The 262,664-nt window shown below is 36.7% G+C and overlaps 9 protein-coding genes and 1 long non-coding RNA gene across 19 annotated transcripts; 5 read left to right on the top strand and 5 right to left on the bottom strand.

The window, feature by feature from the left end:
- The first annotated feature begins 21,242 nt into the window (after nt 1-21,242).
- LOC127876834 (glycine dehydrogenase (decarboxylating), mitochondrial-like) lies at nt 21,243-90,262 on the top strand. Of its 10 annotated transcripts, none has more exons than XR_008048096.1 (25): nt 21,243-21,703; nt 24,606-24,684; nt 24,901-25,036; nt 26,683-26,847; nt 31,459-31,536; nt 32,476-32,623; nt 39,252-39,448; nt 39,812-39,908; nt 42,982-43,087; nt 43,657-43,796; nt 45,937-46,017; nt 46,920-47,020; nt 47,543-47,669; nt 51,875-52,017; nt 52,858-52,933; nt 54,912-55,041; nt 56,958-57,033; nt 63,522-63,704; nt 64,246-64,505; nt 64,969-65,064; nt 72,879-72,986; nt 84,750-84,814; nt 85,742-85,826; nt 87,280-87,360; nt 87,919-87,982. XR_008048096.1 is itself a non-coding variant. In XM_052422315.1 (25 exons), the coding sequence occupies exons 3-25, from the start codon at nt 24,609-24,611 to the stop codon at nt 88,075-88,077; spliced, it is 2,829 nt and encodes a 942-aa protein (XP_052278275.1). In that variant the 5' UTR covers nt 21,556-21,703; nt 21,810-21,944; nt 24,606-24,608; the 3' UTR covers nt 88,078-90,262. The 10 variants fall into 10 exon arrangements, 8 of the variants coding, with proteins under 8 accessions (XP_052278274.1, XP_052278275.1, XP_052278281.1 ...); XR_008048097.1 differs by having other exon boundaries at nt 85,742-85,848; nt 87,919-87,968; XM_052422315.1 differs by lacking the exon at nt 85,742-85,826 and adding an exon at nt 21,810-21,944 and having other exon boundaries at nt 21,556-21,703; nt 87,919-90,262.
- LOC127876835 (uncharacterized) lies at nt 83,241-84,274 on the bottom strand. Its single transcript, XR_008048099.1, has 2 exons — nt 84,028-84,274; nt 83,241-83,882 (listed from the first exon to the last, which is right to left on the bottom strand). It is a non-coding gene; the product is annotated as an uncharacterized LOC127876835 (long non-coding RNA).
- Nucleotides 90,263-95,639: 5,377 nt separating the features above from the next.
- Nucleotides 95,640-105,934, bottom strand: LOC127878018 (uncharacterized). The gene is made up of 4 exons (XM_052424393.1): nt 105,730-105,934; nt 100,929-101,087; nt 100,152-100,378; nt 95,640-99,729 (listed from the first exon to the last, which is right to left on the bottom strand). The coding sequence occupies exons 1-4, from the start codon at nt 105,884-105,886 to the stop codon at nt 98,626-98,628; spliced, it is 1,647 nt and encodes a 548-aa protein (XP_052280353.1). The 5' UTR covers nt 105,887-105,934; the 3' UTR covers nt 95,640-98,625.
- Nucleotides 105,935-106,272: 338 nt separating this feature from the next.
- On the bottom strand, nt 106,273-107,558 carry LOC127878272 (uncharacterized). The gene is made up of 3 exons (XM_052424791.1): nt 107,369-107,558; nt 106,743-106,888; nt 106,273-106,428 (listed from the first exon to the last, which is right to left on the bottom strand). Exons 1-3 carry the CDS (start codon nt 107,475-107,477, stop codon nt 106,273-106,275), a joined length of 411 nt encoding a protein of 136 aa, XP_052280751.1. The 5' UTR covers nt 107,478-107,558.
- Nucleotides 107,559-113,451: 5,893 nt separating this feature from the next.
- Nucleotides 113,452-123,217, bottom strand: LOC127877951 (radial spoke head protein 6 homolog A-like). The gene is made up of 14 exons (XM_052424280.1): nt 123,178-123,217; nt 122,159-122,336; nt 119,888-120,077; nt 119,277-119,477; nt 118,808-118,952; nt 118,628-118,648; nt 118,194-118,304; nt 117,538-117,635; nt 116,994-117,144; nt 116,165-116,280; nt 115,260-115,410; nt 114,842-114,965; nt 114,043-114,239; nt 113,452-113,711 (listed from the first exon to the last, which is right to left on the bottom strand). The coding sequence occupies exons 2-14, from the start codon at nt 122,320-122,322 to the stop codon at nt 113,650-113,652; spliced, it is 1,731 nt and encodes a 576-aa protein (XP_052280240.1). The 5' UTR covers nt 122,323-122,336; nt 123,178-123,217; the 3' UTR covers nt 113,452-113,649.
- A 15,398-nt stretch (nt 123,218-138,615) lies between these two features.
- Nucleotides 138,616-151,313, bottom strand: LOC127877756 (conserved oligomeric Golgi complex subunit 8-like). Its single transcript, XM_052423964.1, has 13 exons — nt 151,183-151,313; nt 149,150-149,221; nt 148,450-148,574; nt 147,318-147,421; nt 145,851-146,022; nt 145,023-145,184; nt 144,521-144,572; nt 143,819-143,982; nt 143,214-143,413; nt 142,843-142,924; nt 141,593-141,777; nt 140,426-140,594; nt 138,616-139,691 (listed from the first exon to the last, which is right to left on the bottom strand). The coding sequence occupies exons 1-13, from the start codon at nt 151,244-151,246 to the stop codon at nt 139,083-139,085; spliced, it is 2,160 nt and encodes a 719-aa protein (XP_052279924.1). The 5' UTR covers nt 151,247-151,313; the 3' UTR covers nt 138,616-139,082.
- A 26-nt stretch (nt 151,314-151,339) lies between these two features.
- Nucleotides 151,340-168,945, top strand: LOC127877757 (sterol carrier protein 2-like). The gene is made up of 17 exons (XM_052423965.1): nt 151,340-151,506; nt 153,782-153,839; nt 155,091-155,162; nt 156,223-156,287; nt 156,620-156,683; nt 157,161-157,225; nt 157,663-157,789; nt 158,143-158,206; nt 158,514-158,600; nt 161,817-162,019; nt 162,283-162,378; nt 162,763-162,870; nt 163,474-163,627; nt 165,337-165,430; nt 165,724-165,853; nt 166,069-166,145; nt 167,604-168,945. The coding sequence occupies exons 1-17, from the start codon at nt 151,465-151,467 to the stop codon at nt 167,694-167,696; spliced, it is 1,599 nt and encodes a 532-aa protein (XP_052279925.1). The 5' UTR covers nt 151,340-151,464; the 3' UTR covers nt 167,697-168,945.
- Nucleotides 168,946-175,142: 6,197 nt separating this feature from the next.
- On the top strand, nt 175,143-194,313 carry LOC127877759 (AP-1 complex subunit mu-1). The gene is made up of 11 exons (XM_052423969.1): nt 175,143-175,228; nt 184,088-184,166; nt 184,750-184,974; nt 185,566-185,696; nt 186,069-186,213; nt 188,184-188,310; nt 189,246-189,388; nt 190,463-190,534; nt 190,917-191,075; nt 192,045-192,170; nt 192,521-194,313. The coding sequence occupies exons 2-11, from the start codon at nt 184,125-184,127 to the stop codon at nt 192,617-192,619; spliced, it is 1,269 nt and encodes a 422-aa protein (XP_052279929.1). The 5' UTR covers nt 175,143-175,228; nt 184,088-184,124; the 3' UTR covers nt 192,620-194,313.
- A 1,998-nt stretch (nt 194,314-196,311) lies between these two features.
- Nucleotides 196,312-238,378, top strand: LOC127877753 (uncharacterized). The gene is made up of 23 exons (XM_052423961.1): nt 196,312-196,447; nt 201,280-201,336; nt 201,936-202,096; nt 202,819-203,058; nt 203,569-203,721; nt 204,458-204,665; nt 209,987-210,242; nt 210,651-210,816; nt 211,685-211,867; nt 212,302-212,451; nt 212,915-213,058; nt 213,564-213,746; nt 216,891-217,130; nt 220,166-220,509; nt 221,080-221,262; nt 223,302-223,411; nt 226,498-226,649; nt 227,699-227,846; nt 229,115-229,375; nt 230,463-230,732; nt 233,434-233,680; nt 234,966-235,188; nt 235,793-238,378. The coding sequence occupies exons 1-23, from the start codon at nt 196,390-196,392 to the stop codon at nt 238,376-238,378; spliced, it is 6,723 nt and encodes a 2,240-aa protein (XP_052279921.1). The 5' UTR covers nt 196,312-196,389.
- Nucleotides 238,379-238,565: 187 nt separating this feature from the next.
- Nucleotides 238,566-258,215, top strand: LOC127877754 (apolipophorins-like). Its single transcript, XM_052423962.1, has 21 exons — nt 238,566-240,788; nt 243,111-243,250; nt 243,898-244,081; nt 244,595-244,754; nt 245,996-246,177; nt 246,561-246,844; nt 247,533-247,680; nt 248,129-248,261; nt 249,794-249,927; nt 250,499-250,654; nt 251,055-251,427; nt 252,101-252,315; nt 252,572-252,739; nt 253,068-253,298; nt 253,900-254,023; nt 254,261-254,440; nt 254,781-255,006; nt 255,768-255,910; nt 256,467-256,765; nt 257,305-257,367; nt 257,657-258,215. The coding sequence occupies exons 1-21, from the start codon at nt 238,566-238,568 to the stop codon at nt 257,669-257,671; spliced, it is 5,781 nt and encodes a 1,926-aa protein (XP_052279922.1). The 3' UTR covers nt 257,672-258,215.
- The last annotated feature ends 4,449 nt before the right edge of the window (nt 258,216-262,664 follow it).

The raw sequence follows: 262,664 nt of genomic DNA, 5'->3' as shown, positions 1-262,664 counted from the left end.
ACAGAACAAATAAATTGTGACTATCGGCAAAAATGGCAAATAACGATCAAATAAACGATGGAGATCATACATTTAGAAGGGATTACTGAAATGCAAATTAAAACATGTGATAAAGAACGATGCTAAAAACGTTTTCGATGCCGACAACATATTTATTAGTAATCTACTCAGTTATATATTTAACGGAAACGAGTGTTTGCATTCAGTTTACTCGCAAAGTTAAAACATCTGGCAGGATTATCGTTAACAAATTGGATAAGGCAAACATGGTTTCATTTATATGTTAGTGGATCTGTTTATAATCAGATTCATATGCATATATTGCTTTATTATGTTTGTCATGCTCTACAGTTTACTGAAACAACATGGAACTTTAATGGAATACAAAGCAAGATAAATATATTAATATTAAATAAAGTTAGTTAAATACATCAATTACCATTAAATGTGCTTGTTGATATTTTTTATGTTTTTCCCTTAACTTCCTCTAATGTGATTAAATGTTTCTCTCAAAACCAGATATCCAGAGAACTTTTTTTTGCCCTTTTTGCATAAACTGTGCGTTAAAATGCCTTTTTAAAAGTAATACACCATGCCCTTTTGCCCTGCTGGGAAAAACATAAATATGGTGTTATACTGTTAAGCGTTCCTCAGATTATAACAGTCTAGTCAGAAACATACATAAGTATAGTTTTTTTGGGTTCTTTTCAATTTGACAGTTTAAAGTTGTCTTGTGTTGGACTCTTTTTTTTCATGAATGCTACTAGTATTCATCATTGATTTCTACTCAAGAAAGGTTTATTAAGCAGGACATTAAACAATAAAACAAAAAAGTGCCAGATTCCACTTTATTTGATAAAAAAACAAACACTAAGTGATTTATTTTATTAATGTTTTAATGTACAAATTGTTATTCAATAGCAGACAATGAAGACATTCCACAAGAATTACGATTAAAAAGAAATGGTCTTGAAAAATGCATTAATTACACTATTTCTATTGCTTTTAGTGACTAACTGTTTTCATAAATAAGATATATAGTTAAAAAGTAACGTAAAAATTCGTTTATAAAAATAAAATAAAATTGACAAGTTTAAACTTGTATTTTCATTTTTGGTCGACTCTGTGATTTTTTTTTTAATTTTTTTTTCGACCCCCGATCCTATTTTAATAAAAAAAAATCCCGTAAATCAATTTATTAAAAAATGTTGGCCTTAATGTTTATTACTTGATGCATTGGTAACAAGATCTTGCAGCCCCCTTTCATAACCGCAGCGAATGAATATTTTCATTAAACATCTTTAACTATTTTCAGTTATTCAGATTTTATTTGAAATTGAGTTCATGAAGTATTAATATAATTCAATATGTTTGTTGGTATAATACACCCCCCCCCCCCAAGTCAAGACATTTTGGCGATGATCATGTGTTAGGTGTTAATTGGATATAGGTTTGTATGGCAAAATTTGCAAATTCATACATTTATTTATTACAATTACTTTGTGAATACTGATGTACTTCTTTATGTATTTGGTGCTTCAATTTCTATTGTAACATGTGCATGCTAGTTATAAAGAAATGTTATTATTAATGAAGTGTTTATTTTGATATACTTAAGATATTCATATGGGGATGATATTGGAAACTAAATAAACTTAATAGACCACAAACCAGCATCATTGGGTTTATATTTTTATTTTTTATGAACAACTGTTTTATTAACATACATAATCAGATTTTATATTCATCTAATCAATTTCAATAATAACATAGATACAAAACCCATAAATATACACAAATAGCAATACATACACTTTGTTTTGATTATGCCAAAATACATATTAAATGGTATGTTTACATAGTTAGTTGATATAGCTTTCCGTACACATCACAGAATAAAGCTGGGTCCATGTCTCTGTCACTGTGGTTTTGATAATTAACTTGCTGCATAACACCTTCCGTGTGGTTTGATGGTGTTCATGTAATTCTAACACAACTTCGCACCTTAAACGCGTTACAAATCCTTCGACTAATCCTTGTCAAGTCTAAAAAACAACAGAAGTAAAACTCATTTTAAAGCAAGTGCTTTTACTTTCTTTGGCATTCATTTATAAAAATGGACCAAATTTAATAATCAGGCAGAAATATAAATCATGATATTTATTTTAAAAAGGTCAAAAAAAAAGAGAAATATTATATTTCAACAGAACATGTTTGTTAAAAAAACAATTGATTGGATACAAATTATACAGTGTGTTTTATTTAAAATAAATGTTCAGTTAAACATAAATTGTTTAAACATTAAACAATTACTTCAGTATTCCATCATGTTACATTTGGTTAATTTGATATGTTTTCAGTTCAGACTGAAGTATTTGTTCTTGATTCTTACAAGATAAGTATTGATGCAAAGCATCAAAGGGCGTCGGGAATTTCAGTGTAAAAGGCACTCAATGAAGTTACATGGAACGATTGTTTTCTACTGTAAATATTAATATATTGGCCGATTATTTTAAGCAAAATAGAAAAAGATACTGGTATAACCATTATCTAGGATTTTGTGCTATAACCCCCAAATAACCATTATTTATGATGTTGTGTTATAAGCCCCAAATAACCATTATCTATGATTTTGTGTTGTAACTCCCAAATAGTTCATAGTTCATTTTATTTACATTGGTTTCCTTTTTTCTGGTATCCTTGTGCAGTTTTCATTAATGGAACAGAACTGTGTAGGTTTTAAAAAATCTGCTTCATCTTGTCAACTTCAAGGGGAGATGATTCTGAACTTATTCTTACGTTGCTCATTTACGATAGGGGTTGAGTACTCATTGAAAACACTGTAAAAGTTGGGAAAAAAATTGAATGACAACTGTAAATTGTATAAAGAAGCTGCATTTCACAATATTTTGAAATTTAGTAAAAGATCATAATATATTTATTGCTCCGATATTCAGCATTTTCAAAAGGGTTCGAGTAATACTGATATAAAAACACTTAACTAGTTTGGAAAGATTCAGACGAAAGTTGTGAAATTTAAAGAAGTGGAAATTATTGGGGGGTTTTTGTCAAATTTAATAGAAAGAAAATCTGGACTTACTGTCCCGATGTTTCTCATTTTAAATGAGGTAAAAATGCTTATAGATATGAAGACACTGTAAGTTTGGAAATAATCTGATGAAAAATGTTGACATAATCACCTAACCAAGCAGTTTTTCACTTTTATTTTTAAATTCAAAGAGACATAATTCTGTACTTATGGTCCGATATTGATCATATAGAGTTTGGGTTGGGTCCTCATTTATAAAAAAAAACCTGTGAAAGTTTGGGAACAATCGGATGAAAATTTTGGACTTCGAACAAGGATTTCAAAATTTCTAAAATTCTAAGGAAGATAACTATGGACGTAATGGTCGGATAATGCTAAAGGGCCCATACCACCTGGATAGAAATACGTGTCGCGCTTCGCGCTCTATATGTGGTTCTTAAAAAAACCTCCGATGAGTGCTTGGCTCTAGGGAAACGAGTTGCTGGGACACAGCTCCTCCTTGATAAGCGGCTGCTTTCTTTATCGCAATTCATTGTTACAATCAATAATACGTGTCGCGCTTCACGCTCTATATGTGGTAGGGATAGGCCTATGATAGACAACCATAAACATACATGGATAATAGATGTGTTGTTTGCATTTATTGGTTAATATAAAAACACGTGTATTTTTTATAAGATATTTAAGTGATGTAAGAAATTTTAATTAACGTTGTCACCACGTTGCATCCATTAATTTTAATAAAAATGTCCAATTGTAGTAAAATGGATTTAAAAATGTCTACATAAAATAAAGCTTTATTATATTTATTAACTTGACTGAAAGAATTGTCAGTCGCCGAACTGTTCCGTTCGTGCCGGAATCCGGGATTGAACCGGGGACCTTTAACTGACTGTTGCGTAAACAACTTCAATCTAACGCTCTCCCAACTGAGCTTTTCCGGCTGAAATTCACTTATGTACTGCTATTTGGTGAAGTTGTGTATTGCAATCTTTATTATATTATATTATATAAACTAATACATTGTACGTTTTCGTACCACTACGCCTTCCAATAAACTTGCTTGCGCGATATTTCGTCAAATATCGTACTAAATTGATTCTCCACTAAATAAGCAAATTAGAAAAACCACAAAATAAATATATTTTGATAATGTTTTGTTTTTATACAAAACATAATTTGTTTTTATACAAAACCAGAAAGTTTCGCGTATTTTCCCAGTCCCTGTGATCTTTCCCCTGTGATCAGTTTTGGATCAGTTATTAATTAAAACAATTAGCTTTGTATTTTTGGCAATAAATGTTGTAATAAATGTAATAGGCACAAATGCAGTACTTTTTTACACTAATTTACACAAAAAATCACCACTATGCAAGATATTCTTAAAACAAAAATATATACATTGATCCGTAAAATAACTTTTCCTCCCATAAGCGAACAAAAAAGCATTGCATACTAGTCGCCGCCCTCCAGGGCGACGCCAACAAATATTGTGTTCAGATTAAATGCAGAACTGACGGGCAAATTCTTGTATAACACATATAGCATTTCAAAAATGTGTCCCACACATAGCATTATTACATTTGTATACACACACTCCGAATCAGATGTATTTGCGCAAACATACAATGTATGTTGCTTCTCTATGAAGAATTACAATATCTGCCCTATTTTTTAAACCTTCGACAATATTTTAATGAACGTTTTGTTGATTGAATAAAAAATATACCACACATAGCATTTCACGTCGTGTGTTTTCAAACACGCGGTTGCACTTTCTGAAAAACAGTTGTGTATTTGACAATGACCGGGCACTCGTCTTTGTTTTTTTTGTAAATGTTTTTGAATTAATGAAGTAATTATCAAAAAAAAAACGTTACCTGAAGCGATGTTTTGTTGATTACCGATTGTCCAACACAAAGCCGAAAAAGTCACGTGGTACAGGCACCTTGTATAAACGCTTATTGTGATGTATAGTCACGTATACGTGATGAATTTAGTAGGCACGTGACTAATATGGTATAAGGTGTTTGTGTATACGCATTTGTTAGTTGAAAGTCCGGGAAAACTATTATTTGTCCCTTTTGGGTTCTCAAACATTTTCGCGATAGGTTACACTTTTATAAAGCTGTGCTTGTGAATAAAATAAGTGTTAGTCCCTAGTCCGTGAAAATTTTTGTTTAGGACATTCGGACGCTGAAACATGGCACTGTACGTTATAAGTTAGTAAACCGCTGAAACACACCAACAAAGGTAAAGTCGAATGAATAAAGACTCACATGTGCTGCATTAAGACAGCACGTGAATATTCCAACTGTGTATGGGGCTCGTGTAATATAAAAACACTTGCTAGTTTTAATCTAGGAAATCTCAGACACATGGGTACTATGTTCATTAAACATTAGATGAAAAGACATAACTGGAAGAATGTTCACGTACCGTGACTTTGTTTCAGTAACCAAAAGATCCGCACAAGACCACTTGTATACGACAATCAGCTATCATTCTGAAAAAAAATCACGTGGCTATTGTGTGCTATACAACTTACAAGCACGTAATTTATTAGTGCTCAATGGGTCATTGTCTACCTGAAATGGACCACAAGTCACCCGGGGTTGACTAGAAGCCAACTCTTGTCACCCGGGGGTAACGTCAAGCCGATTCTAGTCACAGTCGAAATCAGCATAAAGTCAACCTCGGCAACCATTTTACTTTTTCAAAACAAACATTACATGATTTGTTTGTTCATATGCGAGGAATGTGTGTAAAAATACTACAAAACGAAAGAAAAGCTGCATTTCTACAAGCAACTGAGCCACAATAACCTATATTATATACCTGGATGCGGCGCCATTTGATAAAAAATTACACGGGTGACTAGAAGCCGACTCTTGTCACCAGGGGGTGACTAGAAGCCGATTCATGTCACCCTGGAGTGCCATGAAGCCGATTCTACTCGCCCGGGGGTGACTAGCGTCGGCTTGAAATCACCCTAGGGTGACATGAATCGACTTCTAGTCACCCCGGGTGACTTGTGGGCCATTTCAGGTCGACAATGACCCAATGAGCCGTATTAATCTATGGTTGGACAATTTGTGTTTTGATACTTTTGGCCACTTAAAAATGGGCACTCTTAGTTAAAAATCAATTTAAAGTATATATAAATTGCATAAAGGTCATGTGCACAGGACGAATTGAAACGGCACGTCCCTATATCAGCATAGTGGTTGTTTCAAATTAAATTAAATCAAATCAATATTTATTTATTTATTGTCGGTATGATATACAAATATTATAACCATAAGCTTTGAATAGCTTTTGACCGACTTAATTAAGAAACACAAACATAACAATATAACAAATAAGCATAGGAACATAAAGTTAACAAATTAAATGGAAATGCAGATTATAAATTAATTTATGAATCACATTGTAGAATCACAGTGAGAAACATATATACTAGATTATACTAAACAAGAGTGCCAAGCTGTCACAAGATACGCCCGTTTGAATGTTTTGGACAACTTGATAGCTTTACCATGACCCATATTTGAACTTGACCTACTTATCATCTAGACACAACTTCTGATCATATTTGGTGAAGAACAGATGAAAACTACTTCAATTAGAGAGCGGACACCATGCTAAATGCTTAAAATGCACTAAGTGACCTCATGGCCTAGTTTTTAACCCGGCATGACCCATATTTGAGCTTGACCTAGATATTGTCAAGATACAACTTCTACCAATTTGGTGAAGATCGGATGAAAACTACTTCAATTAGAGAGCAGACACCATGCCTCATGCTTGAAATGCACTAAATAATCCTGTGACCAAGTTTCTGACCCGGCATGACCCATATTCGAACTTGACCTATATATTGTCTAGATACAACTTCTGACCAAGTTTGGTGATTATCGGATGAAAACTACTTCTATTAGAGAGCAGACACCATGCTAAATGCTTGAAATGCACTAAGTGACACAGTGACCTAGTTTTTGACCCGGCATGACCCATATTCTAACTTGACCTAGATATTGTCTAGATACAACTTTTAACCATGTTTGTTGAAGATCGGATGAAAACTACTTCAATTAGAGAGCGGACACCATGCTAAGTGCTTGAAATGCACTTAGTGACCCTGTGACCTAGCTTTTGCCCCGGCATGACCCATATTCGAACTTGACCTAGATAATGTCTAGATACAACTTCTGACCAAGTTTGGTGAAGATCGGATGAAAACTATTTGAATTAGAGAGCGGAAATTGCTGTGAACGCCGCCCGACCGCCCGCCCACCCGCACCCCCGCCCACCCGCCCGCCCGCCCGCCGCCAAGGTGAAACTATAATCCGTCCCTTTTTTTAAAACGGGCGTTTAAAAATCAGATGCCATATCTGGGAGGCGTCCGACACAGAGAAGCCGCGTCCAAACCCGCCAAGGCTGAAGGAGTCAACCAACAGCACCTCCCCGGTCAGCCATGTTGCCAAAGCCTTCCAGGGCACCCAGGGATCTCCACCCCACCGACTCTACATGAGGGTTTGTGACCCGGATCACCCCTGACCTTGAAAATCGCTTTTAATCCTAGAGTTAAAGATGGGAGACCATCGGCTTCTCTGGTTCGGACAAAGCTCCCAGATGTTACTGGCATAACCTCAAGTCAATTGAAGCCTAAAAGGGAGTAATAAATTAGTATATTTAAAAGCTGTGTGAAAGATGCTGATCTTGAACCTTACAGGGTCTAAATACTACCATAAAAGGAGAAAGGGTAAAAAACTGACATAGAAAAAAAGAACACAAAAGTGCCACACGTAAAATAAGTTAAAAGAACGTATTACCTCAAATCAAATTTACAGGGAACTGATCAGCAGCTTTCACACAATAAAAAACAACATTGCATCATACATGTCACAAAAAAGGCAACATGGTATGAACAAATATAGCAAATTATATGAAATAAGGATAACTCCATGCAAATACAAAGGATTTTGAACTAATGTTGACATAAACTCATGCAAAGACTAGCAACTGCAGGAATAAATGCAAATTAAATACATAAAAAATACATTATACATGCAAGATATGCATCAGAAAAAGTCCAGCACTAGAACGAGCCACAGAGCTTTATTGGCAAAAAGTACATGAGCAAATCTCTCCGCTCCATGACCAATCAGACTTTTAAAGCGGTCGTAGTTATACCTCTTCTTTCAGATGTTGAGGTAGGGCGTTCCAGAGTTTGGGTGCATAGGAACGAAAAGAGTTGCTGCCATAACTAGTAGTTCTTACCTGTGGGATGGTTGCTACATGTTTATACCTAAAATTGAAAGAATGGGGTTTTAGAGTAACTAAGTCATGTACATAAGTTGGTCCTTGTTTATGAATAATTTTGTTAATTTCTAGTGTAATTGTTCTAATTCTTCTTAGTTTTAGATTAGGTAATTTAGATTTAGTTAAGAGAGTTTCATAATCTGAATTGTAGTCATCATATATAAACCTTTATGCTCTTTCCTCAATTTTCTCAAGTATTTTAGTATATACTTCCCTGCAGAAATGCCAAGTAAGTAAGCAGTAGTTGCAATTTGATAGAATGAAAGAGTAATATATATTTAACTTTCCTGCTTACATAGATTTTTCCTATCCTTTTGAGTACGTTAAGCTTCCTTGGTGCCTTCTTACAGATTCTGGATATATGTTTATCAAATTTAAGTTTAAAGTCAAAAGTGACCCCCAAAAGTTTAACATATTCATCACATCGGATTGTACTGCCATTCAAATTAAAATTAATATTTTGATCTTTTGTCTTTTTGCCAATGGCAATTACCTGAAACTTGTCAGGATTGGCTTGCATGTGATTGTCCGAGAACCAGTTTATAAGTGATTGACTATCAGACTCCAAAGGTTCAACAATATTATCAATATTTGCATCACTACAGGATAAAGTGTTGTCGTGGGCATGGTTATAAAGTTCACATTTATGTACATAGTCAAAAATATCAATGATGAAAATGTTGAACTTTACCGAGCCGGAAATAGAACCTTGGGGAACTCCTTCATAAATATCTTTGAAAGAACTCAAATTGGAAGCAAGTTTGACACACTGTTTCCTATTGGACAAATAATTTGAGAAAAGATCTAAGGCTTGATCAGAGACCCCATAACATCCAAGTTTCATGATAAGAAGGTCATGGGGGATGCTGTCAAAGGCTTTTGACAAATTCATAAGTATAGCTGCCACATATTTATTTTCATCCAGAGATTTTTTTCCAATCCTGAGTTATCTTAAGAAGAGTGCTTTGACAGCAGTAACTTGGCCTAAAGGCTGATAGAAAAGTATTAAAGTGATTATTGAAAAGTCAGTAAGCTGAGTATTAATTGATCTTTCACAAAATTTGGACACAATTGGCAGTATACTAACGGGTCTATAATTTCCTTTATCAAGAGTACTGTTTTTCTTGTGGACGTGGACTACCTAGGCTATTTTTAAGCTATCAGGGAAAGTTGATGACTGAAAACTCAAATAACCATATCTGTAATATGTTCTACTACTGAGGGTTTAGAAAATTTAAGGAGTTAAGCAGATATTCCATCATGACCTGTTGCCTTTTTAGACGATAATTTATCAATATGTTTACAAATGAAGGACTGATCTACAGATGTAAAATTGAGCTTTTTGTCATACTTCAAATTCGTACGTTTAGAGTTTAAACTAGGGTGGTTTTCGTTAGTTGGAATAGAACCTGACCCAATGCCCATAGCGACATGTACAAAAAAGTCATTGAAAATATCACAAACTTCGGACTGATCACTAATAAGATTATCCTATTCACATAATATTGTATTCTTTTTACAAGTGTCCCTTTGTTTTTTTTAAATGGTTAAACTGTAGGCCAAAAAGATTTATTTTTACATCCTCCAACACTTCTTTCTATAAATATTTATTTGCTGATTTTCTTTTTAAGCTGGTAACCAAATTTCTTTGTTTGCGAAATTTTTCCCAGTTTTTGGAAGTTTTATACTTATTATATGTATTTTGTAACATGCGTTTTTTTACATATTGCTTGTCTAAGAGTATAATTTATGTATGGGACTGCTGACTGTTTACGCTTTAAAGGAGCATATTTGAGGAGCATATTTGTATGCGACCTCAATAAAAGTTTTGCTAAAACTTGTAAATGCGGAGTTTACATCGACAGATTGAGAATTTTGTTTTATGTTACATAAATTTGCCTGCAAGTCTAGATTGAAATTTACACTGTCAAAATTGTTAAATGCCCTATACTAGAACCAGTCTGATTTTTTTTCCGTGAAGCTTCATCTTTCACTGAAAAGCAATCATATTATGTACATCACTTAGTCCACAATTAAAATTACAAGTTTTGCCAAATGCTGATTGGTTGTTTGTTAAAATAGCATCCGCTAATTGCACGTGATAGTCAAATGTTCGAGAATAATCTTGATTTGGACTTGTGGTCACCGCAACACCGGACATTGAAACATGTAATATAAGCGACGAATTGGATGTTTGGCCACATACGTTGGATGTGTGATCTGTATCTAAGTCTTCAAAAGTGCTAAGTGAGGCAAAAGGGTGAAAGGTCCGAATCAGTTGTACAATTAATTCGATTTAAACAGCTTCGAATCAGCTTTAATCGGGTCCATTTGTAACTTCACACAAATACGAGCATCAAGCTTTCATACCAGGCTAATATTGGAACATCAAAACATTAAAACCATATTATATAGTGTGATGGTATAACTATAATGGTTAGCCTAGATTAATGACATCCTCAATCAAGGGGACCTCCTTATGATACATTTCTGCAATAAAAAGATAAAATGCATAAGCGAAAAAAAAACGTTTTAGAGCAATCAAACGACATCAAACATAGCTTTTAAAAACACATTTTCTCAAACTTAATGATCGCAGTCCAGGTATATATAACGATTAAAGCAAGAAAAGTGAACTTTTTGAATTCGTCTCAGTCGTTTCGATTCACGGAGTTTGTACTTAAAAAAACTGCTGAATTTTCAGCGTGTTTGTATGTACTTTTATTACTGATATTTATAGACAGTAATTTATCCATATTCGCTAAAACTCAACAGAAAACAACAAAACTGTTTGTTTTGATCAATTTTGATATTATTGTGAATGATATATGTTTAAATAATACTTCGCATTTTGACTCGTTACTCAGTTACTTAATCGTCCGGTGAAGACGTAATGGACTATCGATAATCGTTGATAAAACAGTATTGCTTTCAAGATGAGGAAACAAAAACTACCGAAATAATATAGTATCATGACAAGACGGAAATCATTTCATCATTTAATCACAAATGTTTGCCGTACTCGGTGAGTCGGTAATTTGGCATGTTGCTATAAATACGGTAGCACAGTTTGAATTCAATTTTCTATCGAACAGTATTGTGCTTAGATGTTCCATTTATAAGAAACGCGTCATGCGAAAATGGGTCTTTTGCCATAAGCGGCTAGCGTAGCTATACCCAAGCCTGCACATCTCGCAGTCTGTTCAGGAGATACCTAATGATACCACGAAACCTTCATTTAAATTGTGCAGACTGGGCATGAGCTACGCTAGCCGAAGCGCCATTAGAGAGATTAAAAAGCAATATCATTTTCCTACTTGATTTTTTGTGTGCAAAATCTCACCACAGTACATAATTTAAAGTAAATGACCTTGGTGTTTGCATTATTCGTGGCTGTTTGATTGGCTTTCGCTAAAAAGTCTAACTTCATGTCGTGTGACTGTAATAATAAATACATTCAAAGAGCGAATACTTGGAGCGCTTCAGCGCTTTGATATACACTTCAACACCGTTATTCCGAACACCGATAATCCGAAGTCACCGTTATTTCGAAGTATTTTTCCGGTCCCGATTTTGGTTCTTCTTTGTTTAATGTAAAATTTCATTGTTAATCCGAACTTCGTTAAACCGAAGAAATCGTTAATTCGAAGTGATTCTGTCGGTCCCAACACTATAATTCGCACCTAATTATCAATCTTTAATCCGAAGTCAAAACTGCAAAATACTGAGCGTAAATTCACACCTTTGTCGTGGCGCGTCAAAAGCCGATAATTACACCTTTGTCGTCTGCGCGAACGCCGGTGTTCAGAGAGACATTGCGTATTATTAAAAAAAAAGGTTAATTAATTTCCGAAAATGTATTCATATGTATGTATGTCTGATAATTTGTGCTATTCGTTTTATTTAATATGTTCTGTAAATAGAGAAAAATAAAAACAAGAATAAGAATCGTTATATTCCCCCGTTTGTTACTTTCTTTTACCGTTTGTTACGGTTCTTTAATCCGTTAATTCATTTCCAAAAAATGTATTCGTCTGTATTTACATGTATGACAATTTGTGCTATTCCTTATATTTTATATGGTCTGATAATTTGAGATATTCGTTATATTTTATATGTTCAGATAATTAGCGCATATCCATTATATTTAATATGTTCTGTACTTAGAGAAAACATAAAAAGAAGAACAAGAATCGTTTTATTCCTTCGTTTGTTACAAGTAGAAATCTATTGCAATCTGACTAGTTTACTTTTTTCAAGTAAACAACTATTAATAGTAGCGTTTAACTGAACCATGCGAGTTCCACAACGTTTTATTATTACAGAATCCTCAGAAGTCGTCTGTCAAATGTTTATTTCGAATTATCGTTAAACCGAAGTTTTTTTAACGGTCCCGACGACTTCGAAATAACGGTGTTGAAGTGTAAATAGCTGATGACTAGACTGCGCACATGCTGATCAAGGTCATTTTAGGTAAAAAGTTGGGTTAAACAGCTAGCCAAATAATCATCAACCGAAATCGGTAAAATAATAGAGCTGTATACCTCTTAACTTCGATAATTTGGAAAATACGTTTAGTGCTAAGATATCGTTTATGTTTCCCTTCAGGATATTTCAGCTGCACTCATAACGCATCGGTTTTTGCTTCCAGATGTCCCGGGTTCGAACCCCGAGTATGGCAAAATTGTTTAATCAAACTTTGATCTTGCTATTAATATTTCTGAAGACTATTAAAAGCATTTGCATTATTATAATTGTTTATATTTTGTTAATTTTTGGAAATGGTTAAAAACATATACAAATGTAAATCATTCATTATCATACATTAATACAAGGAATATATAGTGTTCAATGAAAATAAAAACAAAATAAAGCATGAGTATTAGCATGAGTATATCACATTTGCTTTCCACTAAAAAGCAATGATCTGAATAGCAAACAATAAGTATCTTATTCTCATAGTATCGGCCCTCCTCATTGTATCGTGCCTTTGACGAAAACCCCTCAGGAAGTGCTGGACAGTAACAAAAATCTCCATCTTTAGCAGTTTTAATTTGTTTGCTACATTTATTAATGACTATTACGACGAATTTTCTCATTATTTCCGGTTTTCATTTGAAAGACTATTCATTTCAATATGTATTAGATTAACTGTTCTTTAAAATTATGTGTGTTTTATGTGTACTTCAACGCATGCTGTTATTTATAAGTATGTTAACGACCATGAGCTTCCCATGCGTTAGTCAAAAATAAACTATTCTGTTCTGTTCTGTCCAATAATGGTGTTGTGTATCTCTTATGTGATTGTGTTACTTAAAGCGTCTACACGTATCTACGAAACTTGAGCGGCCTTGACATATAACGCGACACACCTTCAGAAATCTGGATCGGCCTTGACATATAATGCGACACACCTTTCAAAAAGATGCAGACTAAACTATTAATTGTAAAATGAAGATTATAATCCAGTGTTTACTACGTCATCATACTTTGTGTAGTATTTGCAGGTGTATTCTCCGGTACAGAAAAATTATTTTGTGATATGCATTTCTATTCATTTATTTCCTTACAATCTTTACTAAATATGTTTTAAATAACGATGAAGAAATAAGGAAACCCATATTAAAATGCACCCCGTTTAAATTGACATATGCTGAACTGATCTATACATTAAAGAATAATTAAATCCATATCAATCTGCGTCAAATTAACATAAAGAAGGTATACTACAGTCTGTAAATATTGCATTAAATAAGTAGTGAACCTCCTAACCATCTGCGTCCAAACAATTTTAATAATAAGGTTCTTACGTGGGTTTAAATGCGAAGGAGAATCAAACAAGCCCTACTAAGCTGCATGCATTCGGTCAACCTTCACAATACACTTCTAACTTATCTATGGAATTATTTACGATGGTGACTAATGAAACCATATAAACCCAAATGCGTTCTATAATCATAACCGGGCATTACTTTGGTCCTTGTATGGGTGTTATTGCGATGAAAAACTAATGAAGCCAATTCCCAGTGAAGCTTAAACCATACCGATGTCTCCATCCGAATTGTCCCAGACCCAAAGTCCGTCCATACTTATGACAGAGGAAGAGGAGTGCGCAGTCTGAAAGCAGGAAAATGTTTTAAAATTGGAAAATATGCCTTCCGATCTTATTAAGCACGGATGAGAGGCAACGACTGTAGAGAGAAAGGAATTATGCAAGAAGATCTTTGGAAAGAAGAAATGGCCAAATAAGTTGACCTAGTCAAAAGTTTTCTAGCTACCGTTGAAGGGCAATCTTAAGCTGTGCAAGAATGTCCAGCCTCATCAGCCATCCTAGCAAAGTCATGATACGCATCAACCTCAACCGATTGAGGCAGAGGAACGTACGGAAGAATACTGTATTCAAAGCTGTGCTCCAGAGCTGTGCGGAGCACAGTGGAACATATCTTTAATTGCATAGTCATCATTGAGAAACAACTGCTACACCAATGATAGCACTTCGACAACTTCATCGAATGGAAAAAATCTTAAGACCGCGTATGGAATGATGGCCTATGACAGGTGATGTCGGGGATGTCTTTGTTCCCTCGCTCTGCTTTACAGTTTCCTTGAGAAGATGATGCTGGCGATCCTCATAGACCACCACACATGTATCTTCATCGGTGGCAGATCCATTTCCAAATAGAGATTCGCTTAGGCATTAATCGTATTGGTGGCAGCCGAAATGAACATCAAGACCTCACCAACATACTCTATGAAAGAGCAGGAGCATACGAAATCGAGTTCTATACTGAGAAGTCGAAGATCATGGTAAACAGCACAAACAAGACAACCTCAGACATCACCAGGAACGAGAAGCTGGAAGAAGGGACCAGCTTCAAAAACTTTCGAACAACCCTGTCCAATTCAAGGATGGTACCAGTACCGAAAACGGAATAAGAATTGCCACGACGATCGTAGTGATTCCCAGACTGAACAGAATATGGATAATCAGCACCATCAGCCCCCTCCCAAACCGATGCATCTGACTGTATGACTGCCAGACCTGAACATTTAACACGCGGGCACAGAACGCAGAATACAGGCCTTTTAACACATGCGTCTCCGAAGACTTCTCCGCATCATATACATGGAACACAAGACCAACGAGTACTTTCATAACTTGGCAGCAACACGTGTTGGCCCACAAGAATCCCTTCAGGCGACCGTCAAACGACGGGAGCAGGCTTGGTTTGGACACGTCACCAGGCACAACTATCTGTGCAAGACTTTCTGCATGACATGCTAGAGGGAGGTCGCCGTCGAAGCCGCCAGAAGAAAAGCTGGATGGACAATGTGAGAAAGTGTACGTCCCTCCCCATGTATAAGTTACTCTCATCAGCCCACAACAAACCTGACTGTCGGAGGATCTCTGTGTCGTCGTCCCTTATTCCCTCCTGCAACGGCTAAACCGGTTTAAGGGAATGATGATAATGATCCAACATTGAAAGGGCGTTCATGCAGTTAAAATTTGGTGTTGCGTCTGACTGACCCTTTTAAATCTTCGCCCACGTACTTATCACGTCTTAATTGCTTAATAGACGTTGTGGACCCGTGTTAATCTGCAGCGAATGAAGGTGCTTATATTTGTTTTTATTTCATTTAACACGTAATGAACCCCAATTAGTCTGCGTCGGAACAATCATACAAGGTTCCGATATGGGTGTTATTGCTACAGATAACTAATAATTTCCTATCAATCTGCATGCGTCCCGACAACCTGCATACGTCATTCCTCAGGTTCTTACATGGGAAGTAAAGAAGCCCTGTTAATCTGCACGCGTTCCGATAACCTCATTGTATAGTTTTTACTGTTAAAATATGGTTTTATTTGTGACTGGCCCGTATTGATCTGAGCTCAGTTAATATTAATTTGTGCTTTTACGTTCATTATCCTGTTTAGAAGTAATGGACCCACGTGTCATTTTTAATTGAGCATACCCGGTTTGTTTTATATAAATTGGCCCTATTACTTATAAAATCCGAGTTTGGCAGATTAATGGAGGTCGAATAGTTCTCCAATGCGATTCACCTTTAATGTTTTATATGTATCTGAGAAGAGTGTTTGAGTGCAGATGAATAGAAATTCTAAGTCACAAGATGCAATTAGAGGGTGGATTAGGACTCTCAATATGTTGACGAAGATTGACTAACTAATGGGGTTGTCCGCTCAACAAGTCCGGATAGTTCTCTTTTCAAACATGAGGCCAGTTGAAAAATTGTAAAAAGAGACATGATAGGGCTTACACTCCCAACTGACTGGAGGAGGCACTTAAAGGGCATGGTATTGTGGGACAGGTGGTGGCTATCCAACCCTGAAAGTGCCTCCCCTAGTAAAGGAGTCAGGTTTTGACTCTGCCCCTTGGATGGTTTGTTATTAGAGACCATTGTAGTGGATTGGAGAAAGTTGGTAATCAAAAAGGAATAATAATGATATAGATAGTAATCCTAGGTAAAGTGTGCAGTGTGTCAACCAATATAGTGTCGATTATCACAGTAATTTTATCAAAGTACAAAGTACAGCATTAAATGTGAGCACCGCACCGGTAAACAACCAAATAAAGTATATATGTTAATGGAGATAGTTAATTAGGTAATTTGGTAATTTATTTGTTACAATGAAAGAGCCAAAAAATAATAATTTCCGAATACCAAATGACGTCCGAAATACTGTAAGTTTTGGATAATTACGAAAAAAGAAAAAAAGGATCAATGGACGGGCAAGGAACAATAATGAAGCGGTGGCTTGATGGTAATGGTATAGAAGTGAAAGGTTCTTCTTCTCTATACGTCAGTTTTCACTTTTCTTTTTCTACGGCGGTATACGCTCTGATTGTAAACAACCTCTCTACAAGATGGCGACCGGAAGATGAATGTAGATGGGATATAAATGCAATACTCATGGTTACGCATGCGCAATTAATTTCCTTCTTTATTACATATAAAATAGTTGAAGTTCGATATCAATTTTTACCATGATCAAGCGCATACCCACTTTATCATCATACATCATTGGAAAGATAAATGCATAATCTTTTGAAAACAATGCATGTCATTAAATTCTATTCGCGCTAACTCAAAATATTTACCTTAGAATAGGCAAACCGGTTTTGACAGCTGTGCAGACAACCATTTTGGGCTCAAATAGTATGACCTACTTTCTAAGCCGGGAACCATCAACACAAAAAGTAGAGCACAACAAGATGTGTTTGTGAAACACTATATGTCCCCGAATATGACGTTTGACCTTGAAGGATGACCTTGACCCATCACCACTCAAAATGTGCAGCTCTATGAGATACACATGCATGTCAAATATAAAATTGCTAGCTTCAATATTGCAGAAGTGACATTACATGAGCAATTTTGACCAATATTTTTTACCTTGAAGGATGACCTTGACCTTGACCTTTCACCACTCAAAATGTGCAGCTCCATGAGATACACATGCATGCCAAATATCAAGTTGCTATCTTCAATATTGCAAAAGTACTCATAAAATGAGCGATTTCGGCCACATATATTTGACCTCTGACCTTGAAGGATGACATTGACCATTCACCACTCAAAATGTGCAGCTCCATGAGATACACATGCATGCCAAATATCAAGTTGCTATCTTGAATATTGAAATATTGCAAAAGTGTACATTAAATGAGCGATTTTGATCCATATATTTGACCTTTGACCTTGAAGGATGACCTTGACCTTTCACCACTCAAAATGTGCAGCTCCATGAGATACATATGAATGCCAAATATCAAGTTGCTATCTTCAATATTGCAAAAGTTATTGCAAATGTTAAAGTTGGCGCAAACCAACAGACCAACCAACAGACCAACAGACAGGGCAAAAACAATATGTCCCCCACTACTATAGTGGGGGACATAAAATGGCTTATTTTCTTATTGCTTACAAATATACCTTCAAGTTGATACCAAAACTAACCATTTGCAATGTATTTTACAAATCCTAGGCAGCATGCACTCAACAATGTGTGCTAAGTATCAAACTGACTGAATGTAACCATAAAAACAGGAGTTCCGGTTTGGGGTAATTTGACCTCATTATATTATAAACTGCACATTGGCTGAGCCTAACGCTGTTAAAAAGCGGCGTTTGTATTGGTTAATAAGCTTTTATAACGATGGCGCTGATTGGTCGAAATTTCTTATTAAAAATTACAAATAGGTCAATCCGCGAGTCAACCGGGTTTGAGTATAAAGGTTGATGCAATTGATAACAAATGAAGCCCTATAATCTGCACCCAGTTGACATTCCCGTATTCTTATACGGTCTCTATGCTGTATTAAAAGATATTATTAAACTAATGCTTATACGGGCTTTATTCAATTAAATGCGATATAAATACCTTATTTACGTCTAAACAATCTAAGAAGATTCTTTGAATAATGTGTGCTTGATTTCGACGGAAAACTATTGCAGCCCTATCAATCTGCATGTGTTCCGACAGCATTGAAGATTTATAAGTTCTTCTTCTTCATTATTTTTATCGAGTGCACCGGGATTGTCTCCCATATGGCCATCGCCCCCAGAAAGACGTGTTAGTTGATTACGGGGGATAGTGCAAGATACAGGAGACACCCCGTTCCAGAGGTGACGCTGGGTCTTTTAGTGCCCGGTGTATAGCACCTAGTACACTGCACCTCGGTTTAACGTCTCATGCGAAAGACGAGTTAGTAGGTTAGGTGCAGCGGGGGATCGAACCAGCGATCTCTGGATTGTGAAGCCAGTGTGTTACCACTAGACCACGGATCCGCTACAGATTTATAAGTGTTTTATCCTGTGTGCTATAATCTCTTTGCATTTAAAACGTAGTGAGTCCCTAATCATCTGTGTCCAGGTCCAAAGTCTGAGCAGGTTCCGATTTGGGTTTCATGCGACGGATTACTACTGAAGCCCGAACAATCTGCATGCGTCCGATAAACTTTACAAGGCATACCTCAGGTTGTTATATGTGATTAATTTGCGAAAGAAAAATAATAAAGCCCTATAAATCTGCTGGCGTTTCGACAATATTCACATGGCATTTCTAAGATTCTTATAAAGTTTACTTGCGACGGACAACCAATGAAACCCTATAAATCTGCATGCGTTTCAACGCATCCTATCAGATTCTTATATGGATCTAATTTCAACGGGGAACTTGTGATACCCTATTAATCCGTATGCATGCCAACAACCTTCACAGTGTATTTTACAGGTTTTTATATGGATTTTAAATTCGACGGAAAACTAATAGGTCCTATTAATCTGCATGCGTTACGACAGCACTCACAGGGCGCGTGTACGGTTACAATCGGGGATTGTATGGGATTTTTCCATATACATTTGCGCTCAGTCTATACGCAGATTAATAGACGTTCATAAGTTCCACAACGCTTTTAAATACGTCTCAAGCCATGCGAAAATTGTATGGACGCAGATAAATATAATGTCATTAGTTATTTAATACAATTACTAGCGAATAAGCCACCTTAATATGTCGACTCGATGCACATTGATAGGGTTCCTATAGCTCTGTAATGCAAGTAAGACCGTATAATTATATGCGCATGTGCATGTTAACTGGGTGCAGATCAACAGATACTCATCATTATTAAACCTGAATGTGGCAGAGTCCCGGTCAACCCCGAACAAGCTACGGTTTATCCCAAATGAAGCCCCGGCAGAGCCCAGGTTGTCGCCGGTAATGCCCAGGTGGAGCCCCGGTTAAAGCCGGCAGCGTTCCGTCAAAGCCCCGGTCTACCGTAACTCCGCCGAGACTCACCGGGGCTATCCTGGCAACAGACCCCGGCAGAGCTACGGCAACGCCCCGGTTTAATCGCGGTCGTCGCCGGTAATGACCAGGCGGAGCCCCGATGTGCCGGTGGCGTCCCGGCAGAGCGCCGGTTTACCAATGAACTTGGCTATACCGGGACTCTGCCGGCATTCACCAGGGCTCCACCTGGGCACCACCGGCGACAACCGGGGCGTTGCTGTAGCTCTGCCGGGGTCTGTATGGGCCCCGGTGGAGCAACGGTGCCGTCCGGGTTGTTCCCGGTGCCGTCCCGGTTGTTCCCGGTGCCGCGCCGGTCGATACCGGTCCTTTGCGGTAACTACCGGTTTATCCCGCAGGTATTAAACATTTTAATACTTACCCGGTGGAGCGTGGAGCGCCAGTTGTCCCCGGTCGTCCCCGGTTCATCCCTGTCGTCCCCTTTTTATCCCGGTAGAGCCCCGGTGCATCCCGGTATATCCCGGATCACGCACCGGGGCTCCACCGGCATCATAGTGAGAGTGGGCCTTAAGACCGTATACGCGCATTTCAATGTACACAGATCAATAGGCAACAATCTCGTATAATCCAGAATTAAATCGTATAAGCACGATGTGAAAGTTATCTGGATACAGATTTATAGGTGCTCATTTGTTCCCCAACGCTATACCACGCGTATAAAACTTGCGAAGATCGTATAGAAGCATGTAAATAGAAGTTACACAATCTGCACTATAAATCTGTAGTATTCAGAACTCAATCTGTTGTGCACGTGTACATCTAACGCTTACATGCAAATAGAAGTTACACAACCTGCACTATAAATCTGTATTCAGAACTCAATTATTTTTTTTTTAACGCTATTATAAACCACAACAAATTCTACGACAAATTATTGACGCAGACGAATAGGGTTTCATCATAATCTGCACTAAAAATCTGCATTACAAATTCTAATAGTGCCGCAAAATATACACCTCCCACTGTTCATCACGTGATACACAATCTGCATAAAAAATCTGTTTTCTGTGCGCGTCTGCATATAACACTAACCGAGTGTAAATGACGTCCAAAAGCGGTTTTGTTGTGCAACAAAACTGGTTTCGTCTGGCATGAACCTCTTCTAATGTTCACCGACATTTAAATCGAGCTCTTATTGTTGGACGGTGTTTGTTTGTTGACAGTGTAAACTTTTAATTAACAAAGTGACAGTGTAATTTGCAGCTGTCACTTCATTTTCTTGATATAGTATTACTTCGTTTTAGTGATTTATCATGAATAATTTAATTCGGTACAGCGATAAATCGAAATGCATACGTATCGTTCGAGGTTCATGCCAGACGAAACAAGTTTTGTTGCGCAACAACACCGCTGTTGGACGTCATTTATTGGCACCGTCAAGGAATATTTCGACATTGGATAAACTCTACCCAAGTCACCATGTCTTTGCCAACAGGCACATTGGACCAAATAAGGATGAAAAGCTTGCCATGTTACAATACATTGGTGTTGAGGTTAGTCAATATAAATTGCAGCCTGATAGTTGCGTCATCCCATAGTTCATCAATCTTTTTTAAAGTTCTTCTAAAATGCTTGTCGAATTTATTTATATTAATTTAGGAACCTAGATGTTCTGTATCGAGATCCTACGATGTTTTAACAAGGCGGACAGTCGCTACTACGATGTTTTGACAGGGCGGACAGTCGCTCCTACATTATTTTGCCAACCCGGACAATCGCTCCTACATTATTTTGGTATCCCGGAATTTCATGACTTCAACGCCTAAAATGCTTTATATTTCATTATTTAAATTAAATAATGCCCATCGTCGCGAAACATTGACCTAATTTGTTTTCCTTCTTTATATGTATCGGCTGCTCCAAAAGCTGCGTATTCTTTAATGAGTTCAACACGTATACTGCTTTTATATTTCATTATGTAAAACAAATATAGATCACCATCGCACTTAATTTAAAGTAGAACTTCAAATTATTTATATTAGCTGCAAGCAATAAAATGTGTATATGCATTCATTAAATATTTTTACATACAACTTTATTTTATTTTTTTATTTATAGATCTTATACATTTTTTGTGCAATAAACCTCCCAGTATAAAGATTCAATCAAAATTGTTTGATATTATGTTTTAAAATGTTCTAAGTTCCTAAATTCCTTATTTCAACTTAATGCAATAAACATTACAGGTCTTTAATTAGTTCAATGTAGCATATAAGCTATATTGGCTGCGTATTCCTTCTATTTCTATATTGTCTGCGTTTTCCGACGATATCTATATTGTATGCAACGATGTCTATATTGTCTGCGTTTTATGGCCCGATAACGCAGTCTGCAATTTGCAGTCTTTGCTAAATTCCGCGTTTTATACACACACGTCACATAATCAAATATGAAGAAACCTTATCACTCTAGAGGCTACATTACAACTGAATCTTCATTTAACATGGTCAGAATATTTATCAAGGTGAAGTTCAAATCATAGTCACGTGTCCAAAAACTAGGTCACTAGGTCAGACAAACTTTGTTACCTGTAGAGGTCACATTAATGATACAGTCTTAATGAAAAGTGGTCAGAATGTTTGTCTTTAAAATAAAAAAGCAACTTAAGGGCTAACAAATTTACGACTAATTCTTTATGAAATTTGGCCAGCATTTTTTTTTTTTTTTTTTGGCAAAGTATAAATGATAAATCCATGTCTGGTACTTCAGAAAAATAGGTCATCAGACAAATCTTTGGAAAAAAGCTTCTTACCACTCCAGAGGTTACATGTATGACTCAAACTTCATGAAACTGTCTCAGAGTGTTTATGTTTACAATATTAAGGCTATAATTGAATCTGTAACTGGGTCAAATGGGGTCATAAAGTAGACCAAGTCTTGAAAAATTGGTGTCCTTTAACTCAAGTGAGTTCCTTAAAGGGCTTGAATCTATAAGGGCCATCATTGTGACAGGACGTCTTATTTGTATAAATAAAGGGCATTAATTCTGTGGTGCCTTGTTCAAATGGACTGTTTATAGAACTCGGCCTCTGTTAAATGTCAACAAAACTCTCCAGAAAATTGATTGAGAGTCAATGAAATCTTTAAGACTTAGAGGGTTGAAAGAATAAATGTGCTGCCCAACCAGACACGCATTCATCCTCTAAGGGTGTTCTCATAATACTGGCAGGAGTATAACAATATAAAAGATAATAAAGGCAAAATACACATACATATTGTTGTCTATTGGTTTAAACAAGTTAACATGCAAACAGGTTTTTCATTAAATTCTGTAAAACAAATACTTCTGAAAACAGAACCAGGTTTTTTTTGGCCCGATTTTATAGCCGAAATTGGGCATGTTCCCAATCCCTAAAAGTATACTTTTTTCCCAAAATGTGGCAAAAAATTCCCAATTTCAAAAAAAATAAAAAATTGTTTTTTTTTTGTTTTTTTTTTTTAGAAAGAAGTCTTATTTGTATTTTATCTAAATTTTAATTCAATTACATATAACAAAGTATTATATGATTTTTTTCTTTTAATTTGAATGATTATAAAGAGTTATATCAAAATTAGTATTTTCCTTCTCAGTGGACTTCTCGTGTGGAAAAAAAGGCTAATGAATTTATTTTCCCAATTTCATGAAAATGCCGATAAAATTCCCAATTCCAAAGCCATGGGCTATCTTCCCAAAAAGTGGGAAAAAACCCCTGAGAACAATCAGACCAGTCGAAACATTGTTCAGTTTACAGGTTTTATTGTACAAACAGAGTTAGTGTTTAAAAACAAATTCCATGGATATTGACAGGGCCCTCAATCTGTCAAATCCACGGCCGAAATTCGGCCGCATTCCCCCCCCCCTGAAAAGTATACTTTTTTCCCCTTTTTGGGGGAAAAATTCCCCCTAACAAAAATAAAAACAAACATTTTTTTATAGATAGATGTCTCATGATTACTATATCTCAATTCTAAGTTAATTTAATCTTGTCAAACATACTAAATTATGAAATAAGCAATAAATATAGTGCAAACATGTACAAATGTAATAATTAGAGAGTAAGTTAAAAATCTCCCAAAAAGGGAAACGCAGCCAAAATTCCCCCTGCTATGGGTAGCGACCCGCTTCCCCTAAAATGGATTGAGGGCCCTGATTGACTGAAAAAAGTTTTGATAGTTACAATGTCAAGGTTTGTCAGCCAAACACAAAATAATTCTGTTTAAAAATGCAAGACGATTTGAGTTGACACATATCGCCTGGTAAATATTCTAGACTCTGAATAAATGTAAAATAGCAAATAGTAACTTGGATCAAAATATTTATTTTGTTGTGAAATAACACACACAATCAGTTATTCCTGTTGTTGTTTTTAGATTAACCTATTTTTTTAAATAAATAAATATCATGGTTGTATTCAGAACATGGAGGATTTGGTGTCCAATGCAGTCCCAAGCAACATCAGACTTGGCAGAGAGTTGAAAATTGAAGAAGCCAGAGGTATAGTCTCCCTTTCATACCGATTTTTCAAATACTATTTATTTCATACTGCGAAATCACCAACCCTAAATATATTTTGCTTCTATTGTCAGTAAGTGATTTTGTCTTGTCTAATAAAAACTGTTAACGCTTAATATCATTATTCTATTTCAAAATTACATGCTGTTACATCAGGGAGTAAGTATCAGAATGAATTTACGAAAATCAACTGTCTAGGTGAGCATGAAGTGCTCGAAAGGCTGAATGAACTGGCAATCGAAAACAAGATGTACCGCAGCTATATTGGCATCGGCTACTACAACACCTACACTCCCAACACAATCATGAGGAACATATTGGAAAACCCAGGATGGTAAAAGTTCTCTTGGGTCAATCTCTCAATTAACCTGTTACCACTAATCTTAGATACTTATTTTTACGCATTTGTAGTCCCTTAGAAGGTTAAATTTAGTTACAGACCTTAATTACTAAATTCAAGTTTTTAAGGCTTCATTTCCAAGCCTTAGATACTGATGAGCAGCAAAAAGCATAAAACCTGAACAGACTGCGAGTTACTATCAGGCTGTTCTGGTTTTATGCTGTTTGCATATAGCCATTTCCACTTCGCTTCTGAGTGGGAAAGGGTTAAATGATGTGTTTTTTGGAAAGACTTACAAGTCTTATATACATTTTCAGTGGCTGAACACTTTGTTATTCAAGTTTTATCGCATGTTCAGAATGGAAAATGCAGCGTAATTAAATGCATATGAAGTATGTATGGGGCAGAGTTAATTTAATCATGAGCAAATGTGAATCTGAATAATTTACCTTTTGACTCCGAAGATATTATGTAAGTTAAATTTTCATAAGATAAAGTATTCAACCAATGGAAATGAATCTTGTTAATAACAAGCTTGATTTTAGGTAAATAATTCAAGTTGAGGTAATTATCAAGTTGATAATTTTCCTGCATTTTGAAATATAATTTTTTCAAGTCACTGGTACAACCAAAAATGGTTTGAAATAGAAAAGTTAGAAATGTGATTTATTTTAAAAAATTTAATAAAAAATTGTTAAAAATGTCTTTTTAATATTTTATACTGTATGTATATATGATACATACATGTATATGAAGGTTAGTGAATAACAAAATATGTATTGTAAAATTTAAAGGGACTTGTTCACAGATTGTATTTTAGAAAAATGTCATTAAATTTGTTTACTAACAAATCTATAATATTTTTAATAGTTGTAACTAATTATAATGTCAAGATAAAAAAGGCCTTTCCCCGAGGTTCAGACCTGGGTCATCTGGAAGCAATTGCAAACACATTACGGTAATTTACCACTGGGCCACCCAGGCATTAAACTTATTGTCCAAAAGATAACCGCTATAATCATATACTTTTGGTATTTTCCAAATGAGCGAGGAAAAGCATTACAAACGCTTGATTATTTTTACCATTTTTTATGATGATAACAGTTAATGAATCTATATTTTCTACATTTTTACTAGTCAAAAGCGTTATATCACTTGTTAAAACATGACTTGTCAAAACATAATGCATGCATTCTTTTTTTTATAATATCGGACAATTTGTTTGAAAATTTTCATTTTACCAAATTGTGAACAAGTCCCTTTCATAATACATGTATTTTGCTTTTTTATGTAAATAATTGTTAACATGCCAAAGAAAATAGTGAATAAGGACTCAGCATTTTAATGCAAAACACTGATTATTGGCTTTAAAAAACCATGATGGGAACCAAATGCTAGTTTCAACTAGAATTGAGCTTAAATATGGCATTCATATTAATCATTTATATTTTGGCTCAATAAAGAAGGAACAACATTGGCATTGAAAACAAAATCTGATGGGAAGTTTTTGTTGTTTCAAATAGCGGTGTTAAAATGAAATGTAGGGCTTTTTTGGGGATCCTTATTTGAACAACGCTTATGTCCGATGATCTTAGGAGAAGAATAATTCCAGAAAGTTAAGTAACTGTCTTTGTCTGCAGGACTACCCAGTACACGCCATACCAGGCGGAGGTGGCTCAGGGGAGACTCAACAGCCTCTTGAACTACCAGACCATGGTGGCTGACTTGACAATGCTGCAAGTAGCCAACGCCTCCCTTCTAGATGAGGCCACTGCAGCGGCTGAAGCCATGGGCATGTGTCACAGGTGAGTGAAGCCATGGACATGTGTCACGGGTGAGTGAAGCCATGGGCATGTGTCACAGGTGAGGGAAGCCATGGGCATGTGTCACAGGTGAGTGAAGCCATGGGCATGTGTCACGGGTGAGTGAAGCCATGGGCATGTGTCACAGGTGAATGAAGCCATGGGCATGTGTCACAGGTGAGTGAAGCCATGGGCATGTGTCACAGGTGAGGGAAGCCATGGGCATGTGTCACAGGTGAGTGAAGCAATGGGCATGTGTCAAAGGTGAGTGAAGCCATGGGCATGTGTCAAGGTGGGTGAAGCCATGGGCATGTGTCACAGGTGAGTGAAGCCATGGGCATGTGTCACAGGTGAGTGAAGCCATGGGCCTGTGTCACATGTGAGTGAAGCCATGGACATGTGTCACAGGTGATTCACAATGTTTGAGCTCAACTAATCAGAAGATATTTAAGTCATGAGAATGGCACAAACCATCTCAAATATAAAATATAAGATTAAGAATATACACATATTCCTCCTAAAAGTCGGGGTTGAGTCAGACTCAAAACCCTAAAAAAAACTTATGTGAACACCTAATTAAGCTTTATAATCAAACTAATCACAAAAATTGAAAAAAACTCAAAGTTTAGTAGGAATATTGAATATAGAAGCTATCTTTGTGATACTAGGTTGTTTGATATAATTGTTGCTCTTAATTTAATACAATTTTGAAAAAAAACACTAATCAATATTATCAGTTAAAAAAAGCGAGTCTAATATTTTAAATCTTTGCAAGTCCAGTGAAAATTTTACAAGTTTTGCGCATGATGTTAGCTAATTTATCCTTTGATGTGTTTGACAGTTTCAGAATGGAGTTTATCTCCTTTAAGGATAGCTGTTAGTTTACCAACAGTTGCTATTTGTACATGTATATTTTAGCCAGGAAAAAAAACTGCAAATCTGTTAATGTTAATTATCAAATTTGAGTCTATTTGTGAATAGTTTTGGTAGATCAAAATGTAATTGTAAAAGCAATTGGTGTCACTATTTTATTATTGATCAAACAGGTTGTATTCATGTATTGCCTTATTATATAACTTTAATTTGTGGTTTGCGCTCTGTGTGTCAGTCAGTCTGTGAGTCCAAGGCTTTCCTTAGACCTCAAATCTCAAGAGTCAAGGACTCTTGGGACCATATTTTCAAGAGTCAAAATCAAACTTTTTAGAGTCCTAATAATAACGCAGGAGAGTCAATGATTTTTTGCAATTTAAGCAAATTACTGAGATATAATATATAAAAAGCAACAAATTAAAAGATATGTTAACATTTATTTCTTACATTGTACTGTCACTTAAACACTATGCATTTAAACACAATATCTCAATGATTAATAAATACAAAACATGTATTCTAATACAACATTTACTTCATGTATACAGCAGAGTAATATGTCATATGTTCTAAACAACTTCTCAAAGAGTAATACGTCATATCATGTCTTACACAACATCTCAGAGAGCAATATGTCATATGTCCTACAAAACATATCAAAGATTACATACAAAATATGTATTCTAATACAACATTTACTTCATGTATACAGCAAAACAATATGTCATATGTCCTACAAACTAACAATCATTTGAGCAAATAAATAAATCACTCATGCATTTAAAGAGTGATCTCAAATGGGTGCCCTAGTAAAAAAAAGGTAATAAAACAACACTATGACTACACACACACACAACTAGCATAAAACAAGCAAACTATCACTTTCTTCTCATGCACATGTCCTGAAACCTGCGCAGCACATTCTGGGATGGAATAACAGATTCTGGGATCCAATAACTTTGTTTGACCGTTTCGCTTGGCTATTAAATTAAGAATGAAATACAAAATATTTATAAAAAAAATACATTTCCGCTGGCTATCACAAAAAAACATACGGGTGGCACCTTAACGCAATAGCCTATATAAATCGGTAAACTATAAAAGGAAATTATTTCTACTCACTGATAAAGGTGCCTCTGTATTTAATCCCATTAAAAATTCCGACACCCTTTAATTATTTCATGTGCCATCTTCACTGAAGACGTGCGACAAACATGCCGTTTTCTATGCCTTCTCAAACGGTCAATTATTACGCCTACATGTATTTTGTAATCAATTAGCACATGCGAAAATTGTCACTTTGCCACAAGGTCAGTTATATCGGTTCTATAGTTATTTTTAGCAACTTTGATGCAAAGCGTGTAATTTGACATTGTAGACAGTACATATGACAGCATAACTTTCGTGCGCCTTTGAATTGAGCAAACATGAAGTAAAACAATGATGGGTGCATTGAGCTTTGGAAATACATTCTGACATACTCTGGAAATATCTCAAAATATGCTTTACAGTGTTCTGTGGATATGGATGTTATTATTTTATATTGAATATTATATGATGAGTCCATTCTGTTTTGGGGGGTTTATATTTCTTCTTAAATACTCTGAGCTTTTATGAGTACATACATACAGCTCAGAGGGTCAATACCTGGGAGTTGGATTATTACAACTAGATGGGTTTAATACACGTCTTTTCCTCAAACAGCTGATAACAAACGCTATGATAAATAATGGAAAGTTAATACACGCGTCATCGAACCAGCAGTGTTTTAATTGGTCAATACTAGATTTCTCAATTAACCAAACTCCGCCTACTGGGTGGACTTATGCTTCGATGATTGGAAGCGGGCGTTAAAGATTAGCGTCTACTAAATGAGATACTCTGCCCTGAGCCAATTATCGCTTAGTCTTAACAACTTTTGATCTCGTTGACGCAAGTCGGTATATTCCCCCCGGGTCAAATGTGACGCATGACATAATTTTCTCAAGAGTCAAAAAGGGGTCTTCTGTAATTTTCAAGCGTCAAAACCCGGGAGCTCGGATCAAAGGAAAGCCCTGGAGTCTGTCACACTTTTCTGGATCCTGCGATAACTACAAGTTCTTAATATTTTTTCATGAAACTTGAAACATGGATAGATGGCAATATGGACATTATGCATGTCATTTTATTTTGTTCCTACGTCAAAAATTCTGGTTGTTATGACAACAAATAGATTAGAATTACTGCTGAAAATGGTGGTTTTCTGGATCCTGTGATAACTTTAAAAGTTCTTCATATTTATGCCCCCCTTCGAAGAAGAGGGGGTATATTGCTTTGCTCATGTCGGTCGGTCCGTCCACCAGGTGGTTGTCAGACAATAACTCAAGAACGCTTGGGCCTAGGATCATGAAACTTCATAGGTACATTGATCATGACTCGCAGATGACCCCTATTAATTTTGAGGTCACTAGGTCAAAGGTCACTGTGACCAGAAATAGTAAAATGGTTGTTGAATGATAACTCAAGAACGCATACGCCTAGGATCATGAAACTTCATGGGTAGATTGATCATGACTTGCAGATGACCCCTATTGATTTTGAGGTCACTAGGTCAAAGGTCAAGGTCACAGTGACCCAAAATAGTAAAATGGTTTCAGGATGATAACTCAAGAACGCAAACGCCTAGGATCATGAAACTTCATGGGTAGATTGATCATGACTCGCAGATGACCCCTATTGATTTTGAGGTCACTAGGTCAAAGGTCAAGGTCACGGTGACCCGAAATAGTAAAATGGTTTTTGAATGATAACTCAAAAACGCATACGCCTAGGATCATGAAACTTCACAGGTAGATTGATCATGACTTGCAGATTACCCCTATTGATTTTGAGGTAACAAGGTCAAAGGTCAAGGTCACGGTGACCCGAAATAGTAAAATGATTTTTGGATGATAACTCAAGAACGCTTTTGCCTAGGATCATGACACTTCATAGGTACATTGATCGTGACCCGCAGATGACCCCTATTGATTTTCAGGTCACTAGGTCAAAGGTCAAGGTCACAGTGACAAAAATCGTATTCACACAATGGCTGCCACTACAACGGACAGCCCATATGGGGGGCATGCATGTTTTACAAACAGCCCTTGTTTTTCATGAAACTTGAAACATGGATAGATGGCAATATAGAGATTATGCACGTCATTTCATTTTGTTCCTACGTCAAAAAAATACTGGTTGCTATGGCAACAAATAAAAAAATTATTTAAAAAAATTCTGACAATGCTGGAATTTCTGACAATGGTGGAGCTGGTAGGGGACATATATTGCTTGGCAATTGTCTTGTTACATTTAACATTTTGAAATAACTCTATGTGGAAAATCATCATCAAACCTCATGATATTGCATTTTTATTAGCTCGGCGTTTTCGGAGAAAACCGGAGGTATTGTCATAGCAAGCTCGTAGTCCAATGTCGGCGTCCTGCTAAAACCTTTACATTGGCTTTAAAATCACAGTGCTTGCACCTACAACTATGAAACTTCATATGTAGATGCACCTTGATAAGTTCTACATGCCACACCTATTTTGGGGTCATTAGGTAAAAGGTCAAGGTCATTGTGACCTCTAAAAAAAAAAATCTTAAAAAAATTCTGACAACTTTCATTTATTCAAAACTGCACCCGTAGCCGAGCGTGGCACCCGTTATGTGGTGCTCTTGTTTATTTTGCTTGTCACATGATTTGTGCCATGTTTGTTTTTGCAGACTCAACAAGAGGAAAAAGTTCTTTATAGACCACCGTTGTCACCCACAGAATATTGGAGTTGTAGAAACAAGGGCAAGGTACACAGTTTTTGCTTCCTAATTAAATTACATTATTAATTCTCAATCCTCAGGAATACTGTAAAGAGAAAGTGTTTTTCCCCTAGGCATTTTTATTCAAATACTAGTATGTTAAATATAGGTTTAAAGACTGAAGTTTGTAAATAAAGTGTGCTCTTTGAACCTTCTAGTTATCAGCATAATGCATTTAATACAAATTAGTTTATGGGTTTTATCAGACACATCTTTTTATGCCCCCGGATCGATAGATCGGGGGTATATTGTTTTTGGCTGTCATTCTGTCCCAAAACTTTAAGGTTACAGTAAAGTTTTGCAATAACTTTTGAAATATTGAACATAGCAACTTGATATTTGGCATGCATGTGTATCTCATGGAGCTGCACATTTTGAGTGGTAAAAGGTCAAGGTCATCCTTCGATCAAAGGTCAATTTAAAACTGTAATATATATTAAAGTTTTGCAATAACTTTTGAAATATTGAACATAGCAACTTGATATTTGGCATGCATGTGTATCTCATGGAGCTGCACATTGTGAGTGGTGAAAGGTCAAGGTCATCCTTCAAGGTCAAAGGTCGAAAATTTAAAATTTAATATAGTAAAGTTTTTCAATAACTTTTGAAATATTGAACATAGCAACTTGATATTTGGCATGCATGTGTATCTCATGGAGCTGCACATTTTGAGTGGTGAAAGGTCAAGGTCATCCTTCAAGGTCAAAGGTATAAAAAAAAAGCGGTGCATTAGGGGGCGTTGTGTTTCTGACAAACACATATCTTGTTTAATGTTATTTTACTGGAATTAAAATATTAAATTAAAATTATTTATTATGCATTGCAGTAACCATTTGTTTTCTTCATTAATATATTTAATTTATCATAGCAAAACAATTAAACGTACATCAGTTCACATATTTGTGACGAGCAGTTGTGCTTGTTCAGTGCACTAGGTATTGAGATAGAGAGAGGTGACTGGAGGAAGATGAACCTGAAGAACAAAGATGTCTCTGGCATCCTGGTACAGTATCCAGACACAGAGGGAAACATTGAGGACTTCACGTCCCTCGTGGACGAGGCACACGCACATGGAGTAAGAACCTAGCAATGATCTATTGTCTGAGATAAATAGTGAAAACTTTGATGTGCTGAGAAAGATCAGCTGTGGACCTGTCAACTGTGAAATATTTCCTGTTATAAAACTTTCTTAAATACTGTATAGTATTTGATGAAAGAGATATTAATAGAGAAAACATGTAAGTATGGTGACAGACATGTTATGGTCTGTAAATTATTTTTCTATAACCAATCTGTGATAAATTACACTTGCTTGCTGATTCAGCACATAGTCTTATTTTTAAACTTAGGCAAAATGTATTTGTGATACCTTCTTTTCGCTGCAGAATTCATGCATTAACGGATCAGTTGTAGCCATAACGGATCATGTGACTGAAACCACTCAGGCAGAGCTCCAGATAAGGGTCGTATTTTCGTAATTAAGAATTATTTCCAAGTCCGTTACGTATTTATTTTAAAATCTTGTCGTACCATTAAGAATTACAAAATCAAGTTACGAATATTATTTTTACATCGGTTCGTATCGATTTTTAGCTCATCTATTTTTTGAAAAAAAATTATGAGCTATTGTCATAACCTTGGCGTCGGCGTCTGCGTTGGCGTCGGCGTCCGGTTAAGTTTTGCGTTTAGGTCCACTTTTCTCAGAAAGTATCAATGCTATTGCATGCAAACTTGGTACACTTACTTACTATCATGAGAGGACTGGGCAGGCAAAGTTAGATAACTCTGGCGTGCATTTTGACTGAATTATGTGCCCTTTTTATACTTAAAAAATTGAAAATTTTGGTTAAGTTTTGCGTTTAGGTCCACTTTTTTCAGAAAGTATCAATGCTATTGCATTCAAACTTGGTACACTTACTTACTATCATGAGGGGACTGGGCAGGCAAAGTTAGATAACTCTGGCGTGCATTTTGACAGAATTATGTGCCCTTTTTATACTTAGAAAATTGAAATTTTTTGTTAAGTTTTGTGTTTAGGTTCATTTTATTCCCTAAGTATCAAAGCTATTGCTTTCATACTTGCAACACTTACTAACTATCATAAGGGGACTGTGCAGGCAAAGTAATGTAACTCTGACTGGCATTTTGACAGAATTATGTGCCCTTTTTATACTTAGAAAATTGAAAATTTGGTTAAGTTTTGTGTTTAGGTCCACTTTATTCCTACAGTATCAAAGCTATTGCTTTCATACTTGCAACACTTATTAACTATCATAAGGGGACTGTGCAGGCAAAGGTATGTTACTCTGACTGGCATTTGGACGGAATTATGGGCCCTTTATACTTAGAAAATCGAAAATTTGGTTAAGTTTTGTGTTTTGGTCCACTTTACCCCTAAATTATCATAGATATTGCTTTCATACTTGGAACACTCGCAAACTATCATAAGGGTACAGTAAAAGGACAAGTTACATAACTCTGGATGTCATTTTTATGGAATAATGGCCCTTTTTTGACTTGGTAACTTTGAATATATGGTTAAATTTTGTGTTTCGATCCACTTTACTTCTTAAGTATCAAGGCTATTGCTTTCAAACTTCAAATACTTTCATGCTATCATAAGGTTACTGTACCTGGCAAGTTGAATTTTACCTTGACCTTTGAATGACCTTGACTCTCAAGGTCAAATTAATAAATTTTGCTAAAATTGCCATAACTTCTTTATGTATGATTAGATTTGATTGATACTTTGACAAAACTACTCTTACCTGACATACCACAATAGACTCCACCCAAACCATCTCCCGTGCCCCCTGCCCCCCCCCCCTCCCCCCCGAATCCCACCCCCCTATTTTTTTTTTTTTTTTTTTTTAAGATCATCTCACAAATGACCACCCCACCCTCACACTATACCCCCCCACCCCCCACCCAAATTTTTTTTAGACGGTTAAAAAACACAACTACTTATTTTTATTATTTTATGTTTGAAATTTTTAAGATCATCTCACAAATGACCACCACACCCTCACACTATACCCCCCCCCCCCCCCCCCCACCTCATCCCCCCCCCCCCCCAATTTTTTTTTTTTTTTTTTTTTAAATCATCTCACAAATGACCACCACACCCTCACACTATGTCTCCTCCCCCCCCCCCCCCCCCCACCTCACCCCCAAATTTATTTTTATTTGAAACGGTTAAAAAACACAAATATTTATTTTTAATATTTTATGTTTGAAATACCGTCCAACCATCACACCAAAGAATCCCCCCCCCCCCCCCCCACCCCCCCATCCCCCCCCCCCCCTCCCTGAATTTTTTTTTTTCGCATTTTGGAAGATAATGTAATAAATGTCCACACCCCCACACTATACACCCCTCTTCACTCCACCCCTCCCTCCTTTGTGATTAAAAATGAGAGTCCCTTTACCTTTAAAAAGAAAATAGTCTCCCCCCCCCCCCCCCCCACCTCACCCCCAAATTTATTTTATTTGAAACGGTTAAAAAACACAAATATTTATTTTTAATATTTTATGTTTGAAATACCGTCCAACCATCACACCAAAGAATCCCCCCCCCCCCCCCCCCTACCCCCCCCCCTCCCCGAATTTTTTTTTTTTTGCATTTTTTTCGCATTTTTGGAAGATAATGTAATAAATGTCCACACCCCCACACTATACACCCCTCTTCACTCCACCCCTCCCTCCTTTGTGATTAAAAATGAGAGTCCCTTTACCTTTAAAAAGAAAATAGATGAGCGGTCTGCACCCGCAAGGCGGTGCTCTTGTTATTGAGTTCTTTTCGCGTATTAAAGATCTTTGCGGTGCTATTATAGAATGGTTATCGGGTTTGCATAACAAAGAGCATTTTTTCCAATAAAAGCGGCGTATACAGTCTATCTGTCAAAAAACAATGGCGGCGCCCAGAGAAAAACCTGCAAAGCGTCCAAAAACACGCTTTTAACATATTGTACGCAAAGTGAGCCGAAGTTAAATGTTTAGAAAGACATTATAGAAAAGAGCTTATACAATGTTGTATGTTCAGTTGCCGACACAGTCGGAAAAGCTAAACAAAAACGCGACACGACGGGTCCAAACTTAAGCACAAAAAAAACATTGAACGAGTGGAAGGGACAAGTCCCGTGGCTAATCGTTGAAAAGATTGAAGGAGAGACCCGTTTTAATTGTGAAATATGTAAAAATTCATCTAAGGCATGCAATCTAAGCACAGTTTGGGCATATGAAGGTATTTGAAAAATAAAATTGTATAATACTAAAAAGACACTGTTGAACTCGTATAAATAAAGTTGCTAGTATGTTGATATTGTTTTTTTTTGCATGAAAATAACCATTATTATTTATTTTTAGGTCATTTAGAAAAAATAAGAATTATTTTCCAAAACTTAGTAGTAACGTTAAGAATAAAATTCCAGAGTAAAGAATTCTTTTTGAAAATCTGGTAGTAATTTAAGAATTTCACAAAACCTTATCTGGAGCTCTGACTCAGGGGCATCTAACACCCTATTTGAACTGTCGAAACATGAAATGTGTTGTTTACAATTACCAAGTTACATTGCCAGTTATAAATTATATTCATTTTTTTGTTATTAATTGTTTTCTATATGTGATCTTGTATCCACACTTTACGCATAGTGTTCTTGTGTGAATTATCTGTTGAAAATCCTAAAAAGATCGACAAGATATGGGCATCTTATAAATAGGGCTGTCACGATACGCCGTGAGCGTATCGCGGTATATCGTGGTACGGCAACACTGTATCGCGGTACGTACCGCGTTATTTTACAGAATATGTATCTGTGAAGAAAACAGCAGAATAACAAGTTTTACAAACTTTATTAAACTCAATAATCAGAAAGCACGGGTATCATAGTATGACTAGAAACTGTAAAAGAAACTGTAATAAACTTGATAGAAGTAGTCATTGTTATTCTTATTGTTCGCGTCTTTTTCTAAAATGTCCGCCATGTTGTTTACAATAGCTCTGACTACGATCTGTGTAAATCGAACGCTTCAAGGGCATGTTTAAAATGCGGAGTCAGCGGGCCCAGTATTGAAAATCCGTAGCGTTCTGACTCTTCCTCGACTTATTCAGAGTCTTAAGATAACATGATTAGGAAGTGCCATGCTTTGAACGATCGATATACTAAAGAAAGAAAATAAGAAATAGAATAAACACCTTTTGGATAATTATGAACTTATTTGCAAAGGAAATCCGTCCCAAATTCCAAAAAAGGTACGGACCCATACATCGCCGTATTTTAAACGTGAAAGTTAAACATCTACAAGTGGAAGCGCTTGCTTGACCTGGATATTAACGGATTATTTATTTAGCCCTTTTGAATCGTTTCTACATTTTTCAAAACGATATCTATATCAAAATAATTATTTAATGTATTTATATCTGTGCTAATATAATAATATTAAAAAACCGGTGCGGCAACGACGTACCGCGGTGCGGCAACGACGTACCGCGGTGCGATTTTTTTCACGACATGCACCGCGATATACCGATATACCGGTGAATCGTGACAGCCCTACTTATAAACCATGTAAATGGTTTGAATCATATCTAATCATCGGTATTGAACATGGATCATACATAAAACATTAAGATTGAGATCATTTTTTGTAAGAATCAACAAGATTTGCATGTATTTAAATATAGTATTTTATCAATACGCATATTTTTTTTCCACGTTTGATCCGTTATTGCCCTAATTCTTGATTTCATTTAAGATGTTGCCAAATCTTAAACACAAATCAAAACTGCAGGCGGAAAGACTACTAAATTGCCTTTAAATTAATGCGTAAACTTCCAACTTTCCAACAGAGTTATAGCATGTGACCGTGAAAAATGTTCAACCTCAATTTGGAAACGAGACGGAAGTCAACAAAGTCGTATATACATGTCAGCAAAACATACTGAAATTTTTTACAAAAGAGTAGCTCCGATTACGAAATAATCAATGCGTTTAGAAGAACAGGCCTTGAAGATGCTTTAGGCAGAATATCATCTAAAAATCTAAACTATTTATCGTCTTGAACATCAAAGTGATCAACTATTGGTAATGATCTGGTAATGGTAACTTGACTGTTCTTGATACAAGTACCGTAAATCCACGAATATAATACGCCCTCGTGCATAATACGCACCCCCGAGTTTGGTCAAAATTTATCGGTAAAAATTGAAAATCCAAGTAAAATACTCACTAAAAAAATCAGTGTCCGAAATCGGCCATTTCTAAAAAAAATGTGTCAATATATTTTTGTGTTGTGAAAATAGCAAATCAATTTGGTGTTGTCAACTATCTGTTTCACAGTAATACCCCGGTATATTGATCGGAATGTGTTATAGAGCTGTTGTTATGACAGTTGCATAATAAATATCTCTTTCTGTTGTTTATGTTACCATTGATTGTTACCGATAACACACGGGCCCCTTGCTGACATCCGGGTCAAGCAGTCATAGTTACAAAAGAAAAAAGCAGAGACGCTGTTGTTTTTTTTTCACATTTAATTCAATTTGACAATATTCGGGACGATAATAATTATAATAATAATAAAGAAATAAGAAGACAAAATGGTTACTTCCGTTTTTATAGTTGTCTAGATGAATTACTTTTCCGAAGTGTTACACACTCGATACTTTAATATAACTTAAAATACAATTAAACCGCTCGTGTTTTTCATGATCTCTTTAATTAAAATACGCTGCTGTCATTAAGGCTAGTTTGGGAGTAAAACATACATTAATTAATTATCACCTTTCAATTTAATTCGGCAATCGGCAGACAGGTGTAATAGACTCTATTAGCATCATAAAACTAATTATTTAATTACCACTCTTTACTTCAGATATGGTAAATATGCGGTAGAAAGATAAATAGTGGTCAGCTAAGAAATATTTATATGCGGGTATTGTCAGGTTGTTTTTTTTCATTTGCTAATCTCTTTATATGATTTAGCGTCCAGTCGCTATTTTGTAGGCAGACGACGATATTAACTGTGTATTCAAATTATATACTGTGTCTGCGCATGAATTACCCAATATTATCCGATAGCTCCTCCCATTCTCATGTTTCATTCGACAACATCATTTCATGTGTAAGCGAGCTCAATGTTGATTGGCCAGCTACCATGCGCACTTCAATAACAATAAGGTCAAGCGATGTCTCATAATTGGGTACAGACCGGGTTTTGTTTACTGTTCGAATTGCGAACACTTTCATTAAAACAAAGAGACAAATATAGAAAACCAGTCCGATATAAATGGAGGATGTTTTCAATGAAATTTAACTAGATATTCGCATCTCACAAATAAGATTTTTATTGAGCCAAATTCTCAATATTTTCGCAAATGACTCAAATGGCGAACAACAGCGCGAGCCCTGTTGCACCCCTTTGATGTAATGGTGTAGTTCAAAATGGCTGCCGCAAAGCTAATAACAGCAATTAAGTTGAAAATTTGCACAGGAAAAAATTTGTTCTGCTCTAAACTCGTATATTTTACGCACCCCCTACTTGAAGAAAAAATCGGCAGGTAAAAAAGTGCGTATTATATTCGTATATTTACGGTAAGATAAGCATTTGATTAAAGAAAAAAAGTTAACCGAAGATTAAATATAATCTTTCTAGATAAAATACCTAGAAAACTGGAGCTGCCAACAAATTATATTCTACTTCAGACCCTGGCAGTCTGCGCCACAGACCTCCTAGCGCTCACAATCCTTCAACCTCCCGGAGCGGTTGGCTTTGACATCGCAGTGGGGTCCAGTCAGAGGTTCGGGATTCCCCTCGGCTATGGAGGCCCACATGCGGGGTTCTTCTCCACTAAGGAAAGCTTCGCCCGTCTCATGCCTGGCCGAGTTGTTGGAGTCACTCGGTAGCAGAAATTCTAATTACTAATTTTTTGTTTCACAATTTGTCTCTGCTTGCAATGGTCGGTAGCTTTTACTTTAACTTATCAACATACAGGGGTCTAGCTGGGTTCAACATTTTGGGAAAAGTGGCTTCTCTTTAAAGCCAAATAAGTGAGATTTTGTAACATTAAGGGAGAAATCAGTTTTCTGATACAAAGCTGATTTGAAGGATTACTGGTAATTATCTGTTTCAGGGGAACAAATACATTTTTTGTGCATGTTATTTAATTCATATGCTAGCTACAGCTAAAGATAGTTCAGCATAAAGGTATTATAGTATTGATGTCCTGCAAAGTAATAAAATAAACATTGACCTATTTATGCAGGGATGCTGCAGGTCGTGAGGCGTATAGACTGGCCCTGCAGACACGAGAACAGCATATCAGGAGAGACAAGGCAACCAGTAACATTTGTACTGCACAGGTAATATGTCCTTGTAACATCTGTACTGCACAGGTAATATGTCCTTGTAATATCTGCACTGGTAATATGTCCTTGTAACATCTGTACTGCACAGGTAATATGTCCTTGTAATATCTGTTCTGCACAGGTAATATGTCCTTGTAATATCTGTACTGCACAGGTAATGTCTCCTTGTAATATCTGTACTGCACTGGTAAAATGTCCTTGTAACATCTGTACTGCACAGGTAATATGTCCTTGTAGTATCTGTTCTGCACAGGTAATATGTCCTTGTAACATCTGTACTGCACAGGTAATGTCTCCTTGTAACATCTGTAATGCACAGGTAATGTCTTCTTGTAACATCTGTACTGCACAGGTAATATGTTCTTGTAACATCTATACTGCACAGGTATATATGTTCTTGTTACATTAGTACAGTACATGTAATATGTTCTTGTTACATTAGTACAGTACAGGTAATATGTTCTTGTTACATTAGTACAGTACAGGTAATATGTTCTTGTTACATAAGTACAGTACAGGTAATATGTTCTTGTTACATTAGTACAGTACAGGTAATATGTTCTTGTTACATTAGTACAGTACAGGTAATATGTTCTTGTTACATAAGTACAGTACAGGTAATATGTTCTTGTTACATTAGTACAGTACAGGTAATATGTTCTTGTTACATTAGTACAGTACAGGTAATATGTTCTTGTTACATTAGTACAGTACAGGTAATATGTTCTTATTACATGAGTACAGTACAGGTATGGTCTGCTTGCTTTATCTGCACAGCACTTGTAATGTTCCATTGATATATCTTTGCAGTATTGATATTGTCTCCTTGCAAACTCTTTACCACTGTGATTTTGTCTGTACTACATAGATAATACCTCCTTGCAATATATTTACAGTTGAGGTTATGTTCTCGGTATATAAATGTATGTACAGCCCTAGTACAATCTTTGAAAGTCTGCACTGTTTAATAGCTTTTGCCCTTTAAAGATTGTTCATTGTAAAAAGCACACTTCCCGTTGATGAAAATTTATTAACTTCACCACTTGATTCCAAATGTTGTTGTAAGACGTTTATATTTAAGATTGGACGATGCCTTTGTGTACAGATATTATTATGTGAATGATCACTTAGATGTGGCACATTGCTTTACATATGAGCCTTGCTCTAGGAAAAAGGGGCTTAATACATGTGTGTAGTGTTGTCCCGGATTAGCCCGTGCCAATGAGGGACGACACTTTCCACTATTCATCCCCCGAAGGGTGGCATATAGTTTTTAGCGAGGCTGTTTTCGGAGAAAACCCAAGTTATTGTCATAGCCAGCTCGTCGTCCGACATCCACTGTAGGCGTTGTGCTTAAACCTTAACATTGGCCATAACTTTTTAAATATTGAAGATAGCACCTTGATATTTGGCATGCATGTGTATCTCATGGAGCTGCACATTTTGAGTGTTAAATTTCAAGGTGAACATCATCCTTCAAGGTCTAGGGTCAAATAAACAAAGTCAAGGGAAGTAATAAGCTTTAAATGGACATAGTTATCTGACCTGCCCAGGTATATATTTTTGTTAAATAAATCAAAGCGGCGCAGTAGGTGGCATTGTGTGTCTGACAAATACATTGTGGTAAAAGGTCAAGGTCATCTTTTACGGTCTATGGTAAAAAAAACAGATTTAAGGGAAGTAATAAGCTTTAAAAAGGGAGAAAATTATTTAATATTGAACATAGTCACTTTATATATTTGGCATGCATGTGTATCTCATGGAGCTGCACATTTTGAGTGTTGAATCTACAGTCACAGTAGTGGCTTTTAATTATTTGCTACTAAAAATAGAGATTTGTTACAGGCAATTATTTTCAAGGGAAGTAATTGTTATGTATTTATCATGAATCTGATTGGTTAATGTTCAATCATGTGTATCATAGCCACGCCCTTTATGTACTTCTGCATGCTCACCACTGGTCATACGATGTAGTATTAAAATAGCCACCAAACGTACTGCATTGTTCTCTGTTTATGTTAACCCACATACACAACAGTAATTTATATAATTATAAATCTCATATTATATATTTCCTTACCAAGAATTGAAGTTTTTTTCACAGTTACTGTACAGATTAATTATTTTGATTATTTATAACCCAAATGATTGATTTGTCAAAGTTTTTTTTTTAATGATATAATTATAATTTCTTTGATGTTCATTACATACCTGTGGACTTACGTCCATAGATACATGATCAACTCTGGTTATGATCTCTTTTAAACCACAGGCCTTGGTTGTCAGTGATGTCTGACATGGTCATAATTGACGGTGCTCTTGTTGAATTGTCCGTCAGTCAGTCAGTATGTCTGTCCGTCCAAAAAACTCTAACATTGGTCATAACTTTTGCATGATTGAAGATATCAACTTGATATTTGGCATGCATGTGTATCTCATGGAGCTGCAGATTTTTAGTGGTGAAAGGTCAAGATCATCCTTCAAGGTCAAATATATGGCTTCAAAGCGGGGCAGAAGGGGGCATTGTGTTTCTGACATACACATCTCTTGTTTAATATATATTTTTAGTTTAAATGAAGTCTCTTTTGTCGAAAATCCAGTTAAGGGGGAAAGTTTTGTCCCTGATCAGCCATTTAGACTACACTGGCAAATCTAGGAACACATTTTAAGCACATGCCTTAAGCCCCGTATCCCCAGAGCAAGGAGTGTCTGTGTTGTAGGCCCTCCTGGCTAACATGGCAGCCATGTGTCTAATAGTACATGTGTCTGTGTTGTATGCCCTCCTGGCTAACATGGCAGCCATGTGTCTAATAGTAATGTGTCTGTGTTGTAGGCCCTCCTGGCTAACATGGCAGCCATGTGTCTAATAGTACATGTGTCTGTGTTGTAGGCCCTCCTGGCTAACATGGCAGCCATGTGTCTAATACCGGTAGTACATGTGTCTGTGTTGTATGCCCTCCTGGCTAACATGGCAGCCATGTGTCTAATAGTAAATGTGTCTGTGTTGTAGGCCCTCCTGGCTAACATGGCAGCCATGTGTCTAATAGTACATGTGTCTGTGTTGTAGGCCCTCCTGGCTAACATGGCAGCCATGTTTGCCATCTACCATGGCCCTGATGGCTTGAAACACATTGGGAGACGAGTTCATAACGGGACACTGATGCTGGCAGAAGGTGAATGCAGAGTGCATTTCTCTCTTATATTATTTTGCAGTTTCTCAATAGTTTATATTAAGTGATGTTTTTGCGTGTTTCTGTGATAAGAACATAACCATTTATAACATTTTAATTTGTTTAATATGTGTGTTCTTTAAGTTGTTTTTATGTTACACACAATGCCTTGTATTGTGAAGCAGGTTCTTTTTGAAATGGTTGAATGATTTTGCCATTTCGAAAACTGGTGAATGTCAAGTGAGCATGTTATAGTTAAACACAGTTTCTGCCCAATGGTTTTATATTAATTGCACTCCCTTTTGGTTTGATTTGATTGTACCATTGTACAATTTAAACTTGCCGTCTTTTCTAACACCTGTTCAGTCTTTTAAGACTCGTCTATAATTTAATGTGTGATTCTCATTAAATAAAGTAAACAGTAAAAGAGTTAATTTGGTATAATGTTCATGTTGATAAATGAATATATAATGTTTTTTATGTTAATACCTATCACATATATGTTTTTATAAATAACACCTTTTGATGGAAATCCTTATCTCTAATATTTCTATTCCTCCCATTATTGTCAGGTGTCAGACGGGCAGGTCACAAGGTGAACAACAAGCTGTACTTTGATACTCTGAAGATCACACCCCACTGCAAGCAGGCTGACATTCAGGACAAGGCACTCCACAAACACATCAACCTGCGTTACTATGCCGATGGTGATGTTAGTACCTGCAAACTACTTATTCGAAATGGTCATTCTTTTGGAATTAAAGTTGTGGTGCCTAATAACAAATTGCATTTTTACTCTTCGTAAAAGTCAGGGCTTTTTTTTATTAGCTCATCTATTTTTTGAAAAAAAATTATGAGCTATTGTCATCACCTTGGCGTCGGCGTCGGCGTCCGGTTAAGTTTTGCGTTTAGGTCCACTTTTCTCAGAAAGTATCAATGCTATTGCATTCAAACTTGGTACACTTACTTACTATCATGAGGGGACTGGGCAGGCAAAGTTAGATAACTCTGGCGTGCATTTTGACAGAATTATGTGCCCTTTTTATACTTAAAAAATTGAAAATTTTGGTTAAGTTTTGCGTTTAGTTCCACTTTTCTCAGTAAGTATCAATGCTATTGCATTCAAACTTGGTACACTTACTTACTATCATGAGGGGACTGGGCAGGCAAGGTTAGATAACTCTGGCATGCATTTTGACAGAATTATGTGCCCTTTTTATACTTAGAAAATTGACAATTTTGGTTAAGTTTTGTGTTTAGGTCCATTTTATTCCTTAAGCATCAAAGCTATTGCTTTCATACTTGCAACACTTACTAACTATCATAAGGGGACTGTGCAGGCAAAGTAATGTAACTCTGACTGGCATTTTGACAGAATTATGTGCCCTTTTTATACTTAGAAAATTGAAAATTTGATTAAGTTTTGTGTTTAGGTCCACTTTATTCCTACAGTATCAAAGCTATTGCTTTCATACTTGCAAGATTTATGAACTATCATAAGGGGACGGTGCAGGCAAAGTTATGTAACTCTGACTGGCATTTGGACGGAATTATGGGCCCTTTATACTTAGAAAATTGAAAATTTGGTTAAGATTTATGTTTTGGTCCACTTAACCCCTAAAGTATCATAGATATTGCTTTCATACTTGGAACACTCACAAACTATCATAAGGGTACAGTAAAAGGACAAGTTGCATAACTCTGGTTGTCATTGTTACGGAATTATGGCCCTTTTTGACTTAGTAACTTTTAATATATGGTTAAATTTTGTGTTTCGATCCACTCGAAGTATCAAGGCTATTGCTTTCAAACTTCAAATACTTACATGCTATCATGAGGTTACTGTACCTGGCAACTTGAATTTTACTTTGACCTTTGAATGACCTTGACTCTCAAGGTCAAATTATTAAATTTTGCTAAAATTGCCATAACTTCTTTATTTATGATTAGATTTGATTGATACTTTGATGAAACTACTCTTACCTGACATACCACAATAGACTTCACCCAAACCATCCCCGTGCCCTCCCCCCCCCCTCCCCCCTCCCCTATTTTTTTTTTTTTTTTTTTTTTTTTTTTTTTTTTTTTAAGATCATCTCACAAATGACCACCACACCCTCACACTATACCCCCCCCCCCCCCCCCATTTTTTTTTAAAACGGTTATGTTTGAAATACCGTCCAACCATCGCACCCAAACCCCCTCCCCCCCCCCCCCCCCCCCCCCCGATTTTTTTTTTTTTTTTTTTTTACGCTTTTTTGGAAGATAATGTAATAAATGTCCACAACCCCACACTATACACCCCTCTTCACTCCACTCCTCCCTCCTTTGTGATTGAAAATGAGAGTCCCTTCACCTTTAAAAAGAAAATAGATGAGCGGTCTGCACCCGCAAGGCGGTGCTCTTGTTGATTTGTGGAATGGCCTCGCTTTCCATTTTGGGGGAAAATTAATTAAACTGAAAAAAGGGAAGACATTTCTCAAAGTAAGCTTGAAATTTGGGAAAAATTGCATCATTACAAAAAAATGCTTTAAGGGTAAGGGGCCTTTATCTTTGGGGAAGCAGCAGTCCCTTGCCTAAGAAGGAAAAAACTCCTGAAAGTGGTGTATAGTTCATAAAGTCATAACATTTAATTCATAATATTCGAACTATATGGAAGTAATAAAAATTAAACATCTATTATTTCCTATGAATGTTTTTATACATCTTAATGCATTTATAACAAACAATTTATTACAAACTTTCCCCAATCTCCAAAGTACTAGACTGTTATTTTGCATTCACAAATGTTGGCTTGATGCTATTAATTACTCATTTAGCCTGCAGTCAGTGATGGAGCCTGCTGTTTTCAGGTTGGTGTTTCCCTTGATGAGACAGTGGAGCGGCATGACATCGAGGATCTACTTGACATCTTTGGATCACCTGATTCCTTGGTAAGTATATGAAGAGTCATGTTTGTAAAACTGTTCTTTCAGGGATGTAAATGAACTTTGGTTGCAGAATTACGTTGATTTGCTAATTTGTTAAAGTACATAGGACATATAGATTTCTTTGGAAACTGAGGGTCTGACTAGAAATGGCTCTTAGCTAGAGGTTCAGCACTTAAGTATCCAATATAGAAGTATTGAGCGCATACAACAGTTGTAAGGTAACCCAGCAACTGTTCACATATTTGGTTCTTAATGAAGAGTTCTATTTATAGACATTGTTGTATTATTCAGTGAAAACCCTTTAAAGCAGATCTTTGTTTTTCTCCTTTTGTAAGCACACATAAAATGACTCTTGAAAACTGGAGTAACCTCAATTCAGACTACCGTATTTCTTCAATTATAAGATGGGAAAATTTACCTCAGAATTTGATTAAAAAGTTGGGGACTCTTCTAATAAGAGCATCCTAAAAATTATTTAAAATGATTTCATAGATTTCTGATTGTAAATATTGATTTAAACAGTCATAATAAGACAGCTGAAGATAACAACCTGTATATTTTGTGTACAAATTGTTTATTAAATATGTAAATTCAACTTACCCCAATATATTTATATCCAAATATATAATTAACATGTGCATTTTATGATAACAGACGGGAAAAAAACGCTATTTTCTGCATGGGCCATGTGTTTCAAAGGGAGACTACTCAATTGTTCTTTATTATACTGTACAAGATCCTCTAAATTACTTCCCTTTAATTTAACAGGAGCGAGACAATTCACCCCCAAGACAATTCACCCCCTGGAGACTATTCACCCCTGCTCCCTGGACAATTGTTTATAATTGTTCATTTTAAACTTGTTTATAATGTTTTATTTTTTTACTTTTTATCATTTTGAATAGGCCAAGATTGCAGAAGACTTGGGAGAGAAACCCCAACACAGCATTGAGAACACCAAGTTCCGTCGCACCAGCGATTTTCTTACCCATGCAGTGTTTAACACGTAAGTAGCTATGTGGAGGAGTTTTATGTTAAAAAAACACCTTAGGTCCTTCACACGGATGTTTCTTTTTCACACACAATCTTTGCAGATGTGTAGCTGAGAGTTAGGAAATATTTTACGATAAAATGTTGGTTAGTGACTTTTAAAGTGAGTTGATAACTGTCGGTTTTGATTTTTTGTAGGAATTTAACTATATGGCAATAGCCCAAAACATATTAAAACTGGAAATTTTTTGTCTCCAGTGTGCTTTGTGCATCGTAGAATGAGCATTTGCACTAAAACCGTCCAGATTGTTGTTGTTTTTAAACATTATTTGGCAAGCATGATTTTTTGCAGAATAGTCAAAAGTTGATTTCTTCCTTCATTGCTAATTCTATAAACAAGCTGCATAGTGTTTGGGAGTTCATTTTAAGAAATGACACTTGCCACATTCTACCGTTACCATGTAGATACATTCATGTGTATGTAAATATGATTGCTGAATACGACCAGTAACAAGCTGTTTCCACGGTGATGTTCCAGGTACCACTCTGAGACGGACATTGTACGCTACATGAAGCAGCTGGAGAACAAGGACCTCTCCCTTGTACACTCTATGATCCCACTGGGCTCTTGTACCATGAAACTCAACAGCACCACTGAAATGATGGTATGCACGTTGTTGTTTTATGCATAGAAAATAACACATCTTTGTTTTTTCTTATATATATCATCATCTCATCTCATCTTCGCCTGTGGTTCCATCCGCCAACCAGCTTCCTCCAGGCGTCTCGGTTCTGGGCGAGTCTCTCAAGCTTCCCCCATGTTTGGCCCATCTGCTTAGCATCTGCATCCAGGTCACGGCGCCAGGTGTTTCTAGGCCGCCATCTCTTCCTTTTCCCTTAGGGGTTCCATGTGAGGGATTGCCTTGTCGTATTGGATGCAGGCTTGGGAAGGGTGTGGCCTATCCATCTCCAACGTCTCTGAAGGATGTCTTCTTCAACTGGCTGCTGGTTAGTTCTTCTCCATAATTCTTCATTGGAGTTCTTGTCTGGCCAGCGGATCTTGAGGATCTTCCTGAGGCAGGTGTTGATGAAGACTTGTATTTTCTTTATGGTGGTGACAGTGGTTCTCCAGGTTTCTGCTCCATAGAGGAGTAGCGGCTTCACAATGGTATTGAAGAGCCTAATCTTGGTGGTGATGCCAATTACGCTGGATCCCTAGATGTTCTTCAGCTGATGGTAGGCTGTTCGTGCATTACCAATGCAGTTTCTGACATCAGCATCCTTTCCTCCCTGGTTGTCCAGAATGCTGCTGAGTTAGGTGAAGCTGTCCTCCTCCTCCAGCGCCTCGCCTTGGACTGTGGTGGGTGTGTTGTTTGATGCATTGGTCCTGCACATCTTGCTCTTCCCTTTGTTGATGGTGAGGCCCAGTCTAGCTGAGTTGTCCGCTACCATGTTTGTCTTGTCCTGCATCTTTTGTTGGGTGTGGGAGAGAAGAGCCAAATCATCTGCAAAGTCGAGGTCTTGCAACTGTTCCCAGAGAGTCCACTGAATTCCATTCCGCTTCTGCTCCGTTGATGTCTTCATTACCCAGTCTATGGCCAGCAGGAACAGGAAAGGTGAGAGTAAACAGCCTTGCCTCACACCAGTTCTCACTTCAAAGGCATCCATGAGCTGTCTGCCATGAACAATTCTGCAGGTCATTCTTCATAAGTCTTCATGATGATGTTGGTGATCTTTTTTGGCACTCCGTAGTGTCTCAGAAGTCTCCAGAGGGACTCCCGGTCAACGCTGTCAAACGCCTTTTCATAGTCAATAAAGTTGACATACAACAGCAAATTCCACTCCAGGGATTGTCCCAGAATGATGCGCAGGGTTGCGATCTGATCCGTGCACGATCTCTCCTTTCGGAAGCCTGCTTGTTGGTCACGGAGATACAGGTCTACTGCGTCTTTCATTCGGTTCAGTAGGATTCGATTAAACACCTTCCCTGGGATGGACAACAGCGTGATTCCTCGGTAGTTGGAGCAGGAACTGAGGTCACCTTTTTTTTGGAAGCTTGATGAGGTAACCCTCTTTCCACTCTGTTGGGATTTTTCTTCTTCCCATATCTTGCTGAAGAGCGGGTGTAGTAGGTCCACACTGGTCTCCACGTCAGCCTTAAGCGCTTCTGCCGGTATGCTGTCAGGTCCTGCAGATTTGCCATTCTTCAATTGTTTGATGGCACTGCTGATCTCTTCCTTTGTGGGAGTGCAGCATTTGATTGGCAGATCGCTTATAGCTGGCAGAATCTGCGGTGGGTTCACAGGGGCTGGCCTGTTGAGTAGCTCTTGGAAGTGCTCAATCCACCTCTTCTTCTGCCCTTCATCATCTGGTATTACTCCTCCATTTTTGTCCCTTACTGGCCTTTCTGGCTTGGCAAACTTTCCTGCTAATCTCTTGGTGATGGAGTACAGATCTTTCGTTCTGTTCTGATAGGCTGCCTCTTCCGCCTCTGTTGCAAGCGTCTCTAGGTAGTTCCTCTTGTCTTCTCTGATACTTCGCTTGACGCTCCTATTTGCTTCTGTGTACTCTTCTTGTGCTTTCACTTTTGCGGCTCGTGTTCTGCTGTTGTTTACACTTGCCTTCTTTTCTCGTCTTTCCTCAACTTTCTGAAGCGCCTCTGCTGACATCCACTCCTTGTTGGTGTAAGACTTGGGGCCAAGTACTTCTTGGCAGTTGAAGTCACTGCTTCTTTCACGTTCTGCCACTTCTGCTCTATCATCCCTTCTTCAAGCAGCTCCTCTAGGACCTGGAACTTGTTGGAGAGAGTGACCTTGAACTCTTCTTGCTTCCAGGTGTCTTTCAGAGTGGCAGTGTTGTACCGTTGGCGTTGGTTGGGCCCCCCTGTCCAACTCTTCTTCAGCTTTAGTTTTGGGCGACAAGGAGATGATGGTCCGAAGCCACGTCTGCTCTTTGCTTGACACGTACATCCTGAAGAGAGCGACAAAAACTCCTTGCGATGCACAAGTGGTCAATCTGATTCTCCGTTGACAGGTCTGGTGACACCCAAGTTGCCTTTTGTATCCTTGTGTGGTGGAAAACACTTCCCCCCGATGACCAGGTTACTTGTGGCGCACAGGTCGGCGAATCTCTCCCCGTTGTTGTTCGTCTTGCCTAACCCTTGCTTTCCCATGATCTCCTCAAAACCTAGTTGTCACTGCCGATCTTGGCGTTGAATTCACCCATTAGAATAATGATGTTTCTCTTTGGTCTGTCTTGTATGATGGTTGACAGTATATTGTAGAAGTTGTTCTTCTCATCCTCTGTACTGTCATTTGTTTGGGCGTAGCACTGGATTATATCCATGTTGATCCCCGTCTTCTTTGTAAGGAAAGAGGTCGTCATGATCCGAGGTCCATGTGCCTCCCATCCGATTAGCGCTCTCTGTGCCGACTTAGAAAGCATTAGGACTACGCCCTGAGTGTGTGCTGCATCCTCCTGCTCATGCCCCGAGAACAACAGTAACTCACCGGAAGTCAGTCGCTTCTGCCCAGAGCCAGTCCATCTTGATTCGCTGATCCCTAGGATGATTCCTCATCTCTGTGGCCACTTGTGCTGTCTTCCCGGTCTCATACATGGTTTGGACAGTCCATGTACCGATGGTGGTAGTGGTCCTTGTGGAGATGATGGTCTTTGGCCTGATGGCTTCCAGTTGACACTGGCTTTCACCATCAGGCATCATACGTCCTCCAGATGGAGGTCCACCTTCTCCCAGGTCCGTGATGTCTGATGTTACTCTGTTTAGCGTTTCTGTAGCAATTAGGTTTCAACAGGTTAGGGTAGCTAGCCCTACGCCCAACCCTCCTCCTTTTTCAGCGCGGGCTTGGGACGTCCTTGGCGGAGTTCTTATATATTTATGGATCATATATATAGAGGATATTTGTTGGATTCGGTGGAATATCAATAGACATTGATTTTATTCCACAAGTGATCATAAAAATACTATTTTCACAAGTATATTTGTTATGATCATGAGTGAATTAAATTCGGTATTCTGCCGAATTCAACCAATTTTCTTTTTATTGTATGCTTTTTTTTCACCGTTTATTTACATTGTAAAAGAGGTAAACTGGACAATTTCGCTGGAATGATGACATCATTTCGTTGAAAAAATGACATTTCACAATAAAACTGTGAAAAATATAGATATTTTTATGCCCCCGGATAGAATGATAGGGGGTTTATTGTTTTTGGCCTGTCTGTCTGTAGTTCTGTGTGTGTGTGTGTGTGTGTCTGTGACAAATCTTTAACCTTGGTTAAAGTTTTGCAATATTGAAGATATCAATTTGATATTTGGCATGCATTTGGCACACATTTTGAGTGGTGAAAGGTCAAGGTCATCCTATGGCTTCAAAGCGGCGCAGTAGGGGGCATTGTGTTTCTGACAAAAACATCTCTTGTTCACTGTTATTTTTCACTGTTTGAAACAGTGAGATATCAGTTTTATTTCACTGATATTTCTCCATAATCCATCGTAAAGCATAAAATAAAAAGGCATATATTAGTTGTGTCCTGTTCTTCATCTTCATTGAAAAAAAAGACATCAAGTTCTTTTTGTGGCATCTTTTCCTGGAACTAGCTGCATATTTGTCCCAATACAATATAAGTGAAATAATGGATGAGCTTTGTTTGTCATTAGCATAGGATAAGTTCAAAATTATGTAACTTCATGTAACAACAACAAAAACAATAGTTTCACAGTCCAGGCTGGTCAACCTCAAAGCCCTTACTAGAAAGCATGCTATAACTTAATCTTAAAAACTGTTTTAAATGTACCCACATAAAATCATGTTAAAAACATCACTGACAGACTTCTATGTGCTATTTTCAGCCTGTGACCTGGAAGGAGTTCGCCAGTCTGCATCCATTCATCCCCAATAACCAGGCTCTTGGTTACCTGCGGATGTTCCATGAGTTGGAGAAAGACCTCTGTGAGATTACTGGATTTGATAAGATATCCTTCCAGCCAAACAGGTCTGTGGAACCATTTTAAAGTTAAAATATTCGGGCCTCACTCTGAAAACACTGGGTTAAATGCATATGCGTAAAGTGTCGTCTCAGATTGGTCTATGCTGTCCACACAGTCCAATCAGGGACAGCACTTTTTGACTTCACTGGATCTAAGAAGACACTTCCTTTAAATGATAAATAGATTCAAGCAGAAAATGTCGTCCCTGATAAGCCTGTGCAGACTACACAGGCCAATCTGGGACAACATTTGATGGGCATGCATTAAGCCCTGTTTTCTCAGATTGCGGCTCATTTTTGGTATCTTCTCACTATGAAGGTAGAGAAGGTATACTTGAAAAATATTTGATGCATTGTTTCTTCTGCCATGAAGTTGTGATTGTGCATCCCTTCTGTTTTCATCTTTTCAATGTCTGGGTTTTGGTACAATCAACTTTGGTGTTTCCATTTTCATGATTGCATACAAATTGTAGCAAGAAATCATGCTCATGACATACTGACCCCACTTTCAATCGCACATGCAACCATGCATTGATGGAAATGAAGTATTTTTTCTTGAAATTCAAGTCATGTACATGTTTCATTTAAAAAAAACATGACAGGAGTAATGTTTGGTCTAATCCCAGAAGATTGTGATACTAGATCAACAGGAATGAAATTTCTAAGTTGCCGAGTGTTGGTGAATATTGCCTAGCAACTATGAGGTCTATGTGAGGCTCTTAATTTCAGAGGGTTCTTCATTCTCCCTCAAGGACACCTTAATGGAGGAAAGCGGCTTTAACACTCTTATAAGGGATGACACTTTACACACGTGCCTTAAGCCCTGTTTTCTATTTGTGCTTCCAGTGGTGCCCAGGGGGAGTATGCAGGTCTGCGAGTCATCATGGCCTATCTTCAGGCCATGGGGGAAACACACAGAAAGGTATACATACAATACAGCATGTAGATTGGTAGCAGCTACACTGCTAGTTATGAATATTGTGTAGAAGTCTGAAAAACAGGTTTATTGCTTTGCTTAATGAACAAGTTTATTACAAGATCTAAGAAGAAGTGTGTGTGGAATGTACATTTGTTAGAAATAAATCACTAGAAACACAGGGTAAATACAAACTTGTGTTTGAATACTAGGAATTGAACTGTAACTCAAATCAGTCACATATGCAACCTCTTTCCAGCTCACAAACATTTGGTACATATAATTCTTAGCATATGAGCTGATGGGTTGCTTATCGGTGGAACTCTCCATGAATCTTCCTGCTTCTTTCTGTTCTAGTACTGTCCAAATATCATGTATACATTCAATGTGCAGACCTGTGTAATGCCCACCATATTCAATATTGCTTATTGGGTATCAGATGTTAACTCTTTTATTGCTGGTACCGAATTTTGAAGGCCTTTGCAAACAGTTTGGAAGCAGATGAGACGCCACAAAATGTGGCGTCTCATCAGGATCCAAACTGTTTGCTATTCTGATAGTATTCTTTGGAGAAAAAAATCGAAGAAAATGCTCATTTTAAAAATTCAGCAGACGACATTTTAGCAGACGACAAATTTCCCAGCATGCAAAAGGTTAACCACTCATTGCACAGCTTCATTAGCTTCCATCCAAACAATAGCCAACATTGTACCCCCCTACCCCCCCCCCCCCCCCCCCCCCCCCCCCTACCCTTCCCCATTTTTTTTTATTTTTTGCTTTTTTTATTTTTGAAAGATTGTCTAATAAATGACCACACCCCACATTATACCCCCTCTCAACCCCCCTACCCCCCCCCCCCCAAAAAAAATTAATAAATGTTTTTTTCCTTTTTTTATTTTTGAAAGATCGTCTAATAAATTATTGAATATGAACAATTTCCCCATGATGGCTAACGTTATACTGTCAAGCACTCGAATAGAAGAGCGCGCTGTCCTCTGACAGCTCTTGTTAATCAGGTTTTCCGAAGAAAAAAACTGGTTATTAGATTGGCGAATGTCGGCTGTTGTGTTGGCGGGCGGGCGGAACAAGCTTGTCCGGGCCATAACTTTGTCGTTCATTGTGAGATTTTCACCATCATTGGACGGTGTGTCGCAAAAAAAAATACGTCAATATCTCCAAGGTCAAGGTCACACTTTGAGTTCAAAGGTCAAAAATGGCCATAAATGAGCTTGTCCGGGCCATAACTATGTTGTTCATTGTGAGATTTTAAAATCATTTTGCACATTTGTTCACCATTATTGGACAAGCTGTCATGCGAAAGAATTACGCCGATATCTCCAAGGTCAAGGTTGCCACGACTAAAAATAGATTGATTTTGAAATAAACAATGAACATTTTGAATTGTCTCCCTTTATCAGACTTTTTTTTAAAATTGAAAACCTGGATTTGTGACAATTTTGTCCCTTGTTAATGGGACATATTTGTTTATGGTTCACAAATGGTAACTAAATGTTTTATATTTGATAACACATGTGTAAGTCCCCTATAGGTATACCCTTATCTGGTCATATTTCTTATATTGCTTAATGCAGAATCGATTTCATGTTGAAATATTACAGGTTTTATACAGATACAAGGCAATATGTATGCAATGCACATTTTAAAGGGGTGTACATCCATCCTGGACTCCTTTATTCTGTGCAATGCTGTCAAAGCCTTTTTTCCTTTTCCCGCTCAGAAGCAAGGGAAACAATAGCTAAATTCAACCAGCATAAAACCAGAACAGCCTGCGAGTAACTTATAGTCTGTTCAGGTTTATGCTGTTTGCTGCTCATCAGTATCTTAAAGTTGGACATAAATCCTCTTAAACTGGAATTTAGTAAGATTTTAATAGATTTTCTCAGGGTAATGCAAATGTGTGAAAATGCGTATCTGTGTAGGAAAGTGTGTTTACTGACAGTGTGTGCTCTGTATGTGATGCTAGGTGTGTCTGATCCCCACCTCTGCCCATGGAACCAACCCAGCCAGTGCGCAGTTGTGTGGCATGAAGATACAAGGCATCGACGTGGACAAGAATGGAGCTGTTTGCATGAAACAACTCAAGGAAAATGTAGGTGCTTAATGAAATCTCAAAATGTAAGTTGTAGTGAAATATGCATGAAACAAATCCAGGAAAATATAGATGCATAATAAACACCTCCAAATGTGTATGCATGAAACAACTCCAGCAAAATGTGGGTCTAAAACAGACACTTCAAATAGTTAGTAATAAAAAACACCCCAAGGAATATTTAATTTACAGAAATCACTTTAAAGTCACATAAATACTCACAATCAACGAATATTTCGCAAAATAAAGTTAACCCATAAAAAAATCAGTGTTCCATATAGTAATTGCCAAAATTTCAACGCAGATGTGGTATGGTAACAATGATTTAAAGAGATGCAAACGCTTTTTTTTTTTTGTGTGTGCTACAATACATTTCATGTGAATTTCCGGCGACATTATCCAACATTTACGAGCGAACTTGGCTTCAGGCAGTGTGGAAGAATAGCGTATCCATGAGAATGGTGTGTTGCTTCCGAAGCTGCCCAAAGCCAATCTTGCTATAAAGAAAACTGATTTTTATGCCCCTGAAGGAGGGCATATAGTGATCGCACTGTCCGTGTGTCTGTCTGTCACACTTTGTGTTTATGTTTAAAAAAATGCTCATAACTTCTATGTCGCTTCAGATGTAACATTCATATTTGGTATGCATGTGTATATGAACAAGGCCTTTCCATGCGCACACAAATTTTGACCCCTTTGACCTTGACCTTGAACTTCCGTGTTTAGGTTTCGAAAAATGCGTTGAGGTTTCGAAAAATGCTCATAATTTCTATCAAAGCGTTTATCGGGCGCATATGTCATCTTATGGAGAAAGAGTTTGTTTATGTGTTGTTGTTTTTTTCAGAATTACTGTACGAAATATTGGTTGATTTTGAGTCTTTATGGGCTTTTAAGGATTATAAATTATAGTGTCCACTGCAAGAAATATGTAAGTGACATAGTAAACATCTTAAGGAAAATGTAAGGTATAGCTATCACCTGAAATAAATATATGTTATAGTTACCACATCAAGGAGAATATTAGTTATAGGGAACACCATATGGGAAATGTAAACAACTCAAGGACAAATTAACAGGAAAAAAAACTCACATAAAATATAAGTTACAATAAATATTTACTTGGAAAAACTCAAGGTAAGTGATGGTAAACACCTAAAGGAGAATGAATGTAAGTCATAATGAAAACCTTATAAAAAATGTATGTTTTAGTTCCTACCTCAATGAAGATTAAAGTTATTTTAAACACATCACTGACAATTTAAGTAATTCAGTAATTATACCCCCACAAACGAAGTTTAAGGGGGTATGTAGGAGTGAACTTGTCTGTCGGTCGGTCAGTCTGTCGGTCTGTCTGTCGGTCGGTATTAAGTGTCCGCACTCTAATTCAAGTAGTTTTCATCCGATCTTCACCAAACTTGGTCAGAAGTTGTATCTACATGATGTCTAGGCCAAGTTCGAGCATGGGCCTTGCCGGGTCAAAAACTAGGTCACGGGGTCACTTAGTGCGTTTTAAACATTCAGCATGTTGTCCGCTCTCTAATTCAAGTAGTTTACATCCGATCTTCACCAAACTTGGTCAGAAGTTTTATGGAGATGATCTTAAGGCCAAGTTAGAACATGGGCCTTTCTGGGTCAAAAACTAGGTCAAGGGGTCACTTAGTGCGTTTTAAAAATTGAGCATTGTGTCCGCTGTTTTTTGTGAAGACAACATGCAAAATATTATGTGTCAATGCGGCATGTGGGGGTATTCGTCACTTCTGTGACAAAGCTCTAGTTACCTTGTGCGTTTTCTTGCATGTTAAATTTTGCTGATTCTTTTAAGGATTAGTCTCATTTTTCAGCAAACCAATAAACTAAGCCAGAAGGTTGACATTTTTATAGCTACCTATCGATTATACATGTGGCTATTCTTGCAGGTAGAGAAACACAAAGATACCCTTGCCTGCCTGATGATCACATACCCTTCAACCTATGGTGTCTTTGACAGTACCATCAGGTAAGTCCGGCTGTAGTCACATTATGTTATTGCATTTAGACGTATATACTATTTTCATGAAATGTGCATAATGAATAGTGTAAAAGACGTAAAATATAATCTTGCAGGTAGTGAGTGTTATAAAATTATTCTTGTAAAAGTAACCATTTTTTATAACAAAAATGTATGTAAGTAATTATAGATTTTCCTTATGCGTATCAAGGAAATCTGGGAGGCAAATCTCTGCAAATCTGTTTTAATATCATAAATACATACCTGTTATCTCTAGCTAATCCCTGTCCAGGGAGTTAATTATCAGAACTTTAAGCGCTGGGAATCATCCACCTCTAATAAAGAAAACCAAGTCAGGTTATACATAGTACAATGTAACCTAACCAGAAATCAAGAACAACAACTCATCTTTCCTTTCCGGACAACCACGAGTGCACGCCTATTTTGGCTCAGGACTTTTTCGTTGTTTTAATCGTGTTTATTGTCGGAGTTTGAAGGATAAATTTTATTTATCTTTTCTGTATATTATTTGGTTTATTTTTAAGCTCATCTATTTTTTGAAAAAAAATTATGAGCTATTGTCATCACCTTGGCGTTGGCGTCCGGTTAAGTTTTGCGTTTAGGTCCACTTTTCTCAGAAAGTATCAATGCGATTGCATTCAAACTTGGTACACTGACTCATTATCATGAGGGGACTGGTGCAGGCAAAGTTTGATAACTCTGGCGTGCATTTTGACAGAATTATGTGCCCTTTTTATACTTAGAAAATTTTTAATTTTGGTTAAGTTTTGTGTATAGGTCCATTTTATTCCTTAAGTATCAAAGCTATTGCTTTCATACTTGCAACACTTACTAACTATCATAAGGGGACTGTGCAGGCAAAGTTATGTAACTCTGACTGGCATTTTGACAGAATTATGTGCCCTTTTTATACTTAGAAAATTGAAAATTTGGTAAAGTTTAGTGTTTAGGTCCACTTTATTCCTACAGTATCAAAGCTATTGCTTTCATACTTGCAACACTTATTAACTATCATAAGGGGACTGTGCAGGCAAAGTTATGTAACTCTGACTGGCATTTGGACGGAATTATGGGCCATTTATACTTAGAAAATTGAAAATTTGGTTAAGATGTGTGTTTTGGTCCACTTTACCCCTAAAGTATCATAGATATTGCTTTCATACTTGGAACACTCGCAAACTATCATAAGGGTACAGTTAAAGGACAAGTTGCATTACTCTGGTTGTCATTTTTACGGAATTATGGCCCTTTTTTGACTTAGTAACTTTGAATATATGGTTAAATTTTGTGTTTCGATCCACTTTACTTCTAAAGTATCAAGGCTATTGCTTTCAAACTTCAAATAATTTCATGCTATCATGAGGTTACTGTACCTGGCAAGTTGAATTTTACCTTGACCTTCGAATGACCTTGACTCTGAAGGTCAAATTATTAAATTTTGCTAAAATTTCCATAACTTCTTTATTTATGATTAGATTTGATTGATACTTTGACAAAACTACTCTTACCTGACATACCACAAAAGACTCCACCCAAACCATCCCCCGTGCCCCCCCGACTCCCCCCTTTTTTAAGATCATCTCACAAATGACCACCACACCCTGACACTATACCCCCCACCCCACCCCCACCCACCCCAAATTATTTTTTTTTAACGGTTAAAAAACACAGATATTTATTTTTATTATTTTATTTTTGAAATACCATCCAACCATCGCACCCAAGAATCCCCTCCCCTCCCCCACACCCCCCCCCCCAATTTTTTGTTTTCGCATTTTTGGAAGATAATGTAATAAATGTCCACACCCCCACACTATACCCCTCTTCACTCCACCCCTCCCTCCTTTGTGATTGAAATTGAGAGTCCCTTCACCTTTAAAAAGAAAATAGATGAGCGGTCTGCACCCGCAAGGCGGTGCTCTTGTTTATACTTTTTATTGCAGTTTTTGTTATAATTCTGCTTTTGCTGGGTATCTTTGTTTATAGTTCTCGTGTACATGAGCACGTGCACCACGAGGTTTTCGTTCCATTTCCTTCTATAGGTATTCCACGAGGACTTCGTGTCTTTTTCCTCAATAATAATTGAGGGCATTTGTACAGCGTTTGTTTATTTACATTGTGGTTTAAATTTAACAATTGGTTTTGTCTGTTGTAGGATTTTTCTGTTTCATTTATTTTCAGAAATGAACTTACAAAAGAGAGGTTCGTTTGGTCTCGTCAAGGCAAGGTGAGATTCTCACGACACTTTCCTGGCATGTACCGGTTGTACTCTGCTTTAAAATGTGCGGTGTGCGATTTATGGTCGTACGACACATGGAAACAAGCTGGTCGCCGTCGGACATCGATCAGCCGCAAACGCCACGAATCTTTAACGGACGTTGATGATCCGGTGACTTCACTGGTCACGGATGACCAGCTGACATTTCAGTCACCTGATATCTGGCACAATAATGGTGTTGTCTGTCTGTCGTCATCTGACTGTATGACTCCCACCATACATACCGACAACATTGATCGTGGACCTTAGGATCGATCAATGTCTGACCAAATGGCAGCCGCCATTCTACGGTCTTTGGCCAGTGACGTAACCGGTCATGATATGACCGGCCGGTCACTGGTCCGGTCATGATATGACCGGCTGGTCACCGGTCCGGTCACGATATGACCGGTCCGGTCATGACATGACTGTCCGGCCCGGTCATGAAAAACAGGCGGTAGAAAGGGTTCAAGATAATGGCTGCAGTCGGAGCTCACCTCCGAGTTCACGGGATTGTTTTTCTTCAGTATTTTGACGACTGGCCCTTACACCAGCTCGATCGTCATTTACTTCTGACCAACCTAAAATTCTCTTGGAATGAACTCCTCTCTTTAGGATTCCTTCTCAATGCAGACAAATCAGACCTCTTTCCATCTCAGGACTTCATTTTCGTGGGAATTAATTTCTTGACACACATCAATCGGGTCAGAGTGTCATGTCAACAAATATCAGACCTTCTGGTAAAGGTCAACTGGGTTTTGTCCCAATCTTATATAACAGCTCTGTGTGCAGTTGGGACGTCTATTCCTACGTCCTCTAAAGCATTATCTCTCAGCTTGTTGGAAATGGTCTCCGGGCAATCTGTTAAAACAGATTCCAATCCATCCTTCCCTAGTGTCTCATCTTCAGTGGTGGCTAGACGAGGAGACTCTCTTAGCAGGAGTACCACTTCTTCCTCAGCAACCGTCATTACATCTAATCACGGATGCGAGCAAGGAAGGATGGGGTGCTCACCTGGAACCTCTCAGTCTAATAGTTTAAGGGTTGTGGTCTCATCAGGAATCTCACCTTCATATCAACAATCTAGAAATGCGAGCAGTATTTCTAGCTGTATCTCATTTCCAGTCACATCTTCGAGACTCTTGTGTGATGGTGTCAACAGACAACACATCGGTGGTGGCTTACATCCAGGCACAGGGGGGAACACATTCTCAATCCCTGTATCTGGAAACCAGGAAATTACTTGTTTTTTTGCAAAACACTCAACATTTATATTCTGGCCAAATACATACCAGGTCGCCTCAACGCCCTTGCAGATGGGTTGTCTCGCAAACATCAGATTCTTCCATCAGAATGGACACTTCATCAAGAAGTGACCAACCAGATCTTTTTTCAAGTTCGGTTATCCCCTGGTCAATCTATTTGCAACCAGACACAACTACAGACTACGTCTGTATGTGAGTCCAGTTTATTATCCAGCAGCGTGGGCAATAGACGCGCTTTCGTTCGCTTGGGACCAACTGGAACCTTACGCCTATCCCCCACCCATTCTAATTCCCCAAATATTGGCGAAAATCAGGGTGAGCTCATGCCGGATACTCCTGATTGCCGCTTGGTGGCCCAAGAGATCTTGGTTCAATGATCTTCTCAGTCTCCTGTACGATTATCCCAGGAAACTTCCTCACAGGTCAGATCTTCTACTGTAAAACCATTAAATTTCATGTGGTATGAATCTTCGTGGAATTCGTTGGTCCACGGAACCACAAATTCAAGTACCAACGATTATTTATACATTTTTAATCTGAAATCGGTCATTTCCGAATGTCATTTCCGAATCTGAAATCGGTCATTTCCGAATGTCATTTCCGACATTTTCTTGTGTTGTCAGTTATCCGAGATATTTGTTTTTGTAATAGTTACTTCACTTCAGTAGGTCACATTACACTATATATATCAGTTTTTCTTTTTTTATTCTTCATCGTTTTTGTACGTTTTATTAAACATGGTAAATAAACATAATAAATAGCATTACCCATTGTGGAGAAAAATATTCTTCTTTTATGTGACGTCGTAAAATTAACAGTTTGCAGATTTATTATATATGTCAATATGCACAAATTATATTTAAAAGAGACAACGGTTTTCACACATGTATTTTGGGGACCTTATTACTAAAGTGTTAATAATATGGGACCATTTGCGCTGAGAAGTGCAAATATTGTCAAAACAACATCGATGGCAATTAGCGAGCAGGGACCCACAAGTGCGCCGCTTTATCGCTCTTATCGACAATTATCGGCAACACTTTAATGCTTCAGTGCACATTAACCTCAAGTCTTGCGGTCAACACAGATTAGCAGATTATGCTTCGTTATTACTCTGGTTGTTTTAATAAATGTTTAATTATTATGACGGTCAGTCTTCCCCGAATATTTGAAATCCACGAAATTACGTGTCAACGAATAAGTTGTTTTTCATTAAACCAGGAAATTTCATACCGACAAATTTCTATACGTTTACAGTATCTCAAAGCGGCAGACTACATGCGGATCCAGTAATGTTCCACTTACACGTCTGGCCGTTATCAGGCAATCTCTGCAGAAGAAACGTTTTTCTGTCAGGGCTTCAACCCTCGTTGCTTCTGCAGGGAGAAAATCCACCAGAGCAGTCTATGATGCTCGCTGGAAACTCTTCTCTAATTGGTGTATTTGAGGGTAAATTGATCCCTTCAAACCCTCTGCTAGACGCATAGAGGATTTTCTCATCTATCTTTTTGATGATAAGAAACTTTCTCTTAGCTCTATCAAAGGATACAGATCTATGATTTCGCATACATTGGCTTTTACTAAGTCATCACAAATCTGTGCTGATCCAGCGATTTCGGAACTGATTAGAGCTATGGAACTTAAATGTCCTGTATCTCGAACACTGGCTCCTAAATGGGATTTAACTTATGTGCTTGGTTCGCTTACTAAGGCTCCCTATGAACCTCTTGATCAGGCTTCTTTACAGTTCCTAACCTGGAAGACCGTTTTTCTTCTTACTATGGCTTCATCCAAACAGAGAAGTGAAATTCATGCTCTTTTTATAGGAGATAACCATCTTAGTTTTGATGCTATCAATGGATCTGTTACATTATTATGTCAGCCAGGATTTCTTGCTAAAAATCAACTTCCCTCTATGGCTTCCAAACCCTTCAAAGTTCCAAGTCTTTCTAGAACTTGTGGACATGAAGATGATGACAGACTCCTTTACCCGGTAAGGGCTTTGAAGTTCTACATTAAGAGAGTAAAGTTTATTCGAGGTTCTTGTAAAAGACTTTTCATTCCATTAAAAAGGGGGGGGGCAATCTGTCTGCCACTTCTATTTCCTGTTGGATAGCCTCGACAATTAAGAAGGCTTATTCTTCTCTTTCATCCAGTGATTTATCCCTGTTTAAGATAAGACCGCATGAATTAAGAGCTCTTTCGGCTTCGTGGGCTTATATTAATTATACCCCACTGTCTGAAGTGCTTCAAGCTGCTTTCTGGAGGAATCCTACCACCTTCTCCTTTTTTTATCTTCGTTCTCTTGAGTACCAACCAGACAATTTGTATATGTTGGGTCCTCTTGTTGTGGCTCAAACTGTAATTTCTTCTATGGCGTAAGTACTCTAGGCCATCCGAGAATTAAGTACTTACAATATGGTACTAACGAAGATAATCTGCGGACATGATCTACTATCTCTGGCTGAAAACCCTAAATATAGGTACAGCTGTGATGGGAAAAAATATGCGAACCTTCCCTCTGCAGCTGCAAAATCAGCTAGAGATAACAGGTATGTTTTTATGATATTAAAACAAATTTTTCAAGTAAAATTCCTTTTAATTATTAAATACTTACCTGTTATCGGTAAGTCCCACCTCCCACCCTGCTCATCGACATTTTATGTTTTTGTAAAGGAAAGATGAGTTGTTATTCTTGATTTACGGTTAGGTTACATTGTACTTTGTTTAACCTGACTTGGTTTTCTTTATTAGAGGTGGATTTTTCCCAGCGTTTAAAGTTTTCCGGATTATTAACTCCCTGGACAGGGATTAGCTAGAGATAACAGGTAAGTATTTAATAATTAAAATGAATTTTACTTTAAAAATTTGTGTCAAGGAAAGCCATGATGTTATTCTCCAATTTTATGTATTTCACAGAATTCTGTGATTGGACACTGCTTTATATATTCCAGGGAAATCTGTGATATGATCCACCACTTTGGTGGCCAGGTGTATATGGATGGTGCCAACATGAATGCCCAGGTGGGAATCTGTCGCCCAGGGGACTTCGGGGCGGACGTGTCTCATCTCAATCTCCACAAGACGTTCTGTATACCTCACGGTGGTGGGGGTCCAGGCATGGGACCCATTGGAGTGTAAGTTGCGTGGTGTAAGATTCATGACTTTTTGTAAAACCCTCTTAGGGAAAGCTCCATATAGCTGTCACATTGGTCAAGTGTGTGTGCTGCATTCAAGCTTGTCATCAATGTAACTGTTTATTTCATTGCGCAATTTTAAAGTATCTTAACCACTAATGGCATCAAAGGTGAACTTTACATTGAAAGATCAATGGTGAATTATTTGCATGTGTGGTTTGTCCAGATTATGACTTCATCATTCATATTATGAAATTTAAATAAACTTACCATATATTACCATGGAGAGGAGATGGGGTTTTCCATGTAACACAAGTCTCTCCTCCTATAAGGTCAGGTTCTTCAGCATGTCAAAGGTCAAAGCAGTGTCTACAAGATGGTCTATTAATCAATTAGGAAATTACAAACTAGTCATAGGAAAATATACACATTTCATTTAAAACATAATGTCAGTTGTAAAATGACAAAAACAACATAGTCACCCATTTTACCATAGTCTTTACCATTGTTGTAACAATAAAAAGCTTAATTACAATTGCAGTAAAGCTCATTTGGCCCCCTACCTCCCAAGTCACCCAGTAATCCAACCCTATGGTATGGAAAGTCCAGATTCGAAGTCCTTTGGCGTGATATCAGCGTCCCCCTACGGCTCCAGTGCAATCCTGCCCATCTCATGGTCATACATCAAGATGATGGGGCCTGCCGGCCTCAGGCAGGCCTCGGAGATGGCCATTCTTAACGCCAACTACATGAGTCGAAGGCTTGATGGGTACTACAAAACACTCTACAAGAATGATCATGGTATAAAGATATTATTTGATTTTATGAACTCAATAGTTGATTTAATGAACATGGTATTAACACTTCTGTTCACTTAATTAACAAGGTTGAAACGGTCAAATGTTTTAAAACCGTTGATCGTACAAGCATGGAATAGAAAGAAGAATTTTCCTGAGGGTCCATTCTGATACTTAACGATAATGCACTGTAAAGCCCATGCTATGGTTACATGTTTCATTGTTGCAATATTGTTAATGATATAAAAATGTAAAAGCTTATATTATGATGTGGTCAAATTATTTTTTTCCCTGGACACGTCTTCCTTTTTTCTCTTCATTTGTGTCAATTTATGATTAAACATATTAGCATTTTACACATTGTATGTAAAATTTGGTGTATAAATGTTAAAAGAAGTCAAAAATTTGGTGTATAAACGTTAAAAGAAGTCCTGTCTTGCTCAAACTTGTATTTTGTTTATTTTCAGGTTTTGTTGCCCACGAGTTTATAATTGATTGCAGAGAGTTTAAGAAGACAGCGAATGTTGAGGTTGTGGACATTGCTAAGAGACTTCAGGACTATGGTAGGGTTTTGACCAGGTTTTCAACAAATTTTAAAATCCTGGTTATTAGATTTTGGTGTGGTGGGCTGGCTCCATGAAATAGGTGGTTTGTGGTCAATAACTTGTTTTGCATGGACTAATCTTGCTGGAACTATGGATTTAGCAAGTTTCTTTGGCTTATTTTTGGAATGCTCGTGTAGATGCCTTATTTGGTAAATGTCTCATTAATATTTCTATATAAGTAGGTAGTTTCATGTGTTTTCGTCCCCTACTGGTTTCACTGGCGGAGGGGACTTATGTCTGTCTGTCAGTCAGTCACACTTTTCTGGATCCTGCGATAGCTTTAAAAGTTCTTCATATTTTTTTATGAACCTTGAAACATGGATAGATGGCAATATGGACATTATGCACGTCATTTCGTTTTGTTCCGTGTAAAAAATTATGGTTGCTATGGCAACAGAAAGACTAGAAATATTGGTGAAAATGGCTAAAATTTTCTGGATCCTGCGAAAACTTATTTTTATGGCCCCCTTCGAAGAAGAGGGGGTATATTGCTTTGCTCATGTCGGTCTGTCGGTCCGTCCACCAGGTGGTTGTCAGATGATAACTCAAGAACGCTTGGGCCTAGGATCATGAAACTTCATAGGTACATTGATCATGACTCGCAGATGACCCCTATTGATTTTGAGGTCACTAGGTCAAAGGTCAAGGTCACGGTGACCCGAAATAGTAAAATGGTTTCCGGATGATAACTCAAGAACGCATACACCTAGGATCATGAAACTTCATGGGTAGATTGATCATGACTTGCAGATGACCCCAATTGATTTTGAGGTCACTAGGTCAAAGGTCAAGGTCACTGTGACCCGAAACAGTAAAATGGTTTCCGGATGATAACTCAAGAACGCATACGCCTAGGATCATGACACTGCATGTGTAGATTGATCATGACTCGCAGATGACCCCTATTGATTTTAATATCATAAATACGTTACCTGTTATCTCTAGCTTACCCCTTTCCAAGGGAGTTATTTCATCCGGAAAATATTCAAGCGCTGGGAATCGTCCACCTCTATAAGAATCCAAATCAGGTTAAACATAGTACAATGCAACCTAACAGGAAATCAAGAACCACAACTCATCTTTCCTTTCCGGATAAAACCATGTGCACACCTATTTTAGGCTCAGGACTTATGTGTTCTTTTCACTGTGTTTTTGGCGGAGTTTAAAAGGATAAAGTTTATTTATCTTTTATTTGTATCATTCGGTTTATATTTCTATACTTTTTGTTGCAGTAATTGTCATATTTCTGCTTTTGCTGGGTTTCTTTGTTTGCATCGTCGCTCATGTACATGACGTCATGAGCACGTGAACCACGAGGAATTTGTGCCTATTCCCCAATAAGTAATTGAGGTCAATTGGACAGCGTTCTTTGTGTTTACATTTTGTGGTTTAACTTTTTATTTGAATTTATAATCATTAATTTGTCTTTTGTAGGTTCTTTCTGTTTCTTTTATTTCAGAATGAACTTACAGGATAGAGGTTCTTGTGGTCATATCAAAGCAAGGTGGGATTCCCACGATACTTGCTTGGCATGTACCGGTTGCACATTTAATAACAAATGTGCGGTTTGCGATTTGTGGGCTTACGACGTATGGACAAAAGCAGGTCGCCGGAGGACGTCGATCAGCCGCAAACGCAACGAACCTCCATCCGACGTTGATTACCCGGTGACTCCACTGGTCAAGGATGACCAGCGGTTTTGTCAGTCACTGGGTACCGGGCAAGATGGTGTTGTTGTCAGTCGATCGTCATCAGATCTTATGACTCACACCGTGCATACCGGCGACATTGATCATGGAACGACTGGATCAATGTCAGACCACATGGCAGCCGCCATTCTACGGTCTTTGTCCGGTGACGTAACCGGTCATAATATGACCGGCCGGTCACCGGTCATGTCACCGGTCCGGTCCGGTCATGTCACCGGTCCGGTCATTGATCACCGGTCCGGTCCTGTCACTGGTCAACAGTCATCAGTTGGGCCTGCCACCGATAACACCAATCGCCGGTCAAGAAGAACTCTGTCTTCATCATCGGCGTATTCTTCTACATCCAATTCGTCGTCGAATACATCGTCTTCATCAAGGAGTGGATATCGGACACGCTCTTCTTCGTCGAGCAGTTATCATCGTCGCGGCGCTCATAAGCGATCACGTCGTCACTCACGGAGACGGTATTCCAAAAAATCTCGATCTCATCGCAGCCGATCCACATCTCGACAGCGCAGCCGATCCAGATCTCGACATTGCAGGAAACGAGGACGTCGGCAACGTTCACGTAGACAGCATCGGACTTACCATACGTATAGTCGTTCACCATCGTGTTCCGTTATGGAATCGCATGTTTCCATGCCAAATGTGTCGGTTCCAACGTTGACTGCCACACGTATTGCATCTTCAGGAGCTCATCTCACTACTACGGCGTCAGTGTCAACACCACGGGTATCATCTACAGTATCTAGTCGTGTACCCCCTACAGCTACCCTGTCGAATCCTGATACACTATGGATACAGAATTCGGCGGGACATTTTGTACCGGTCAATGCTGATAATTTACCTTCTTCCGGTTTACATTATCAGTTTACTGACGTCGGGGATGATCATTCGCTGTTACCAGACAATTACAATCCGGTACAAGATATTCTCACTAATGTTCCTGCTGATTCTATACAAACCGCTGGTGTTGTAGAGAGTGAGGCTGATTCAGATGCAGAATCTAATGTTGAGACGGATCAATATTTAGCTCCGATTGGTCAGATCTATGAACTGATGTTTCGTACTCTTGGTGAAGATTACTGTCTAAGACCTGCTGAACTGTCTTCAAATGCGACGATTTCTGTGACAGAACAACTTTTTCGTACATTTGATCCCAACAGGGTTATTAAGTCGACGGCTCGTCCTGACCCACGACTTCCCATTGGTTCTACTGTTCTATCTGTTCTTCAATCATTGGAATCAGCTAATAAGACTATTCCAAAACAAGGAGAAACATGGAAAATTCCTAAGGAACTAGCTGATCCAAAACACCAGGAAGGTAGTAAAAGTTACAAACCTCCTGTACCACATGCAACATCTGGGTTGGATTTTTCAAAACTTCCGGTTCCAGATCCGGACATAAGCAAGGTATCTCTTGTAATGCCAAGTGGTTCCAATTCAGTTTCTGTTCCGTTTTCAATGTTGGAAACTTGGGAAATGAGGGAACGTAGATCATTAGGTTTGACTAACCAAATTGACGTCATGCTAGCGACAATTTTACAAATGGTGTGTGATTGGTCGGAATCTGTTCCGGAGGAACTCCGTGATTTGTTAATTCATCTCTCACGGACCACACTGGCCTTATCTCACACTTCTGCTTCTTCAATGTCCGAGATGCTAAGGATTCGTAGAGATCTTATCCTTACTTCTTTACCTAAAGATTTTCTATTGGAACCTGGTATGAACTCGCTCAGAACAGCTCCTCTCACATCAGGGTTTCTTTTTGGTGGAAGGATACAAGAAGCAATCACAGCTGACAAGGATGACCAACTTCATGCTTCTTTAGCTAGAAACAACTCTGGACAACGCCAAGGGGTCTTTAAGCATCCTGCTTCTAGGCCACCAGCAGTTCCAGCATTCAAGACGGCTAAGAGAAATAACCTTTTCTCTAAAAAGTCTTCTTTTAATCCACGGTCAGGTCCTAATAGGCAGTCTTCCTATAACAGACCTTCTTTGTCACACAAGTCTTCTAATAAAGATTCTGGGAAAAAGGGCAAACCCAAGCCGGGACAGAGGAATTTCAAACCTTCTACCGGCAGGGGCGCACCTCCTGCTTATCAGCCCTAGGTCCCTTCCCTTTCTACCTCCACAACCTCCGATGCCGGAAATACCAGTCGGGGCCAGACTTTTCCACTTCTCAAATCGATGGCTTCAAATTACTTCAGACGCATGGGTTCATTCTCTTGTGACAAAGGCCTGACTTTTCAATTCGAAAAAAGGCCCCCACTTTCTCGCGTCCCTATAGAGCTGGTATCTCGGCATCCACATATTCCAGAGTCCATTCTCGGGCTCTTGGAAAAACAGGCAGTAGAAAGGGTTCAAGATCCTTATTCTCCAGGATTTTACAGTCGTCTTTTTCTTGTTCAAAAGAAAAATGGTTCCTGGAGACCAGTAATAGATTTAAAAGTGTTCACCATGTATCTCCTCAAACCAACTTTCAAAATGGAGACTCCTTCTTTCATACGGGAATCCATCAAACCCCTGCACTGGGGGGTGTCTTTGGATCTGGAAGATGCTTACTTCCATGTTCCTATACATCCCAACTACCGAAAGTACTTGCGATTCGCCTTTCAAGGCCAAGTCTACCAGTTCCGGTCTATGCCTTTCGGGCTGGCTACAGCCCCACAAATTTTTACCAAACTAATGTCGGCAGTCGGATCACACCTCAGAGTTCACGGGATTATTCTTCTTCAGTATTTCGACGACTGGCTCTTACACCAGCTCGATCGTCAATTGCTTCTGTACAACCTAGAATTCTCTTGGAAGGAGCTTCTCTCGTTAGGGCTCCTTCTCAATGCAGACAAATCAGACCTCATTCCTTCACAGGACTTTACGTTTGTGGGAATGAATTTCTTGACCCACATCAATCGGGTCAGAGTGTCTATTCAACGTATATCAGACCTTCTGATGAAGGTCAACTGGGTTTTGTCCCAATCTCATATAACAGCTCAAGAATTCCTCTCTCTCAACGGTATCCTGAGCTCAGTAGCAGACTTTGTGCAGTTGGGACGTCTCTTCCTACGTCCTCTTCAGCACTATCTCTCAGCTTGTTGGAAATGGTCTCCAGGCAATCTATTAACACAGATTCCAATCCTTCCCTCCTTAAGGTCTCATCTTCAGTGGTGGCTAGACGAGGAGACTCTGTTGGCAGGAGTACCCCTTCTTCCCCCGCAACCGTCATTATATCTAATAACGGATGCGAGCAAGGAAGGGTGGGGTGCTCACCTGGAACCTCTCAGTCTGATAATTTCAGGGTTGTGGTCTCATCAGGAATCTCACCTTCATATCAACAATCTAGAAATGCGAGCAGTATTTCTAGCTGTATCTCATTTCCAATCACATCTTCGAGACTCTTGTGTGATGGTGTCAACAGACAACACATCTGTGGTGGCTTACATCCAGGCACAGGGGGGAACACATTCTCAATCCCTGTATCTGGAAACCAGAAAATTACTTGTTCTTTGCAAAACACTCAACATTCATCTGCTGGCAAAATATATACCAGGTCGCCTCAACGCCCTGGCGGATGGTTTGTCTCGCAAACACCAGTTACTTCCATCGGAGTGGACACTTCATCAAGAAGTTACCAACCAGATCTTTTTCAAGTTCGGTTATCCCCTGGTCGATCTATTTGCAACCAGACACAATCACAGACTTCCTCTGTATGTGAGTCCAGTTTACGATCCAGCAGCGTGGGCTATCGACGCGCTTTCGTTCGCATGGGACCAACTGGACGCTTACGCCTATCCCCCACCCATTCTAATTCCCCAAATATTGGGGAAAATCAGGGTGAGCTCTTGCAGGATACTCCTGATTGCCCCTTGGTGGCCCAGAAGATCTTGGTTCAACGATCTTCTCAGTCTCCTGTATGATTATCCCAGGAATCTTCCTCACAGGTCAGATCTTCTGTCTCAAAGCGGCAGACTACATGCGGACCCAAAAATGTTCCACTTACACGTCTGGCGGTTATCAGGCAATCTTTGCAGAAGAAATGTTTTTCTGTCAGGGCTTCAACCCTCGTTGCTTCGGCAAGGAGAAAATCCACCAGAGCAGTCTATGATGCTCGTTGGAAACTCTTCTCCAATTGGTGTTTTCGAGGGAAAATTAATCCCCTCAATCCCTCTGCTAGACGAATAGCGGATTTTCTCATTTATCTTTTTGATGATAAGAAACTTTCTCTTAGTTCCATCAAAGGATACAGATCTATGATTTCGCATACATTGGCTTTCACTAAGTCTTCACAAGTCTGTGCTGATCCAGCTATTTCAGAACTTGTTCGAGCTATGGAACTTAGTCGTCCTGTATCTCGTACACTTGCTCCTAAATGGGATTTAGATTGTGTGCTTGGTTCCCTTATTAAGGCTCCCTATGAACCTCTTGATCAGGCTTCATTACAGTTCCTAACCTGGAAGACCGTTTTCCTTCTTACTATGGCTGTAGCCAAACGGAGAAGTGAAATTCATGCTCTTTCTATCGAGGATAGTCATTTTCGTTTTGACTCTTCTGATGGTTCTGTTACATTGTTGTGTCAGTCAGGATTCCTTGCTAAAAATCAACTTCCCTCTATGGCTTCCAAACCCTTCAAAGTTCCAAGTCTATCTAGAACTTGTGGACATGAAGATGATGATAGACTCCTTTGCCCGGTCAGGGCTTTGAAGTTCTACCTTAAAAAGGTAAAGTCTATTCGAGGTTCTCGCAAGAGACTTTTCATTCCATTAAAAGGGGGGGGGCGATGTGTCTGCGGCTTCTATTTCTCGTTGGATAGCCTCGACTATAAGGAAAGCTTATTCTTCTCTTTCATCGAGGGATTTATCCCTGTTTAAGATAAGACCGCATGAATTAAGAGCTCTTTCGGCTTCGTGGGCTTATATTAATCAGACCCCACTATCTGAAGTGCTTCAAGCTGCTTTCTGGAGGAATCCGACCACCTTCTCCTCTTTTTATCTTCGTTCTCTTGAGTGCCAACGAGACAATTTGTATAAGTTTGGTCCTCTTGTAGTGGCTCAAACTGTAGTTTCTTCTATGGCGTAAGTACACTGGTGCCATCCGAGAATTAAGTACTATACTGTACTAACAAAGATTATAAGAGGACTTGATTCTACTATCTCTGGCTGTAAACCCTCTATATGGGTTTTGCTGTGATGGGAAAAAATATGCGAACCTTCCCGCCGCAGCTGCAAAATCAGCTAGAGATAACAGGTAACGTATTTATGATATTAAAACAAATTTTCTTAAGTAAAATTCATTTTAATTATTAAATACTTACCTGTTATCGGTAAGTCCCACCTCCCACCCCGCTCATCGCCTTTTTATGTTTGCGTAAAGGAAAGATGAGTTGTGGTTCTTGATTTCCTGTTAGGTTGCATTGTACTATGTTTAACCTGATTTGGATTCTTATAGAGGTGGACGATTCCCAGCGCTCGAATATTTTCCGGATGAAATAACTCCCTTGGAAAGGGGTAAGCTAGAGATAACAGGAAAGTATTTAATAATTAAAATGAATTTTACTTAAGAAAATTTGTTTTGAGGTCAAAGGTCAAGGTCATGGTGACCCGAAGTAGTAAAATGGTTTTTGAATGATAACTCAAGAACGCATGCGCCTAGGATCATGAAACTTCATATGTAGATTGATCATGACTCGCAGATGACCCCTATTGATTTTGAGGTCACAAGGTCAAAGGTCAAGGTCACGGTGACCCGAAATAGTAAAATGATTTTTGGATGATAACTCAAGAACGCTTTTGCCTAGGATCATGACACTTCATAGGTACATTGATCGTGACTCGCAGATGACCCCTATTGATTTTCAGGTCACTAGGTCAATGGTCAAGGTCACAGTGACAAAAATCGTATTCACACAATGGCTGCCACTACAACGGACAGCCCTTGTTTCATGAAACTTGAAACATGGATAGATGGCAATATGGACATTATGGGCGTCAGTTGTTGTTATGTACTCCCAAATATGTTCTTGATAATAACATACCTGTTGTACAGAAATCTCTTGTCTGTTGTCAGGTTTCCATGCGCCCACAACCTCCTGGCCTGTGGTGGGAACACTGATGGTTGAGCCGACAGAGTCAGAACACAAGGATGAGCTCGACCGCTTCTGTGATGCACTCATTGGTAAACAATAATTGGGTGTTATCATTAGCAACCAATTATGTGTTGCTCATAAGTGACCAGTAATATTTTCCTTAAAGTCAATCATGTTTTCTTTAAAATTAATCAATTATATGTTTGGCATATGAAAGCAGCAATATGTTCTGCATATATAACCAATGATGTGCTTTTCATAGATAAACAATTAAATGTTTAATTATTACATCAGGCAACCGGATCTGCTTTGCTTCATTACCCATTCTAATCTACTTTAGAATAATAATAAAGATTAACATTTTCAAAAACAAGCTAAATATAAGAATCTGCAATTTTGTGGCATTTTTAGCTCACCTGAGCACAACGTGCTCATGGTGAGCTTTTGTGATCGCCTTTTGTCCGTCGTTCGTTGTGCGACTTCAACATTTGCCTTGTTCACTCTCTAGAGGCCACATTTATTGTCCAATTTTCATGAAATTTGGTCAGAAGATTGGTTTTAATGATATCTTGGATGAGTTCGAAAATTGTTACTTTAGCTTGAAAAAACATGGCTGCCAAGGGGTGGGGCATTTTTCCTTATATGGCTATTGTAAAATCTTGTTAACACTAGAGACCACATTTATTGCCCAATCTTCATGAAATTTGGTCAGAAGATTAATCCCAATAATATCTTGGACGAGTTCGAAAATGATGCTGGTGGGTTGAAAAACATGGCCGCCAGGGGGCGGGGCATTTTTCCTTATGTGGCTATAGTAAAACATTGTTAACACTCTAGAGGCCACATTTATTGTCCAATCTTCTTGAAATTTGCTCAGATGATTTGTCCCAATGATATATTGGATGAGTTCAAAAATGGTAGCCTTTGCTTGAAAAACATGGCTGCCAAGGGGCTGGGCATTTTTCCTTATATGGCTATATATGGCTACAGTCAATATTGTGGATGCGACCACTTGTATTAAGCGACCTTTGTCTTATGCAACCATTTTGAAATCCCATGGAGCTTTTTCGCTATATAATGATATTGTATTCAGGGACTTTTTTCTTACGCGACCAGCGACCGCTGATTTCTATGTATTTTGATGTCCAAATCTGGAATTAAGCGACCACTAGGAGGTAAAAGTGGTTAATGTATTGATCTTTCAGGGACAAATCCGTGTTAATTGTTTATCTAAGCCGATAAGATGCACTGTTACACCGCTGCTTTGTTTTCACACCAACCATTATGATTATGCTTTGCCTCGTTGACCGGTTCTGACCGGTATTGTTGTAGACTGCATATCAATTTATTGAGTTCAATAATAGAGGAACGTTTTGGGCACAGTCTACAGCTTAAAACGTTTACTATGTGGTACGTTAAGAGACAACGCCGATTTTTCTTGAGTATAGATAACAGGTGCAGAAACAATGCACTGTACGAGAAACATTTCCTGAGAAGTGCGGAAAATAAACTATTAATCGGCAACATCTGTCGAAATCCGTACATTACCAATTTGTAATTATGCTAATTAGTAGATTCTTGTTAGCCTATCACATTGTTATTTACTAAATAAATTTTCCAATCAAGTCTGTTTGTTTGTTTTCAATTGACGTGTTTTAATTTTTTCAGCTCATTATGTATCATAATCGAGTAAGATTTCCTTAAGTGTACATGCAGAAATTAAGGAAAAGTGTTAACGTTGAACGAGAAAATTCGGGTTTTGGAATTGTCAAAGAGTAAAAGTGCACGTAAAATTGCAGATGAGTTTGGAGTCGGTAAATCTCAAATTCAGAACATTCTTAAGCGTAAAGCCGAGGTGCTTGAAGACGTGGAAAATTATGTGTCAGGTGAAAAAAACGCGAAAAATATTTCGTTGAGTCATGTTTTCCAATCTTTTTTTACTTCTGCTCTAGAATTGTTAGACCCCTTGGTTTCAAAACACTTAAAGGGTAAAAACTTCAAAATGCTTATTTTATATTTTCTCTCTCCAAATTTCCTAGTTCATTTGTTGGACATGAAAACACTACAACAAATGAGTGGATTAAAAAGGGCTGGCTCAGAAGCGCCAACCGGCATTTATTTATTGCTAAATAAGAAAGCAATAATGGAATTAAAACCATCAAAAATTTGCAAATGTCCCATAAAGTTGGACGAACATTAAAGTCCACAAACCAGTCCAACCAAGGAAATGGAGAGCGCAAGTCATAAAGAATGTTTCATAAAAGGAAATTGCAAACAAGCAATGAATGCATAAATATTGACTTTGAACAGATACGGTTATACAAGAACAGTCTGACATCACTCCAAAATGGAATACAGAATCAAAACACTGAACAAGTCTGCAATTAAAAATTAAAATAAACTGTTGACTAGTAAAAAAGTATAAAACATTCAAATAATGCAGTAGAACTGACTGGATTAAATCAAGTAATAAATAGGTTAAATAAAGTGAAAAATAAAACAGGATGAAAAGGTGTCATGGCACATCACATGACAATTGCAGTACGTGCAAAACATAATTTCCAGTGAGAATTATGTTATCTGTGATTTAAACATAGCATAGGTGTCATGGCACATCACAAGCTGACAATGACAGTATATTCGGAACAAAGGTCCATAGAGAATACAGATAAATTGTCATCGAAAAAATAAAATAATAAAATATTGATACAATATCTAGTAATGATATACTAGTACATATTTACAAGCAAATATACATAGTTCAGAATAAAATTTGACAAGGTGCCGCAATGATGGACAATAATAATCCAGACAAATACGGAGGTAAAAAACAAACGAGTTTACGTGCATATACAAGAAGCAATAAGCTGTTGAAAAGTGAACATAAACAATAAACACAACAGAAAATTAAGTTGACACTAAGAGAGCCTGAAGGGCCCAAAGTCGCTCACCTGAGAGGAAAGGAACTGACCTGTTCTGTGCGGCACGAGATGTCATTAGAACAAAATGTTCTTACCAACTTTCATGACTAGTGAACACCCTGGCAGTCACGAATTAAAATAAATTCAGTGTTAATAAGAACTGCACAACATAATTGTCAACAAAAGTGACTTAGACAGACTATAAGTAAATCATTGGAGCTGCCACCCTAAGCAGTCGGACAGAAAACAATAAACAAATATTTGTATCATGTACAAGCACTAGTAAAAAAGGTTAAAGACTACCTGCAGCCTTAAACTGTCAGGGTAACATAACTTGTACAGCAAAACAACAAAAGTAAAATAAGAAAATGAACACTTAAAGGAGTAAGCAATCATGTAGTAAAAACCATGTATCTACGGCGTCAAACTGTCATACAACATAGGACATATAACCAACAAATACTGGCCTTAAGAACCAGCCTTGTTAATAGGTGAAACGTTTGCCTGCATCCTAAAACTGTCAGGTAAACCTAAATTGACCAGTCGCCAAATTATCGATCGCTCTGCCCACAAAGTCACGTGGTCTAGTGATTAGAAAACTCCGACAAGCAGATCGCAATTATAGCGGATTACGTGAGGGAAATTCTATATTTGTAATGATGTATTATGCTCTTTTCTATAAAATAAATTATTAAAGCCGCACACTAAACTAAACTGCTTTGTAAAACGTTTATACAATCATAAAAACTTTAGAGAGAAATGAGGTAATCAAAATAAATGAGTTAACGGCAGACTGACTATCAGAAACGTTTCTTATACATATTATATAGGGAGGTGATGAAAAATCCGTTGTAAAAATGAGCATTTATTTCATATTGATTTTGAACTTGTATTCAACCGTCTGACAGTGAACCCGGTGGCTATTCATATATAATTTTGAAAATATTTTTATTAAATTCAAATGACATATCCATAACATGATGGGTTTTTTGTTTATTAAAAATGTTTAGATCTTTGTTTTATTGTGTTATTTTTAAAAAGACACCAATTTTTTTTATTTAGATATAAATTAAATTTTGATTGTAACCATAATTTAATACAGGCCTGATTGCGTGGTTTCATTAACAGATAGTCTAATATGCATTTTATTACATTTATGTTTAATGCGAACCTGTTACATTTCACTATCGAAAAATGAAATGTTGGTATTACGGTGCTGTTCACGAACATTCGAATTGAATACATTTAGCATATTATGCATTTGCTTATTTATAACAAGATGGCCCTTATATGTTAATTGCAATTTTCACATTTCTCCCCGTATCAATATATGTTGTATAAGAAATTTTGTTGTTGTAATATAAGCCGTACATTTTACACTTGAAGTCGCTTTAAGCTGGCTAAGCCGCGTTGAAATCACCTTTTTGTTGTTTTTACTTTAGTTAAAACAATATTTAAGTTAACAATTTATAATGATTTCCCTTGTTTATGATCCACAGAAAATAAATATATAATTGGAAATCATTTAAGTAATTAAATAGTTTTCTTTTCTTGTGTACAGTACCTAACAATGCCTTAATGTTCCTTCATTCTGAGATCCACGCAACATACTGTTATTTATTAATCATCGACAATTACGCTGAGATTAATAAGCACGTGTGGCAATTATTATGTTGCCCAAACTTCTTAATAATATTGTGCATCAAACGGTATAACACGTTTTATAGAACACACACCTGGTGTGGTTAAACTATTTATTGTGTTTGTTTTCTCATTACTCGTTCATATGTTCAAGAAATAAAGATAAAATAATAACCTTTTATAAAGTATGTATAGCACCTACAATTTTGAATAATGATCGAACAGTAATGATCATGCATTTGATATAAAATCTGTGTAAACTCTTAAAAATTACGTCCATTCCATATGTACAACATGCTTTGTTTGTCGGACAAAATGGCAGCCAGATAAGCGTTGCTGAGGGGTGTGTGAAAAATCGATATCTGATTGGCTGATCGACAAAATGTGGGCGGAGTTGGGGACTGGTCAATTGTAAAGCAAAGCAACACACAATACTCTAAGACAATGTACCGGTAAAAGAGTAGGCAATAAATAATATAGTATGATCCCCGATCTGCGGCACTAAACTGCCAGACAACATAGCAGATATAAGCACCAGATATTGGCCTTTTAACGCAGCCTTGTTAATAGATGAAAAATTACCTGCAGCATTAAACTGTCAGGTAAACATAAATTGTACAACAAAGCAACAAAAGTAAAATATAAAACAGATGTACCGGTAAAAAAGTAAGCATAATACAGTAAAACAACGGACCTGTGTCCCTAAACCGTCAGACATAGGAGATATATACAACAGATATGGCCCTAATGATAAAAGGCCTTTGTTAAACGGTTCGGTAAAAATAAGTTGAACAGAAAAGCAACTAGAGTAAGATAGGAAAATGTATCAATAAGAAAATAAACAATGTAGCTGCGGCCTTAAACCAACAAGATGACCGAAGTGAAGTATACAACAAATTTTGGAATTAAGACTTTAAGTACAGGTACCTTTTAAGATGTGAAAATGAACATGCAGCTTAAAACTTAAATTTACAAGAACCCGACAAAGCAAAATATTAAAATGTATTGGTAAAGTAGTAAGGTATCATGAACCCAGTAGTTAAACAATGTAGGTGCTGCCTTATACCATCAGACAACATATGAAAAGTATACAACAAATATTGGCCGTAATAAAGGGTATTGGTAAAATTTTGAAGACAACCTGCAGCAATCACCTAGCAGGTAAACATAGTTTATACAGCAGAACAACAAAAGTAAAATAATAAAATGTAACCATACAGGAGTAAGCAATCATATAGTAAAACAATGGAACTGCAGCCTTAAACTTTCAGACAACATATGAGATAAAAAAGATAAATATTGTCCTTAATAACAGACATTGGTAATAGGTGAAAGGTTACCTGCAGCTTTAAACTGTTAGGTAAACATAAAAAGTCAAGCAACACACAAAAAGCAAAATAATAATTCTAACATATAAACAGGGAAAGCAATCATGTACAGTGTAGTACAACTATGGAGCTGTGGCTTGGAACCGACAGACAACCAGTGAGATAACTAAAACAAGCATTGGCATGAAGTACAGGTACCAGTAAATAAGTGAAAGACACCTGGAACCATAACCTGTCAGTTGTCATAAATACATAATATGAACAACCTTGACAAAAGTAAGATATTCTGAATGTACCTGAAAAAGAGCAACCAATCAAAAAGTATAAACAATTGGGCTGCAGATTTAAACTTTCAGACAGTGAAAGAGACATATACAACAAATTCTGTCTCGGTGGCTCTGTTTAGGTCCTGGCTCCTCCGATTCATTGAGGTGGGCTTTTTGTGACCTTTCGCTTGCAACTTTTTGCTGTGTTAGGATTTGCTTTGCCCGTGGCACCGAATCAACAATCAACATGTAAGGGAAAAATAAATAATTAAAAATCATATTAAGAGTTTACTACTTGCTATTTCATGTTTCAAATAGCTTGAAAAACCACATACCTGAAAGGTATGTCTTGAAAAACAATAGTGTGCCAATTCCCAAATTAATTGTTATAGGTATATCATTATTATATGCCAAATACCCAGTAAAACCATACTTAATGTAAACATTGGTATAACTGAAGTGGGCAAACAACAAATACTCATGAATAAATATGGGAACACAAACCCTTTATAGATAATTAGTACTGGGTACAACAAATACCCAGTAATATTTAATTAGTACACAAACAATACCCGATAGTATATAATGGGTACACAACAAATACCTGATTTTTGTAAAATTGTAGTGGGCACACTACTAAACTAAAGCCCAAGATATGTTATTATTGTAAAATTGTAGTGGGCACTCCACACTACTAAACTAAAGCCCAAGATATGTAATGGGTAACAACCACATACCGGATAATTGTAAAATTGTAGTGGGCACACTACTAAACTAAAGCCCTTGTAAAAGTGTAGTGGGTACACTGCTAAATTAAAGCCCTTGTAAAATTGTATTAAGCACACTACTAAACTAAAGCCCTTGTAAAATTGTAGTGGACACGCTACTAAACTAAAGCCTTTGTAAAATTGTAGTGCACACTACTAAATTAAAGCCCTTGTAAAATTGTAGTGGGCACACTACTAAAGCCCTTTTAAAATTGTAGTGGGAACACTACTAAATTAAAGCCCTTGTAAAATTGTAGTGGGCACACTACTTAAGCCCTTGTAAAATTGTAGTGGGCACACTACTAAACTAAAGCCCTTGTAAAATTGTAGAGTGGCACACTACTAAACTAAAGCCCAAGATATGTAATGGGTACACAACCAATACCCAATAAATGTAATGGGTACACAACCAATAGTAATACCCGATAAATGAAATGGGTACTCAACCAATAGTAATACCCGATAAATGTAATGGGTACACAACCAATACCCGATAAATGTAATGGGTACACAACCAATAGTAATACCCGATAAATGTAATGGGTACACAACCAATACCTGATAAATGTAATGGGTACACAACCAATACCAGATAATATGAAATGGGTACACAACCAATACCTGGATATATATAATGGGTACACAACCAATACCCGATAATTGTAATGGGCACACAATAAAAGCCAAGATATGTAATGGGTACACAACCAATACCCGATGAAATATAATGGTTACACAACCAATACCCAAGAAAAGTAGTGGGTAAACAGCCAATACCTGATGATATAAATTTGGTTCATTACCAGCACCCAAATAAAGTTGATGATTCGACACACACCTGCATATAAGCAAGAGGAAAATGAAATAAAAAGGTTACATTTGGTGATCCATCATGTAATAGTGAATTGAAAAAGCTTGTTCTTGTGTAATCCTTCTGCTGAGGTTACAGTGGAAATACTTGAGGTAAAAGCTGATGAACACCTGATGTACACACTTCAACACTGATGCTGCCAATGAATCAAGATGATGCCCACCAAGGTTTATGGCTATAAATGTAGGTCAACGACGCTATGAAACATCCAATGACACTGAGTAAACAACATGCACGTCGTATATCAAACTTTAAGATTTAAAACAAAAACTCAGCTGTCAAGTAAAAAACAATATTGAAAATCATTAATTACGATCACGAACGTGTCTGGAAATATAGCAGTAACTGTAAATGGTTAACACGTTACTCTACAGAACTTTTGAATCTAAAGTAGGTCAGAACAACAAAAAGACGCTATCTAAATTCTAATTATCGAGATGATTTGAACCGTCTGAGCTCAAGAAAACTTGTTGACAGATCAATGTCTACAATGATACGACAATACTCGGAACCCGATGTTCGTCCAAAATAATCGAAATAATACAATTAAAATTGCGCTTTAGAAACAATGAAAACTGCCTTGTTCTGAATCATGTTGGAGAATGATGCAATTTCTGGTATAAATTAGTAGGTTACAAAGCAGTAAATAAATCTGTAATCAAATGCTGCAAACCAGCCACGGTGTTAACAGCGAGTGAGTACGCTTTAAATATAAATCAATTTATAACTCCTGCGTCTTATAAATTATATTTTTTCTAGTATAATGACATTTTTGGCTAAGTTGTAATTTCTTGTGTAAATCTGTACTTATTGTTTTGTCACATTTGTTATCAGTTTGTAGCAAATTAATCTATAATGGGAACTATAACTGATCAGCCATCTTTGAGAAATTCCCTGCAGATATTGATCATTGCAGTGTGTAACTTTTTACCACTCAGCTTTCTTAGCCAGGTAGTGTCTGATACAGTTAGAAAAAAACCAGCATAAGTTGCCCTGAACAAATTGATAATGACCACAGACTGACAAAATCATGATTCCTAGGTACTTTATTACCCTCTCACTGTGCTCTATGCCAGATGTTAATATCAGTGGTCAGTAATACAAGCTAGTTGAAGTGTTTGATATATTTTATTTCACAGAAGGAGTATTAAATGCATGTTTTTAACAGTTAACAAAAAAATATGTGATTTAAATGGGAACTTCATATCAAAACAAGATTCCATAATAATTCACTTTATATAATCATATTTAAGATATGTTAACACATATCAAATGGATACTCTATGAAAACAATAAAGAAATAATTTAGATTATAACTTTCTGGAGATAGAATTTAGAATCAGAATAACCTTCAAAGTCAAGATTTACCTTTCTTATTTGCAGAGTTCATTTATCAAGATTTAATCATTTTCAGGCTTTATGTATTAAAACGATGTCAGAAAATTGAAAATAAAACGGTAATGAATGATACACAATATTAATGAAATGAAATTTAAAATTGACACATTTTCATATTTCTAAATTGTTTAGTGTAAAACAGCCTACTGTTGAATAATATGTTTATAAAATTATATTTAAGTAAACGGCAAGACCTTTAGTTAATTGAATTACAACCAATCAGCGGTGTCATCCTGACCGGAAATAAGTGTTTGTCGAATAAATATTTCCGCATTACATAAGTGATCACAAAGTAACATAACCCGTTACCATCCCATGACCGGTTCACTTGCGTAAGCAAACGAGACCGCAATACCACACCTGGATACGACAGTTGAGTTCGAAAATGGTTTGGATCAGTAAAAAAAACATGGCCGCCCGGGGGGGAGGGGGGGTCTTTTTCCTTATATTTACATAGTAAAAAAGCTTGTGAACACTCTAGAAGTCACATTTTTTGCCTAATCATCATGAAATTTTGTCAAAACATTAGCTATGTGGATGTCTCGGACGAGTTTGAAAATGGTCGTGATAAGTGGAAAAACATGGGCACCAGGTGATGGGGCAGTTTTCTTTAAATGTTTAAAGTGAAAACATGTGAACAGTGTGAAGACACATTATCTTCATGAAATTTGGACATATCTTGGAAGAGTTCAAAATGGTTCAGGTCTGTTAAAAAAAACAGGGCCGCCAGGGGGCCATTTGATGTTCATTCTTCATGAAACTTGGTTAGAACATTATCGTGTTTCATTGATATCTTGGGCTGCAAAGAACAGGTTATTTCTTTTTATCTCAGGTGAGCGACTTTGGGCCTTTCAGGCCCTCTTGTTTTTATATTTTTCATTAAAAGAAAAGTTGGTACAACTTAAAAGTGGCATTAAATTTTCTGCAGACGTGTATAAGTCAATAATTTCATACCAGCTTATATCAATTACCAAGATAATTGTTTGAATCATGGGCATGAGGGTAACGGTGTATTAGGCTCGTAAAGTGTCAGTTTGAGTCCTGCCAAGATGCAGTTTGTGTCATTCAATGAATGAAATTGATGAAATTAACAGTAATTCAACAATTTCACAATATTTATCCTTTTATTAGCCGGATTTTTTTCGAAAAAATCTCGGCTTATAGATTGATGTTGTCGGGCGGGCGGGGTGGCGGCGTGCTCGAAAATGTTAAAGTTCTTATTTCATGGTATAACTTTGGTATGCTTGGACCTAGAGTCTTCAAACTTGACATGAAGGTTGGCCAGGATTAACAGATGACCACTGGTCATTTCAAGGTCATTCATTTGAAGGTCAAGGTCACTGTGACCTTCAATATAAAAAATGTTAAAGTTCTTATAACTTTGGTATGCTTGGACCTAGAGTCTTGAAACTTGACATGAAGGTTGGCCATAACTAGTTAGTAACCACTGGTCATTTCAAGGTAATTCATTTGAAGGTCAAGGTCACTGTGACCTTGAATGTAAAAATGTTAAAGTTCTTATTTCATGGTATAACTTTGGTATGCTTGGACCTAGAGTCTTCAAACTTGACATGAAGGTTGGCCAGGATTAACAGATGACCACTGGTCATTTCAAGGTCATTCATTTGAAGGTGAAGGTCACTGTGACCTTCAATATAAAAATGTTAAAGTTGTTATAACTTTGGTATGCTTGGACCTAGAGTCTTGAAACTTGACATGAAGGTTGGCCAGAACTAGTAAGTAACCACTGGACATTTCAAGGTCATTCATTTGAAGGTCAAGGTCACTGTGACCTTGAATGTAAAAATGTTAAAGTTGTTATAACTTTGGTATGCTTGGACCTAGAGTCTTGAAACTTGACATGAAGGTTGGCCAGAACTAGTAAGTAACCACTGGACATTTCAATGCCATTCATTTGAAGGGTAAGGTCACTGTGACCTTGAATGTAAAAATGTTAAAGTTCTTATTTCATGTTATAACTTTAGTATGCTTGTACCTAGAGTCTTCAAACTTGAAATAAAGATTGGCCAGTACTAGAAGATGACCACTGGTCATTTCAATGTCATTCATTTGAAGGTCAAGGTCACTGTGACCTTCAATGTTAAAATGTTAAAATTGTTATAACTTTGGTATGCTTGGACCTAGAATCTCAAACTTGACGTAAAGGTTTGCAAGCACACTTAGATGACCACTGGTCATTTCAAGGTCATTCATTTCAATGTCATTCATTTGAAGGTCAAGGTCACTGTGAACTTAAATGTTAAAATGTTAAAATTGTTGTAACTTTGGTATGCTTGGACCTAGAATCTCAAACTTTGCTCATGCCTTGAAAAGTACTTACATTTCATTTTGACCTTTGAACAATATTTCAGTAATTTAAGTATTGCATTGACAAAAACACGAAAGGTACTTTCCTGTCATTTAAATCAAAAATCCGGCTTCAATGCGGTCATCTCCGACCGCGGAACTCTTGTTGACTTTTATGACAACATGCACTTCTAAATAACTTGTACCTTGCATTCAAATGAATCCGTTTACTTTTTGATTTTGTGTAAGTACGTAAGCAATCTCATGATGTGAGGATTATCATGTAGTTTATTACACATAGTTGCAATATAGTACTTTTTCTGATTGTTAAATAAACATTTTATGTTTTGCAGCAATCAGATATGAAATCAAACAAATAGAGGAGGGAAAAATTGATAAAAAGATCAACCCTTTGAAGGTAATTTTTCATTTTGTCCCTTTTTTTACATTCCTATTTTCCATGCATGGTTGCCTGTGGTGTTATCATGCCCCTACCATTTAAATGGCAGAAGGGTATATAGTGTTATTCTTCAGGTGTGTTTGTGTGGGACATTTGTGACAGACTCGTAAATTTATTGTGAATAAATTATTGCAAGGGAATGTTGGATGTACAACAACCATGAGGCTTGCTTTAAGGTCAAGGTTGAAGGTGACTATTGCAATGTGTGCATATTCCTAATATTTCATAATGGGATTTCGAAATAAATTATCAAAAGTAATCATAATATCTGCATGTGTGTTGCATAAAACATTAAACAAACATTTTAGTAGCACAAGGTACATGTGATAGTGTACTCTTGAAGTTTTCTATTGTGTCCTTACATAGTATTAGAGATAGTAAATGTTCATGTTACTGTCAATGCTATTTCTTTTATTGCATTTACAAAAAAAATCATCATTTTAAGACAACATGTTGTATGGGCCAACTATTTGGCTTGCTTAATAGGTAAAAAATATCCATGAGAAAGAGACTTTGTGTGCAGCAACATTTAAAAAGGAGCTTAACGTATATGCTGTATTATCTGTTCACATTATGTGTAGCAAACAACACTCGTTTCTGTGTCCAGTGGAAAACATTGAGGACATCTGTGTCATTTAGAAACATTTCTAGTTTTAATTATACATTTATTGCAAAGGCATCATATAATGTTAATTGATATAACATGTTTTCTGTTTTGAAAAATGTTCTTATTGGAATGTTATTTAATTTATTATAAAAAATTGCTACTCTGATCAACATCCAAGGTAGTGAAACCATAATTTTCACATATCAAGGCTATGGAAAATTACCCAGTTTGTTTTACACTTGATGTTTTATCATAGATGCTCCATTGTTGCTTTTCAGAAACATGTAACAGGATAGTAACATATATATTGAACTACCATTACAAGTCGTAAACAGTACCTGATTTTGGATTAGGTTAAATGAGGTGAAATTATAGGTTTCACAACGTAAGCTAAGTATGGTAAAGTATATGCAGTTCAGTACATTTCCCAATGTGATTTCCCTTGCACTTTCAATAATGCTTTCTCTATTACTTTATAAAGTTTTGTTAGTACTGGTAGTTTTGTTTTGATTGGCTAATTATTATAGTCATCCACATTGTGGATATTTATGTCAGAAGTAGTCCGGATGGTCTGGATATCGACTTTAGATGCCAAGTACTGGTTCTACCCAGGAAATTGACTCTAGGAAAGTATCCTAATAAGTGTAGGGCTATTCTTAAGCTTGTACCTGAGACTGGCTGACATGATAATTATGTATTGAGTGGCTATATAATGCAGAATAATATTTTAATTGAACTGTAACAAAAATATCGCTCCTGAGATATTGAGACAATTCTAGCACACTTTGACACAAAAATGTAATTTTTTAAAAGAGCATTCAGTTCCATATTTAATTATAGCATAGTGAGGTCAAATATTTCTTAATCACATTTGCCAATCTCAACACATTTTTTCTATGATGCTAACCCAATGAACAAATCCTTACATAATGTCAATTTATTTTAGCACTGTCTGAATGTGGCCTCCAGTGCTTTAAGAAGCTTACATATACATAATAGCTATTTTTTAGTATACTGCACACTACCTATTGCTTGTTTATTAAGATCCACGTACAATTTTCTGGCCAGATGTCACAATTGAACACAAAAAAGATAATCAAAACTAACTGAAAATATTAAATTTCTTTTTTCAATCAGAAAATATATCTTAGTATAACCCCGATATTAAATGAATTTCATTAATGTATTTTAACCATATATGCTTTCTGGCTTAGTTACACACCATGAAGATTCAGTTAAACAGAAATTGCTTTTACTGTCCTGATGTGTAAAATTGCTTCTACTGTCCTGATGTATGAATTTGCTTTAACTGTCCTGATATATGAATTAGCTTTTACTGTTCTGATGTACGAATTAGCTTTTGCTGTCCTGATATATGAATTAGCTTTTACTGTCCTGATATAGCTTTTACTGTCCTGATATATGAATTAGCTTTTACTGTCCTGATATATTAATTTGCTTTTACTGCCCTGATATATATATAAAAAATTCTACAATAAGTAAATATGTAAACAGAATTAACCATGACTTATGTCTTTGCAAGCATCACGTCTCTGATGATGTTAACAAGAAATTTTAAAGTTCAACATTGTTGTTTGGTAAATAATCAGAACATATTATAGAGAAGTGAGCAAACTCATACAGATAAAACAGAGCACAAAATTAATTTCTAAAAAAATCTATAAAAAATTATTAATTTCTGTAACAACATATTTTCAATAAACTTAAGGTATGTTTTGGCTTGCAATTTTCCTTTCTAAGATATTAAACATGACTTGTGTATACAGCCCTCTTTATGCCTGTTGGTTTGTTGCAGATGGCTCCCCACTGTCAGCAGGACGTCATTGTTGGCAACTGGGACCGACCATATGACAAAGTCACAGCAGTGTACCCTGCAGTAAGTTATAGAGGCTGCAGTGTCTGTAGTTTGGCATGAATTTTCCAAGTTTCATTATGCAATTAGTGCTTTGTTGGTCTAATTTGTTTAACAAACTATATAACTTGACGCAAGAAGTAAAGTTTTGAATGGCATAGTCTAGTCATTATAACTGGAACTATTAGATCAACTTTGACAGAACAGAAAAAGCGAGTAGTTTAACCCATTTATACCTAGCGTCTAGAAAAAAGGCCTTGGCAAACGCTGTTTGCTTAAAGGAATTTCAGAAATATTCTAAATATAGAAATAAATATACTAGACATCTCTAATTTTGGAAATAAATTGATCCAATTTAGAAGGATGGGAGAGTCGACTAGGCATAAATGGGTTAACTCTACAAAGTTAAAATTGAAGTACTAATCAATGCGATGGAAAATCTGTGCCAACAAACTTCTGATTGCTTCATGTTAAATCTTTTTTTAAAGCAGATCATGCTTAATATAAATTCTATCACTAAGAAAAACAGATTGTTATGCATAAATCTATTAATCTTACAAGCGCATGTTGTCAAACTTTCAGGCTTTCGTGATTCCATCCACAAAGTTTTGGCCGACCGTTGGCCGCATTGATGACATTTACGGTGATCAGAACCTGGTGTGCTCGTGTCCCCCAATGTCCACATACGAGTCTCCATTCATAGAGGAGCCTGTGGTCGAGGAGAGGTCAATAGCTGTGTAAGAAGGTGAAGGTCGGGGAAGAAAGATTGGCTTGAGGTTGAGGTTAGTTTTTGCCAGAAAACTGGGAAAATTATCAACAAACTTTCAAAGTGTTACAAGTGCTGAAATGTATGAAGTAAATTATGCACACCGTTTTATAAGTATTCGAAATTGAATGTTTTCATGTATGCTCTGACAATAACATGTATGTAATAATGTTAACATTTATACTAACTTAATGCCGAGTTTGTATGCCCCCGGATTGAATGATCGGGGGTATATTGTTTTTGGCCTGTCTGTCATTCTGTCCCAATACTTTAACCTTGGTTAAAGTTTTGCGATAACTTTTGAAATATTGAACATAGCAACTTGATATTTGGCATGCATGTGTATCTCATGGAGCTGCACATTTTGAGTGGTGAAAGATCAATGTCATCCTTCAAGGTCAAAGGTAAAAAAAAATCAAAGCGGCGCAATAGGGGGCATTGTGTTTCTGACAAACACATCTCTTGTTCCCTTTGCAACTGTTGTTTTTTTGTAAACACATGTTTAATATTGTTCAATATGAAAGACTTTTTGAAATTGTATAGTTATCATTAAAACAATATGCATGAACTCAATGTGAGATAATCATATCATTGTTGAACTATTAATGTGCTGTGTTTTAAAAGTATCTCTGGCTCCATGGTTTATAGGCCAGTAAAGTGTTGTTGTTTTTAAAAGCGTACTTTAAAGTGCCTTATATTTTGTTATTTTCATGTCATGTGTAAATAAAAAATTTGTGTATGTTGTTTTGATCTATTTGGATATTCTATTTAGGTACACATTTAACTATGAACTTGTCATGGATCAATATTGTGATGGTAACAAGGCAACGCTAACAATTTAACTGTCATTAAAAACAAGTCAGAATCTTCATTAGAAAACAACCTTTATTTTATGGAATACATATTACATAATAAATTCTAAAATGTAATTACTGCAAAATGTTGTGTTTGATGCAGAGTCATTTATAATGTGAACCTAATTTCTGTAGTGGAAAATGAGGAAACAATATTTAGCAGTCAAAATTACTTTCTGGTCAAAAGTATGTGCTATGTAGCTTTGAAGTTGTTTGTAAACAAAAAGACACAATACATATCATATCTTATGTTGTTATTTACACATTATTGTTATATGAACAGTTGCTTAGTAAGTGATTTCCATATTATGTTAAATTATGTTCACAACTGTATAAGAAACCAAACTTGATCCAAAGGACATTGCTATGCAGCTCTTGGGATAACTGTGTATATCTATGATACATGTATTCTGTTGAAAGGTAGCAATTCTTCAAGGGATGACCATGAACCTTTTGTGCACGATGTAAAAATGTCAAGTATGTACAACAGTTTCATGGTCAGCACTCTGCTTGAATTTCTTTTGCATGATGGTTGTATTAAATCATGTAAAACTATAAGCTACATTTTATTGATATGTTTTGATTTATGTGCATGAAATATATATTATTTCCATCTCGAAACCGCTTAAAATATGTAGTCATTACTTTGTTAAATCATAATATATGATTTATGAAATTGTATCACATATTTTTCACATTTGATGACTTTAAAATGTTTATTTCACAATTTTCAAAGGATCACAGTATTAATATTATATGGCTTATTACTGACACCAGTAGCTCACAATGTTTTGTTGCTTTTATTGTCTTTCGTTTATGTCATCAACTCATTTAAATATGAACTGCTCAAAAAGTTTTCTCATTGCCATTTCTTAACATCTCCAATAATTAAACTGTATATTGGTTTGTGATAAATGCAATTGTAAACTTAAAGTATGTTGAATGGATTAACCATGTTTGATATTATTATCGGCACACAGCCGGCCTTGTTGGCACATTTTGCCATGTGAAACATTGTCAAAAGAACTGCAGTATTGGACTGAAAATGGAAGCTCTATGAAGCTTTCTATCTGAACATAATTCAAATATTAATCATGGATCAGTTATTGTTTACCATTATTTAATGATATAATACATGTATTTTTAAACAGATATGCTTGTTGACTATCATTGCGGTTGTTATTACTTGTTGAAGCTATCATCAGCTTTCTTGTTAAAAATAATATGTTGTAGGACATATTATATTTTTCTATATTTTGCATATTTGACGGAGGGTTAATTAATTAAACTTCCAAAGAAAGACAAACGTTTGTTGTTGTTTATTGTCTATAATTTTAATGCAAGTCTGCAATGTCCGAAGTAAGTTATCCTAAGTAAGTATAAGTCCTTTTGCAGACAACATAAACTATAAAAAGTATTTAAGTAGATTTGGTTTGAAACCAGACTTTAGAAAAAGTATCTGTGATAAGGACTTGAAAAGAAACAGGACAGTCTCAAAGCATTGATTTCTTACATTTGACTTACCTTTGCTTGTGCCTTTTCTTTAACCAAGGATCTTGTTTGTATACCTCTGTCTCATTATGACTTGATACTCGTTAAAAGTACTTATTCACAGTTTGGCAATGTGAAATTTAACCCTTTCAGTGCGGGAACCGAATTTTAAAGGCAGAACGTGGCGTCTCATCAGGATCCAAACTGTTTGCTATTCTGATAGTATTCTTTGAAAAAAATCAAAGAAAATGCTAATTTTAGCAATTCAGCAGACGACATTTTAGCAGACGACAAATTTCCCAGCATGCAAAGGGTTAACAAAGATTGCATTATAATCAAACAAGCAAATTAAACTCCTACAAAATGTTTTGTCTCCCTACAGCAGAGGGCAGGGCACCTAGAGGTTAAATGTGGCCATAAAACAGTTTTTGTTTTTGACATAATTTAGTTTTGAGACAAAAGTGGAATGTGGGGGCACCTGTGCATTTGTCCGTGCAACAAAGTTATGCTCTGTGCAATCAAATGATATGTAACCTTGAGTGAGGCACCTGGTTACTTCGCATGACACTGTCACAAATCTAATATCCTACAACAGATTTCAACATGAAACTTATTGGGTGTACAGATATCAATGACGTGAAGTGCCATGCACAAGAGCAATTACCCTGAACATTCTTTCATAAGACATATTGTCCTATGTTGTTTTGTATGTTGCAACTTTTCAGGGCTGTATCTAAGATCCTATGCAAGATTTAAACATGAAACTTCATGAGTATATAGATCATCAATTAGTGTAATTCTAATGCATAAGCATAATGTTATTTTATAGTTATTGCACTGTTCATCCATCTGAATGTAGGCCTATCAAAAAAGAAAAACAGGCTTATATGCCCTTTGTTACTCCCCTACCGGTTTCACCCAAGGGGACTTGTGGTGTTCGCTCTGTGTGTCTGTCTGTCACACTTTTCTGGATCCTGCGATAACTTTAAAAGTTCTTAATATTTTTTCATGAAACTTGATACATGGATAGATGGCAATATGGACATTATGCACGTCATTTCATTTGGTTCCTATGTCCAAAATTATGGTTGCTATGGCAACAAATAGACTAGAAATATTGCTGAAAATAATGGTTTTCTGGATCCTAAATAACTTAAAGTTCTTCATATTTTTTCATGAAACTTGAAACATGGATAGATGGCAAAATGGACATATTTCATGTCATTTCATTTTGTTTCTACGTAAAAAATTCTGGTTGCTATGGCAACAACAAAAAATATCTGACAATGATGGAATTTCTGACAATGGTGGAGCCGGTAGTGGACATATATTACTTGGCAAAAGTCTTGTTCCTTTTGTTTCATACAATCTATTTTGGTCTCCTATGCAGGAAAATCAGTTCAAGGAATTTGCTTGTTTGAAAATAAACCATGCTTGACAAAAACCTCATTGTCTTTTTAGCTCAACTGTGCTCATCATGACCTTTTGTGATCACCATAGGTCCGTTGTGCATCCTCAACATTTGCCTTGTTAACACTCTAGGGGCCACATTTATTATCTGAGCTGCATGAAACTTGATCATAACATTTGTTCTATTGATACATTGGATGAGTTGGAACATAGTTCTAGTCTGTTGAAAAACACCATGGTGGGGCATTTTTCCTTAAATGGCTAAAAAAAGCATTGTTAACATTCTATGTCACATTTATAGTTCAATCTTCATGAAACTTGGTCAGAACATTTGTTCATTTAAAAATGGTTCATGTATGTTGAAAAACATGGCCACCAGGGGGTAGGGCATTTTTCCTTGTTAACCCTAGAAGTAACATTTATAGGCCAATCTTCATGAAACTTGGTCAAAACATTTTCTCTAATATTTGTCTTAAATTTTGACTGGAGCATATCCCAAACTTTATCAGAGGTATCAACTTTAAAACTTTAAAGGTATGTCATACGTATGTATCTCATTAAGGAGATGTGCAGTGCACAAGAACAACTAGAGCTTTGTCACAGACGTGACGAATACCCCCACATGCCGCATTGACACCTAATATTTTGCATGTTGTCTTCACAAAAAACAGTGGACACCATGCTCAATTTTTAAAATGCACTAAGTAACCCTTTTACCTAGTTTTTGACCCAGAAAGGCCCATGTTCTAACTTGGCCTTAAGATCATCTTCATAAAACTTCTGACCAAGTTTGGTGAAGACCGGATGTAAACTACTTGAATTAGAGAGCGGACACCATGCTGAATGTTAAAAAACGCACTAAGTGACCTCGTGACTTAGTTTAAGGCCCGGAATGGCCCATGTTCAAACTTGTCTTAGAGATCATTTAGATAAAACTTAAGACCAAGTTTGGTGAGGATTGAATACAAACTACTTGAATGAGAGAGCGGACAACATGGTGAGGTTTAAAACGCACGAAGATACCCCCTGACCTAGTTTTTGACCCGGCATGACTCATGTTCAAACTTGACCTAGACATCATCTAGATACAACTTCTGACCAAGTTTGGTGAAGATTGGATGAAAACTACTTGAATTAGAGAGCGGACAAAATTGTGATGTTTAAAATGCACTAAGTGACCCCGTGACCTTGTTTTTGACCCGGCATGACCCATATTCAAACTTGCCCTAGACATTATCAAGATACAACTTCTGACCAATTTTGGTGAAGATTGGATAAAAACTACTTGAATTATAGAGCGGACAAAATGGTGAGGTTTAAAAAAAAGTGACCCCGTGACCTAGTTTTTGACCCGGCATGACCCATATTCAAACTTGCCCTAGACATTATCAAGATACAACTTCTGACCGATTTTGGTGAAGATTGAGTAAAAACTACTTGAATTAGAGAGCGGACAAAATGGTGAGGTTAAAAAAAAAAAGGGGACCCCATGACCTAGTTTTTCACCCGGCATGGCCCATGTTCGAACTTGACCTACACATCATCTAGTTACAACTTCTGACCAAGTGTGGTGAAGATCGGATTTAAACTACTTGAAATAGAGAGCGGACACCATGCTCAATGTGTAAAACGTACAAAGTGACCCTGTGACCTAGTTTTTGATCTGGCATGGCCCATGTTCGAACTTGGCCTTCAGATCATCTAGATAAAACTTCTGACCAAGTTTGGTGAAGATCAGATGAAAACTACTTGAATAAGCAAGAGGACACCATGCTTAATGTTAAAAAAACACACTAAGTGACCCCGTGACCTAGTTTTTGACCTGGCAAGGCCCATGTTCGAAGTTGGCCTTAAGATCATCTAGATACAACTTCTGACCAAGTTTGGTGAAGATCAGATGAAAACTACTTGAATTAGAGAGCGGACAACATGCTGAATGTTTAAAACGCACTAAGTGACACCGTGACCTAGTTTTTGACCCGGCAAGGCCCATGTTAGAACTTAGCCTAGACATCATGTAGATACAACTTCTGACCAAGTTTGGTGAAGATCTGATGAAAACTTCTTGAATTAGAGAGCGGTCACTTAATACGGACCAACAGACAGACAGACTGACCGACAGACAAGTTCACCCCCCTAAACTTGATTTGTGGGGGTATAATAACTCTTGCTCCCCTATGTTTGGTTATCTCCGATTGTCAACTTTTCAGGAACATATCTCCAAAAGTAAATAAGTATCAACTTGAAAGCGGATAGTTTGGCAGAACTCATTTAGGCATGTGCAGTGCACAAGAGCCACTACTTTTTCTCTTTCCTTGTTTTGACTTGTTATTTGTTAATATTTGAACTTATAATTTCTCGAAAACTTGTAGTATAGCAATAACTAGAAACTATGTAAGTAGCTTATGCATGCACAAGAACTATTTAAATGTTTACTGCACATATCTTGAAACCTCATACGTAGGAACATCTCATTGATGGGATGTGCAGGATGTGAGTTACTGCCTTTTATTAATTTATTGTCCCCTACCGGTGAAACCGGAGGGGACTGACCGTTTGCGCTCTGTGTGTCCGTCACACGTTTCTGTATCCTGCGATAATTTTAAAAGTTCTTCATATTTTTTCATGAAACTTGAAACATGGACAGATGGCAATATGGAGATTATGCATGTCATTTCATTTTGTTCCTACGTCAAGAATTCTGGTTGCTATGGCAACAAATAGACTACAAAAATTGCTGAAAATAGCGGATCCTGCAATAACTTTAAAAGTTCTTAATATTTTTTCATGAAACTTGAAACATGGATAGATGGCAATATGGAGATTATGCACATCATTTCATTTTGTTCCTACGTCAAGAATTCTGGTTGCTACTGCAACAAATAGATCAGAACTATTGCTGAAAATGGTGGAGCTTCACTGGTAGGGGGCAATACTGCTTGACAAGTCTTGTTATATTAAATTTTGAACAGAATTCATCTTTTAAAGTACATGATGTTTCAACTTGACATTTTATAGGTATGTAGAATTATTTTATGGAAATTCAGTGTGCATGAGGCATTAATCCTTTTTTCATAATTTTGAGTATATGCCCTTGTGTAGAACTTTTTATGGGGAAGATATCTTCTTTAATGAGAGGTATCAAGATAAACTTCATAGGTAAGGCTATTTCATTATTATAGGTTTAAGCATACATAAATGGAAAACCAGTTTTTAAAAACTTAACCGCCTTTGCTAACAAAGTTGCGTATTTCAGGTCCAACAATGACTGTTCAGAACAGTGTTCTTATTGTATATATATATATATGCTTCTCACCCAAGTCATGTACACCTGCCAACAAATTTCAATTGGACATTACTCTTTAAGAATAACAAAATTGGTATTTTAACATATCGCATCAAAGGTAAAGGTATTTTACAAGGTCCAAATGAGAAACTTGAATTGCAAAAAAAACACTAAAATGATTTTTAAGTTAAGACTTTAAAATTTAATTTCCTACCAAATTCCAACATGGATGCAAGAGCTAGTAGAAATGCTTAATTATTGTATTTAATGTCTAGAGATTATAATTTTCTCACTTAGTGTACCGGTAATACATTTTGTTGCAAAACCCTATACTTGTGCAATTTGATAAATGTATGTTGGCAAATTAGACTGGTGCTGATATGGATGCTGACATTTGACGGATCTGCATTTCCCATAAAAAATAAACAATTATTCATATAACATCAAGTTCACATAAAGCTGCCAGTAATTAAAAAAAACGAGCCAACTAACTAAACTGTATTTCAATATATGTTTATTATAATGAAAAAGTAAATTGTTCAATTATAGTCATTATAAGATACCTATTAATATCAAGCAATCAGCTGCAATCATTTGTAACATTTTAATGCATTGGACAGTCCAAGTGTAACCAAAGATGTTAAAAGTCTACTCCAAACATAATCTTTAATAAAATAATATATAATATACATCACATTGAAGCTAGACCTAGCAGATCTGCTTTGAATGCTGTTAAATAATAAGTCCCAAATTTAAAACATACAAATATTATTTTCTAAATAGCGGGGCTCTTCTCAAGAAACAAAAATGTTTACAACCAACATCTCACATTATTATTAAAGAAAAATGTACACTCTCAATTTTTCTGCTGACTTAATGTTGTTGTGTATATCAAATGTGCATTACAGAAATAATATAATAAGTATATAATAAAAAGACTGTATAATAGCTGGCATATTTGCATTGTACTCTCCTCTTTGTTTGTGCAATATGGTAAGTGAAGTCAACTGTGAACTCGAACAAATATCTCACTGTATTGTGCACAATGTTGGTATATAACTTAATAATATCAATAAAGTACATATAAAAATACCATTGATATGTTTGTTAACAAAGGTACATCTGTATAAAAAAAAGGTAAAAAAAGAGACACAACACATACATTTTTCCTGTCTTGAATATTTGTATACACATGTTTTGTAAAATTGTGACATAATCTAGAAAATAAGACGCTACAAAGAAACATTTTTAATCTAAGAAAAATAATTATGATACTACTATGTATTTAAAATGTGTTGCAACCATAAATGTTTTTTCATTTAAAATTAACAATTTCTACAAAAACATCATGGAATGTTTGAAAGTATCTTTTATACAAAACAACAATATAATAAATATAATGAAAAAACACAGCCATGCCTTTGGAAGCAATTATTGCATTAAAAGATGACATGTCAGGTACAGGAAATGACTGAGAAGGGTAACTTGCAGGCTTAAAAACTAACTGTGTACTAGTATACATATCTGAGTACAGAATGTCAAAATACAATGAGCTGCTTTCTGAGAAAACTGGGCTTCATGCATGTGCATAAAGTGTCGACCCAGATTAGCCTGTGCTAATCAGGGACGACACTTTCCGCTTTTATGGTATTTTTAGTTTCACGGAAGTCCCTCTTTACCTATCATCAAGTTCAGGCGGAAAGTGTCGTCCCTGATTAGCCTGTGCAGACTGCACAGGCTAATCAGGGATGACACTTTACGCACATGCATTAAGCCCAGTTTTCTCAGAACAAGGCTCCAATAACTGCAGGCATGATCAATTTAATACACTAAACGATCTGACCAAGCAACTATTCCATACAAATATTGGTCATGATTAAATCTTGCATAGTATCTCATCACATTTTGTATTATATTATCTTTCCAAAAATAAATAACATGTGAAAACACATGCAATAACGCAAACCATTCATATCCGTATATGTACAATATTTTACTGCAACTCCATGATATGTATCAAATGGGGACGCAACATGCAGTAAGCTGAAAAGGTCACTTCAAGGTCATGAATGTGATTTATTTTGTTTTCTATATTTGAACACAAAATGCAAAGTACACATGTGAACACATTTTCAATAGATTAATCATTATGCTTAAGCCTCAGAAACAGTTAATATTATTGATAAGGAAAGTGAAGATATGAATGCATAACTATTGCATCCGAATCATAAATGGGTGAGCAGATACAGCACTTTTGCAATCCATCAATTATGCAGCAGTGATATCTGATTTGTGTCTATTCTATAGCTTATGAAAATTAACCATAATGTTCAATAAATGATTGGGCTGCATTGTACATCAATAGTATACATGTACAACATTATTTACTCTATGATTTTACAGAACATAAACAAACTCAACAAAATTTACTATAAATTAAAAATAAAACCAGTCTCTATTAAGGATCTTACAAGGTTTTGCAAGCTTTTTTATAATAGGTTCTCCAGAGGCCAAATGTTTGAAAGTTGTAAATAATATGGGAAACACAAGCAAATTCATTGAATTGATATCCCCCGCCAATATGCTTCTGGACACAAAAGTGTTATATTTGACACTCAAAAAAGCATTTTTTAAGGTACAAAGGGCCATAACTCTGTTACTAACAGATGGTGTACAATGCCATTTGGCGTGCATCATCCTCATATCCATATATATACTCATACCAAGTTTCAATGAAATCCGCCAAAGCACTTCCAAGATATGGCTCTGGACGGACGGACAACGCCAAAACAATATCCCTCCGCCTATGGCGGGGGATAACAAGCGATAACTGTTACCATGGGTTTCTTCATTCTAAAATATGCAAAAATTGCAGTATCTCAAAAGATTATAGGAAAAATTGGGCCTTTTGAAGATTATGATATGGAATGTCAAATAAAAATCTCCTGGGATGGCAAAATCATAAGTCCGATTTAACAAGTCATGTTGTATATTGTCCGTCTTATTGTTATTTTGCCACCCATGATCTTCTCATCTATGTGAGTCAATTAATACTGAACAGCAAATTTTACATTTCAAAATTGTATTGACTGATTTTGCAAAGTCAACTATTGCAACGTAACAGTTACCTCATGAACTTGCACATCAATGACTTAATACAATAAGCATAAAATAAAATACCGGTAAAAGTACATCAAAAAATTCTTTGGAAGAAGATTGCCTCCCTATCAAAGAATTTTTTTACACAACCAGAGTGTTTATCATGTGTGATTTCAAATTACAACCTATGTCTTCTCATTCTTTTCTTGACAGTTACACTAACAGGGTCCTACTTATTGTAAAGAATTTCTTTAAATCAAATTTTAAACACCAAAATATTTAAACAAACCCATCTTTTAAAGTAAAAAGACTTCAAAGGACTTCTTACATAACGTGGAGGAATGTGGATTTTGTTCTGAATGAACACAGCCCAAAACAAAAGTTTACTGAAGAAATTTTACTGTCAATTCATCTAACACTGCAGTTCTTCTGCTATCCTCCAGCTTCACTATGAAAGGATGTTCGGCGGTCTCAGTCTGTGCTGGAAGTCTCACATTGATTTCAGCAGGAATTCTGTCAATGGGCTTGGCACTCTCTAGAGTATGGCACTCTGGCAGTACTGTGACAACAAACATCAACCTGGGACCTTCGTCTACCACAGAAAACCTGTAGCAGTCAGCCGAGCCAGGCGTTACCTTGTGAGATTCCTTAATTTTCAAATCAGGCATGTTGACACTTTCAACCACTATTTCACCGTCAATGCCGATGAAACACTTGATGCCTTTGATATCCTCAAAATGCATGTACTGGCTTGAACGTACAAAAATACTCAGACCGGTACGGCCGTGTTCCTCTTGCAAGTTTCTGCGATTGAAAAACTGTACCCGCCCTTGAAGTCTTACATTTGGATTGGGAGTATACTTGGACTTTGTCACCATGTACACAGCTCTGCTCTGCAGAACCACTGCTTCAGTGCTGCCCAGAATGGAATGTGCCTCCATGTGGAAGCCCATCTTGACCCAGGCTTCTGGTCTGAACATGAGGGAGTCCCGCATTTCCACCCTAGCATCCAAGTCTTTGTTGCTAGTGATACGCCTGTTGGTCTGGACCATAGTTTCAAGTTCGTCATTGCTCAGATCAAAGAACACACTCTTGGGTGGAAATCTATAGCACAAGTACCTCAAGATGTTACTGTACTGGACCCCATGGTCACTAGGGTGCTGCCAAACGTACAGGGACCCGCCTGTGTTATCCAAGAGCCACTTCAACTGGGGGATGGAGTTTTCTAAAAATGAGGCTCTTACAGAGAAAACCAATGGAGGCTTTACCTCCGCATTGTGAACAACGTAATACATGTCAAGAATCATGTTCCAGGTGTAGCTGATCTGACTGACATCTGTGTGAAATCCAGTTGTCCAGCCTAGTGAAAGAGTGCTTTCAGGAAACATTTTCTTGACAATTTTGATGAAGCGGGTTGATTCGATTCTTGGATTGTTGCCCAGTGGACCTTGTAGAACGTCTGCATGCAGCCATACTGGTACAGTTATCTGAAATTTGAATATGGTGGCATCTTCTGAATATTTCCTTTTCAGACTATACATTAAAAAATCTGTGACTCATGCGAATTTGTTGGTTACTTACATGCTCCTGTGTAGACTATAATACATGTACATGGCTCCACAAAACATGTGACAGTATCCTGTTTAAAAAAGTATTGGTTGTTTTGAAAAACAAGAGCCGTCCAAAGACAAGGTGCTCAAGTACCAGTATTCTCCTGCTTTAAAAACTTTAACATATATATATTATCTGTCAGTGACCTTAGATAAGGCCCCAAATGACATGTTTGAAAATTCAGTTTTATATTAATATTGTAATATTACAGTTCAGGAAAACAGACAGATGTATTCACAAAATAATCAGAACCTTATGAACAATAATAAAACTTTGAAGCCCTAAAACTTCCCCGTACCTGCGACTTCTTATCTTGGAGTTCTTGCAGTGTTATTTCCACAGCATCAAAGGCCTGGAAGTCCAGTTTAAATCCTTTGGCAGACGCCTTGATGACCTGTTCCAGCCAAGAGGTAAAGGTCAGGGCCCCGTCTGTCTGTGGCAGCTGAGCCATCACCGCGACCAGCTCCTGATTGCTTGTACCTTGGCCTCGGATCATCAAATCGCTCTCAATCATGTGAAGATCCCCTGACAAATAGAATGTGCTGAGCCTTGCTCCGGGAAAACTGGGCTTTGTGCGTATGCGTAAAGTGTCATTCCAGATTATCCTGTGCAGTCCACACAGGCTAATCAGGAACGACCATTTGCCTTTTATGGAATTTTTGTTTAAATTAAGTCTCATCTGAACAAAAATACAGTCTATGTGAAGGGCACATGTTAATCTGGTATGAGGCTTTACGCACATGTATTACGCCCTATTTTCCTAGAGTGTGGCACAATGTGCTAATTTACAATTTGATCTACTCAAGTAATAAACATTAAATTGCATTTGTTAATTCTTGATGTTTCAAAGCCATATGTTTTTTTCAATTTTAACACTTGTCTTATAAAGAACAAGGATTACATAATGAGAACTTCCAAAATGCAAACAGAAATTCATCCATATTGTACTGTAACACTTTCATACTTAAACTTGACAAATTCCTGTCGATGTTTCTTATAGATGATCCAAACATCTTTTGAGAACTGTGCTGACACTTATTGAGAATGTCCATGGCTGGTTTTTATTAAGACTTACTGCTATACAATGCTCGCTCCAACATTTCCTGAGAATTCACTTCTCTGGCCCACTTAATCATGGCTGCATTATCGTCCACTGCAGGGAAGAAAGCCAACAAGCTAGACTCACTGTTTGAGGTCAAGATCATTTGTTTGTGAAGAAACTTTGGCACAAGTCCTACAATAAACAAAAGATGTGTTTGTCAGAAACACAATTCCCCCTATTGTGCCGCTTTGAAATAAAATTTCAATATATCATTTACCAGGTTTAGAAATTATCTCCCTTTTAAAGCTTATTACTTCCCTTGGATTGTATTTTTTTACTTTTGAGACCTTGAAGGATGACCTTGACCTTGATCTTTCACCACTCAAAATGTGCAGCTCCATGACATACACATGCATGCCAAATATCAAGTTGCTATCTTCAATATTGCAAAAGTTAAGGCCAATGTTAAAGTTTTTGGACGGACGGACGGACCGACAGTTCAAATGCTGTATGCCACCCTACTGGGGGCATAAAAAAAACACCACAATATCATCCATTAGAGTTATTAAAAGGAATCTGTTGTATATATTATTGAAGGAGGGAAATCATCAGTTCCAAAATTAGGACAACATTAACATGCTCAAAATTTACATGCACATGTTTGAAATTAAGGTCGCCTGTAATCAATCGACAAGTACAAGTAAGTTACAAATATAGAACAATTTTTCAATCTTAACACTAAATGCTAATGTCTTTGTAGCCCATACATCTGCATGCGGATATTGATCATATAATGCATTCCAGTATAACATGCACATAATAATTAATATGCCATTGATGGAAAGTTATTCAACATACATGCATTTAAAAAAATCGGTATACATCACAGATCTTATTTTTGTAAAGCAAGTTTTCCGATTTGTTTTAAGCTGTTCAAAATGTGAATTATGTCAATTAAGAAATTATTAGAATATTATTTAATTGTTAAAATTTTACTGTTAAAATTGAATCAATGCTTACTTTGGTAAAAAATAAAATTAAAAACCAAAGTAAAACTGAAATAATATTTTAACAGATTATTTATTAAACTAAGAACATCCCGGCTCATACCAAGTACGCTCAAATATGCTATGCTAATTTAATGACCAAAAGGGATAAGGCTTGCAAAACTTGGTTGTCATTAATTATCAATCAGGCATTTTATATTTTCTAAGACCAAGTCATCATGAAAATTCAACCAATACAACCATACAGTGCTAATACAATTAAGTGTGGACCGTGTCAGCCATTGTATTATTGTTATTTGTTCATGTTAACATTTTTTACTAAATACTTCATTTGAAGATGTAATGTATTGTTTAGTTTCATCGATTTATACATATATATGTCATAATTGTGCGGTCCAAAATTGGGGCATTTCATGAATATTGCTGGGACATTTGACCTATTGGTGGAACACCTTACAAATGATCATTAATTTTCATTCCATAATGCAGGCTCTACTTGGGCTAATAATAATGAAATGTGTTTGCAAATTTCATAAACACAAAAATAGACCAATTTTATAAAATTTAAAGTGAATTTTGGCTTAATAAATATTTCCTATTTAAAGATTTATAATGTACAAATGTAATTGACATCCAACGTAATTATAACGACTAATTGATAAGCAAATATTTATTTGGCTTGTATGCGACAATGAAATGAAAATGACTTGTATTAACTATATTTTAAAAATCAAACCAAAATGAAAGTAAATTATGTGAATAATCGGAACCTATTTTTCTGTATTAAAAAACAATAAACTACGCAACTTTGCACATGCATATCAAAACCTCAGGTGGTAAAATGCACAGGATATAGGAAACATTTAGTTTGATTGAACGATATGAGACATAGCTGGTCAGCTTTTTTAAGTATCACAAACCATACAACAATAATAAAACATCTACATGTATCAAGAGCAGTATACAACCACTTTCAAGAAAACAATGGCTGTTTGTAAAACATGCATGCCCACTCCATATGGGCTGTCAGTTGTAGTGGCAGCCATTGTGTGAATATGTTTTTTGTCACTGTGACCTTGACCTTTGACCTAGTGACCTGAAAATCAATAGGGATCATCTGCCAGTCATGATCAATGTACCTATGAAGTTTCATGATTCTAGGCCTAATTATTCTTGAGTTATCATCAGGAAACCATTTTACTGTTTCGAGTCATTGTGACCTTGACCTTTGACCTAGTGACCTGAAAATTAATAGAGGTCATCTGCCAGTCATGATCAATGTACCTATGAAGTTTCATGATCCTAGGTGTAAGCATTCTTGAGTTATCATCCGGAAACCATTTTACTGTTTTGAGTCACCGTGACCTTGACCTTTGACCTAGTGACCTGAAAATCAATAGGGGTCATCTGCCAGTCATGATCAATCTACCAATGAAGTTTCATGATCCCAGGCATAAGCGTTCTTGAGTTATCATCCGGAAACCATTTTACTGTTTCGGGTCCATGTGACCTTGATCTTTGACCTAATGACCTGAAAATCAATAGGGGTCATCTGCGAGTCGTGATCAATGTACCTATGAAGTTTCATGATCTTAGGCATAAACCCTCTTGAGTTATCATCCGGAAACCATTTTACTATTTCGGGTCACCGTGACCTTGACCTAGTGACCTGAAAATCAATAGGGGTCATCTGCAAGTCATGATCAATGTACCTATGAAGTAGTGCTGCAACAATATACCGGTATATCGGTATATATCGCAATACGCAACCCGCATATTGTATTGCGATACGATTTTCATCATACCGGTACGATCATTTTACAAAAATGTATTCAGATTTCATCCAGAAAAGCCATCCGAAATAATGATATCAAGGTAAACAAAACAAAGCGGTGTAAATAAATTTTTACGTAAGCATTCTAAAAAGTGTATTATAAGGAGTAGCGTTGTTACACGGGAGCATTTGTTCTATGCTTTTGAACAGATTATCGTTGAATTAATTGCGCACAACTGTAAATGTTTTGTTCAATTCTGAATTGAGCATTATTAAATTTGTAATCTGAATTTCGGAAACACGCTTCCAAATTTTAATGCTAACGCGACAATACAAAATTCTAGCGTCAAATAAAAAGTCCTTTATCCTTTGTCTCAATAAAAAGCGTGCGAAAATTATGCAGACATGTAGAACGTGGCATGGAAAGTATGGGTGTATTTTGTGTTGTATAAAAGCGGGAACATCATATTAGGCGACTCACGTGTGTTCAGTGGAAAAAAAACGCCCCGGTTGGACGTGATTTCATCACATCTTTAAATAGTAATAAATGCCAAAATGTATTTGATACTTTAGATAATTTGCAAATGTTTGTGTTTCATGTAATTCTTGAGCACATTTATAGTAAATATTTACCAGAATTTGCTATTAAACTGGAATGTACGGGATATTCGGGTAATTGGCAACTTATAATTCTGGTACAAGTTAGCAATATATTGCGATATATTGCAATACGGGTTTTTGAACTGACAATATATTGCAATACGGTTTTTGGCGTATTGTTGCAGCACTACTATGAAGTTTCATGATCCTAGGCATAAGCGTTCTTGAGTTATCATCCGGAAACCATCTGGTGGACGGACGGATGGACATACATACGGACGGACCGACATGAGCAAAACAATATACCCCCTCTTCTTCGAAGGGGGGCATAACCATCATAGTCCAAAATTTAACAAAATCAATATGATGGTCATCAAGTGTAAACTGCAGAACTTTAACTCCTGGCTATTTAGTAAAGTTATAAGAAGGTGGTATACGAAAAAGACATTAATTTTTATTTCCACTGAACATGTAAATATCACCAGTTGCAACGTGCGTGCACAGTTCTTGCGTAAGTATTTTATTCAACATTTTCTGAGAATTGTGAGAATGTGAGAGAAAAAAATTTGGAAAAAAAAAAATCAAATAAAGGAAAGTGTTGTGTTTACACACTGACAAGTGCAGTCCTCTGCTTCACTTTGCATTTGATGTGGACATTTAATGAAAAGGACCAATAAAATGTCCTTAAAATATGGATAAATGATGATCATTTTAGTAATATTTTGACATGCAATAATATCTGTTTTTGGTTGTGTTGTATTGATATTCAAGTGTAGTAATGATAGTGAAAAAATATACGCGGAGCACATCATGCATGTGAGTCATAACACGAGCATCGTTATTAATGTAGCAAACAAAATGATTGATACCAGGAGTTTCTCGATATGAGGGAACCGTCCCATACTTAAAGTTTGAATGTTTTAATATTATAAGTATGCATGCATGGTGGTCATGTTGTATTAACTGCTGCTGGTGGTAATAACTATTGTTGACAGTTTTAAACAAGTATTCTGTAACATTTCAGACGAAAAACTTGCAGATGATTCGGTTACTGATATTATTGAATTCTGATCAATTTGATGTTTGTTTTATTGTAGTGCAGTGACTAAATTAAAGGGCACCCCGTTTTGCCCTTCTGAACCTCCGCCCTGCCCTCCCTAGGGCTCCATCTGCCCCTTTGTATTTAATTTTTTTCTCATTGTAGACATTATATTTGAATGGTTTAATAATGGTTTAATAATAATGGGAATAATATATTCTAACAATTTACACAACTGATTCTTCGACCATCAAAAAGTCACAACTGCCAGATAGCATACTTGGAATTTGCATTAGTCCCCTGTGTTTTTGCGACCAGAAATACGGGTGTAAAATACTGGCATGTTACGATCGTTACGAAATGCCACTAAAGAATTGAATTCGATGAATGATTCATCATGACTTTCATGCTCACCTCCGTTTACATAAACCCAAATAAACAGCAACACGCCTAAGCACATGAATCTCTGCACCACAGCCTGCTTAACTTTCTTGTTCCCTAACAGCCGTGATAACATTTCTAAATCTTTTTGGGGCGACACTTCATATTTCAATTCTTTTAGGTACCGCATAGTTGTTTGTTGTTTATAACAAGACAGAACACCGGAAACACTAGGGACATTTGGAAGTCCTCAGTTGTTTCTCTTGCCGATTTAGCCCGATAAAACAGCCCACAGATCAAACGGGCGCAATTTGAAACCCAGAAAACACAGATTTTCAGTTAAATGCATTGTCGCGTGATGCATGATTTTCTATAGAAAACATCTCAAACAATGTGTGTCTGTCCTCTTCCATAGACGTAGAAAGGGAGATATTAATCAGTTTTGCAAAATCATTTACAAACTTAATGATATATCATGTGAGCGTTTTTTCTACGCCAAAATGTCTAAAACTAGGAGACACTATTTTAAACTTGCCAAATCAAGATGTGAGACACATTTTAACTAAAAAGTTTCTCTCAAATAATCATATTTGAATGGAATAATTTACTTTGCGAAGTATATTCTGCTATGTCATTAAATATTTTTAAAAACAGACTAGACCAACTGTGTGATAATGATCGTCCGGTCACTCGAGTCTCGTTATGGAGGATGTCCATGACGCCTTTGAAAACCTGGAAAATAATTGGACAAATGACGCGTGTGTTAAATCATTTTTATTTTTTTTCATGATTTTATTGATTTTATTAGTCGCTCAACTTTCAAGTTTGCATGAGTGTGAAAACATTCACAGGCTGTGAGCGAATGTTTGTTAATACTGTCCCCATTCAGAAATGTCGCGGCAGCACTATCAGGTTCTACTAACTAAAGGAGAAACATTTATGTGTTCAAACAACATAAACAGAAAGATTGAGTAATCTTTGTGATACAATATCAACAAAAATAACTGAAATTCAGAAAACGGAAAGCATTTGTTATGAGCGAATACCTGTGTTAAATCTGGGTCAACATGTGATACCCTTTCGTCCTCAGGCACACTATGAATAGTGGGAATGCTTCTGCAACATTCTGCATATAGAAAGTGAATTTCTCTTTCGCCTCTTGTTGCTGCTTTGTATTCTGCCAGGGATATACCTATGATTTAATAACAAATTCATAGTATGAACATTCAACGACAATATGGGATGAATATTTTATAACAATTATACACATGTGTAAACGTATCTTTAAATGACACATTTTTATTTATATGTTATACATGTTATTAGAGTTAAGCAGTCAAAAGTATATTTTAAAATGCCAATATGGGTGTAAGACTCGCGTTTCTGACTTGTATGTTAACATCTCGGGTACACCATATGTATGACACCTACTGTTTTATGTTATCTATTACAGTAATTGATAGAAAACACTTATTGATTAACACGTCTGTAATTCTCAATTAAAGGTAAAGTGTGGCAATCGTTATTGTTGTAGACAACATCGGCTCATGTTTGTTTACCCGATAATATGCAAGTATCCAACAATTTAGATTCATTATTTATGGGGAAACAAAAGCTGCCTGACCTAAAAAATGTAAGACACAACAAATAATTATATTATAAGTTTACTTACCAGAATCACAGCCTATGTGTTGCCATCGCTCGCAGGCATCGCAAGAAACAGCACGTTGCCTCTGCCCAACTATCTTTCCACAATGTATACAATTTGCCACTTCTGCCATTGCAGAAACACAAACACAAAACTAACTAACACTAGAAAATTATTGTATCCGACATCAAATAAGCACAAATATGTTTGAACACATGGCAGATGCACTGAAACCCACACAACTATATAGCAATCGTATTCCAAGTCACAAATAGTATTGTCCGACACAAACAAAACACATACTTTGGGCTCTGACTGACTATTGGGGTTATTTACCCTCGGGACTTCGGTTAAAAACCATTGCCCGAGCACACTGCTTAACATAGAACTCTGCATAAAAAGCCGAAAACGGCCATAAAATGGACAGCCCGATTTTACTGGGCTGTACCATTGGTATAAATATAAAACTTTGCAGTGTTGGTGCGGTGCCTTAATAAAAATCTATTGGTTTAAAAATATATAACCTTTATATGAAGCGTTAAAAAGACGCAGTGCTATACAGTGAATAGGCCTAACGCGGTTAAAAAGCGGCGTTTTAATTGGTTGATGCGCTTATATAACGATGGCGCTGATTGGCCGAAATTTCTTATTAAGGATTGCCAGTAGGTCAATCCGTTTTAAAATAGATTTTCCCACGGCTGACTTTGTACTTTTAAGAAAAAGTAAACAATGATGGTTGATATGCAAAAATATAAGTGAAAGAACAAGAATGAGTTAATCCAAAAGAACTTGGATTTGTTTTATAGTATTAGATTACTATGTTTTTTGTTACATTACTGTGCTTATTATTAATTTATATCATTCATATGATGTTGTTATTGTATGTTATTCTTTGTATTGTTTTTTAAGGAGGAGAGAGAGAAAGAATAGCCCAATTTTTATAAGTAAAGATGGTGAAAACACACATACTGTTGTATGTGGCAGCATCATTACCAGACCCATTGTTCAGTATATACTGCAATGGGTTTGTTGGAGTCTTTAGACTTTGTGATCTGTAGTTTAAAAATTTGAATCCAAATAGGACTATTTAATATATTAATTATAGAAAAGGAATACACAGATGTGTAATATGTTTGTGTAACAATATAATAATATTTGAGGGTTTTCCAGATCACAAAGTGGTTGAACATTGCCACAATATGTTTACATGCATAGTCAAGTACCATTTTTATGTGTATGTTTAAAGTTTAAACTAAATGCCAAACAACAAGATCTAATCATAAGAGAGATATGTTTATATCTAAGCACATTTATTAATAGGGATGCCAGAGCCTGATTTAACAGCTCTCAAATGTAGAGTGAAGTTGCATGTGAAAATGCAATTATATGAGAAGGAAAGGAAAAAAAAAAGACAATATATGATGTCACATAGAGCGTGTAACTCTCAATTATATATTAATATTGCAATTAAGTATTGAGTTATTAAAAAATTAATGAGTACAAGTTTATGTATGTGGCTCAATGTTGAACACTTGCAGACAGGGAATATAGCCGTAATGCTCCAACATAAGACCCTGTCTGTATGGAACTTAAGGAGGATTGGGCTATAGGAAAGAGAGATCCCCCCAGAGTGGCAATAAAACAATATTTTAAAAGTGGGTTTAGTAATAAACCCTTATGTTAAGGGCAATAACTTACGTGTCTCCAAACGGTCACCTTCATAGGGCCACATAAAAATTAAGGGTAAGACAATGTACTTTACAGTTAAAAATAAGACAGACAGCTAAATTTGTACAAGATGTACATTATTTACAATATGTACAGGACTATATGCATTTATATATTTAAAATACATGTTGCCACCCTGGAGGGTTGAAAGAAGGAGAGATTTTATGGAAGTGTAGGCCGATATGGGTGGGGGAAAAGAAGAGCCAGCAGGGGTGGTGTCACTCAGTTGTACAAGGGAGGTAATTATGATGATGAAGTCTACAATGGTTGTTTCCCCTGGACCAGAGGGAGTGCACGGTCAATAAAAAATAGTTTGTATACTATTGAAGGAAAATTGATAATGGTAAGATGTAAAATGGTAAAAAGACCAAATATTACCTAGATACGTTAAGATAAACCCTAAAAGCTCTAATCTATCCAATATTATTAGTATACTGATGATAACATTGGAAGAAATAGTACTAAAATACCTTATATGGTATCCAAGATGACAATTAGACAGTAAAACCGAGGCAATTTGCTATATAAAATAGCAATTTAATATAAAAATTAGGATATTTGCTATAAAAGTAGCAATTTTAACAATTAACAATTAGACAGTAAAACTGAGGCAATTTGCTATATAAAATAGCAATGTAATATAAAAATTAGGATATTTGCTATAAAAATAGCAATTTTAACATGAGTTAATGCAATAATAATAAAATTAAGGCAATTTGCTATATAAAATAGCAGTTTTCACAAAAATAAGGAAATTGCTACACAAGATAGCAGTTATAGTAATCCTTAATGTACTCCAAGGTACAAGATTAGTACTTTCAACAAGGTCGACAATACTTTGTCCTAGATAGGGCTAAATAGGTGTTTATAATGGTATAAGGCCCTGCACCGTGCACTCCAGTCCGACATGGTTCTTCGAGTTTGAAGGAGAAAGGGTGGGGTGTCAAAGAGGAAGGGAGGGGGTGCAATGCAGCCAACAATCCCAGGTTACTGGACAGCCCCGTCCTTTCTTGTAGTAAGAAATGCCATAAAATATGATTGTATTAAAAAACTGAAAAACTGACTTTGGGCTCATTCAGATACCCTCTTTATATATAGTCAGCCCTTATAATTACTTTGCAAACAGCATTGTTGTCTGGTTAAGCGTGTTACCTTATTTATTCTTTAATCACGCCAAACTGTCATACCGTTTGTCTTATTAATAAATCTTTGACCAGACAATGAAAGCATGCCGGCTTAATTAATTTTCGTCAATTCACACGTTTTCAAAACATAACTAACACAAAGACATTCCATTATTCTTTAATTAAACCAAACTATCATACAAAATGTCTCATTAAACAATCTTTGAACAGAAAATGAAAGCATGCCGTCAAAATAAACGTTTAACATTTCACACGTTTTCAAAACAAGACGAACTAAATGGGGCTTATTTTAATAAACACAATCATAAAAAAGCTAATAACAATTTATTACTAAAAGCAATCCGGTATGTAAACAATTATTGAATTACAAAGTTTTACAATATGAAATGAAAAAAAAACATCATACAACTACATTTCCTAAAAACAATAATCACGAATATTAATACATTAAACTTAACAAATTTTATATGAACAAAATTTCTATAATACTATATATAAGAAACAAAATTGGGGCGAGTTGTCTTTCGATTGGGGCGAGTTGTCCAACATATTTGGGGTGACTTGTCCAGATTTTCGGGGTGACTTGTCCTGGGGCGAGTTGGCTTTGGGGCGAGTTGTCTGGCTCCCCTCTTAAGTATATTTATATGTATACCGGGTACGGAAAATATACTAAAACGTACCCGCGAATTCTTACGCTAAATTGGTCTTTGCTGGCGTTTTTTTTCCAAATAAATTATGTTCATATTTATGTCAATATTTTGTTTAATGACATCTATATTAACTATCAAAACTCATACTCAAAAAAGAATGATGAAGCAGGCTTTGTTCAAAGAGACTTTTGTTTCGTATTCCGTAGCGCTCTTATGATATCGGATTTTGGACGTGAATGAAACTCGGGTACAGTCTAAATTAGCCTGGTACGTTTCAGTATTCCGTTTTCTTTGTGTCATATTTTCGATATGTTCTTGTCTTCACAGACTCTGAATTGCGGTGGTATTGCCGAGTATTCACCATGTTTAATCGTTTTCTTTAAAGTGTATATGCTTGGCAGGTATTTTGGTAAAGACCCTATTTTTTGAAAAATTTTTTTTTACAAATCTCCGCCATGACTTAAAAAATGTGTATTTAATAATTTGTTAGCGTAAGAACTAAAACACAGAATACCTAATCGTCATCATTTAGCTGCTAGATGGTTCAATCATTGTCGAATCATCCTTTAAAATCTTATAGATATAAACATCAAAGTCGGTATTGTTGAAACAGATTAGTTACTGCACGGCGCGTATCCAAAACGAACAATACCGAAAACTAACGTGCGTTACCGGTTAAACCGTGGTGAAACGACAGCGGGTCATCATAAAACATAAACATTGCAAAATGCAGGGGCGTCCGAGCATTCCTTACGAAAATATCAAGAAACCCGCGTAAGTCTGTGAATACGTACTTTTAAAACTAGTAATGTTCAAATGTAAGTATCACTTACGTTTTGCATGGATGGCGTTCACATAAAAGTGTTTATAATTGTGTAAGTGGAATTTAAACAACCACGCATACATCCCACCGTTCTATGACATAACAACATATGATGATGTTGGCAAAGTTAATTCGTTTAAAGCTGGTTTAAGGATGAAGTTACAATCTGCACTAGCTGTATCACAAACATATTAAGATTTAAACTATAGACCGCATAGTATTCCAAACGTTGTTTGTTTGTTTTTTTAATTCAGACCGAACAAGCTACGTCGTTGCCTATTTGAAAACACGTGCGACATTTGAGTCTATCACATTTGTGTCCGAGACACAAGACCCTTCATGCGAAACGCCGTCTCCACCTTATGGTTTCAAGTATTTTAAATTTGCCTGATTGAAGAAGAAGTTCAAGTCCGAACAAACATATTTGACGCAGGCATGAACGTTGGCGCCCAACATGAGCATATGTGAGCTAAGTCATTTTTTCGTGGCGAATGAATACGTTACATTTTTGATTGCAGTCATAAACGAAAAGGAGGTAACCACTGCTAGCTTTTTGTTTACAAAATAAACATGTGTGGGTTATAAATTAGTCAAAATGTAATATACACAAATGTTCAGTTGTAACACAGCCTTCTTGCCTAAAACGTTACAGTTTAATATGTAAAACGTCTATAGAATTCTCATGGGTTTATTAGATTATCTATTACCCAGTTATGAATGACTAATTTTTCTTGTTTGGTTGTTTCATTTAAACTAAAAATGGCAACGGTGTCATGTGGGGTCTCCACTGGGTGCTCCGGCTTCACCACAGTACAAGACTAATTCAAAACTGTATATCTTACATTAAGAACGAAGAAGCTGGATATTGTTACTGTAATTCTGAAATTTTATCCCAACTTTACTGAGTCTAGTTAGTTAATTTGGTAGGTGTTTTGGGACACATTCAGGGTCTTCACATAATGCCGCGTCAGACGCGAAAAGAGGTCGTAAACTTCGATATACTTACTTCTATTTCATTAATATATCTTTATAAATGAGTGTATATCTCAATACATTTGCATAATAAATATCCGAATAGACACGGTACATAAAGACAATGTGACGCACCCGATAGCTTTAAAGAAAAAACCTGCTGAAACAAAACATCAAATAAAACGAGATTCGTTCAGTCTGTACACCGCAAGTCCCAACAACTCCAGCTCGACAATAGATTATCCGATAAATCAATAATATCACAAGCACAGGGTGCTATATATAGTCAATGTTTACCACGAGTGTATATTTAAGTATTTTCTCACAAATAATTATTGGGCTGGCATAGTCGAGTGGTTACTTCGTGATTACACACCGTTTTTCAGGCAACGTTCTGGTGGGTTCAATTCCCATAGCACCACTGACGCCATTCAGCCCTTTTTGATTTTTTTGCTTGTTTCCTCTTTTTCCGTCTTTTTTTAATTAAAATATTACTATATGTGTTGTTGTTTTTTCTGGTATATTTTACTTGTGTGTGTATTATAGCTACAATGTAACTGATTCAGATTGTTAACAGCATTTAACAGGCGTTGGACATAATACTTTAAATATTGTTGAATTGGCTTTCGGAAAATGTACTGTACGCCGATTGACTTGAAAATCGTACATTTAATATATTGTATCGTATTGTACTGCATATTTTGATTTGATTTTTTCATTTTACATATTTTTTATTACATACACAAACGAATGCAATGTAGCAAGGGCCGTGCTTTGTAAAAATGAAGATTTTTATTTTGTGATAGATATCCACATTTAATGTGTGTTATATACAATATAGGTTCATCAGTAACACACACTCGCGTATATCTGCCAAACACGTCATATTTAAGGTAAAGCTATAATGCTCAAATTAAATGTTAAAAAATGCCTCGCTCTTTGCCATGGTTTCTCTTGTTGCAGATTTTACACACACTTTTAATGATGTCACTCCTCGTCAAAACCTCCTTCATCATCCACGACTTCGTCGTCATCTTCATCACGGATACCTTGATTAGGAAAAATATGCATATTACTTTCTTCATGTCCATACATTGAACGACTTGGAAATCATGGACTGTATCATTCAGAAAGTTGAATAAAAAACAAATAAAATATACCCACATTAATTTTATACAACTGTCGTTATAAAGATGGACACTGCTAATCCAAAGTCGCTGGGACAGAGGAATGTTGTTTAAAAAATGCAAGTCAAAATCATCAATTTCTCAATTGTATACACGATAAGAATGCTAGTTATACTCCCGACTTCCTTATCATACGACTCTAACAAGGAATAAGCCCATTTTTAATCTCTGAATTCGCACCAACTGAGGCTACCTTGTTCCAACTCCGCCTCGAGTTCTTTTTCCTGTAACGCCGCGCGCACTGCTGCCTCCTCTTCCGGTGTCGGGTCGTCCTGTTCCGTCACTTCCGGTCCGCTTGGGAACTCTGGCTGCGGATCCTCCGGCAGTGCCGGTTCAAAGCTTGTTTCGGTGTTCTTGAGGCCCCAACCGATGTATATATTCTCAAAGAACCTATGCAAGTCGAGTGTTTATTTATACAATATTATGATGATGAAGTTAAACGCTGCTGTTATTGTTATTTTTTTGTTTATATGTGAGTACAATATGGTAGAAAATCACAGAAATAGGTTACTACAGTATTTTAACACTTGCATAGTTTTTTTTTTGCACACATATATTTTATGCTCAATTTCAAGAGACAATGTAAACCATGTTCTTTAAACTCATAAGTACCTATAGTTGTAACACTTTTCAAGTTTACACGCGGCGTAACTAAAAAAAAGAAGATTTTCTTTAAACAGGCCCATAACTCTTATCATATTGAAAACAAAAACTTACAAGGGTAAATCTATACGCCCGCTTTGAATGTGCGAATAACGTATATCGGAAAAAATAACCAAAACTTAGGTGCGCCATATCACAAAAATAATGAACATCAATGCTTACAAGTTTACATGCATCCGCTGATAGCCTATTCAAGTACCTTTTTAAGTGATGCGCGACCAAAAAAAAACGACTGATGGACAGCGGACGGACAATGCAAATCTATATGAACCCTTTTTTTAGTGAATGCGTAAAAACTTAACATACGGTTGCAAAACGTAGGTCCCTACCTCCCCTTTTCTGTTGCCACGGCGTACGCCCCCTTCCACGTGTTCGACTGCAGCACCGCAATTGCGTGTTCCGGAACGAACTTGGAGCTAAGACATGCAACCCAGGCTGGGCTGGCGCCGACATCTAGGAAATCAGGTGAAACTGTTATTGTCACTATTCATAACAACTTGCATCATCAACAAAATAAGCGTCAAGTTTATCATCATCATTCAGCATTAACATTTTAAGCATTATCATCATCGTCGCCGTCATCATCCTCACCATCAATTATCATTAGTATCATTAGTTATTGAATATTTGATGAACATTAAACTCGAAACTAGGACAAAATACAAACTTGGACATAAGCTTGACATTTAAATTATTTTCAACTTTAAAAAGGGAAAATTGTTTAAGAAATACAATTGATCTAACTACTTTCATCTTCTGCCAGGGGCGTGAGGAGCGGTGGCCCCGCCTCCGGTTCCGGTTCGTCTGGTTCCTGGCGCTCTTCCTCGTCCTCCTCCCCCTCCTCATCCTCGGCTAGCTCATGACGAGGCTGCACGGGATTCCACCAAGTTGTGCGGCCCTAGCAGGGAGATATGGGGAGTCAAATGATTAATTATTCTGCATACGAAGGCTTTTAAGATAAATAATTAAATATATTCAACTATTTTCGTTGATTATGGGTTGCTGAACAGTGACATCGTCTATACAAAACCCCACATAGTTGTTTATTAAAACATAAAAACATCTTATTATAAAAACATTCTTAATATTATTAGTAGCGCATAAGGAACTTCAATTTATTGAAATATCATATTGCTGAACAGTGACATCGTCTATACAAAACCCCACATAGTTGTTTATTAAAACATAAAAACATCTTATTATAAAAACATTCTTAATATTAATTGTAGCGCATAAGGAACTTCAATTTATTGAAATATCTCATTCTGCCAAAATTTCGCATTGAGCATTGAGCGTTGACATCAATCCGTTAAAGTCGGGGTCCATTGGCATTTGCTATATGAGACCATACACTGGTCCCCCACGCCTAGCACTCATTACTTAAGACAAGATGGAGGTTGCTTGGTACTCCCAGGCATGTAGCCCTTGACCTGAAATGTACGTTTCTCATCTCATACACAGTCATACCTAAAGCAAATTGGTGGCCGTGAGGTGAACCAAGGCCTGTAGCCATTTATCCGCCTTACATGGTTCCCATCTCAAACTAAGTCATACATGAAACAAGATGGTAGCAGAAAAGTGCATCCACTCATGCCTGTAGCCCTGTAGCCCCTGGTCCGTCATACATGTTTTTCATCTCGACGTGTTCGTACCTGAGGCAAGATGGCAGCCGAGTGGTGCACCCACGCCTGTAGCCCTTGGTCCGCCAAGTCCCTGGCCGATAGTCCATCGAACTCTAGGTCAATAATGATTCTGCTTCTTTCGTCGCCTATATGTTGTCAAATACAGATACTCATACTTATCAATACTAACGCTTCAATAACAATACGCGTGTTTTATATATGTTTGATTGGTACAACGCATACATTTTATGAAGTAACAAACTACAATAGTATATGTGTTTAGGTTACTGAAGGTCCCCCGATAATGTTTTGACATAGACGATTTACTGGTTTCAAGCATTTTAGGTTATTAAATCTTTTAAAATAAATAACACGCTTCATTGTCTCCATATTTGACTTGTAACATGCGATAGTGATGTTAAACAGGGAGCTACTGGCCACGAGTTTCGCGCGTCATATCGTCTTTAAACGGTGATCTAATATAGTTAGAGTCCGGAAAATCTGCAATCGCCTAAACTTAATCTTTGAAATGTAAATGTGACCTTGACCATTGAGCATTCACGAGATTTATTGGGAAACAGATGCCGTTTTTAACACTGCGCTAAAGCTACGGTCTCTTAATTATGAAGGTTAAGTCCAGAAAAGAACAAACGTGGCTGTGGCCAAAATAATTGTCTTAAGAGATATAAATGAAAAACTCTACTACATCTATAAATGTGTCAAACAACTTTGTATGTGACAGTGTGAAATGATAATACATACATATTTGTTTTTCTTATTATATTTCAAGTGCTTCGTCTTCAGAAAACAAATGATGCACAGAAAAGAGACACGCAAACAACTATTGTCAAATCATTACCCGTTTCTTCCGCATGCTCCTCTTCCTCCTCGCCCTCGTCGTCAAACCGGAAGTAGCCGAGCGGCGACACCTGCGTCCCGGCACTGATACGCGCTATCTGGGCGCGCAGATAGTTCCGCTCCAAGCCGGGAAAAGGCGGATACGATATTACCTTTTTGTTGAAATTCGTGAAAACAAAACACTATTGTTATAAATATAATTACGAATGGTCATAGAATATATATATATTTGCTAATGCACAGCCCTTGAGTGTTATGGTGCAATTTGTGCAAAAAGTAAATGTTACATAGGAACAATATATTTTAATTCTGAAATGTCTATTACACATACATAATTGTTTTTCAAATAATAACCGGAAAACTCTTGAAGCGCTTTTAAATACAAAACTATATAGTTACCGGGAATATTTTTGATGTATACTTTTTATACAAATAGTGCACTATATTTTAGTATGAACACTTAATTGCTTTGTGAAAAATCGCATGCCATTGATTGTATCCCTTATGTCCTACACCATTCTGTAGATGGACAACAATGTACGCACCTGCGCGTCCAAATCTCCGGTGAGCAACTTTCGTATTTTCCGCGCCACCTGTATCTGCGCTGGTGTGACGTGTGGTAAACGTGTCCATGAGAACCCAGCTGTGATATAAGCATCAGCATGCAGTTTATTGAATCTGACTTGAATTATGGCAGTACCAGCAACACAACATTTACATTAATTGACAAATAGTTCAATAAATAAAACTCGGTTCAGATGCGGATTGAAAAAAAAGAACATATTCATCTCGAATAAATGCACTTTTGCATTGCGAAGTTTTTTAAAGCGACTATTTGAGGGAGGACGTATACCCCATATCACCTGTTATACCCTATTTGAGGGCGTTTCTTTGGTGGTTGAAAAGAAGAAAGCACAATTAATTAATATATGTATTACTTATGTAACTACTCTTGTTTATTTCTAGATCTTTATGAATTCTAAATAATGTACTTGCTTTATCCAGGTCTCAATATGAATTACCTAGACTAAATTATAACAAACGTGCACGTCATATTAAGTTAACTCCACATTGATAAACATATACCATTTATCTTATTCAAGACTTGGGCGGTGCTATTCAAACCAGGATCTATGTGATAGCAGCGACTACAAACCCCGACACGGGTCAAGTCTGCGGTGTTAACTTTCACTGTACTCACGTTCGCGTGTGACGTAGTAGATCTTCCGGTTGAGACCCTGCCCCGGCCTCTCACACGGAATCTTGGGAGGCGGACGGTACGAGGGCTTCAACTCATCTGGCATCAGCAGGTCTGCCGATAGAATAAGTCACGTGCAAGCTAAAAAAAACACGAGCTGTCTCAAAACAGCCCGCTAGATTGTTCATTTCGCCTTCATTACATTATACACATGTATTATGTTAGTGATCGTACACTTTGACCACGAAGACATTTGAAATCGAATATCTGTGGCAGTTACACCGATTTGCTGAACGCAAACCATATTTTAGGATATATGCTAATGAAGATGTCGAAGAACGGAGATATACGCGGTTCTTACCAGTGTTTTGAGTATAAAAACCGACCCAAAAGGTTATAGTGACAATTTAAAATGCAAATAGGACGACATCGCTTACCATCGAGTAATGTACTGTCTTCTTCCTGGAATCAGAAAGATAACAAACCATTTACAAATCGGAAAACCAGCAGCTTCACCTCTCGATTATTAACCTCATAAGAAGTAAATGCAATGATTTATTAAATTTGTATACAGACGACTCGTTCCAATACAGTTAAGCGAATTCCAACATATCGACTTGCTCTGAGTTCGCTGGGGAGTTCATCATGTTCGTGTTCTTGTTCAGCTATGACGTTATCTTCGTAACTGTCCTCGTTGAGTTCCGCCTCAGCGACATGGTAGTTGTGGTTAGTTCCAAGGATCTTGCCCCAATACCGTATACTCTTTTTTAATAAGAAACGATATAAATATAGTGTCTTTCGATTTTGATGGCAATGCACTTAAATTTCTTGGTATTGGATCAACTACTCTAGTATTAAAGAGTTTTAAACAACCGTGTGTTTGAATAAAGTAATTGAAAAAAACTGTTAGAAAAGCTTTCTTACATTTTAATTATCTACTATACACCAATATATTTGTGTCGTTTGTCATTGCAATATCCGAAAATGTTTGAATGAACACGGGACGCATGACACAAATCATTCCAATCGTTTCATGTCAGAATTATGGAATTATTATTTTCATCTCGTTTATTTCCCGTCGCGTACCTTGACGGCGGTGTTAGCCTCGGTGATTTCCCGCAGCGCAAGTGCGAGCCTCACGAACTCCTCCCTTGGCAGCCCGACACCCGCCGTCTCCATGAGCATTGCGATCCTCTGCATGTCCGGTATTACGTGGAAAGGCTGTTCCGCCGCCTTCTCCTCCTCCTCCATATCCGGCGACATGTCAACTACAGGGGGCGGTGGCTTCTGCAAACACACACATTCCATATGTGAACGTTTTGTTTCAAAGCTAGTAAATGTATCCAAGCTCGCTTTAATTGAGGCGAAGCTACCGTCCCCGCACTTAGTACCGCTTTGTTTTATAAAGGGTTTCATTTTGTGTCTATCTGCATGTTGGATGTTTTCATGAAAATTGAATAAGCAGTTTTAAGTATGTACGTTCGAGCTACAGACATGACAGCCATCAGAATACAAATCATCGATGAACATTCAGAGAACAAATGAACAATAATTAGTTTACTTATATACGTTATCGGATTAGGTTTGAAATCGGAACAAATTAAAAAAAGAATATCGTGTAAAATATGAATGGCGAAAAAGAATGTTAATGACAAAAAAAGATGTATGACTTGGTGTAATTTAACTTAGTTTCGCACCTTTAACATGGCCCACTGCGCGAATGCGAGCGTCTCCGTGGCGGTCCTCCTCTGTCCGTCCCTCAGAAGCTCGCTGGACGCCGCCAGTCTCTCCCGTTTCATGGCGCTGCTAAGGTCCTCCAGGTCACGCAGACTGACCGGCGAGTCCACGTCCAGGCAGCGCGTTATCAGCTCGGACAGGTGCTCGTACCTGCGTTGAGAGAACACAGTAAATTGCGCTCGTACCTGGCTAGAGAGAACATGGTAAATAATGATAGTAACTGGGTAGAGAGGAAATGGAATGATGCTCGATCCTGGGTAGAGACAACATGTAAAATGATGCTCGTTCCTGCGTAGTCAGAACCTGGTAAATGAAGCGCGTACTTTGGTGAGAGAACATAACAAGTTAAGCTAGCACATCGGTAGACAGAACATAACCTGTGATCATGGTTCCTGGGTAGAGAGAATATATCATCCTGTCAGCGTGCGTGTGGGTTTACATGTATTACATGGTAAATGGTTATCTTAACCGGGTAAAGGGAACAATGTAAATGACATCCGTACCTGGGTAGAGAGAACATGCTCGTACCTGCATTGAGAGAACAGGATAAATGACGCTCGTACCTGGGTAGAAAGAACATGGAAAATGACGCTCGTTCCTGTGATAGAGCATGTTAAAGGACGCTCGTAACTGGGTACAGAGAACATGCTAAATGACACTCGTACCTGGGAAGAAAGAACATGATTTATGACGCTCGAACCTGGGTGGAAAAAAATGGTAAATAACGCGCGTACATGTGAAACAACATGTTAAATGACGCTCGTACCTGGGTAGAGAGATCAAGAAAAATAACACTCGTACCTGGGTAGAGAGATCATGGGAAATGACGCTCGTGCCTGTGTATAAAGAGCATAGTAAATGGCGCTCGTAACTGGGTAGAAAGAACATGATAAATGACGCTCGTACCTGGGTAAATGTAAACACGATAAATGGTCCTCGTACCTGGACAGAGAGAACACGGCAAATGGCGTTCGTACCTGGGTAGATAGAATATAGTAAATGACGCTCGTACATAGGTTCATAGAACATGGTACATGACGCTCGTTACTGGGTAGAGAGAACATGGTAAATAACGTTCGTACCTGGTTTGAGATACAATGGTAAATGACGCTCGTGCCTTGGCAGAGAGAACATGGTAAATGCCCTCGTTCTTGGGTAGAGGTGAACATGGTAAATGACTCTCGTAACTGGGTTTAGCATATCAGGTAAAGTAAGTAAATCTGGAGATAGACCACCACACGGGATACTCGTATCTTGGCAGAGAAAGCATGGCATCTGATGCTGGTACCACGGTAAATAGAAAATTGCAAAGGATGTGTGTACCTGCGTACAGAGAACGTGACATTATAATAGAAACAGCGTGAAAAGAACAGGGCAAGTCGTACAGTGATTTAACGAACATGGTATCTGAGACGCCATCTCAATAAAGAGAACATGGCATATAAAACTCGTGTGTGTGTGTTGAAATAACGGCACATGTTGCTTCTTCCGTTTGTCTCTGATGTTCATACCATGGTTTCTGAGCAAAGAGATCATATCATTTGATGTTCATGCCTTGGTTGAAAAAAAAAACACAACAAACCAACCGATACCAATACTTAAGTAGAGAGACCCTGGTGTCAAATGTTCGAACCTGGCAGAGCTGTTTGTATCAGTCTTGAATACCGTGCAGCGCGATCTTATAAGAAGATGAACGAGATGGGTTCGTATCCGAATTCAACACGTACAACAGTATGAATGCTCACACTCGGGTACGAAGAGCGTTACGACTGAGATCATATCACGTACATGCACTGAGATCATATCACGTACATGGACTGAGATCATATCACGTACATTGACTGTGATCATATCACGTACATTGACTGAAATCATTACACATTTATGTACTAAGAGTATAGCATTTACATCGACAGACAGCATTTCACGTGCATGGTATGAAATCATTACATGTTCATGGACTGAAAACATAACGCATGTACTTACTATCAAACATATTTTGTACGACAAAGCTCAATAAATGCCAAGATGTAAAGAAAAGGTACTTTTGCGGTCTACAGGTTATGTGCCTAAAACTTGTTAAAGACATGTTTTGACTATTTTGTATAAATAGCAACGTTCAAACTTCGGTTATAACTTGTAATATATATTTTTTTATCTTTACTTAACATAATTATTTTGTTACGAAACTCAGACAGTAACATTCTACATAACAATACACTACTCCTTACAGACTCGGTGTGTCCGGGTCGGTGCGTGACAGCAGGAACATCTTAGCGTTCAGCCAGTCGCGCTCCTCTCCCGACAGCGTGTACAGCCAGTCGTCATCAGAGCCCGCAAGACTCTCAATGTCACGGCGACCCCGGACGCTGCGCTTCACATCCGGTGCGCTCATTGCAGGTTCTCTTTCTTGTGTAGAATTGTACAAATAATAAATAACTTGCCTTGCAAAGCAGCAAGGATTTAAGGCTTACTCGCCCAAGCGGCTTAATAAACGTCATACGACATGTTTAAAGTGTGATACATTTTTTTAATAAAAAAAAAACTTCGCTCAGTTCAAACATTTTTGACAAAATCGTGTCATTAGTTTTCATGAATTTCTATGATATGCCCTTTTAGCTTATATTAGATACCCATACTGGTCATACATGTCGAGCAGTTGTGTAGTAAAATATAAGTCGTAATAATTTTCTTTCGTTTGATCTTTGATAAGACAAAGATTTCAAAACAGTTTCATAGTTTTATGAAAAAGTCTGTATGACTTTTACGGATCGTGTACGTATATGGATCTAGGTTTGTGGAACGAGGAGCGTTAATCATTCGGAAATTGTGTACCGATCAATATGGTTGTATGAGGATCATAGATAAATGAATAATACAGACGAAATAATGTTCTTAACTATTTTCGCTTTTGTTTAGGGAGAACAAGCGAAATGTATTGTAAGAAAAACAGTAGTTCCCAAGTTCCGAACGTTTCCAATGCTAAAATTGATCAATGAATCGATTCTAAACAGTTAGATCAACGGATCTCAAGGATGTGATTCGGAAACATAGCAATGGAGGTTTTCTATAACTCCACTATTAAACTGATCATGTAAAGTTTAAAACAATTGATACAGTATTGTAGTTAAAGATGATAAATCGCTTTCCTTTACAACATATTGTGGGCGACTGTGGTAACAATAATTCGTCTATATAAAGTAATTAGTTCATATACAGCTCAACTGAACAGCCATGAAAAAATGCATACCTCTTTTTAGTGATGTCCCACTCTTAACACGTCGCCTATTCCACAGATCCGTAGGAGCTCTTTAGTAAATTACCATGCCGACAAGACCTATGTGAAAACAAACGATCGTTCGTGGTGATAAATCTACCGACTCTGAAAGTTTCTCCATGCATGTTAATAGTGGTATATATGCACAGAAATGGTGATAAATAAATAATTAATCTCTCCGTTTATCGCTAAGCAAACTGCGGTCTTAGAGGCTGTAAAAGAGTACCCGTAATCAATACTGATAGCCTTGTGAAACAAATGAAAGCCGCTTAAAGAAAGGTGAATTCATGAACAGCGCTAACATGGTTCTATGCTTGCTATATTTCAAGAAAGTTGTTCAAAATGATTTGTTTAATGCATTACGGATGACCCGAGCCAATGCAGTGTAAGTTTGTAACGTTATGCTGTACATATTACATAGAATTTCGACCATTTACAGTATTAAACAGGAATATCGTTAAGAATTTCCTATATAAACATAACAACACCTCGAAGATGGAAAATTTAAATTTATTTTTTAATACGAGTTAATAATTTGCATCAGAGTAAAGGTGGGTGCAAGTCTAAATACCGACAATTACGATGTTTCAACAAAATAAACACAAGCTATACTGTAGAGTATATCTTAAAAAACAACTTCAAAAAAGTCATTAACAAACAAATATTTCATGTTATGAGTCTGGAACATCAAGTTGCTGGAAACGTGAATAAGACTATCAACTGGTTTACCAGAATGTGTCATTTTTTATGAAGATTCGAACGTGAAAGAGGTGTATTTTGATCAACCGTAGAACGAGGCCCTATAAGAAGCGAAGTTCATAATCATATTATAATTTGACGTTAATTCAGTTTGTTACATTTTATGACAAAACTGATGAATTTTAACTTACAACTGAAAAAAATTGACCACAATATTCACATGGTCAAATTGAACTTAAGATACACATACATTTAATCCATGCACAAGTGAATTTGTGTCATAATAACTATTTAACCTTTTAAATCATCAGATGTTTTATTTGTCCTAAAACGTGTTAACCTCCATTATGGTCATATGTAATTTTTGTTTTAAGGATATTGTGTCGTACATTGCCATAACGCACGATCTTTATACGTAAGTAATGATGATGAGTATTGAATCTCAGTCAGATCCCCACAATCTGCATGGGATCGGACTACTTGTACTCTCTTTCTTTGCCTTAAAAAATTAATAAGCTAGATGTTGAGTAGTATGTCCCCCACAGTGCGCATTATAACCATATCACAACCATTTTTAAGAGATTGATTTGCGTGCCTCCCATTCTGAATGTAATACCGTTTTCCTCACATCAGCAGGAGGTCCAATTGTATATCCTTCCACATTTCGCTTTAAACCCTTATAGCCTGTTTCCCTCCTTCAGAAGAAGGTTGATTTAAATTACCTCCAACATTGCGCTTAATATCAATATAACCACACTCTACAGGGGGGTTGAGCTGCTTGTCCTCTCCCAAAATTGTGCTTTTAAACCATATTCCCACCATATGCGAGAGGTCGAGTAGCATGTCCTCCAACACAGCACCTAATACTCATATCTCCACAATCAGCAGGAGGTTGAATTGCATATCCTCGAATACTGCGCCTTATTACCTTATCCCCACCATAAGCAGGAGGTTTATTTGCATGCCCTCGACGACTGCGCCTTATTACCTTATCCCCGCCATAAGCAGGAGGTTTATTTGCTTATCCTCGAAGACTGTGCCTTATTACCTTATCCCAACCATCAGCAGGAGGTTTATTTGCTTATCCTCGAAGACTGCGCCTTATTACCTTATCCCCACCATCAGCAGGAGGTTTATTTGCATGTACTCGAAGACTGCGTCGTATTACCTTATCCCCGCCATAAGCAGGAGGTTTATTTGCTTATCCTCGAAGACTGCGCCGTATTACCTTATCCCCACCATCAGCAGGAGGTTTATTTGCATGTACTCGAAGACTGCGCCTTATTACCTTATCTCCGCCATAAGCAGGATGTTTATTTGCTTATCCTCGAAGACTGCGCCTTATTACCTTATCCCCACCATCAGCAGGAGGTTTATTTGCATGTACTCGAAGACTGCGCCTTATTACCTTATCCCCGCCATAAGCAGGAGGTTTATTTGCTTATCCTCGAAGACTGCGCCTTATTACCTTATCCCCACCATCAGCAGGTGGTTTATTAGCATGTACTCGAAGACTGCGTCTTATTACCTTATCCCCACCATCAGCAGGAGGTTGAATTGCATGTCCTCGAAGACTGCGTCTTATTAACTTATCCCCACCATCAGCAGGAGGTTTATTTGCATGTCCTCGAAGACTTCGTCGTATTACTTTATCCCCACCATCAGCAGGGGGTTGAATTGCATGTCCTCGAAGACTGCGCCTTATTACCTTATCCCCACCATCAGCAGGATGTTTATTTGCATATACTCGAAGACTGCGCCTTATTACCTTATCCCCGCCATAAGCAGGATGTTTATTTGCTTATCCTCGAAGACTGCGCCTTATTACCTTATCCCCACCATCAGCAGGAGGTTTATTTGCATGTACTCGAAGACTGCGCCTTATTACCTTATCCCCGCCATAAGCAGGAGGTTTATTTGCTCATCCTCGAAGACTGCGCCTTATTACCTTATCCCCACCATCAGCAGGTGGTTTATTTCCATGTACTCGAAGACTGCGTCTTATTACCTTATCCCCACCATCAGCAGGAGGTTGAATTGCATGTCCTCGAAGACTGCGTCTTATTAACTTATCCCCACCATCAGCAGGAGGTTTATTTGCATGTCCTCGAAGACTTCGTCGTATTACCTTATCCCCACCATCAGCAGGGGGTTGAATTGCATGTCCTCGAAGACTGCGCCTTATTACCTTATCCCCACCATCAGCAGGATGTTTATTTGCATATACTCGAAGACTGCGCCTTATTACCTTATCCCCATCATCAGCAGGAGGTTGAATTGCATTCCCATCCGTCCTGCACGCACAATCTTAATGCCAAACAGATTTTTCTCCCACACTGCGATTAATGCCTTTATCCCCACAATCAGCAAAAGATGGAGATTCATGTCCTCTTACACTGCGCCATCTGTCACTATCCCCACCCTCAGAAAGGCATTAAGTTGCATGTTCTCCCACACGTCACACTGAACTAAATACCCGTATACGTACCATCAGAAGTAGATGGAGATTCATGTCCTCTAACACTGCGCCATCTGTTACAATCCCCACCCTCAGCAAGGCATTAAGTTGCATGTTCTCCCTCACGTCATACTGCACTTAATACCCGTATACGTACCATCAGAAGAAGATTGAGATTCATGTCCTCTCATACTGCGCCTTATACCCTTATTGCATGATCACCCTGTTATTTACGCAGATATTTGTAGCGCCGTTTAATGTCGCATCGCCGTTATATGTCGCAGGCTACGAGATTTGTCGAAGTTGAAGTAAAAATGACTAAAACTTTCAGGTTAGATCTAGAGGAAAATGCCTTTCTATGAAAACTGCCAGGAATTACGGGTTCTCTTCTTAAACGGTTGGTCGTTCGGGTGCAGCTGCGCAATGCATCAGATACTAAACCCATAATCAATTTATCGCCGAATACAGCTCACTTTACTATGTGAATGGCTTGACACCCAACGTCAGTAATCAGGCTCAAATGACAAGGACTCCGTGTCGGTCGTAATTACCAGTTAAAAGGCTTGCACTAGGGTCTGTGTCCATTCACTATTCTTGTACGGCGATAAGATAAGTTCAGTAGCTGAAAAAAGTCTCATGGCGACACATACACAGTACATTACTGTTGTCATTGACAAAAATAAGATACAAACGACAATTCTTCATAGAAATCGGAATATATTTATGTCATTTTTCTTAATTCCATTTATGTTAATTTCACCAGATTATTTTCCAATATTCACAGTTGTGAAACAAATGTGTCGTTTTAGTGTTCCCCTGAACATTTTGGGACGTTGACAAGGACGGCTTTAGGAGGGCGGAAGCGGCGTGCGTCCCCCGCCCCCTAAAATCAGCCAAGATTTTTTTTATTCAAATGTGCATATTTGGGGCCTTAAAATCGAATGCCAAGGGTTTGTTAACCCCAAAAAATTGTCTACTCGAGTGAAGAATTATAAGATTTGATTGGGTCAATATTGACCACAACTGACCATTTCGGACAATACTGACCGCAACTGACAATTATGGAAAATACTGACCACAATTGACCATTTCGGACAATACTAACTAAAAACTGATATGGGGATACTAACGTATTGACGTATTGAATTGGTACCATTTCATACACCAAAAGGTTTTGTGCACGGCAATCTCGCGCGATGACGTGATCGCGGTTTCCGGTTCGCTGACGGCACGATCCGCCTCTGTCTCGGGAAGAACGGCACGGGGATGTGTATTGCAGACATCTTCGTCACGCGACAAGGACACCATCGTTGCCGTTGGTGACAACTTCTGCGCTCGGAAATTGATCATGTTTCAGGTGATGCGCACAAAACCCCAGAAGATATTCAGCCCTTAGATCACATGTATAGTGAAGTGACAGTATAATTCTTCGTATAATTAGCTCGAGTCACTTTCCAAACGAAATGTCTTAGTTTTTCAAACTTTACTGCTACAGTTGAATTAAAGTCAGTGACTTGAAATGGGTATATAATACTAGTATTCAGTTTTACGTAAATATCAAATTGTAGTATTCAATACAATCAATTATACATATAGACGCGTTTTCATACATGTTTATGAATACGATATTTGTTTTAAACATGATCTTAATTTTTAGTATTTTGATAAAACAAAACTCCAAATTATTCGTCCCCTTGGCGATTTTTAAGTACAAACGCTTCTTATTTTGCAACAAACGTGTTCGTGTGATTGTAAATTCATGTTTTGTTCATTAAGAAACGTTTTGTCGATTTGTTATTCAAATTGAAGTCTCGAGAAGCAATACGAAGTGTTGACTAAAGTTATAAGCAATATTATTTTCCATTTTAGAATTGTATTTCTTTACAGTTATATCCATAAAACAGAACACGTTGTTATATATGTTCAACACTGATTTGGATTATTATGCTTTCCTTAATTTAAGTTAAATACAATTAAACCGTTTGCTTGTATGCGCAAAGAGAATCCCTTTATGTTTTTTTTAACTTGAAACATAAAAGCTGTTTTTGCAATGTGCGACTAAGATTTTGTCACCGATTTCAGCATATTGATGGGTTTATTCTTATACCTTAAGATATCGGCACAGACTGCAAGAAAAACTGTCTTTTATGCACTAAAGATTTTCGGAAATGTATTTCGATAACTTGAGATATTTTCAAAAATAAAGTTCTTAACGGTGTGTTTACATTCTGCCCAGCCCGTGTGAAAACCCCTAAAAACCCCGTTGATTCTGCATCCTGATTCAAGACAGTGCCAGGAAATATTGCTTATGTCCATAATTGCCTCTTGCGTCCGACATGCAGCGTTTTTTCCCAATAGGGAATAGTACCGGTTCAACCCAAAATGGGAAAAGTTTGAATGTAAAACAAGGACATTAGGAAAATTCCATCGTCAGCTCTTGATAACCGTGATAATATGCCCTTGGTATGCTTGGCATGTAAAAAAGGCTTTTTCAATAGAAATATCAAATAATAGATTCTAACGTGTTTACTTATTTTTGTAGGGCTTTATGAGGGGATGTTTTTTTTTGTGTGCTGTTGGGAGTTGAAATTATTGTTGAGAACAACTTTAATGGGTGTTTTTAACTAAGTGGGAAGAACGAATGTAATGCGTAGTTTATGTATGTATTGCATTTCATTTGTTTATTCGGGGACAGCGTATGAAAGGTTTAAAAGGTATTAGAGGAGATTGCTTACTTTATCACATCAAATTTATCAAAGAACGTTAATCTTTTGTATATGTTGTTGTTATACCTGTAGGATGGATTTCGGGCTCATATGTAAGGACAACGTATTTTTTAGCCATCCGTTTTGGAACTTCGTTTAGACCCGATTTGTGGGTCCCGCGTATTTTATATATGATGTGGCGACTGATTTATTTAGTATAGTTTACTTTTAAGATACTTAACAGCACATTTGTATACCCCCCCCCCCCCCCCCTTCGTAGAAGAAGAGTGAGTATTGTTTTGCTTGATGCCGGTCGGTCGGTCGATCGGTCTGTTGGTAGACCAGTTCGTTTCCGATCAATAACTCGTCAACGAATAGACCAATCGCCTTGATACTTCAAATGTGCATTGGCCTTTCATAATTGGGGTCATTGTCACAATAAGTGTGAAAATCGTTTCCGATCAATAACTCATCAACGAATTGACCGATTGGTTTGATATCGCACATGTGCATTCGCATTGGACAGTAGATGAATCATTAAGAAATTGAGGTCACTTGGTCAAAGGTTAAGGTCACTGTTACAACAAGTGTGAAAATCGTTTCCGATCAATAACTCATGAAGGCATTGACCGATTGGCTTGATACCACACATGTGCATTCGCTTTGGACCATAGATGAATCTTTAAGAAATTGAGGTTACTTGGTCAAAGGTCAAGGTCACAGTCACAACAAGTGTGAAAATTATTTCCGATCAATAAATCATCAACGAATTGACCGATTGGCTTGATACTGCACATGTGCATTCGCCTTTGATAGTAGATGAATCTATAAGAAATCGAGGTTACTTGGTCAAATGTCAAGGTAACTGTCAAAACAAATGCAAAAAAATCGTTTCCGATCATAACTCATCAACGAATTTACCGATTGGCTTCATACCTCACATGCGCATTAATCTTGGACAGTAGATGACCCCTATTGAGATTGGGATCACTAGGTCAAAGGTCAAAGTCACTTTCACAATAAGTGTGAAAATCGTTTCGGATCAACAACTCGTCAATAAATTGACCTATTTGCTTGATAATTCCCATGTGCATTGGACTTGGACAGTAGATGACCCATATTGAAATTGTGGTCACTAGGTCAAAATTCAAGGTCACTGTCACAATAAGTGGGAAATTTGTTTCCGATCAATAACTCGTCAACGAATGAACCGATTGACTTGATACTTCGTTCGCCTTGGACAGTAGATGACTCCTATGGAAATTCGGGTCACTAGTTCAAAGCCCAGTTGGGGGGGGGGGGGGCATTATTATGTCTCCGACCGCGGAACTCTTGTTTATTTAGTACTCATACAACCCATTTTCTTGCCAGTGTTTATCTACGCGTTTTTAATCTATGCAGGGTTTCTGCATCCACAAAATGTTGGGGTAAACTGTTCCATACATTATTAACATACCGGTATATGTTTTTTCAAGTTTCAAGGAGTGTCCTCTTTTTATGAATTTTGAAGTCGTAAAAAATTACAACAGGGCAATCGTCAAGACCCTTCACAAGCTTAAATGTCTGAATCATATCCAATCGAAGTCTTCTGTGCGTTAGTGTTGGTAGCTTAAGTTCTTTTAGTCTGGTCTGGTATGGTAGATCTCTTAAGATTGGAACAAGTTGTGTCGCCCTCATTTGGACCCTTTCAATGCTCTCAATATCCTTACAGAGGTATGGGTGCCAAACTACGTTAACAAATTCCAGGTGTGTCCTCACCAATGCAGTCTCAAGAAGGATTAGCTATCAAGATAACCAAAATACCCTTTTATAAGTGCTAGTATACTGTTGACTCGATTTATCTTCTTGTTTATGTGTTCACTTAACTTAAGATCTCTGGTGAAGGTTACTCTTGGATTGATGACTTGACATTTATCTACATTGAAAGAAAGTTCCCATAAATCCGCCCATTTAGTTAAATTGTTTCTATCGTTTTGCAGTATGCCTGTTTGATCAGTTGTAGTAAATAGTTTTGTGTCATCGGTGAGTATCCATGTGTTACTTTTAGCAATATAGGAATATCATAATCATAGATAATAATAATATGGGCTCCCGGACACTGCCCTTGGGTACTCCACTCTCGACTGTTTTCCATTGGGAAGAGTTACCTCTCATTGAAACACAATGTTGACGGCCCAATAAAAAGCTACTAATCATATATATTATAAATAAGGTGCCGTTTATTCCATAGGAGGATATCTTCTTCAGTAATCGTTGATGAGCCACTTTGTCAAAGGCCTTGGCCAGGTCTAAATATATGGTATCCCAACCATTTTGCCATAACGTTAATTAACTGAAGTGAGTTTGATCTACCTCTTCGAAAACCATATTGTTGTTCTCACAGCAACCCATTTTGATTTACACGAAGCATAATCGCTTTACGAATAATCTCCTCGAGCATCTTGCACACTATGGACGTAAGACTTACTAGACGGTATTTCCTTACGTCAGATCTGCTTCCCCTTTTTAAATAGAAGGGTGATTCGAGCTTCTTTCCATGTAGTCGCAACAATAGGAACTATCCGATGATACAGAATTGATAAAAATTAATGTTAACTAATGGTTTTACAAACGCTTCGGTGTTACTCTTTAGCAGGAATGGAATAATAGTGTCCGGCCCCATAGATTTGCTTTCATGAAGTTCGCTTAGCAATCTTAAAACTGCTTCTTCAGATATACGAACATCTGTAAGATTTCTTAATACTTCCTTGTCTGCTACATCAGGTACTGTTTCTATGTTTTCTTTTCTAAACAAATTTGAGAAAAAATCGTTAAACATTTGCGCTCTCTTAATGTTTGATGTGGTAAATTCACCACTTTCTGCTTTTAAGTTAAAAAACCCAACTAAAGATTTTGTTTTACGCTATTAATTCCTCCAAAACTGTTTACCGTAGGTTCATTTTCAACTTTCTGAGATATTTTCTTTCGTAGTTTCTCCTTGCATTTTTGAACCATTCATTTGTTCTATTTCTGTACAGTTATTGAAAATATTATCGGGAACAACAACTTTAACCACGTACAACTACCTAAAAAGGGTGTAGAAGAAAATGTTGCTTATTGCCACCAAGGCCATCATCTATAAAATATCGAATATAAAGAACAAATCCATTATCAATTATCCTTAACATTATAAGCATTACCCGTGCAGTATTGTTAAACAAATAGCTGTGTATCTCACTTATTACCCATGATACAAATACAACTAATTAAATATAGGCATTATCAGATCTGAAATGTAAATACAATATATCAAATATATATATATATATATATATATATATATATATATATATATATATATACTCTATATATATATATATATATATATATATATATATATATATATATATATATAGATATCTATATATCTATATCTCTATCTCTAGATATCTATATCTATATATCTCTCTCTCTATCTCTCTATATATATATATCTATCTATATATATCTATATATATATATATATATATATATATATATATGTTTTTATGTTTATGTAATTCGATGTTTTAAAATCCCAGACACGTGTTTTTACTTTTATATATAATATTCACAATCTGGATTATTACATTTTACTTATATATATATATATATATATATATATATATATATATATATATATCTATCTCTATATATCTATATATATATCTATCTATATATATATATATATATATATATTTATTTATTTATTTATTTATTTATATATATATATAGTTATATAGTTATATAAGTAAAATGTAATAATCCAGATTGTGAATATTATATAATAAAAGTAAAACACGTGTCTGGGATTTTAAAACATCGAATTACATAAACATAAAAACATCGACCAACATCGAATTACATAACAATTTCCAAAGAAACAATTCCACTTCAAACAGAAGCAATATAAGAGATAACACAAGGTCTTCATACAGAAGAAACTATAGAAACAACAACAATACGAGCGACGACATATTGCAAGATAACGACGACAAACCAAGCGAATTTAACGTTGATTTTTTAGAAGGAGGCAGGGAGTGGAGCAGTCCGACATAGAAACTTAAGGTAACCTAGCTGAACATTCAAAATTATTTACAAAAATTTACAATTTTTCAAAAAGATCATTATCTCAAACTGAAATTGACGTCTTATTGAGGGGTTTTAAATTTACACCAACACCTAAATATAAAAATGATTCTTATGATCAAATAAAAGATGTGGATGATTTTCATAGATCACTTAGGCTTAAAGAGTTTTTTAATAATAGTGATCATAATAATACAAACAATTCTATTGTAAAAAATCAAACGTCCTTTTATCCACCTAAACATATAAATAATACACTAGACCATTATATAAATGTTACTCGAACACTTTGCCTTCAACATTCTCAAATGGAAAATGACACTAAACATAACATATCATTAAAAGAAAGAAAAGCTATAGATTTATTGGCAGAAGACAAATCCATAACTATTAAAGAAGCAGATAAGGGTGGCGGAATTGTTATAATGAATACAGACTTTTATGGAAGAAAATTATTAGCAATGTTAAATGACGCTGAATATTATAAACAAATCCCTGATAATGGTAGTCAAATAACACTTTCAAAAATACGCAATTTACTAAAGGAAAATAATAAACTAACTAAACAGGAAAATGATTTCTTAGTAAAATTCGAATGGAAAACAAGTCTATTTTATGGTCTTCCAAAAATTCATAAAAGTAAAATCATTCAGGATGCAATTAAACATAGCAATTCAGAATATATAGAGTTAATGGATCCAGACGATTTAAACTTTCGCCCAATAGTCGCTGGAACTAACTGTGAAACAAGTCGTTTAAGTTCTTTATTGGATATCTTGTTAAAACCGTTTGTAAAATATGTCAATAGCAATATAACAAATAACATAGATTTCCTTAAACATATACCTTCACAAGTTCCAGAGTCAAGTACATTAGTATCATTTGATGTAATTAATTTATATTCTAATATACCGCATACTCTTGGTTTAGAAGCTATTGATTATTGGCTTCAAAAATATCCAGATTCGGTTAATGAAAGGTTTTCGCAACGGTTTATAAAAGAAGGCATAAAAATAATACTTGAAAATAATAACTTCAATTTTGATGATAAGTACTACAACCAATCTAAAGGAACTGCAATAGGTACTAAATTCGCGCCAACATACGCTACATTGGTAGTGGGATTTTTAGAACAAAAACTATATGCAAGAATTGAATCAATTTATAATGATGAATTTCTTTCTTTTATAAAAACATTTTGGAAAAGATTTCTAGAGGATTGCTTTATTTTCTGGACAAAATTTCCCCATGAACTTCAAAACTTTTATACTATTTTAAACAACGTACATTCGGATATCAAGTTTACAATGCAAACAAACACACTCGAGTTACCATTTCTTGATATATTGATTATAAAAAACAATACTGAAATTAATACTGATATATATTACAAAGAAACTGATTCTAAACAATATCTTAATTTTACCTCGTGTCATAATAAACACACAAAGATAAATATTCCTTTCACTTTAGCGAAACGGATCTGCACCATAGTTTCGAATGATAAACTTAAACTAAAACGTTTAAATGAACTTAAGCATTCCGTTATTCAAAGAAAATATCCACAATCTATTATAAATACAGGTATTAAAAAAGCACTTTCCATCCCTAAACATGAATTACTTTCAAAATCAACACAAAAAGACAAGAGTAATATAATTCCATTTATTTAAACACAAAATCCAAAAAAAAAATATATATATCTCTTACAGGACATTATTTGTAGCTCTCACATTAGTTGTTGAGCCACTAAACCGATTTTGTTCGAGCCATTTCAATGTACACGTTTTTTCTCCAATTCCGCAACTGTCAAATCCAAAAGAGCATCGCATAATATAGGCCAGTCAGGCTTAGTATGTCCGCCATTGGTTTCTTGAATCCACGACGCATGCGCGTACCTGTCAAACACCTTCCGGAGAACTTTGCCCATCTCGTCAGGCTCAACTCTTTCCAAAAACAGCAAAACTATTGGTTTATTTTGATTGTAAGTTTCCTGCACTTCTTTCCTGCACCATTCCTTTTGGCAGAAGACACTGCCAGAATGATGACAGCCGAGTCTTCGATGCAACGTATTATCTCCTCACCAAGCGCATATCCGGGCCTAAAATGGCGATCGCCGGAGCACACCAAAACACGATTAGTTCCCGTTTTCAGCTGTAACTCTGAATTAAGTTTCGGTAAGATTGTGTTCACGACCAACTCGGCATCATCGGAGCTAAATGATAGGAACGCTGCAAACTTCTTTGAAAACTCCCCCAACTCAATCTGAGACCGAATATTTTTTCTCTCCCGTTTCCGTCGCCTCGTACTTTGGATCTTCAAGAATATAAGAAATCCAATTAGCAGAGAAACGAACACTATTGGAAGACAAATGGCGAGAATGCGCTTTATATTTTGCACTCGACAGTAAGCATTGGTTTTTTTCCAAAGCATTTTGGAAAATGTATAACCGTTCACCTTGCAATGTACATATATAGTCTTCTCGGGGGCGCGCAATAAATGTGTCGAGATTTCTGTGAATCCACTGGATTGTTTCCATTTGTTCATCATCACACGAGCAAATGTACGGCATATTAGACAGGTCAATAAGAAGCGTTTGCGGCTTTGTTGCTGCTGCAAGTTTCTCAATTGTATCCCTTGCTTTTGCATCTATGTAAGATATCGCGTTGTACGATAAATTCAACACTTTTAGATTTGTCAGCTGGTCGATGTGGAAGTCTAGTGAAGAAATATGATTGTGAGAAAGATCCAGTACTTCTAATTCATTATTAGTTAGAAACATGTTAAAGGGGATACGAGAAATACCGTTTCTGTTCAATTTCAAAACTTTCAGCTTTGTATTGTTCTTAGTAAGTTTTTCAAACTGATCTTCGTAATATTCTTGCATCTTGTGAAGGTGGTTACCAGATATATCTAAATATTGAAGATTCATTGATGGACATAGAAACTGCGGGGATATGAATTCGAGAATGTTTCCAGATAGACTTATCCATTCCACCGTTTTCTGAGTGTCATTGTGAAGTTTTACGGTGGAGTTCAAACGTTTGATCAAATTGTTTTCTAGGCTGAATTTTTCTAAATCTGTACGGACATGACCTCAAGTCACCAGCATTGTCATCTTGCAATGGGGGAGTTTGCTTGTTCGTGCCTACGCCGTTCATAGACAGTTCCTCCACGTTAAAGTAAAAATGTGTTAATTTACAAAAAGAAGCTATGTGAGACATTTTTGCAGAATGGCGCATAATGTTCGGAAGTTGTGAATCACTTATGTCAATTACCTTCAAACTGGAACAAGACTACTTTACATAACCAAATCCGTGCATGTTTTGGATTGTAGCATTCCTCAAATATATTCCGTGGACCGAATTACATAGTCCACTTTTAAAGAAAGCTTCAAAGTCAAATTCTCCAAAGTTGATGTTAGACATGTCAAAGTGCGTAATATTCCTCTTAATATCGCCACCAGCGATGCTTTGAAAGAAATCGATGTCCGCATCGATTGCATCTATGTAGGCCGAATGCATGCGATTTAGTCTCAATTTATTCAGTCGCGGCTGGTGAGTCGAATTCATGCTCCTCGATAAACTGCCTTACCGAAGATAAATGTTAATAGAAAAGTCCAGTTCTTTTAGATTGTTTAGACCATAAAATGCATCATAGTCCATGAACTGCATGTTCTCATTGTGAAAGCCAAGGTAGATGAGACCGGAAAGTCCAGTGAAAACACGATTTCCAAGAACTGTGGATCCAACCGCCAATATTTCAAGAGTTTCTATCTTTGACCACTGTGGGTTGGCAGAAAATGTGTCATTACTTAGCAAAAATGATTTCAGATCGTGCAAAACAACTTCGTGAATATTGTCACTGAAAACTAGTCCCCTTGGGTCTGGTGTTCTACAGGTCGCCTTATCTTCGATGCATACACAAGATATTGAGCACGATGACGAGCATGCAATAAACATGCAAAAAGTTACTGTAATACAACTGTTGGATACATTTTATTGCTTGCTCGTTTTTTTATAACACCAAATACTCTGTATTTCTTATTAGTCCGTGTATTTGTTTGCACATGCACACCACGCATATGTTACAAGGTTAAGCTCCATGTCTGCGATTTTCCAGAACATAATTGGAAAATCCCATGTTTTCATTTAAAAGAAGACGGCCAATCGACAAATCATAAGTTATATTTGTAGTTGTCTCCTATGTTTTTTTCAAAATATGTTTTCACTATAATTGAAACATGTATTGCACTCTATTTCAAACATATATTGCAAATGTGAAACTAATTTATAAACATAGTAATATCATGACCTTTGATTATAACCGACAAGTTTACTAGTGTCATTATTATAAAATACCACTGGAACGATGTCAAAAGAAAATAATCGCTCATTCAGACAAAAAAAAGCTACCGTGTCACTTTTCTCTAATATGTTGCTACTGTTTAACATTTGTCCAACACAAATGTTAACATTCCACCTTTGTTCAATAAAATGTTAACTGTTTTACTTATGTCTTACACAATTGTCACCGTTTTACTTAATTCAAACACAATTGGTACCATTTAACAATAGCGAAAATGCACATAATGCCGACTTGATATTTACTTCTTTACTTGATACGCTTGTTGTACGTTATTCTGCATAAAACCCGTGATGTGCTTCTGATCACAGTATTGCTGATACCATTGCATATTCAAGAACTTACATTTCCGTAGTACGTTATGTGAATCACACTAGACGTTATACTGCACTTCCTGATGGAATTGTGTAAGACAACTTCTAATCCTTTCTGTTTAGATCGGTTTATTGTATTGCTAAAACGTAGTAACTGTGAAGGATTGGTGTAAATAAAGGAGTTTAATCGTTAGAAGAAAAGACTACTATCGATGTTATAGTACCAACATCCTGTAAGCACGAGTAATCGTAACTATTCATCTGCTCACAAAGTGTCATTGTCCACTTGTCGGTAGTGGCTGATGGCTGATGACATCGGAGTGTATGACATCCATTAGTACTGGTAACCGTCCTACTGCCTACTAGAACGCCAGTGGCCAGTCGATTTTACTCGTTGAAAATAGACAACCAGCGCCAAGGCTGGCAATACATACAATTCGACAATGTTCTTTTGTGGTTAGAAAGTGTCATAAGCAGATATGTGTGATCAATAGATTGTTGTAGTTGTACCAACATAGGTTTTTATGCACAATATCAACTATTTTCTAAAAGAATCGAATATTGGAATCGTAATTTCAGATTCGAATATTCGGCCGTTTTTGTTAACATTCGTTTCCATCCCTAATCTTTAGTTTTGTAATAACTTTTAACAATTAACCAAATCCTTCATGAACCCATTCTTTTGTGGAATCGTGTGTTATCACATAAATAAGTTCAATAAAGATCAATAAAGCATAACATTCATAATAATGACTGTCACAGCTAGTTGCATATAAGAACTTTATTTGCAATTGGTCAATATTTCTGGTGTTCTGATTCCTTTAAATCAAAATCCTGTATCTGACCACAAATCAATGCAAAAATTGCTGTATGTTTAAAGAAGTGCAGTAGTATATGATTTTAAACTAATTCTGGAATGTTTAAAATAACAGATTTAAGCAAGCAATATACAACAAGATATCATTCAGATGATATAAAACAACTATACAATTAATACAACTAGCATAAAGGTACACATGTGCATTCTATTTCAAATCAATATTAATTTCAGAAGAATGTGCCACATAAATAAAATTTCTTAATATACATTTTTCGAATCATGGTCTGTGTAAACACATTTAAGACCACATGCTTGAGATTTCATAATTTCCAAGTATAAAAGTATATATTTTTTATAGTCATTAATTAGCTACAAAACAAGCTGTGATTGCAATCTTTTATATGATCTGTTTAATCTTTCTTATGCAATACATCATTAGCAAGGGCTGCTAGCGCAGTATCAGTGTCAGTTGCTTCAAACACTACTTCCTCTGATGCAGCAAGTCCCTCTTCAGTAGTCACACTTGCAATCTTGTTTAAGTCAATCTCTTCTTCAGTATCTTCATCTAAAGAGAACTTCACGTCAGGTTTTTCAGTTAAATCTATTTCTTCATCAGTAGCCACCACTGATCTTTCAATTGCTTGATCAGCCACATCACTGATACCAAGATCATCAGTTTCAATATGGTCTTTCCTAATTGTATCATCTGATTCAGCTAAACTGAAGTTTTCTACCTTTTCACTGATCTGATTTATAACAGCAGCTCCTGAAAGGACATCTTCCTCTTTAACACTACTTTTAGGACTTGGCTCTTCATGGTACAAAGCAGCACTGGGTTTCAGTACACCTATTTCTGCACCAACTGCAGAACCAGGGCGTTCATTTTCAGCCGTTTGGGCCAAGTTTTCATGCTGATTTTCAGTAATTGGGTCTGAAGCAGCAATATTTACCTCTAAATCAGGCATGATGTGCCTGAGTGACTTCAGTGCCTCAGCAATGTCCACTCTTCCTATGTGACCCTGTAAAGAACAAACATTACTGTGGTGTCTGTTAGGATTAAGTAAACGATATTAATGCTTTTTTCATTGTGTAGGATACAGTATTTACTATTTAAAAAGGTCAATATGTTGACAGGAGCTTTCAATAATTAGTCTTGTGAAAAATAATTCCAGTGACTGAAACCATTAAATGATCTTTCAATAAATGTCCGAGTTTTAGCAGATCACAGATGTAAACATTACATTGTGATTTATATTTATAACATAGATGTAAGTAAATTCAACTTGATAATTTTGTATCATAAAGGCTTGAGAGTGCTTGCATACACCAACTTGTACCTGATCTGGTAACATGTGAAAAGAGTGTGACAAGGACATATGCAGTTAAAAGGGTTTGTTTTTTCCCCATAATCTTATGCAACTTTGGCACTATAAAATGAAAGCTTTTTGGTGGCAACAATTACCAATGATCCAACCCCAGTAACCTCTAACCAGTGAACACAAGATTAAATAAGCCTCGTCCTGGGAAAACTGTGCTTAACGCATGTGCGTGAAGTGTTATTCCCCTTTAACCTGTGCAGTTCGCACAGGCTAATCAGGGACGACACTTTCTGCTTTTATGGATTTTTTTTTTAAAGAAGTCTTTTCTTAACAAAAATCAAGTTTAGGCGGACAGTATCATCATTGATTAGCCTGTGCAGACTGCATTAAGTCCAGTTTTTTCAGAACAAGACTGAAATCTGCTTGTCACCCACCATCTTGTTCATCTCTGACACTGTGATCCCCAGGGCCTGGGCAAGCTGGGTGGGAGGGTAGAGGGCCTGCAGACATTTGTTGATATATGGCAGGAGGATCTGGGAATACGCTGCACAGAAACCAGCAAACTTGCTCCTCTCTCGGCTGTCAAATGTTGTCTCTTCAGCTCTGAAAATACAGACACAACTGTTAAAAGTGTAGAGTTTACTTTAGTAAAATATTAATTAAGATTCAACATACACTTTTTTGTATCCACTCTAAAGATAAATGTTCACACAAAAACTGTAAATGGAACATTGCTTTTAAAGGGCTTCTATTAACAATGTATTACTTGTGGTTAATTTCAGGAAATATCATCATCCATACACCACCTGAACAGCCTTTATCAGGTAAATTCTAATGTGAAACAAGAGGGCAATAATGGCATTGAAATGCTCACCTGAGTGGGATGTAAACCAATTGTCAAAACTTCACCAAGATTCTCACCAAGATTCATCAAGTCTGAGTCATACATTTGGACTCTATACAAGTAACAAGGTTTTCATTAGAATTGATCATATGACCTATTTTTTGGAAGCATGTTACCTACATTTAACGTTGGCCTCATATCGCAAGGTAAACATTCTGACAAAATTTTGTCAAGTTTTAGTCATTTACCTGTATGTGGCTTCTAGAATGGATACCAGGGTTTTATAATAGTTGACCTGGTGACCTAGTTTTTCAACCCATGTGATCCCAGAATTAAACCAGGCATACCGGTATATATTATCAAGATAAACATAAATATGGACGCTAGAGTGACAACATTGGTTTTTTAACTTGGCCTTAACATTTTCATGACAAACATTCTGAGCAAGTTTCCAAAAGACTGGATTAAAATTGTGGTCTCTCATGCCATATTGAGCATAAAGATGACAACACATGACTTACATAACACAATGAAGAACATAATGTGACCGAAATAGCTCACCATCAGCACATCATGCCGAGGTGAGCTGATAACAAAAGAAACTGACTTGTAGATTCCTGTGTCTAAACATGTGAGATGAGGATACCAATGACTGTCACACATCTAATTTGTGTATATCTATGTTATACATTTCAAATGTACATTTTTTGCTGAGAACATTACAATCAAAGCAAATTCTTAACATGCACCAACATACCGATGGAAAGCTAGTATGACTTTGTTGATTGACCCATATGAACTCTGCAGGGCCTCAGTGACGGAGGTAACCATAGCGATGGGGGCGCACAGGCGCAGTTCATTGAGTGCAGACAGGATGTCATTGCAGTAAGCTGCTAGGGGAGTGAACTCTAGAAGAACTGTTGGTGGATACAGTTGTCCAGCCTGAACAGAAAACAAATAAATAGTTTCACCAAACTCACTCCCATTTACATTTATCTGCACTTAAACAAACAATTGTTCCTGGTTCAGATAATCTACTTTTGATAAAATTTCATAAGAATACATGTGGGTGGACAGTTGCCCGAATGGATGGTGAGTATGGTAAAAGACAGTTCAATATGTGAGCTGTTACAGTACCTGCATGAATGGTGTGTATGGTAAGCAAGACAGTCCAATATGAGGACTGTTACAGTACCTGCATGGATGGTGTGTATGGTAAGCAAGACAGTCCAATAGGAGGACTGTTACAGTACCTGCATGGAAGGTGTGTATGGTAAGCAAGACAGTCCAATAGGAGGACTGTAACAGTACCTGCATGGATGGTGTGTATGGTAAGCAAGACATTCCAATATGAGGACTGTTACAGTACCTGCATGGATGGTGTGTATGGTAAGCAAGACAGTCCAATAGGAGGACTGTAACAGTACCTGCATGAAAGGTGTGTATGGTAAGCAAGACAGTCCAATAGGAGGACTGTAACAGTACCTGCATGGATGGTGTGTATGGTAAGCAAGACATTCCAATATGAGGACTGTTACAGTACCTGCATGGATGGTGTGTATGGTAAGCAAGACATTCCAATATGAGGACTGTAACAGTACCTGCATGGATGGTGTGTATGGTAAGCAAGACATTCCAATATGAGGACTGTTACAGTACCTGCATGGATGGTGTGTATGGTAAGCAAGACAGTCCAATAGGAGGACTGTAACAGTACCTGCATGAAAGGTGTGTATGGTAAGCAAGACAGTCCAATAGGAGGACTGTAACAGTACCTGCATGGAAGGTGTGTATGGTAAGCAAGACAGTCCAATAGAAGGACTGTTACAGTACCTGCATGGATAATGTGTATGGTAAGCAAGACAGTCCAATAGGAGGACTGTTACAGTACCTGCATGGATGGTGTGTATGGTAAGCAAAACAGTCCAATAGGAGGACTGTTACAGTACCTGCATGGAAGGTGTGTATGGTAAGCAAGACAGTCCAATATTAGGACTGTTACAGTACCTGCGTTGATGGTGTGTATGGTAACCCACTTACACTCCCCATGCCTGATAGGAGGCTGTAGGATCTCATTGTTTCTTCAAATCTGAAATACCGGTACACAATGCAGTAACACTTATTTAACATATATACATATAACATTGTTGACGTGCTTTCCTTTGCATGAGCTTTTTCTCTCTTTATATTCAACTCTTCCTTCATGGAAATATCTACATTCATTATTTAAGAATAATTATTAGTATAAAATATGTTCAATATTGCCTAAATGTCTATTTTTTTTACTGCTTGTTATTATGTGAAACAAGATCAACATGGCCTGAATGCAACTGTTATCTTAACTATCAGAACGCTACTCATATTTTAGTTACCCCTACCTAATATCAGCCTGATGCAGGGCCTGTTTCAGCCCATTCAGGGCGGCTTGCTGGAAGATGGGCGGTAGGAGTGCCCTGAAGTCTGCGCCCACACGCGAGAATGAGAGCCCAAAGTACATGCACTGTCCCAGGATAGAGTCCAGCCTTCCCCCCACCCCCCGGACCAGGTCAGCCTCAAGGGTTGACAGGAACTGCGATACCTATAGACCAGATAGGACATCAGCCTGCTTTATGTATACACTAGAAGAACCTGAGTGCACGCAATGGTCTACTGAATGATCATGTAAGGAGTATCATAAGGGGAAAGTATTTATTTTGATATCAAGATTTTATGTCTTTAGATATTTTACAATAAACTGCCAAAAAAGGCTTAAAAGTCAAAACAAATGGTTTACGATGAAACAAGATAAAAACCATCAAAGATTTGATATTATCACACGGATAACTAACATATTTCATACATTTATAAAAATTAAATGTATTTAATTTATTTTGAATGCAAGAATTGAAGTGAATATACAGTAGGTTATGAAACCGAATTTACAATTAGCTTGTTTTAGCACTCAGCAAAAAAACATTAAACATGCACATTAAATCTTTCAGACCTTCTGTACGATCCATGTATGGAAGAGTGCCCCCTCGTTGAGTGTGTCATGTTTGGATGTGGACAGAAGCGGATCTTCATCAGAGAAGATGGCACGATACTGAGTGATGATATCAAACATGTGAACCCTGCTTGCCTCAATTGTCTTTGTAATGTGGGTGTACGCTGGTGATCAAAGTCAAAGATTGTGTAGGATAAAAGAAAAAGTCGTACATTAGAATGTGTAGGATAAAAATGACAAGTTTGTTTCTATGTTTACAAAACGTGAATGTTACATTAATCTGACAGGAAAAGGATTATACAATGCATTAAGAATGAAAATTTTGGAATTATTTAAAAAAAGACCAGTAAGACTAAGAAAAGGACAAACATGTATGTAATATACATGAGCAGATATATCAAGCCTCAACATGGGCCAGGTTACCTATTTTTCAACAATTAAATGGCTTATCCCATTCTTACATTATTGAACTTGGTACAGGTACAAGGTGCTATCTAAGAAAAAAAAGATGAAAAAAGTTTTTCTGTCAAACTATTACCAAGTTACCAGTTTGGTATTCTACCATTTTTTGACATCTTGTAAAAACTTTGATCTAAAAAGAAAGCATGTTTCGCACGAAGCACCTTATTAGGAGTGCATGTGACTTAACAAATGATACTTCATGTATTATGAACACAAACAACTTTATGTTTCCCAACTTACCATCTTGCTTAGGGATGGTGTCTAAAATGGTTTGAAACCAAGAATCTCTGGCCTGAAAATAAATATATGTTTGGCATACTAAGAAATGTAAAACATACCATAGGTTTTTAAGGCATACATGTATGAATTCTACGCACATTTTATTTAGCATCAACTACCTTATTCTTGATTGACAAAGCAATAAAATACATTAACTTTTAGTTTCCAAAAATAACTAAGACTGTAAATGGTAAATAGAGGTTGTAAAATGATTGTGCATTCTATGACACAGAGAAAACACCAATATCTACAACATGAAAAATAATAAAGCACCAAAGTATGATTAGAATTGTTCATAACTATTAATGTTGATCTTATGAACATAACCTAAATTTCAATACTGGCAGCCTATCAATGATTGTTAAAGGGTAAATTAAAAAAGGTTCACAAAACTTATGAAATTGTTCACAATGAATTAGTCTCAGTAAATCACTGCACATTTTGACTACAATATCAAACTTACCTGTAGGAACTTTATTCGTAACTCCACTTCCGTGAACACATCCATTCGTCTCAGATAGCCTATCACCCGTAGACAACCCGGCAGCTGTATGTTTGTACGCAGCTGCTGAATCAGCTGATTTAACATCAGTTGGCTGGATATCTTCACCTCTCCCACTATGCTCTGAAAACAAGAACAGCTGGTTTAACATCAGTTGGCTGAATAGCTTCACCTCTCCCACTATGATCTGAAAAAAGAACACCTGACGTAACATAAGTTGGCTATATATCTTCACTTGTCCTACAATGCACTGAAAACAAAAACAGCTGATTTAACATAACTTGGTTGAATATCTTCACCTCTCCCACTATGCACGGAAAATAAAACCACAGTTGATTTAACATCCACTAGTCTTTGTCAATAGGTTGTATGACAGCAATGCTGGCAATTACTTACAGCTATGACATAAGTACACTTTACAAACGTTAGACACACAATGACCCAAAAAACATCCTACAGGTCTCCTACACGTAAATATATGTATAACAGTGATGTTGGGGATCACTTTCAGCTATGACAGTGATGTTTGCAATCAGTTACAACTATGAAAGGGATTTTGTCCATCACTTACAGCTATGAAAGGGATGTTGCCCCATCACTTACAGCTATGAAAGGGATGTTGACCATCAATTACAGCTATGAAAGGGATGTTGCCCATTAATTACAGCTATGAAAGGGATGTTGCCCATCACTTACAGCTATGACAGTGATGTTTGCTATCAGTTCCAGTTATGAGAGTGATGTTTGCTATCAGTTACAGCTGTGAAAGGGCTGTTGCCCATCACTTACAGCTATGACAGGTATGTTGGAGTGTTTTTTCTCCAACCTCTTCACATGTGCTGCTAACTCGAGGGCCTCGTCATAGTACCCATTTCTGACACACGTATCCATCAGCTGGGGCAGCTCCAGAATCTCCAGGAGCTGGGTATGACGTGTCAGGGTCATCGAATTCATACGACGGCTGCAAGTGTAAAACTGTACATGTACAAAAGTAAGATAAAGAAGTTCTCAGTTATTGAATGATTTTACTCATTCTGCACTAGAAAGGTCTTTGGTGATACAAGGCTTGTGTATACTAGTTCAGCTGCAAGTAATCATGTATGTTATCTATATTAGGCATATGGCAAGAACATCCATGAAGACATGCAGAAGATATCGTCCATCAAATGTTGAAGGGACATTAAACTGCTTCATTTTCCAATTGTCTGAGCGTATGTCCATCCATTCATCTTTGATTACGACCAGAAGAGTAATGCCATTTATGTCCTGAGGACACATATCTAACATAGTAAGAAAGCCACAGTGGACATCTAGAAAACTATGAGAGCCTTACTGCAGTATCAAGGCCAGAGCTCCAGATAAAAATTTGGTTAAATTCTTATTTACTCCCTATTTTAAAAATGAATTCTTATTTTACGCCCTATTATAAAAGTAATGATTCTTCAAAAATATATTACCAAATAATTGTGTATTCATGGTTTTTGACACATCAATTATTTAAAATTTTGGTTTATAGTCTTGGAAAAGCCTGGCTTTCCTTTTGTTTTTTAACTGCTTTAGATTCAGTCATTTACGCAAGAGCTTATACATTCATCAATTATTGACGAAACCATGCTTTGGGTATTTGGTTCATGAGAATCTAATTGAAAGAATGCATGCAGCGTGGATTTTTGACACTGAAATGGCTTTTTTTGCCTTCCCCGCTTCGATACGCCGCTTCGGTCGGCCATTTTGATTTTTTATGTAAAACGCTTACTGACACTTCGGCTTAGGTCATAATGGCCTGTTGGTCGCCGTTAAAGTCATATCGAAAACTATATTTAACATTTGATTTTAATGGCATTTTGAATAGGTATACAGTATATAACTTGTGTATAAAAATTACAATAAGTGTAATTAAAAAGGTACAATAGCAGTAATGACTCGCCTGCAATATTAGGAGAACAGACCGTTTTGCCATTCGACTGTTCTTAGGTGTTGCTCTTTTCCTCACAGCAAACGCTTGAGTGACGTTGACTTTAAGTTTTTATTGAGCATCTAAACGAGTCAGAATTGGGATGAAATGTTTACCGTATATACTTTGCTACTGGAACTTTTACGCATGTTCGAAAATTTCAAATTCGTGTTTTATTTTTTCAATGCGTAACTTTACGCAAAGATTTTAAATCTAAATCTTTATTTAAGAAAATTAATTCGTTTTTACGCCTTTACGCATGTTATCTGGAGCACTGATCAAGGCATATAGTGAACGTGTACCTGGTGGTGATGTCCTGAGCCTTCTTGAGGACCTGGCTACAGTGAGTGGAGAACACAGGCAACTTCTCTAGCAGCTCTCCAACATGACTCTCAATTATCTGGAACTGTCAAAACAGTAAAATGGTGAGGAATTGAATTTCCTTGTATTTTTATACATGACTATGAACTATGTGTCCTACTGAACACTTGTACGTCTTATGCAATTCTAACCAATTGTAGAAACATACTGTAAGTCATGTGTGATAAAATATGACGGACATATTTTTCTGGCAGTTTTAATGTTTACAAAATATGAAAAATAATAACAAATAGTGCAATTTGTGTTTTCAAACAAAACCTATTGAAAATATAACAAGTAACTCATTTGCATGTAAACCAAGTGTGTAACTTTTTTTTTATATAACAAAAAAGCATGCTTTATTGTTGACTTAATGCAAATACATGTTTTGTTTATTTAAATAACATGTAAAATAAGATTCAAAATGTTCTTATGTAAATATAATTACATTTTTTCTATCTAAAATACAACAAGGGACAAAATTGTCACAAAACCAAGTTTTCATTGTGAAAAAAAATCTGATAAAGGGAGAAAACTCAAACTGAACTTTTGAAATGAACAAACAAAATTAACCCCCTTTGTAAGTTTGTTTTGAAAAAAAATCTATTTTAAGTCGTGGCGACCTTGACATTGGAGATATTGACGTGATTCTTTCGTGCGACACACCGTCCCATGATGGTGAACAAATGTGCCAAATGATTTTAAAATCTCACAATGAATGACATAGTTATGGCCAGGACAAGCTCATTTATGGCCATTTTTGACCTTTGAGCTCAAAGTGTGACCTTGAACTTGGAGATATCGACGTAATTATTTCGCGCGACACAATGTCCAATGATGGTGAACAAATGTGCCAAATGATTTTAAAATCTGACAATGAACGACATAGTTATGGCCCGGACAAGCTTGTTCCGCCCGCCTGCCAGCCCGCCAGCCAGCCCGCCCGCATTCGCCAATCTAATAACCAGTTTTTTCCTTCGGAAAACCTGGTTAAATATTATACAGATATATTCTTGTTTTGTTACACATTTGCCACACATTGAACAACACTTTTTGAACAATGCTGACACGTACATCCTGGAATATTTCCCTGGAGCACTCAGCAGTGTGGATGAACGTGTTGTAGTTCTTGAAGGCAAGGTTCTGGGTCTGCTCAAGCACCTGACACTTCTCTTCACGAAGCCGCTCTGGCTCTTGGGCTGTTCAATCAGAGATGTCATATATGAGCCGCGCTCAAGGAAAATGGGACTTAATACATGTGCTTAAAGTGTCGTCCCAGATTAATGTTGCAGACCGCATAGGATTATCAGGGACAACACTTTACGCCTTTATTGTAATTTTTCATTTTGAGAAAGTCTCTTCTTAGTAAAAATTTAGTTTATTCGGAAAATGTTGTCCCTTATTAGCCTGTGCAGACTGCATGAACTTTGCGCACATGCATGGCATATCGTCAAAAGGAGTTTAAGTCGTCTAATACTATGACCAGACTTTGCAAAACATTTCAAATGCCTATATTAACAGTACATTAGAATCTGTAAGGAATATTGATTAATCTGTCAGACATTGAAATGTTATTGTTTGTAAAATGTTTCTGACTTTCTGACAGTATTTGCAGAGTCTGACTACTGGTTATATACAGTTTCTTAACCACCTTTCATGAAAAAAACATTAATGTATGTTGTGAAAAAATATGAAATCTTTCATATCTTGACTATTTTCAATTTCTCACTGCCTGAAAATGGCAAGGACCATTTTCTTCCATATGTGTACTCACCAAGTTTGTCAACTCCATAAGAACTTAGCTCAGACAGATACTGTACAAACTGTGGGTCACTTTGCCAGCTTTCTGGAAGGGAAAACATGTACAATACTACACTAATCAAATTAAAGTGCATAATAACATTTATGAAAAAAAAATCATGAGCAAATAAATAATACGTAACATATTACCAATAGCATTTATAACATGCGTAGCAACAGCCGGAATTCCAAGACCCCAAGAACAGACTCTATGAAAGAGCAGACGCATACGTGATAGAGGTCAGCACGGAGAAGTCGAAGATCATGATGAACTGCAAGAACCAGTGCAGACATAACCATGAAAGGCCAGAAGCTGGAATAGTTTACTAGCTTCACATAATTGGGAGCAACCCTGTCAAAAAATGGTACAAGAAATGCTGAGGTTAGAATTTTAAAAATGCCATGGCGACCACAGTGATGGCTAAACTGAGCAGGTCATGGACAAGGAGCATCATCAGCTTCCTCACCAAGTGCAAGCTCAACAAGTCCCTAGTAGTCTACATCGTACTATGCAGCTGCCAGACCTCGATGCTTCACAGGGACACAGCACGCAGTATACAGGCCATTGAACACAATTGTCTTCCAAAGACTGCTCCACATCTCCTACATGGTCATGCAGCGCAAGACCAACGTGTACATCCGAAACATGACAGCAACAATTGTTTCCCAAAAAGAACCAATCCTGGTGGAAATAAAACAAGAGAGGTGTTTGTCAGAAACAAAATGCCCCCTAATGCGCCTCTTTTTTTTACCTTTGACCTTGAAGGATGACCTTGACCTTTCACCACTCAAAATGTGCAGTAATGCGCCGCTTTTTTTTTACCTTTGACCTTGAAGGATGACCATGACCTTGACCTTTCACCACTCAGAATGTGCAGCTCCATGAGATACACATGCATGCCAAATATCAAGTTGCTATGTTCAATATTTCAAAAGTTATTGCAAACTACATTAAAGTTTTAAATTTTTGACCTTTGACCTTGAAGGATGACCTTGACCTTTCAACACTCAAAATGTGCAGCTCCATGAGATACACATGCATGCCAAATATCAAGTTGCTTTGTTCAATATTTCAAAAGTTATTGCAAAACTTTACTTTATTTAAGTTTTAAATTTTTGACCTTTGACCTTGAAGGATGACCTTGACCTTTCACCACTCAAAATGTGCAGCTCCATGTGGCATGCCAAATATGAAGTTGCTATGTTCAATATTTCAAAAGTTATTGCAAAACTTTACTATGTTAAAGTTTTAAATTTTTGACCTTTGACCTTGAAGGATGACCTTGACCTTTCACCACTCAAAATGTGCAGCTCTATGAGATACACATGCATGCCAAATATCAAGTTGCTATGTTCAATATTTCAAAAGTTATTGCTAAACTTTACTGTAAGGTTAAAGTTTTGGGACAGAACTACAGACAAGAAGACAGACAGACAGGCCAAAAACAATATACCCCCAATCATTCGATCCGGGGGCATAAAAAAACGAAAGAAGGCATGGTTTGGACACATAACCAGGCACAACTCTCAGTGCAAGACTGTCCTCCAATGAAAGGTAGAGGGAGGGTGCGGTCAAGGCCGTCAGAAAGGCCAATGGACAATCTGAAAGAGTTGATCATGATGTCCCTCTTTGCAAACCACAACAAATCTGACTGGCATCCCTCATTTCCCCTACATGGCATGACCAGTTAAGGGAATTATAATGATGATTTACAATGAAACAAATAGGAAATTTTATGATTTATGATGCCTGAGCCGACGATTGAGGACATTGCCACACATGACATGTAAGACATTGGTTGCAAATGCAAAGTCACTATTACTACGCAACAGCTTAAGTCTCTAGTGCCAGTAGTTAAAGACTTCTAGATTTGATGCTTTGTGCCATGAAGATGGGTCCTGGGACATTTTTCTTGCAATTATGTTCAAGCACTTTTTTAATGAAGCGGAGTGCATATATAGTCTTATTACTTCAAGGACATTTAAGTTAGGCAATAAATCATCAACCTGGGAAAGCGTCCTTGAATATTGCTGTCAAAATACTTTCTTCTTCCACGTCTACTGTCTCCATTATTTTATCGTTGGAGATGTAAGCTTGCGTCAGTGTTCCGCATGTAGGGCCCTTAGTTGTAACGGTCCCAGATTGAAACGGCCCACAAATAGGTAAAATAACGGTGCGTACGTTATTTGTTTTGTGAAATTCGGCACATGGACTTTATAAGTTCACGGTCTAGAAATTGACACCATAACAAACCAAACAAAACAAATATCTGACAAAAGTCTTGCAAGATGGATCGCAAAGTTTTCGTTGTTGGTGTGGGGATGACCAAGGTATTATTTTTCGATATTTGATGTAGCTATTGGTTAGCTAGTGTTGGTGATTGTTGCCATTTAGCTTTATTTAAAACAAGAAATATCTTTAAAAAAGATATACGGCGTAAATAGTTTAATGAATGAGATCAAGTATAGCGAATGTCTTTTTCTGTGCAGTTCTTAGCTGCATCACACGCAGTACGGGATGTTGCGGGGAGTTTTCGCAGCATATTTTACATTATAACATATTGCTGGTCATAAACCTATAGATACAAAACAGAAAACCAAAAGAAGAATGGAAGTGAAATTTAAACATATGAGTCAACCGGCCACACGAGAAGTATCCGTATTTATAGGCGCGTTCATCGAACAAACCTGTTTTAGTGGTTTGTCGGGCATTGCTATTTGATTCGATTATTAACAGTATCAATTATCATCGTGCTAATGCTTAAAGTGATATTATGGGCAATTTGCACTGTTGAATTGAGCTGAAAAGAATTAACAGGTCAAAATAGTTAGTTAAAATGTGGTAACTGATTAATTATCTGCAACTCACCTTGCTACCAGTTGTTTATAAAAATATATTTTGTATTCGATATTCTTACGTGACCCACCCAGTCCTGTAAGCTGAAATGATCCGTAAAACAATTTCGTGTCTTTGTGTCGTATGAACAAATCTGCACTAAAACTAAATTTAGGTTCAACTCGTAAACGCATGATCAGTTGTCAAACGAAAGTACGGTTGATATTCAAATGCATTATTTTTCTCTTTCTGGTATATTGTTTAAGTATGATGATGCTGCATTAATTAATATAAGTGTATATGAAGTAGAAACATCAAAAATAATCAACGGTGTCGATAGACACCTATAAACTGTTACATGCTCATAATATCACTTTAGTACATTAGGCAATATGGACGAATAATTATTGTTAAATTTATCAACAATAATATTTATCATTGTATTGTTGAAAACACATTAAGAATCTATTATTTACATACCATAATTATATTGCTGAATATCTTCATTTAACATATTTCTTGTCTAAAGAAAATTCCAGGTCACCTAGTTCACGGATAGCGTCTTTATTATATAACGATTATTTTACTGGCCGCCAACTCCGGTGATGACCTGTATATAAACTCTGAATGTCCGCGAATTGACCCGATATACCTCGCGGGTTGAAATGCAATGCTTTAAAGTGAGGCCTCGCTTCCATTGCTCTTTATACTTTTACATGTTAACATGTTGACAGGAATAAGGAAGTAAGTACTAAATATGAGAACATAGCCTTTTAAGTATAAACGCTCTTGCGCTGGTAATACTCTGAAAATAAAAGGTGTACGCACAAACTGTATTGATGTCGAGAATTGAGTGTAAAACTGTTCTATCTATTAAGCCTTTTCATTCGAGATAAAATTGTTTCATACAGTAAAACAGTGTTACAAAGACGCGGATATGTTTCCAATGTTCTGGTGGTATACTCAAATCAGCCAATGGAATAAATGAAGTGTATTCATTCGTACCTAGCCGCGGGAAATTTTATTGGAATTTTATTGGACACTTACAAAGGTCAGGCTAAGGTGAAAAGCTGGCTTATGCAGCTTACGCCGAAAAATCATCTCAAGTCAAATCCAAATGTGTGAATTATGTAATGCATATTTCTGAAATCACTGTCAGTATGTCTCGTCTCTGCCTAATTGATAAATTATATTCAGTTGTTTTTTAAAAATGGTTTGTTCTGTCTTGGTATTCGATTAATAGAATCCGTTTAAAAGCTTTATGGCAAAGTTGTGCTGTCCTAACTTATTATTATAATTACATATGATTGACCATCTTGGTCGCCTACTGTACATAAATGTTCCAATACTATTCAGGCTATCTTGTCTCTTAAGTAGCCATTATGGCTTCTTAGCAATAATCCAATAAAATAAAAAATAAAATATAGTCAAAATGCAATACAAAAGAACATTAAAATACATCAAAAAATCTAAGAGGCAGTGTGGTGTTATGGATATGGTGTCAGCCTAGTGACTGGGAGGTCACGGGTTCGATCCCCACTGTTTAGATTTCCCCAAAGACACCAAGTACTGGTTCTAGGCCCAGGAAACTGACTCGAGAGGGTTTCATAAAAGTAGCAAGTGCTTTCAATGCAATCAAGCTTAAATAAATAGGTTTAAACTAAACAAATAGGCAGCTTAATATCTTTATTATTGTTTAAATTTCTGCTTGTACTTACAGTTATAGAGTGAGAAACATTATCACATGTTCTTCTTTTTTATGTGCTTCAGTTTGAGAAACCAGGATCGAGGGAAGACTTTGATTACCCAGATATGGCAAAGGAAGCAGGTATATAACATAATGCGACATCATCATCAGTGCCATTTTAGAAATCATATCCCTCTCTTAGTTACAGTCTACAGTAATAATGTTTTATCTTTAGAAGATATGCATGTATATTAAAATCAACTTCCAGTCATTGGCTAGTAGCATATGATTAGAAGGTTCAATTGGTTAAATATTTTTGGGGTATATTACATGCTTCACCTTGTTTTCTATGTTATTTAACCATTATGATTATTTTTTACTTAAACATGCGTAATATGGGTACATCTTTTTTTTAGCTTTTCCATTGGCTAATTTTTGTTTGACTGATCAATCACATTACATTATTTTCAAAATTTGCTGAAACGATGTTGCAACATCAAGTGACGTCCTGCAATGTAAACTAATTTCTGATTTTATTATGACATTAAGATAAATATGATATTTTTTGCTTATTTTAAAGCATTTTAAATTTAAAGTGATATTATAGGCATCTAACAGTTTATAGGTGTCTATCGCAACCATAGTTTATTTTTGGTGTTTTCACTTCATATACACTTATATTTGTTAATGCAGCATCAACATACTAAAACAATATCCCGGAAAGAGAAAAATAATGCATTTGAATATCAACTGTACTTTTGTTTGACAACTGATCACACATGTACAATGTGAACCTAAATTTAGTTTAGTGCAGATTCGTTTACACGACACAAAGACACCATATTGTTTTACGGATCATTTTGGCTGACAGGACTGGGTGGGTCTAAATGAATATTAAATATTAATAAATATAATATAAAATATATTTTTATAAACAACTGATAGCTAGATGAGTTGCAGATAATTGGTCAGTAACCACATTTTAACTTACTCTTTTGACCTGCTAATTCTTTTCAGCTCAATTCAACAGTGAAAAATGCCCATAATATCACTTTAAGATCTGACACTCGTTTTCATTTCAGACCATGATTTATTAAACTCATTCACCAAATGCGTTAGCAAGCTCACAAAAGGGACGCTTACTTACAAATTTCCTGCATTTAAAAAAAATAAAAATGGTATGAAATGACAATCTGTGTCAGAAACAATGTTTGTATAAATAACTATGTTTGCAAACAGGTAATGTATGCGAGGGACAGGGCTCACAGGTACTGTCATCTCATTTACAAATGTAATAAATTAATATTCACCCAATCATAATTTCATTTTTATAATTAGTTTAATGATAAAACTATTCAGTAATATCAGTTTGTATATGAAGACTGCTTTTAGGAATGAAGGCTCTTGAAGATGCAGGATTGTCCTATGACGCTGTCGAACAAGCTTGTGTTGGATATGTCTATGGTATGTTCTAGCTGATTTACAATATAATATTTTTAATATCTGGCAGTTCTACTCTTATAATTCATTTACTTTTCTAGACTTTTATTAATTATATTTTTTAACAGAGTTTTAAATTGTTTGCATCAAAATGAAATAACCTTCATTTTCAGTGTAAATTGAATGTTTGCATTTTCATCAATATCGCATTCATTTATGAGAAGTAAGATTGTAAATTTTGAACTTGCTGTCTGAATCGCATGTTCTAAACCTATTTGCATCTTTAAATAAGCGGTCTAAAAAAAAGCATAATAATGACACGCTTCAAAAGTTGTGCTTTGATAATAAACTGCACATTTTAATTTCATGAAACATACTTTGGATAAAAACAGTTGAAAATATAGACATATTATAACCTTTATAATATAAACATGCTGAATACTGAAAGAAAACATGCACCATGGGAATGTAAATTTTGCATCCAAGTATCAAACACACCATAACAGTAAATAATTATGATGCTTCCTGGTAAAGCATGCATGTGTGTTAAGTATCCTCTGCACAGGCTAATAAGGGACAACACTTTTGGCTGTTATGGCTTTTTAAGAAAATTTGTTATAAAAGTCAGTCTCAGCCAAAAGAGTTGTCCCTGTTTAGCCTGTGCAGACTGCACAGACTTATCTGGGACGATACTTTACCTACATCTATTAACCCTTTCAGTGCTGGAACCGAATTTTGAAGGCCTTTGCAAACAGTTTGGATCCAGATGAGACGCCACAGAACGTGGCGTCTCATCAGGATCCAAACTGTTTGCTATTCTGATAGTATTCTTTGAAAAAAAAATCGAAGAAAATGCTAATTTTAGAAATTCACCTGACAACATTTGAGCAGAAGACAAATTTCCCAGCATGCAAAGGGTTAAGTCCCATTTTCCAAGAGCGCGGTTCATGTGTGTTTTGAAGCAGATGTGTGTCTTTGTACCAACAACTTAAAGTGCTCTATACAGTACCATACTTGAAGCAGATGTGTGTCTTTGTACCACCAACTTAAAGTGCTCTATACAGCACCATACTCTCTGCTTCAGGTGATTCCACTTGTGGACAGCGAGCCGTATATCAGCTGGGCATGACAGGAATCCCGGTGTATAATGTATAAGAATCATTTTTAAATGATGAACAATTTTATTAAACAAATCTTTTTATCAAAAGTTGTGCTTGTATCAGTGAAGATGTACACATTTATATCACAGTTGATAAGATCAGTTATCAAGCAAACCTACAATGAGAACAGAATATTTGTTACTTCTATGAAGTAACTGTATCCTGAAAATGAGTGTACTAAAAAACAACAACTCACCCTTGAAAATAGCAAGCAACCTAAATATGATAAATAAATACTAATAAAATGTATACAATAAGTGCTGTCAGACCATCTGCAGATTAAAGGAGAAGTATTGAAATTCAACTTATGATTGTTTCCAGGTAAACAACAACTGTTCAACAGGATCTACAGCCCTGTTCATGGCAAAGCAGCTAGTCCAAGGAGGTACGATATGGCATTAAGATACATTCTTGGGGTTTTCAAATTTTAACACACAAATCTCAAATCCTTGCTAGACACTGAGGCTAAAAATGCTGAAACAGATTTGAATGTATCTAGAAGAGGCCAACATTACATTTGATGTTCATGTGGCTGATATGTTGTATATCCTGATTATATCTTCTATTCTACAAAAATTAAATGCATTTTCATCCTTTTTTGCATCCATTTTATATATGGTATATTTAAAAATAAATATAATCTTATCAATCAAAATAAATCATAGTTAACTATGGTGTATATTTAATGTTTACACAAATGTTACTCTCAGAAAAATTAAAAAATAAGAAAAGAAATCAATTATTGAAATAAAAATATGGTATTAGGATTCTGAAAGTCAACTTATAGGAATAATGAAACTTCAGAAATTGTCATTATAACATTTTGGCTGGATCTCAGTTGCCATGGTTACTTTGTTTCCAGGTATGGCAGATTGTGTTCTGGCACTAGGTTTTGAGAAGATGGAAAGGGGGTCATTGAAGGCACATGTATGTTGAAATTTCCCAAATTACATTATTTTCAAAAGGTTAAAAAAACAAGTTACAAAACAAATTTCTTATTACCGGGGTAGTTTATTAAACTTTAAGGATGTGGTTTGATTATGCGTCTAGATTATTTCACTTGTTATAACCTAATTCTGGCATTTATAAACCATATTCTTGTTTTAAATCATGATTTTTTCATCTTATGCTTTTGTTGTATATACACTAGCAAAAATGAAGATCCATAGATATTACTTGCTCAGTTTTTAGAAGAACAGTAGTAACTTATAAGTTGAATGCCATTTTTGATGTTTTTTCTGAGTAAGAAAAACTATATAATGTGCATGTGTATTTGCAAAACAAAATTATCTCATATTTCTGAAAAGATAAGGTGATATAAAGTTTACAAAAACAACATCTCAAGTAGTTTTGCATGCCTTCAGTATAATGACAGAACGAATCCTATGGACAAACATATGGAGGTGATGATAGAAAGTCGGGGCTATGAGAAAGGACCTGCAGCTGCTCAGATGTTTGGAAATGCAGGCCGCGAGCACATGGAAAAATATGGTAAAAGCACATTGGCCTAACTATCCCCCTGTTCAAAGAAGTTGGGGTATATTGCTTTGTACCTTTCAATTGGTAAGTTTGTCAGTAAGTCTGAATACACATTTAAGTCTGAGAAGTTACCCAAATAAAAAAACGATCCAATTCAGATAACAGCCAAGGATGCTTAATAAATGAAATATATAATTGCCTGAAATTACTGTAAATGGAAATGGTTTATGTTTCTTCCTATCTTAAACTATTCATAAACATGTTTGCAAATATAGTGTTAAAATAAAGGTGATTTTTAAATACCAGCATTGCATTTGCTTGTTTATGCTGTTGTTTATAAAATCAATCTTACTTTGATCTTTCAGGAACAAAACCAGAGCACTTTGCCAAGATTGCTTGGAAGAACCATAAACACTCTACCAACAACCCGTAAGTTTGATACAGTGTCAACTAATTTAGAGATGTTAAACAAGATAATTTTATTTTAAGTTTTCTTTAACATTGTTAACATGTTCTTCATGCCATGTTGAGCCCACTATGGAAGCAAAATACATGTAACTATTTATGACGCTACTTTTTTTCTAAAACAATTTGCCAAATGATGTCATAGTTTTGTGTGATCATAACAACATCGGCCTCCATTTGTCACTATCAAAATAACGTCACTGTCTTAGTTAACATTTGCAATTGTTATTAAACTCTTACATAAAATTGAAGATATTTTCTCATTTTGCAGGTACTCCCAATTCCAGCAGTACTATACCCTAGAGGAGATCCAGGGCTCCCCTCAGATCCACACTCCTCTCACCAAACTGCAGTGCTGGTATGCCACTCATTTGAGACGCACTCTGGGCAAACAGGGTTTAATGCATATGCTTAAATTGTCATCCCAGCTAACACTTTCTGATTTTATTGTATATTTCGTTTAAAGGAAGTCTCTTCTTAACGAAAATCCAGTATAGGCAGAAAGTGATGTCCCTGATAATCCTGTGCAGACTGCATTAAGCCTGAATTGAGAGTGTTGTCCCTGATAATCCTGTGCAGACTGCATTAAGCATGAAAGTGTTGTCCCTGATAATCCTGTGCAGACTGCATTAAGCATGAAAGTGTTGTCCCTGATAATCCTGTGCAGACTGCATTAAGCATGAAAGTGATGTCCCTGATAATCCTGTGCAGACTGCATTAAGCATGAAAGTGATGCCCCTGATAATCCTGTGCAGACTGCATTAAGCATGAAAGTGTTGTCCCTGATAATCCTGTGCAGACTGCATTAAGCATCAAAGTGATGTCCCTGATAATCCTGTGCAGACTGCATTAAGCATGAAAGTGATGTCCCTGATAATCCTGTGCAGACTGCATTAAGCCTGAATTGAGAGTGTTGTCCCTGATAATCCTGTGCAGACTGCAATAAGCCTGAATTGAGAGTGTTGTCCCTGATAATCCTGTGCAGACTGCATTAAGAATGAAAGTGATGTCCCTGATAATCCTGTGCAGACTGCATTAAGCATGAAAGTGATGTCCCTGATAATCCTGTGCAGACTGCATTAAGCATGAAAGAGATGTCTCTGATAATCCTGTGCAGACTGCATTAAGCATGAAAGTGTTGTCCCTGATAATCCTGTGCAGACTGCATTAAGCATCAAAGTGATGTCCCTGATAATCCTGTGCAGACTGCATTAAGCATGAAAGTGATGTCCCTGATAATCCTGTGCAGACTGCATTAAGCCTGAATTTAGAGTGTTGTCCCTGATAATCCTGTGCAGACTGCATTAAGCATGAAAGTGATGTCCCTGATAATCCTGTGCAGACTGCATTAAGCATGAAAGTGATGTCCCTGATAATCCTGTGCAGACTGCATTAAGCATGAAAGTGTTGTCCCTGATAATCCTGTGCAGACTGCATTAAGCATGAAAGTGATGCCCCTGATAATCCTGTGCAGACTGCATTAAGCATGAAAGTGTTGTCCCTGATAATCCTGTGCAGACTGCATTAAGCATGAAAGTGATGTCCCTGATAATCCTGTGCAGACTGCATTAAGCATGAAAGAGATGTCCCTGATAATCCTGTGCAGACTGCATTAAGCATGAAAGTGATGTCCCTGATAATCCTGTGCAGACTGCATTAAGCATGAAAGTGATGTCCCTGATAATCCTGTGCAGACTGCATTAAGCATGAAAGAGATGTCCCTGATAATCCTGTGCAGACTGCATTAAGCACGAAAGTGTTGTCCCTGATAATCCTGTGCAGACTGCATTAAGCATCAAAGTGATGTCCCTGATAATCCTGTGCAGACTGCATTAAGCATGAAAGTGATGTCCCTGATAATCCTGTGCAGACTGCATTAAGCATCAAAGTGATGTCCCTGATAATCCTGTGCAGACTGCATTAAGCATGTAAGAGATGTCCCTGATAATCCTGTGCAGACTGCATTAAGCATGAAAGTGATGTCCCTGATAATCCTGTGCAGACTGCATTAAGCATGAAAGTGTTGTCCCTGATAATCCTGTGCAGACTGCATTAAGCATGAAAGTGTTGTCCCTGATAAGCCTGTGCAGACTGCATTAAGCATGCAAGTGATGTCCCTGATAATCCTGTGCAGACTGCATTAAGCTTGAAAGTGTTGTCCCTGATAATCCTGTGCAGACTGCATTAAGCATGAAAGTGATGTCCCTGATAAGCCTGTGCAGACTGCATTAAGCATGAAAGTGTTTTCTTTGATAATCCTGTGCAGACTGCATTAAGTATGAAAGTGATGCCCCTGATAATCCTGTGCAGACTGCATTAAGCATGAAAGTGTTGTCCCTGATAATCCTGTTGTCCCTGATAATCCTGTGCAGACTGCATTAAGCATGAAAGTGATGTCCCTAATAAGCCTGTGCAGACTGCATTAAGCATGAAAGTGATGTCCCTGATAATCCTGTGCAGACTGCATTAAGCATGAAAGTGCTGTCCCTGATAATCCTGTGCAGACTGCATTAAGCATGAAAGTGATGTCCCTGATAATCCTGTGCAGACTGCATTAAGCATGAAAGTGATGTCCCTGATAATCCTGTGCAGACTGCATTAAGCATGAAAGTGATGTCCCTGATAATCCTGTGCAGACTGCATTAAGCATGAACTAAGCCCTGTTTCCTAGAATGAGGCTCATATCTGTGAAGGACTCTTTATAAAAGTGTGTCAATTAAGTCTTTGATGCAAAGTACAGAGTAAAGTGTGGTTCACTGGAATCATCATGGACATCTGTGTGTGCATCTGTCCTTGGACACAAAATGGTCCAAATAGGTTCTCATACACTTTTCAACATGCAATATTCTTACTTGCAAGCTTTGTTCTTTATTATATGAAGTTGCAATTTTTCTCATCCTGTGTTAATTTTTAATACAAAAATTATGCGCCTTTTACAACTAAGAATGTCTATTACATTACATATTTCTACATATGTGTATTACAATGTACCTCGTGTGATGATGCATTTTCTTCTTCGTGACAATTCTAGATGAAGTGCTTTAGCAAGCTGTTTTAAAATGGGATAAATTATACAGATATCATAGCTGTTCAGTTAACTGGGATAAGATCTCACAATATTAATTTATTGCAATAATAATAATTTATGAACAAATTAAAAAACAAAAAAGAAAAAACTAAATTTGTAAAAGCCTTCATAAATACAGACATTGGTGTGGCAGTAAAGTAAATTGACAAAGTTGCGTTTAGATTATTTGAATAAATAAAGACATAGCATATTTGTTATTTAAAATATTTTTAACAATCACTTCAATTAACCCTTTACCCTTCAGATACGCATTTTTACCCTTTTGTAAGGCCTCAAAAATTAAATTAAATTAAAGACCATTCTTACTAGATTCAGATTTTAAAGACTTCACTTCAAACCCTAAGATGCTGATGAGCAGCAAACAGCATTAGGCCTGAACAGCCAGGGAGTTATTTGCAGGCTTTTCTTGTTTAATGCTGGTTGCATATAGCCATTTTCAAAGTGTTTTTGAGTGGAAAAAAGTTTAAGCATTATTCTTGCTTTCAGTCCCACTTCTGATGGCTCGGCAGCAGCCATTCTCTGCAGTGAAGACTTTGTAAGGAAACACAACCTCGAAGCACAGGCCGTGGAAATCCTGGCCATGCAAATGGCCACCGACCTGCCATCATCGTTCAAGGAGAAGAGCTGCATAAAGATGGTTGGATACGACATGTCAAAGAAGGCAGCCGAGCAAGTTTACAGAAAGGCAGGTAAGATGATTGGATCTGACATGTCAAAGAAGGCAGCCAAGCAAGTTTACAGATAGGCAGGTAAGATGTTAATTAGTGTCAAGGTAATGTTGGATTGATAAATTAGCCACAAGTGGGGTGAGTGCAAGGTTTGTTTGTGAGTATGAAGTACTATGTTCTTCAGATTTAGTTTATTGCTCTATATTCATGGCACTTATGACAGGTTGTGTTTCATATTGCACTCTACTTATTGCAGCATGTATATTGCACCATGCTCATTGCAGGTATCAGTCCAGACCAGGTGCAGGTGGTGGAGCTCCATGACTGTTTCTCCTGCAATGAGCTGATCACCTATGAGGCCCTTGGTCTATGTCCTGAAGGTAGTTCGGCATCTAAGCTATTCCTTTGTTCTGGACCATTTGACTCAATCTGAAAATACGGGCATATGTGTGTCAAATTTCTTTTTAAGAACCAGTGCAGTTGAATGCACATATTATTTTCAAGAGTAATATAATTTACAGGTAACATATATTTCATATAGGTCAGTTCTAACCAATTATGCTTACAATAATGGACATATTGGATGTCCTTTTATTATGATGTTACATTTGCCTTGTCATTTTCCAAAATAGCATCTCCATTTAAAGTCTGCTCAAAAACAAACCTCTAACAAATTTTGCTCTCTGTGTATAAAATTGTTTAGATACAATGGGTTAAAAGCCTTTAATGTTATAGCATTTCCTTATTTACCTATGTCGTCCCAGGCAAGGCAGGTGAAATGGTGGACAAGGGAGACAATACCTACGGGGGTCGCTATGTCATCAACCCCAGTGGTGGGCTCATATCCAAGGGACATCCTCTGGGAGCCACTGGTACAGTGTTCCCTGTTTCCAACCATACTTATTTGTAATTGAAGAGGTTTTTATGTACAATTGATGTCAGTTCTCTACCAAGCATCATGCTAAGGACCTGTAATCACTAACAATTCTTTCCTTAACCCTTTACCACTGATATGTATTTTCATGCATGTGTAGTCCCTTAGAAAGTTATATTTAATTAAAGACCTTTTTTTACTAGATTCAAGTTTTTAAGGCTTCATCTCCATACCTTAGATACTGATGAGCAACAAACAGCATAAAACCTGAACAGACTGTGAGTTACTCGCAGGCTGTTCTGGTTTTATGCTGTTTGCACATAGCCATTTTCACTTTGCTTCTAAGTGGGAAAGGGTTAAGAAATAAGAAAATTGTTAATTCGTAATAATTTCCTTTATAAATATGACTTTGTGAATTAGATGGGTTTTTTTTATTGGACTAACATTTTTTTTATTCTCAATTCTATGATTTGCTAAAGAATTATTGTTGAATACAGGCATAACATATTGAGTAATCATTTGGCTTTTATGGTTATTCATCTTTGTATGCAATAATTAATGAAAACATGACAAATAATTTAATATAAATGCTTTACTTCAGGCCTTGCCCAATGCGCTGAGCTATGTTGGCAGTTACGAGGTATGGCGGGCAAGCGTCAGGTGTCAGGTGCCCGGATTGCACTCCAACATAACATTGGGCTCGGGGGAGCGGCGGTGGTTGGTCTCTATAGGCTGGGCTTCCCTCAGAAGCATAGGTAAGTTGTATATCTTCATGGGGTAAACCTGTGAATGTAAGTTTTTATCCCCACGCTTTTTGAAAAAAAGGTGGGGATATTGTGGTGATCTCCGCCGTCCGTCCGTCTGTCCGTCCGTCTGTCCGTCCGTCTGTCCGTCCGTCCTGGCCACTATCTCCTCCTACACTAAAAGCACTAGAACCTTGAAATTTACACACATGGTAGCTATGAGCATATGTGCGACGGTGCACTATTTGGAATTTTGATCTGACCCCTGGGTCAAAAGTTATAGGGGTTGGGGTGGGGCCGCGTCAGAAATTATCACTCATTTTTTTAGGTTATTTTACATTTACTTCTTTATTTCTACACCGATTCACTTCAAATTGATACTGGACCTCACCTATGACAATACGGTCAATCTCAACCATGCATGGCCCCATTCCCAACCCTGGGGCGCCCCGCCCACATAGGCCACACCCACCAAAAATTTCCATTTACTATAATTTTTTCATTTCTACACGGATTCACTTCAAATTGATACTGAACTTTTGTTATGACATTAGGGTCAATCTCAACTATGCATGGCCCCAATCCCAACCCTGGGGCGCCCGCCCACATAGGCCACACCCATCAAAAAATTCCATTTACTATAATTTTTTCATTTCTACACGGATTCACTTCAAATTGATACTGAACTTCTCTTATGACATTAGGGTCAATCTCAACTATGCATGGCCCCATAACCAACCCTGGGGCCCCGCCCACATAGACCACACCCACCCAAAATTGCTTTACTATAATTTCTTCATTTCTACACCGATTCACTTCAAATTGATATTGAACTTCTCTTATGACAATACAGTCAATCTCAACTATGCATGGGCCCATTACCAACCCTGGGGCGCCCCGCCCACATAGACCACACCCACCCAAAATTGCCTTTTACTATAATTTCTTCATTTCTACACCGATTCACTTCAAATTGATACTGAACCTCTCTTATGACAATACGGTCAATCTCAACTATGCATGGCACAATTACCAACCCTGGGGCGCCCTGCCCACATATGTCACACCCACCCAAAATTGCCTTTTACTATAACTTCTTCATTTCTACACCAATTCACTTCTAATTGATGATGAACTTCTCTTATGACAATACGGTCAATCTCAGCTATGCATGGCCCCATTACCAACCCTGGGGCACACCTAGGTCAAACATTCGGCGTGGGGATACGCGTCGGCCTCTGCCGCGCCATTTCTAGTTGGCCATGTGCCAGAATATCCGGTTGTTAAAGTTTTGCCAGGTCAATTTTCTTAATTATGTAAATCTATTGAGATTTTGAAGGGAGATTGGGGCCACCGCTAAGTCTTTCTTTGGCAAAAATGCTTTTTGTGATCATGCTATTTTAAAACATTATTCACTTCGTTACTGTATTGGATTCAGCCAATAAATTACAGAACAAGATTGACATTGTTTCTACAGAAATTACCCAACACCCCTACAATATTACAATTACGAAAAATTACTTCATCATATTATTGTACTAAAGATGTTTATGCTAAACCTGTGTGTGGTACAAATGAGGCTTGCAGTCAAAAAGCTGTCTAAGAAAATATAAACTTCTTAAATTGACTTTAAAAATGAACTTTTTGGATCATGTTCTCTGTGAAATCAAATTATTTCTGCTTAAATATTTCAAGCACTATCATTTACCTTTGTTTTGTAGTGCTCAACTACAAGCAGTCCCAGCTTCAAGTGTTGCTGCTGAAGATTTTAAAAGTAATGCTGTTTTTGGACAGATCAAGCAAGCCTTAGAAAAGGTATATATCTGCATGGCGTATAATATACATTAACTTACAGAATGATGGTTTTTATCTACAAGACATTTTCATTCTGTTTCTTGCCTAAGACCTTATTTCAAGTTTTCAAAACCAAACTCATTTAAACTGATACCAACAAGGGCAAATGATGCACTCTAGGTTATAAATGTTCCCATAAGGCATTTGTTTTCAAAATGGACCTCTGTCTTTTGATAGTTTTAGTTTGTATAAACCCCTATGGTAAAGGCAGTTTATTGCAATGTTTGTGTTCTGGACATGTTCTACATCTGTAGGAAGGGGCCACCATTGTGAAGAAGATGAATGGAGTGTTTTGTTTCCGTGTGAAGAAAGCTGACAATTCAGAAGGTATTTGGGTCGTCGACGCGAAGAATGGCACTGGATCAGTAAAGTTTGGGGGACCAGGTAAAATCAAACTGGATATTACCTACCGGTACTTACATGTTTCAATGAAGTATCAAGTTTTTTATGATCACAAATGCTTCAAAATGGGAAACCATGCATTTTGATGTTTCTCAGTTTTAATTAATCTATTACCCAATACTATTTTACAGTTAGCAACTTTTTATTGTATTGTGTACATCATAGCGATTAAATGCAGTCATTTCTCTACATTGCAGCCAATGGAGATGTGACGATACTCATGTCAGATGAGGACATGTTTAGCCTCATGACAGGAAAACTCAACCCCCAGTCTGTAAGTGAATAATTGCTCATCACTGATAAGCTATCAGCTATGCATTTCAGTAGGATCATAAACTAGGAGTACAGTTAGTGATTTAATAAACTTTTCATTACAATGCAAGTGTTATAAAAACCCATTTTGGCCTAGCTTGAATTTTTGTCCATTTTTTGTCAAAATTGTTTGGAGATACTATTGGTAGTTGTACATATATATTTATACAGTCAAAAACTACTGAGAGTACAACATTTAGCTATTATTGAAATCATGCTTTCTTATGCCTGTCATGTAGTGAACTGTTAAAACTATAAAAGGTAGAGTTTTACTTATTTAAATACCACCGTCCGGACGAACCATTTTATGGGAACAACTTTGACAGATGCATGGACGGGCAGCCTTTTCGCTCTCTAAGTCGCTCTTCAAATCTTCACCAAACTTTCAGAAAATGTTTTATGATATAAAATGAAGAACAAGTGTTATAGCCAGCCAATTTTCACTAGGCACTTTAGAGTTATTGCCTTTTATTTGTGTACAAAAATGGCAAGATTTGCCGTTTCCACAAACTATGTCGTACGGTTTTCATGGAGTATCGTACAGTTTACATGGAGTATTTACCAAACTTAATTCAAATATTTTGTTGACATTAATACAGGCCAAGTTCAATAAATAGATAGTGCACAAAAGGCACTTTAATGGTATTATCCCTGGTTTATACAAAAAGCGAAATATGATGTTTTTTATGTCCCCCACCACTATAATGGGGGACATATTGTTTTGCCCTGGTTGGTTTGTGTGTTTGTTTGCCCCAACTTTAACATTTTGACATAACTTTAGCAATATTGAAGATAGAACTTCATATTTGGCATGCATGTGTATTTTATGGAGCTGCACATTTTGAGTGGTGAAAGGTCAAGGTCATCCTTCAAGGTCAAAGGTCAAATATATAGCTTCAAAGCGGCACAGAAGGGGACAAACACATATCTTGTTTATGATGCTGTATAACTCGTACAGTTTAATAGAATCTTTACCAATCTTTGTTTTTTCGACATAAAATGGAGGCGGAGTTTGATAGGCAGTCTGTTTTCACCAGGCACTTGAGAGCTATTGCTCTTTGTTATTTTAGAGTTATGGAAAAATCGCCCTTTCCGCTTAATTACTTGTATAGTTTTCAGGGAATCTTCACCAAAATTTCTGAAAATGTTTGTTGATAAAAACTTCAATATTCAGCCATATAACGTCAGGCTTTCAAGAGTCATGGCTCTTTATTTATACAAAATAGGAAAATTCACCATCTTAGCTCTCTTCATCTTCACCAATTTTCCAGATATATGAGGTCCTTTTTTAACACAGGCATATATTTCTGTTAATAACCTTGCTATTTTAAGTTCTTCATTCATAAAAACAACAGCAATTAAACAGCTTAATCCATTCTTTTTGGTTAATAACAAGACATTGTGTCTTTTGTTGTTTCAGGCATTTTTCCAAGGCAAGTTGAAAATCCAAGGCAATATGGGTCTGGCCATGAAATTGAAGGAAATTCAACCTAAAGGACAGTCCAAGTTGTGAAGATGTGAACATTATGCAAATGACTGTGCTTCTAACAAATCTGCAAGGAACAGTAGTTACAAATCAAATTATATCAATCTATTACCAGGAACTCTTTGATGAATTTACCAATTGCTGTGTTTTGATTGAAAGCAGCTTCCGTCATATTGCAATTATTTATTTATGGCAGTTAATATTCTAATTATGCAATCAAATCTGTTTGTGATTAATTTTGATAGCTGTTTGAATATTGTTGTTGAATTACAGTAGTTCATAGGGCTAATGATTATGAATTTATTATAAAAAAGGTGTTTTGTTGAAACTTTTAATTCAGTATTATTATGAATTAATCAAGTTTAGTGATTTTAATGAAAAGATATTTTTAAATACACAATCGTTTCATTATCATGCCATTTTGGACAAAGGCTTTTGGTTTAAGTTTGATAAACCTTCCTTAATATAAACTTACTTTTTACACCAGGTGTTCTCTTTATAGCCCTAAATAAATGTACATGAACAACTGTTATTTTCAGTTTTCCACTGTTAAAAAACATATGTTTACAACTTGTATTCTCTGTTCTTCATTCTTAATAAAGTGACTTTGACAACTTTTCCTACAAGTTGAAGAGGGAAAAATGGAATCACCATAGATGTCTGTCCGTTTTTCTGTTGGTCCATCTGTCAGTCTGTCTATTTGTCCGTAGACTCGAACTTGTATCTAGGCATTCTCCAATCAACATACAGCATTCTAGCTTACATGCACTGTTCCCTCTGATATGAAGTTGTGCATGTCATTGTGCGTTTCTTATCATCCCAAGTTAAAAATAATATCTGTAATGCTCCTTTTTCAACTCACACATTCTAAAACATCATGCTACATTTTACAACACGCAGCAAGGTATTCTTCAAGACTGGTGTGAAAAACTATAGTTATGCCAGGCATTCTCTGTTCTCCAACCCTCATTAAATGTATAATAAACCTTTTGTTGTTGTTTTCTTCACTTCTTATAAGCTTACTTTTATTACTCCACTGTTTGTAAGTTTTATGATTTTATTTTGTATTTTTCATTGTTTGATCATTTAAAACCTGTTTTTGACTGTAGAAACCAATGTTGTTAAAATGCCTCTTTGAATTATGCAAGTATTTGGAAATAACTACCTTTTTATGTTTATAATGTTTATGTGAATTCAATTATGTATATTATGTGTATGTGATAATAAAGTAGTATATTTAAATTATGAAGGAAAATACAATAATTGAAAGAATTTATTCACTTTATTTCTGTTGTAATGTTTATTGTTGAGTGTTTTGGTTTAGAGGGAAATCAAATGTAGTATACGCGGTCTATAAACACTTAATCCCATATTTTGAGTCCAACAAACATTTGGGCTGATGTAAAATCATCTTCCATTGACTCATCGTTCAGTCCCCGCTTAAAAGAGAACGCGCCATGTTTTCATCGTTTCTGAAGTTTCAACTTGATCTTCAAAAATCAGTCTAAACAGTCAGATCATATTATTGTTAGAATCAGATTACATAACATAAAATCATGTGGGTCTGGTTTTGTTGAAGTCTTACAAGGCCTGTTAACTTAAGACATTTAAAAAAATGTCAGCATAACAATTTAGACAGTTTTTTTATGCCCCCGGATGGAAAGATCAGGGGTATATGGTTTTTGGCCTGTCTGTCCGTCCGTCCGTCTGTCTGTAATTCATTGTGTGTGTTCCAAAACTTAAACCTTGGTTAATGCTTGATAACTTTTGCAATATTGAAGTTAGCAACTTCATATTTGGCATGTATGTGTATCTCATGGAGCTGCACATTTTGAGTGGTGACAAGTCAAGGTCAAGGTCATCCTTCAACGTCAAAGGTCAAATATCATTGTATTTTTCTTTCCGAAAACCTTAACCTTCATTAAAGTTTTGTCATAACTTTTTGAATATTGGAGATAAAAGCCTGATATTTGGCATGCATGTGTATCTCATGGAGCTGCATATTTTGAGTGGTGAAAGGTCAAGGTCATCCTTCAAGGTCAAAGGTCAACTTTATGACTTCAAAGCGGCCCAATATGGGGCATTGCGCTGAAGGCACTGAAGTTGTTAGCTATTGCATAATCTTAGACGCAACTCAGTGTTCAAAATTATGTTATAGCTTTTTATATCGCAAGTTTGAAATGAACACAACCCATTCAAATTTATAAAGAGTGTCTTAAAGCACAGGTTGAGATGTGTGTGCACTGTTTATCCTCATATTTATGTTATAGAGATAACTTAGACAAAATAACGACAATATGTCTCTTTTTTTCACAATTGGTTGCTGCACTGGCAACCATCTTTAGAATTTTGTTTGCCTTTCTAAAGAATAACAAGCCTATAATCAAGTACATGTTGTGTTATGTGTATCTAATTCTTTATCTTTTTTCTTTTAATTATTAAGCAACAATTTTGCCCACATATCATACTTTTAATGCAGCTTTAAGCCCCGTTTTCCCTGAAAGCAGCCAATATGTACAGATTTCAATAATAAACTGGCCAATGTCGTCGCACAAGCTGTTATAAACACTAGACTGGCCAATATTCTTTTAAACTTCATACAGTTTCTGAAGATTTTGTTTACAAAAAGTTAAGCAAATTGAATTGTTCTAAAAGTACTGGGTTAGACGAAATCCCGGCCAGATTTTTTAAAGATTCTGCTCCTTATATCAAAACTCATATTACATTTTTGATAAATAGCTCTATTGTTAACAATGTAGTTCCCACTGATTTAAAAAGTTCTAAGGTAAAACCACTGTTTAAGAAAGACGATAGGTCCGAGGTTTCTTATTATAGACCGGTTAGTATTTTGTCCATTGTTTCAAAAATATTAGAGAGAGCTGTATACAACCAGTTGGAATCCTTTTTAGTGAAGAACAGTCTGTTGTATGAGTATCAGAGTGGATTCAGGGGGAATCACTCCACTGACTCCTGTCTTATTCACCTGTCTGATCATATACGTGGACAAACCTCTAATGGCTTGTTTACTGGTATGATTATGTTAGATCTACAGAAGGCATTCGACACTGTAGATCATGACATTCTGTGTCGGAAGCTTCGTGCGATGGGAGTGGAGTCTGTGGAGTGGTTTCGCTCGTACCTAGCTGATAGGACACAGTCTGTACATGTTAATGCCGCTAAATCGGATTTCAAATCGGTAGTGTGTGGTGTTCCCCAAGGGAGTATACTGGGTCCTCTTTTGTTCTTGACCTACGTTTATGATATGAAAACAAGTATATCATCCAACTGTAAATTAATACTCTATGCTGATGACAGTGCTATTTTGTATTCACATAAAGATCCAAGTACCATCAGTCAAGTTTTAGGCAAAGAACTCGAGTCCTGTAGTAAATGGTTAATTGACAATAAGCTATCCCTCCATCTAGGCAAAACAGAGTGTATTCTTTTTGGTTCGAAACGTAAACTCACCAAGGTGGACAATTTTCATATACAATGTAATGATCATGTTATAAAATCTCAGACGTATGTAAAATATCTTGGTTCTATTCTAGATGCTGATTTGTCCGGTACTTCTATTGTAAATAATATCGTCAAGAAGGTTAACTCTAGACTTAAATTTTTATATAGACAACGTGATTTTTTAAATAAAAGTTTAAGAAAAAGCTTATGTAATTCTTTAATACAATGTCATTTAGATTATGTATCCTCTTCGTGGTATTGTGGACTCACGAAACAGCTTAAGCACAAGTTACAAATAGTCCAAAATAAAATGGTTCGTTTTATTAACAATTCCCATTGTAGGACATCACTTGTTGTATCGCATTTTGAAGAACTTGGTTTATTGAACGTTGAACAAAGATGCAAGCAACTTCGGCTTAACCACATCCATAAGATTTTCTACAATAAATGTCCAAGCTATATGAAAGACAATTTTGTCAAATGTACAGATGTCCATCAGTATGGGAATAGATCCCGATTTAATTTTTATGTACCTCAAGTTGATGGCTTTACTAGTTCTTCATTTTACTACAATGGTATTACGGATTGGAATGCATTACCCGATAATATAAAGTCCATCGAATCGAAATTTACTTTTAAGAAACTTGTTAAGACACATCTATTAAATGATATGAAGGTAGACGAGAATTTCATGTATTTTTACTTTTAGATTTGTTTTATTTTATGTAATTCATTATTTTTTATGTTTTTTATTCGTGTCAGTGTATTATCATTTCAACTTTTGAGAGATTCACTTAATTTGTAGAAGAAATCATATGTAGGATCATGTCGATTATATATTAAGAACTGAAAAAACAATAATTTATAGTCACTTATAAGATCTGTTCGACTAAATCCATACACCCCGTTGGAAATAAGCTTTTTCATGTTTACATGTCTAAGCTTTACGGGTTATCCTGTGTATACATCATGTCGTAATCTTATTTGGATCTGTGATAAATGGCACCATTCATGTAATGCATGTTTCTGAATATGATAATAATGCAATCTAGACGTTATTTATTGCCTTGATTGCATTGAATTGTAAATTGCTTGACATGTATGCACAAATAAAACAAACAAACAAACTAAAACAAACAAAATATCGTTGCACAAGCTCTTAAACCTATTGTTTACATTCAGGCTGTCTGCTGCAGTGTACCAGTGAAGTATAAACAGGCAGTGGTTACCGTTCCTAGCGAAGCTATCTTGCAGTTATCGTTCCTAGCGTAGCTAAAGCAGACTGACTTGCAAAACTGCCTCTCTACATTTGTCGTGAGCTAACGCTCACAACTAAAAACGTTATCCAAAGTAAATGACTTAACCTTATTCTGAAATTTAAGATTGGAGCCACCAGTCAAGAGCTCCATAGCATGTTACACTGTTCACTCTGGGCGCTTTTTGAGTGAGTTGTGATAGAAAGAATGGAAAGAAACTGTATGTTTTTGCTCTGAAGAGATGGTCTTTTCATAGAGGTCTTCCTTCTTACAACATACCACGCAACATAGTACACGTGGAACCAAAAGCACAGACCACTCAATTAATCACGCAGCCCGTGATGTAGCATTTTTTATGGACTTTACCCAAGTATGACACACAAATCAGAAGAAAACCCATACAGTATTTCACCAAAGCTAAGGGATGCTCTTCATGTACTTGCAGCATCAACAATAGATAACAAGTTAAAATAACTCACTTAACGTTGCGATTCTCCTTTAATAAATTTACTTTTTTTTTTATACATGTATTGCAATACTGCATACCTATAATTTTCATTTTGTCCGATGCAGTAGTAAATTTCATTCCGGTCTGCTGGCACTGGCAGGAAATATCTCAAACATTTTTTCCGCTGTTGATAAAAAGTCTTGATTAGACCAGCTAGTGACCTATTCTGTGTTAAGGTGCATTTTTGTATAGGTCCCAGATATTACACAGCTTCTCCGAAAAAAGTAAAATTATCGTTAGGCTAACCGATTTACATTCTAAAACAAGATGTGTTTGAGAAACACAATGTCCCCCTATATGATGTTGACCTTGTAGGATGACCTTGACTTTGACCCTTCACCACTCAAAATGTGCAGCTCCTTGAGATACACACGCATTTCAAATATAACATTTCTAGCTTCAATATTGCAGATGTGACATTACATGCGCAATTTTGACCCATATACTTGACCTTGAAGGATGACCTTGACCTTTCACCACTCAAAATGTGCAGCACCATGACTGAGATACACATGCATGCCAAATATCAAGTTGCTATCTTCAATATTTCAAAAGTATTCATAAAATAAGCGATTTGGGCCACATATATTTGACCTCTGACCTTGAAGGATGACCTTGACCTTTCACCACTCAAAATGTGCAGCTCCATGAGATACAGATGCATGCCAAATATCAAGTTGCTATCTTCAATATTGCAAAAGTATTAATAAAATAAGCAATTTGGGCCACATATATTTGACCTCTGACCTTAAAGGATGACCTTGACATTGACATTTCACCGCTCAAAATGTGCAGCTCCATGAGATACACATGCATGCTAAATATCAAGTTGCTATCTTCAATATTGCAAAAGTATTCATAAAATGAGCGATTTTGGCCACCTATATTTGACCTCTGACCTTGAAGGATGACCTTGACCTTGACCTTTTACCACTCAAAATGTGCAGCTTCATGAGATACACATGCATGCCAAATATGAAGTTGCTATCTTCAATATAGCAAAAGTTATTGCAAAATGTTAAAGTTGCGCAAACAGACAGACAGACAGACCAACAGACAGGGCAAAAACAGTTTGTCCCCCACTACTATAGTGGGGGACATAAAAATCAGTCTCAATAGTTCTCTCCAGCCGTTATATTGAAGACTTTGAGATATTTTAGGTTTCGGTACAAAACATTGTTTTTATCTACCTATGCATGAGCCCTCGAACCCTTGATGTTGATGATGATGATTTTATTGTTATCATTTTTATTAACATTTTCTTTAATAGTAATATATAGTTATTACGCAAAAACAACATTTATTCTTATAAGTATACTTGGTATAATAATAATTACTATACAAGGGACAAAATTGTCACAAAAAAACCAGGTTTTCATTGTGAAAAAAAAATCTGATAAAGGGAGAAAACTCAAACTGAACTTTTGAAATGAACAAACAAAATTAACCCCCTTTGTAAGTTTGTTTTTAAAAAAAATATATTTTTAGTCGTGGCGACCTTGACATTGGAGATATTGACGTGATTCTTTCGTACGACACACCGTCCCATGATGGTGAACAAATGTGCCAAATGATTTTAAAATCTCACAATGAATGACATAGTTATGGCCAGGACAAGCTCATTTATGGCCATTTTTGACCTTTGAACTCAAAGTGTGACCTTGACCTTGGAGATATCGACGTAATTATTTCGCGCGACACACCGTCCAATGATGGTGAACAAATGTGCCAAATGATTTTAAAATCTGACAATGAACGACATAGTTATGGCCCGGACAAGCTTGTTCCGCCAGCCCGCCCGCATTCGCCAATCTAATAACCAGTTTTTTCCTTCCGAAAACCTGGTTTAAAAACAGAAACATTTGAGTAAGAAAAATTAAGATGACGTTTATGATGTTGATATAAAGCACTCCTCCAGATAATACCCTTCTTCATTTCGACCGCCGATCCAGACTCAGCAGTAACCATTGTTTTAGACACATACAAACTTCAAAAGACTTATAAAGTTTCATTCTATCCAAGATCAATAATACAAGGGAATTAACTACCTCCCCACATACATGAACCAGCCACAGTAGAAGTATTCAAACCCCTTACTCATGTGGACGTCATTGTCCCCCTTATCCACATGTAAACACTTACAATGTAAATAATTTTAAATTAACACCCAACTGAGCACCGTTTGTACAGTCTTCCATCAGTGCTGTACCAGAAGAAGAAGAACCGTACTTGACAGTTTCCCGTTTTGACCGCTATATTCATTTCCCGATTTCCATCATAAATGGGCCGTTTTGACTGACGTCGGATGTGTCAAATTTATTTTTATCATCTGAAAGGTACTTTTGGTGAACGTTTTCAATAAATAACATCGGAATATGATTATTTTTGAACGCCGTGATCTTAAATCGATGTTGTTGTTTTGTTATAAAGACTTGTTCCTTTAAATTTTGTTTATTTTCTCAAATTAGATTCATGTGGCAGTTCGTACCCGTATGATTTCGTTACCTGGCAATCGTTTCTCTCCATACAAATGATACAGATTGTTATTTTATTGAGAAATTAACTTGGTTCTAACAATCTGATTATATTTATGCATATCTTAGCTGTGATAGTGTTAACATTGAATAATAATGCAGTTAATATATCTACTTACTGCAACTTAAAATCTAATTTCATGTGACACTAGTTTTTAGCTCGGCTGTTTTCGGAGAAAACCCGAGGTATTGTCATAGCCAGCTTGTCGTGTCGTGTTCGCCGTCCGGCTCGTACTAAAACCTTAACATTTTGTCATGGCTCTAAAATCAAAGTGCTTCAACCTACAACTTTGAAACTTCATATGTAGCTGCACCTTGATGAGTTCTTCATGCCACACCCATTTTTGGGTCACTAGGTCAAAGGTCAAGGTCACTGTGACTTCTAAAAAAAAAAAAAAGAACAAAATTCTGTCAAGCTTTCATTTATTCAAAACTGCACCCATTATGGGGTGCTCTTGTTTTCTAATGCACTGCCACTGGTACTCTATCTATCTTTACTGTCCAAGTCCCCTTTAGGATATTATTGACAGGTTTTGACTCAACGTTATAAGTAGGACAAATCCAATACTATACACAGGTATTGGGCGCATGGCCAAGCCCTTTAATATGTCATGATATGTCATAAAACATTTTTTTTTATAAAAAGTTAACAAAATTTAAAAAAACATTCTGATATTATATATATTATATCAGATTTTTTTTTAATGAAAAAAGTTGTTTTAAGACATATTGATAGTGTTTAAGTGACTTGGCCTTGCGCCCAATACCTGTGATACTATACATTGCTTAAGTTCTCTTCCTTGTTGATTTTCCATAAATCATATGCTTGCTTGGTATTTCAATATACTTTGGCATTTCCCTGAAAGCCATATTGGGTGCTACTAAGTTAAGCTCATGGAAATAAAAGTAGTTTTTGGAAAAAAATAATTGATCTTGTTATGTGAGAACAGTGATCAAATAGCTGAAAATAAGGTAAAATTAAGCCAATGCATAGCACAGAAGTCATTCTTGATGTGTATTTATTTAACTGAATGATATTCAATAAAGAATGCCGTAAAATATTAAAACAGCAGTGCCCCAGATAATCATTTTGAAAATAGGGTTGTCACCAATTGATTTTGAAAAATAGGGTGATTTCATTCTTGAAATTTTTTAAAGGGTGAATCGAGTTATAAAAATACATACCTTAAAATTATATCTGCGTTACTTCTGTTTAAGCTGCACACTTGTATTGATTCAGTAAAACTGTAAACTATCATAATTAACTTTAATAAACAGATGTTTCATAATATCTTTAACCATTGAAACTGTCCATAATATAAACTTAAAAAAAAATAAAACATGAATGATTCGGCATTTATTGGCTCTTGCTATCTTGGTTCGAAAAAGTTTGCGATCGACTGATATTTTGGTGCAACAATCGCGCACGTCTTTCGACCACTCTTGAACATATTATAAGGCAACGTAATAGAAACTGAAAGTACAGAGGCTTTACAAATACATGCACAGTGAACAACGGATTCAGTTAGATTGAAAATGATGTATGTCGTTGTAAATAATTTGGTCTGACGTTTTATTAGCTCATCTATTTTTTGAAAAAAATTTATGAGCTATTGTCATCACATTGGCATTGGCGTCTGCGTCGGCGTCCGGTTAAGTTTTGCGTTTAGGTCCACTTTTCTCAGAAAGGATCAATGCTATTGCATTCAAACTTGGTACACTTACTTACTATCATAAGGGGACTGGGCAGGCAAAGTTAGATAACTCTGGCGTGCATTTTGACAGAATTATGTGCCCTTTTTATACTTAGAAAATTGAAAATTTTGGTTAAGTTTTGTGTTTAGGTCCATTTTATTCCTTAAGTATCAAAGCTATTGCTTTCATACTTGCAACACTTACTAACTATCATAAGGGGACTGTGCAGGCAAAGTAATGTAACTCTGACTGGCATTTTGACAGAAATATGTGCCCTTTTTATACTTAGAAAATTATAAATTTGGTTAAGTTTTGTGTTTAGGTCCACTTCATTCCTACAGTATCAAAGCTATTGCTTTCATACTTGCAACACTTATTAACTATCATCAGGGGACTGTGCAGGCATAGTTATGTAACTCTGACTGGCATTTGGAAGGAATTATGGGCCCTTTATACTTAGAAAATTGAAAATTTGGTTAAGTTTTGTGTTTTGGTCCACTTTACCCCTAAAGTATCATAGATATTGCTTTCATACTTGGAACACTCGCAAACTATCATACCCATTATGGGGTGCTCTTGTTTTCTAATGCACTGCCACTGGTACTCTATCTATCTATACTGTCCAAGTCCCCTTTAGGATATTATTGACAGGTTTTGACTCAACGTTATAAGTAGGACAAATCCAATACTATACACAGGTATTGGGCGCATGGCCAAGCCCTTTAATATGTCATAATATGTCATAAAACATTTTTTTTATAAAAAGTTAACAAAATTTAAAAAAACATTCTGATATTATTATGTTTTTCATTAAAAAAAAAAATCTGATATAATATATATAATATTATTATATATATTATATCAGATTTTTTTTTTTAATGAAAAAAGTTGTTTTAAGACATATTGATAGTGTTTAAGTGACTTGGCCTTGCGCCCAATACCTGTGACTGGCATTTGGAAGGAATTATGGGCCCTTTATACTTAGAAAATTGAAAATTTGGTTAAGTTTTGTGTTTTGGTCCACTTTACCCCTAAAGTATCATAGATATTGCTTTCATACTTGGAACACTCGCAAACTATCATAAGGGTACAGTAAAAGGACAAGTTGCATAACTCTGGTTGTCATTTTTCAAAATTATGGCCCTTTTTTGACTTAGTAACTTTGAACATATGGTTAAATTTTGTGTTTCGATCCACTTTACTTCTAAAGTATCAAGGCTATTGCTTTCAAACTTCAAATACTTTCATGCTATCATGAGGTTACTGTACCTGGCAAGTCGAATTTTACCTTGACCTTTGAATGACCTTGACTTTCAAGGTCAAATTATTAAATTTTGCTAAAATTGCCATAACTTCTTTATTTATGATTAGATTTGATTGATACTTTGACAAAACTACTCTTAACTGACATACCACAATAGACTCGACCCAAACTATCCCCCGTGCCCTCCCCCCTCCCCCCCTCCCCCCCCTCCGAATCCCTCCCCCTAATTTTTTTTTTAAATCATCTCACAAATGACCACCACACCCTCACACATACCCCCCCCCCCCCCAACCCCACCACCCCCCCCCCATTTTTTTTTTTTTAAACGGTTAAAAAACACAAATATTTATTTTATGCCCCCCTTCGAAGAGGAGGGGGTATATTGCTTTGCTCATGTCGGTCGGTCGGTCTGTCCGTCCACCAGGTGGTTGTCAGACGATAACTCAAGAACGCTTGGATCATGAAACTTCATAGGTACATTGATCATGACTCGCAGATGACCCCTATTGATTTTGAGGTCACTAGGTCAAAGGTCAAGGTCACGGTGACCCGAAATAGTAAAATGGTTTTTGAATGATAAATCAAGAACACATACGCCTAGGATCATGAAACTTTATGGGTAGATTGATCATGACTCGAAGATGACCCCTATTGATTTTGAGGTCACAAGGTCAAAGGTCAAGGTCACGGTGACCCGAAATAGTAAAATGGTTTCCGGATGATAACTCAAGAATGCATACGCCTAGGATCATGAAACTTGATTGGTAGATTGATCATGACTCGCAGATGACCCCTATTGATTTTGAGGTCACTAGGTCAAAGGTCAAGGTCACGGTGACCCAAAATAGTAAAATGGTTTTCAGATGATAACTCAAGAACGCATATGCCAAAGATCATGAAACTTGATAGGTAGATTGATCATGACTCGCAGATGACCCCTATTGATTTTGAGGTCACAAGGTCAAAGGTCAAGGTCACGGTGACCAGAAATAGTAAAATGGTGTCCGGATGATAACTCAAGAATGCTTATGGCTAGGAGCATGAAACTTCATAGGTACATTGATCATGACTGGCAGATGACCCCTATTGATTTTCAGGTCACCAGGTCAAAGGTCAAGGTCACAGTGACAAAAAACATATTCACACAATGGCTCTCACTACAACAGATAGCCCATATGGGGGGGGCATGCATGTTTTACAAACAGCCCTTGTTTATGTTTGAAATACCGTCCAACCATCGCACCCAAGAATCCCCCCCTCCCTCCCTCCCCCCCCCCCCTCCCGAATCCCCCCCTATATTTTTTTATTTTTTTTAAGATCATCTCACAAATGACCACCACACCCTCACACTACTATACCCCCCCCCCCCCCCCCAATATTTATTTATTTTTTTGCATTTCTTTTTCCGCATTTTTGGAAGATAATGTAATAAATGTCCACACCCCCACACTATACACCCCTCTTCACTCCACCCCTCCCTCCTTTGTGATTGAAAATGAAAGGCCCTTCACCTTTAAAAAGAAAATAGATGAGAGGTCTGCACCCGCAAGGTTTGAAATACCGTCTAACCATCGCACCCAAGAATTCCCCCCCCCCCTCCCCCCCCCCCCCCCCCCTAATTTTTTTTTTTTAAGATCATCTCACAAATGACCACCACACCCTCACACTATACCCCCCCCCCCCCCCTCCCCCAATTTTATTTTTTTTGAAACGGTTAAAAAACACATATTAATTTATATTATTTTATGTTTGAAATAGCGTCCAACCATCGCACCCAAGAACCCCCCCCCCTTTCCCCCCCCCTCTTCCCCCCCCCCCAATTTTTTTTTTCCGCATTTTTGGAAGATAATGTGATAAATGTCCACATCCCCACACTAAAACACCCTCTTCACTCCACCCCTCCCTCCTTTGTGATTGAAAATTAAAGTCCCTTCACCTTTAAAAAGAAAATAGATGAGAGGTCTGCACCCGCAAGGCGGTGCTGTTGTTTAACTATGAAATCTAGTCCGCAAAGGGTTTGAATAACTTTGACTGTTTTTGTGCTCTGTCATCCAGGAGCTTGCTATGAAAGTGTCACCGTGTTACGATAATGATTCCAAAGAAAAAATGCCGAAAATGAGCAAAGCATTTGATTATAGCTATTGTACCGTACGCATCGAATTTGATGAATTTGAATAAAAGTCAAATTAGTTGCGTTTTCAATACGAATGATGTTGTATTTCTTTGCGTTTTTAGCTCACCTGAGCACATAGTGCTAATGGTGAGCTTTTGTGATCGCTTTTTGTCCGTCGTGTGTCGTCCGTCGTCAACATTTTGCCTTGTGAACACTCTAGAGGCCACATTTATTGTCTGATCTTCATTGAATTTGGTCAGAACATTTGTCCTAATGATACCTCGACTGAGTTCGAAACTGGGTCATGCTGGGTCAAAAACTAGGTCACTAGGTCAAAAAAAAGAAAAACCTTGTAAACACTGTAGAAGTCACATTTGATGCCCAATCTTCATGTAACTTTGTCAAAATGTTTGTCTTAATGTTGCTTGAGTTCAAAAATTGTTCCAGTCTGTTGAAAATCATGGACGCCAGGGGGCGGGGCAGTATTCCTTATATGGCTATAGAGAAACCTTGTGAACACTCTAGAAGTCACAATATTTGCCCAATCATCATGAAACTTGGTCAAAAGATTGGTTTCATTGATATCTCCGATGAGTTTGAAAATGGTCCAGATCGGTGAAAAAACATGGCCGCCAGGGGGGCGGGGCAGTTTTCTATATATGTATACAGTGAAAACATGTGAACACTGTAAAAGTCACATTGTTCATGAAATTTGGTCAGAACATATGTTTCCTGGATACGACGGTAGAGATCGAAAATGGTTCGGATCGGTAAAAAAACATGTTGTCCAGGGGGGGCTTTTTCCTTATATTTGTATAGTAAAAAAGCTTGTGAACACTCTAGAAGTCAAATTTTTTTGCCTAATCATCATGACATTTGGTAGAAACATCGGTTATGTGGATATCTCGGACAAGTTTGAAAATAGTCGTGAACATTTGAAAACATGGCCGCCAGGGGGTGGAGCAGTTTTCTCTATATGTATATAGTGAAAACATGTGAACAGTCTATAAGACACATTTTTTGCCCAATCTTTATGAAATTTGGTCAGCACATTTGTTTCCTTGATACAATGGTTGAGTTTAAAAAAAAGTTCGGATCGGTAAAAAAACATGGCCGCCAGGGGGGTGGGGGCTTTTTCCTTATATTTATATAGTAAAAAAAGCTTGTGAACACTCTAGAAGTCACAATTTTTGTCCAATCATCATGAAACTTAGTCAAAACATTGGTTTTATGGATATCTTGTTATGATATCTAGGCCGAGTTCCTTTATGGTTTTGGTCTGTTGAAAAACATGGCTTTAAATGGCTTTATAGTGTAACCTTGTTTACACTTTACTATGAAATTAACAATGTACACGTTGAATGAAATTTATGCATATTATGATATTCATGATCTCCATGCAGTCATCTGAATATAAATTTTGCGGATAAGATGTACAGTTAAATTGCCAAATTTTTTAAAATTTATTTTTGTTTCTTTCTGAAGAGGATTATTATGTTGATGATCGGTTGGGGATATAAGTGCAACAAACATATTTTTGCCATCTGCAAACTCTTATCAAATATTATCAAAATTTTAAGTTGTTATATTGATTTCACAGAAAATAACTTAGGGGAGAAACAACTGTATATAATTTGATTTGTGTTTGACCTCCAATCATAAATGTATGACGCGAATGCACTCTTATTTCTCCAATGATCCCATTCATCCACATGCTAATCAGCAACTACTAGTTATTAATTCTCTATTGACCTAGCCTGAATTGTTAATGTGATGTAACAGGCTTGCAGCTTAAAAGCCCTTAGTCCTTAGAAATAGGCCTCAGCTGGGAACTCACATCAAAGGCCTTCAGACTGATAAGAGTGGAACACAAATTGTTATGGCAAAAAGTTTATGGATGTCAGGTCCGTATTTTTGGTGTGATTATCAAAGATTTGTGTTTTAAAAAGGGTTGATAGTTATTTTAATTGGAAATATCTTTGCAAGGTGAGTCTGAAAATAGTTCTAGTTTGTTTAAAAGCAAGGCCCTGAGGTGGGTGGCAGATTTCTTTTTATTGCTATAGTGAACCATTGTGAACTCTCTATAAGTCACATTTTAGTTCAATCTTAATGAAACATGCTGAAAACATATGTTCCTATAATATTTTGATTTACTTTGAAAATGGCTCCGGTGCTCTGAAGAGCATGGTTTCCAGGGGCCAGGGAATTTCTTCTTGTGAACCTTATGATAATATTTATGTTTCATGAAGTACTTTTATTATTTTGAACTCCACCTTCCCAAAATAGTTTAGTTCCTTTGGGTCTCAGGTGAGCGCCTTAGAGCCCATGGCCCTCTTGTTCCTTATATGGCTATAGTAAAACCTTGTTAACACTCTACAGGCCACATTTATTTTCCGATCTTCATGAAACTTGGTCAGAAGATTTGTCCTAATGATATCTTGGATGAGTTCGAAAATGGTTTCGGTTGCTTTAAAAACATGGCCACCAGGGGGCGGGGCATTTTTCCTAATATGGCCATATATCATGCTTTAGTAAAACCTTGTTAACACTCTAGAGGCCACATTTATTGTCCGATCATCATGAAACTTTGTCAGATGATTTGTCACAATATATCTTGGATGAGATTGAAAATGGTCCAGGTTGGTGGAAAAACATGGCCGCCAAGGGGGCTTGGCATTTTTCCTTATATAGCTATAGTTACTCTAGAAGCCATATTTATTGTACGATCATCATGAAACTTTGTCAGAAGATTTGTCCCAATGATATTTTGGACAAGTTCGAAAGTGGTTCCAGTTGCTTGAAAAACATGGCCACCAGTGGGCGGGGCATTTTTCCTTATATGGACTTATGAATCTTCATGAAACTTTGTCAGTATATTTGTTTAAATGATATTTTGGATGTGTATGAAAATGGTTCGGGTCTGTTGAAAAACCTGGCTGCCAGGGTGTTCACTAGTCATGAAAGTTGGTAAGAACCTATTGTTCTAATGACATCTTGGGCTGCACAGAACAGGTCAGTTCAGGGCCCTCTCTTGCCGCTAGGGGAAGCCACCCACAGCCCTCATGAGGGGAAATTTCGCGTCGTTTTGGGCGAGAAGGGGAATTTTAGAAGATCTTTTCACCAACCATTCAACATCTAAAATTGCTATATTTTTAATGTGATTTTCATAAAAATACATTTAATCAAAGGTTAGTAGCACCATACCAGCTGGCAACAAAGGTATAAAAGTAATAAAAAAAACTGTTTTTTAAGGGGGAATTTTTAGCTGAAAAAGGGGAAAAAAGTATACTTTTTTCATGGGGGAAGCCGCCGATATTCCGCGGTAAAAATGGCCAAACGTGGGCCCTGCAGTTCCTTTGAATCTCAGGTGAGCAACTTTGGGCCTTTCAGGCCCTCTTGTTAAACATTTTAATAGGGTGAAAAACGGAAATGCATGTTATTGGGACCTCAATTTTACTCACAGGACACTGAAAATCATCAACCGGAGTTCTAAGGACACCTTAAAATTTGACATTAATGTGAACATGATGTGATACCAAAAAAATATCTTTCCAGATAATTTTAATAAATAAATATACATCTATTTAAGGTTGAAAACAAAGACCAAATAACATAGACACGTGAAGATGTCGGCATCGGCTGTGTATATATTGGACATGAAAGGAAAGGTATATGATCCACATCTTTAGATTTACTTATACTTTTTTGTCTGAAGAATAAATTTGTATCCATGTTACAATAAATTTATACCGTATGTTCATGAAGTGCTTGCTGGATAATTTATTGACAGTGAAAACTTTGGATAATCTCATTGTATCCTTATTTCATATAGCATCAGTATTTTTGTCCAACAGTCTTCGAAATCCACTCATGCCCTTAAACTGGGACATGTAAAAATCTGGTTATTATAATTTTCTCCTGTCTGACCTAAAATCATAAAATGAGAAAACTTAGCATTTATTATGTGTTTGTTTTTTTTGCAACCATCCTTCATTATTGCATAATGTATTTCCTTTAAAAGTCTTCATGATAATCATCACTTCTATATGTAGATATTTTTTCTAGTAATGGAAATGTAGGGGATGGAATATGATATTACTTGTGCTATGCCTGAATAGCAATCGCTTTCAAACCATTATTATTAAGTTTATGAATTCAGTAATTTGGTGTTCTATTCTGTTATTTTCAGATGATTAATTTAAATAAAATTAAAGTTAAAAAAAAATCTGATCTCATTCTGCCCATGTGTAGGTGCTGATATGTCGAAACTATCGTGGTGATATGGACATGTCAGTGGTGGACAAGTTCATGCCAATGGTGATGGATCGGGAGGACGAGGGTCAGATGTCCCCGATCATTCAGATTGGGGAGGTAGCCTTCATCTACATCAAGTACAACAACCTCTACCTTGTGTCCACCTCCAAAAAGAACGCCAATATTGCGCTTGTCTTTTCATTTCTTCATAAATGTGTTCAGGTGTGTTGTTATCAAGTAATTATAGGTTTTGCCACTAAAATTAATTTACAACTTCCTATATAGCCATTACTGCCACAAGAACATTAATTGATAGAATTATATAATTATTTCACTATTAACAGTTTTCTTCCGACTTAAATTTCATGATTACCAGGAAATCAAAACTTATCAGAACATAGTAAAAGGTAAATAAATGAACAATTATCATCATAATCTATCATTATGATTACTGTAAGTAAATTCAAAGTTGAAATAAGCATTACATGTATGTAAGTTAGACCCAAATTATTTCAAATATGAGCCTTGTTCTAGGAAAATTGGGCTTAATGCTTATGTGAAGGTGTTATCCCAGATTAGCCTGTGCAGTCTGCACAGGCTAATCAGGGATGTCACTGTCCGCTTTATAATATTTTTCATTTACAGGAAGTCTCTTTGTAGCAAAAATCCATGTAAAGCAGACAGTGTCGTCCCAGATTAGCCTGTGCGGACTTCTCAGGCTAGTCTAGGAGTAGGATGACACTCTTCGCACATATATTAAGCCCAGTTTTCATGTAATGCTGCCCATATAATGTTCATAGCATGTGTTTGCAGATATTCCTGGAGTATTTCAAGGAATTAGAAGAGGAAAGCATTCGAGACAACTTTGTACTCATTTATGAACTTCTGGATGAGGTCATGGACTTTGGGTTTCCACAGACAACAGACAGCAAAATTTTGCAAGAGTAAGAAATTATTCAAAATATTCCATTTCCCTCGATGAATTTTCTAGTACGTGAAAAATCAGATTCTCATTCCAAGCAAATTCTATAACTTTTATATTATATGACTTTTATTACTTTTTAGAGATATTTTATTTGAATCACTTATATACAGGTATGTCATTCAAGTGCTTTACATTTTTAGTTAATTTCACTACCGGTAAATGTTTAATTTTTTTATTTGAAATTTGGAGGTAAAAAACTGCATGTTATACAAAGTAATGTACGGTAAATCTTTGAATTACTGGTTTAACAGTACACAGAAGTTTCATTCATTTTCCTGGGTGCATTACTTAACTTAATTGGATGCAGGTGAATTATAAAATGTGACTGCAGGTTTATTACCCAGGATGGTCATAAGCTGGAGATTGCACCCCGTCCTCCTATGGCAGTGACCAACGCCGTATCCTGGCGCTCAGAAGGTGTCAAGTACAGGAAAAATGAAGTGTTCCTTGACGTCATTGAATCTGTCAATCTCTTGGTAGATGTCATTTCATAAATTATAGTAACGCCCACTTTAATCTAGTACAGTCAATCTTGTATTAAGAGACCACTCAAGGGAGTAATCAAAAGTGGTCTCTTAATAAAATGGTCTTTAAATAAAAAAGGCCATTCTGGAAGAATGCTTACCCTCAATTTTAATCTATATAAAGGATAATCTCTTTTGTCAACAATGATTTTAACTTTTATAATAAAATGAATATAAACACAACACAAATGTACATAAACAATATTTTACTTATAATGTATTTTATTTTTTCACTTATTATAAATTATCATATATTATAAATGAATTGTGTGTACATATTTATTTGCAAAAACAACATCGACAAGGAAATATTTTTCGCGTTTGTTTTCACCTGACACATAATTTTCCACGTCTTCAAGCACCTCGGCTTTACGCTTAAGACTGTTCTGAATTTGAGTTTTACCGACTCCTAACTCATCTGCAATTTTACGTGCACTTTTACTATTTGACAATTCCAAAACCCGAATTTTCTCGTTCAACGTTAACACTTATTGTTTTGACATTTTAATTTCTGTATGTACGCTTAAGGAAATCTGACTCGATTATGATACATAATGAGCTGAAAAAATTAAAACACGTCAATTGAAAACAAACAAACAGACCTGATTGGAAAATTTATTAAGTAAATAACAATGTGATTGGCTAACAAATATCTACTAATTAGCATAATTACAAATTGGTAATGTACGGATTTCGACAGATGTTGCCGATTAATAGTTTATTTTCCGCACTTCTCAGGAAATGTTTGTCGCGTACAGTGCATTGTTTCTGCACCTGTTATCTATACTCGAGAAAAATCGGCGTTGTCTCTTATAGTTCCACATTATAAACTTTTTAAGCTGTAGACTGTGCGTAAAACGTTCCTCTATTATTGAACTCAATAAATTGATATGCAGTCTACAACAATACCGGTCAGAACAGGTCAACGAGACAAAGCATAATCATATTGGTTGGTGTGAAAACAAAGCAGCGGTGTAACAGTACATCTTATCGGCTTAGATAAACAATTAACACGAATTTGTCTCTGAAAGATCAATGCATTAACCACTTTTACCTCCTAGTGGTCGCTCAATTCAATATTTGGACATCAACATACATAGAAATCAGCGGTCGCTGGTCGCGTAAGACAAAAGTCGCTGAATTCAATATCATTATACAGCGAAAAAGCTCCGTGGGATTTCAAAATGGTCGCATAAGACAAAGGTCGCTTAATACAAGTGGTCGCATCCACAAGATTGACTGTACTTGTGAACCATATTAATATAACACACTTAGTTTGTGTCCTACATTCATTATTGATTATTCATGCACATGCTAAATTACAGTTAATTAGTTAAACTGTCTATTTATTTAACCAGAAATATGTTGGTGTAGTTTTTGTTCGCTTTGCTAAATAAACATGGATTTAGCAATACAAAAAAGGCAGGTTGCCTTGAAAAAGCAGGTGACCTTTTTCGTGAAAATGTTTCTGTCTAAAGTGCCTGCTTTGTAGCTTTGATCTATGCATTAGCAAAGAGCATTTTATTGAGCTTTGACCTGTAAAAAATGTGTAATATTGAGCTGTGACCTGTACGGAGTGCATGTTATTGAGATGTGACCTGTAAAAATGTGTTTTATTGAGCTGTGACCTGTACAGAGTGCTTGTTATTGAGATGTGACCTGTAAAAATGTGGTTTATTGAGCTGTGACCTGTACAGAGTGCTTGTTATTGAGTTGTGACCTGTAAAAAATGTGTTTTATTGAGCTGTGACCTGTACTGTGTACAGAGTGCTTGTTATTGATATGTGACCTGTAAAAATGTGTTTAATTGAGCTGTGACCTGTACGGACTGCTTGTTATTTAGATGTGACCTGTAAAAAATGTGTTTTATTGAGCTGTGGCCTTTACAGAGTGCTTGTTATTGAGCAGTACTGTGTTTTCAGGTTAGTGCTACAGGGAGCGTGCTGCGTAGTGAGATAGTGGGGGCCATCAAGATGAGGGTATACCTGTCAGGCATGCCAGAACTCAGGCTGGGGCTCAACGATAAAGTGCTCTTTGAAACAACTGGAAGTAGGTCTGACAGAGGCTCTATAACTATGTTTAGGGCTATATGTGTAGTAAGAATATCGTAGGAATGATCCTTGGTTTACTCATTCAAAGTTGTTTAAATCTTTTGGGTCCATGAAATGTTAAAACTTCTAAAACTTCTCTTAAACCACAAGAGTCATGGAAGTTGTGTGTTAAATTGTCTTTTTTGTGATTGCCATTTGTCCGTTGTGCGGCGTCAACATTTGCCTTGTTTGCACTCTAGAGGCATCATTTATTGTCCGATCTTCATAAAATTGGTCAGAAGATTTGTGCCAATAATATCTTGAACAAGTTTGAAAGTTGTTCCTGTCGGTAGAAAAATATGACCGCCAGAGGTGGAGCATTTTTCCTTATATGGCTATAGTAAAACCTTGTTAAAACTACATTTATTGTGTAATCAACATGAAACTTTATCAGAAGATTTGTTCTTATGATATCTTGGACGAGTTCGAAGATGGTTCCGGTTTGTTGAAAAATATGGCAACTAGTGGGCGGGGCATTTTTCCTTATATGGTTATAGTAAGAACTTGTTAACACTCTGAAAAGTCACATGTTTAGTCCAATCTTTATGAAACTTTAGTCAGAACATTTGTTCTAATGATATCTTGAATGAGTTTAAAAAGGATTCTGGTCTGTTGAAAAACATGTCCGCCAGGGTGCGGGGAATTATAAAATGTATACTTTTATTGATATAGTAAAACCTTGTTAGCACTCTTAAAATTACATTAATAGTTCTTTTTATGAAACTTGGCGAGAACATTGGTTCTAATGATATCTCGGGCTGCACATAAAATCCCAGTTCCTTTGTATCTCAGGTGAGTGACTTTGGGCCTTTCAGGCCCTCTTGTTCTTATATGATATTTAAATAATCATAGCATTTGAAATCAAGTTTTGTATTTCCTTGTTGTGTCCTTCAGGAGGCAAGAGTAAGTCAGTGGACCTTGAAGATGTCAAGTTCCACCAGTGTGTGCGCCTCTCGCGGTTTGAGAACGACCGCACGATCTCCTTTGTGCCACCCGACGGAGAATTTGAACTTATGTCCTACAGACTGAACACACATGTGAGTAGCATTTTATTCAGTGATAGTGAAATATTTTGTTAATGTTGGCATTATTCCTGAAGTCAAATTTTGAAATGATATTGTACAAATTGTATAAAATAATAAATTATTGTAAAGTTGCTGCAGAAATATATTTTCTATTTTCATGATTGTACTTCACATAATGTTTCTTCAACGATCTGTAAGTTTGTTGACATTAATTATGGTATATACTCCATTTCATTTCAGAAGTTCTAAATGTACAAAACATAAACTAATCAAAAACTGTATTATATTTGATTAGTTTGATTACACTGACTGTATTTGTATGTGTACTGAACTTTTGTTGAATCTCTGGAAGAGTGTTCCTTTTAACTCATATTCATTTCATGAATATCTGTAATGAACAAGTTGTCATTTAAAAATATTTTACTGAACTTACATTTTTGGCATCAGCAAACACAAAATACAAGTGAAGGACATAATTCAAGCATATTATTTTTCTATAATTTTCATAAAATTCCAGTTATTTTCTTTCTTAACTTCCTCAGCAAAATGTAACACTACATTTGACAGATGTACTGATGTGTATATGAGCTAGTCTCAGATAAAACCGGGCTAAAAGCATGCCTGAAAACTATCTTCCAAGATAAGTCTGTGCTTATCAGGCAAATCATGGAGGACAATTCTGTATAATACCGGTAGTTTGTTTTGTTACAAAGAAGTCTCTTTTAACCCTTTCAGTGCTGGAAATGAATTTTGAAGGCCTTTGCAAACAGTTTGGATCCTGATGAGACGCCACAAAACGTGGCGTCTCATCAGGATCCAAACTGTTTGCTATTCTGATAGTATTCTTTGAAAAAAAAATGAAGAAAATGCTAATTTTAGAAATTCAGCAGACAACATTTTAGCAGACGACAAATATCCCAGCATGCAAAGGGTTAAACAAAAATCCGGTCTAGGTGGAAAGTGTCGTCCCTGATTACTGGTAGCCTGTGTGGACTGAACATGCTTATCTAGGATGATCATTTATTCACATGCATTAAGCCCTGTTTAATATGGCAGGCTTATATTAGAGTTGAGATCATTGTGCAGGTGAAGCCCCTGATCTGGGTGGAGTCGGTTATAGAGAGGCACGCACACAGCAGGGTGGAGTATATGATCAAGGTGAGATGGGACTGCTTGTACAGTGATTTTATATCATTACTTTGGAGTATCATTAAATTGATTGTGTTTCTGAAAGGTGGTTTCCAGAGATTTCAATAATAATTAAAATAAATTATCCAACTGAATTACTTGTAATCAGTTTTATCACTTTTTAAATTGTTTTTCTTATTTTATGTTTAAAAGCATACAAAATTACTATTAAGTTTTTGTGATTATTAATAAACAAACAATTCTCATTGAAGATTTAGATTAGCTTAGTAAGGGTTTTACTGATTATGGCAAAAAAGACCTAAAATCAACACTCTTTGTCATGTTATTCCACATTCTATTAAAGTAGTCAGCTAGTGAATGTAATTCCTTCACATTGTTTCTGTATTACCAGGCAAAAAGCCAATTCAAGCGCCGATCTACGGCCAACAATGTTGAGATTGTGATACCAGTGCCCCTGGACGCTGACACTCCAAAGTTCAAGACAACCATTGGCAGTTGTAAATACGCTCCAGAATTAAACTCCGTTATTTGGACCATCAAGTCTTTCCCTGTAAGTTTACTGTATATAACAGTTTACCACTGCAAATTAATCTGCAGGGCTGTGACCTTCATAACACAGATATGTTTGTTGGGGTTCTGTATTATTGTCATACCCAACAAGAATAGAATCACAGGTTTTAGAGCAGACTTTTTTTAACTGAACAGATTTATAATATTCCGTACCTTCAATTTTATTTGTTTCTCCTGGTACCTTTTAATGTTAAAGTGTTTTAAATACTTAATGTTTTATATAAGGATGTAAAAGTGTCAATTCTTAAGTGAATTTCAATGGTGAAAAGGAATACATAACGTGTGTTGACTTTCTTCAGCAAGACCTTATTCAAATTTATTTAAAATCCTTATTATTTCGTAAACATTTCAATGGTTTGGCTTTTCATCCTTGACCTGACAATGACCTTAACCCTTGAACATGGTAATATACTATTACTTTGGTTATGTTGGTTTCCATACTGGAAGAAAGTAAATTGAATATACCACTGCATTACTGTTATGTTGTCATTTGCCACATGCAACAACTAAACCGAGTATATGTATATATTAGGAGATTATTCGTTTAAGTCTTGAAAAATTCACATGTCTCAGGTCTATCTTGGAAAACTTAATAAACATTATTTAAGTATAAATGGTTACAGGGGAATATGGACAGTATTTCTGATTTCCTTCGCAGTAAAGAGTACTTGATGAGTGTTGAGTTTTGTTGACCATATATTATTTGTTGATTATGTTTTGTGTGTAAAACTAATCATATCAGTAAAGAGAGAAAAGTCAAAATTATCAACTTAATTGATTAACGTTTGATAATTTTCTAGCAGGTTGGTAATGAGTACATGATACATGCTCACTCATGTTAATTTAAAAAAAAATCATAATGCGTTGTGTTAATTTAGATTTAACTGAGCAGGCCATTCAGGCAACTTTTTCAGCTTTTATAAATTGTTTCTATCTAATGTGCTTGCAGGGTGGTAAGGAGTACATGATGCGTGCTCACTTTGGATTGCCCAGCGTGGAGACGGAGGACCAGGAGGGGAGACCACCCATTTCTATCAAGTTTGAGATCCCTTACTTCACTGTGTCCGGAATACAGGTATAGCACTTGGGCTTTCTAAATATGTTGGGCACGCTTTTGTCCTTGATTAATAATGAACAATAGGCTATCTAATGTTAAGGTCTTAAAAAGTTTGTTTTTTTCCTTCGTACAGTTGTGACACTTAGTTGGCTGAATACGCTTTTTTGTATTTTGTCAATGCACAGAACCATTAGCAATGACAAAGTTATTTTATGTCAATTATTATTCCACGAGCGATGATATAATCTCTGTCAGCCTTTATAGATACCATATGTTTATGTACTTAAGTAATTTAATAATTGTAAATCTGTATGCATTGCCTTTTCATTCACCACATTCACCATTAAGTCGTCTCATTTGTTTGTCAGGTGCGTTATTTGAAGATCATTGAGAAGAGCGGTTACCAGGCGTTGCCATGGGTACGATACATCACCCAGAATGGTGACTACCAGCTACGTACCAGTTGAGCCTTGTGCAATATTGGAGGATAAATACCCCGCATACATTAGTGTTAAGTTCGTGGATAGAACTGATAATTGTGAAACATTCCTCAGTTTGTATTCCTTCTTGAAATAGAATCATTTGATTTTTTTGTCCTAATTATTTTTACAGGTACCTGCTACTCTCTGTGTTGTTTAATTGTTATTTCTTTGTGACATTGTTAAGAACATTTGGAAAATATGCCAGTGAACTTTTGAAAAAAAAAATGAGTATATTTAATAGCAGAAGTATATCTTTTGCCTCATAGGTAATGAAATTTTCAACAGCAGAATGCTGACTTGTATCCTCTGTTTCATGTCAGCTATGTTCAGTCTGTTCAGATGCAACTTAATGTTATTAGCGTAATATTCTTTGTTTAACCAGTCAGTGTGAAAGAAACGTATTGCTTGGATGCAAATATTTATTCTTAACACAAAGAGATTTATTGCTTTAATTGGCTTAAGTTGCAAGTTAATAAGTGGTTATTTGTTATAATGTTGACGTTACCAGCAAATTTGTTGCCACATGATTCCAAATATTTACATTTAAATGCCCCTCTGGAATCCTAATGATGCTGAGAAGCATATAGGGATTGGCCCTCCCGTAGTTCCCCTCCCGTAGTTCCCCTCCCGTAGTTCCCCTCACGTAGTTCCATCTGTTTGTTGGTCTGTATGAGGTTAACCATAAAAAAATCAAAGCATGCAACATTTTCTTTAAATCCTACAAAACTTCTATTCTTGCATGGATTTTCTTAATGAATACACTCCACTCATCGTACCTCATTATGACCTAAGCATTGACCTTTTTATGCCCCCTTCTTCAAAGAAGAGGGGTTATATTGTTTTTGGCCTGTCTGTCTGTCATTCTGTGTGTCTTATCACTAAACTTAAACCTTGGTCATAACTTGCAATATTGAAGATAGCAACTTGATATTTGGCATGCATGTGTATCTCATGGAGCTGCACATTTTGAGTGGTGAAAGGTCAAGGTCATCATTCAAGGTCAAATATATGGCTTCAAAGCGGCGCAGTAGGGGGGCATTGTGTTTCTGACAAACACATCTCTTGTTAAATTTAACTAAATCTGAAATTGAATATTCTTAGTCAACCAAATTAAACCATTTAATTAATATTATACATTCTTACTAATAAGCTTTTATTCTTCCATTAAACACTCTCCAGACTCTCATCATGATTTTGACCAAACTTTGGACTACGACACATACCGGTACTCAAATGGGCAAATTACAAGGCTTCCATGGGAGTGGGTGGGATCAGGGCTTTTTTAACAAAGCTCTTTTTTGTGAAATCAAATAATTCTTCTAATAATATGTGTCCGAATCCCAAATAAGCTTTTTTAAATAACATATGTAAAATTTAGTGCATCAGTTGATGCTTTCCTGTCATTTAAAATTTACAATAAATAGTTTCAAACAGTGCAAAAATAACAGCTATCTTTTTTAATAATTGATTGCGGATTACCCATAATATAGAAAATGTAGCAGTTAATTACTAGCAATATTCTGTTATATTTAAAACGCGATAGTGCATTACAGAATGTGTATTTAGGTATTCAAATTGTTTTATAAATTATGTGCAGATAAACCTCTTTAATACATGTGCAGTGTTATGTGAGAGTATAATGTATTTACATTAAATAATAAATAAACCATTAATGTGAATTATTGTAGTTGTATATTGTTGTACGTGTACCGCTAGCTGTGTAACACTAGGTGCGTAACTTTGTATTTTATTAAAATGTCTTTTAAATTTGGTACCAACAATGCGCATTTCATATGTTTTTAACTTACTAATTGTGTTACAAACTTGTAGTGGTTCCACAGAAGCTGAAAATGTGAGTACCCTTATTGTGTTCCAGTACTTTATCAACTTGTATAACCTGAAATTTTCGACTATTTTGAACAATATTCGCCAGTTCCAGCTATTCATTTTTTACTGAAAAATATCTTGAAGTGGTCCTGTGCTCGGATGTGGGGTAACTGGGTATTTATTTTTTGCTGAAAAAATATCATGTCGAAGTGGTCCTGTGCTCGGGAGGTGGGGTAACGGGGTACCTGAAAGGAAACCTCGGTGTCAGGTATGGAGATCAACCAAATTAACTTGCAACTGGAGTAGGAATTAAAACCGGATTTCCTAGATCTGTAGCGCATGTAAAACCACTACGCTAACCGGACAGTCGGTGTTTATTCAGTGCTTTCAAAAACATGTGCAATCGGAAAGTGTTACATGATAACCAGCTCTGAAGGATGGCCCATATAGGTGGTGTAGACATTAAATCTTAATGCTGACCGACACATTTGGGAATTGATTGAAAAGAACGAAGTGCCGAAATACGATGTAAAGAGATCTGGATGATTTAGACATGTTCATGCTCTCAAAAAAGTAAAAATAGTTAAACACATGTACTAAAGGCATATTCCAACGTGAACTTCCTAATTGAAAAGATAAACTTCAAAAATCGAAAATGCAAACTAAAGAATTGTGTGATTGGAAAGAGTCGATCGAAACTAATGTCTTAAAGTACGCACGCAATTCTGTTACAGGTATGTTTTAAAAAATGGAAAACGTACTTCAAAATATCGGTAAAGATTCACATTATCGTTGCCACAAACAAATGAAAACAAGGCGCAACATTTTAAATACAACATACATCATTCATGGCAGCAAGTAGAACGAAGAGCGAATAATGCTTAGTGAGCTTTGAAGAAAACAAGTTGACGCACGCAATTATGGTACAAGTGCGTTAAAAAATGTAAATACTTCAAAATATAGGTAAAGGATTCATGGCAGCAAGTAGAACGAAGTACGCAAAATGCTAAGTGAGCAGTGTAGAAAACAAGTTGGCATATGAACGCCGTAAAATATGTGATGCGGTGAACGTGTCAGCGTTATAATCATGGGACTTAAAAAACCTCATTGTGTCATTATATTATGCGTCGTGTGTATTTTTTCTACTTTACATGTAAGCAGCATCGAGTAGTTTACCAACCTTGTGCTTGAATGTTTGTAATGGTCGAAATACACATTTGATTTGAATTTGGTTATCCACATCGCCGTCTGTGCCTTTGCTTTTACCTTTATTTATTTTGGAATTTACGATTCAATTTTTCAATATGATATGATACATCCCATACAGCAACAACTTATTGGGCATTTTCGGACTGCCAGCTGCTTGATTTCAATTTTAGCGTCACAGAATAAGCACAATTTCAGTAATATATGCACGTATCATTAGTACAAAGCAGGAGTACCGGTAAATAAACTAAAAATATGATTCTGTAGTAATTCAACTGCTCTGATATTGAAGTATTGTGGTTAACTTCACCCAACATATGTATGCGATTTAACGCTTTTGGTTTTTGTCAGTATAACCTATAAATGTTATTTGGTTGGAAATATGCAATTTTTATAAAAGCGAAATAACATTTGCTTAATAAAGCGAAACTGTTAACGCACAAAATGGATTGGTACTTTTTCCCCTGAACAATAACCAAGCGCGCATTGCATATTACGCTATCACATATTTCATACCATAATGTACACATAAGCTTTTACTTACAACATACAACCGATGAAACCCACGTCGCTCTCTGGTTCACGCGTACACTGTACATCGGCGTGGTTTCACAAACCGGTTGCAGAGGCTTGGACTTTGGAGTCTGATAATGAGCCATATATAAAGCGCGACTGGGCACTTTGAACCCTAAAACATTGTTACCACTGAGCGTGGTTGATTGATGCCCATGGATTGTCGTTTACCCATCTTGCTTGCCCTAGCGGTAGGCATTCACGGGGGTACGTTGCATTTTGCTATATTTCTCTTGTACTAAAATATAATGTATATTTTTAGTACAAATGATATATTTAATGGAAATTATAAACAAAAATCTTTTAAGTTTATTGGAATTGTATAAGCTTTCCAATTTTACTTGTCGCAAAGTTAAGCGCGTTTGCTGAATTGTTACATAAACTAACAAAAACATGCGTACGTTACATTTGTATAACGTACACACCATGAACTTTTAAGTGTTGTAATTGCGCAGTTCATCTGCGACATTGTAAACATGACATTAGGTCATTATTCTGCCAGTATTTTAATATGAACGAGTTTTAATAACTTGAATGACCACAGCTCATTTTCAAGCTAATATTTGTATAAATAAAACTAATTACATAGTTGACGTTTTTGTGCATTGTACATACGGTAAATAACATGAAGTCATCTGATTGATTTCCTTATAAATGTTGTTCAGTGCAAGTTATATAAACGTTTTTGCAATTCATTTATTAGCTCATTTGTGAACACGACTATTGTCTTAATCGATATTAAATTATACTATAAACACAGTCATTTTTTTGTTTGTTTTGCATTAATAGATTTTGCGTTCTCAAACAATCATATTTAATTAATTTGGAAATAGTGCTTGAAGCAGAAAATGTAATTATATGTGTCGTGTTCTGAGAAAACTGGGCTGTATGTGCGTAAAGTGTCGTCCCAGATTAGCCTCAGCAGTCTGCACCGGCCAATTAGGGACGACACTTTCCGCTTAAACTTGATTTTTGGTAAAATGGGACTTCCTTCAAACTAAAAATACCATAAAAGCTGAAAGTGTCGTCCCTGATTAGCCTGTGCGGACTACACAGGCTAATCTGGGATGACACTTTACGCACAAGCATTAAGCCCAGTTTTCTCAGAACAAGACACATATTATGATGCTTAAAACTTAATGTATAGAAGAGGAAATCATTGCTAGTATGACTGATATTTGAAAATTAAGCTATTCTTTGTTCAAAATGTTATCGAAAAGTTCGCAGTATTTGAATTTTGGATGACACTGTCGCACGCAAACAAATCTAACTTCAAAACCTTGTTCCATAGATATCCACTAAGTTGATTATAGATGGTTATGTTTTCGTGATATTGTTTTAACCTTTTTGTACAAATTTGGACATGAACGAAAGTTAGATGGTATTCTGTTTTATTTTAACATGACATAATTCAAAATTTGGTATCTCATTATCTCTAAGAACCGGTTCAGCAGTTTCACTACTATTATATTCTTGAAAAATCAAGGCACACACTTTTAATGCTTATTAAATGACAATGATTTAGTAGCGTTTCTATTTGATAAAAGGCATTAAATAATAACGCCGATGTAGGAAGTAACTTTGAAAATATTGTCTCCGCAAACTGAACAACGCATCAAGTGGATTTTTACGCGATACCATGATGCGCGTTAAAATTCTATAATTCAAAAGCAGGCAAAACAAACGTTTTAAAAGCTCAAAATTTCAATATCAGAGAAACATAAACATTGCACAAGGATTAAGATTAGTAAAAACATGCTGAAACATTGATACACATACAAGATAAAGGTAAAGACACTTTAAAACAATACTTGCATTTCCAGATGTAAGGAAACTTGTTTACTATTATTCTCTAGGGCTAATATCTGTAACGTTCTGGATGTCAGAGAGCGTGTTCGTAAACAAAGAATATGCCAGTTAAATTGACCGTTACTGATTGGTTATCAACGCTTTCGATCTTGGCAACAAACTAACTGGAACTGCTTTCGTAATCTAGTTGCGTTAACGATTGCGATCAGCTGATCGTTACGGTGCGTTACGTCATTGACGCAGGTTGCTGTACGGGTTACCCGCTGTGCTGATGGAATTAAACTGACATTACGGAATCCCTCTGGCCAAAGACCTATAGATTACATGGATAATGTAATCTATAGGTCTTTGCTTTGGCTATTCATCATGACATCTCCGGTGATCGTGTTTGTTCTGTCGATTACTATTAATTAACCTTGCTGTGCGTTAAACTGCAATTGGCTTGCTCGTTCAATGCACCGTTCTTAGACAAATGACGTTTGTTTCTAAAACATAGATGCAATCAAAACGCTGACTTTGTACAAAACACTTAGTCAGAAACCAAGTAATTTGTCGGCATCTATTCATTCAAAGAAGTATCGAAAACAAGAAGCATTGCTTGCGCTCATTGGGTCATTGTCGACCTGAAATGGCTTTAAGTCACCCGGGGGTGACTAGAAGCCGATTCATGTCACCCTGGGGTGGCTTGAAGCCGATTCTAGTCACCCGGTCGGCTTGAAGTCACCCCAGGGTGACATGAATAGCTTGAAGTCACCCTAGGGTGACAAGAATCGGCTTCGAGTCACCCCCGGGTAACTTCAAGCCACTTCAGGTCGACAATGACCCAATGCGCATTGCTTGCTGCTCAATAAACTATGTGCACGGGCATGTGTACATCGATTTGCTGAATTGTAACCTGATGAGTATAGAATAAGTTCCTTGGATACAGATTTTGAATACCTCAGCTGATTTTGATAACAGTATCACACTGTCAAATCGAAAACAAACGATACATTATTGTAACATCAAACGTAATATTTTAATTATCACACAAAGCCCTGTTTGTAGTGTGTGTAGTGTTAAGAAAAAGGGGGTCATTAGTGGTCAACGAACAAACATCACGCCATAGTTTTAATTTTGATTATTGCTGTACTTATCGCAATATATATATCAAAGTATACGTGAACTCTGTTTAATAGAGATACGGTATCTCAGCTGCTATCTACATGATAAAGGTGTGAAATATATTATCAGCCCGAGAACAACTGGTTACTTGTACGCACCTAATTTGTTACGTGTAATCTCTTAAAATCGTAAATTTCTTAATGATTAATCTGTGATAACAATACCTCTTATCGAAGCGATGAAATAGTACATCGTCCACAAGCGCAACAGAATACGTTGACACTATGATTTTGTTGTGCCCTTATTCGGATAACAATAGATGACCGCACAGAGAGTTATTTCTGCTGACCTTATGGCGCTCTTGTCAGGTCTTTTGCTGAAATGCAGGTTTTTAGTACAAAACGCGGTATATTTACCGAACGATCGCTGCAACCGGATTATGGCAACAACAAAGACGAAAATGTCTTCGAATATTTTACGTTGAGGTTAAACTAAATGTGAATTTGCTATAAGATTATTCAAGCAGGGCATCCGATCTTATTTTCGATGTTGATCTTGTATCTCTGCGTTCATTAAGAGATGTAATTGTTATGAACTAGTTTCTTGCTTGCTGAACACCCGATATGATGTTATCAAAATAATAGATATTCGTGTACGCTTGTATAAACTATTTTATGCTATGAAACTCGTGCATCGATGATATGATTTCACACGCAAAACACCAACAAGAAAACAACAACCGGTTAATCATGAATATCATTAAGCATGATAATGTACATAATATTCTGCCATAACTAGTTATGGCGTCCATGTATTTAAATTGTCGGTTTTATTTGTGCTTACATTGCGTGACATGAAAAAGTAGTCGGTCATAAAACATGTTCGCTTAAGTTAAGCAATGTCATATAGCTTAATTGTTGTTAAACATTCCATGGTACGGAGCATAGTTACACGCTATACAATTGTACACGATTGTTGACGGAACAATATGCGCGTTAAAATAAATGACTTCAATAATCCATGACAATTTAAAATGCCAAAATAATTTGTCAGGATTTTGCGATCGCGTTTTGATCGATGTACGCGCGCTTTACTAAATAACTTCAATCACTAATAACCGAAGTATTTTCAAAAGAATTGTCGCACAATAACCATTCGTTGATTTCTCTCTACGGTCTCTTTGTCTATTGAAAACAAATCGTGTCCAGTATTTGAAACGTTGTCACCAATAAACTCACTATCTAGTCATTCTAACTTTCAAATGGAATCCCGCATAGGTGTTGGCCCCAACGGGATTGTGTACCCTGAGACGTTGATAAATACTTCTTCTTGGCGGGTAACAATCGTATTGAGAATGGTGGCAATGCACAGCACGTGCAGTGAGATAGCTACAAGTTTGTCTTAGTTTGCTATTTTTCATAGTATTGTCATACAGGTTATCATCAATCGATCGTGTAGATTGTGTTAAATTACCCTTTCATAGCGGTGTTATATACAATATAAATATATACCACATTATATAGTGATGATTTCTCTTCTTGCAATCACAATACTCTATAGTAGTATAACCATTAAGTAAGTGTACATGTCAGACGCCGCTATATTTTTCCATACATAGACAAGCTAATTAGAGTATTGACCTTAAATTTCATATTTTTTAGCAATGCTTTTTACTTACTAGTCATGTTTGGTAGATACTTAGTTTTAACGTGTTAAGGGTTGTGTACTGGTTTTCCCAATTGAGAATGTTAGCTAAGAGGGAAATGTACGCTTAAAACTACACTTTGAAGAACGTATTGACATGACGGCAACGCCAAAGACAGACGTGCACACAATCACTTAAACCCTTGCTCCAAATTACGTATAAAAACACTGTCTTCAAATAAAAACACTGTCTTCAAATCTGGATTAATATATGTCAATGTTTAGAAGAAAGCTAAACGCTATGGGATGTATTGAGAGGGAATTCTGCTAACATAAATTTTGTTATAACACTGCCATTTGTGTTATGTCAATGGTGATTCAAGTTGAGAAGTGATATATGTTTTGCATCTGCCTCTTTAGACTATTGCGTAATTGAATTACAATGTAATATAATTTATACTACTTTCGTTGTCTTTTTGCAGGTCCGACAAGATTAACTTCATTGCAACAGACAACTTCGTGCTCAAAAGAATGCACAGGTAATACAGCAAAGATATTAACTCTTTCAGTGCTGGAACCGAATTTTGAAGGCCTTTGCCAACAGTTTGGATCCAGATGAGACGCCACAGAACGTGGCGTCTCATCAGGATCCAAACTGTTTGCTATTCTGATAGTATTCTTTGGCAAAAAAAACCGAAGTAAATGCTAATTTTAGAACTTCAGCAGACGACATTTTAGCAGACTACAAATTACCCAGCATGCAAAGGGTTAAAATATAAAAGAGCAAGGAACACGAACTATAAGTCCGATTTTCAAATATGATATGGTTAGAACGATGTTTACTTTAATTAGAGTATTGGTTGGCTTGATTTAACATATTCCTTTTGAAACAATAAGGTTGTATATATTACATAATGCATGTATGTTATTTCTTTTGTATGCATGCATCTCAAAAGGTAATCCCATGAAAATAATTTCCATGATGGCTTTCTGTAAAAAAAATCACAAAACGATACTTTTCAGTTTAGATATTTCCCAACTAATCAAATTGACATTGGTAGACTTTAAGGTGTATTTTATTTAAATAACTGCACCAGCAAAACTTGTAAAAGAGTTGTTTTAATGTTTTAAATGGCAGATAGCAACAAGTTTAAGCTGAATGTCGGTAGCACCTACCAGTACAATTATGAGGCCGAGACTCGAACCTCACTACAAGGTGCATCAAGCCCAGCGTCTGTCATAGGCCTCACTGCCAAGGTCTTGGTACACGTCGAGTCAAAATGTGAACTCATTCTCAAGGTAAGAACAGTGTGAGTTGTTTGGATGGAATATCCTGAGCTTAAATGGAATGGTCAGCATCCCTTTATTGGCTTTAAGGGTATATGTATATATAAACAAACAATAATAAAGCAACATATTATTGTTGACAAGGATGTGATCCTATAAACTACACATTTGGACAAACTTATGTTACATTACACTCATTACCCACTGATATTTAGTAATTTGTTTAATATTGATAACATATTGTATAATTGTATTGTGATGGTAACGCACATTTTTTATAGTCCATCTCTGCCATTAACAGAAGTTATAATTTAAGGAAATCCTACACTCTTAATGACAGAGTTAGGAACTTCTATAATGAAAACCTTAAAATGATAGCATGAATATTTATTGCAAGTAAACAAGAAATTGCAGTATTATAAAGTTATGAGTAGTATACCATCTTTGTTTGCTCCAGATCTAATGTTCCAGATAAAGTATTTCGAACAAGGTTTCTCCATATTTAATTTCAAAAGACATAAATAATCTTTTTAATTGTGACCCTGAATTTGGCCCTGAAATACAATTATCAATCAAGATCATTGCAGGGTTTGATCCCTACTAGTTAAGCATTCTTAGATTTTTCCATATCATATCCCACTTAATTGACCCAAATCTTTCTATAATCCAAAGGCTTTAGATGAATTTGAACAATAAATTAAACTAATAAGTCTAATATAACACATGTTTTGCAGGTGAAGGACTCATCTCTGACTGCTAGTGACTCCCAGACATACCAGAGCCCGGAGCAGAAGGCCCTGTTCACTCGGGCCCTTGAACGCTTCCCCATGAGACTCAGTCACCAAGATGGCGTCGTCAGTGCCGTGTGCCCTACGGACGCAGATCCAACATGGGTCGTTAACGTCAAAAAGGGAATCTTATCAGCTCTGCAGAACTCCATGCAGGATCTGGGCATGGGAACCAATACAACTGAGGTGGGTTTGTCATGGAATGTATCAGATGCGTTCTGGAAAAATTGGTCTGAATGCATGAGCAGTTGCATAGTCTTATCAGGGACGACACTTTCAGCTTTTAAGGAATTGTTTGTTTAAAGGATGTCTCTTCTCAACTAAGATCCAGTGCAGGCGGAAAGTGTCATCTCGGATTAGCCAGTGCGGTCTGCACAGGCTCGGTCTGCACAGGCTCTGTCTGCACAGGCTAATCTGGGATGACACTTTCCACACGTGCTTTCAGCCCAGATTTCCCAGAACAAGGCTCATATTGAGACATTGTTGATGCTTTGTCAATGTTGGGGATAAGAACCAAGGTCACCCGGGCGTATAGGATATGGTGTTCGCCTATCTAAAGGGAGGTCACAGTTTTGATTCCCACTGTGAGAAACCAAAAACGGACTTAAGAGCGTTTCAATACAAATTCAGGTTTCCATTCAATAGAGCTTAAATAAATAAATTTTAAATAAGCCTTGATTTCATTTTTTCTTACAGAGTGATGTGACAGGCCGTTGCGAGACTGAGTACTCACTCATACAGCAGGGCTGGAGTTCACGCACACTTCGCAAGGTGAAGGACCTCACAACCTGCACCAACAGACAGGGCTTCACCAGCGCAATCCAGACTGCTCCATTCCAAGCAGCCGAGGTAAGTTCGTTTCAGGCACAGTAGGGGTTAATTTCTCATGTATAATGTCTGAAGATTGCCTAAAGTGCGGTTGTAGCATAAAATGGCCTACTGGACATCTCAAATTGGGGACTCCATTTTAATAAAAACATTTAATCCTTATCAATAAAATGGTGTGTAGTTTTGTATAAAAAACTTTTCAGGCTTTGACATGATTAGATTTATCTTGCCCTATGATTTTTTTCCCATTCTTTGAATCTAACACATTTTAATTCATGGTCTTTTGTTTTTGAATACTTAAACTGCAAAAACAAAACAAAAACAGATATGCCATCAAATGATTGGCTTGCAAACATTTGCACCTATGTAAGGTTGAAATTAATGTTGTTTAGGGATACAGAAAGACAATAAAAAGTGATTGTCATATAATATTATTTTTTTATCAAGAGCTGTCAAGAGCTTACATAACATTCAATAAATACAGGAATTTAAAATGTAGGAATCGCCTTTGGGCTACTGAAACTTTTTTTTTACATAAAACACCATAAAATATCCAAATTAAGAAATCTGATGTAGTAACATAGTTAAAAAAGATCCTTTCTTTACCTTTTTATGAATTCACAAAAAACCTGCCTCAAATGATTCGGTCATGGAAACAATAAGCAGACAGTGTGAGTCAGTCATGACTGTGCTTGTTCAGGGTATGAATGAAACAATAAGCAGACAGTGTTAGTCAGTCAAGACTGTGCTTGTTCAGGGTATGAAGTCGGTGCCCCTCGTGAAGAGTAGCCAGTCATGTGACCAGGATGTGAGCAGTCAGGGTGTGATCACACGAGCCCTGTGTCATGAGGTGCACACGTTCAGACCATTCTCCAGTGAGACAGGGGGAGCCACTACTGAAGTCTCGCAGAAACTGACTTTCAGCAAAGAACTCAAAGCACACCGAGACAGCTCTTTCTATAGTGGTATGGACTTTTTGTAGGTGATATTTGCATGTGTTTGGTATGATAGTGAATCAAGAAAAAGGGAGACGATTATTATTTTTATAAGCCCTTGAATGATAATGAATGCAAGTGTGTAAGTTATTTTCCTTTCCTGTGATGAAATTAATTGTATAACACTTAAAACACTCACATTTTAATGTCATTTAACTGTGTTGTGTCTTTTGATATATTCCGTTTTGAACAGAACAGAACAGAATGTTTGTTTAGGACTATTAAGCATATACAGCTCATCGTCACAACAATATAAACAGAAAAAAAACAAATTTACATGCGTCAACAATACATGTCATTGTATACAGTACATCAGTTATATACTAGCATGCCTTAATGTGAGAATGCTAGAACAATATGAGATGGCTCTTAATTTGCAAAGATTATTCAAATGTTATACTTGAACATTATTCACATATAAATAATTGAATACCGGTACATCTACTTTTGAAAAGATCCTTACACATCGAAGACGTTGGTGGTATAATGGTTTGCATCTTGCCGTTAGTTAGTCCATGGATCTGTCAATAAGGGAAGGAAGACCCCAATCAATTTGGAGGTTAGGATAAATTTAGTCGTATTAGTTTGTAAGCTTGTCCATAAAACTTGACGGGGCATTGTTCAAATGATCTTAAAACAAAGTTTAAATGTAATTTTTGTAACACAAATTATATACGTTTTAACTTGAAATCCGTGGTTCATAGTTTTAACAATTAATAGTTTCAAGTATTTCGTTATAAATTAAAGCTTTTGAGTTATTTATTTTTCAATGCAATACTTTTATCCATGTTAATAAGGACAATAATACACATATGAGCCACGTTCTGAGAAAACTGGGCGTAATGCATGTGCATAAAGTGTTGTCCCAGATTAGCCTTTGCTGTCTGCACAGGCTAATCAGGGTCGACACGTTCTGCTTTTATGGTATTTTTAGTTTCAAGGAAGTCTCTCCTTACCAAAAATCAAGTTAAGGCGGAAAGCGTTGTCCTTGATTAGCCTGTGCAGACTGCACAGGCTAATCTGGGATGACTCTTTACGCACATGCATTATGCCCAGCTTTATCAGAACACGACTCATATTTTTTTACTCACTTTTGTTATCTTACTTTAATGATTCCAACATATAAACAGAGTATATAATAAGCTGTTATTCGCAGGAAATGTCCTACTCTATGTCCAGGCCCTCAAGCAATCATCATTATTGTTTGACCGTTTGAGTCATTCCACTTTGGTGGAAGAAGTATTCTATGAGGAAAACAATCAGTTCCTTATATAGCTCTTTGTCATACTTATGACTTGGTTATTGAAATACTCTGGACAAGAGTTCAAGCATTCTTTAGTGACTTAAAACATAGAAAATACAGTTGAAATAGGGTTCAGTGTTCAAGTGGTGTTCCATATTTGTCTGTGCAAAGGGCATATTGTATTTCAATAGCGCACATTATGTATGAGTGATTCTTCGTGGCATTAAAGAAATATCTAGCTGAGCACTTCATGATTTCGGTCACCAAGTATGTAAATAAACAATCAAATGCAACTAGTTTTTGGACAACTTGATTGGTTAACAGAGTTTGTATTTGCCTCAGTTTTGATGACTGGTGTTTGTACCAAAACAAGTCAACAAGTTGATTATTTTCTACTATTGAATACATAATTATAAAAAAAAACATTGTTAATTAGCATTATTAATAAAGGTTGCTGATCATTTCAGTTCACCCTGGAGTTTTTTGTCCCTAACATATTAGATGAAGTTAGGAATGCAGTTAAACGCTTAAAACGTAATAAAGCGGCTGGTAGTGACTTTATTTTAAATGAATATTTTCTTGAAAGTTTGGATATTTTATCAAATCATTTATGTGACATGTTCAATAGTATTTTAGTTTCTGGCTTTTTCCCCGATCAGTGGACAGAAGGAGTTATCATACCTCTTCATAAAAAAGGCTCTGTTGATGATGTTAGTAATTATAGAGGGATAACACTTGTTAGTTGTTTTTCTAAGTTGTTTACAACCATTTTAAACAAACGTATCGAATCGTTTTGTGAAGACAATGCTAAAATTTCTGATGCCCAATTTGGATTCAGAAAAGGATGTTCAACTGTTGATGCTATTTATATCTTGTTGTCTGTTGTGCAGCATTATTTAAATGAAAACAAACGTTTGTATGTTATTTATGTTGATTTGCTCAAATGTTTTGATAGTATATATCGCAATGCATTATGGTTAAAAATGTATAAATCTGGTGTACAAGGTAAACTTTTGAGAATAATTAAGAATATGTATGAAAATGTTAAATCTTGTGTCAAGTCGTGTACATCATATTCTGAATACTTTAGTTATGCTGTCGGTCTAAGACAAGGGGAGGTAATGTCCCCGATTCTTTTTTCACTGTTTGTAGAAGATTTGGAACTATTTTTGCAAGATAGCACATTGTCTGGCCTAAATATAGACGACATAACCTTAATTTTATTATTATTTGCGGATGACATGGCTATTCTAGGTAAATCACCAGAAGAAGTACAGAACCACTTAGATAACCTATATGTCTATTGTAATACATGGGGGCTTAATGTGAATACTTCAAAAACAAAAATAATGGTTTTTCGTAAAAGGGGTAAAATTCGAAATGATGAAAAATGGACATATAATGGCCAAGATATAGAAATCGTAGATAATTTTAATTATCTCGGCACTGTTTTAAATTACACTGGTAGTTTCATTTTAAATCAAGAACATTTGGTTGGAAAAGCCCTTAAGGCTATGAATATTTTACTCTATAAATGTAAGCAGTATGATCTTAAACCGAAATTATTTTGCCAGTTGTTTGATTCTTTTGTTGGATCTATTTGTTGTTATGCCTCTGAAATATGGGGTTTCAATAAATCAAAAGAGATCGAACGCATTCATTTAAAATTTTGCAAGAGATTGTTAAATGTGAAAATAAGCACATGTAACGCTACAGTTTATGGTGAGCTAGGCAGATATCCATTATATGTAAATAGATACGTACGCATTGTTAAGTATTGGTTAAAAATTATTAACAGTAAAAATATTATAATACAAACTGTGTATATTCAAGCATTAAATGATTGTAATAAGGGATGCAACAATTGGGTTGCAAATGTTAAACAATTGTTAAACGATTACGGATTTTCCTATGTTTTTGAAGCAGCAAATATAACTAATAGTCATGCTTTTGTTTGTGAATTTAAATGCAGAATTATTGATACCTTTAAGCAAGAATGGTTTGGTGATATATATAGAGTTTCTACTCTAGATATGTATAGAATGTTTAAAACTACTCTTGAATATGAAAACTATTTAGATTTATTACCCAAGAGTCTACGTTTATACTTTGTGAAATTAAGGGCTTCCGCCCATCCATTGAGAATTCAGACAGGAAGATACTCACGCAACAATATCCCCCGTGAAGAACGTTATTGCCTTTGTTGTAATCAACGGGATATAGAGGATGAATTCCATTTTATTTGTGTTTGTTCATGTTACCGTTTTCTACGGCAAAAATTCATTAAACGTTTTTATTTCGTGAATCCATCGGTTGTTAAGTTCCATAGTTTATTAACATCAACTTGTAAATTTGAAATATTTAACGTGTGTAAATATGTTAAGGAAGCATTATCTGTACGAAATGCTATTTTAAATAATACCACTGAATTATAGTTTGACTTTCTTCAAAGAAGTGTATGTATCACTTTGCAGTCACTGATAGTATTTGTAATACATTGTCCTTACTGCCTTTAACATTATTATGTTTCTCCTTGTCAAAATCGTTGTTTATCTCGGTTCTTATTTTGTTTAGAAATGTCATTTCATTGAATTTAGTTCTGAAATGTCATTTTACTTACTAACATATATACATCATTATATTGATTTGGTTACCTACTATAGTATAAGGATACGTGACATTACTTTATTTATAATTATATGCATTAAAGACGATGTACTTATGTATAAGTCTTAATAAACTGTCTGTTCTGTTCTGTTCTGTTCTTAAACTATAGAATTGCAAGAAAACACATTCTAACAGCAACAAACCATGAACAATGTTTTGAGAATCATTGTACATGACCCCATTTTTTTTTTTATCTTAAGATACATAGTTAAAAGGTTTTGTTTGTATATCTACTTTTAGACTGCTCTGCTTTCAAATAGATTATATTGAACTTTTAGTTATTTTCCTTTTCCTTTCTTCACATGACTATGTATTTGAGTTTGTGGCTAGACATGAGTGTTAAAATGGTTTACATGTAGTTGCACTTACTTTGACATTTCTTTGAAATGCTGCTAAATTGACAGACAGCAGACACATCACTTCATCATGTATTTGCTGTATTTAAATAAAACTCGGTCCTTGAAGCATTTGTCAACAAAACTGTGCACTTTTTTGTCTACACTCTGAACAAATGCTAGGATGTTTTGGCTGATATTTGTTTATGTGTAGATGCTGTCAAATGCCAACAAATGGTAGAAAGTAAATCAATGTTGAATATGTTAAACATGTGTTTTGTTTTGTAAGCTGAATATGAGTGACTTCCTACTTTAAAATATTGCAAGAGCTCTTAACCTTGCAATTTCTGAAATCCCAGTCTGGAAAAGTCTTTTTTCTCTCTCTTATTGCTTAGACACTATGATTGTAAATTGTATCAAGTGCTTGTTTTGGTAGCAGCTAGAGGAGTTGTTTCTGAAGTACAATTCTTAAGTGCAGCTAAGTGATGCTTGTGCTACTGGTTTAATTGGTTTAGTTTTATTTGTTGTAGAAAGAAATAAGGTCAAAAGCTTATTAAGTTATTATTGAGAACGTGTCCTGGCTAGAACCAGTACAAAGTGCATGTGCATAGTGCATACCAGTACATGGGGGATATGTACCGGTAAAGTCTGGGGGATATGTAAAGTTTGTATTGAACAGATGACCTGCTGATTTCTAGGCCAACACCCTATCCAGTTAATCACTGTGGCCTTCTGGTGCTTAAATATTGGCTCATATCCCTCACATGCATATTTGAAAAAATAAACAAATATATTTGTTGGGTTTTTGTGACAAAACAGGGCTTATAACCAGAGTCCAAAGCAAAAGATGAAAACCTCATTATACACTTGTTTACATGCAATATATAAACTTAATATGAACTATGCTGATAAAGACAGTATTCCAAGTGTAATTGGGTAAGGTACAAGAAAGGTCATAAGGTCAAGATTGTTGTTGGAAAGATCATTGCCAAGGTCATTGTTACAGTTTCAAGGTCATTGTTACAGTGTCAAGGTCATTGTTACAGCTGATGCTGGGGAGCCCCAGGAACTCTACTACAAACATGAAGCCGATACGTCTGTGTCAGATAGGTCATCAAGAGACGCACTAGATGTAATCAATAAGCTGTGTGGGCGAGAACTCACTGAGGTCTCAAACGAAACAAGCCAGCAGTTCGGAGAGTTAGTCAATGTTCTACGAAAGATGGACCTGCCAAACTTGCGGCAGGTGTACCAGGAGGTTCTCCGAGACTCAATCTGTACGAAAAATGTGGAGAGGGTCAGGTGAATGGAACTTAACTTTGTTATTTGGAAAGCCTAATTATAAACTCTCACAGTTTGTTTGAAGTACACGTTTAAAGTATTGAAATTGATGTAAAGAAAATTCATCAGTGCTTCTGCCTGTGTATCCTTTATTAATTTTCTTAATTTGCTGAACATTTTTACAAATATTTTTAAGTTCTAAAAGAACAATAAATATGCAAATTGTTCTCTTCTTTTTGCTGCATACACATATACTTTTAGTACAAGTATACTACTATGTTATTTAATATTAAAACATGGTCAGTATTGATTGAGTCACTTCCTAAAATCTAGCGATTTCATGTTGTATATGCTTATTAGTACCTGTTATGTTTGCACTAAATATTAGGTACAACATTAATAATAACCAGAATATTTTAAATACTACAGGAAGTTTGCCTTGGATGCGTTCATAATGGTGGGCACAGATGCTGGTGTGGAGTTGATGTCGATGCTAGTGTCGTCTGGTGAACTGAAAGGCATGATGGCAGAGGCCTGGTTGAGTGCTCTTGCATTCATCAACAACCCCACCACCCAGATGATCTTCCATGCACAGGTGAGATTGGACTGTTTGCTTGAGTTTTTTTACATTTGTTACAGTAGTTCTGTCATATAGATGGCAGAAAATTAGAGTGCCATATTTCATGTGCAAGTTTGTGGTTTTCTGGTGTTTATGGTTTACCATTATTATGTGCACAAACATATCTGGCTTAAGTGGACAAATGGTTTAAAGCAAAATCCTAGACTCAGAAAATCCTATAAAATTAGAAAGTGTCATTCTGGGTAGAGCTGGTTTTCCTCTATAATGCATCACATGAACGTACATTAGTATTACTATGTAACATCAATATGAGCCGCGTTCTGAGAAAACGGGGCTTAATGCTTGTGAGTAAAGTGTTGTCCCAGATTAGCCTGTGCAGTACGCACAGGCTGATCAGAGATGACACTTTCCGATTTTATCACATTTTTCATTTAAATGAAGTCTCTTCTTTGCAAAAATCCAATTTAGGAGGAAAGTGTCGTCCCTGATTAGCCTGTGAGGACTGCACAGGCTAATCTGGGACGACACTTTACGCAGATGCATTAAGCCCAGTTTTCTCAGAACACGACTCATATGTTTGATATTGTGCCTTCCTATCAATCAGTATGTTACAGGTTTGATCCCCACTCTGGCAGCATTAATAGGATCCACCAACTACTGTTACTACTAAGGCAATAGACAAATGTCTCACTAAGCTTTACACTTTTAATGCAATAAAGCTTATGCAAAACATTTGATACTAAAAAAATTAACAGAATCTTCACTTTAGACCAATGAATGATTCTACCCAGGCAATTCTCTCAAAGTGTATCAATAAGCCTTTGCCTTCTTATGCAATCAAGACTGTACAAAACTGAAAATGTGTGTGTTGTATACTTGCCAGTCCCTTTTGCGGGTGCCAGGTATGGAGACACGGGCGCTGGTCCCAGTGTCGGCGCTGGTGGCGTCCTACTGCCACCGCAACCCTTCATGTGGAGACCAACTGGAGGTGGCGGACTTCATTGACAGCCTCCAACGAAATCTCGAGCAGGGACAATGTAAAACGGATGAGCAAAACTTCAGAAAGGTTTGAGAAATTATGTATTTTATGTAAATTTTCATTTCCATGTTTTATATATGATTTTAGTTTTTGATATTAATGAAATAATGCATTGTGTATAAATAATGTTTAATTGATGACATATCCTATTAAGAAACCACTTTAACACTTTCCCCATTAGAAGCAAAGTAAAAATAGCTTTTGCAACCAGCATAAAACCAGAACAGCCTGTGAGTAACTTGCAGTCTGTTCAGGTTTTATGCTGTTTGCTACTTATCATTAACTTATGTTGAATATGAAGCCTTTCAAACTTCAATATATTAAGAAAAGACTTAAAAGTAATTTGATATTCTAAAGAACTTCAAATGTTTTCCAGATGCGTTTATAAGGGGTAAAGGGTTTAGATTAGTTTTTTGCTTTTCCAATTCTGAAATTAATTGCAACCAATATGATTTCATCAGGTGATGCTGAGTCTGCGGGCCCTTGGTAACCTGGGTCACATCAAGCCCCTTGTATCCGTACTGAAGACCTGCCTTAGCAACGCTGACAACCCTGTTGACATTCGAGTGGCCGCGATACAGGCATTCCGTAGGATTGACTGTGGGGAAGATGTAAGTAATGTAAGGCCTTATTTTGTGTTTTGGGGTCGGTAGTTCTTCCAGGCCTGAAGCTGTATTTAGCTTATACTTGTAGATCCAAAATTTAATTTATTAAACAAATATTTTTAACTTGATCTGCATTGTTTTAAAAGTTCCTGTTTCTTGAGTTGAGTATAAGGTTTGGTTAAAATTTACCTGCATGCATAAATGTGATAAATTTGAATTGCTTATTGCTTTATTTGAATCTTGTCATAATATGAGACCACATAATTTCACAAAATTGTCTTAGTTGATTCTTGAATTCTGTCAATAAAATTAAAAGAGATAATTTATAACTGAAAAAATAACATGTTAATCTATCAAAACTTTGTGAAGAGCTTTGATACCTGTTTGCAAAAGCCCAAAAAAAAGTATATTTGATTTTTTTGTTACATTATTACTCTATGTACATGGTGTTCTCATTCTGTGTATACAGATGAGCAGCCTGATTGGGGTGTTCCGAGACACAAGTGTTGACTCAGAGCTTCGCATCAATGCCTACCTTGCTGTGGTTAGGTGCCCCAGCCCTGACGCCTTGTCTCAGATCAGACAGGTGCTGGAAACTGAGACAGTGAACCAGGTGTGTATAGCTCAGTGAACCACATGTGTATTTAGCTCAGTGAACCACATGTGTATACATGTAGCTCATTGAACCAGGTGTGTATAGCTCAGTGAACCAGGTGTGTAAAGGTCAGTGAACCAGGTGTGTATAGGTTATTGAACCACGTGTGTATAGCTCATTGAATCAGTTGTGTATATAGCTCAGTAAACCAGGTGTGTATAGCTCACTGATTCAGGTGTATATAGCTAATTAAACAAGGTGTGTGTAGCTCATTGAAATAGGTGTGTATAGCTTATTGAACCAGGTGTGTGTAGCTCAGTGAACCAGGTGTGTATAGCTTATTGAACCAGGTGTGTGTAGCTCAGTTAACCAGGTGTGTATAGCTTATTGAACCAGGTGTGTGTAGCTCAGTGAACCAGGTGTGTATAGCTCATTGAACCACACGTGTAAAACTCAGACAAATGCATTTTCCTTGACTTATTAAGATTTTAATTAAGAATTCATTGTGTTTTATTTATTCCAGGTTGGATCGTTTGTCTGGTCACACCTGACCAATCTGCTAGAAAGTTCTGACCCTGAAAACCGTTACATCCAGCAGTTGCTAGGAGATGGCGTCCTAAAACCGGAGTTCGACCTCCATAAACTGAAGTTTTCCAGAAACTATGAGGGATCATTCTATGTTAACCAGTGGAACGCTGGAGCAAAAGTAAGATTTGATATAAAAGCAGTTATTTTTAGCTCACCTGAGCACAACGTGATCATGGTGAGCTTTTGTGATCGCCTTTTGTCCGTCGTGCGTCGTCCATTGTGCGTGTGCGGCGTCATCATTTGCCTTGTTAACTCTCTAGAGGCCACATTTATTGTCCAATCTTCATGAAATTTGGTCAGAAGATTGGTCTCAATGATATCTTGGATGAGTTTGAAAATGGTAACGTTTGCTTGAAAAACATGGCTGCCAAGGGGCGGGGCATTTTTCCTTATATGGCTATACATGGCTATAGTAAAATCTTGTTTACACTCTAGAGGCCACATTTATTGTCTGATCTTCATGAAACTTATTCAGAAGATTCATCCCAATTATATCTTGGACGAGTTCGAAAATGATGCTGGCTGGTTGAAAAACATGGCCACCAGGGGGCGGGGCATTTTTCCTTATTTGGCTTTAGTAAAACCTTGTTAACACTCTAGAGGCCACATTTATTTTCCAATCTTCATGAAACTTGGTCAGAAGATTTTTCCCAATGATATCTTGGATGAGTAAGAAAATGGTAGTGTTTGCTTGAAAAACATGGCTGCCAAGGGACGGGGCATTTTTCCATATATGGCTATAGTAAAACCTTGTTAACACTCTAGAGGTCACATTTATTTTCCCATCATCATGAAACTTGGTCAAAAGATTTGTCCCAATGATATCTTGGATGAGTTTGAAAATGGTTTTGGTTGCTTCAAAAACATGGCCACCAGGGGCGGGGCATTTTTCTTTATATGCCTATATATGGCTTTAGTAAAACCTTGTTATCCCCGCCAATTTTTTTTTCGGAGGGGATATAGTAATTGGTCCTGTCCGTCTGTCTGTCCGTTTGTCCGTCCGGCTGAAACTTTGTCCGGAGCATAACTCCAAATCTATTGAATGGATTTACTTTAAACTTAGAATATTAACAGATGGCAACTAGGAGAAGTGCAGTGACCAAGAACCATAACTCTATCTACCTTAGTTTTTGAATTATCTCCCCTTTTATTTAACTTTAAAGTAAATTTTTGTCCGGAGCATAACTCTAAATATACTAAAGGGATTTACATGAAACTTGAAATATAAACAGATGGCAAATAGGAGAAGTGCAGTGACAAAGAACCACAACTCTATCTACCTTAGTTTTTTAATTATCTCCCCTTTTATATGATTTTAAAGTAAATTTTTGTCCGGAGCATAACTCTTAATCTACTAAAGGGATTTACTTGAAACTTGAAATATAAACAGATAGTAGCTAGGAGAAGTGCAGTGACCAAGAACCACAACTCTATCTACCTTAGTTTTTGAATTATCCCCCCTTTTATATAATTTTAAAGTACATTTTTGTCCGTAGCATAACTCTAAATCTACTGAAGGGATTTACTTGAAACTTGAAATATAAACAGATGACAACTAGGAGAAGTGCAGTGACCAAGAAACATAACTCTATATACCTTAGTTTTTGAATAATCTCCCCTTTTATATAATTTAAAAGTAAATTTTTGTCCGGAGCATAACTCTAAATCTACTGGAGGGATTTATTTGAAACTTGAAATATAAACAGATGGCAAGTAGGAAAAGTGCAGTGACTAAGAACCATAACTCTATCTACCTTAGTTTTTGAATTATCTTCCCTTTTATATAACTTAAAAGTAATTTTTTTCCGGAGCATAACTCTCAATGTACTAAAGGGATTTACTTGAAACTTGAAATATAAACATATGGCAACTAGGAGAAGTGCAGTGACCAAGAACCATAACTCTATCTACCTTAGTATTTGAATTATCTCCACCTTTTATATAATTTTAAAGTAAATTTTTGTCCGGAGCATAACTCTAAATCTACTGAAGGGATTTACTTGAAACTTAAACAGATGGCAAGTAGGAGAAGTGCAGTGACTAAGAAACATAACTCTATCTACCTTAGTGTTTGAATTATATCCCTTTATTTATTTTCAAAGTAAATTTTTGTCCGAAGCGTAATGAATTATCTCCCTTTATTTGTTTTTACAAATATTATTCTACTCTCTAAAACAAATGTTGTTATACAAGCAAACACATTTCGGCGGGGATTTGGCACTACTGTGACAATCTCTTGTTAACACTCTAGAGGCCACATTTATTGTCCAATCTTCATGAAATTTGGTCAGAAGATTGGTCTCAATGATATCTTGGATGAGTTTGAAAATAATTATGTTTTCTTGAAAAACATGGCGTCCAAGGAGCGGGGCATTTTTCCTTATATGGCTATAGCAGGGCTCAACATTAACGGGTGTCCTATTGCCCCTGGCAAGTAAAAGTTGGGTTCAGGCAAGTTACTTTATAATCTAGTTGTCCGCCCAGGCAAGTGCAAAAAAGAACAAAGCATTTAATTTAGACTTTAATTTCTGTAATCATTTTGTTAAATGTGCAAAAATAAAAAAGGTTGTGTGGTGTATCATTTTGATCTTTTTAAAAAAATATGAGGTTAACAGTTAATGTGATATTTCATGTTTGGGCAAATGGCTTTATGTTCAGGGTAGAGTTTCTAAGTACTTGCCTGGTAGGGCAAGTTGGTATTTCGGTTAATGTTGAGCCCTGTAGAGTAAAACCTTGCTAACACTCTAGAGGCCACATTTATTTTCCGATCTTCATGAAACGTGGTCAGAAGATTTGTCCCAATAATATCTTGTTATCTCAGGTGAGCGACTTTGGACCTTTCAGGCCCTCTTGTTTTCATATATGATTAACAATTCAGAAGAAAGTAGTAATATTAATGGTGCAGATGGTTCTAATGTTATTGTTGTTGTTGCTGTTGATGATGATGGTGGTGATGATGATGGTTGTGATAACCATCATCACAACCATCATCATAACCACCTTCATCACAACCATCATCATCACCACCACCACCACCACCACCACCACCACCACCATCATCATCATCATCATCATCATCATCATCATCATCATCATCATCATCATCATCATCATCATCATCATCATCATCATCATCATCATCATCATCACCAGCAGCAGCAGCAGCAGCAGCAGCATCATAATCATCAGCATCATCATCATCATCGTCATAGATAGGATAGTTTACTTTCCATGTGAATAATGAAGTTCTTGTGTCATAAAGGTGGACAGCAACCTACTATGGTCAAGCAACTCATTCGTGCCCCGGTCAGCAAGCCTCAACCTAACAACAACTTTGTTTGGTGCACCATTGAACCTTCTGGAACTTGGGGGCCGTGTCGAGGGTTTGGAGACTCTACTTGAGACTTACCTGGGGCCTGGCAAGAGCGCTAACGACATCCCAGACCCAGATCCCAGCCATGCTAGCCTCAGCCGGAAAAAGATCAAAGACATTCGATCACAGGTAATAACAGTGTGTTTTGTGTGAAAAGTGATTTTTCATTATTCATTATGGAGGAAAGTTTTCAGTTCAATACTGAATGCAATCAAGTGTTTGTCCTATATAGACTTTATTAAAATCTGTGTGTTCCGTATTTTCAAAGATCTATACAACCCTCATATTATTATAACCCTCTCAAGGAAGTAAAAGGAGGAGGATACTGGAACCACCAAGGAAGTTTCTGTCTGTAAGGAAGTCTGTCACTGTCAGTCCAGCAGATAGTCTGTAGACACAAACTTCTCCACAGGTCTATAGACAATCCCAGAATCGATAATATGGGCGCCGCCATATTGGCTATTACGTAACCCGCGATTAAAAACGGTACTGAAGAATTTGACAGATGACAACGTTATCATAGTGTACACCCGCTTTATTCCAATAAACAGTACTTTATGACTTCGCACATTAGGATTGAAAACAAGTGAAACATGAAACCAAGTGTCGATATGTATCACATCGTAAATCAATATCATTTAAATTAAAAATATACAAGATAGATTCATAAAATGTGTCTTTGCAACAATATTCAGTGACAACACGTAATGTTTAAGGCCGAATTGGCATTTTTAAGCATACCTTTCAGCATAATGCCTTTGTATAAAATTTAATATTTCTTTATGGAATAAAATAATTCAAGCATAATTATAAAGGTATAGAAATATCTAAAGCGTGAAGTAATTGTTGTGATTTTAGCGTAAATAGTGCCGGAGATATTAACAAAGATCTATCAAAATATAAAGATTGGAAACATCCATTCAGACCATATTTTTTGGATAGATCTTTGATATTAATTAGATAGATTTAAGATCGATGTAGACAATTAAATTGGTATCTGCCTTTGTTTAAGCCTATATTATTTCTTATTAAATGTCGTACTTTCCATACTTTCCGGAGATATTCATTAAGAAACGTTGTAAGATTAAAGACTTAGGGCGACTTCTTTAATTGAATAATACAGCTCTTTGTTTGTCTAAACAGTTACCATTTCGCTATTAATATTTCCCTTGTGTCATTTTAAAGGTTATATACAAATCTATAGCCGAAATGAAGTTTGTGATTCTAAAATTGTTTCGTAAATCTTTGTTATCGAAACTCTGTAAGATTTTCAGGTAGAGATTTTGTTTATATTAAAATTATGTATCTAGTTTAGTCTAAAACTAAAGTGGTTTTTAGCAATCTTTTATTTAAAAATCGCTCTCAAGCTAATACAAAAATAACTAGCCAGAAATGAATTTTGTGATTTAAATGAACAAGTATCGGAGTTATTCGCTTGCAAAACTGTGTAAGATGTCAGGATATGTCATACTTTTTTATTGAAAAGGACATATCAGCTTTTGTCTACAACTTTCTTATATTATTATTTAAATAACGTTTTACATGTTGCCTGAAATATTATTAAATTTTCTTAATAACATCTTAATTCACGGTTGAAATGTTCAACATGAAAAATAATGAGCCTTAAATTAACTTAAATAGTTCCAATTGTGTTTTCAAGATTTCCTAAACGTATGTCTTTATTAAATGTTCGTAAAACGGTCTAAATTTACGCTTAAAAAATAAAAACACGCACAAAATAAGTGATTTATTTGTCTTTAATTACTGATTATAAATGACAGCAACATACATCTCTTGAAAAGAACATCAGCGATAAAGGCGCGAACTAATTTGCTCAATGGGAGGCGATGTTCCAAGTATGGAATAAAAGCGTTTATGGGTTTGCCCGTGACACCACATGTCTGCACATGTGTTGATACCAAATTTAGATAAGATATCACACGTCACCTTTAAATAACATGTTAAATGACAATCAAGACCTTATTCATGCCAGGGACCTACACAAATAGGTCCATGTCCATGCTGTGTGTTATTACTCTTAAACGAATGCAGATGAACCTTATTTCTACTAATTACGTAATTTGAATAAATAAAAAAAAAACACAAACTATTATGTGGTTGTCAGATCGATAACAGAAACTCTTTAAATCCTCAAATATATTTGATAAACCCGTTTTCGCTTCCTTGTTTTGCGTAGGGACCTATACACACATATATAGGTCCATGTTTATTTCTTCAGTACCGTTTTGGAGGCGCGCGAGAGTATTCAGGGGCGGGTAATCCGGGAGGTATCGATTTCTGGGATTGTCTATTCAATGGCATACTTGCATGTATAGTTCCTGTAATGATAGGAAGTGTACATGTTTATTTATTTATGTTATTTTTAATTGTACAACATTTATGATAACAAACATTATGAATCTTTTCAACTTAGACTTTGCATTACATCATGATTATAAATATATGCTATTAAATGAAGTGTATTTTCTCTGAAAACTTAAGTAATATTTCATAGTTCACTACTGAGTGTTTTTTTTCAAATTATACCCCATGGGTAACACCTGCCTCATCCTGGGTGTCACAAGGGAAATAAATTCCCTATGATATTCCTGAGGTTTAATATTTGGTATGAAACACGGTATTGCGATCCTCTTCAAGCATGTTTTTTCATGACCTTAGGTTTAATACTTGGCAACAAAATGTGGGTCACTTTAAAACTTTACAAAGAGTTTAAAAACATTCCCCAATAGTTGGGTGTATTATTGGTTACAAGGCATTAGGCATTGTGCTTCTCTGTCCGTCTGACGTACAGAAGCATGTGTTTTTGACTCCTCTTTAACTCTTGGGTGGATCTGGCCTCAACTTTCACTACAGAATACTAGTTTATAGTCCCTAAATGTTGTATTATATAAATTCTCTTTAACTACTTGGCAGATTGAGCTAAAACTTTTGAAGGTCAATGACCTTAGCGTGCAGATGCTTTTAAAGTAAGGACTTAAGAGTTTTTGTCAACTTTAGAATATATCTGTGTCAAAGCTTCTGTAGTGGGGGCATCAGTGTCTTTGACACATTCCAATTTTTTTAAGGGTTTATTAACTTTATAAAAACAAAATGTATTCCTATGAATAAAATGGAACCACAGTTTTATTTATTTTACGTTAAAGGCCCAGAAAAAGCAGAACCAACTGCGGGGAGCTTTCTTCATGAGGATGTTTGGTAACGAACTCTCGTACAACATGTATGGAGCCAACAATGGTGTGGAAGAAGACACAATGCAAGCAGACGTTCTGAAAATCATTGACAAGCTGGCTAAAAACAAGATGCAAGACTTCTCTATCACGAAGAACACAATGTTCATTGACAGTTCGTACACTATTCCGACAGTGATTGGTCTGCCGTTACGTCTGACTGTGAATGGGTCCACAACTGTTGCTCTGAATGTGGATGGTACTGTGGACATCAAGGATCCTAAGAGTGGGGTTCTGATAGAAGGCAACTTTGAACCAAGGTTATAGGTTACACACATATTAAAGGCAAACTTTGCACCAAGATAATATGATACAAACTTTTTTAAGGAAACTTTGCACTAAGGTTAAAGGTTACACACTAATTGAAGGCAAGTTTTAACCAAGGTAATAGGATGCAAACTAATTGAAGGCCACTTTGTGAAGTAATTACAGGATAGATTACACACTTATAATTTAATGAAACCTTTTATCCAAGGTCATAGATTACACAATCTTTACTCCTGCTAAAATCATTGGTATAAATTAAGATGCTTTTGAATATGCAGATATCAGGATGTAAGAAAACTAGTCAGAAATTGAAAATTTGCTCTTAATTTACAAGATAGATAATAAGAAAGTCATAAAATATTTTGTTGACACCAGATAACCTTTCCCACTAAGAAGAGAAGTGAAAATGGCCATATGCAAACAGCAGAAAAAAAGAACAGCCTGCAAGTAACTTGCAGCATGTTCAGTTATTATGCTGTTTGCTACTCATAAGTATTTTAGAGTTATTAGAGTTTGCATATCCAAGTGGTGAAGGGTTAATTAGAAAGTCTGTCATATTTCAGTGGCTCTGTGGTGCTGGAGTCCAGTATGACGGTTGATGCCATGGTTACCAGGGGTGGCCTGCAGATGGTGTCAACTCTGTTCACAAGCATGGGTGCCAAGGGACGCATTCAGCTGACTGGATCAGACGTGTTTGACCTCTCATTTGATATCACCAAGGAGAAGAATGAGATCATCACTGCCTCGTAAGATTTTAGCTGAACTTTACATACCGTAATTACTCTATGCTTTCGGACACTTAAAAATAAATAATTCTTTTTGCGTCCGAAAACATAGATATGAAAAATATTCACAAAATGCAGGTGTCCGAAAACTTAGAGTCGAAAATTGAAGTGTCCGAAAATAGCGTCAATTGTATCAACGACTACCGGTAATAGCATGCGCTTGTAAAATACCATGCCGTATAGTATAAATTACAGTTATATATATATTTGCACTGCATTTTAAATAATTTTAAATGCTTAATTTATTTGACAGAAAGTTACTACAAGGTTGTACTTTGACCAACGAGTTCAAAGATGAGAATGTGCCGTACCAATACACGCTAGTATGAACCTGTAATTAACGCAAAAAAAAGCAAACTATGAATTCTTTGTTTGTTCATTACAGATAGTTGTTTTCTAACACCTTCCATTGTTCGTAAAACTTGCAATAGGGTGCATCACACTTTGAAGCGTTTAGTATTTGTCACAGTTATTTTACTTAGAAGGGGTAGGACCATTGCGGTAGATAATTGAACTGTTAATCGGTACTGCCCCTGGTAAGTGTCATAACGCTTATGCTATCGGGCGAAACTATTGTTTAATACCGGTTTACAAGGTTATTTACCCAATAACGCAATGTAATGGTCTGTTGCCCTCAGGCATGCACCTTCCATGTTTTATGATGTTAATCTGGTTGTAAAACCCCATGATCGAAGTGTCATAAGATATCGAAAACAGGACCGAAATTTAGTAAAATATTGCTGTAAAATATTCTGTCCGAAAACTTAGAGACATAAATAATGGACGAAAAATCGTGTGTCCGAAAATTAAGAGTCATGAAAAATAGTTATTTTTGCTAAAAAAGGGGGTGTCCGAAAACTTAGAGTGTCCGAAAACATAGAGTAATTACGGTAGTGTACAAAATAAATTAGAAATCTCTGAAAATATTTTACAAAATGCAAAATCTCTTAATTTTATAAATATTGTTAGTGGTACACGAAAAATAATATCCAATACATAAATTTATAATGTAAATGCAGGTGAGAAGATTTGTAGCATTTCATTCACTCAGTGAGAATATTTAAAGAAATAAGTTTTTTTTCAATAACATCAGTCTGCCAATGTCAATAAATTTTGTTGTCAAATTTAATTAGATAAAGAATATCCATACACATGTCATTACAAAAAAACCATTAACAATATAATCACAACTCTTATTTAGTTAAGAAGAAGCACTATTTACACTTTCTTACCATCATACTCATAAAAAAAATTTTTTGAAAATTGTATGATGTTGTTTTATGATTTTGTTAATGCACAAGCTTCAGATTCTAGGTTCTCTGTGGTACTTATTTATTAAACTAAAGCATAAAATAAACAGACTGATAATGTATTGCTTGAGGTGTATGATAAACTAATTTATGTTACCAGAGGTAATTTGATATTATATTTCACTCATGGCTACGCATCTCCTTGTAGAACATTTTTCTAATATCTTGCCTCCTACAAAAATGACCTAGAGCAGGCACGTGCCCATGGTGTCTTTTCCATACAACCCGAGTGACTGCCATACACCCCGAGTAATCAAGTAGTCGGTAGTCTGTTGAGATTTTATCGTTGTACAGTTGGTAACTGATTGTGGATTTAATCGTTACACAGTTAGTAATTCACAGTTAGCAACACCCTCAGTACTTTCATAGTTACCATACTCAACTTTGCTCTTGTATGGTATGAAATTACTGAGGTTGTATATCCCATACACCATCAGTTACCAACAGTGTAACTAATATTACCTCTATCTATGGGCCTGGAAAGTGTATACCTGGTAATGTAATACTACTTTCCCACATTGGATGCTGAATTTCCCAGTTAGAAAATTATGCAGCTAATCTGAGACTTGAACCCAGGAGCATTGCTGTCAGGTCCAAACCTCTCGTGGCTGAGCTCAGTGGGCCACTGCACACCCTCTCCCCTTTAGGGACAAAGTTCATGGTGTGATAATAGTGTGTTTCTCTCTACAGGAGCAAGCTGTTCATGGTGTATGATGGTGTACAGAAGAAGATGGACATGGCTGCCTCCAAGGCAAATGACAAGTCATACTGCACTGGAGAGCAGGTTACACAGTGGACAGGTACAGCTGACAAATCATTTGTTTACCTCATGCTATGCCTTTTTAAGCTCACCTGATTGCTCAGGTGAGCTTTTGTGATCGGTCTTTGTCCGTCGTCTGTCCGTCCACATTTGTTCGTAAACACTCTAGAGGCCACATTTATTTCCGATCTTCATGAAACTTGGTCAGAAGATTTGTCCCAATAATATCTCGATTGAGTTCAAAACTGGGTCATGCTGGGTCAAAAACTAGGTCACTGGGTCAAAAAAAAAGAAAAACCTTGTAAATACTGTAAAAGTCACATTTCATTCCCAATCCTCATGTTACTGTATCAAAATGTTTGCCTTAATGATATGTTGGTTGAGTTCAAAAGTGGTTCCGGTCCGTTGAAAAACATGGCCACCAGTGGGCAGGGCAGTTTTCCTTATTTGGCTATAGAGAAACCTTGTAAACACTCTAGAAGTCACAATTTTTGCCCAATCATCATGAAAGTTGGTCAAAACATTGGATTTATTGATATCTCGGACGAGTTCAAAAATGGTCCAGATCGGTGAAAAACATGGCCGCCAGTGGACGGGGCATTTTTCTGTATATGTATATTGTGAAAACATGTTAACACTCTAGAAGTCACATTTTTGGCCAATTTTCATGAAATGTGGTCAAAATGTTGCCTTAATGATATGTTGGTTGAGTTCAAAAGTGGTTTTGGTCAGATGAAAAACATGGCCGCCAGTTGGCGGGGCAGTTTTCCTTATTTGGCTATAGAGAAACCTTGTAAACACTCTAGAAGTCACAATTTTAGCCCAATCCTCATGAAAGTTGGTCAAAACATTGGTTTTATTGATGTCTCGGACGAGTTTGAAAATGGTCCAGATCAGTGAAAAAACATGGCCGCCAGTGGGCGGGGCATTTTTCTCTATATGTATAGAGTGAAAACATGCGAAAACTCTAGAAGTCACATTTTTGGCCCAATGTTCATGAAATTTGGTCAGAACATTTGTTTTGTTGATACAAGAGTTGAGTTCGAAAATGGTTCTGGTCAGTTAAATAACATGGCTGCCGGGGTTGGTAGTTTTCTTATATTTATATAGTAAAAAAAGCTTGTGAACACTCTAGAGCTCACATTATTTGCCCAATCATCATGAAACTTGGTGAACAGATTGGTTTTATATATATCTCAGATGAGTTTGCAAATGTTACGATCACTAAAAAAATATGACCGCCAGGGAGGTAGGGCAGTTTTCCTTATGTGACTATAGAGAAACCTTGTGATCAAACACTATAGAAGTAACATTTTTTGCCTAATCATCGTGAAACTTAGTCAATACATTGGTTTTATTGATTTCTTGGACAAGTTGGAAAATGGCTCAGATAGGTGAAACACACTTTTTAGCTCACCTGATTGCTCAGGTGAGGTTTTAGGATTGGTCTTTGTCCGCTGTCCGTCTGTCCACATTTGGTTTGTAAACACTCTAGCATTCACATTTCTCAAGCATTCTTTATCACAGTTGCTGAAAGATCTCCGTCAAGTTTAATTATGAGCAAAATCAATTTATTAATGCCATAATTATTTCCCTCAGATTGTTCAAATTTTCATTATATTATACAAAATCCTTGTTAACACTCTAGAGTTCACAATTTTGTTTCAGATTTTATGAATCTTGGTCATAATATTTATGCCCCCCTTCGAAGAAGACGGGGAAAATTGTTTTGCACATGTCGGTCGGTCTGTCAGTCCGTCCGTCGGTCTGTCCACCAAATGGTTTCCGGATGATAACTCAAGATCGCTTACGCCTAGGATCATGAAACTTCATAGGTACATTGATCATGACTCGCAGATGACCCCTATTGATTTTCATGTCACTAAGTCAAAGGTCAAGGTCATGGTGACTCGACACAGTAAAATGGTTTCCGGATGATAACTCAAGAATGCTTAAACCTAGGTTCATAAAACTTCATAGGTACATTGATCATGACTGGCAGATGACCCCTATTGATTTTCAGGTCACTAGGTCAAAGGTCATGGTCACAGTGACTCGAAACAGTAAAATGGTTTCCAGATGATAACCTGGAAGTGCTTTGGCGGATTTCATTGAAACTTGGTATGAGTATATATGTAGATAAGAAGATGATGCACGCCAAATGGCATTGTACACCTATTGATTTTCAGGTCACTAGGTTAAAGGTCAAGGTCACAGTGACAAAAAATGTATTCACACAATGGCTGCCACTACAACTGACAGCCCATATTGGGGGCATGCATGTTTTACAAACAGCCCTTGTTATTTTTGTTAGCAAATTTTGATGTTTGGTAAGGGGTGTCAACTCAAAATATAGGTAACCAGGTCAAATCTTACAAAAACAAAAACACTCCATACGCCAGTGTTTTGGTTCAATAATGATGAAACTTGACCAGGATGTTTGTCTGGACAATAACTAGGTAAAGTTTGACATTTGGTAAAGATTGAATAAACCGACTCCTCTCAGGTGAGCGAACTAGGGCCATCTTGGCCCTCTTGTTATAATGTAACATAAATCAATTACTAGTATCTGATGCACATAAACCTTGATTTCTTAATGCTTCTTACAAATTTTTGCTAAAATGGGTCTTAAGCCATATACGGCCAGCATAGCTTGGGACCAGCCTGTGCACTTTTGCAGTCTTGACCGGAACTATCCTATCCACTAATGAGACCAAGAAACCTTGTGTATCTTGATAGCTGTCAAGGAAGCACCTGAAGACTAAGCCAATGTGCAGGCTGGTCTGGAGATATGTTGGCTGCATATGGCATTAAACCCATTTACCGATGACGCATCTGATTTGTTTATTCACATTAGGTTTACCAACATTATAAACCCATTTATGCCTAGCCTCTAGAAAAAAGGCCTTGGCAAACAGCGTAGACCCAGATGAGATGCCGCATGATGCGGCGTCTCATCAGGGTCTGCGCTAATTGCCTCAAGGAATTTCTTTTAGAAATATTCTAAATATAGAAATAAATATGCTAGACATCCCTAATTTTGAAAATAAATTGATCCAATTTAGAAGGATGGGAGAGTCCAGTAGGCATAAATGGGTAAATTGAGCTAGGATGCTGATTTTGCAGGTGTACAGTTCTGTGCAAGTCTCTCACTGCCCGACAATCAGGGCCGCTCGGAAATCCCCAGCTTCCCCTTGAATGGACCTGCAGAGTTTAGTCTGGTGATGAACAAACGTGACCTTCCCAATGGATACAAGCTTGAGGCAAAGTCTATTAAGGCAAGACACAATTTTTTTAATGTCTTTTTAAATACACAATATTATATGACTAAAACAACCTAAAACTTCAGTGCGCTCTGAGCTTTTGTAGAGTTTTAGAGTATTTATATTGCATGATTCACTGTTATCTACCGGTATTTGCTTTTACAAGACTATAGTAAGTTGTAGAAACTTATTAATATACTTAATTTTCTTTTCTTTAGAATTTGAACTTAAGAAGACTTCACTAAAATATTGTTCCATTATCAACATGGTAAAGTACACGAACTGAAATCGCAGACTCCTGATAATTTTTTTCTTGTTGAAGGTTTCCGTTGAATATTCATGACTTATGGAGTCAAACTCTAAGCTTTACATTTTCTACTTTTGCAAAGACTTATACCATAGTGTTATTGAAATGGTTTCATTAACTCATAGACAGGCTCATTAAACTATATTCAATACAAACATTCATAACACGGTTTAATTTGAGCAAATTTTCGATTGGACTGCAATGTGAAAATAGTGCATGCACTAGTTTGTCTTTATTTTTTAATTTGCATTAACTTTTCTATGACCCTGTTTTCCATTGCAGACTCCAGATGGGACCCTCTTCTCCATTGGAGACCCCAGATATATCCCTGTTTTCTATGCCAGACTACATATATGGCCCTGTTTTCCATTGCAGACTGCAGTTATGACCCTGTTTTCCATGGCAGACTCCAGATATATCCCTGTTTTCCATGGCAGACTCCAGATATGGCCCTGTTTTCCATTGCAGACTCCAGATATGACCCTGTATTCCATTGCAGACTCCAGATATATCCCTGTTTTCCATTGGAGACCCCAGATATGACCCTTTATTCCATTGCAGACCCCAGATTTATCCCTGTTTTCCATGGCAGACTCCAGGCAGACTCCAGATATGGCCCTGTTTTCCATTGCAGACTGCAGTTATGACCCTGTTTTCCATGGCAGACTCCAGATATATCCCTGTTTTCCATGGCAGACTGCAGTTATGACCCTGTTTTCTATTGCAGTCTCAAGATATGACCTGTATTCCATTGCAGACTCCAGACATGACCCTGTTGAGACTGATGTCAGATACGCCCGGGTCGGTTCAGAGTCGCGCTGTTGGTGTAGACGTGACACTCAACAAGGCTGCCAACTCTCTGGAAGCTAACCTCATATCACCCTGGAAACAGGCTGTACTTACAGGTACATACGTCTTGATATTTATTGCACGAATTAATATTTTTAATTGACATTCATTTTTGTTTGCTACATTAGATAAATGCTCTGGCCATTTAATAGCTTGTCACATTTTTTATACTGACTTTTTTCAAAATTAAAACCTTATTATAAGATTATTATGTTAATATTTATTGTAATTTCATTAGAAATGCAACTAAATGATTTTAATGTGTACAATTGAATGCATTGAAAAGTACTGTTTGCCCAATAACTGAGAAGTTCTGGCAATTGTATGAAATGCCAAATAAAATGCATGATATTTTCATTTTCAAGTTCAGATTAAACATTATTTTTAGCTCACCTGAGCACAACGTGCTCATGGTGAGCTTTTGTGATCGCCTTTTGTCCGGCGTCCGTTGTGCGTTGTCAGTTGTGCGACGTCAACATTTGCCTTGTTCACTCTCTAGAGGCCACATTTATTGTCCAATCTTCATGAAATTTGGTCAGAAGATTGGTTTTAATGATATCTTGGATGAGTTCGAAAATGGTAACGTTTGCTTGAAAAACATGGCTGCCAAGGGGCGGGGCATTTTTCCTTATATGGCTATATATGGCTATAGCAAAATCTTGTTAACTCTCTAGAGGCCACATTTATTGTCCTATCTTCATGAAACTTGGTCAGAAGATTCATCCCAATAATATCTTGGACAAGTTCGAAAATGATGCTGGGTGGTTGAAAAACATGGCCGCCAGGGGACGGGGCATTTTTCCTTTTATGGCTATAGTAAAACCTTGTTAACACTCTAGAGGCCACATTATATTCCGATCTTCATGAAATTTGCTCAAAAGATTTGTTTCAATGATATCTTAAATGATTAAAAAAATGGTAACCTTTCCTTGAAAAACATGTCTGCCATGGGGCGGGGCATTTTTCCTTATATGACTATATATGGCTATAGTAAAATTTTGTTAACACTCTAGAGGCCACATTTATTGTCCATTCTTCATGAAACTTGGTCAGAAGATTTATCCCAATAATATCTTGGACGAGTTCGAAAATGATGCCAGTTGGTTGAAAAACATGGCCGCCAGGGGGCGGGGCATTTTTCCTTATATGACTATATTGAAACCTTGTTAACACTCTAGAGGCCACATTTATTTTCTGATCTTAATGAAACTTGGTAAGAAGATTTGTCCCAATAATATCTTGTTATCTCAGGTGAGCGACTTTGGGCCTTTCAGGCCCTCTTGTTTATCTGTAACATAACAATATCAATATGATACCATTATAGGTCAGATGTGGAACAGTGGGACAGTTAAAGGCATTGTAGGCAAGCTGGATGTTGACAACGGTGCGCGTGTGTACACAATGGATGCTAAGATTCATGTAGAACAGAAAGGCAAAAGCGCCACCTACAGGCCGACAGTGAACCTCACCATCCCGGACTGGAAGAACCTGCAGATAGTGGGCAGTGTGACATATAAGGATATGGAGTCTGTAGATTCGGACCTGCAGATCACTGGGGCCACTGAGAGCCCAATAAATGTCACCGGTTAGCAGACCTGCATGTGTTTACTTTCTCATACATTGAAGGTTGAGTTTGCAGTCTGTATGTGTATTTGGCCCGACGACAAGGATAGTTCTCAAGATCAAACTAGGCTCAGATTTGAATATTTACAAATTAGAAGGCATTTAAAACCAGAGCTTTGATCACCCATGATAAATTTTTAAGATTTGTCATCGCACCTGCTTTATCAGAAAGAAGTAGATATTACTGAATGCTTGAGGAAAGCAAAACTATGCGTGGTTTAATTTTTTTTAGGCACCCTCTGTGAAAACTAAGCTTATTGCATGTTTATACACGAAAGGCTTCTGCAGTCCGCATCGGCTAAGCAGGGATGGAAAATTTCAACTGTATGGAATTTTTTGTTTAAAGGAAGCTTCTTTAAAAAAACAACTCTATAGGCCGAAGTGTTTTTCCTAATTAGCCTGTGTGGACTGAACAGGCTAATCTTGGACAACGCTTTACACACATGCATTAAGCCTGGTTTTCACAGAGCGTGGATCATTTGACATGCCTTCCATAAGCAGTATGAGTAGAACCATTTGCAGGGAATATTGTATTAACCCTTTCCCACTTAGAAGCAAAGTGAAAAAGGCTATGTGCAAACAGCATAAAACCAGAACAGCCTGCGAGTAACTCGTTCAGGTTTTATGCTGTTTGCTACTCATCAGTATCTTAGGGTTGGAAAAAAAGCCTTTCTAACTTGATTATATTGAGGACTGACTAAACTTTAATTTGATTTCCTAAAGGTCTTCAAATGTGTCAAAGTGCGTTTCTGAGTGGAAAAGGGTTTTATGTTGTTAAAATCATGGCACAATCTGGCATTTTTGCAGAAAGTCTTCAAGGATATTCTACATGCATTGTTTATTTATTTTGATAAAGCCTTTGTTGCTTCCTAATTCTGTATTTATTGGAATGAACACTTTATGCTGTTTGGAATGAACACTTTATGCTGTGTAAGTCATTTAAATAGCAAGGAAAATTCTGCACAACATATCAGTATTTTTAAAAGAATATTTTGGAAACATGAAATAACATGTGACACGTGTTGTTTCATGAAGGTCCTATTTTTCAGCACAACTGATGAACGCTGACAAACAGAAGGGAGTGAAGTTGACGTTGAATGCAGACAAAGGGATTGGATACCAGTTTGAAGCGATGACCAATCTAGATATAGAAGTGAAGAAGATACGATCTCGTCACGCATTCAAACCACGAGTGTATGTCCGAACACCTACTGACGAACTGGTTGAATTCAACGCTGACATCGAGTACATCTTGGACAAAAGCCTCAAGATTCAATCCAGGCTTGAAAAGATAACTAAGATTCCATTCATATTCAGCAGTAAGATTTTACAATTATAACAATCATTATGAAAATAATGTTCTTACATCAGAATTCTAAGCATTTTCATGCCATCATGCCATCAGGTTATTCTATTTAATTTTCTTAAGTATGTATTTACGCCCCAGCTTTCATTGGGGGCACAAATACAGATTTGCATCCCTCTGTCCCTTTCTCTCAGTCTGATTTTTGTTAACCGCGTAACTTTAAAAAGATTGCTGCTAGAATGTTGAAACTTAACATAAATTTACCACATGTGAACTTGCACACATGACTTTTTTGGTTCAGTTTGTTTTTTGACATTAGATTATTGAGACAAAAGTTGAATGTGGGCATGTTAGTTATCTGTGGACGTATGTCTAGTTTATGATTAAATCATTAAACAGAATCAATATTACAGGCCTTAATTTGTAGCTCCACTGGCCAAAGGCCAGCGGGCCTCTTCGTGGTCCTGTGTCAGTTGTGTGTGCGTCCGTGCGTCCGTGCGTTAACTTTTCCTTTAAACATCTTCTTCTCCTAAACTACTGGTTCAATTCTGATGAAATTTCTCAGGAATGATCCTGGGGTGAACCTCTTTCAAATTTGTTCAAACTATGACCCTGCCCTGGGGTCACAAAATTGAAAATTTGCTTATATAAGGCCTATTTTGTGAAAACTTTCAAAATCTTCTAGTCCATTACAATTGGGCGTGGAGCTATCAAATTTGGTATGTAGAGATATCCAATAGTCCTCTACCAAATTTGTTCAAATTATGCCCCTGGGGTCAAATTTGACCCTGCCCCGGGGGTCACAAAATTAAACATATGCTTATATAGGGTCTATTTTGTGAAAACTTTACAAATCTTTTCGTCCATAACCATTGGGCCTAGGGCTACCAAATTGGGTATGGAGTGACATCTTATAGCCCTCTACCAAGTTTGTTCAAATTATGCCCCTTGGGTGAAATTTGACCCTGCCCCGGGGGTCACAAAATTGAACATACGCTTATATGGAGCCTATTTTGTGAAAGCTTTAAAAACTTCTTGTCCATAACCATCGTGCCTAGGGCTATCAAATTTGGTATGCAGTGACATCTCATAGTCCTCTACCAAGTTTGTTCAAATTTTATCCCTGGGGTCAAATTTGACCCTGTCCCTGGGGTCACAAAATTGAACATATGCTTATATTAGGCGTATTTTGTGAAAACTTCAAAAATCTTTTTGTCCATAACCATCCGGCCTAGGGCTATCAAATTTGGTATGTAGTGACATCTAATAGTCCTCTACCAAATTTGTTCAAATTTTATCCCTGGGGTCAAATTTTGCCCTGCCCCGGGGGTCACGAAATTGAACATATGCTTATATAAGGCGTATTTTGTGAAAACTTCAAAAACTTCTTGTCCGTAACCATCCAGCCTAGGGCTATCAAATTTGGTATGTAGTGACATCTAATAGTCCTCTACCAAATTTGTTCAAATTTATCCCTGGGATCAAATTTGACCCTGCCCCTGGGGTCACAAAATTGAATATATGCTTATATAATGCCTATTTTGTGAAAACTTAAAAAAAATATCTTGTCAATAACCATTAGGTCTAGAGCTACACAATTTGGTATGTAGTGACATTGTTTAGTCCTATACTTCGTTTGTTCAAATTATGCCCCAGGGGTCAAACTTGACCCTGCCCTGGGAGCCACAAAATCGATTATATGCTTATATAGTGCCTATTTTGTGAAACTTTAAAATTCTACTTGTCCTTAACCATAAGGCATAGGACTACCAAATTTGGTATGTAGTGACATCTAATAGTTCTTTACCAAGTTTGTTGAAATTATGCCCCTTGGGTCAAATTTGACCCTGCCCGGGTGGTCGCAAAATGAACATACGCTTATATGGGGCCTATTTTGTGAAAACTTAAAAAACTTCTTGTCAATAATCATTGGGCCTAGGGCTTCCAAATTTGGTATGTAATGACATCTAATAAACCTCTACCAAACTTGTTCAAATAATGCCTCTGGGGTCAACTGACCCGGCCCTGGGGGGGGGGGGGGGCACAAAATTGAATAAACGCTTATAAAGCGCTTATTTTGTGAAATCTTTAAAAATCTTCTTGTCGAAAACCATTCTGACTATGGCTACCAAATTTGGTTTGCAGTAACATCTTATAGTCCTCTACCAAGTTTGTTCAAATTATGCCCTTTGGGTCAAATTTGACCCTGACCCACGGGTCACAAAATTGAAAATTATATACACTTACATCTTGCTTATTTTGTGAAAACTTTGAAAATATTCTTGTCCTTAACTCTAGGACCTAGGGCTACCACATTTAGTATGTAGATATAGTAGTCCTCTACAAAGTTTGCTCAAATTATGCCCCTGGGGTTAAATTTGACCCAGCCCAGGGGGTCACAAATGTGTACATGTGCTTAAATAGGGCCTATATTTAAGTATTTGCACGTGCAGAGAATATTTGTTTCAGCCTTTTTTTCAGCAGTGGAGCGATACAGGGCCATCATGGCCCTCTTGTTTTCCAGGGCTTAATCAAACCCTCTTCCAGTTCCTCTGTTGATAAAACTCTCATTAAAACCCTCATACTACAAACTTGGGCATGAAGCCATTTTAAGGGCAGCTTAGTTGTTAACATCCTCTTTTTTTTTTACATTCTTTTTTAATATGCAGTTAATTTTCTTGGTAAATTGTATTGGTTGAAATATATATTTACAGTGAATATGACTCAGGCATATATTACTGCCAAGAAAAGTTCCAGTTACGAGGTTGTAGCGACTCTGAACGGCCCAAAACTGAAAAATAGGCTGGCGTTGAAATATGACAACAGAGCCAACAAGAATGTCAACACGAAGGTTGTATTGCAATATGAAATCATGAAAAAGGAATGGAGTGACACCATTAGTGTAGATGGCCGATTGATAAATAACGTCATGAAGAACAAGCAGATTATCAAAGGATCAAGGTAAGATATGCCTCTGTCTACATGCTACTAAATAGTGATGAACATGCAACTGCTGTAGGTGTTGAACATTGATTGTCGTACCTGCTTGCAGTTATATCAGTTATATTTGTCACTAAGGCGGAGTGTGTGAATGTGCTCGCGTGTTTGTGTGTCTGTCCAAAATGTTCCTTCATTATTAGTATTGTAAAATTACAAAACACATCCTAGCTCAAAGGTTAAGGTCACATGTACATGTCAAGTCAAAACATGCTGCTTCTCATGACTGTGACTTCACCATTCAACAAGAAATGTTTAGAAATAATAACCATACAGGTAAGACCTGTGTACCTTAGTTACAGGTCAGGGTCACACATAGCTGAAATTTTAGTTATAATTTAGCTGCTTTACTTCACAATTCTGAAGAAAAAAACTCAAATAAAAGGCATTTTAAATACATTATGGGTGTCCTTAGCTCAAAGTTGTATCTTTTACTAGTACTGAATGGTGTTGAATAAAAAGCTGCTTTTAAACATGTAGTATTTGAGATTATATTTTGTATGCACCCGAAGGAGGGCATATAGTGATCGTACTGTCCGTTTGTCTTTCCGTCGCACTTTTGCGTTTAGGTTTCGAAAAATGCTTATAACTTTTACTAGAATGTCGCTTCAGATATAACCTTCATATTTGGTATGCATGTGTATATGGACAAGGCCTTTCCATACGCACACAAATTTTGACAACTTTGACTTTGACCTTGAACTTAGGGTCCGCGTTAAGGTTTTGAAATCTACGTTTAGGTTTAGAAAAAAGCGTTTTTCGGGGACATATGTCTTCCGATGGAGACAGCTCTTGTTTATTCTGTTAACTTATAAAAAAATGAGGTTGTCTTGCCGTCTAAACTTAAAGTTCAACTGTGATAATTCAGTACATTTGTTCATTTTACAGTTTTCTAAGCTTGATTAAAATTACCTGTTTTAAATAACATCAGCGTCATATTTTACATGGTAGATGGATAAATGTCAAACAATATTTCAAAATTAAAAATCCAGGGAAAAGCTACAATACACTGTTTACTCTTATCCATGAACATTTTTTTTCCATATTTCTTGATAAATAACAACTTTATATTTTCTCCAGTTACATTGGAATCACTGTATTATACATTGAATCAAGTTGAATCAAAATTTAAAATGCATATTGTAACCTGAGACAACGAAACAAAACATTTGGAAAAATTTATGACCCAGTCATATACCCCGGTAATTATTTGCATGCCCCAACATGTGCATTTCTCATTATATTTCAGCTCGCTGAATTTCAAACAGAGGCCAGAGTGGAACTCAGTAACTACATTAACGTACGCAATGGATCCTCAGAAGCTTAACCTTGATGCCAATGTGAAGTATGGAGTGAATTTGAAGGCCAAGAACACAAAGGACCAGGTTCAAGTGTCCGTGGCTAGTACCTTTAGGAAAAGAGGGGTTGATACCATGACTAACTACACCGCCAAACTTGAAATGCCCTCTCAGGTACATTGTTGTGGGCGATTTTGTTGTACCGCACATTTTGTCAAGCATTGTCTATGGTTAGGAATATAATTTAAGTATTTGGAAAGTCTATTAAACTTATTTAACTTTTATGTACTTTCACCAGTGCCTTGTACTGCACTTTTCAGGGTCATAGCTCTTTAGTAGAAAATTTAAAACATAACATAACATTCTTATAAAAGAAAAACTTAAGATTTTTTTGGGGTTAAAACTTGTGATTGTATCTAAGTGAAAACTTAAGATTGTATCTTAGTGAAAACCTAAGATTGTATCTAAGTGAAAACTGAACTTATTTTCTGTAATAAGTTTTCAATAAGGATATTTTAGGTCTAGGAATCTTTGCATGAATATGTAGATATTATTTGAATAAACAGTAATTGTCTAGCAAGTAATGAGATGATGAAAATGTTGATATCCCGTAGTACACAGTCATTAGAATGGTAGTCAATAATCTAGGTGATTTAAATCTATTTAAAAATTGTTCACTTCTATGAAGTTAGATTTGAAAAGCTTTCTTTCAGTATTACATCGTAAATGTCTGATTGCAAAAGCCAATAAAATGTATAAACCTTTATACTATTTACAGAATATCAGCATAATGGTAAAGGGAGGGCAGGTGCACAGTGACAAGCAAGTGGAGAGTGATGTCACCATCACGTACCATCCAAAGAAGACGGTCGGGTTCGGAGTTCGATACCACAACCAGTCCGCAAGGTACGCGTTCTACTCTGGAGGGTTGACCATCACCCTTCCAGAGGAACGACAGATGATGTTTGCTGGAGAGTTTGGGAGGAAGGAAGAGAACAGATACATCAGTAATCTGGAGTTTGAGGTCATTAAGGGCCGGAGGACAAAGATTAATACCATCTTGAAGGTCGCCACAAACCAGATGTATGAGGTTGAGTTAGGTTTGAGTTTGCCTGACCTTGAACCCGTACGTGTTATTGGCGCCTACAATCAACGCGACAAGGGGTACTCTGGAGAGGCCTTTTTCAAGAAGGGCGATAAAACGTACAGGATTCTGGGTGAGGTGAAGCACGAGGTCAGTAAGGTGACCTCAGTCATGCTTGATGTTACCGTGCCAACGCGACGCGTGAAGTTTATCACCGCAATGGAGAAGCTGGACTCAGAGCATCACTACCTGTTGGACGTTCAGTGGAATGTTGATGTGAACATGGATGAGAGGTTCCTCACAAATATAACGTATGATGTAAAGAGCGTAGATGACTTTGAAATTAGTACCACTCTCCACTATCCTTCTAGAACCATCGACTTCACCATAAAGCACAATACCGCTGATCGATATATCACAAACATCGAGCTAGCATGGAGCCCTGAAGAGAAAATCAAGTTCTACATAATCTTCCGTAATGATGTTTACAATGGGGCTGATCGCAGAGAATTAGATGTGGGGTTTGAAAGCCCCTTTAAACAGTATGAGGAGCTTTCACTGTCAATATCTGCCATTAGCAATGACAAGCAGGTACAAACTAAGAGCAAGGTTGTATGGGGAAGTAAACAGAAGGTACTAGTGAGCATGACTGTGAAGTTACCTCTGACGAAACAAACCGCTGACATCGTGGGAACAGTTACAACCCCCTTTGACGGTTTTGAGACTATGACTCTGAATCTGAAGCACAGAATGTCTGATAGGCTAGAATCAAGTGCTTCTGCTGAATGGGGAAGAAAACGATTTTCTATAAATACTCGAGGAAACGTCATTATTAACCCGCTTTCAAGAAGGTTTAATGGGAGTCTGGAGATCCGAACACCATTTGAAACGCTTCGTGTGCTGACAGTAAGAGGATTGCATCAGGACGATAACAAAAAATTTAGGAGTAGTTTTAAAATTGAAATACAAAATTCTACTGGTCTTAGCACTGTTGATATTGGTATGGACGCTGATCATAGTTACTCAAAAGTATTAGGACTGATGAACAAAGGAACGTTCACAGTGACTGCTCCAGGTGAAAATATCACCACGGTATGGGAGGTGAGTCAACTCTCTGGCAGCACAAAGGCCCTGCTGGACATTCAGCCCATGAGGGGAAACCGGTTTAAACTGGAAATCGGGGAGACGCACTCATTGCTTTTGACAGGCAATAAAATCTCATCGAAATTCGAACTTCTTATTCCGACGGAAAACTTGCGTCAGTTTGTTGTAACATTTAACCACGAGGACAGACCTGGTTTTGTCAGTACTGTGGGTGGGGTAACTAAGGACAACCTTGAGATCATGGCTGCTAATGTTAAATTCCAAAAATCAGCAACCTATTTGGGCCTCGACGTGCTTATAACAAGCATTTATTCTGAAAATTTGATTTTTAAAGTATCTTCAGTTCACAGCATAATGCCATATCGTGCTAATTTGGAACTTAGCTGGGGTGAGACACCTTACAAAATTTTGGCTGATTCAAATGTTTTCTTCAATGACTTTGGACTTCATGATTACAAAATTACTATAACTACACCGATTCAAGGAGCAAGAAGTATTGTTTTGACTGAGAAAAGACAGCGTAATGGACTGAAATGGGAAACAAACACAAAAATCACAGTTGATCAACAGAGCGTCACCTGCAGTGTACTGTATAGATATGACCATGAAAAATTCACACAGATATCTTTGTCTTCATCGTTTCCCCAGTTCCCTGGTTTGACTGCTGTGATGCGTTTGGATGGAATGGAGACCAATTTTAACGGTGATGCTTCATTCCAAATGGCTCCATATGTTGGCAAGATAAGCACTGACTTTAAGTGGCTGTATTACGAAGGTTCAAGAATTTCAGGATCGGTTAATCTGAATACACCATTCCCGACCTATCCGTACATGAAGTCCAAGTTTGATAGTGATGTCATGGGGGTGAGTCGTGTTTCCACTCTTGAGGTTGAATATTTACCCACGCAGGTTATTAAAGCAATTCTTGATCATAGATTTACCTCACTGGAAACTCTAGAGGGAACGCTTAAGGTAACAAGTCCATTCACCGAAAACAAGGAGGTGGTAGCAGGCTTCACACATGTGGGCACAATGAAAGACTTCAAAACCAATGCCAAAATCACCTGCGACTGCATCACAAGGCCAGTCTTCACTGAAGCAATATTTTCATTGAAGAATGGCGTCATATCAAAGTTTGTAATGGAAAGCCCATTTAGAGGCTACGAGACCTGTTAACTGGACCCTGAATCATCAGAACTCAGACACTGGGTACCACACCAGAGCAAAATATGAGACCAGCGGCAGTAGTATTTCTTTTGAGAACCTGCTAAAACACTCAACATCTGGCATTGACTGGCAGGTGACATTCCTGACACCATTCGCTGATATTAACCGTACACACGTCCTGCTTTCACACAAAGGTATGTTCCCAAATACAAAATCACACGCTGAAGTTGCCTATAATGAGAAGATGATAAAAACAGACTTTGATCTGACACACAATGATAAAGCCTCCATTGTAAATGCTGTTGTTGCTACGCCATTCAATCGTTATGAAAATGTTAGAACAACAATCACAAAGACTGGAAGTTTGGATGACTTCACTGCAACAGTTGAAGTTTTGTACAGCTTAAATTGGACTGCTTCTTTGAAACACAAATATTCAGCCAATGAGATTCACACCGCTGCCTTATTGAAGGCACCCTATCTTCCAGATACTGTTTCTCTAGGATTTAACTACACTGGAAAATTAACAGACTTTTCTGCCAATATCGATTACATTCTCAACCCTAATTATCGCACACTTAGTGAGGCTAAATTCAAGTATAATTTCCCAGAGGTGTACCTCTTGTCAAAGATGACAACAGCCATTGAAAAAGATGTCAGAGTCAATGAAGTGCTGTTGAGGCATACCCAGGACTTTAAGACAAATGAAGTTGCCAAGGTTTCATCACAGTTCCTAGCAAACATAAGAGAAAAGAAAGTAAACGTAGACTTCAATATGAATTACAATGGAAAAAATTCTGCGATTGCTTTGTGGTCATTCAATACAAATCTTACTGTAGAAACCCCACAACCTGACTTTGCAAAGAGTGTGTTGGTTTATTCTCTTGTGTCCGAAAGTGACTTTAAACAACAGCAACACCTTGTCTTTGAGACACCAATGCTAGAAAAGTTAACTATGATTGACTCAAACACCTTTGATGAACAGACAATTACAAGGTCACAGAAATGGATGTACGGAGGGGATTTGTTCAGTCAAGAGCAGTTCTGGCAGAAAGGCAGATACACCTACTCAATCACCACACCATTTAAAGGGTATGAGGAAACTCGAATGGAACTACGATACTCTGAGTTTAACGATTGGATGAACAAACAGCCAATCAGTGCAGACTTATCTTTTACAAGCTCAAATCTGTCAGCTCCTGTAAAGATGGCTGCAAATGCTGTCATAGATGCCCCTAATGGCGCCTTCAATGCGCTCAACTTTTCGGCTGTGACAACCTATGCCAAAGACCAGAAACATACCTTTGACTTAGCTTACAAGCCTGGTTATGCCAACAGTAAAATGACAAGTACTAAGCAGGGATATGAACTGTCATCGGCTGAACTGAGCTATTCACTGGAAAAAGTAAATGGCATCATTAAGAGTTCAATGCTATCAGCACCAGTGGAATATTCTGGGATTACCAAACTCCGAACATGGAAGGATTTTGTGATCACTCATAAATTTACCAGTCCATTTGAGTATGTAAAGCATGCTGAATTCCAAGTGCAAAATCAAGTGGTAAGTGGGGAAAACAAGCCAGGTGTTTTACTGAAATACATAGGTGCAGGAAAGAAGGATCAAGTGTTTTCTGTGAAGCCATCTTGGACTTGGAAGGTGCGGGATGCAGGGAACATGAAAATGTCTACAGCGCTCAGTATGGAATCACCCTTTGAACAGTTTAACAACCTTGATATCAGCTGGGGTCATGAGCATGCTATTGCACCTTTGAGAATTAAAGAGTCTGCTCTTGTGAAGTTCAATGACAAGAAATACCTTGATCTGGAAACTGAGTTTGGTGCTTTGAACAAAATGTTGGGCGTGATTGCTGTGCACGCTCCGCGCCAGATGGAGTTCAGTTTCACAGGTGTCAATGAAGGCGAGAGTGTGAATGGTGACCTTAACCTAAACTGGGACAAACAGAACTCCAACAGCAACTTCAGAATGCAGTTTGGTCTAGCAGACAGTGGAACAAAGAACTCTATCAAGAAAGATTTCAGCATTCGCTTCACACATCCTGGCCGCATTGTAAGTCTACGCAATGGTTACGAAAATTCTGATGGAAAGATTTCTAGCTTAGGAAATATTTTCTGGGATGAAGAAAAGAGACAGGGCGTTTCTTATGACGCTTCTTACACTAAACTGGTAATCCGAGGTGTGGAGACCCATAGTTCGACTGTAACTGTAACCTTACCAACCAGAAAGATTGAAGTGAGTGGCTCCTCTACAAGCAAGGGAAGTAAGCAGGTTGCATCTGCTAAAGTTTACTGGGATGCCAATAATGATCCCCTGAAGGTTGTTGAGGTCAACTTTGAGATGAACCCTACTGATGTCAAAAAAGCAGCGTTGATCACCGTCAAACTGCCCAGCAAAAACAAGGTGAGCAATATTTATTTTGTTTTCATCGTGATCCTCTGTATAAACTTGTATGTATTTAACTCTTTCCCTGCTATATTAAAAGAAACTTTTAAATACATTGCAAATCTTTATCATGTAATTTTTGTTCATCATAGTTTATAAATTAAGGTTGACCACTAAATATGTGATATAAAAGTTAAAGAAATTGGGTAAAATACTATAATGATTTCTATACTGTTGACAAATACTTTTGGATTTTGTTATTGCAAAAAACCTAAAAAAATAGTTATGTAATTCTCAGTGCATGTAGTATTGTATACTTCTGCAAGTGATACATGGAAAATAAAAAGAAATGACCCTGTGGTTTTGTAATATATCAAAAAATGCTTTTGAATGAACTAATTTTTTTTTATACCCCCACAAACGAAGTTTAGGGGGGGTATATAGGAGTGAACTTGCCTGTCGGTCGGTCGGTATGTCGGTCTGTCTGTCGGTCCTTATTAAGTGTCCGCTCTCTAATTCAAGTAGTTTTCATCCAATCTTCACCAAACTTGGTCAGAAGTTGTATCTACATGATGTCTAGGCCAAGTTGGAACATGGGCCTTGCCAGATCAAAAACTAGGTCATGGGGTCACTTAGTGCGTTTTAAACATTCATAAGTTGTCCGCTCTCTACAGTAATTCAAGTAGTTTTCATCCGATCTTCACCAAACTTGGTCAGAAGTTGTATGTAGATGATGTGTAAGCCAAGCTTGAACATGGGCCTTGCAGGGTCCAAAACTAGGTCACGGGGTCACTTAGTTCGTTTTAAACATTCAGCATGTTGTCCGCTCTCAAATTCAAGTAGTTTTCATCCGATCTTCACTAAACTTGGTCAGAAGTTGTATCTACATGATGTCTAGGCCAAGTTCGACCATGGACCTTGCCAGGTCCAAAACTAGGTCATGGGGTCACTTAGTTCGTTTTAAACATTCAGCACGTTGTCCGCTCTCTAATTGAAGTAGTTTTCATCCGATCTTCACCAAACTTGGTCAGAAGTTGTATCTAGATGATCTTAAGGCCAAGTTCGAACATGGGCCATGCCAGATAAAAAACTAGGTCACAGGGTCACTTAGTACGTTTGACACATTGAGCATGGTGTCCGCTCTCTATTGCAAGTAGTTTAAATCCGATCTTCACCACACTTGGTCAGAAGTTGTAACTAGATGATGTGTAGGTCAAGTTTGAACATGGGCCATGCCGGGTCAAAAACTAGGTCATGGGGTCACTTAGTGTGTTTTAAACCTCACCATGATGTCTGCTCTCTAATTCAAGTAGTTTTTATCCAATCTTCACCAAAATTGGTCAGAAGTTGTATCTAGATGATGTCTAGGTCAAGTTTGAATATGGGTCATGCCAGATCAAAAACTAGGTCACGGGGTATCTTAGTGCGTTTTAAACCTCACCATGTTGTCAGCTCTCTAATTCAAGTAGTTTTCATTCAATCCTCACCAAACTTGGTCACAAGTTACATCTAAATGATCTCTAGGACAGGTTTGAACATGGGCCATTCCAGGCCTAAAACTAGGTCACGGGGTCACTTAGTGCGTTTTTTAACATTCAGCATGGTGTCCGCTCTCTAATTCAAGTAGTTTACATCCGATCTTCACCAAACTTGGTCAGAAGTTTTATGGAGATGATCTTAAGGCCAAGTTAGAACATGGGCCTTTCTGGGTCAAAAACTAGGTCAAGGGGTCACTAAGTGCGTTTTAAAAATTGAGCATGGTGTCCGCTGTTTTTTGTGAAGACGACATGCAAAATATTATGTGTCAATGTGGCATGTGGGGGTATTTGTCATGTCTGTGACAAAGCTCTAGTTATTATTGGTACCGAGTTTACTATATTACAATATCATATGTCAGTAATCTGTTGAGTTGTCTATCATGCCTTAGTGCTCCTTTTTTAAACAAATAATAAATGTTATCATTATGAAGCTGTATTAAGAAGGAGTGAATATTATATATGCGTTTAATGTGTAAATAATGATGTCACAAGCGCTTGTCCTTAATAATTTTAAATTACATTTTTTTGCTGCTCTTGTTTTTTTTGGTGTCAAAGTTGTGGTATCAAATGGTTTATTTTGTTCAATCTAATAAGTTTGACGGAAAATTATGACTTTATACTTGGTAATGAGTAGTATGAAGTAGCTACAAATAATTACTGATATAAATATATCAGATAGCTATTTATCAGGCCGATATCAACGTAAAGGTATGATAAAGTACCTTCGCAACCTACCCACATAAACAATACCAGTGCTTGTATTTTGACATATATGTAACAATGTTGTGCTGGTCCCATGCAGGAAGTTTCACTGAGTACAGAGCTGGCTGTTAATGACGGGGTGCGCCTACTTGATGGAGAGACGAGATTCACATATTCGCCTGATGCTGATAAAACTGTCGTGATGAAATACACAATCCAGCAGACAGATTCTAGCTATAGGTACAGTGAACTATAACACTTGCAAACTTGGTATTTTTCAGTACTTGTCCTGAATTCAGGCTTTTTATTAAGAATTTCACATATATGTTTATATTGAACAGATTTCTTGTATGAAAATATATAAGAAAAAATATGGTACTCTACATGGAGATAACAACATAATTGACAGTGTGGTGTTGTAAAGGCATGAAGCAGTATAAGGACTTCTTTAATATTTATTGTTGAAAATACATGAGTTCCTTAAAAATATGTACACATATCTGTATTTTTTTATACAACATAAGCAAACCGCTATATCAGAAGTACAAAATATTCATGTCAGTGTTTTGTGTCCTAGCCATCTATATAATGTTTTAATTTGCATCATTCAATATATGAGCTAGGCTCTCTGGAAATGGGGCTTAATGCATGTGCCTAAAGTGTCGTCCAGTGCAGTCTGCATGGGCTAATTAGGGTTTAAACTTTCTGCTTTTATAGTATTTTCGTTTAAAGTAAGTCTCTTCTTAGTGAAAATCCAGTTTAGGCGAAAAGTGTAGCCCCTGATTAGCCTGTGCAGACTGTACAGGCTTATCTGGTATGGCACTTTGTGTGCATGCATTAAGCCTTGTTGTCCAAGAGCAAGGCTGATATCTGGATTGTTGATTCAGGTCCAGTTGGAGTGTTGACCATGTTGCCACGGACACCCACATGAAGATGACCTCTGACCTGTCTAGCTCAGACACAGTAACCAAGGGCGACCTGTCCGTCCTTTACAACTCACAGCAGGCTAACACACTGGCCTTCAACCTGCAGGGACAGCTGAACATGGAACAGAAGTCTGCCAGTCTGCAGGTATGCATGCTGTACAACATGATAGGCCAATTCATTGCACTATTCTATATGACCCTCTGACTACTGTATATTTGTATCCGGTCTATTCAGGAACAATATAATTTACAATAGCCTGGACAGTCATATCCAGTTTAGTTTTTAGCTCACCTGAATCACAAAATGCTCATGGTGATCTTTTGTGAACATGTCTGGTGTCAGACATCAATTGTCCTATTTCAACATTTGCATGGTGACACTCTAGAAGCCACAAAGAATGCCAAATTTTCATGAAACTTGGGCCAGAGATTTATCCTAATGATATTTAAGCCTAGTTTGAAACTGGGTTACATGTGATTAAAAACTATGTCACAAGGTAATATAATAGAAAAACTTGTGAGGCCATATTTATTGTACAAAAGAAGTAAACAAGTAATAGCTAAATCATTTGCATTAATTAAGTATTAACAAATATACATTTGATAGGATTTCGTTGGGTTGTAGAGTGTATTGCTTATATTAATTAATTTCACTTAGGTTGGCTCATCTGTGGAGAAGGCCTCCATATCTGCTAAGCTCAGCACAGAGTCCCCCTACATGGTCACCGTGGAAACTGCCCGCAACACAGTCCCAACATGGAGGTCTGTCTGGAGGGTGGACACAGCCGCACGCTCCCTGGACGTTTCTGTGACATATGGTAGAGATCTAGTTATTGTAGTTTTACACGTTTTCATTTTATTTAGCTTGAAACTTTGGACTTTGTTTTCTGTGTGCATGTTTTAGGTGTGTTCCATGAGAAAGGTCAATCATGTTTGTTGTGAGAAAGGTCAATCATGTTTGTTGTGATGTGAGAAAGGTCAATCATGTTTGATGTTTTGTGAGACAGCTCAAACATGTTTGGTGTATTGTGTTACAGGTCAATCTTGTTTGGTGTGTTGTAAAAAAGATCAATCATGTTTGGTGTACTGTGAGAAAGGTCATTCATGTTTGGTGTGTTGTGAGAAAGATCATTCATGTTTGGTGTGTTGTGAGAAAGATCAATCATATAAGAAAGATCAATCATGTTTGGTGTGTTGTGAGAAAGATCATTCGTGTTTGATGTGTTGTGAGAAAGATCATTCATGTTTGGTGTGTTGTGAGGAAGATCATTCATGTTTGGTGTGTTGTGAGAAAGATCAATCATGTTTGGTGTGTTGTGAGAAAGATCATTCATGTTTGGTGTGTTGTAAGAAAAATCATTCATGTTTGGTGTGTTGTGAGAAAAGTCAATCATGTTTTGTGTGCTGTGAGGAAGGTCAATCATGTTTGGTGTGTTGTGAGAAAGATCATTCATGTTTGGTGTGTTGTGAGAAAGATCAATCATGTTTGGTGTGTTGTGAGAAAGATCATTAATGTTTGGTGTGTTGTGAGAAAGATCATTCATGTTTGGTGTGTTGTGTGGAAAGTCAATCATGTTTTGTGTGCTGAGAGGAAGGTCAATCATGTTTGGTGTGCTGTGAGAAAGATCAATCCTCATTGTGTTTGGGGATTTTTCTGGCTTGGTTACTTGTTGTGTGAAAGAACATGTTTGGTGTGTAGGACCATAATGTTTTGTGTGTTGCGAGACAGGTCAATCATGTTTTGTGTGTTATGAGAAAATTGAATCAAGGTTAGTGTGTTGTGATAAAAATAAATCACATAAATAACTGTGGACTAAGCATCTGGCTGCTGTAAGCGTTAGTTAACTTTGTTATTGTAAAATACAGTTTCTCTATGGACCAGCAATTTTATTGTTTTAAAGAAATGGCGTTAGAAAAATATATATAAAAAATGACATTTAATGGTAGAAAAATAGTTGAAACGTGTTTTATTATCTTCTTTTATAAAACTTGATGGTAACTCTCAAAATATATATAAATTAAATAAAGCATTGATGATGTTGTATGTGTACACTCTCAGACAACATGAAAGGTCAAGTTGTGACCAAGGCGTTCTTCCCCAATGAGACAAGGTTGGTTTCGGAGACCAGCACTTCACGAGACGCAGCCTCCACCCAGCAGGCTAGACTGGTGTCTGAACTCAATGATAGACATCTGCACGCTAAAATGTCTTGGAGAAAAGACTTGTTCTCTGACATAGCTGTATGTTGTTGTTGTTTTTCCAATGTTGATTCTTTTATGTTGCAAGAATTGATTGTTTTTGAAAATTATTTTCATTTATTAGAAAGTGTCAGTATTTTATTTGTAAGCGTAAGCATTTAGGTGGTTATGGCCTATTGTTATTTTGTTTGTTATTTTTTAAGTTGTAAACAACGTAACACCTGATAATTGTTTATGTTATGGGTTTCTAAAGAATGGCAATTAATGTAAGCATTCAAAAAAATTAATTTGCGCTTTAAATAATGAAGCTAAAGGAGAATTGAAGAAATTGATTTTTGGCATATTTTGACATTTTTTTGTTTCAGATTGATGCATAACCTTAATTTTTATATGAATTCTCATGGCAAATATTTTGTTTTCTTCAGAACTATGGTTCAAGTACAGTGAAAGGTGCAGTATCCGAAATGAGTCCAGTAATGCGGCAGAGCTTCAACACTCTTAGCAATACACTCCAAGATAAACAGAAGGCCATTGCATCAAGCATGAGGGAGGAATTGTCACCAATAATTGACACATACAAAGAAGAGATTAAAGTCCTTGAGAGAGAGGTTTCAAAGATGAGGCAAGAGCTGAGGAGGATGTACAATAACAATGATCTATACATGAAAGACGTAGAGAAATGGTTCCTCGCAGCAGCAGCAAGGGCTATGTATGTACTGGCATGCAATGCACATGCTTACTTATATAAAAAGTTAAGATGGCTTCCTGGCATGATCATAATGCTTCCTATATTTGATGCAGCGCGGCTTACATAGATTATTCTGTTGAATTTTCCAGATCTTATTTAGTTGATTTTTTTTGCTCTTATGAATAAAAATAAAAATAAACGGTACATCTGCATTTATTTTCCTCTTAAACAGAAGTGGAATCATGCTTTCAGCTAGTTGGTTGGTCAGTCTGTATCAGTTTGTCGGTCTGTCTGCATCAAATGTTATTCTACTCCCACATTTCTTAACTGATTGAATTAAACCCATGAAACGAGGATGTGCAAGACATGTATTTTATGGCAAATGATCCACATTTTCCTGCTTTATTTGCCATTAAACTCAACCACAAGCATGGCGTTAGCCTCACATTTTTTTGGTTCCACTTCCATAATTGTCAAGTGATTAAATTGAAATATCACATTTATATTCACCACAAAAGTAGATGAGTGTAGACACTTTTCATTTACAATTATCCACACATTCCTGAGTTTTTTGCCCTTGAACATAACTGACAAAATCGTGCAGGAGTGTGACTCTTCTTTATGACAAATCTTTTGTTTATATTTATATTTACGTTTGTATTTTGATCAAGTTAGTCCTTTTAAGAACTGCTGCAATTTTAAATTGCAGCGAGGCTAACAATGCGTTTGTTATCCGCATGGAGACTGTGTACCAACAAGGGAGAGCAGTGCTGGATAGGGCCTACAACGAGCTGAATTCCTACCCGTACCTTGAGAAATATCGCACTTTAGCCAGAACAGCTGAGAATTCTTTGAAGGTACCATACCTTTTTTTTTGCTGCGTAAAAACTGAATCTCCAGAGGTCAATTCACTGAAATTAAACCTGCAAAGAAATGTTTTGTTAATATATCATTTATACATAATTTGTTTGGCTTATAAATTTGATGCAGCAATGGCCTGTAGGTATAATCTTTGCGGTAACCACCATATTGATTTATAGATGCAGATAAATGTGCTACTAGACCTGTGTTGGTATAAATATATCCTCTTCATGGAGAGTTACAAGATAGTCCATATTCTAGATGTATGAAGTATGAAAGTAAAATACAATGCACTTCAAACAAAATTGCATCAATTACATTTAATTAAACCATTCAATTATTAATATTATTATTACCAATAAGAATTCATTTTGTTTTGTACTTGTATATAACCTTCTTGTAATAAGCTGAACTGGACAAGGGACATCTTACTTTGTGCTTCAGGAAGCCAATGAAGTGTTGATAAAGGAATTGAATCTTGCCATCCAGAAAGTTATGGAAGGACTCAACAAAATTGCTGGCGTGTACGATGAAATGATCACCAACATATCACAGGAACTGATAAAGCTTCTGCAGGGTATAGGCTGTTCTTTACAATTCCTGGTTTGCAGTACAATTTTGATCCATTTTTGCTAATGTTTGTGCATATTGGAATGTACATTTTCACAACATTCAAACACAAAAATGTGTTTGTCATGGTAATCTGTTTTTCTGTAAAAAAGTGTGCAAGAAAAAAAAGCCATTTAAAATCCGATTATCTGCATGGAATGTTTTGGTATTTTGAAATAGATATAATAAGAAATATCTTTAAAAAAGATATACGGCATTGATTGTGGTTGCAGTTAATGAAAGGTAAAGACTTCAATGAATGAGATCAAAGATAGCGAATCTCTTTTTCTGTGCAGTTCTTAGCTGCAGCAAACGCAGTACGGGATGATACGCGGAGTTTTCGCGGCTTATTTTACATTATTACATATTGCTGGTCATAAACGCATAGATACAAAACAGAAAACCAAAAGAAGAATGGAAGTGAAATTAAAACATATGAGTCAACGGGCCACACTCGACGTATCCGTACATATTTTAAATATTTATACGCGCGTTCTTCAAACAAACCTGTTTTAGTGGATTGTCTGGCGATGCTATTTGATTCGATTAGTTAACAGTATCGAGAATCATTGCGCTCATGCTTAATTCATTAGTCAATATGATGGCATAATTCTTGTTAAATTAATTAAAAATAATATTTATCATGGTATTGTTGTAAAACACATTAAGAATCTATTATTGACATACCATATGATATCGCTGGATATCTTCATTTAACATCTGTCTGGTCTAAAGAAAATTCCAGTTCACCTAGTTCACGCTATAGCGTCTTTATTATGTAACGATTATTTTCCTGGTCGCAACTCTGATCAGCACATAGGGTAGAGACGCAGCGATGACCTGTACGTAAACTCTGACATTCACTCACAGTGGCCGCAAATTGACCCGATATACCTCGCGAGTTGAAAGAAATGCAATGCATTAAAGTGAGTCTTCACTTCCACTGCTCTCTATACTTTAACATGTTAACATGTTGACAGGAATATGGAAGTTAGTACTAAATATGAAAACATAGCCTTTAAGTGCAAACGTTCTCGCGCTGAAAATCTTCTGAAAATAAAAGGTGGACGCACAAACTGTATTGATGTCGAGATTGAGTGTAAAACTGTTCTATCTATTAAGCCTTTTCATTAGATATAAAATTGTTTCATGCTGAACACGCAGTAAAACAGTGTTACAAAGACGCGGACATGTTTCCAATGTTCTGGTCGTATTCTCAAATCAGCCAATGCAGTCAATGAAGTGTATTCATCTGTACTTGGCCGCGGGAAGTTTTATTTGAATTCTATTGGATGCTAACAAAGGTCAGGCTAAGGTGAAAAGCTGGCTTAATACAGCTTACGCCTAAAAATGGTGTACAGCAGTGAACAGTGAGAAAAAATGACAAACAAAAATGTGTCAGTTTGACGGAAAGTGAAATTCTGCACAAATTGTACCCTGCACAATTTAGTGATTTAGTGATAGTAAGTATGTTAAAATCCCTGTCATCCATGTTTTCAGCCCTTGTGAAGGAGTTCACACTGGCCCCGTTCATGGCGGACATAGAGGCGGCCATTGTGCGTCTCCAGGCAGACTTGAGACTCAGCGAGGCTGCCAAGGCCAACATGACACGGGCTCTGGAACAACTACAGCAGGTCAAGCCTGGCTACATTACAATATATGAGTCGCGTTCTGAGAAAACTGAGCTTAATGCATGTGCGTAAAGTGTTGTCCCAGATTAGCCTGTGCAGTCCGCACAGGCTAATCAGGGACGACACTTTACGCTTTTATGGTATTTTTAGTTTCAAGGAAGTCCCTATTGACTAAATATCAAGTTTATGTGGAAAGTGTCGTCCCTGATAAGCCTGTGTGGACTGCACAGGCTAATCTGGGATGACACTTACGCACATTCATTATGCCCAGTTTTCTCAGAACGCGACTCATATTATCTGAGGCTCATTAATTGATGTAGTCTGAATATTAAGCTTTGTTAAAACGTAAATTTAAAAACCGATTTCTATTATAAAACCTTGTTTGACGAGGAATATATTGGAGTCTCTCTTTCAATTACAATTTACTGAAGATACATTTACTTAAAGCCTTGATACATTGAGAACCTCTGAAAACTGAACAATTGACCCAGTCTATAGGTTGTTTTCTATAAAAAGGTTTTACTGTATAATAATATTATATACATAGTATTGTATATTGTACATGTTTGTTCAGATGCTAAATGAGGTGCTGAACACAAATGATTTGATGGAGAGTTACGAGGCATTCAGTGAGGGGTCACAGAGGATCCTTAGGGAGCACTTTGGCAATCTTGCTGACAACAAGGATGTACAGGACATCAAGAAGGCATTGCAGCTCATGTACCAACAGGTACAAACTTGGGTGGTTAGGAAAGAATATAGCCGGCTAGCTGATTTGGTAGATTGGTGGTTCAGCAGTAAAAAGATTTTTGGTTAAAAATCTGGCTGTGATGCAATGTAGCATTTGGAGGGAATGCACTAACTTAAACCAACTGGGGTTGTAGAATTTCAATTAGATAGGACAGAAATGTTTATCATTAAGGTTGAAATTCAGTGGGCTTGCCACTCTGTCTTGATATTAAATTTTCTGATTGTTTTTAAATAAAATTAACTGAAGGTAAAAAGTATACTATCATAAAGGTCAGAGGAATGCCTGTGGACTTGTAAACTGTTTCTTGTCTTCATAAAATCTTATGTATGCTGACCATTTGAAGTGTGTTTTAGAACTTTAAAATGATTGCTCATCACAGGTACTGAAGATACACCAGTTCTTAGAAAAGAACCTTTCTGCTAAGGATATGGTGGAGACAGTACTGCAGATGCTTCGAGACCAAGTCCTCAGTGACTTTAAGCAGCTGCCCCTGGGTCTGCTTGACCTTCCAAAGTCCAGGGTCACAACCTTTGACCTTGTCAATGGCAACGTTGAGTTTGACCTCTATCTTCCAATACCGATGGAAAATTTTGAGGATGCGATGAAATTCACTATGAGTGGCTACCTCTCCAAGCTCCAGGGTCTTGCTGATAAGTATTTCCCGCGTGGTGATTTCTGCCTCTGGGACTTATACTACAGACTGCCACCTGTACGCTGGAGTGCACAGAAGGACTGGATACCACCATTTGATGGTATGTGTAGCTTCTTGTGTATTATTTTTCTTGAAGTCATTATTCAACCTATTAGGTTCATTTTGTTCACTTTAAAGCATTTCTTAACTTGAATCTGAAACTATTGTAGTTGATTCAAACATGAAGCACACGACAGCTTAGCCCTTTATTTGCCATTTATTGGACTAGGAGCTCATTCACTTGTACAGTATACAAATTAGGAAAATAACATAAACATTTCAACATAATCAAATATCTCCTGCATGGTGTCATGTGTACAAACCATATGTCTTCTTTCTGTGATCAAGCTTTTCAACTCCTCTTTTTCACAGTATTTCCTCCATCAAAAGTAATTCATCTTCTCATGAAACTTCAAAAGAAAATCCAATCTGTCACAATAAAATTAAACATTCCAAATTAATAAAATTATATTGCTCATTCCAAATTATTAAACAATTTCATTTTTTATTATTTTGACATGATGATATTTTAAGTCCCACAGAATTTTTTTCTTAAAAAAAACAAACAATTGAAGAGCATTCAATTAAACAAAAATGTGCTGACTGGTAAATTTATTTGCACTACTTAAAAAATGTTAATTCCACAGATCACTATTAAATAATCTACAGAAACGGACATATATCCTCAACATAATGTCTTGTGTTAACCAGGTTGTATTTATCCTTCATTCCAGCTGTGGGCACGATATCGGGAAAGCAGCACATCATGACATTTGATGGACGCCACTATGACCTCGCTGGTCTCTGCAGCTACATGCTGGCCGCAGACCTCGTCAACAACACGTTCAGCGTGATCCTCAGGTACGATGGGAATCAGAAGGATCTCAAACCACAGTCCATAGTCGTGATGGTGGATGGCAGGACCATAGAAATCTCCAGCAGCTATTTGGTATGTAGGAGTCTAGTCAGCCTTTAGAAGATTTGTTGTACTGTTGTATTGCAATGGTTGAAGTGAACAAACTTGTGGTAAATGACATTTTTGTGATTGATACTGTAATCATCTTGTAGGTTTGCAGGTTGGTCAGACAGTTGGTCTGTCAAACTGTACATGTGTTCTTTGTGTCACAAACTTGTTTCTTAGTTTTCTGCATATTAAAATTATATTTTATAAATAATTCACTTATACTGTCATAACTCTTATGCAGATGAAAGTCGATGGGAAACCTGCTGAGATGCCATATACTGCAGATGGATTGAGTATTCTACGCAGAGGTCAGTGGGTGACCTTGGACAGTGCTCAAGGTGTCAAGGTCGTGTCAGACTTCAGCAACCAGTATCACATGGTGCATCTCAGCGGATGGTACTTTGGAAAAGTAAGCTTTTAACTGCATAAAGATTAAATGTCTTCATGTATGTGTAAATAAATATTTAATTAATTCAATTTAAATTGTCATTAAAAACAGCAAATTTAAACAAGTACATAATATTCAATACTTCCAAGGGTTTATGTTTTAGTTTTAGAAGTCATAGTCTTTTACACAACATTATTTTCGGGACTATAAGCTTCATTGCTTTTGCAATTTTTTGTTGTTGTGTTTTTATGTTTTATTGCAGCATATAGGTCACAATAGAATAAAAGTTGGACTTGTAAAATCCTTTTGCATAAAAGCTCACTTACTTATGTGTCTTGTTTGTCTCTAGGTTGGTGGTCTCTTTGGAAACTTTGACAACGAGCATTATAACGACTGGACAAAACCTGACGGCAGCTTGGAAACTCAAGACAGGAAGTTGCTGAACTCATGGGAGGTTGCCGGCACGTGCAGGCCCCAAATGCAGCGAGTCGTCATTGATGATGATGTGAAGACTCGCAATGATCAGTGTACCGAGGTGTTTGACTCAAGCCTGTCCAATCTGAGGCCATGCTTCCTGATGGTATGTGTCTGGGTGTTAAAGAGATGCATGTATTTAAGTAGAAATTTAAATTTATTAGTGGTCAGCAACATATGCATGTATGGGTTCTGATGTGCAGGAAATACATAAAAAATTATGTTTATTTAATGATTGTTTTTGTGTCCGTTTCAAAATGAAACACAATATGTAAAAATAATTATTATTCAATTGATTGATTTGCAGTTAAGGCAATGTGTCTTCTGTATTTATCTTAGGACTGTGCTTGTCGCTATACGAGCATTCATTATATGACTACACTCTTGTTATAAATAACACATGTGTTGTTAGATGAGCATACACATGTAAACAATATGAAGTATTGTTTTTTTGCTCAGATACGCTTTTGGATTTGTTTGCAGTCTATTAACAAATCAAATAAAATTTAAGACTTTGTTTAACTAGATTCAAGTTTCAAAGGCTTCCTTTTCCTTCCTTCAGATACTGATGAGCAGCAAACAGCATAAAACCTGGACAGACTGCAAGTTACTCGCAGGCTGTTATGGTTTTATGCTGGTTGTATAATGCCATTTTAAATTTGCTTCTGAGCGGGAAAGGGTTAATCAAAGCTGTTGTCAATTTTAAGGTGTCTCCAAACCCATACCGCCAGAACTGTGATGTGAGTCCTGGTGACGTATGCAAGCAGGCAGCTCTCTACAGGGAGATTTGTGCCGGACAGAATATTGATGTGGACCTGCCCCCGCAGTGTGGTACATAGACATTAACATGGTTTAAAAATTGATTAAATGTTTGATAAGGGTACAAATGAAATAATTGTTGATGTGCTGGGATGACACTTAATGCACATACATTAAATCACATACATTAAATCACATACATTAAATCACATACATTAAATCACAGACATTAAATCACAGACATTAAATCCCCTTTTCACAGAGCAAGGCTCAAATGTTTCACATAACATCTGTTGTATTTTTCTTCAGTGAAGTGTGCTGCGAGTGGGGATGCGTCTGGTACAGTCAAGTATGGCGCCGGGGGTGACCAGCCTGCCCCAGTAACCATGGATACTGTGTTTATTGTGGAGGAGGCTCCTTGTAACAAGAATATCCAGGACAAACTGAAGGACATTGTCATCACACTGGACCAGAAGTCCGTAGACGCAGGTAGGAATGCGCAGACGAAAGCAGTGGAAACTCATGTTTACTCAACTGCATGAATTGCTTTAACTCTTTACCACTTAGATACGTTTTTGTACGCATGTTTAGTCCTTTAGAAAGTTAAATTAATTTAAGACCTTTCTTACTAGATTCAAGTTTTAAAGGCTTCATTTCAAACCCTTAGATACTGATGAGCAGAAAACAGCATAAAACCTGAACAGACTGCGAGTTACTTGCAGGCTGTTATTGTTTAATGCTGTTTGCACATAGCCTACCAATATCCTCCATGCCTTCCTAGATTGTTTTCTTTTGTTCCCATAGCAATCGTTTCCATATAATTCTACAGGTAAGCAGGAGAACAGGTACAGCTTGGTTGGTTACTATGACGGCACTCCTACGACCTACACGATTGAAGGCCAGCTCTTCAACCAGGCCGTGAAGTTCGCTAAGGGGGTGGAGAACTTGCGCTTCAATGGTGTACAAGGCCGAACCTCTGACCTCCTTTCTGTACTTCAACATGTGACTTCATTGCCATACAGGCCTGGTGTGAAGAAGACGGTGGTTTTAGTGAGGTAGGCATCTTCTTGGCTGTGGTAGCTAGCAGTTCATGTATGAATGCTTCTTATATTAAAATAAATGTTTTTATTTAAAGCAGTCTATGATGCACTGATAAGAGCAGTTTAACAGTAAAATTCAGCCTAGCTCTGGGAAAACAGGGCTTAATACATGTGCGTAAAGTGTCACTCCAGATTAGACTGAGTGCCTACTGGATTTTCCCCAAGAAGAGAATTCCTTTGCTCGGAAATATTTCATAATAGCGGAAAGTATTGTCCCTGATAACCTTGTGCAGACTTCACAGGCTAACTTAGGAGGACACTTTAGAGACATAATTAAGCCCCCTTTTCCCAGACTGTGGCTCAATTTTAGAAGTCTTCAGCCTCAATAATTTTTGTTTGTAAAATTCAAGATATGGTTAGAATGTTGATGTGGTGGCAAGATTGTATGGAATGTGTGTGAGAAATTTAATTATGACATTAATGCCGAACTGAAAAATATGTCGATGTTAGTGTGAATTCTGCTTAGACTGAGTAACCTTATTACTTCTGTAGTGAGTAACTGGAGAGGACTCTAGGTTAACCTATGCCATGGTCAACCCTTATTTCCGTGTATCTGTCATCATCTGAATCACGCCATTGGTCGTGTCAAGTAACATCCCACAAGTGGATGCATCTGGTGTGCATTATGAATTTAAACAAACAAATTGAAAGCAAACAATATTTCAGAAGTTCATATTTGGATAATATTCTAATATTTCATACTGTTTGTTATGTAGTTGCACTCCATGTGATATCTACAAGGACTTCTCGTACCACCAACTAAGGACTCTGCTGCGTCAACAGGACATCAGCCTCCACGTGTTACGAGACTCTGGCTTCAACCTCCAGACAAACAGGGCACCACAGAACCACATCTTCGGTAACTAGACTTTATTTAACGGTTTGCATGCTGGGAAATTTGTCGTCTGCTGAATTTCTAAAATTAGCATTTTCTTCGATTTTTTTTCAAAGAATACTATCAGAATAGCAAACAGCTTGAATCCTGGTGAGACACCACGTTCTGTGGCGTCTCATCTGGATCCAAACTGTTTGCGAAGGCCTATAAAATTCGGTTCCAGTGCTGAAAGGGTTAAGCCATACATAATCCTACATGCCATGTTCCAAGATCGTTTTGGATTGTTCACAAATGCAGGGCCACTAAAAATGTGTTTATCGGATATTAACATGAATAACTATTTTGGTCCCTTAAGATTGAATTTAATTGTGGTTGCTTTCATGCCAGTATGAATTAAATGTAATACATTAAAACTCGCTTAAGCATCAACAATTATGAGTATAACAAAAAGCAGAACGAGATATCTAGCAAATTTAAAATACTGAAAATAGAACAGAAATTGGGTTCATGAGATAATTAACACATAGCATTTTACAAGCTAGTTAAATATTTTATTGGTAATTGAGTCTCTTTATTCTAGGCATGGACAATGAGAAGCTTTTCGCAGGACAGTCAGTAGAGCCTGACCTGTACCAGGACATGGAAAAGCCATCAGACTACTGTGCTTCGCTAGCTCTAGAGTCCAGGGGAGCCGTGTTCGACTCTAGCAACCTGCACGCAGGATCCGTGAAGCATCAGCGAGATTTCATTGGACAGTTTGGAGTGAGGTTACAGCAGCAGAATGAGCCTGTCTGTCAGGTGTGCAACTGCGAACTGGATTCAACTGGCTCTCCTGTCACGGTCTGTAGAAGGTGCGACTCTCAGCCAATCAACTTTCAGGTATGTACGATAACTGCTGTCAATCATTGTAAATTATTGATTTAAATTTATTGACATGTTGGTGTAATGGATATGCTGTTAGCCCAAGGTTAGAACATTATACATAATGGTTTCAATCTTCTCTTTGAGTGTTACCAATGCTTCTAGTAAGAGGCCAAGAACTGATTGAACCTTAAATAAATAGGTTTAAAACGAAACAAAATAAACAAATTCATGACTATTTTTGCTTGAGCACTTGATTTAAATGGGTGTGATCTACTAAAGTATTGGTATTCAGTTATTAATATGTCCTCAAATGTCTAGGTATAATAAACACTGTATAGGTGATTGTGCAGTGACTGTGCAGTTTTAAAACAATTTACAACATAGAAATCTCCCCCAAAATATGTATTTCATTTGTCAATTGTAGATAAATTGTACTACTTTAGGTTAAATGGCGAGTTACTTCAAGTTGTGTGATACATTTGTGATACTTAAGAAACCTAACAAGTACCAGAAAACCTAACATATACCATACATATTTTACCTTTTTCTTTCAGCCACCAACAACGATGATCAAGAAGTTGACAGAGTACAAAAATGCACTGACACAGAACATCCAGGTATTAACCCTTTGCATGCTGGGAAATTTGTCGTCTGCTAAAATGTTGTCTGCTGAATTTCTAAAATTAGCATTTTCTTCTATTTTTTTTCCAAAGAATAATATCTCATCTGGATCCAAACTGTTTGCAAAGGTCTTCAAAATTAGGTTCCATCACTGAAAGAGTTAACAGACATATTTATTGTGGCTATTCAAATGAACACGACCTTAAGATTTGATTACTATTAAAAAAGCATATCTTGTGTACAGTTATCATTATAGGTAACGAATTTACTTGATTTATTTTTCAGGCACTGCTTTATTAGCAAGAAGAAAACATTGAATAACAACAGCATGACTGTACAGTTGAACCGACCTAAAGTGTACATTTTTTTCAAGTGTTTTCTATGATACTGACATTTGTGTATGGTTTGAACTTTTAGATGGCATTACAAAATAAGAACTGAAGACATTAGAAATATTCATTTTTAATGTTTACTAATGTATGTTGATACTTTACTTATGTTTATTATAGGTTTCTTTTTTTTTCAGATTTTGATTGTGTTTTGTTTTCAATGTGTTTTTTTTTTTCTCTTCTCCTTTTTTCATATTAGATATGCTTAAATGTGTTGTATAGTAAATCATATTTCTTTCGTGATGACATAATGTAAAATAAAAATTAAATACATTTTTTGTAAATTGTGAGCTTTGTATCTTAATTCTACTTTTGTTACCTTATAGGTTCCTTTTTTCAGATTTTGATTGTTTTTGTCTTTTCCTTTTTTCATATTACCTCTGTTTGAATATGTTGTATAGTAAATCATATTTCTTTCATGATGACATAATGTCAAATAAAAAGCAATACATTTTTGTCAATTGTGAATTTTTTTATTGTAATTCTTTACTCAAAACACTTGTTCACAGATTGACAAATGAACAAATTTTCAAACTCTTTCAACACACGAGTTATGTAACTTGGTCGGTAACCTCACACAATGAGCCTTTTCATTGATATTTGTATGTACAGGCTAATCAGGGAGGACTCTTTCTGCTTTTATGGAATTTTTAGTTTAACCCTTTACCACTTAGATACGTATTTTATCCATGTGTTGTCCCTTAGGAAGATTAATTTTATTTAAGACCTTTCTTACTGGATTCAAGTTTTTAAGGGTCATCTCTAAACTTTAGATACTGAAGAGCAGCAAACAGCATAAAACCTGAACAAACTGCGAGTTTCTCGCAGGCTGTTCTGGTTTTAAGCTGTTTGCACATAGCCATTTTCACTTTGCTTCTGAGTGGGAAAGGTCTAAAGGATGTAAGTTCTAAACGAAAATCAGGTCTAGAAAGAGTGTCTGCTGAGCAATAAAGTTTAAGTCAAGGAAACACCCTCTGTTATTGCATTTGTTTTGACTTCAATTAATATTTTAAATGTAAAAACACATTTGCCCATCCATATACCGGGATACATCTCCCGCATTCAGCAATGCGTCTCCACATTTCATCTTGGCAACAGGGGTGTTTGGCCCATCAAGACTTCTCTTTATAGCTTTTTGTTAGGTGTATTCAATTGTGGTAAAATGTGAATCAATGCTGAATCACACATTTACCGAAAAATACTCATCCCAGAACGATGAATCATTCCCCCCCCCCCCCAAAAAAAAAAGACTTCAGACATAAACTTTCATCGAACATTTGAATTCGTGGGTAATCAGACACAAAAATTAATATAAAAAATAATTAATATATGACAAATAATATTGGTTTCACTGTACTACACATAGACTGTTGTCTTCCTACTGGTACTTTTGCAAATGTTCAGCAAATAGGGAGAGTAAGCGACCACTCCGGTATCATCTGTATCTCTACAGTAATTATAAACATTTAAGTATCTGTAACACATTTTATTTACTTGCATAACATGAATTTTATACTGACTAAACATAACACCAAAATCATTTTGTCCTGTAACAATTTTTCAAAACACCTGAAATGAATATTTGGAATCTGTATTATTCTGCTTAAACATCTCTTAATATAAACATGTATAGTAAATTATCACAATGACACATGGATTAAAAACAACAACATAACAGAAATCTCTGAAGCATCCAAATAAATATGAAACAATCAATAATTGCCATACAGATATATAAAATTTATGTAACAAAAGAAAAGCAGCAAAACTTATGAGAATTAGAAAATAAAAATCCCAGAGTACAGCCAAGGCGGAACAAACATATTTCGCGATCCGCGGCGGCAAGGCGAAACGAGTCGATGCCGCGTCAGCTGTTGAAGCCGCGTCAGTATGCGGCGGCAAGTCGAATTTCGCCGCGAAGCTTCGCATCTGTCCGCCGCGGCATGCCGAGGCAAGCCTCGATCCGCGACATGACGCCGAGTCGATGCGTACATGTGTCATAAAATAAACAATCTTTTTTAAATGATTAGTTGTTAAAAAAATTAAAAGAACATTTATAATAATATGTCAAAGAATAATATTTAATGTGCGTGGATTCAAAATAAAATAGAAAACATGGTTAATAAAAAAGCGTGCTGTTGTGTTTTTAGTGAGTGCATTCCCGTTTATAAACAAATTGTTGTAATCCTGAAAATTTAACAAAAATCGAAGTCATCAAAACAAACCACGATAATCAAGGGCATGTATTAATTCAATTTCAATAATAATTTATCTTTGTCATTTTTAGAATCGGCTTAAGTAGTTTAAGTTGCTTTGTGTGCGTCTATTAACTGCACCGTTTCATTATTATTTTATATTGAAGTGATATTATGGGCATTTTTCACTGTTGAATTGAACTGAAAAGAATAAACAGGTCAAAAGAGTTAGTGAAAATTTGGTTACTGACAATTAGCTGCAACTCATCTTGTTACCCACTGTTTATAAAATTATAAATTTTTTATGACTGGACATTCCTCGAAGCCGAAATGATCCGTAAAACAAAATAGTGTATTTGTGTCGTTTGAACGAATCTGCACTAAAACTAAATTCACATCGTAAATCAAATAATTTCTGTCGTAATTTGGGAAAAACGAAAGTACGGTTGATATACAAATGCATTACTTTCTCTTTCCTGGATATTGTTTTAGTATGTTGATGCTGCATTCACAAATATTAGTGTATCTTAAGTGAAAACAAAAACAATAAATAACGGTTGCGATAGACACCTATTAACTGTTAGATGACCATTAGAAAACTTTAAATGATCAAAAAACATATTTGTTTTTAGTTTTATCTTTACAACAACAGGTATTATCATATAAGCATATTTAGTGGGCCTAGCAAGTAAGTAAGTTTCCCGCCCGTAAAGAATGTATTTCACACATTAACAAGGTCACGTAATTATGTACAATTGTTTTCCCTTTCATATCGAGACATCAAGGCGACCAGGCAGCTGTTTTCACACCTACGAGTGGTCAAGGCTCCAGAAGATGGGTGGATTTATAATTTCATGTTGTTTTTGCTATTATATTTTAGCAGAGTCAATGAGCAGTTGGAAGCCACATCAATTATAAAGACTTAAAGATTGAGCTCAACGGAGTGTAAACTGTGCAGTGGGGAAGCATGAAGCAGGAAGCAAGTTGGGCTTGCATCTGCGCTGGCACAGGGAAAGAAGGATGCAATGGAACAAGAAATGACAACACGGATCACCGCTTTGTCTGCCCCGACGAGAAAACGGAAGGCCGTGGACCAAACCGTCGCCAAGATCACTAAGGTCACCAAGAAAAGGGCCGTAGTGGTGTCTGTTGGCTCGCCAAGGAACGACGCGCAACCAACAACATCTGCACAAACAACATCACCCGTCGTCCCGGCTACCACCTGTATAGCCGCAACGCCAACCAGCGCCACAACAACCTCGAGACAAGCGACGCCAACCAACGCCATGCCTAGAACTTCAAGACAAACAACGCCAACCAACGCCACGGAAACGACGAGACCAGCAACGCCAGCCATCGCCACGGACACGAGACCAGCAACACCAGCCATCGCCACGGACACGAGACCAGCAACACCAGCCATCTCCATCCAATCATCACTAGACCCACGCCTGCCAGAAGAGTAAGTGCAACAATGGAACCCGGCAGCGTAGCACATATTCTGGTGCTGCTGAACCGCATGGAGGCATACATTGCGGATCAGACGAGAGCCATGATCAGCATGGGAAAGCGCTTAACCAAACTGGAAGCGGCAGTGGAGCGGTTGGAGGTGTTGTTGGTCAGTCGACTCCCTCTGCAGCCTATACTGCCCGACCCAGACCAGGAAAATCAGATGCCTGAAACCAGCCTTATTGACATGGCGATAGTGGACGCCATAAACAGGGAGGCAAACAATGAGGCCCATTTTGCTCCTTCCGCACCTGTTCCCAGAGTTGTTTGGCATTGACAAGCTTCGGCTGCTGTTTAACTGGAATGGGCGGCCGGGAAACAGGCGCTGGATGCCTCCAAGAAGGCTTACGTAGAAAATATGACGAAGTTTTTCTACCCGGACGCAAGATCCACGTCGGGTTGGACGGCCGTCCTCCTGCGCTTCAATGAGCGCCTTAGGAGAAAAGAAAAAAAAATCAGCAAGAAACAGAACGTTTGCTTGAGGAAGGACTGGGCGAGCTGTCGTTTTTTAACATGTAAATCAACCCAGAACATGGAACTGTGTACTGTGTGACATTATTGAATATTAAATGTATTCGAATTGGGTTATTTGTCGAAAGATCAGACTGATCATAGATGTAAAATAATTGATAAAGCTCCTGAAACACAAACATAAAAAACGCTATTTCAATATAAAATAAAGTATATTGATAATGTGTTATGATTAATGCAATCAAATAACAATAGTTATTTGTAATAAAGATTTTTGCTATTTACTTCCGACTTACGTTTTCCTTGTAACACTGCTTGAATAAAACAGCCAAACACTGAAAATGAAATACAAATATGTTAATAACAAATTACCGGTAACGCTACATCGTGTTTAGAAGCGGCTACCACACACGTTATAATTTACTTCCGACTAACGCTGTCTTTGTAACACTGCTTGAATAAAACAGCCTTACACTGAAACGGAAATAAAAATATGTTACTACATGTACATTCAAACACATAAACGCTACATCGTGTGTATATAGAAGCGGTAACCATTATATTTAGCAAATATCTAATTAAAGGCTTCATTTAGAATAAATATCGATATATTTAAAGACGTGATATTATATAAATATTCTGTAAAGCATCATATAAAAATCATATCCGCTTATTAAAGTAATATTATGGGCATATTTCACTGTTAAATTGAGCTGAAAAGAATTAACA

Source organism: Dreissena polymorpha, chromosome 4 (genome assembly GCF_020536995.1).
Source record: "Dreissena polymorpha isolate Duluth1 chromosome 4, UMN_Dpol_1.0, whole genome shotgun sequence".
Lineage (NCBI taxonomy): Eukaryota > Metazoa > Mollusca > Bivalvia > Myida > Dreissenidae > Dreissena > Dreissena polymorpha.
The sequence above is the reverse complement of the archived record's forward strand: the minus strand, read 5'-3'. Positions and strand labels throughout refer to the sequence as shown.

What these genes read in the sequence shown, in the direction of transcription:
- LOC127876834 (XM_052422314.1), top strand. Translation starts at nt 21,464, where the DNA reads ATGAATAATTTAATTCGGTACAGCGATAAATCGAAATGCATACGTATC. An exon ending in ATATCCTTCCAGCCAAACAG is followed by an intron (nt 52,018 to 52,857) that starts GTCTGTGGAACC and finishes TTGTGCTTCCAG; the next exon opens with TGGTGCCCAGGGGGAGTATG. An exon ending in ACAACTCAAGGAAAATGTAG is followed by an intron (nt 55,042 to 56,957) that starts GTGCTTAATGAA and finishes TCTTGCAGGTAG; the next exon opens with AGAAACACAAAGATACCCTT.
- LOC127878018 (XM_052424393.1), bottom strand. Translation starts at nt 105,886, where the DNA reads ATGCGGTACCTAAAAGAATTGAAATATGAAGTGTCGCCCCAAAAAGAT. An exon ending in TTGGGTTTATGTAAACGGAG is followed by an intron (nt 101,088 to 105,729) that starts GTGAGCATGAAA and finishes TGTTTATTGTAG; the next exon opens with GACTTGTGCCAAAGTTTCTT. An exon ending in GGAGCGAGCATTGTATAGCA is followed by an intron (nt 100,379 to 100,928) that starts GTAAGTCTTAAT and finishes TCTATTTGTCAG; the next exon opens with GGGATCTTCACATGATTGAG.
- LOC127878272 (XM_052424791.1), bottom strand. Translation starts at nt 107,477, where the DNA reads ATGGCAGAAGTGGCAAATTGTATACATTGTGGAAAGATAGTTGGGCAG. An exon ending in ACACATAGGCTGTGATTCTG is followed by an intron (nt 106,889 to 107,368) that starts GTAAGTAAACTT and finishes ATTAAATCATAG; the next exon opens with GTATATCCCTGGCAGAATAC. An exon ending in TTGACCCAGATTTAACACAG is followed by an intron (nt 106,429 to 106,742) that starts GTATTCGCTCAT and finishes ATTATTTTCCAG; the next exon opens with GTTTTCAAAGGCGTCATGGA.
- LOC127877951 (XM_052424280.1), bottom strand. Translation starts at nt 122,322, where the DNA reads ATGAGCGCACCGGATGTGAAGCGCAGCGTCCGGGGTCGCCGTGACATT. An exon ending in CCCCAGCGAACTCAGAGCAA is followed by an intron (nt 118,649 to 118,807) that starts GTCGATATGTTG and finishes GATTCCAGGAAG; the next exon opens with AAGACAGTACATTACTCGAT. An exon ending in AGACAGTACATTACTCGATG is followed by an intron (nt 118,305 to 118,627) that starts GTAAGCGATGTC and finishes TTCTATCGGCAG; the next exon opens with ACCTGCTGATGCCAGATGAG.
- LOC127877756 (XM_052423964.1), bottom strand. Translation starts at nt 151,246, where the DNA reads ATGGAGACAGTAGACGTGGAAGAAGAAAGTATTTTGACAGCAATATTC. An exon ending in CACCATCCCTAAGCAAGATG is followed by an intron (nt 143,983 to 144,520) that starts GTAAGTTGGGAA and finishes TTTGATCACCAG; the next exon opens with CGTACACCCACATTACAAAG. An exon ending in TGTCAGAGATGAACAAGATG is followed by an intron (nt 139,692 to 140,425) that starts GTGGGTGACAAG and finishes TGTTCTTTACAG; the next exon opens with GGTCACATAGGAAGAGTGGA.
- LOC127877757 (XM_052423965.1), top strand. Translation starts at nt 151,465, where the DNA reads ATGGATCGCAAAGTTTTCGTTGTTGGTGTGGGGATGACCAAG. An exon ending in ACATCCTCTGGGAGCCACTG is followed by an intron (nt 162,871 to 163,473) that starts GTACAGTGTTCC and finishes GCTTTACTTCAG; the next exon opens with GCCTTGCCCAATGCGCTGAG. An exon ending in GAAAACTCAACCCCCAGTCT is followed by an intron (nt 166,146 to 167,603) that starts GTAAGTGAATAA and finishes TTGTTGTTTCAG; the next exon opens with GCATTTTTCCAAGGCAAGTT.
- LOC127877759 (XM_052423969.1), top strand. Translation starts at nt 184,125, where the DNA reads ATGTCGGCATCGGCTGTGTATATATTGGACATGAAAGGAAAG. An exon ending in TTGAATCTGTCAATCTCTTG is followed by an intron (nt 186,214 to 188,183) that starts GTAGATGTCATT and finishes CTGTGTTTTCAG; the next exon opens with GTTAGTGCTACAGGGAGCGT. An exon ending in GGGTGGAGTATATGATCAAG is followed by an intron (nt 190,535 to 190,916) that starts GTGAGATGGGAC and finishes CTGTATTACCAG; the next exon opens with GCAAAAAGCCAATTCAAGCG.
- LOC127877753 (XM_052423961.1), top strand. Translation starts at nt 196,390, where the DNA reads ATGCCCATGGATTGTCGTTTACCCATCTTGCTTGCCCTAGCGGTAGGC. An exon ending in ATGAGCAAAACTTCAGAAAG is followed by an intron (nt 211,868 to 212,301) that starts GTTTGAGAAATT and finishes TGATTTCATCAG; the next exon opens with GTGATGCTGAGTCTGCGGGC. An exon ending in GAAGGCAACTTTGAACCAAG is followed by an intron (nt 220,510 to 221,079) that starts GTTATAGGTTAC and finishes GTCATATTTCAG; the next exon opens with TGGCTCTGTGGTGCTGGAGT.
- LOC127877754 (XM_052423962.1), top strand. Translation starts at nt 238,566, where the DNA reads ATGTTCCCAAATACAAAATCACACGCTGAAGTTGCCTATAATGAGAAG. An exon ending in TGCAGCTCATGTACCAACAG is followed by an intron (nt 250,655 to 251,054) that starts GTACAAACTTGG and finishes TGCTCATCACAG; the next exon opens with GTACTGAAGATACACCAGTT. An exon ending in ACCACAGAACCACATCTTCG is followed by an intron (nt 255,911 to 256,466) that starts GTAACTAGACTT and finishes TCTTTATTCTAG; the next exon opens with GCATGGACAATGAGAAGCTT.